The 265,752-nt window shown below is 35.7% G+C and overlaps 23 protein-coding genes and 4 pseudogenes across 35 annotated transcripts; 14 read left to right on the forward strand and 13 right to left on the reverse strand.

Annotated features, from left to right (window-relative positions):
- Positions 1-6,213: 6,213 nt before the first annotated feature.
- On the reverse strand, positions 6,214-7,990 carry CYCD3;2 (CYCLIN D3;2). The gene is made up of 4 exons (XM_086243249.1): positions 7,347-7,990; positions 7,020-7,221; positions 6,750-6,880; positions 6,214-6,627 (listed from the first exon to the last, which is right to left on the reverse strand). Exons 1-4 carry the CDS (start codon positions 7,848-7,850, stop codon positions 6,343-6,345), a joined length of 1,122 nt encoding a protein of 373 aa, XP_086099375.1. The 5' UTR covers positions 7,851-7,990; the 3' UTR covers positions 6,214-6,342.
- A 13,082-nt stretch (positions 7,991-21,072) lies between these two features.
- On the forward strand, positions 21,073-23,055 carry SKIP2 (SKP1/ASK1-interacting protein 2). The gene has a single exon (XM_086245404.1). The coding sequence runs from the start codon at positions 21,202-21,204 to the stop codon at positions 22,840-22,842; it is 1,641 nt and encodes a 546-aa protein (XP_086101530.1). The 5' UTR covers positions 21,073-21,201; the 3' UTR covers positions 22,843-23,055.
- A 2,956-nt stretch (positions 23,056-26,011) lies between these two features.
- On the forward strand, positions 26,012-30,570 carry SDN3 (small RNA degrading nuclease 3). Of its 2 annotated transcripts, none has more exons than XM_086243867.1 (12): positions 26,012-26,150; positions 26,442-26,624; positions 26,738-26,827; positions 26,976-27,044; positions 27,568-27,705; positions 27,806-27,922; positions 28,004-28,073; positions 28,206-28,306; positions 28,737-28,871; positions 28,967-29,074; positions 29,418-29,525; positions 29,743-30,570. In XM_086243867.1, the coding sequence occupies exons 1-12, from the start codon at positions 26,118-26,120 to the stop codon at positions 30,130-30,132; spliced, it is 1,542 nt and encodes a 513-aa protein (XP_086099993.1). In that variant the 5' UTR covers positions 26,012-26,117; the 3' UTR covers positions 30,133-30,570. The 2 variants fall into 2 exon arrangements, with proteins under 2 accessions (XP_086099993.1, XP_086099994.1); XM_086243868.1 differs by having other exon boundaries at positions 29,750-29,938.
- A 313-nt stretch (positions 30,571-30,883) lies between these two features.
- LOC147284390 (phosphatidylinositol 3,4,5-trisphosphate 3-phosphatase and protein-tyrosine-phosphatase PTEN2A-like) lies at positions 30,884-37,298 on the reverse strand. 2 transcript variants are annotated; one of them, XM_086243865.1, is made up of 13 exons: positions 37,192-37,298; positions 36,552-36,811; positions 35,430-35,531; positions 35,282-35,338; positions 34,953-35,018; positions 34,200-34,376; positions 34,021-34,107; positions 33,857-33,921; positions 32,953-33,029; positions 32,248-32,294; positions 31,995-32,125; positions 31,719-31,785; positions 30,884-31,589 (listed from the first exon to the last, which is right to left on the reverse strand). In XM_086243865.1, exons 2-13 carry the CDS (start codon positions 36,759-36,761, stop codon positions 31,080-31,082), a joined length of 1,596 nt encoding a protein of 531 aa, XP_086099991.1. In that variant the 5' UTR covers positions 36,762-36,811; positions 37,192-37,298; the 3' UTR covers positions 30,884-31,079. The 2 variants fall into 2 exon arrangements, with proteins under 2 accessions (XP_086099991.1, XP_086099992.1); XM_086243866.1 differs by having other exon boundaries at positions 36,552-36,782; positions 37,192-37,291.
- Positions 37,299-42,605: 5,307 nt separating this feature from the next.
- LOC147284391 (protein RER1A-like) lies at positions 42,606-44,155 on the forward strand. Its single transcript, XM_086243769.1, has 4 exons — positions 42,606-43,145; positions 43,293-43,473; positions 43,584-43,658; positions 43,746-44,155. Exons 1-3 carry the CDS (start codon positions 42,748-42,750, stop codon positions 43,647-43,649), a joined length of 645 nt encoding a protein of 214 aa, XP_086099895.1. The 5' UTR covers positions 42,606-42,747; the 3' UTR covers positions 43,650-43,658; positions 43,746-44,155.
- Positions 44,156-44,677: 522 nt separating this feature from the next.
- On the reverse strand, positions 44,678-46,599 carry LOC147284392 (transmembrane protein, putative (DUF247)). Its single transcript, XM_086245678.1, is given in 2 exon segments — positions 44,678-46,411; positions 46,558-46,599. Coding segments are annotated over 2 exon segments (1,644 nt in total). The 3' UTR covers positions 44,678-44,809.
- A 2,082-nt stretch (positions 46,600-48,681) lies between these two features.
- LOC147284393 (cysteine proteinase1) lies at positions 48,682-51,444 on the reverse strand. The gene is made up of 4 exons (XM_086243101.1): positions 50,892-51,444; positions 49,619-49,854; positions 49,378-49,518; positions 48,682-49,188 (listed from the first exon to the last, which is right to left on the reverse strand). Exons 1-4 carry the CDS (start codon positions 51,361-51,363, stop codon positions 48,940-48,942), a joined length of 1,098 nt encoding a protein of 365 aa, XP_086099227.1. The 5' UTR covers positions 51,364-51,444; the 3' UTR covers positions 48,682-48,939.
- Positions 51,445-60,602: 9,158 nt separating this feature from the next.
- On the reverse strand, positions 60,603-65,433 carry LOC147284394 (beta-1,4-xylosyltransferase IRX14-like). Its single transcript, XM_086245313.1, has 3 exons — positions 64,250-65,433; positions 63,551-64,117; positions 60,603-61,258 (listed from the first exon to the last, which is right to left on the reverse strand). Exons 1-3 carry the CDS (start codon positions 64,981-64,983, stop codon positions 61,012-61,014), a joined length of 1,548 nt encoding a protein of 515 aa, XP_086101439.1. The 5' UTR covers positions 64,984-65,433; the 3' UTR covers positions 60,603-61,011.
- A 9,526-nt stretch (positions 65,434-74,959) lies between these two features.
- On the forward strand, positions 74,960-76,548 carry WRKY15 (WRKY DNA-binding protein 15). The gene is made up of 3 exons (XM_086242861.1): positions 74,960-75,778; positions 75,864-75,989; positions 76,149-76,548. Exons 1-3 carry the CDS (start codon positions 75,054-75,056, stop codon positions 76,306-76,308), a joined length of 1,011 nt encoding a protein of 336 aa, XP_086098987.1. The 5' UTR covers positions 74,960-75,053; the 3' UTR covers positions 76,309-76,548.
- Positions 76,549-80,574: 4,026 nt separating this feature from the next.
- On the forward strand, positions 80,575-83,910 carry LOC147284396 (FMN-linked oxidoreductases superfamily protein). The gene is made up of 4 exons (XM_086242860.1): positions 80,575-80,707; positions 81,668-82,286; positions 82,378-82,484; positions 82,805-83,910. Exons 2-4 carry the CDS (start codon positions 81,855-81,857, stop codon positions 83,544-83,546), a joined length of 1,281 nt encoding a protein of 426 aa, XP_086098986.1. The 5' UTR covers positions 80,575-80,707; positions 81,668-81,854; the 3' UTR covers positions 83,547-83,910.
- Positions 83,911-84,236: 326 nt separating this feature from the next.
- Positions 84,237-87,643, reverse strand: LOC147284397 (2-oxoglutarate (2OG) and Fe(II)-dependent oxygenase superfamily protein). Its single transcript, XM_086244373.1, has 12 exons — positions 87,440-87,643; positions 87,218-87,333; positions 87,000-87,118; positions 86,824-86,887; positions 86,320-86,387; positions 85,666-85,724; positions 85,411-85,576; positions 85,247-85,266; positions 85,114-85,160; positions 84,802-84,882; positions 84,619-84,708; positions 84,237-84,456 (listed from the first exon to the last, which is right to left on the reverse strand). Exons 1-12 carry the CDS (start codon positions 87,471-87,473, stop codon positions 84,328-84,330), a joined length of 993 nt encoding a protein of 330 aa, XP_086100499.1. The 5' UTR covers positions 87,474-87,643; the 3' UTR covers positions 84,237-84,327.
- Positions 87,644-91,023: 3,380 nt separating this feature from the next.
- Positions 91,024-92,425, reverse strand: LOC147284398 (protein IRX15-LIKE-like). Its single transcript, XM_086244700.1, has one exon. The coding sequence runs from the start codon at positions 92,134-92,136 to the stop codon at positions 91,198-91,200; it is 939 nt and encodes a 312-aa protein (XP_086100826.1). The 5' UTR covers positions 92,137-92,425; the 3' UTR covers positions 91,024-91,197.
- Positions 92,426-97,881: 5,456 nt separating this feature from the next.
- LOC147284399 (putative inactive receptor kinase At5g67200) lies at positions 97,882-101,293 on the forward strand. 2 transcript variants are annotated; one of them, XR_015122270.1, is made up of 3 exons: positions 97,882-99,454; positions 100,128-100,805; positions 101,053-101,293. XR_015122270.1 is itself a non-coding variant. In XM_086243009.1 (2 exons), the coding sequence occupies exons 1-2, from the start codon at positions 98,047-98,049 to the stop codon at positions 100,688-100,690; spliced, it is 1,971 nt and encodes a 656-aa protein (XP_086099135.1). In that variant the 5' UTR covers positions 97,882-98,046; the 3' UTR covers positions 100,691-100,888. The 2 variants fall into 2 exon arrangements, 1 of the variants encoding a protein (XP_086099135.1); XM_086243009.1 differs by lacking the exon at positions 101,053-101,293 and having other exon boundaries at positions 100,128-100,888.
- A 498-nt stretch (positions 101,294-101,791) lies between these two features.
- Positions 101,792-114,139, reverse strand: LOC147284400 (kinesin-like protein KIN-4A). 6 transcript variants are annotated; one of them, XM_086243004.1, is made up of 27 exons: positions 113,915-114,139; positions 113,524-113,646; positions 112,037-112,183; positions 111,791-111,940; positions 111,176-111,429; positions 110,418-110,605; positions 110,207-110,331; positions 110,046-110,082; positions 109,656-109,747; positions 109,405-109,515; positions 109,186-109,299; positions 108,555-108,648; positions 108,260-108,393; positions 107,330-107,428; positions 107,135-107,248; positions 106,942-107,058; positions 106,754-106,834; positions 105,887-105,958; positions 105,493-105,586; positions 105,391-105,422; positions 104,936-105,033; positions 104,753-104,851; positions 104,369-104,590; positions 103,421-103,583; positions 102,976-103,131; positions 102,584-102,893; positions 101,792-102,234 (listed from the first exon to the last, which is right to left on the reverse strand). In XM_086243004.1, the coding sequence occupies exons 1-26, from the start codon at positions 113,915-113,917 to the stop codon at positions 102,681-102,683; spliced, it is 3,132 nt and encodes a 1,043-aa protein (XP_086099130.1). In that variant the 5' UTR covers positions 113,918-114,139; the 3' UTR covers positions 101,792-102,234; positions 102,584-102,680. The 6 variants fall into 6 exon arrangements, with proteins under 6 accessions (XP_086099130.1, XP_086099134.1, XP_086099133.1 ...); XM_086243008.1 differs by having other exon boundaries at positions 101,792-102,227; positions 108,260-108,370; positions 108,553-108,648; XM_086243007.1 differs by having other exon boundaries at positions 101,792-102,227; positions 113,981-114,138.
- A 9,300-nt stretch (positions 114,140-123,439) lies between these two features.
- On the forward strand, positions 123,440-126,252 carry LOC147284401 (SUMO-conjugating enzyme SCE1). The gene is made up of 5 exons (XM_086243584.1): positions 123,440-123,749; positions 123,874-123,957; positions 125,130-125,282; positions 125,391-125,504; positions 125,903-126,252. The coding sequence occupies exons 1-5, from the start codon at positions 123,678-123,680 to the stop codon at positions 125,963-125,965; spliced, it is 486 nt and encodes a 161-aa protein (XP_086099710.1). The 5' UTR covers positions 123,440-123,677; the 3' UTR covers positions 125,966-126,252.
- A 1,651-nt stretch (positions 126,253-127,903) lies between these two features.
- On the forward strand, positions 127,904-131,643 carry LOC147284402 (RNA-binding (RRM/RBD/RNP motifs) family protein). Of its 4 annotated transcripts, none has more exons than XM_086244262.1 (10): positions 127,904-128,354; positions 128,516-128,578; positions 128,841-128,925; positions 129,035-129,103; positions 129,370-129,445; positions 129,687-129,738; positions 129,918-130,030; positions 130,103-130,172; positions 131,264-131,349; positions 131,436-131,643. In XM_086244262.1, the coding sequence occupies exons 1-10, from the start codon at positions 128,028-128,030 to the stop codon at positions 131,476-131,478; spliced, it is 984 nt and encodes a 327-aa protein (XP_086100388.1). In that variant the 5' UTR covers positions 127,904-128,027; the 3' UTR covers positions 131,479-131,643. The 4 variants fall into 4 exon arrangements, with proteins under 4 accessions (XP_086100388.1, XP_086100390.1, XP_086100389.1 ...); XM_086244264.1 differs by having other exon boundaries at positions 129,948-130,030; XM_086244263.1 differs by having other exon boundaries at positions 127,906-128,354; positions 129,373-129,445.
- Positions 131,644-144,026: 12,383 nt separating this feature from the next.
- On the forward strand, positions 144,027-145,221 carry LOC147284403 (ethylene-responsive transcription factor ERF008-like). Its single transcript, XM_086243404.1, has 2 exons — positions 144,027-144,215; positions 144,293-145,221. The coding sequence occupies exon 2, from the start codon at positions 144,450-144,452 to the stop codon at positions 144,933-144,935; it is 486 nt and encodes a 161-aa protein (XP_086099530.1). The 5' UTR covers positions 144,027-144,215; positions 144,293-144,449; the 3' UTR covers positions 144,936-145,221.
- Positions 145,222-146,507: 1,286 nt separating this feature from the next.
- LEJ2 (Cystathionine beta-synthase (CBS) family protein) lies at positions 146,508-151,077 on the reverse strand. The gene is made up of 8 exons (XM_086243402.1): positions 150,762-151,077; positions 150,439-150,526; positions 150,282-150,346; positions 149,597-149,645; positions 147,740-147,792; positions 147,315-147,430; positions 147,140-147,197; positions 146,508-147,047 (listed from the first exon to the last, which is right to left on the reverse strand). Exons 1-8 carry the CDS (start codon positions 150,966-150,968, stop codon positions 146,973-146,975), a joined length of 711 nt encoding a protein of 236 aa, XP_086099528.1. The 5' UTR covers positions 150,969-151,077; the 3' UTR covers positions 146,508-146,972.
- Positions 151,078-158,755: 7,678 nt separating this feature from the next.
- Positions 158,756-167,212, reverse strand: LOC147284405 (uncharacterized). The gene is made up of 8 exons (XM_086245679.1): positions 167,092-167,212; positions 166,973-166,983; positions 166,735-166,830; positions 165,350-166,344; positions 165,142-165,256; positions 164,493-164,718; positions 164,055-164,201; positions 158,756-158,865 (listed from the first exon to the last, which is right to left on the reverse strand). The coding sequence occupies exons 1-8, from the start codon at positions 167,210-167,212 to the stop codon at positions 158,756-158,758; spliced, it is 1,821 nt and encodes a 606-aa protein (XP_086101805.1).
- A 12,596-nt stretch (positions 167,213-179,808) lies between these two features.
- AP2 (Integrase-type DNA-binding superfamily protein) lies at positions 179,809-183,351 on the forward strand. 2 transcript variants are annotated; one of them, XM_086243205.1, is made up of 9 exons: positions 179,809-180,753; positions 180,948-180,973; positions 181,102-181,132; positions 181,234-181,321; positions 181,554-181,699; positions 181,812-181,966; positions 182,076-182,275; positions 182,389-182,607; positions 182,732-183,351. In XM_086243205.1, exons 1-9 carry the CDS (start codon positions 180,146-180,148, stop codon positions 182,990-182,992), a joined length of 1,734 nt encoding a protein of 577 aa, XP_086099331.1. In that variant the 5' UTR covers positions 179,809-180,145; the 3' UTR covers positions 182,993-183,351. The 2 variants fall into 2 exon arrangements, with proteins under 2 accessions (XP_086099331.1, XP_086099332.1); XM_086243206.1 differs by having other exon boundaries at positions 179,811-180,753; positions 181,830-181,966.
- A 24,180-nt stretch (positions 183,352-207,531) lies between these two features.
- LOC147284407 (filament-like protein (DUF869)) lies at positions 207,532-213,427 on the forward strand. The gene is made up of 6 exons (XM_086243951.1): positions 207,532-207,867; positions 207,964-208,133; positions 209,098-209,242; positions 209,340-211,842; positions 211,989-212,049; positions 212,537-213,427. Exons 2-6 carry the CDS (start codon positions 208,029-208,031, stop codon positions 213,053-213,055), a joined length of 3,333 nt encoding a protein of 1,110 aa, XP_086100077.1. The 5' UTR covers positions 207,532-207,867; positions 207,964-208,028; the 3' UTR covers positions 213,056-213,427.
- A 50-nt stretch (positions 213,428-213,477) lies between these two features.
- On the reverse strand, positions 213,478-216,276 carry LOC147284408 (protein IN CHLOROPLAST ATPASE BIOGENESIS, chloroplastic-like). Its single transcript, XM_086243952.1, has 11 exons — positions 216,118-216,276; positions 215,942-216,025; positions 215,462-215,536; positions 215,322-215,364; positions 215,195-215,252; positions 214,913-215,080; positions 214,742-214,804; positions 214,556-214,650; positions 214,366-214,447; positions 214,155-214,265; positions 213,478-214,064 (listed from the first exon to the last, which is right to left on the reverse strand). The coding sequence occupies exons 1-11, from the start codon at positions 216,230-216,232 to the stop codon at positions 213,924-213,926; spliced, it is 1,035 nt and encodes a 344-aa protein (XP_086100078.1). The 5' UTR covers positions 216,233-216,276; the 3' UTR covers positions 213,478-213,923.
- Positions 216,277-229,920: 13,644 nt separating this feature from the next.
- Positions 229,921-231,438, reverse strand: LOC147284409 (uncharacterized; annotated as a pseudogene).
- Positions 231,439-247,850: 16,412 nt separating this feature from the next.
- LOC147284410 (receptor-like protein 6) lies at positions 247,851-250,853 on the reverse strand (annotated as a pseudogene).
- A 4,569-nt stretch (positions 250,854-255,422) lies between these two features.
- On the forward strand, positions 255,423-256,899 carry LOC147284411 (putative acetyltransferase At3g50280 pseudogene; annotated as a pseudogene).
- A 2,796-nt stretch (positions 256,900-259,695) lies between these two features.
- On the forward strand, positions 259,696-261,144 carry LOC147284412 (putative acetyltransferase At3g50280). The gene has a single exon (XM_086245207.1). The coding sequence runs from the start codon at positions 259,696-259,698 to the stop codon at positions 261,028-261,030; it is 1,335 nt and encodes a 444-aa protein (XP_086101333.1). The 3' UTR covers positions 261,031-261,144.
- A 2,381-nt stretch (positions 261,145-263,525) lies between these two features.
- Positions 263,526-264,879, forward strand: LOC147284413 (putative acetyltransferase At3g50280 pseudogene; annotated as a pseudogene).
- The last annotated feature ends 873 nt before the right edge of the window (positions 264,880-265,752 follow it).

Here is a 265,752-nt window from a genome sequence, read left to right on the forward strand (position 1 = left end):
CCAGATTTCCAGTCAACATTACATAGTCGACAGATTTTACTTTTGATAGAAAGAGTGAAATATGAAGAATGAGGGTGGTGTGATACAATCATACAAGTATTGTTCACTTTTGGGAACTCGATAATGTTATTAATATTTATTTTTTTTCTGAAAAAAATTAATGAATCTCAAAAATGGCAATTTTATTAATTTAAAACTAATTTTGAATTCAAATTTAGGACGTTTAGGATTATTGAAAAAATTTAAACACGTATGTTGACATGGAATTATTATAACACAAAATTTGGAATACCGCATTATTGACAAGTTTAAAGAATATTCCTTCATGATTGTAGTCTGGCAGTGCATCTTCTCAGTAATTAAGCATGTTTGGGTAGATGATGGGCCTTCTCAGTGGCCGGGTGATGTCTTATTTTTGGATGGGTTTTATATAAACAAAGTCTTCTTTCTTGCACAAAAAAATAAAAAAACATGTGGCTACTGTCAACACGTAGCAACTTCTTAAATAACATGAAAATTTTTCCATCGTTGGTTCTAAATTTCTAATATAATAATTTTGAAAGTTTGACAAAAATGTGGAAATCAATTTCTAGGATTTTGGTCAGATATCTTATTTTTCAATTTTGGCAGTTTTTATTATATATATATATATATATTTTTTTTTTTAATTAGAATCCTAGTCCAGTAGTCCCCCAAGTATTTTACTTATTCATGCAGTCAGCCTGCAAAGCTTTGGTTCCTTCTTCTGTTTGAGTCATCCTTGTGTTACTTAGGAGAAGACCAAAAGAAGACTTTTTGTTCCTCTAAAGGATATTATTGTAACTAATATATATGATACTAGTTTGATATTTTGGCAACTGTTTTAATAAAATTGCTAAACATTTTGGTGTAGAAGTTCAAAAATGGTAGTAGCTCATTGCATGTCAGGAATCTTCATTTCTTGTGCACAACAATTTTCGTAGGATGTGACAAAAATTGAATGATGTTTCGTTTTTTATCTTTCACATATTCATTTCTTATAAATGCTCAAAAGATAGTCACTTCTCAATTTCCTGAACTCACTTGGAGGAAACTACAATCGCGATGAACTCCACTTCTTTCTTCTCTCTTTTTTCTCACTCTTTCTTTTCCAAGGCATTCTGATACTTGAGCTGATATCAAATAATGAAAAATGCTTCTCCTTTTAGTTGCATATGAGGCTAATATGGGGCTCAATTAACTCCCATTCTTCATTGTATATTGGAAACTCAAATGTCATTTTAAGTCTAAATGCACTTAAAGTTATTGTGTGTGACGAGGTGGTGTTAAAACGTGTTATAATTTTAATGAATTTGTAATGTCATGACAGCATGTCACATGAGACTATATTTATCACATGTGGAATTCTGAAATATCAAATTAATTCTTATACGTTGAATGCTCTACCATCCTTTACTACTGCACCCACCATGAACCAGCCACCATGCTATGCATGAATAATTTTGAGAATTCCAACAGCCATCAAATTTATTCATGGGCTGGAACCCAACACCACTTTGCATGATGGCTTGAAAAGGGGAGGTTCAAGATAAAAATGAGAGTATTATTCATTAAAAGGGATGGGTTCATGGCCGAAAAAAAAAAGCGATGGGTTAGATTGAGGCAATGGGCTCATTTGGATTTGGAGGATGCTTGTTATTGGATTGTTCTTGGGCTTGTTGCTTTAATAAGAGATGGGCTGGAGCTAGTTGAGATGGGCTAAACTGTAAAAAACCTAAAAGTATATGTAAACTCTAGATGAATATAAAAGAACAGATCAATAAACTTAAGAACATTAGTTGGGTCACCCTTTGGAGGTACCTCAACGTCATCACACCCCCTTAAATTTTAATTTTGACAATATCGATGTATGATTAGAACCGTTCACTTTTTAGATAACATATTAAAGATTATCTCTGTAAAAAATCAAATCAATCGAAAATCGTTTGATTATATAATTGTTGTTAATTAAATAGAAAAAATAGATGGTTTTCAATTAAAGAGTGATTTTTTTTATTTAATCGACAACAGTTATATAACTGAACGATTTTCGATTGAATTAATTTTTTGTAGAGAAGATCTATAATAGGTGATCTAAAAAGTGAACGGTTCCGATCATATATCGGCATTGCCGAAATCAAAATTTGAGATGGTGGGGTGACCCAAATATTGTTCTAAACTTAATAAGTTATACCAATTCTCTAAATTATCCTACAATAAAAAAATAAATGAAAAAGTAAGAAGAAAGGTTCTCTGAAATTTCCTACTAACTTTTCAGGGTTTCCCAATTTAGATTCAGCACCATGAAAGAAACTAGAGTTTTGACAATATCACCAAAAAGATAATACAAATAAAGCTTCCTAGCTGTTCTCAACAACTCTTCAATTCTGTTCTCTCACATGCATGTGTACTATTTGCTCCTTATCATCATTTTCATTTTCTTGTTAATTATCATCATGTGCATGTTACACCAAATCAATGGGTTTAATCAACTTCATACAAATTCAAAAATTTTGTCAAAACAAGGTTAGTTTTCCTGTGCTAGATAACGTTTTGCCTTGTTTAGTGCTCAAAGAAAGTGTAGGCAAAGCAGAATATACATATTTGCTTCAATTTAGAATGTTGATGTTGAGAATCTTGAGACTTTAGAGCATATCCTACATAAAAAGTGTAAATTTTTTTATTAAATATTTCACATTATCACGATAGAGTTGGGTTGTATAGTGTATAAGTTTTGGACAATTCTCTACTTATAAGTTGTTTTTAAGAGTGAGTTAAGCTCATAGAGCTTTAACAATCCTACCAAATATAATGTCATGAATTTTTCCATTCATTAGATTGAATGCTCTAACTTCTATATGGTGTTAGAACATGTTATTGACGCACGCACTCTGTGTAAAGGTAATGTGCAACACATGCCTCTAGTATTTATTTTGATTGAAAGCTCATTAATGAAATAACCAACCTCATCCCACAGAGGGACTCACATTTGTGAAAAGAGAGATGACAAATAAATTTATATAATAAAACAAAATGATTTTTGAATCTTAAAATTTATTTTCATGTCCGAATGACTGAAATTGTTTCGGCTTTCATCCAATGGTCCATTATCTATTTTTCAAATTTACTTTCCTGCCCATAAAATTTGGTTTGCCGCCTCTCTCTCCTTAATTAATTTTCCCTTAACATTAAATTAAGGAAATTAATTTCTCCTTTGAACACGGGTTACCCCTAGTAAATTCTAATAAACAAGAGCCATTCCTGGTGAGTAAATTTGGTGGATACAAAACATTTATGTATGATAATTGCAAACAGGTGAAACTACTTTCCCATCATAATTTTGCTCACTGGGAGAGGACCCTACTCTCCTAGTCTTATTGAGTCCTTTAGGATGGAGAAATTTCATGGCTGCGTCTTTGGAGTGCCCCCAATTAATCAACTTTTTTTTTTTTCAATACATTCTTCTCTTTTATGCTAAACGGCTATGTACGTTCATATTAGCTATCATTAATTCTGGCATTTAATTACAACCAACATGGCTGTACCTGTCTATCAGCTTTGCACTGGTCTGCACTCTTTGGCATTGAAGATACAACAATATTTGGTGAGATGGTGGTGAAATGTCCATGGTGGTCGAGACAATCATCGAGATGATCTTGATTGCATCTTGATCATAATTTAAATGAGTGATAATTCAGTACTTTTACAGTCCAAAAGAGTCAAAATTATAAACTTTTTGGTGGTATGTCAAACAAGTTGACAATGGTCATTTGATGAAAATTTCCCATACATGTATAAATAAAATCATGTAATTGAGATGAAGGGTCAGCATTAAATTGTCATTGGATTCAACATATACCAGCCGTTATTGTAGAGCTCCCATGAAATTGTCATTTTCACAATGTGGTGCCTATCATCTAGCTAATGGGTTACCACATGTGAAACACAAGTAGTTGTTGGGCATGCATTTAAGTTGAAATTTTTTACCTTGACTCCCAGAGTTTCTCAGTGTGAATTTAGCACCCCTAATGTCAAGGACAGGAAAAAAAAAAAAAAAGGGCTCGAAGAAAAGATGCATAAAAGTTCTGATTTGTTATCTCAAAGTTTTGATTTAATACAGACCATTAGGGAGGTTAATTCACTAGAGAAAATCATCAAGGAATTTCATAATCATTGTTGAGTAGCACTAACTTTAGCTGCTACATTGGGAAGAAAAAAAATTGATCCCTCTGTGTGCATGCGAATATCATGATAAGAAAGAGATGTAGCTAAACTTTAACAAACTTAAAGGAAAGAAAAAGGCAGGGGAGGACCACCGACAACAAAGAACAAAGAAATCCTTATAAATAGCCATCTATGCAATCCAAATTCCAACTGCCTGATTCTCTTTACAAATTTCAGAGTGGTCCAAGGTATCAAATGCACCAAGAATAGTCTATTATCCTCTGTTTGAATATGATAACTTTTCCATACAGATTATAAAAGTTGCTAATCTTCTACATCAACCACATTTCATTTTTAGAATTTACTGGGATTATGTGGCAAGAAGAAACTGTCAGTTATTAAAGTCCAGTTCAATTCATTCAATACAGAATTCCTACAACTTCTACACACTATTATGAGGTATATTCATTTCTACCTAACAAAGATTGGAGCATATTTATGAAAGATGCCCATAGTGCTTGCCAAGGATTTGATAGTGTTAAATGTCCCTTGGACATGAGAAACAGTAGACAAGAAATGGGCATAGCATACTAAGAAAGAGCCTGCAGTATATTTCAGGCACACAAATGTAAAAACATACAAACCATGTGCTTAAACTTGCAGACTGTTGACTTCTATGAACATAAGACGATACCATTACTAATAACAATAAGATATTTTACTTTTTTTTTGGTCTGAATAAGATATTTTACTTGTTAATGCTATTTTGCAATCGATTAAACTGACAGAATCTAACTTCTAAATGCAACACATAGGCACATTGTTCATTCTCTTAAAAATTTGGCTATTTGCAAATAGAGGATTTATACTACACACACGAGGCATATTAAAAACAAGGTCTTGATAGGACACTTTAAAGAGACCCAAATAGCAAGAAGTCAATGTGAGTAAATAGTCACAATAAATTATTTAGACTTTAAAGACAAATCTACTAGAAAAGAACTGTTCACACAATAGAAGCTTATCAACAACTAAGCATAGTTTAAAAATGTACTAATACAAAGCTTCATCACTGAGTCTAGTTACTTGACCAGTGACCACAAGACTCGTTCTATGTGTAAAGCAGAATCGACAAACGCATTGCTGGGAGGATTTTGTGTTTGGGATCATGTATTTCACTTGATTTAGCATAATAGAAATGTGAGACTACTTCATAAGTACTGGTTTTGTATATATGAAAGTCTAACACACACACACATCACAAATACACAGTGCATATGTCTCCAAGGCAGGAACAAATTGTTGGCAAGAAAATAATTGGTTGTTTAGAGACTTCTACCATTGTCCATTGAGTTTGATCCTGTTGACATAGCACCCGATCAAAATACCTAATCATAGGGATTTAGATATTTTGAATTTCGGCAGTTGAAGTTCCAATCTCTCTCCCTGGTCTAGTTTTAATAAACCAGCTTACAAGCACACTGCACATTATTCACCTATCTATCATTAGAAAACTCCAAAGTCATTGGTTTGTTCAATCATGCCGAACAACCAAAGACTTTTTGCTGCCCATCTATTACTTCTTTATTGTTGAATATAAATGACTAGTGTTGCCCATCTCCACTGGTTTTTTTTTTTGGCTTACAAGAGGAATTGAACCTAGAATCCTACAACCTACCCTTCACCCCACCAACACCAACTGAGCTAAGTTTGTGGACATCTCTAGTTTAATTTCAGGCTGAGTTAATGAGATTGATAGGTAGATACAACATCATGTTGAGATAAAGAGGATGTCTTGGAGTTATTTTTCTTGATAACCGCCACATATAAGAAGAGGATGAATAAGTTGTATTATATACTTGTGTGTGTGTACACTAATTTGGCAGATGAAGCATGGAATTCATCAATTCATCCTTAAAAATTACCGCAATTGGAGAAGTGTGTGTGTATGTGTGTGTGTGTGTGTGTGTGTGTGTGAGAGAGAGAGAGAGAGAGGTGAGTTTTGATCTCATGCCGATTCATTTTCACAAGTTTGGCCACAAATGGAATGATATATAATAGAACATAATAAGATTGCACCTTAAAAAAAATACTGCCAATAATATGCAAAAGAGGGATTGTATATACTACCATGTTTAATAGTAGACAAAAGACAATAGATTAACGAGAGCTGCTAAGCACATCCACAGACACACGGTTTAAAGAAGGCAACCGCATCTGCTGGTCCTGCAGTCTGCTCCTTTTAAATCGAGGATCTGGTGAGGATGACACCGGCAATGCCACAGCCCACGAATCATATGAGGTATCAGAGCTGAAAGATACATCAATAACTCCATTTGGGCTGCCGGGTATGGATACATGCTTGCGTTTGTGGCTTTGGTTTTGGATGTAGCCATTGCTGCCTGATAGTTCCAGGATGAGTTTGTAGCACTCATTGACTCTGTCCTGTAAATTAAGAAATCAAAATATTCAACTATTTAGGACATCAAGTTTGGATTGTATTACATTGCAGAAGCAGGAAAGAACAAATTACATAATAAATGAGAAATCATGTATTAAGTACAAACCTTACTGATGTTAAGTACATTCATAAGCTGATTCTGGTATTCCACAGGATTAAATGTCTCAATCTCATTAATAACATGCAGCATTGTTGCAGCAGCTAATATGGAAGGTAGATAACGCATAAATCTGGAATCTGCAATTAAAATCCAATATTGAAGATAAGATTTAGTCCCAACTAGTATCATTATGAATACATTTATGCCTCTGTGACATTTTTTATACGAATAAACTCATCGAGTAGCAATGAAACAAAGAGCTGTTTGGTTGCTCACCCGCGATGAGAGAGAGAAGGAGACGCTCACACCTCCACAGAAACTCCCAATGCGAGTGGATCTTCAAGCCAAGCCTCCTGATAATGTGATCAAAGAATGAATTTGGGGTTACTGGATTCATCCTCCACCCAAGAGTTGATAGCACCAAAAGCTCCATTCTTTGAATGGTCTTTGCTTCAAATACATACTTTGATTCCTCCACCTAACCACAATAAAAGAAAAAAACCCCACATTGATTACAAAAGAACTAGACCAAGGTAGACCAAGAAACACAGTAGTCTAGCAAATTAACAAACACCCAGATTGCATTTTGGGGATTAAACATACCTGCAAATCTAAAAGAAGGGGCACATGGGTCTCTTCCACTTTGGCAGCCAGAGAGAGACAAGCCACAGCAGCGAGCTGACTCATCCAGGGCTTGTCCCTCTGAAACCTTAGGCTGGCAATGAACCTATCAAAGTAGTTCACAGCTAGAACAGTGGTCAAACAAGAGAACACATAGTGTGCCTTAACTCTCAAAATCCAATCCACTGCCTCTTTCCGAGCCACCATTAGAGACCCATCTGAGATTGAACCACTGTAACACACATGGGTTTCTTCCTCCTTGGAGATTAGAGCCTCAAGCTCATCACTTTCCCAGAAAAAGTCATTTTCCAGCAAAACCGGAGGGAAAAGTGACTGCCTTTGCACAGTCCCAGCACAGCTCTCACTCTCTGACTCAACACCATTCACTCCCAAATCTTCCTCAAGAGCCTCCTCACAGAACAAAGTGTCAAAAACCATTGGAGGACTTTGTTGGAGCTCTTGGACATGTTCTTCTTGCAGAGCCATCTTCTTCGGAGAAGAAGAAATTGAAAGCTTTGCTCATTATACAATAAGAAACACAGCAAAGCTAATTAAGCTCATGCCCATATCCGTCTCTCCGAATCTTGTTTCTCTCTCTGGACTTTCAAGAGAGAGAGCGCCAAATGCAGTAAGCAGACGAGGGGTTTTATCTGAGAAGCCTCTCACGCCTGTCCTCTTTTTTTTTTTTTTTTTCTCTCCCTGTCAGCCAATACTTTATATTTTACATGGAATCAGAAATAAAAGAAATATATATATATATATATTGACTAAAACATTAAATGGATTCAAATTATAATAAAATATGACCAAAAAGCTTTAATTAAAAAATCTAAATAAAATAACATATATTTACTAAACTATTGTATATTTGTATCTGACCATTGATATTTTTATTGCTGCAAAAATAGACTATTGATATTTTCTATAAAAATAAGAAAGAATATTGAAAATATTATCAATGTTTATAGCAAGCTCCCAAATTACAATTATATAAAAAGATTTCAATTGATAACAACAAAAAAAAACCATGGCCTAATAAAAATTTAATTGCTAAATATTGTATCAATGTGTACTATAAAAGAACACCGTACTCCAAATGAGGTATACATCTTTTTAATTATAATGATATATCACTTGGGGGATTCATTCTCCATTGTAGTTTGTGATTGAAATTATTTATTTCTTAAGGCTTTATTCAAGGATCACCCATTTAAAAAAATTAAAAAAATTATAAATCATTAAAATATCTAATTGCGATTGAATAAATAAACGAACATAGTAATTTCTAGTAAAAAATTGAAATAATGAACATTTAATCAAATGATTAAACGGTTTTCAATTTATCTAATTGTTTGCATAGATGATATTGAATTAAGACTTAAAAAATATACCGCTCTAAACACTTGAAATTATAAACATTTAATCAAATAATTAAAAGGTTTTCAATTTATCTAATTCTTTGTAAAAATGATATTTAATTTAGACATAGAAAATAAACGACTCTAATTATCAAACTACTATGGGTAAAATGGGTCCAACAAATTATATCTCAATTCCTTAGTATAAGAAAATGTCTTAGATAGTAATTGATAGAAACAAAAATAACAATATATTTTGTCTAAAAAATATTTTTTTTATAAAAAAGTGGTTTTTTTTAATCATTTTATTGTATTTGTTTTTGGGAAACTTCTTTTATTAAAATTATGTATAAATTCAATTTAGACACATAACTATATATGTTATTTCATTGAGGTCCACGAATTTTAAAATATTTCAAATATATACCCGATCTACTATCTAAATTGAAAAATAGACTTTCGTCCATTGATTTGTTGAGAGATCAGTTAAATATCAGTTAAATTCAATTGAAAAATATGTTGAGTTGGCGCCACATCACCAATTAATTACCGTCAGCAAAAGCCAAGCTGACATTTAACTGATCTCTCAACAAATCGATTGACGCAAATTCATTTTTCAATTTAGATAGTAAATCATGTATATATTTGAAATATTTTAAAATTTTTGGACCATGTTGAAATGACTATATGTATCTAAATTGAATTTATGTCTGACAATTACTTTTAAATAAAATATAAGTTAAGAAGGAGAGTGTCTGGCTTTCCTTAGAAGCGCGTGAAACGCAGTGCCGATAGTGGGGATCTGGGGCCGTAGGATGGAAGATGTTGAGGTTGAAATGGGAACGTGAGACTCACGCGATCAAAGTACTCAATAAGGAAGGGTTTGTTGTAATGTAAAAAGCGTTGACTACGTGGAACGGGATTGTCGTTTTCCTTTTTATGCTGAGAAACGGGATTGTCGTAAATCGACACAAGACAGAGATGAAAAATATTTTTAAAAACATTGCTTTGTAAGTGAGAATTTGTGCGTGGAAGCTGATACGATTGCTGGGGCAGTGATTGATTATCTTACTAAGAAGGACACGTGGACCAATAGAAAGTAGAAATTGGTCAACGCGATGACACAAACCAGTTGGATTGTTTGAATTACTGAGTCACTGACAATCGTTTCTTGGGTTCGCAGGAAAATAACTTACCTGCCCCCGTGTTAGGGGGACAGGTGGTATCACAAGAGAGAAAAAAAAGAAGAGAGAGAGAGAGAGAAAGAAAGAGAGAGAAAGAGAGAGAGGAGAGAGATAGAGAGAGATGGTGGGATGGGGATGGTGTCATTAGGGGGTGCAGGCAAATTCTTCTCGGTTCGTAGAGATGCTCCACCTCCTTTTTCTTCTCTGGACCTTCCACGGTTCCACCTTTGGTTTATTTAAATTTTAAAAGTAAATTATTTTAAAATTTATTTGAATGGTAAACAAATTCGCTTTAAAAATTGTAATAATAAATAAGTTGTAATGATAAATAAGTTTATTTTAAAACTCGCGTTATAATTTTTGTGTTTTTGGCGCCGGATGCCGGTGAATTTTTTTTTATTATTTGAAAATTGGATAAATTGTCATCGTCTGATTTTCCGTTTTTATGCTATAACACGGGTGGATGTGACTTCATAAGCTTCAATTGTGTGTTTTATGTTAATTTCATTAGTTTTTGACATATTTATATAAGAAAAAATCAGAGATATTAATAAGTATCATTTTTATGTAACTTCAAATAGTTATTGTCGCACAATAGCAATTATCGAGTGCTCGGTGGGCTCTGTGTAGCGCGTATTTCATCAAAGTGGACCAGAATGAGATTTTCTGTTGCAAGTAGGTTGAGTTATTAGCCTTATTTATGAACTAGACTTAAAAAAAACCCCCAAATTTTAAACTCTAATAAAAATTCAAACTTGAATTTATTATTTACCTTACTTTACCGTTGAGTTAGGCAGCCTTTTAGGTTATTTACATTTTCCCAAAAAATTCACGCTTTTGAATCTTGGGTTAAATGTACTAAGACTAAAGACAAACTCCAATACTAAATACTAAATACTAAATAAGAAGAAAATTATCAAATTTCTACAATAAGTTGTAGAGTCATTTTTGGCATTTAAATGTTGATAAATTACTTTGTAACAATTAAAATGTGAATTTTTCTTCATTAAATGTGATTTTGTGACATACAAACACTATACCAAAATCGAACTCATAAGAACAAAGGGCATTAAATTCCTAAGAGATCAAATTGCTCGACCCGCTTACAAATAGTTCATGTGGTCAAGTTAATTTTAAGTAACCAGATGTAATTTTTTGTCAAGCATTAAAACGATCTTTGCTAGTGTTGGAGCACTCTATATTGGTATTTGAACACTCATTACCCTAAAACATTGCAACCATTGGTTGATTACAGTCGACAATTACAAAATATTAGAAAAGTTGTAGTTTACATCCAACCCCTATAAAATGGAATTTCCAAATGTATGGAAAGCGAAATTTGTTTTTAGGCCATGTGGGTGGGAATAGACATGGCCTAAGAAGATCTCGTCATTCCTTGTTGTCGTAATGTGTATATCCAAAGTGAAATTTCCTAGTTCCTACCTAAAGCTTGTTGAGTGAGGCCCAACAACACTTTTGGTTCTTTTGGAAGCAGCGCAAAAGTAATTGGCCTTTGTATGATAGATTTAGAGCATCGATAGCTGAGATATGAAGCAGAAGACAAAAGTTTCAATTATTCAACTGCTATTAGGGTTGATATGATAGGAAAATGGCTGAATGTTACGGTTGAGATAGAGTGATGGTACATTGGACAAGTCTACAAGAAAAGGGACAGCTCATGAATCATGAATCATGAACGATCGAGCTCGTTAATAACTCTCTCTCTCTCTCTCTCTCAATGATAACTTACGATTGTTACTATTAATTAGTGATAATTCACTTTTACGTCAAAAACAAAGTTATTCATTACAAGTTGCTTGTGGAATATTAATACACAAATACAAGAAAAAAATGCACACAAGTACAAAGAAAGAAAAAACATTACAAAATAAAAGATATATATGATTGTTATTGTTGGTCAGTATAACCACATATATGGTTATTACTGATAGTTTGACATACATTGACTATGAGCGTTAGAATATTCGCAAATGAGCGTTTGGACACTAATTCATTCAAATCTTGACGTTATGAGCTTATAATTAATGCTGACTTGTTTATCATAAACAAAGTTAGTGATAGTCATTTTTAATAAATCAAATATTAAGTAGATTAATGTAACAATAAAAAATATATTTGCTTTGACATTTATTTTACTTATTAAGAAACTATTATTTACAACAATTAATACATTACTACTGGCCTGCTTGCTGCTGCTGCTGCTAGAGTACACTACTCATAAAAGTTACACGTACTCCAAGCGTGCGTTCTGAATTGAAGTTCTTAAAGCAAATGAATAATAAAGCAAAACTCAATACCCATCCTCAATACTTGCACACTTTCATTTTCTTGTGAAAGGTTTTTGATTTTGGTACACCTGAACTGCCCAGCTTTGAATGGTCGATGGAGCACAAGATTACAGCTCCTTCCACTCATTTATTTTCTTTTCAACAATAAAAAAGTCTGAAACTTATCTCTAGTGATCAACAATATATATCTTTATATATATCTAATGTTCCAACCCTTTTTTCTTTCACTATCCCTATTGCAAGGAAGTTCTCGATCTCATGTTGGTGATCGATTATGAAACATACCTTTAAAACAGATGTTGATCGAACCAAAGGGAGTTGGGCGCAAAAGTGTTGGGGTACGAGATAGGAGAGAGTAGTGCTTGAGGTTTAGAAACTTAAAAGATTCTCTTTATAGTAGTGCTAGATATTTTACATTTTTTTCTTAACTTATATGGTATTTATACATTGGATATTAAAAAATAAAAAATAAAAAAAATACCTTATACTGTAAAGTAATAACACATAAGGTGAGATACAAATGTTGAGAAAAAAGTTAGGATAAATAGCATTATTGTTCCGATGTTCTCTTTATGAGAATGACATTGGCTTGATGGTTAATTAACAAATATGGTTAACATATTTGAATCCCAAATAAGCATTTGAAAGTTAAAAATAAAATTAGAAAAGAACATTTTTATTTTGAAAATCATAAATTAATAGACAATTAATTACGAAAATAATAAATGCTAATAGCTTAAAATAAGGTATTAATTGACTAAATTTAAAGTTTACCTTTTGTCAACTCAAAGGGTAAAATAGGCATCCAAAAACTAAAATATTTACAAAAATAAAACAAACTTACATGGTAAATTAAAAAATGGGTATATATCTAATTTAACCAAAAAAATGGGTTAAATTCAAAACGGGCTTCCAAAATAAAGTTTTGTGTAAATGTCTGAGAAGAATAAATTAAAAAGCATTTTACTAAAAACGTGGGCAACAAATCATTGTACCAATTAAAGTTTAGGGCCATTTCTCTTGAAGGGTCACATGCAAATGCGCAGCTCGTACTTACTCATGGTTGGGCTTGATTAATATATCTATATATCCTGATTTTGTTTTTTCTTTGAGAACTCTCTCACCCTTCTTATATCTCTCTTCCTTTCTCAGTTCTCCTATCTTCCTCATTTTTTTAAAAAACCAAAAAAAAAAACCAAAAGCCTTATCAAATGGGAAATTAACTATTCACTAAAAAGGAGTTTTTGAGTTGGGATTTCTGAATCCAAGCTGCCAGCTTCTTTCTTAACAATATATTATATATATATATATATATATATATATAGTGTCGATCATATCCTTTTCAGAACAAAGACTGATAAAGATATATCATATATATATGCATGCAGCTAGCTAGCATGCATGGATGATATGCTTTCCATGCATCGTTTCCAAAGCCTTTTTCCTCGATCAGGGCCATAAAGGCCTCTCTGCTCGCTGCAGCTACCTCTTTCAAGTTTCAAGTTTTCAACTTGGTAAACCTCAGTGATAAGAGGAAGAGAGACAATAATTAATATTATTCCATAGATACATATAGTATTCACTATTCAGGTCTATGCATATATGTCTTTGCTTATTCTTTGGCTCGATCTTACGTACATACTTTGTGTTGCACGATAAAGGTCCTGTCATGCATCGACCAAAGTGATGGAACTTCATTAATTATTTAATTGTACGTCTTTTTTTTTTTCCTAAACTAGCTAGTAGCAGTTATATGTTCTACACTTCTACGTACAGTTCTACGGTTCTTACCATACATGCACAGATAAATATGAGGAGGTCTTGAGCTGACCATAATTATTGGGCTTAATTTCCAGCCCAATCGAACCAGATAACCAGGCAAGTTTGCAGGAGCCCGGCAGCTGAAATCATGCACCAACGGAATTGATGAAATCGGATAATTTGCAACAATGTTTGAAGATCGGAGGTTAAAATGAGATATTGAAAGTTTTATAGGGCTTAAAACAAGACAAAATCTATCTTTTAAGACACATTTGTGAAAATAAGCCTTAATTTAATTACCTCCGGAAAATCATACATGCTATATGATGAGAAGAAATAATTTTCGCCTCTGCCAACAAACACATTATACATGCAATACCCGAAAGTGCGTTGTAGCAGCTGGTTAATCATAACATTAGTGAATGACAAGGAGAAACCTAGCCATTATTCATCTTCCACACACGTACCTAAGATAAATATCTTCTGATTAATTAACATCAATTTTGGCCTTAATACATCTGAATATTAAAATACCCAATTGTTCATTAAATTATGTACGTGGTAATATTTCATTTAATATTCAGATTTGCGTCTAATTCTAAATTTTATTTATTTTGGACATGTGTATAAACATATAGTAAATTTGGTGACTATCATTATTAGTTGACAAATCAATAAGATGATCATAATCAATCATTTAGATTGATTAAGGATGCTTTTTCCATCTAGATATAGCTTTGACTAAGTGTTTTCAATAATCAGATTCAGTCTCTCTGTTGATTATATATATATATATATATATATATATCTCATATGCAACAATGCTTCTCTCAAATTAGCCATTAATCTAACTCTAAAATGTCAGAAATCAACAAGAATTGCGGTGAGTTAAAAGTTCAAACTTAGCTACATATGCAAAATTATTGTTCTTGTAGGTTAATAATATCCAGCATTAAAAGAATTGTTGCATTATTAATGTGCCACGTGGCTTAGTTTCGTCCACATTAAATCACCATCTGCTAGAAACCAATATGGCATAGTGCCTACATTAGTGAAATTCAACTCCTAGACTTGACAGGAGAGATATAGTACGTCCTAGCTAATCTTGTAGAAGTACTTAACAAATTTTACAAGTATAAACTACATTAATTGAAAAGGAATGATCATCATACACTAAATATATATATAGTAAGTTTAGGGGCCTTAATTCTTATATATGGAATTTCCAAAATTCACTCGGTATCATTCACCGAGCGCTTGGTACTGTTCACCGAGCGCTCGACAATTGTCTCTGTCAGATAATGACAATAATTTTCATTGAGTGATAGTAACTATTTGAATTGCTAAAATACTTGTGTTATATTGCTACTAATTGTCACAATGCGACAATATCTATTTGAATTTCATAATTGCCAAGTTAAATATATAAAAAAACCACCAAGCGCTCGACACAAAAAATACGAAAGCAAATATAACTTGAGTTTTATTTGTACAAAATAAACCTATTTATTATTGTAATTTTTTAAGTGAATTTGTTTGAGTTGTAAAATAGACTTTAGAGTAATTTACTTTAAATATTAATATATGAGAAATCATCGTATGATTAATTGATTATTTAGATGGGCTTAATCGTTTGTCTGACTTCACCCTTCATCACCTCCTTGTCCTCGATCGGCCTCCAACACATGTACTATCCCTAGCCCAAATTTTACTTTGAGATCTTCAGACCATTGGAGACCTAACTCTACTGGGTCAAATTTCAGAATAGTCATTTTGGGCTTAGTATGGCCCAACTATTCTTTTTATTTTAAGAAAATTTGGTAATAACACTACCCTTCAGGTATTCTAAAACAAACAAAAAAATAATAATTGAAATAAAAATAAAAATTTGTTAGAAGAGGTGATAGATTGATTCAAGAAGACAATTAATTATTTCCTCATGAAAAAATAACCTTGTATCAGTTATGAGCTAATAAGGTTAGTTTAGACAATAAGGCTTTGATGAAGTCAGATGTATATATACTAGTATGATTTGGCAAATACTTGGAAATTAAACCAGAGTATTTGTGTGTGACTGTACAAAATTTCAAAATTGCAATTTCGACTTCAAACCAAAATCAAAGATGATAGCTATTCTTTGAGGAGAAATTATTGTGTGTGACTGTACTACTATGTAACATAACGACGTGGTGTTACTAATTTACTTAAATTATAACACGTATATAATAATTAATTTCTAAAACTCTAAATCTTAAAAAATACCCTTAAAATCGTACATGTGTTATAATTTAAGTGGATTGATAACACCGCATCATCATGCTATATGGTGTTACAGTCATATACAATAATTTTTCCTCTTTGAGACTAGCCCAGTGATAAGGAAGAAAATGAGAAAATGTTAAGATTAAAATACATTAATTATACATTAGATATGAAACTTCAAATAAGGATATTATTTTAAGAAAAGTAAGAACATTCTTTTTAGGCTTACAATTTAATGATTATAACCGTCCATATTTTAGAAGGTTATTCAAATATTAACCATGCAAAAAATCAACTAAATTGAAAATTGTTCAGCCAATTTATAATAGCCAACATCATTTTAATGTTATTTGATGGACTGTATTTGTCTGCACAGTTTAAATGATCAAACAATTTTCGATTTGGCTAATTTTTTATAAAGATGACCCTTGAAAAGGGACCTAAAATATGAACATTACTGATTATCGAACTGCATTGCCGAGTGGTATATAGAGAAGATGTTCTTACTTTTCTTAAAGTAAGGGCATCTTTACTTAAAGCTTCCTTATATGTTAAATATCATTTAATATAGGGACAAATGTGCCCCCATTCGGACCCAATTTTTTTTTATCAGTAACCTCAACACACTCTTTACACCCACTTTTATATTAAAAAAATTTAAAACTTATTAGTACACTGAACATTTTTCCAGAAAACCCAACATCACATCCAACAATTCTATTTACTATACCCACCTAACACACCCACCCCAAATTCTCTTACTCTCTCTGCTGTTACCGTTGTTGACCATGACCCTTGAATATGCTCACATATACATTAATTCACAGTACAAACTATTCAAAAGAGAATCACTAGCAAGGTTAATTTCCCACCGGTCTACAGGAGAAAAATTCCCCTTTTATGTAATTTACATATTTAAAATAGTTTAGGATTCATTCTTTCGGACTTGCTAGAGGCAAGACTAACCCTCAGTTTGTACAGATCTCTTATATGAATGCTGCAAGTAAAATTACATCATGCAGTCTCAAAAATATGCTGTGATGTTTCAGTCGAAAGGTGGCACAGTTTAAAATGCTTTACAACACCTTGCTTTCGCTACAGTTTTTTGAGGTGCCTGCATGATTTTCTACGAATTGGGTTTCTCAGGTTTTGGTATTTGATTAATTGGGTTTTTGTTTTCTTTTCATACCTTGTCCCCCCGTATCTGAGATTTTGGGTTTATGTAGTTTGCTTGGAACTCATAAACCACCTGTTAATATAGCTGAATTGTTGGAATTTCGAATTTGTTACAAATGTATATATAGTTGAAAATAAGGTCTATTGACTTTAGGTACCAAATTATAATGTTTTTTCATTTCAACTACTAAAACATTTATGTCATTTCACTTTAGATACTAAATTTCAGTTTAAGTACCAACTTTAAAAAATATGGTTATATCGAACTGTAACTGTCTAACAGTCATAACTTTTTTATTGATTTGTTGTTTTTTCAATATTTGCAAGGCTTAAACTTTAATATTTAGTCTTTGAGTTATAGGATTTCATCCCCAAACCTAAATCAAAAGTATGAAACCCTTAAAAATTTGGATTTTTTATAAATTTTAAATAGTCACAACTGTGACTGTTCGACAATTACAACTGTAACTGTTCAACAGTCACAACTGTATAACAAACTGATTTGTGACCTAATCCAAAATGTTTTACTCTAGGTTAATACCTAAACTAAAAAAAATTAGTGTCTTGCTGCTTTATTAAAAAACTATTGACATTTGGTATTTAATCCTAATTTTCTATTGAAAATACTCTACACTCTCTAGCAAATATTTGTCCTTAATAGGCAATTTGCATCATGATAAAATTGAAAATTAACATTTTATAAAATTGTTGGGACTACTGATAAAAAAATTGGATTCGAATAGCAGCACTCTTTAATGTAAGATCCGTTGACTATAAATACCAAATTACAATGTTTTTTCATTTTAACTACCAAAACGTTTATGTCATTTCACTTTAGATACTAAATTTCAGTTTAAGTACAAACTTTAAAAAACATAGTTATACCGAGCTGTGATTGTCTAACAGTCATAACTTTTTTATTAATTTGTTGTTTTTTCAATATTTGCAAGCATTTGCAAGCCTTAAACTTTAATGTTTAGTCTCTGGGTAATAGGATTTTATCTCTCAAACTTAAATCAAAAGCATTAAACCCTTATAAATTTTGAATTTTTATGAATTTGAAACAGTTACATTTGTGACTGTTCGACAGTAACAACTGAAAAAACAATTGTATAGCAAACCGATTTGTGACCTAATCCAAAATGTCTTGCTCTAGGTTAGTATCTAAACTAAAAAAAATTAGTGTCTTACTGCTTTGCTGAAAAACTATTAATATTTGATATTTAATTCTAATTTTCTTTTTAATGTATTAGAGAGTGAATAAGAGAAAATTTGTCCAAAGTGTATATAAAATTATAAGATTATGAAACAACATTAACTAAATTGGATTAGAACCGTTTTTTCTTTAAAAAAAATTTACTAATCAATTCAAACATGTCATTTTTACATATGGATTCAAACATATCACTCTTTAAATTTAAGATATAATCCAATCCAAAAAGTTATTAAAATTTATGAAAATGGTCGAATTGCATTAGTCTGTTTGGACCAGGGACGGACGCACAACCAACCTTGGGGGGTCGGGCGACCCCCCGAACGGCGGAGCACGCAGGCTTAGACCTCTAGACGGCGACACCAGCGACCCCCCGACGTGAAGAAGGCGACCCCCCGACCCCGACGGCCCGACGTGCAGAAGGCGACAGAGACGCCATGAAACAGAGAATAATTGAACCCTTTGAGCTTTGAGCTTGAACCCTTCAAGTACCTGCCGTTGGAGGTTATTCAGATATGGAAGAGGTAAATACTGCGCTTGAGAAGATGCGTCTTCTGGTCACCACATTTAAGTTTCAATATTTGAAATGGAAAACGGCGGAAGAAACTAGTTGTGGGATTGTTAGTAGTAGCAGTGACTATGGCTCAAATGGTTGTTCAACTACTGCTCATGGCTCAAATCCTTCAATCTTAATTGGCCAGCACCAAGTATTTCTAGGTTCAACTACTGCTCCAGCCTCCAGCCTTCCAGGTGATGAAACGCCATGAAACAGAGAATTGAGAAACAGAGAAAGTGAGAAGAGAAGAGGCTGAAGAGCTGAAGAGGGGGCTGGGCTACAGAGACGCCGTCGCCCCTGCTGCAGTGCCCGGTCCCTAAAAAATTTTGGCGCCACCTAACCATGACCCCCCAGGTTGGGGATCCTGGATCCGTCCCTGGTTTGGACATATTGAATTTAAACACCCTCATCTTTTTTTTGTCAATTTAAACACCCAAATCTATAAACTTATAATCATTTAAATTCTAAATTGCTTACCGGCTTCTGGAATGCATGCTTATTCTTGATTTTTTTTAGAGCTCTATTTAAATAATAAATCAAGGTTTATGGATGACGTAATCAGAGTGACAAATGGTTACGGTCACGAAAACCGGGAAAGTCGGTTGAAAAGTAGTACACGACTACCGGGGAGGGTGGGAAGCAAAGCTTCGTTGACAGCTTCGCTTCCTCGTCTCTGCTTTCTGGCGACTAGCTTCTCGTATAAGATTTTACATAACAATAGAAGAAATATATGTGACTCGTGACTCGTGAGTGTAGGTGTAGGGTCTCAAAGTCATTCAAATATGGCATGAGTCATGAGTCATGCTTTTTAAAGAAGAGGAAAATTAGTGGAGGTAACACTTTTTTTAATTGTTTTTAATAGTGGGGATCACATTGATTCTTTTTCTCTTTTTCTCAATTTCCATTAATTTCATATTTCCCTTTCTAGAACCAGTAAAGGGTGCATCAGTAAGCCTCCAATCTTTGCTGTTTCTTTACAGCAATGAAAAAGAAAAATGTGCACATGCCCAAAACAAAGAACCTAATCGAAATTCATCCATGCATAAGTTAGGAATTAAAGTTTTCTGATTTGTTTCTTATCCCCAATTTAGGAAAAGAATGGAGGAAAGTAGGATTAAATTTTTTAACTTCTTATCATGCATGATGTATTTCATTTTTTCCATTAAATTTTTCAGTTGTTTTATAAAGACCCTTTAAGCATGTTTCGATTTAGATCTATCCTTATATAATTTTAGTTGTGTTTCGAAGTTTTTAACCCGTCATTTCACAAAATAAAATAAAATATAAACTCTCTATAAATTAAAGATTTCATACCAAATCCAACTAAAATGTCCAAATTAAAGTAAGGCTTTACTGTGGACCAAGTCCTAGTCTAAAGTTGTAGCAAGTCTCAAATTAAAGTTAGGCTCAACTGTGGACCAAATCCTAGTCAAAGCGAAAACAAAAAAAAGAACATACAAATTCAACAAGAAACATGAGAGGAAGTGAGGATGGTTGATTCATGCATGATGTGGGGGCCAGCAAAACCCAATCCACTGTATCACATAATTCACATTCAAATATTCTTTTTTTTTTTGCCCAAACACATTCAAAAAAAGGCGTGTAGTTGAAAAGTTTTGTGATTAAAAAAAAAATATATAGAAAATAAAGCGCGTCTGAGACGGCAGTGCATGAACAAATGGATTGGATATTTGACGGTTGGCCGTGGCGTTTGCGAGGCCCATTTGACGGGTTTAGTGGGCTTACATACATACGCTCGATACGAGCGCGCGGACACACAACGCGCGCTTATTATAAGTTTATAACGGCAATGCACATACAATCACACACACATACACACTACCAAGTACCAACCTTGAAATAATCAATCAACCTTCAAAACCAACCACCAACTCTCTCTCTCTCTCTCTCTCTCTCTCTCTCTCTCTCTCTCTATCTCTTCCTATCTCTCTCTCTCTCGTTCACTCTCTTCTGGAGGCGCGTCGACCCTACTCGCCGCAGCGCTACAGCTAGTTCTTATGGGACAGTCCTCCTCCCTTCCCGAGACTCCACCGGAGTCCAACACCACCAGCCACAGAGAAATCTCCGCCAGTCGCCTCTTCAGCTTCCAACCGATGGCGATTATTTCCACGGCGGAGCGCGACGAAGAAGCCGCCGAGATTTCCGAGAAAGTCGCCCAAGGCCAAGGAGGGCGCGACTACACCGCCGATCTTCCCGACGAGTGTTTGGCGAGTATTTTCCATTTCCTCGGCTCCGGCGACCGAAAACGAAGCTCCCTCGTCTGCCAGCGGTGGATCCGTGTCGACGGTCAGAACCGCCACCGCCTCTCTCTCAACGCCCAGGCGGGAATCCTCCCCTTCCTGCCTTGCATCTTCGCTCGCTTCGACTCCGTCACGAAGCTCGCGCTCCGCTGCGACCGCAAGTCGATCAGCATAGACGACGACGCTTTGGTCCTGATCTCGGTTCGCTGCAAGAACCTCACGCGCCTCAAGCTCCGCGGCTGCCGCGAAATCACCGACCTCGGGATCGCCGCGTTCGCGCAGAACTGCAAGGGCCTGAAGAAGCTCTCGTGCGGCTCGTGCATGTTCGGCGCACAGGGCATGAACGCCGTCCTCGAGCACTGCACGGCTCTGGAGGAGCTCTCCGTGAAGCGGCTCCGCGGCCTCCAGGATGGCTCCGAGGCGATCGGCTCCGGCTCAGCATCGGCTTCGTCGCTCAAGTCTATCTGCTTGAAGGAGATACTCAATGGACAGTGCTTCGGGCCACTCATAGTCGGCTCGAAAAAGCTCAAGAGTTTGAAATTAATCCGCTGTTTGGGAGATTGGGATAACATTTTGGAAATGCTTGGAAATGGAAACAGGGGTTTGGTTGAAATTCATCTCGAGAGGTTGCAAGTGAGCGATTTGGGGCTTTCGGCGATTTCCAAATGCTCGAATCTGGAGGTCTTGCACATTGTGAAGACTCCCGAGTGTTCCAATTTTGGGCTTATTTCGATTGCGGAACATTGCAAGCAACTGAGGAAGCTTCATATTGATGGATGGAGGACGAATAGGATTGGCGATGAGGGTCTGATTGCTATAGCCAAAGAGTGCTCTAACATACAAGAGCTTGTTCTGATAGGTGTTAATCCGACTACTGTGAGCTTGTGCGCAATCGCTTCCAATTGCCAAAAATTGGAGAGGTTGGCGCTTTGCGGGAGTGGCAGTATTGGCGACGCGGAGTTTGCTTGCATTGCTACAAAATGTGTGGCATTGAAGAAGCTATGCATCAAGGGGTGCCCAGTTTCCAATGTTGGGATCGAAATGCTTGCTTGGGGTTGTCCCAATTTGGCCAAGATTAAGGTTAAGAAGTGCAGAGGAGTGAGTGGTGAGGTTGCAGAGTGGTTGCGGGAACGGCGAGGATCGTTGACTGTTAATTGGGATGCTGGTGAAATTGGATCATTGGATGGTAGTGTTTGTGCAGGTGGAGCTCAAGAAAGTGCCATGGCGGCAGCGGAGTTTCGGCTCGATCATGTAGTTGTTGCTAATGTTCCCTCAAGTAGCAATAGTACATTGACAATGTTTAAAACAAAGTTTGGGTTTTTTTCAGGTAGGAATTTAGTTCCTTGCACCTTCAGAAGGTGGTCAGTTAGTGAGAATAGTTCCAATGGAAACTTGTAGGTGATCATTTTGTGGGCTGGAAAAAGTTACCCTTAGGGCCTTAAGCTCACATTATCATGTTGTTTATTGATCAAATGATTTTCTTCTGTATTCATGGCCCGTTTTCGATTTGTATGATTCTCTGTATTGAATTTTTATTAACTATGGAATGGCAGCAGAAAGTGTGGCATTCAAGGTATATTTTCTTGCTCAATTATCCAGAAAACAGCTTCATATCTGCAGTTTTGGTACTATGTTCCTTTGGTAATTGGTTTACTTTTTCCTTCATTCTTGCCTTGGTATCATTTGCCCCTCCTCATTTGGTGTACTTGATATGCTTAACTTCCAAGTTTTGAATGGTTATATCTGTTGCATTCCCTTTGCTGCACAATCATGTAGCTATGTAGTAATTTGAAATCACATCCTATTTTGGTTGAGTTTAGGATGAATGCTTTATCTGAAGCTCAAGGTGGTTTGTGTCTTGTGTCTAGCTAGTAGCCTAGTACATTAGATACAAGTTATTGTGCTCGATGGAACGGAGATTTACAATCTCTAATATTTTTGATATTTCATGCCATTCTTTCATGGTATGCATGGTATGGTACTATGGTGTTTGAGTTTTGATGCAAGAAACGCATTGCAATCAGTTTTCTCGCTCAAAAAGAATCTGAAACTGCCTCTATATGTTTACTGATGTGCGGTACTGTTGGTCGAGCGTTGAAGTGATGTTGCATATAGCCCTTTTAAGGTGCAATTTCATGTCATATGGTATGGCCGTATGGGATGGCTACATTCTTGGGTACATTCGTGGCCAGATTCTTCAGCCGAAACTGAGCTCATTTTCTTCGATGTCCAACCTTGTGAACATAGCTGGTTCTATTTTTCTCTGCAGATTCTATGTTCCTCTATATATCAAATGCCAAATGGGATCCCTTGTCATCTTGCTTCTGTAGGTTTTAGCAAACCTTTAAAATGATTATATCTCCCCTGTGATTTTTCACCCTGCAGATGCTGTTATATATAATATATGGCACAGGTAACTCACTCTGGTAAATGCGAAGGTTTCATAACTTGTCATAGTAACTTCTAAAGATTAGCATTGGACGATCCAAACTTTAATAATAAAATCTTTCACAAAATGGTGACCAAAGGTATAATCTCTATATATATTTCTATTTCCAAACTTTAATAATAAAATCTTTCATAAAATGGTGACCAAAGGTATAATCTATATATACATTTCTATTTTCCAATTTGATCCGCTTCCTTCGTTCCTAGAGCTATTTATTCAATTACAAAATGCCTTTGGAAAGTTGAATATCGATATTTTTTATCCAATATTCATTATTATATAAAAAATAGGATGCATAACTTCTTTCTTTTGGATTTAACTAAGATGAACTTAAGAAGTGATGATGATTTTTTTGAATAAAAAATGTAGCATACCGATAGAGATAAATTCTCTTATTTCACATTAAAGATGATTCACTTCCCAATTTTTTTTGCTAATGAAATCCAAATATATTCTATAAAAAAAAAATCCAAATATATTGATAGAGTAAACAATTATAACAAAAGGTAAGTCTAAAACCAAAAGGGGCGGGGTCAATCCAAAACAACCCAAACGTCTACTAAAAGGGATGGCAATGTGACGGAGTGGAGACCAAAATGAAAAACACAAACAAATCGGGATGAGAATGTGATGGAGCGGGCTAAGTTTGCCATTCATATCCGAGGATCCCATACCATTTTCTAAATATTTGTTCCATATTAAAATGAGTACGATTATGATATCATCACAAATACATAATATAGTATAGAAATACACTAAAATACGCAATGGTGTAACATTAAAAACAAGAATTAAATTTTTAAAATTTAAAAAGACAAACAAGAATTAAAGCTAATATTGAAAACCTAGTATAAAAATATATGTCTGGGGTGGGATTTGAGGTCTTGGGGAAACTTGGGTTCACATGGAAAATTGCCATCCCTAAAAACAAATCCCAGAACATAGCAACGGAAGCAATAACATTTTAATTAATACAGAGTAAAATTTGGATTTTTAAATATTGGCTAAAGTTCAATTTAGACACTCAATTATAGGGGGTATTTCAACTGCATCCATCATATACAAAATCATTCAAAAACATATCTCATCTAAAATTTAAATTGAAAAAATGAATTTTTCTTCCTCTTTTTCTTTTTTACCCCTCTCCACCTCCACCTCCACCTCCCACTCTCTCTCTCTCTTTCCTCTCTCCGGCCAACCCTCTCGGCCCTACCCCCACCACAACCTTCCCGACCCCAACTATAGCTCGTAGGGGGATGGTCGGCACTAGGGGACCCGCGGTGGCCTTGGACCACCGGTAAATGGGCGGCCTTGGCTGGGTTGAGGTGCACACAGGAAAGGAGTCGTGCGGGAAAGGAGAGGGAAGAGAACGATGGTCGGGGGGAGAAATAGGAGCTGGTGGCTGGTGGTGCTGCGCTGACTGGGCTTGGTTGGAGTTGGCCTGGTCACGGCCAGATTGTGCAAAGTCACGTGAGAGAGAAATGAGACACATGAAAGAAGAAGAAAAATGAGAGGAGAGAGAGAGAGAGAGAGAGAGAGAGAGAGAGAGAGAGAGAGAGAGAGAGAGAGAGAGAGAGACTCGGGTAAGTGGAAATGGGGTTTGACGGGTGCGGGTGCGGGTGGGTTAGGAGGGTTGGCTGGAGAGAGGGAAGAGAAAGAGAGAATTGGAGGTGGAGAGGGGTAAAAAAGGAAAAGATGAAGAAAAATTTAGTTTTTCAATTCAGATTTTAGATAGGGTATGTTTTTGAATGATTTTATAGATAATGAGGTATATTTTTGAATGATTTTATAGATGATAGATGCAGTTGAAATACCCCCTATAGTTTAGTGTCTAAATTGAACTTTAGTCTTAAATATTTTACTTAATAGAGGTGTTTGTTTTATTAAAAAAAGTTAATCAGGGGAATTTTAGAATTTTGAAGGTTTCACCTGATACAGCTGTTTGCTTTATTTATAAGATTTATATAGTTATAGTCTTATAGATGAACTATATTATAGATCACATCATCACATCATTAAAATAGAGATGACATCCAATTATAAAAGTAAGTTAAAATAGTTTATTGACATTTGTATCCCCATAAAACATCCTAAAGACCTAAACCCTATGCAAAAAAACTGAAAACCCTCATTACCGGTTTTGTCCATCAGCCGCCCGCCACACGAACCTCGCGCCTTCTTCCTCCTCTGTGTCTGCCATTCGGTCCTCACCAGCAAAATCCCAATGAATGTTTTTTTCGCCACCGCAGAGAGAAAGGTTCCCTCTTTTTCTTTATGCCATTACAGCCTTACATTCTTTCAGTCTTAGCTCAGTTCTCAGCTCACGAAATTCACTCAGTTTGCTTGGTTTCGCCTATTCCATTGGGTTCCCAGAAAACCCTAAGAAAATCAAATTCAAACTAACAAATTATCAACTTTCTCCTTTCACGTTTTGTTTTGCAGAAGTTAGTTTCTATATATGTGGTTTTCAATTTACAATAGTGTTTGAAATGTGGGAAAAGTTGAATGCTTGTGTGAATGTCTAATTGTCAGAGTTTGTGGTGGATAGGTGCTTGTGGAAATTGTGAAGTTGGCCCAAAAGCGAGGAATGAAAGGTGCTAAAGGAGATTGGAAGCAGTTTTTGAATAGTCATGATACCAAGTATGGGGCTAGCATGAGTGACCCAGGAAAGAGGCCAAACAATGATTTGACTGCATTTTTAAAGTCATTCGATAAAGAGGATGATTTGAAGGTAATCAACTGTGTCCAGTGGTGTGAATATGGAGTTTTAGCTTCTAAGTTTTCTATACTTCTTGATATGATACTTAATTCATATGGTGATTGTTCACCATTTCCTAATTTCAGTTTTTGGCTAAAGTTGTACAATGCTATTCAAATCGCCAATCTGTTGAGCAACTGTTCAAGAAATTTTCAGATAATGAATCCCCAGAGCAGGTATCTTTTTCTGTCTAAACTTCAGTCATTGGTTGGCTGGGCTTGTAGTTTAAGAGAGGCATGTTGACCAAGTTGTTAAATGCCATTTGATTTTTAATATGCACAATTTGTTTGATAGTATTAATTTCTCATGATGGTGGCCGTGCAGAAGCTTGTCCGTTTAACTCTTGAACACCCCCAATATCTATTGGATTATTCATTCCCATCTCATGAGCAGGTTTGTTGGCAGTAACTCTGCTTAATTTTTGTTTTCAAGTTGCATAAATTTGTGTATGTATTAATATCCTTATGAATCCTTTGTAGCGAAATCCTTTCTTGCATTTCCGCATTGCTTTAGCTTCTATTAGTATTTCCTATACAGAGTTTGCATTCTCCTGCTATCCTTATGATCCTTTTTGGGTTAAAGGCTTGTTTGGCAGTGTTGTTGGTCCATATCTATGCTTTCTATTGAAAAATAGAACTGCAATTCATCGAACATAAATTTTGTCGAACAAAACTGTCGTTTTTGTGCTGTAAATTGTGTTGCGCAAAGGAAATATGATTTGATTCCCATATTATATGTAGCTATCTTACTTTTCATGGCCCTGATTATACAAATTGATTACAGAAACTCGTAGCGTTATACCTCTCTTAAATTCAAAATGATATGCTGTGGACATCTTAAGTTTTTGAAATGGCCTTAAGTTTTTACCTGGTCATGTGGTTTATCTTCCTGTTAACTTGTGTAAATGGCAAAGCAGGACTGGATAGTTACAAAGCCCGGTAAAAAGTCCAAGGGGATATCAAATGAAATGGTTGCTGTTGATTGTGAGATGGTTCTATGTGAAGATGGCTCTGAAGCTTTAGTAAGGGTGTGTGTTGTGGATCGAAATTTGCAGGTATAGCTGCTCTCCACCTTAGACTAGATACCTTATTAGCACTAGACTTCTTCGAAGTCCCTTTTCTATAAGTCTTTAAATTTGGACTTTTGCTTTTCAGGTCAAACTGGATGAACTTGTAAACCCTCACAAAGAGGTTTCTGATTACAGAACTGAGATTACAGGAGTTTCCGCAGCAGATTTGGATGGAGTTACATGTACATTGGCCGATATACAGGTATTAAGGTTGGTTACAGGTTTTAAGGGATTATTTATCCATTATCATCTTTTACCTGAATCTTTTTGGTGCATATTGTAGAAATGTTTGAAGAAGTTGTTGTCAAATGGAACTATTTTAGTGGGACACAGCTTGTGTAATGACCTGCAAGGTAAGCTAACCGTTATTTCTATAAGTCGATATTTGAACCTTTTTCATGTCACAATCAACTCATCAAATCTTGTTTTCTTTGTAGTTCTTTGTTTAATTTCTGTTTTATTGTTCATTTTTCTTTTTTTTACAGCATTGAAGATAAATCATGCAAGGGTGATTGATACCGCATATATTTTCAAGTATTCAGATGGGCCTATTCATAGAAAACCTTCCTTGTATAATTTGTGTAAGGCAAGTTTTAAGAAACTTGCTAATCTCACATATACATCAGTCAAATTTTCATATGTTTCTCAGTTTGAAATCTATTAATTAGTCTATGGAATGATTTTGAAATTGAGTTTCAGTTTTTCTTCCTCCATTTTTAACTGGGAATGACTTGAAATTTTTGAAATTCTTGATTGTCTCAGTGTAGGAAACAAATTATTAATTCTGGCTGTTTTGGATGGTGGTCCAGATAACTTGTGATTAATCTCTCTCTCTCTCGCTCTCTCTCTTTTTTTTTTCCTCTTGTTTGGGCATTGCTTTATTTCACTTGGGGGTCGTTTCTATGATCAATTTTTAAGAACTTGCATCAGAAAATCACAAGAATGAAAGTAAAGATACCATTGGTTTGGGCTGTTTTAGAGGCATGACTTATTGTTCAATATATCTTTTTTGCCAGTCTGTCTTGAGCTATGAAGTCCGGAAGCAAGGTTGTCCACACAATTGTCTAGATGATGCTTGTGCTGCAATGAAACTTGTTCTTGATAAGTTAAAACCTGAAGTTGGTGATACTATTCCCCTACCACAGGAGGATGTGAGTTTTTGCATTTAATTTATGGTTAGTTTTTAAATTCCAATACAGTGCTTTCAGGTGCATAATTATTGTCTTAATAACTCTCTAAATTGCAGGTACACGAAATAAATATGGCAATGCTACTTCTCCACAGGATACCAATCACAGTGCCTAGTGAAGAATTGCACAATGCCTTGCCTGGGAACTTTACAATAGAAGTCAAGGTTCAATATATTTCCCTTGTTTTTTTAAATTTTCTACAGAATATCCTGGTTGAGTGTGTTTTGGAGGTATTCTGTTACTGTTTTACATGCAAAAGACATTCACATATCATATGATGGATACTGAGGAAGATATCTGGAGAAGATATTCACCCCAAGGGATAATGCTTATTACCCTATTGGTTCAAATGTTTCTTTGATATTTCAAGACACTGAACTATGCAGCTAGGTTGGGATGCTTATTGCATGTTGATAAATTGTCTGCGTATCCATGTTTTTCTTTCCCCTCTTCCCTCTTTCTTCCCTGCTTGTTTACTGTGGAGCTAATGTAGTTAATCATTTCCAGAAGCCGTCTATTAGAGCTCAAGGAGATAAATATTCTGCCTTTGCTATCTTTAAGAATCTACAAGAAGCACATAAAGCATATGAAAAAGTCCAAGGCAGCCAGGAAAAGGTACATACTATAATGTATATCTTTTTATTATTCACAATGCTTCATGCATATAAGATTTTATTTATATGTTGTTCTTTTCATTTGAGTAGATTTTCTGGGTATAATAATAGTTAAGTTTCATTTGTTTTCTTTTAAGTAATTAGGTATAAGTCTTTCAAGGAACTTGAGTTTATTTGGTTATAAGGAGATATAATGTTGTTACTCTGTCTTATTGTAGGACTCAGTTGGACGGCCACAAAAGCTTATTGAATTTAAGCTCAGTACGGGCGTAATTGCTAATCTATATGTTCGTAAAATGGCACATCATGATTCCTTAGGCCAAGTCTCATCTAAGAGAGCTTTCCAAGTTGAGGAGAGCTCAGGTGTATATAAGAAACAAAAGACAGATCAGAAAATAGAACCGGAGACAATGGCAGACTTAAAACAGTGTTGCAATCACCTTGAAGAGATAGAAAGATTGAAGAAAGAACAAGAAAAGGTCTCAAAGCAGTGTTGTGATCATTTAAAAGAGATTGAAGGATTGAAGCAACAACTTAAAAATAGGGAATTTGAAATCTCTACGCTGAATAAGATAGTTTCCAAGTTCCAACAGAACAAGAAGAAATAGAAATAGACTATAACTGTGGCCCTGAACTATATTCTGCTGCTCTGGAAGGCATGCCATTGCTCAAAATGTTGGAACAGAACTCCTCAAATGTGCTGGGCAGATACATCAGGCCACAAGAAGAAAAGGTTGAAGGTCTCATCTCTGCATTAGGGCTTCCTGTTTGGATCCATTGGGAAGAGTATGGGATTTTGCCTGCGATCAATTTTGACTGCTGCTAAATGGGTACAGAATATCCAGCTTCATTTTGACTGTGAAGAGAAATTTTTCAATGATGCAAATTTTAATATGTTCAAGAAATGGGTACAGGGATTTTAAATGTCCCAAAAAAATTGAGTTGAACTGTTTCATGTAGCATTAGAATGCAAAAATTGTACGTCTTTTTGCCCATTAAGAAGGCACAACTTTTTTTCCAATTTATTATCAAGATATTTATAGTGATGTTTCTTTCACCAGACACCAATTTCAAAGAAGTTTGCCCGGTGAGATGTGGCAAATTCTCTTGGGATGCAATTCTAGCTAAATGTAGAATGACTAGGGCATTTATTGTTGTAAGTGAAAAAAAAAATTGTGAAAATTTTAGCAGTTCTCAATACAAGTCATGATCCTAGAACACTATTTACTTCTCATCTTCCTCATTTCCCTTTTGACCTTTGACGTAGCACAATTGTCCTTAACCTATATCGTCTAGATGTGCTCCCTCCCCCTTTCCCTTTGTGTTCATTGCTATAACGAGAAATAACACAATGTTGATTGTAAGCAGCCACAGGAGAATAAATTCAATTAACATCTGATTCCTCTGGTCAAAACAATGAAGTCAATCAACCAACATCAGATTCCTTTTCCAAACTCTTATGTTATCATTTGCTTGGAATGCTTTCTACACTAGTGTTCATTCTGATACAGTTTCAAGCAATGGTAAAGCTACCAGCCTAACATGTAACATGGCTTCAATCACTTTCAAAATCATCATCCCCAAAAGTGAAAACTGAAGCATCAGCAGCTATTGCCCTGATATCCTCTGCCCCAGTTGAGCCCAGGTTGTGGGCTTCACGGCTCAGGGGAGATTTTCCAGCCCCATCGGTAGTTGGTTTTTTGGAAGAACCACTCTGTGGGCTATCCTCACTTCCACGTGCTGAAGTCTCAATTTTTTGTGCTGTGTTGTTAGATGCATGATCAGGTGCAGTAAGTCCAACCCCAGAATTAGCTTGTAATAGCTTGCTCTTTTTATCCCCCGTCTCCTCTCCATCACTATCTGAAAATACATCATCACCATCTTCACTTGGAGGGATTTTACTTTGATTGGGATTAGCTGCAACACCATAACTTGAAGCAGAGGCATCACTTGATCTACCCTCAGGTTTTCTACTGGAAGAATCTGCTTTAGGTTTTGTAGGTAAAGTACCATTATAGTCTACCATCACAACTTCAACCTGAAATCCTGGAGAAGGTAATTTTCTCTGCAAATCACAACCAATGCTTTTTCACAAGCAAGCACCAAGAAGAAAGAGCAACAGATGGTAGAAAAGGGAGATATGATCAACATTTGACATGCATAAGTAATATTAACTGAAGGTCGCACCATTTACCTTGTCAAAACCATCAAGATCATCTGCGTTTAAGATTTTTCTGTTTTCTGTCATTGTATTTAACCAGCTGAAAATTAAGGAAAAGGGAAGAAAAAAAGAAATCATTCTGGCAGTGTAACCTCTTTCTACATGCATGCACAAAAATATGTATTCCATTGCTTGTACCACACCTCAGCTGACAGCAACTTAAGCAGGTTCCTAATGCATGATGCAAGTTACAGATGCCCACATTCAAAAATATAAACAAGAGTAAAATAACGGAATCAATATACAGACCAATAGAAATCTCCTTGGCGATCATGGAAATGGATTTTGAAATCCCCCACTAACTCTGCCAGACCAGGCTCCCCTGGTAAAGCAAAAACCACAATCCCTTTCTTCTGTGCACTGATCCAGAAATCTTCTGGCTAAAAAATTGAGTAGATGAGCTTAAATCAGAAATTCAATGCATGTTAACATAGGTGTTAAAAAGATCAAATAACAAGCATATCGATTCATATGCAACCATATAATTTTAACAAGCATTTACCATTAGATCTTTTGTTTTTGGATGCTTTCTTGATGAGAATAAAATTCCTGTGGATTACGAAACACATCTTGATAAGTGACAAAACAATGATGTGTGCAATGCATAGCCACCCTCTAAATGTGGAAAGAGTGAAGAAAAAAATTATATCTGTCGGCATTAAATAAAAAAGAATCCACAGAAATTTACAGGAATCAACAACAGACATTATACTTGTTGCAACTTGCAAGTTATACAGATTTTACATCATGATCAGGTCTTAAGGTATATCTGGGAATGCATGAATATGCACGGCCTTAAAAGCACACACATAGGCCAAACACTCACATAATGAATCAACACACAAAGAGGAACATCACACACACACACAAACCAAATGAATTAACATCATAGCTTTAAGGATTATATTAATACGCAAGGGTAGTTCTGAGAAGCGCTGTCTGTAACTCAGTACTATGTGCTCATATCATAAATGCTCCTCTTCTACCCGAAAAAACTCAACGTCCAAATAGGAAGTAGTTCAGGAAATTAACACTAGCAGAAAAGGATCAATATTTACATATATAACCACAATGCCTCTAGGGAAACAAATAATAGCACTGTTACTTTATATATAAATCTCTATTAACGAACAGTGTGATGACTCAAACATCACAATATATTGCAAGAATGATGGTAATGAGTGCCAGAAGCAATGTCACAGATTACCGTTATGATCAGAGATTGTAATGGAGGGCCTAATCCAATAAGGGCAGTTGTGAAGCCGAAATCCCCTGAGCATGCACCTATAATATTATAACTTTAGTACTTTCTAAAATGGCGAGTGCGCGTATACACACACACAAGGAGATGATCTAATGATGAACTATGTTGAGAGCTTTAGTTCAAGACTTGCATATCAACTGTTAAATTAGATATGGATGACTGAGATGCATCTCACCTACTATGCACCTTAACCATTCATATCTGATCAAACAGCTCAGATGCAAGTCTTCAACTTAAAACTTCAACTTAGGTCCTCATTACAACAACACTGTACACATACACATACACATACATATGCATGTGCATACAAGTAAATGCTCAGATTGACGCATTTACTATGTTGAGAACTTTAGCTCAAGACTTGCATATCAACTGTTAAATTATATATGGACAACTGAGATGCATCTCACCTACTATGCACCTTAACCATTCATATCTGATCCAACAGCTCAGATGCAAGTCTTCACTTAAAACTCCAACTTAGGTCCTCATTACAACAACACTGTACACATACACATACACATACACATACATATGCATGTGCATACAAGTAAATGCTGAGATTGACGCATTTACTATGTTGAGAACTTTAGCTCAAGACTTGCATATCAACTGTTAAATTATATATGGACAACTGAGATGCATCTCACCTACTATGCACCTTAACCATTCATATCTGATCCAACAGCTCAGATGCAAGTCTTCAACTTAAAACTCCAACTTAGGTCCTCATTACAACAACACCGTACACATACACATACACATGCATAGATAATAATGTATGCATGTAAATATAAGTAAATGCTCAGATTGATGCATTCGGAGAAAGATATAAGAAGAACAATACCTTCGAGGTTGATGATTTTCCCCATTGAAGTTTTTTAAGATATGCTCAAAATATTTGACGTACCTCTAGGAAAAGCATACAAAAAAATTGTTAATCAAAATCAAGTAAAGAAGTAAAGAACATCAACCTAATAAAGACAGAATCCACAAAAATAATTGACTGACAATCTGACTTGGGAGAACCAAAGCCTTTCCATCTACACATCTTTTATGGTTATAATAATTAATGGCCTCCTCAGCAGTAGGGAAGAACTGCAGAGAGATGACAAAGCAAAAAAAATTATAGTGACAAGTACAAGAACATATAGCCCCCAAATCTTAAGGGTGCTGATTATAGGACTTACCTTCAGGAATAAGAGAAGGCTACAAATCATTAATCCTGTCCTTCCCATACCAGCTTTACAATGAACAACCACAACATTTTCAATGTCCTCCTTTAACCATGAATGAGCACTTCGACAGAACGATGTAATGAGTTGGATTGGGGGGCAATTATGATCATCAAATGGGAAACTTGCAGCCTTAAAACATTCAGAGAAGCAAAATATAGAAGAAGCTGTTATTCAACATAACTGGAAAATAGAAGTGCAGCATTAAAAAGTTAAACCTGTCAATCTATTTGGCATTCTTGATTGTTATTCAAATCCCAATGGAAAGGTAAGATTGACAAAATTTTCAACTATCTTATTTCTCAATGGTTTCACTATTTAATTGAGATGTGAGTATAAAGTGAAAAACTTCAAAAGCTCTATCAATGATACAGAATTCCTCAATCTTTTGTGTATAAAAAATGTCAACCATTGAACCTAGCAGCAACAGCATGCCTTGTTTTTCCAATTAGTTCCAAGGTTATACATTTGTGCATATAACAAGAACCAGAAGTCTGAGTCAAAAAGTCCCAGAACTTGGTGCACTGACAATGTAATTGACTATGGATATCTAGCACAAAGACAAGTATTTAGGGTATTGTTTTTCTGCTAATTGATATCCCAAAGCAAACATTAAATCTGCTATTTTTCATAAGTCAGATTACCAAATTCTGATATGTTTTGTTAAGCAAGAACAGAATGCGAATGTAAGTGAAATGAAAAACACACCTTCCCCTGAAATCTTGATGCATCATACAATCTCTCTGAACAAAGATTGTACACTTTATATTTTCCCTGAAAAACAAATGTCAATTTGAGAGGAACTGTAGACTAAATTATTGGCAAAAGAAACACAGAAGTTTTAATTTAAAAAAAAAAAAAAAAAGGACAGAACCTCAATTGGAGATGAGCCAGAAAAATGTAAAACCGTATTCTTAATCCCACATTTTTCTTGTAGTAATTAGTGGAATGCAGTTTTTTCCTGAGAATCTTAACCACATTTTCATGTTGCATAAAGTCACAAATTTCAGTCTTCAAAATAAAAAACCAATTCTTACCTTGTGATGAGTTTCAAAAAATTTGATCACCTCTTCCATATGATTTCGATAGAAACCCTGCATCAAATTATTTAGTTAATAATTTTACAAATGATACAGATGAGCTTAGCCTATTGAATTTCAAACATATACCACATAATTTTCTTACCTCAACAAATCCAAAAAAGCCAGAGCTTATATCTCCAGCTGGGAAACCCATAGCAATTATATTTTCAGTAATATATGTCATATCGAAATCAAAACCTCCCTCCTGTAATTTTAGTGTAATATATGTCAGAAGTGACATTCTTTGAGGGAAACTTGCATGCTTACATTTATTATAGGTATAAACAAAGGTAATAATACATCACAAGAATAAAAATGTGAGCAGTTGCAATCAAATGCATTGAACATAACTAACTTCAATAATTTAAATAAGAAAAAAAGGAAAAAAATATTACATGCACACGCACACCAATTTTGCATGGATTTTTTAAGTGAATACATAATCGATACAATTCCTTGCACAATAGTCTAGATGGTCATCATGACCAAGTATTAGCAGGAAATAAGAACTGGACTTCTAATCTTCAAATGCCTTTCAAGCTTCTCTTCACCTAGTATCTTATTATCACAAAATTTTTTCTTTTGTAGAGATTTTAGATATTAATGGCCTTTTTTTTTTTTTTATATATATTTCATGATAAGTTGAATAGTAAGGTGGGCTGACTATAAAATAGTCCTAGAAGGAAAAGTCCTGCATCATATAGTCACCACGGCTAAACCCTTAATCCAACCTATCAGCATTATGTGATTTTGGTGAATTAGTGTTTGTACTCTTTTCAGTCCTTCTTTCTTTTTAGGATATATGTTTATGTTATTCGGTTGGCGCTCTCAGAGTCTCGGGAAAGGAAAAAGATCTATGCTTTTCTCATTTTTAGGGAGTAAAGTAAAGAGTACGTTCTATCTTTATGATAGGAGAGGATTGAAAAGAAATGGCACAATCTTCATGAGTTTTGGCTCTCTCACTTAATGTTATGATTATTTTCTGATTTGAAAATGAATGTTGGGAATCTGTGATGGAAACATGAAGCAATCGCGATCAAATAAAGGCACATGCTTAAAGCTAGCAGCCTATCCAGCTTCCCCATTCATAACCCCAGACCAGTTTGCATTCTAACTGAAAATGAAGTGGAGCAACAAAATACTTGAATTTGTTGTTACTTCTACACTCAGCATTATCAATCAAGAAAACAGAAATTGAAGCAGCCTCTCAACTCTGGTAAAGTACCTGGTATCTTCGTTTGTTTTGAGAGACGATATGGCGTGCCTTGACCTGCACAGCCTTCACTGCACTCTGAGATGTGTTAAGTAAACCTTTTGTAAAGGATCCAAGAACCCCAGTTACGCCTATTGCATTTTGATTACTATTATCTTGACCAGAGGTAGCGGCTGCAGCGGCAGGAGGTTGAGCTGACGAGTCATTAGATTTCAAATCCATTCTGGAACTCAAATGGAGAACCTAACACCACCCAGGTAGAGCATGTATTACTACACATCAAGGAACCAAGAACCAAGTGTTTGCATTAAAAACCAAAAAAGGAAGAACAATAAGCAAAAGGGTTTCAGGCTTCAGGTAGAAGAAGCTCAACTGTTGGAACCCAGATGAAAATGAAGATTAACGGGTCATTCAAAACATTTAGACACAAAGCTACCAATGCACTCTCACTCAGAGACATGGGTTAAAGAGTACAATTCAATTTGTTGTTAAATAATAATGCACCATAGATTACAAGACCCACATAAGAAGATCTGTCAATATTACGAATCTACTCGCATCACCAACCGAATTGATAAATTCAAAAGATGATGAGCCAAATTGTAAATGCATATACAAACACGTATGAAATGGGCAATGTGAGAGCACTTACCAGTCACCAAGTCGGGGTTTGATCTCTTTAAGCAGAAGATTGTATATCAGCGGAGATCCTTAGCACGCTTTAATAATTTTGTTATTGAAACGAATGCTGCAGAAAAGGGGTGGGGGTGTGCACCACTAGCAAATGAATTGTTATAGTTATATTCAAACCTTAAGCTGAATTATATTTTTTATTTATATTTCCACTTAAATCCTTTTTTTTTTTTTAGTTCAATAAATCCACGTAGTTTAAAGAGTTGCAAACTTGCAATTGTTATAATTTGGTTTAATTTGTAATTAAAAACAACACAATTCCGTCTAGATTTTTGATGGAGTGTTGATTGTGACTTGTGAGACGAATTAAAAGTCGGGCAAAATACGAAGACCAAAAGTATAATGCTCACACGTACCTTAATAAACCAAATTATAAAGATGTAAGTGGAAATCGGACTAAATTATAAGAATTTAAGTGAAAGTTGAGCCAAACGACATTAATAAAAATATAATTTGGCCTAAATCTTAAATATTAATGTAAAAGCTCAAAACGCTTTTAATAATAAACTCAGAACGTTAATATCAACACAAAATATAAGTTAAGAGGATCCTATCTGTTATGGTTTATATGTAGTTCCACTAGTTTTGCAATTTTATGAATTATATAGTGATACATGCCTATCATTGGAAACATTATTAGTGGGGTAATTGATTATGCTTCTTGCGTTGCTTTGTTTTATTCAAAAGAGGAGAGTGAGATTTCAACTTTTAGCTTGAATGTTATGGACCTTATGGTAAGTACTCTTTATCATTAAAGTTTTAAGCTCTCACTGACTCTCTTTTTTTTTTTTTTTTTTTTTTTTGTCGAGCTTATTGCATAAATTGTACATAAGTATGATCTTTATTGTTGTTGGAGCTTATAATATAAATCTAAGAACACATAACTCCATATTCATGACAAAAACTCGACTCTTGCATTCTTTCATATGTAATCAAACCCATAATTTTTAGGACAATGCTTGGGTCCTCATGTTTGAGGACCAACCTTGTTCTCATGGCTAATCAAAACTTGAAAAAATATAGGGTTTCACAATCTATCATCCTTAATAATGGAACAACTTCAAACAAGCACAAACAACAACAATCCAAAGCTCTGAAAAGTTTTTTTCATTTTTGAAAAATTATAAAATAAATTACACAAGCTCTGAGGTGTTTGTTTAATAAAATTAAGTAATTATTAATTAGTGAACCATTTTTATTTAACAGTATTTGTCTCAAGCACACATTATATTTATCTTATATCATATGAAATTTACTATATAATTTAGGCCGAATGTCACAAATATCATCCAGACTTTGAGGCTTGTGCGCAAATGTCATCCAATCTTTCAATTGTGACAATTTGTCATCCAATCTTTCAAAATTGTGCAAATTTGCCATCTGCCGTCAATTTCATCCATTCACCAGTTAAAATTAAGGGTATTTTTGTCAATTCATCTAAAAAAATATTTAATAAATATATAAAATATAATATATATTTTTTTTTTTTTGCAAAAACAAATCATCTCGCTCTCTCTCTCTTCTATCTCTCTTGGCCAGTGGCTGGGTGGGTGGCGGAATAGAAGGAGAAAGGGGAAAAGGGAAAGGTAGGTGGCGCAGGGGTGAGTGTGTAGGGAGAGGGGGAGCCGGGGGGTGTTGCTGGGAGATAGGGCGTCGAGGGGGGAGGGTTGCGAGGTGAGAGGCGGGGGGCTGCTGCTAGGTGGGGTGCGACGAGGCTGGGCTGGGGGTGGGGGGTGCAATGGAGCTGGCTGGGCGAGGCTGGGGTTAGGCTGGGGTGGGAGGCGGGGCTGGGTGGGTCGGTGCAGGGGCTGGGGGAAGTTTTCGGGTGAAGGAGGGAGGTCGGAGGGGGAGGGGGAGGGAGGGAGGGGTGGGTCGGGTGAGGGGGTTGAGGGGCTAGGTGGGTTGGGTGGAGGAGTGGAGAAGAAGAATGTTTTTCTTTTTTGTTTTTTTAAATTTGATTTTTAATTATATTTAAATAAAAAATTTATTTAAAATTCAAATTTAACATAATATTCTAATTTAATAGAAATTATGACAGCATATGACAAATTTGTATAGTTTTGAAAGATTGGATGACAAATTGTCGCAATTGAAAAATTAGATGACATTTGCGCACAAGCCTCATAGTCTAGATGACATTTATGCAATTCGGCCTATAATTTAGTTTCTTCAATGTTTTTTTTATCAATGTAGTAGATGATATGTTAAATAAACATATGTTAAAGTTTCATACAAAATTTTCGTACAAAATTTTCGTCGTTTCTGTCTATTTTTTGTAGAAATCGAAATTTCCTCGAAATCAAAATTTAACTCATTGGGTTTGAGAGACGCAGAGGTGAGTGGACTTGGGCCAGTAAGCCTACCAGGGAGCCCAGATGCCATCGAGATCCAAGTGTGCCTAACAAAATAAAAAAATATAGTTATTTACACTTACACACCTTGAGATCTATCGTCTTTTCACATACACCCTTGAGGTTTCAAAAATTACACATATATCTCCTGAGATTTCAAAAATGTTACACATAACCCTCTGCAAGAGAAAACAATAAATAAACAAAAAAAGATATTTGTATTGAAGTTGGACCCTATACTTTGAGTAATCTTATTAGGCCATTACACCCTTTTAGCATGCCTTTTTGCATACATTCTCATCATTTTTTGTCTTACTGTAGAGATTATGTGTAACAGTTTTAAAACCACAAGGAGTGCATGTGTAATTTTTAAAACCCTAGAGCTTATATGTGAAAAGACGATAAACTTCAGAGACTATAAATGTAAATAACTCATCAAAAATAGGTTTAGTTTGAAGTTTGAACCAATAAAAAAAAAAGGTTGAAAATAGCTAGGTTAGTCTTAATATTTCCTCAAGTTTCAAGGATTGCCCAAATTATGACAATATGTTAGATAAAAAGAAATTAACAAAAAAATTAATAAATAGTTACATGTTTTGCACTATTCAAACATATTGCACATATTTACTATATAGGTGATATCGTAAATTTTTTTATTATACAATATATATTCACAATAAACTAAATATAATTAAGTTTTATAGATTCTTCGGGTTGTTCAGGTTAGAGATTTCTTAACCCATGCTTCCCTAAATTTTAATTTGAGGTAGAATATTATGACCATGTTTACTCTTAAGAATGCTGATATTTACACACCCTTTACTCACCTCACACTCCTTCCTCTTTCTAATTTATACAATTTCTCATACACACCCCCTCAAAATATCCTCATTACACGAGAAAAAAAAAAAAAACAAAAGTCCAAAACCCAGAAGCCCCCATCCTGACCCCACACCTAGCCACCACCACTATCGTCGGTGCTCCAACTGGTTGGCCGCCTTCCATACCTTATCTCCCTCTTCGGCTCTCTCTCTCTCTCTTTCTCTCTCAATCTATCTCCATCATTTATCTCATTCTTTGACTCTCTTTATTTTTTCCCTTTCTCCTTCCCTTTCCTTTCTCTCCCTCCCTTACTTTCTATATGTCTCTCCTTTGCCGGCCTCCAGATCGATGGATGACGACCTCCGATCAGAAGGCCAGCGATCGGCCTCCGACTTCCTTTACAACATGACGAAGATAGAAAATGAGAGAAAATGAGAGGGAAAGAGAGTGGGAAAGAGAGAAAGAGAGAGGGAATGAGAGAAAGAAAGGGGAGAAAGAGAAAGAATGAAGGTCATGCAGCCAGTTGGACCGCTGACAACAATGGCGGCGGGCCACGGCTAAGGGTGGGGTCGGGGTGGCTATTTGGGGTTTGTTTGTTTAAAAAAAAAAATTATGTCCTTTATGCTATTTTAATGTTAGAATAAAATGGTAATTTCACAAATTTAAAGAGAGAGGTGTGAAGTGAGAAAAATTAGAGTGTGTATATAGCAACCATCTTACTTAAGTGGTGTATTTAATTGAGATTTTAATGGATTTTAAAGGAGTCATGAACTCTTGCAGATTTCATGGATTATATGGATTATTATTGACTTCCATTAAATCCATCAAAATCTAAGAAAGAAAGACTGAAATTCTTATGACCTTTGTTATTTGAAAAAAATTCATCAGAATCCATCACTTAATGAAATCCTTTAAAATCAATAAGTTTTTTAATACACCTAGATTTCTATGAAATTTTTAAATTTCTGAATTAACACACATATATTTTTATAAAATCTTTAAAATTCTGAATTGAATACACCTAGATTTCTATAGAATTTATAAAATTATGAATTTGATACACCTAATTTTTATGAAATTTTAAATTCTTTTGAAATCCATTAGAATCTCAATGGAATACACCCCCCTTAATTTCTTAAGATGATTGCTATTTGAATATCTTATCCCTTTTCTATTGGGTCGATGGCTGGCAAGGGATGTGATGGTGGTTCTAACCTTTTTTTTTTTTTTTTTAATATTTGGAAAAGGTATTGCTATTTAAACTCAACTTTTTTATTTTCATCCCCAATACTTTAATAAAAATAATTTCCAATTCTACTTAAATGTAAATTAACCTTCAAGGACTTAAATATTTAATTAAAAAATAAAATAAAATTCACTTGAACTCATACTCAACATTTCTCTATACCCAACTTTAACTATGCACTCACATCTCTACTCAACTCTTTATCAAAACCTTAAACACACTATAACACTCTTTATATTGATGCAAACAATTTTAATATTGACGAATGGATGGTTAAATTACGGTTTGAGAGTCTTTAAATGAAGTATTTTCAATATTTATTTGAGTTTTAATAGACTAAATGTTTATTATCAAAAACTGAAATCGCGACAAGTTCGGCGCACTAAAGTTGAACATGTTATGAGTTGTTTGACAATAACTCACCAAACAAAGTGTTGGCCATTCGACCACAAACTATTGAACATCTCTAGGAAGTTAAAAAAAAAAAGGTGTTCGGTGGTTGCAAACTGAACATCCTTCTACCGGTTTACTTGTGCGTTGCCATATATCCTTCTACCCGTTGTTTACCACCGAATATCATTCCACCCATTCAATTTTGCAATGCCGAACATCTTTGATATTGGGTGTAGAAAATGTATTGGGGCTAAAAATAAAAAAGTTGGATTTAAATTGCAACATTCTTTAGAAAATCTCTTGGGTGTTATTTGTCATTTGACAAATTAAATTAAAAGAGCATGCAGTGAGAAAGGAGGAGGTGTTCAAATAGCAGCCATCTTTCTTAATTATTCTTAACCGAGTTTCCCAAGAGTGCGATTTGAGTTCAGATTGGCCGGGTTCGTCCAGCCAATGCCCACCAGTAGCCCGAACCGGCCCAATAATTTGACCCAACAAAGAAAAAAGCATCTGTGGGGAAGACCGAAGACGACCCGCAAAATGAGGGTCTATACCAAAAAAAACTAAACGCATCTGCATCCTAAATTCCCAATTTATCATCGAATCAAAATTATCAAACGACGAGAAAACAGAAAACCGCGCCCAGAGAAGAAGAAGAAGAAGGACATTGAAGAAACAAAGACTCAAGTGGGCCCCAACAACAATGGAGAGTGGAGCGGCGGGCGTGGGTATCGCCGCAGCCGCCGCGGAGGATCCATCGTGGAGGGGGTCGCCGTTCTCCGCCGTGTCCGATTGGAGCTACGCCGTTTCGCGGCGCTACCAGCACGTGCTCGACCGCACGACGCCGCACGTGCTCTACCGGTGGCTGGCGTGCCTCGGTGTGGCCCTGGTCTACGTCTTACGCGTGTACCTGGTCCAGGGGTTCTACGTCGTGTCGTACGGTTTGGGGATCTACATTCTCAACCTCCTCATCGGGTTTCTCTCTCCTCAGGTCGACCCGGAGATCCACGACTTCTCCTCCGCCGACGGCCCCACCCTCCCCACCCGCGGATCCGACGAGTTCCGCCCCTTCGTCCGCCGCCTCCCCGAGTTCAAGTTCTGGTAATAATTTCATTTCCCTTTTCCGCTGTGAAGTTGTCGTCTTTTTGTGAATTGCGATTGTGCCCTGTGTGTTTGTTGAAATGCCGCTTAGACATATATGTATCTCCCATTGAATTGGGTTTGACTTTGTTTGTGTGGGAATTGAAGGTACTCTATCACAAAGGCGTTTTGCATTGCATTTGTGATGACATTCTTCAGTGCATTTGATGTACCTGTATTCTGGCCCATACTTCTCTTCTACTGGCTGGTGCTCTTTGTTCTCACCATGAGGAGGCAGATAATACACATGATCAAATACAAATACGTCCCTTTCTCTTTTGGGAAACAGGTATATACGCCTTGCCTTCACCCCCTAAATAAACCCACCTCATTTGTTTTCTCAATAATGGGTTTCATGCCCCATGCTCCATATATGCTTATGTGAATGAGTTTTTGCAGCGGTACGATGGAAAGAAAGCTGCTTCGGCTTCATCCGACACCGCAAACCTCCTCCCTAGGGACTGAAACTTTCAGGTAGACTGAATTAATCTACTTCTGATTAAGTCACAAGTAAACTAGGTTACTTTAGGTGAGAATTTATTCTGACATTATTTTAAACAGCTATGGATTTTTTTGCGGAAGATATGGCTTGGAGGAATCATTATGAGGAGCTAATTCAGAACCTAGGGTGATTGTCCAGTTCCCTCCATGAATACCGCTTTGGACCATGGTTGTTATGTTCCTTTGTAATATTTCTGCTTTGGGAAGATGAAGTGGTTGCTGAAGGCCTTTTCCTTTTTGCTTTCTAGTATAAAAGATCCATTTGTATAGAAGGGACATGTTACTTTCCCATGCTAAATAATGAATCCAATGACATGTACTTTCTACTTTTCTAGAGCTTTTGCAGTAGGAAATGCCAGCTATCCTCTGCAATTGAGTTATGTCATGTTTAGTATTTAGTTGTACTTTTTTTCATTGTTTACTTGAAACTGGGTTTAATGCAATTGACTTCCTGGGATTAACACCGAAAATTGTTGTTTATTTGGATTATGCTTCTCTCATATTGTGATTCTTGTGAGGTTTCAATCTGAGTGCCTGTTTGCCTTATTACTTCTGCAGTAGAGCATCTCCTGCAGTTTTATAGGTTTATGCTATAACTGTAATTGTCATTTCTCCTGTATGTGGCACAAAAGCCATTCCAATATTGCTTGCCAAGTTAGTGTCAGCTCTTGACAGGAATGGTTCAGCTGATAAGCTTTTGCATTGGCACTCGTAAACAGGCTTTAGTGTTTCTGAACTAGAGATCAAGTCTTACAATTTTACAGAGAAATCGCACTGAATGTCAACCTTTAACCAAGTCTCTGTGGTGTTTTGAAATCTTCAATCGTTGGCTCTTGCGCTGAAGTTGCAATGGCATTGTTACCTTATAGAATAGGTTGTGCCAATGATGGAGCTGTTCCTTTGAAGTTAAAAATTTCATACTGTTTGCTTCAATTATAAGATCATAGAAATCATATGCATTAGTTACAAACTTACAATGTGCACCCAAACAATCCATAAACTGATGTTTAGCAGGACTTGTAAAAATGGAAGAAACTGCAGTATGTTATGGAACTTGTGTATCAAAAGTCAAAACACAACACTGTTGAACCAAAACTGAAAGAGGAAAAGCTTGCGCGCAAAACTTAGTTTGGTGGCCTGTAATAGCCATAGACCCCGTAGAAGGTCTGCGCGAAAGTGAGAAACAACAACACAACAGCGGCAATGAATGAGAGGATGGCCCAGGGATTGCTGAAGTAGTTGTGTTTTAAACTTGCACGCCAAGCATTCCACCTGTGGTCGTAGTAGCAGTTTACATCCTCCGACAGCCGGGAAAGATAACTGTCGTTGATATCAAAAACCACCTCTTGACAGAGGCGGTTAAAGAGGTCAGCAACCTCAGCATCACTGCCAAGCCAGTGCTCAATTATTCCACAATAATGGAGGTACCCCACATCCTGCGGAGAGTTGATCAAGTTGTCCATGAAGATCACATAGGAGGTGATGTCATTGCTGCAATCAAGGTGGCACTGCTCAAATGCAATAAGGTTGAGGAAAAGAGACTTTGTACCATCATGGATCAAGAGCCTGGGAAGTCTTAGAATCCCATTCTTGAATTTCACATCCCAGAATCGGTCTGTCTTCCTTTTCTTGAACTTGAACCCAGCCTCCCTCAGCTCTGTAACACAATGGATCAACTGCTGCCTCCGTTTATCTGCAACGCGATTCACGTGTGACCATCTCTTGATCCAAACTCTCGGTGGCACAGGCTTAGGCCCCGTGCGCAACAAGCTTCGCCTGAACACATCAAGGCAATGGAGGCCACCTTGGTCCGATAGGGGATCAAAGGTGGTTGCATATCCAAGCGATGACTCCAATTTGTTCCTGTCACTCTTTGTTAATGGCTCATCTGTTGGCATCAATGGGTCGAAGAACCGGAGTGCTAGCTAGGCTACAAGTCCTTTCTGCTCAGGATTTCCAAACTGCAGCCCCAACAGCCGATCAAGAATGAAAAGTGGAAGCTGATTCTCAAGCATGATCATGTCCCTCTGAATTGAATGCATTGAGCCACGCATTGCGAAGATGGGGTCATTTCGAGGGTACCCAAGTTGCTTAAACCCCTCAGCTACACCACGGAATAGCTCCAGCACAAAGCAGCCATCAAGCACCATCATTTCAACAAACTCATTGCTGCTGAAGCCCACTGCAACTGGTCCTTCATAGCAAGCTCGAGCCTTTTCTTCCACTTCTTTTATAGAATCAAGATAAAGCTTTATGTCTTGGTTGGTACGATCGAGAATTCTGTGAAGGGAACGCAATTTGTGGCGGTCCATTTGGCGAAGGCGTCTCTTACCATGGTGGTAAGGCCCTAATGACACAATCTGAGGGACAATGGCTTTGTCATCACCTTCTCTCAGGTAATGGGGGACTCTGTAAATGCAGAGCTTTTCCCATGAACTTGCTGCATCATCTTGAGAAGCTTGTTCGAGCTTTTCTTTAATGGAGATAACCCACTCGGACTCCGGTGACTTGGGTCCCTCTTCAAACTTGTAATCACCACCATTTTGTAGCACAATTTGGAATGGCTCAGATGGTTGCTGCACTTGTTTCTGCAGCTGCTGCTGCTGATGATGAGGTTGTTCTGGGAGTACTTCAATTGATCTGTTGTTGGAAGTAGTAGGGGTTGTTGCTATTCCAGATTCTACTGTTTCTCTGAGTTTCACTGTGATGAGGTACCAACTCAAGAGCTATTCCAGATTCTACTGTTTCTCTGTGTTCACTGTGATGAACACAGCAACCATTTTTGGTTGAGAATGCTATGCAATTCTGGGCTTGGCTTGGCACTTTGGCTTGAATTCTAAGCAATAAAAAGCACAACTGCCAAAGGGCCTACTATGAAGATATAGAAAATGATGGGGTTGTTGCCTAACATCATGATATAAGTTTTGGTTAGATGATTTTTTTTATACTTTAATAGACTTAAATAAGTGACTCCCCCACAAGGACCCAATTAGATGACTTTTAGGTGTAATGTTCTAATTCTATTCTTAATTTCTTACTCTCAAGGTTTATTCTTGTGTCTCTAACTTCGGGGGTATGTTGTTCCATCATCATATTGTCATAAAACTATTTAAAATTCCCACTAGATCTGGTTCAAAAGGCTCACAAAGTTTTTTAACATTTGAATAGGACTCTATAACATAAGAAAAGCATGAAAAGTTAATTATATAAATGATGTGGATCCCATCTTTATAGTACATCTGGATAATCAACTGTCGATCCAATCCGCTTAGAAAGTTTTCAAGTTTATAAGATGCAGGTAAACTATAATTATGCATACATGCTATGCCTTAGAAGACCTTATGATATAAACTAATCTAAATTAGAACACATGTATAATCATTAATATTATTTATCATTTAAAATATAAATATTAATAATTGTATATGTATTATAATTTGAAAGAATTCGTGATACTACTTGTGTATGTCATGTGGTGTTACCGTCACACATAAAAATTTCTATAAAAAAATAAATTTTTTTTTATTCCAAAATAAAGCCTTAGAAATAAGCAATTGCAAAACTAGAAAATATTATATATGGTTTACTTGACCATTCCTTGATATAATACAATTGTTCAAGCACGTCCTTCACTTCCAACTGTTTAATATATACGAAAATTAGCCATGAGGTCATCTCCCATTGAATATAAAAAATAACAAGAAAAATTATTAGCAAGCACGAACCTTTTCTTAATTTGGGAAAAGAAAATTAATTGTAATTTAAAGGAATAGAAAGCACACCAGCAGGCAGCTTTTATTTATAACGAGGCCAAAACATTAAAGTACAAAAATGATTAGTCATAATCTCTAGAAATTATAAACTATAAGAATAACAAATATAAATAACCCACATGCCACATATTTGTGTTTAGCATTTATCTAAGGTGCTAGGGACACTAATGCTAGGGAAGAGACCACAATAAAGCTATGGAATTAAGTTTGTGCATAAATGGTCATGTATCAAATGATGCGTAAATACACATATTAGTATTTTACTTATTAGAAGTAAATAAGATTGAAATACGCCAAAATTTGAGTAAGATGAAATATTACCACATGTGAATAAAATTTACACAAATTTAGTGCATAAGTACTCGAGAGATTTGACCCAACAAAAAAGTACTCAAGAGATTAATAGCTGTGGAAAACTTCCTCATTCCTTGTTCTTTATTTTCATAAAGAACACAAATACACATGCACTGATGCACTGCACATTATTTTTATCAAATGATATTCAAGTGAGGAAATTTGAACTTGAAACCTCTAATATAGGTGTAAATACTTTTAGTCACTCAAATTATAAAACTCCAGCACATGCAATAGACATTTATACAAAAGCAAGCATTTTTTCGTGTTTAATCGTGGCCTCTTTCTTTCCACTATGTTAACAAAGTGGCACTTGATTTACAGGTAAAATAGAGAGTAATATTAGACATATCATATCTTTATACCACATTAGTATCATACTTAGAAACTGCTTGAGTGAAGATGTGAGACAAATAATTTTATATAAATTTGCAAGAACAGAGTGAAATCCTTAATTATTCTACTCATAAAAGCATTGAGCTCATCCTCATATACCAATGACTCAATGAGCTCAAGCATATGTATGGTCTCTCTCTACGAATTTCAGTTTGAAGTTTGATAAATGATAATACTTTCGAGTAGTTTTGCCAGATAAATGATAATACTTTCGAGTAGTTTTGCCATCGAATTTCAGTTTGAAGTTTGATAAATGATAATAGATCCAGCATGACCTCAGTGTCAAACAGAGTTCCACTATAGAATTTTTCTTTTCATTATACACCAAGTATTAAAGAAACCATGTGAGAACAGAATCTTTTTACAAAGCTCATGGTTACTTTCACATGTGGCATTCTGATTAATCAAGTGGTTTCAAGTTATTCCTATGAATAATGAAAAACTAATACGCCAACAGTGACAACACAAGTAAGTTGCACATATAAGTGCCTGGCTAATTAATCCAGACTAAACTTTCAATTGAAATAAATAGACATTGAATTGCACCACTATCAGTTTTCCAGGTGCTGTTTCAACATTTAATTTAAAGCTATTTACAAACAATACTTATCCCAATAAACAACAATCAATAGCCTAGTTCTTTTGTAATCTTAGCCCCAAAGGAACATAGGCCCATGTACCCACAAGCCCAGAGTAGCCCAATATATGCATGTAGGCCTTCATTTCAAACTTCAAGAGCTGCTGACCAGTTTGACAGTGCTTTGGGCATTCTTGGTGGGGTAAGAAGCCTCCATTGCAATTCCACACTTGCCAGTGTATGTGCTGGCCAGATTGCGCTCTATCTTGAAGTATCCACTCTCACCCCAGTTGGTGCCCCATGAGTTCCTCACAAGCCAGTAGTCCACACCATTCTCTGTACCATATCCAACTGCAACCACACCATGGTCCAGTGCTGACCCACATTCACCAGTAAACACACCCTGCAAGGAAAAGACCAAAAAATCATAAGTCATTGGATTATTAAAACAAATAATGTTCTCTATTAAATATTTGATATGTTAATTAGAATTATGCATTCAAACAAAAATTCAGTCAGTTAGTGGTTCAAATTGACAACATAACTTGTAGCAAAAGAACAGCTCCCAATAAAAACAGAGACGACTGCTTACCGACTGATAGAGTTGTAGAGCCATGCCACCAGCTTCAATGGCAACACTGACGGGTTGATGTGCCACAGCTTTCTTCAAAGCCTTCTCATCGAAAGCTGGAACATCCTCGTACCCATCGATGCTAACAACCTTGGTATTCTCCTGCAATTTCATAGTCCCCAAACAAAAAACAAGTTTAGAAAAACAAAACTCATTGTAAAAAAATTATGAATGGATAATAGTATTCATAATGGATACTGACCAGAGAAACGTCACATTTTTGGTCAACTGCTTTGTAAGGGTAGTCTTGTTCAGTGTCAATCCCACCGTTTTGGATGATGAAATCGAAGGCATAGTCCATGAGGCCCCCATTGCAGCCAGCGTTGTAGGTCCTGTCACAGTCAACCAGTTCTTGCTCTGAGAGAGAGACCAATTCACCTGTGACTATCTGGTTTATGCCTTCCACTGCTGCCACTGTTGAGAATGCCCAGCAACTACCTGTTCCCAACAAAAGAGATAAAACAGAGTGTAAGTTTCAAGGTTTTTGTGGGCATGGGTTGGACCACTTAGATTCAGTGGGCCTTGTTTGTGGTCCAATCTTATAGCCCCTTGGAGAAAAAAAAAAAAAAAAAAAAAAAAAAAAGAGGAAAAGACTTTTTAATTTTTTTTTTAAGAAAAAGTTATACTCTGTTTTCACGTGAGCACTAAGAAATTCCAAAAGGAATCACAACCTCCAACCGAAAGTCCGAACTACTAGCAAGTCTCTTATTGGCCTGACATGCCTTATCCAACCTTCCACTTAATAGTTAATACTTTCCCTCCCTTTCGAGGAATCGTGGATCAAGAAATTCAACTATTATTATTTAACACTTGCTTTTTCTTCATAGACTAAAAAAAACAAATATGAAGACTTTTCTGCACATGGATCATAGATGTTCTCTACCAGAAGATAAGGCTATACAAATTAAATATAGATTTCAAGAATAATAAACAAGTAGATTTACTGGATTGTATGAAGAACATATCTATTAAAAAAAAAAAAAACTTCATTTGCTGTTGTTGGAATCCTTGTAAAACTAAAGATTTTGTCTTGGTTTTGCTAAATTTGATTTTTTCATTTACAACTGGTGTCAACTCGAACATAACATGATTATTAAATAAATTCAGAACCATTAATCAGATTAACCATGTTAGAATTGACTAATTATCTCGACTTTTTAAATAGGACCGATTTGGTTCATGTGCCACATCAATTAGTAGCGAAAATTTGAGATAATAGTTGGTATCTTACTAGTACTCCATGACACAAGTCTAGCCAAACTCATGAAAGGGTAGTTTAGACTTTGGAATTTAGGCAATATGCATGCTTTTTTATAAATTAAAAAAACCATATAGAGTCAATATATTATGTTAGGTGGCCATCTTTGCACAAAGCACATGTAAACGAAGGTGCCTTAACCCACCAAACAACCCAAAAATAAAATACTTAAAACAAAAATAAAATAGAAAGAGTCGCTAAAAAACAAAGGACTCACCGCAACTCCCTTGATTTTTGATCGGATTGACAGCGCCGTTGGCCCTCCAATCCACAGACTTCGGCAACTTGTCGCCGGCACGAACAGCGTACCTCTGGCTGGGGTTCTTGGCCTTCATGACCCGACGTTTCGGGTCGGTCCGGGTGCCCAAGAACCTGGCCCGGTACTCCTGATTGGTGAGGTCCGCAAAGGCATTCAAACCCACCTTGTAAGTCCTATTCTCTGCGTTATGCTCGTCAACGAACTTCAAATTGTCTTTGAAGATCTGAAACCTCCTCTCCTCCTCTCCGATCCCGTTGTATGTTTTCTGGTGCTTGACCAGCCATTGCTGGTAGATTTGCTTAACCTCGGCCTCGGTTCGCGAACCGGGTTGGCCGTGGTTGTAGTTGAGTATGGACATGTCTGAGGCTTGTGAGAGAGTGAAGGAGAGGAGGAGGAGGAGGGTGAGTGTGGGCAAAGACATTGTTGACATGGTTTGGGTTTGGGAGTGGGTTATGTTTCTTTTCTCAAATGAGATCGGTGTGAGGTGAGGAGGAGTTGTGGGTTTATAAAGAAAAAAGGGGGAGAGTTTAATATTCAAGAATATTGGTTTGTGAGTGTGGAGAAAAATAATGTAAACAATTAAGTTTGTGGTAGAGGGTATGGCCCTATGGGAGACTTCTTAACCACAAAGGTATGGGAGAGTTGGGTTTAAAATTTGGGGTGTTTTCGGATAAGGACAAATAGGAGGAGGCGGAACAAAATAGTTGACACCGCGGTAATTATGGTTGGCTGTCAACAATCGGTATTATTAGGAAGACTATCTCTTTGTACCATCTAGTGTATCATCTCTTTAATAAAGGTAAGATTCACCAATATAAGTGAGACTTAGGGCCAGTTTGGTATTGCTGTGAAAAAAAATAACTGTGAAGTAAAATAGCTGTGAAGTAAAGTCAGCAGTTGAGTGTTTGGTAAACTATGTTTTCAAAAGTGTTGTGAGTGCAAAAAATAATATCAAAGTGTTTGGTAAATGTTAATGTAAAAGTGTTTGGTAAATGTTAATGTAAAAGTGTTGTGACTGTGTATAATTACTAAAATAGACATGATTCTGAAAGTATATTTTACTTATTTGTTTGGTAAAACTAAAATATTTTTTTACTTATCTTTTAAATTTGTGGCTACAACTTTTTGTTAGCATTAATTTTTTTAAGACCAACTTTATTAAATAAGTATTCCTATTATTTTTTTAAGTATATTATAATTTTAATAGAAAATTAGGATTAAATACCAAATATCAATAGTTTTTTAGTAAAGCAGTAAGACACTAATTTTTTTAGTTTAGGTACTAATCTAGAGTAAAACATTTTGGATTAGGTTACAAATCAGTTTGTTATACAGTTGTGACTGTCGAACAGTTACAGTTGTAATTGTCGAATAGTCACAGTTGTGACTATTTAAAATTTATAAAAAATCAAAATTTTTAAGGGTTTCATAATTTTGATTTAGGTTTGGGAGATGAAGTCCTATAATCCAAAGACTAAACATTAAAGTTTAAGCCTTACAAATATTGAAAAAACAACAAATCAATAAAAAAGTTATGATTGTTAGACAGTCACAGTTTGATATAACTATATTTTTTGAAGTTGGTACCTAAACTGAAATTTAGTACTTAAAGTGAAATGACATAAATGTTTTAGTAGTTCAAATGAAAAAACATTATAATTTGGTACCTAAAGTCAGTGGACCTTAATTTTAATCGTACAAATAAAATATCATAATTAATTATCACAATATAAAATATAACTAACAATGAGCATATTTTTTAATTTAAAATAAACAAATATAAATTATAGAAATCAATATGGGTAATATGGGTAAAATAAAATATTCATTATTGTTGTGATTCACTGCAGTTTTCAAAAGCACCTAAAAACCTGCTTTCTGTTTTTGCTGTGGGGAGTTGAGAATTGTGGGGGAAAGCAGTTTTTTATTTTTTTACCAAACACCAAAACTGCTGTAGGTGATTGAGAATTGTCATTCACAGTAGCTTTTGGGTCCTCCACCGCAATCCCAAACGGGGCCTTATTTGTATTAGAGAAATGATACACTAGATGGTAGGTTTCCTAGTATTTCCCATCAACAATTGTAATGTTCACCAGCAAGATCAAGATCACATTATATGGATCAACAAGTTTCAAAATATACAACAGTTATGAAAGAAAACCTAGAATAAGAGTTTAAATACTATATACACTAAACCTAATCCTAATAGGAAAGGAAAACACAATCTTATTATAATTGGAAAATAAAACATTGAAAATTTATTAAAAACTTAAAATGTGCTTTTAACCCCTTAAACAAGGCTTATTTTGCTTAAAACTAATTGTTCCATTGGAAACGACATATTATGGGCTCAAAACAAATACGAAAGTTTAAAGTTACGCCAATTTAAAATATCTTAAAAAACATCTTCGATCGAACTCTTTTCAACTTTATGATATTTTATTACTCTTGTTATAGTAGTTTCACAAATAGATTGTTATAATATCATGACAAATGAAAAAGACATAAATTTTATAGGTCAATTGCCACACTTAAAATTGGATCAGAACAAAAAGTTTAAAACACATGTATTTGTTTGATAATGAAACTTTCACGACTCACGAAAGAATATCAATTAACTATTAGATTAGTGAAAGCTCTTGAGGTTAGTTCAAGTGGTGTGAGTGGGTGAAATATGTGTTTGGATTAAGCTAAGTTTAGGGTTTCGATTCTCTCTAATGTAACAAAAAAACAAAAAAACTATTAGATTAGTAATTTTTCTCGTTTAGATAAATTTTTAAGGACAATACTTGGGTCACCCCACCCCCAAAATCGCAATTTTAGTAATGCGGGTACATGATCGGAACCGTTTACTTTTTAGATTACTTAATATAGATCATCTCTGTAAAAAATCAATTCAATCGGAAATCGTTTGATTATATAACTATTGTCAATTAAAAAAGAAAAATCAACGATTTGGTCAAAAAATCACTTTTTAATTGGAATTATCGATTTTTTCTACTTAATTGACAAAAGTTATATAATTAAACGATTTTTGATTAATTTGATTATTTACAGAAATAATCTTTAATGAATTATTTAAAAAGTGAACGGTTCCGATCATATATTGACATTGCCGAAATCAAAATTTGAAAAGATGAGATCACCTTAGAGTACTCTCAAAGGGTCCTTTGATCCAAGTACCCACTACCGACCAATTTTTGATATAAATTTGAGGTGAAAATATTGGAGCAAAACTGGTACACCATGTGGGTGGTAGTTACTAGTTGGTGACGAGAGTCCAGAAATTGAGGGCGGTCCCGAATCCTTTTGGCAGAGGGTAATTAGTTATTTAAGCGTGCAATGTGTGGAATATGGAGGACAGAGAAGCACGCAAGCTGAGGCTGCAACCCATAAATAATGGGTTTTGGGAACTTTGAACAAATGCCCAAGTTGAGGGAAGATCTTTGCCTGCGCGCACCAAATGAGTTCTTGCCACGTGGCATGCCTTTACTGGTTAACTTAGAGGCAAGCTTTCTCCAAACTAGCTACCAGTCAAGCTGGAACTGTGTGCGAAGAAGGGTAGGTTAAGTATCAAAGAAAAGTAAAAGGCGCATGAGAGTATATTTCTGATTTTTCTTTTTTAAAAAGGTCTATGATCTGATTCATTTCTTCTTTTATTTTTATACAACTTTTTGTTTTTATTACATTAACTCCCATTATATTGCACAGAAGTGCATGAAACTAGAAACATAATAGGTAGGTTCATTCACCAATTTCATTATAACGTCCACTTGCACAAATTTAGATCATTTTCTTACCTTAATAAATTATTGGATTTCGGATTATTATACTTTTTGAATTTGAATTCATATGTTATACCAAAAAAAAAGAAGGTTCAAATATATTAATGTCTCTTAAATTTTAACATATTTCTCATTTGGGTCTTTTGACTTTAGAACTTTACAATTGAGTCCTTAAAATTTGGTTCGCATTTTAGCAAAACGAAAATGAAACATTCCTTTGAGAATTTGATAAAACAACGGCAACTTCACCCATTTAGGTTCTCCTTTTTTCTTCAAAAAACTTATAATTTGCATAGATAGAAAACTTCAATGAGAAGATAATAACATGCTCCTCTTCAATTTGTAAATGTGAATTCACATTAAAACTGGCTCAATATATAAATTATCCATGTCCTTTTCATAAAGAGCAAAGCATATAGGCATGTGCACAAGAATTGGCATGGTTTAAGTGCACAAGCCACAGGCTTCCTTATCCAATATATTGAATGTCAACTTCAATATTGTCCAATGTCCATGATGCCCTGGAATGTTAGTTGGGTTGGGTCATGTTATATCCAACTAACAGTCTAAACGATCAGTATGGTCATCTAAGCAAATCAATCGATGCTCCATCTCCAGCCATAACCAATCCCATGCTGCATTGTCTCTGACTCTCCCTCATCACTATACGATGTACCTGTCCACCCTCATGAATATGCTACCAGTCATCATACATAAACTCCCAAAACGGATTCCTTTCATACATATACTAGGGCATTTTTATATCTTCTCCCTTTGTAATGGCCTTTTTCTTTTTTTGTTTTGGAACTTTGAAAGAGAAATTTATTAGGCCATTTTCAAGATAAAATAATAAATCCCCTTTTTCCTAGGGTTTGATAAGAATTTCATTGATATTTTATTAAAAGAAAAAAGAAAAAGCAATTGGGTCTAAGGAAAAGGACTTTAGTAGAGTTCTTTATACAGAAATGGGCCCAAGGCGAAAGTAGTGCTCCCCCTGTCTTTTGGGTCGGTGCAGAAAGCTATTCTTTTTTTTTTTTTTGGCCAAGGGGTGCAGAAAGCTATTCTTTTCAACTCCCTTGCAACTCTCTTTTCAAGTCTAAAAGCTCAACAAACATGAAAAGCAAGCCAGCGATTTATTATAATGACAACTCCCAATAAATTAACAAACGCTATACAACATTCAAAAGTCAAAACCATTCATTAGAAGCTTCATTTCATCATCGAGGATATATGTAAGACTTCCCGACAAACGCTATGAACAATTTTTACATGGAGATTGGCTCTAGATGACCATGAGCATATATAGATGCAGGAGCAAGCTGCACAAAATGAACCATTCTCCATCGTGAGCCAAAAAATAAGATCCAAGCCATCAAAGACATAAGGCCCTCTCATTGAACAACGCAACTGCAACATAGTAAATTAAACACTTAACTAATAACTCCTCAACTTCACCTTGATTTTCTAGACAAGGCCATGAATTGAAGAAGACAGAACAAGTGTACAGCTAGCCAAAACCAGAGAACCAGAGCAAAATATGTATGGTTCAGTCTGAAATCTGAATATAAGCCAATTATGCAAAGCACAAGCTAGACAAACCTAGAGCAAGGAATCTCCAACTGCAAATCTGAAACAACAAATTAACAAGCAAAGCCAAAACAACTCGAACACAACTGCATGCACAATTAACTACTGCAAGTCCAAGCCACTCTAAAACTTGCAATCTTAAGATATTTCTGCAAGTACACAATCCACCCCAAAGCATGCAGGTCCAGCTCATGTCATGTACTCATGTGGACTTGCTCAAGCTACATGGTATAAAATATCTTCTCTTAGCAGCAACCAAAATGGATGAAACACAGTTTCTACATGGAGTGAAATCCAAATGTTTTAATGGATGTCTATGTATGATACTTGAAATAATGTTGACTTATTTATCTAATGTAGTTGAACTAAACAGGAGTCTGGCTTAGCCAGGTGAACATATTCAAATGCATTGGAAATTTGGAAAGTAAAATTGGAAAACCATCTACATAATTTCAAACGAAATTATCCAGTTGTTTCTTACAAATTAAAACATTAAAAAACCAAACTAGAACATGAAGAAAAGACTTGAACCCTAGCAAAATTGGGTTGGATATAATCTTAAACAAAAGAAAAAGAGAACAACATTCATAAAATCAGGAGAAGTGTATACCAGCATCGTTGAACAAAGATAGTAGGTCTAAGAATTTATGTGAAGTGAGCTTGGATGACCTCTTGTCTTCGAAATCTCCCTTCTTCAACACCCTCATAATATTTTCTTTGAATTCAGATGTCTCACCTTCTGCATTACCATGATCTCCATCATCATCCATCTCCATTTCCCCAGGCTGTGCAACCAGTCTCATTGCAAATTCCCTCTGGAACATTATGATGGCACATCTGAAAGCAGGTTGGTGACTCAATAACTTGAAGGTGAGGGGAGATGAGATTTGTTAAGGGATGTTTGCCACACATATATCAAAGTAGGGAAGCGCAGTCTTGAGCACATCTCCTTGAATAACCTGTGGATATGGCAAAGAACACCTATTTGATGCAATTCACTAAAAACACATAACATACAACATTACAACACAAACAAACACAATTCCTTGTTTGCATTCTTTCTAAATGACCGTGTTCACTGATAATTCTAAATTACTCAATAAGCGCATTAATCAAGAAAGCGGAGCCAATTCATTCATTTCAAAACTCAAAATGAAAACACTTTGAAAAAAAGAAGGCCAAATTATGATTTTGGTACATGTAGTTTAGACCAAGTACCACCATATGTGTAGTTTCAATTGTTTACTAAAAAGTTTTAAATGCGGTCCAATTGCTTGATTTCGTCAACTTTTTTACCTAAAAAGTTTAATTTACTCCTCTGATGCCCCCTCACGGGTTCATTCCATCAAAAAAATTGCACTTGTTCGGTAAAATGGACTTTTCAGGTTCAAAAACTTACAAAATTAAGAAATTAAAAACATTAGTAAATATGGTACTAAAATTGAGACAATTAAAGCTACAATTACCATACCAAAACCATAATTTAGCCAAAAAAACAAAAATAAAAACGCAAGCAAAACAAGCGTAACGAACCTGCAAGCGGTTGGAGAAAGGAATGCCCTGGAATTTAGCGTTAAAGGCTTTAAATATAGCTTGAGAGTTAGGAATGGCAACGGGCCGGGTTTGCCATTACCATCTCCGTCCTGTCGGGTAACAAGAATCTCATCAGATATGTGGGACCTTGATAATATCTTTTGAATTTTTTTTGTTTATTAAAAAATAAATACAATCATTAATAGATAAAGGCTAAACTTTAAAGTGAAGTCTTAAATCCTAAAATACAACAGTGACTACTAATGACCATTTGATCTACACTGTCTAGTGGATGATGCCTTGTCTCCATTTGTTTCGAGCTCATATTTTATGAATAATAGTGACTCAATAACAAAATTAATAAATTACTCATAAACTCAATTTTTGAAAATTTTTAACTACAAACTCAACCAATTAAAAAAGTAAGTTTTAGTCAAATCTGTCCGTGTACGCACGTGGGGTCGAAAAATTACATTGCCGAGCGCTCGGTGAATGTAGATGCATTTGCATCTGCCCATCATATGCAGATGTATTTGCATGCATCTGCAACCTAAAAAGATGTATCTGCGACCTAACAATATGCAGATGCATATCTAGATCCATCGAGCGCTCGACAGGGTACCGAGGGCTTGGCAGCTTGCTGAGCGCTCGGTAGATGCAGATGCAGAGATGCATTTTTTAGCTTGCATATGCTTTTTTTAGGTTGCAGACAAGGAGTAAAATTTCGGTTTCGAGAAAATTTCGATTAAAATTTCGATTTCGACAAAATTAGACAAAAACGACGGAAATTATTATCAAAATACGGAAATTTTGAATGAAATTTGACCATATGCTTATTTAACATATTATCTACTACATTGATAAAAAACATTAAAGAAACCAAATTATATAGTAGGTTTCATGTGATATAAGGTGAATATAATGCGCGCTGTAGACAAATACAGTTAAAAAAATGGGTCACTAATTAATAATTACATAATAAAATTACACGAATAAATCACCAATGTGGCAACGGAAAGTAGCAAGTTTACTCAAAGGGACTTGGAAATGGTCTTCAATAGTTAAATTAAGTCGAATTGGGTTAAAATAGAACCAATCCGATGACAGCAGCGGCGACAACTGTTTACCTAAACTTTCAATTTTACAAATTATCAAAATTGGAAAACCAAAACATTAAGGAAATGAAACTTCATGATAAGGGGATAAATTTCTTTTTCATAATTTATGTTTACAAGTTACAACTAAACGAAACACCAAAATGACCAGATCAAACCCCAAATAAAATCTCAAACCTTTTTTTTTCTTTCCAATTGCCTAAAGACTCTAAATCTCAATCTATCTTAAAAAAAAAAAAAAAAAAAAAAATCTTTCCTTTTTTCTCTTCTTTTTTTTTCTTTCCTTTTCTCTTCTTTTTTTTTCTTTCCTTTCTTTTTTTTCTTTTTTTTTTCTCTTTTTTTTTTTTCCTTTTCCTTTCTTTTTTTTTTTTTTTTTTTTCCTTTTCCTCTTCTTCCCCCGTGACCTTCCTCATTTTTTCTTTCCTTTTCCGCTTCCTCCCCCAGTGCCCAGACGCCCAGTGGTCTTCCACTCTTCCTTTCCTTCTCCCCTCCTTGCCCAGACGCCCAGTGATCTACGCCCACCTCCCGCGACCAAAACCCACTCCTTGCGCCGCCCGCACCTGCGGCTTGCCTCCTCCCTCCTTCCCCAGCCAGCCCGCTCGCCTCATCCCTCCTTCCTCAGCCAACCTCGCGCCGTCGCTCGCCTCCTCCCCCACCTCGTCACTGGCAAAAAGCACAACGAGATCGTCCTCAAGCTCGACCCCAACAGCCAGACCATCGAAGACGACTTTCTCGGCGCCAAGGTGATGTGGACGACCGAAAGGCAGAGACAGTCGCAAAATTTCGCCGACATTTTACAAAATTGCACGTGAAACTGCTTCGAAATTTCGGCCGAAATTTTACCGAAATTTCGCCGAAAAGTTAACGAAAATTAACGGATATGGTATAAAATTTTGGGACCCCTAAAAACGAAAATTTCGCCGAAATTTTCGAAATTTCACTCCTTGATTGTAGATGCATTTTTTTAGATTGTATATGCATGTTTTAGGTTGCAAATGTATCTGCTGAGTGCTCGGTGGACAGTTTCTACTTCAATTTTGGACCGACTGAAATTTGGCTTAACTTTCTTTTTTATTTTAGGTTCTTAATTAAAGCACCCTAAAAAAATTGTGACAATCATGCAGTCACATAGTTAAATTCGTTAAAAACAAAAAAACCATTTCAATAACTTTTATCATTCTTTTTTTTTTTTTTGGCCAAGTAACTTTTATCGTTCTTGCATTAAAAATAACTTCTATTTAATTCGTAAGATTTTGTTCATATGTTGGCGGCAGAGCATATAGCTAAACCAATGGTCACAATGGCCAATGGGCCAAACTCATCCCATTCAGAGTTTGTGGATACATTATGAAGATATATCAATGGAAGTTTACCTTACAATAGTCAGTTCCGGCAATTGCTCCTGGGCTGACGTCTGCTTCAAGTACAATCATAAAGTCATTGTTTTGAAATGCAGTAGTGCTAGATATACCACATTTTTATACCATAATTTCATACCACCTTATGTGGCAACTTACATGGCATTCATACATTGGATACTAAAAAATAAAAATAAAAACCCAAAAAGAAAAAGAAAAACTTTGTCCAATAAAGTAATGACATGTGAGATGGTATAAGAATGTGGTATAAGAAATGTGGTAAGAATAGCATTATTCTTTGAAATGAAAGGAAATTTTATTACATTTGGTATCGTATCAACCAACTCCAACTGAACACAACTCTATAATTCCTATTTAGAAAATATGTATAAGACTTTGAGGCATATCAGTTACAACTTCCTACGATGCAGCAGATGCAGCAAGACTCGGTCAACAGACTTTTGCGTGAGGCCAGAATATCAAGCACCCAAATCCCAGATAAACAAACAAAAAATTGTGAAACTAAGGTGAGAATCAAACTCAAATGCACATATCAACTGCCCCCCTATTACAGGTGCCTTGCCATACCCGGTGAGACCATTTGCTTCTCTTGCCTCTTCAACTAAATTTTCTTGATGCTGAAGACCGAAGTCTCAAATTCACACAGCAGTATATGTTTTGGGCGTCCATGGAAAATTTTTTAATTCTGTTCAGTATGCCTTGCAGAAGCCTGCATGTCTATTGTTTTTGTCTCGTGCTTTCTCTTGCTCCGAGAACTTCTCTTCGATCTGGGTGTTCGAATTTTTGTAGAATGCTTCACTGTAGTGACTGTTCGCTCTTCAATTCCAGTTTCTACTTTTCCATTAGATGGGAGTTCAGGAGGAGCATCAGGCCATGGTGTATGTTTTGATGGTACAGTGATTTCCAAAGGAGGATCAATTGTCCATCTGTACGGAAAAATTCAAACTAATGTTCAAATGGAGAGAAGAAGAAACAAGGTACGTGATAAAAGTTGACAAAATGGAGAATCAAACGTTAATACAATAATATATGAAGGCTCATGGATGAAAAGGTATTAAGCATATCTAGTAAGATAAATCTCACTATTGACTACCAGATCACTAGAGTTCAATAAACAAACCACCAGCATCCTTACCCACAATTATTAACTTTTGCTGTGAAAAAAGGATGTCCAATGTAAGCATAAAAACACCAAAACTAAACACTAGGTACGGTTGTATAAGTTCATAAAGGCATGAGGTTCAAGTTTCCAATCAGAATGTAAGACTAGAATACCCTTAGCCAAGAAACAGAGAGAGAGAGAGAGAGAGAGAGAGGGGGGGGGGGGGGACTTTTAAGTTTTAACACGATTACAAACTCTTTTTTTTTTTTGGCCAATATTACAAACTCTAATCTATAACATATCAAGGATGGAACTAACATACTTGAGATTAGGAACAATACTCATAAAGTACATCATAATATATGAAAACATCAAACAGAATGCAAATTCACAAAAGGTGTATGGACATCAATTAGAAAACAACTCTATTAAAATATAGGACAACAATCACATCTGTAACACTCCAACCCTCACATATGAACCACTGCAGAGCTCAAGAGGTAGAATTCAATATAAATTACTAAATTAGGAGGTTGAAATAGCAAGGATTCTTTTTTGGTTATCACTTCCCAAAAATTTAACTATTAGGATGTGGGACAACAATTATAAATATATATATATACTTTTAATAATATATATTTTTATAAATACCGTAATTCTTGGTGCTAATTGTAATAGAAGGATTGTGAAGCATCTGATCAATTGTCTTACAAGACGCTGAAAATAAAATACTAAGCATTGTCTTAAAGGGTATTTTGGGTATTATAAGAATGATAGGTACAATTGTTGTATTACAAGAAAAAATAATGCTTCTTTCTTGTGGGAATGATTCCCATACCCTAACTCTTGAGATTCCCGATTTAATGTGAGGCCTACACAGGCCACACATTCTTTCGACTGATAAAGTCACATTTTATTTCAACTTAGGCCACTTCAAGTCTATTTCAACTTAGGCCACTTCAAGTCCAATACTTGCACCTCTAGCTGGATAATATTCAGTTTATGACGTGGCCTCATCAAACACTACTCTAATATGTATCAAAATAATACACTGAGTTAAAATGGATAGGCCATATGTCTTTTGAATCTGAACGTTACAACAGGTTGGACTTGTTGGGATCATTTAAATCGCCCATCCATTAAATAGCTTTAAATACTTGCATTGATTTCTTAATGCAATATGACTAATGAGTAGGGGTGAAAGCTATGCTGAGCTAAGTTGAGTCAAGTCCTGAAACGTAGTGGCCTTTATATTTACAATAGCACATGTTGCCAGTTATTAGCAAACTCAGCAAATAAATAGCCAAAAGAACCAAATGGAAAAGTCAATTATCCACTTTAATGCATTGGATCCAGAAAAGTGTGGTAACATTTGGAGATTTGAGATGGAAAGGACATGGCAAATCTTGCCTGGTTTAAGCAAGGTCAGCAACTAGGTAGCACTACTATGGGAATGGAAACAGTAAATGGGGATTTTTTTTTACTCAGAGCACCATGGCACCAAAAGACATGAGATATGTTACACAGATGACAATGACAGCAATAATGTACTGAGAGTTGGAAAATAAAAGCTCCCTAAATCTAGGCGAACAACTTGAGTGTTGAAAAGAGAAGTTTCCTGAGTAGTAAATTGGATGGGAAATATCTACCTATATTATTCATAAAGACTTTCTAAAATTATCAAGAAGTTGCGTATTGTATATGCATACATCACTCCATCAAGATCATAGGACATTATTAGTAAATAGTGAAGCATCTATCTTTAAGCTACAAACAAATGTTCAGCACATGGACAAGGATGGTGCATCACCAGGGCATGCTGGTCATCAACAGGTCAATAAATCATACAAGGTATGTAACATATTCAAGCAAAGGTCCAACAATAGAGCAATATAAGATGTACAAGTTCAAGGGAACGCTAACGTCCTGGTGAGTTGATATGTTTAAGATGATGAAAATGAAAATAGTATTAATGAAGAGACCCAAGATAACTTGCCCAAGCAATACATTAATCACCACTATGTTGTTACTACTTACAGTGTCAAAATGAACTAATAAATTGTGCAAAATCAATAGGACTAATACTGAACAATAGAGCAAAAGGTCAAAGACTAACCTGGAAGGAAATTTACTATCAAAACGGGCTTCAACGCGGAGCCACCAGAGCAAAACTTGACGCCCGCAACTTCCAAGTGGCTCGACCATAGACGGGTCCTTCAACAAGAATAGAGGACTCCCAATATCCTCATCAACCCCACCTAAACTGTCTAGATCCTTGACCCACTCTGGTTTATCTTCAGCTTCACTCCAAAGCAACCGGGAATTCAACACAAACCCAGCCCACTCCAGCTTCCTGGGAAGCACAGGCGCTCTATCATCAATGTAGTTTGCAGTCTTTCCCACATATGGCAAGGAATTAAAGGTGTGCCAACCAACCAACATATTGGATGAGTTACAAGCAGGACCTTGAATAGGCATTGGTGGGTTCTGGTTCTCCCCATCCTCCTTGTTCTGAACCATGGACTCAGACGATTCATCCACATTATCTGAATGAGCAAGTATTCCAACTGAAACAGCACCAAACCATTTCACATTCTGAATTTCATCAAAAAGCTCCATACTGTGCATATTACTATCGTCCGCAAACATCACAATCCCATCCAGCTTCTGCTCTCTCACAATTCTGCTCCATCACACAATCACAAAGTCAAATCCATAAACTAAACGCAACTCAAATTCCAAAACTAAAGATATCTTCAATTGCTTTAATTCTCACAATAAATTAAACAAAAAAATGAAGCACTCAAGAATTCACCTCAAAGCGTGAAGCCGCATCCGAGCCTCCAAGCGGTGGCGGCCATCCCAAGTATTGGGCATCCGCTGATCAAACCCGACGTGGACGATCCGGATCCCCGACTTGGAGAGAATGGAAGCGGTCTCATTGGTGACCCCACCGGCCTCGACGACGATCCAAACGACGTCGTAAGGGACGAGCATGAGCGAGTGCATAACGCCAGTCAAATGAAGCGCCTGGAAGGTCCGCGCATACGTGGGCGTGACCGCAACGACCGTTTTGGGATTGTTGACTCCGAACTGCCTCCTCTGCTCCCTCTGAACCGTCTCGATGATGCGGTGCGCCTTCATGGTCTCGGTCGGGTTCGGGTGGGGCCAGGGACGGATTCGGATCCCGTGCCGGCCCACCACGACCCGGCTGCTGCTGCTGGAGCTCCGGTTCAGCGTGAACTCGAGATTCGTGACCGGATTCGCGACGGAGTGGAGGTCTAGGGTTCCGGTGAGCTCGGTAGCGGAACGAAACGGCACCGTGTACAGATTCGTGGCGGAGGTGGAGAAGAGGAAGAAGAAGACGAGGCGAGAGAAGCGGAATCCGAGGACGAGGCTAATTAGGCAGCAGAGTCCGTGGAGCACAAGCCAGAACACCGTCGCCGGCGACTTCATCCCGCCGTCCGATGAGCCATCCAACGGCGCCGATCCTCTGAAGCTGTTGCTCCGTCGGTTGATGTAGCTCTGGTGCAACGCCGAGAGCTTCATCCTCTCTCTCTCTCTCTCTCTCTCTCTATCTCTATCTCTCTCTCTCTCTCTCTCTCTCTCTCTCTCTCTCTACCCCTGGGCTGTTAGAGTGAGAAAGCAGAAGAAGCTGGTGGGAGGTGAGAATTGGAAGTTTGGTGTGTGTGTGTGTGTGGTCTTCTTCTTCTTCTTCTTCACTATGTCTGATCTTGAGTTGCTTTGAAGCTAGTTGAAGAATTTAAGCTGTGATTTGTTTGTTTAATCAAACATTTCTTAGAGTTTACGAATGAATGAATAATGAAATTAAAAAAAATGGTTTGCTTTGCTTTTCAGCTTTCAGTATTAAGTCTCTTTGTTTATGTCTACTTTCATACAGACAACGCACAGTGAAACGAAGACAGAAAAAGAGGAGGGGGAGAGAGACATCGGCCCAAAATATACAGGCCCGGGCCCAGATGGGCTCGACTGCCCGAGTGAATAATTTCGGACAGGGAGGCGGAGGCTTTGGTTGGATATTCATATTCTTGCTCAATTAATTAAACCGCTTTTAACGCACGCAACGATTTTATGTTTTATTATGATTAATTATTTATTTATTTATTATCCAACGTGTTTAAAGGTCAACTTAATGGTTGTGGAGTGAGAGAGACAGACGGACCAACTGGGTTTGGGCATGGAAACGGTGCGTTTCGAACTTTCTTTTTTTTTTTTTTTTTGGGCAAAAACTTTCTTTTTTCTTGGACAACAAAATTAATTGCTTGTTTTGGGAAGTTGGTAAATGGTAATTGAAAAATAACCGCACGGGAGTTGTTGACTCATTGAAAAAACGGTTTGTTTGTAGGATTAGGAAGGAAGATCCAATTTTTTGGTTTGTCTTTGTTTGTAATTAAATGCTACCAAATGTGTGTAGATATGAAATCTAATAGGATGCCTAAAGTCCTAATTAGCATGAAAGAGTAGGTTGTAACATGAACCAGGTTAGGTGTTGGTCCCATGCAATGTTTGGGGGGTCAAGCTTGACCGAACCTGGACACAATTAGGACTCTAGATCAGAATCAATCCAACTCAACTTAGATAGGAAAAAACTAGATTTGACCCTACCCTAATCTTAAAAGATCAAATGACTCACATGATTTTTTTTTTTTTTTTGAGAAGCAATTCATTAGAAGTTAAGGTACTAAATCGATTATAGGGTAGTCCTATAGGCAATACAATCTATTAACCAAGGTGGACTCTCCTCTAACTAAAGAAACACCTCACAGGCAAGACAAAATGAGTTGTTTGGTATTTGATTTACATTTGATCTGAGACCGACAAGGTTGTTGGCCATCCACCATGACAACAATGAATTTAATAACGAGAGAAAATGCGAGAGAGGAGGTAACTGGTGAGATAAAAGGTGTCCGCAATTCCAACAAGGAAGGAGAGGGTTGATGTCGATGTCGGCAGTCATGAAGGGGTTATCGACTCCTCCTCCTCCTCCTCACGTTTTTCTCTTTTTTTTTTTTTCTTATTTCTTTTACATTTTAATTCAAAAATGTATATTTTTTGTTTTAAATTTTGTCCCTTTTAGCCATTTTGTAAAGAGCAGTGTTGTCATAAAAAAAAAATTTAAATCTCGAGTGTCCAAAGATTAGCATAGAGACATAATAAACATTTGGTTTAGTGGAGGCCACCCGTTTGGTATTGCTTATTTGGAGCTAAAATCACTTTTTAAAAAAATTTTGTGCCCAAAATGTGTTTAGTAACTTATACAAAATCAGCTTATTTTGACAGTGACAAGGTTTTGACAGCGATTTTGAGAAGCAACTTCTCTAAACTGCTGCCAAGAGAAGTTACCGGTTCCTTTAATGAAAAGTTTACAATACCGCAAATACCCTTAATATTTTGTCTTAATGACACGACTTGTCCTTCGTCTATCCTGAACATTTCATCTCGATCACTTGTTTCTCTCACTTTCAGCGTACTAGTTCACTGTTCTCTTTCAGAATCTCAACTTCATCCCTGAGATTCCAAGAGAAAAATCCTCCCAAGACCCTGATCCTGAAGCTACCAATTCTCTCAATCCAACTCTCTCTTCCATTTCTTCCTTAAGACCCAGAAAATCCCAAATCAAAAATGTTCTCCACAATCTCTGTCATTGATGGCAGGCATAAATCACCACCAACCACAATACTTGGGCGCTCCATGCTTGCAAGAAAAAGGTTCCCAGGTTGTTTTACCTAGTAATTTCTTATTTCAGCAATCACCTTGTGGGTTTTTATTTTCAATGAAAAATAAAACTTGTAATGCTGTGTTATTTGAGAATGGGGATTATCCAGACAAAAAAAAAACAAAAAAAGAAAAGAATGGGGATTATCTAGTTGTCGGGACGAATCTGCAGATTGCATGGACAGGTTCTTGATTTCATTCCCTTCAAAGGCAGATCCACCCTAAAGAAAATAAATTTATTATATATATATATCTGTGTTTTTCTTTATTGAATTTATAGTTGAATTTGTTAATGGGAAAACGAAAAAATAATGGTTTGAAAGCTCAAAGCATGGTTATTTGACATATTATATTGGGCAAGTATAATCATAGTTTTCCATATAATTCTGAGTACAGGAAGATGCTAAGTTTCAGTAAAAGCAATATTTCTTTTTTGTTTATAATGTTCTAGAATCATGAAAATATAAATACATGTGCCTCTTTACTAAATAATTGAGTAAAAAAAGATGTTATCCCTATTAAGTTTATTTTGTTTATTATACACACAGCACTGCAACACTAAACTTTATTAAACACTCATATACTGTTTTTATACTCCCTTTTAACTGATTTATTTCACAACACAATTAAAAGTGATTATTTTAAAAGTTACAGCAATATCAAATTGGGTAGTAGTCTCTCCTTTATGAAAGTAATTTTTTAATTCAATTCTTATGGACGATCATTGTTAATTAAAAATAAAAAAAAAAGATTAGGAGAGTGTCCATATAAATTATATAATAAGTTAATAACTCAATGAATTATAGGTCAATTAGTGGTCCATATGATATGAGGGGTGGGTTATTGGGCCTTTCATCAAATTGGAATGCATGGGAAACGGAATGGACCCAGAGTTGGTGCTGAACAGACCAAGGTGACTACAAAAGTGCAAATCTTTTCATACAATGACAGATCACCTTAAGGCTTAAAAAAAAATTGCACCAATTAGGGTTTCTAATAACCAAATCAATTTGTCAAACAAAAAATGTACCAAAGCAATTAATTAGTTTAATTAATACTGAACTTGTGAGACCAAAGCAAACCACCGCCGCAATAGGTAGAGTAAGAATGGTAGAATGTATCTGCCGTTTGGAAATGAGGTTGGTGGGTGGGTCGTGGGTCGTGGGTCGTGGGTGGTTAAGTTGATTAGCTCTACAACACCTGAATGGCTGAATTTGTGTTGTTAATTTGCTTCAGAGTGAGGCAATCTCTCTCTCAGTCTCACCCTCAAAATAAAGGAAATACGTAAAGGGTTGCAATCTACTATGTTGGTCAGCCAAATTAAGTCCATATCACTTGCACCATGAGTAAGAAAATTAACCATTAGAGTAATTTGCATGGAACTATGGCATCCACCAAAAGTTAGTCCTAAAGACCACACAAGGAGGTGACAACACTGACAATTATATGATTGATGATCATTGGCAACAAAACCAAAACCAACAAAGGAAGCTTGAAAATTTGTAACATGGGGATGCTGCGAACTAAGGTGATACCGACGTTTTTTTATATTTAGATTTTTCTAAAGAATACACCATTGTTTAGTAGGGTATAGTTTTGTACCGTTCATTGTTTATCTTAATTTTTTTTTAAACGTTTTATTAAGTAAGAGCATTTACCATGTTAAGGAAACTATTAATGTATAAATTGAGTTGTTGGCTCAAATTACCGGAAAATTTTTGTTATCCCCCACTCGTTCCTTAATTGATTGCTTAATTTTATAGGAACTAAATAAAGTCCATAAATGATTTTTTTTTCTTTGAATGCATATTTTGAAGTAGTTATTAAATACATGAGCCTAATCTAGACTGTGGGCCACATCATTACATTAGGCCCAACATAGTGAGTAACCCAGCCCAAGTGAAAAGGAGTGATCCTGCGACACTCCTTTAAGCATGAAGTGGTGAGCGCCGGACCAGCACTGTCTTCTCTTCAACAGTTCAACCTTATTCTAATCTCTTACATAGCGTTTGCTTTGAAATTTGAACTTTTGAGGACTAAGATTCCACAAATCTCATCCCAAGCCTTATTCCAGTGTTTACATATAAGGGTATAATTACAATTTTTTTAATAAGTGAAAAATGGGGCATGGGAATTAAGAGACTCATCTCTTCTATTGGGAATGCAAAAGTCTCATTTTGGTGAATTTTGAATACCAATAGTTTTCATTCCCATGTTGGCACTTATCAAATGAGGGAAAAAAATAAAAAATCATACCCATTCCAAAACTCTATTAATATATTTGTCTACTTATGATACCATATAGAAGATATGAGTAAAATATTCAATCCAAAATCAATTGAAAATAGGTGAAATATCCAAAACATTATATATTGTAATGTTTAATTTTACATTTTCGTAAGGCTTCTTCTAGGAAAAACCAAGTGAGGCACCACGTTGGACTTCCAAATATATATTTAAGGCTCCTAAATTTTATAGACCCTTTATATATTGTGTTACACTCAAGTAATGTATAGACCCCTATATTGTGAGTACTTACTACTTACTAATAAAAGAATAGGTGTATAGAGTTTCGAATGAACCATTTTTGTTGTAATTTGCTTTAGTCCTCAAGATCGATCTCATAATGTTAGCAAAGATTGCACCCATTAAGAAGGAATTGTCAATTACAGATGGTGTCTTTAAAGACAAGAGTGATATTGATGACAAGAGTATGAAACAAATTATAACCTCTTCACACTCTATTAGATTTCAAAGAGAGATTTTTTTAGTTAAGAATCGAATGGTCTTTGATCGGTTTCACACTAGGGCTAATTTTGACAACATTACATTTCAATTTTGTAGCATTCCTTAGCCAAAGAAGACTTGCATGGCATGCCATGAAATCAACTCATCCTTTCCTACGTACTAGGCTGACCAATATATTTTCAACGTCAACAACTTGTATATATAATATAAAGGTTTGTTGGGTTGAAATTTTGAAACATCATCATTTCCTTCAACATCAAGGGTACCTAGAGAAATTGAATTTCCTTTTGAGTTGCATGTGCAACAAACTATATATGCAGGAAACGCATCCACCAAAAAAAAAAAAAACTATGTAGCTTGACTGCTTTTACTGCCTCTCTCTTGTTGAAAGACTCAGCTGAAAGCTTGAGAAATAAAACGGGCCTAAAAATAGACCCCTCTAACCTGCCTTTATTGAATTGGATTTAAAAGGCTCATACTAGTGACCCTGTAACGGGCTTATTTTATTTTGTTAATTTTTTCCCGGTTGGGTGGGCTACTTAGGGCTACTTAAAAGCTCAGAGAGAGTGGCCAAAAAAGAAAAGGCTCATTGAGAATTTAAAAGTGATACATATTCGAATTTTTGTGTGTTAAATCTTATACTTATAATGTATGAAACTACATCGTTTTAAGTTTTTACATAATTATCTTTTAATCTTAAACTTAAAACACTAAACTTTTAAACTCTAAAACAACCTTATTTTGAGTTAAATACTACATTAGCACTAAAAAGATAAGCAGAGAATCCTATGTCATTCTAATACATAATTATATAATTTCATACCATGCATGCATTAGGCCACAACAAAAGCAAAAGCAAAAGCAATAGTTGTAGGTGGGTAGTTGGGTACAAACAATTTACAATATGTTAGCTTCATGAATAGGGGGGGGGGGGGGGGGGGGGGGGGAATGGAGTGGGTAGATAAATCCATGGATTTTCAAATGATATATATGAATTGAGGCTTGTCCATATATATATATATATATATATATACGTACATAATTTCATATGGGATATTGGGATGGGAGTATGTTGGATGATTATGCCAATTATGTCATGGCTAGACACATGCATGTGACTACTAACATCATCACATAGTGGTTGTGAATGAAATTTTCCTTACCTATTTGTTTTTTTTTGTTTGTTTTTAAGAAACCACATGCATGCTTTTTAGTGTTCTTCCATGGCAATGAGATCGAAAGCAGAAGATTGGCTTTGGATTTATATCCATAATCCCTTACGAGGATGCTGCCTAATGTTATACGATCCACTGGTGTATATATATATATGCAGAACAATTTGTCAAGTGACAGAAAATCATATATTCTTAGAGGGCTTCCAACTACTATGCCAGATATTGTCTGCTTCTCTTAAATTGATTAAGAAATTCTGACACTCTAAATTAAGCTTTTGAAATTGCTTTGCTAATGCACAGCCCGTGGACTTATTGTTCAATTACTTTATGCCCACCGATGTAGGTTAATTAGCATGCGAAAACAGTACTATAGTAGCTAGTGCCTAGTACACTATAAATATATTTTGAGGAAATTACATATTTGGTCTACTTATTTTATATTTAGTTTAATTTTAATTCACGATTTTTTTTAAGTTATGTTTTGGTCCATTAATTGTTTAACTTGTTTAATAAAGGTCTAGATTTGTGACTTTAAATCCTTTGAGTTGTGTTTTCTTCAATTGCAATTGAAGTATAAGTTATATTTCATCATTTCTTAGTCATAGAAACCAATTTGGAGTATTAGAATCTAAGAGAATTGAGATTGGATAAAGTTTGAAAAATTGACAGTTTCGGGTACCCTATTTTGGGGTTAATTATTTTGAGTTTTAGAACTTTAATTTGAATGATATTTATATGGTTGTAAAGAAGAGAAACATAGCTTTAAAACAAGTATATGTTTGCTGAATTTGAGTGAGATTTGATAAGGTAAAAGACATACCAAATTTGAGAAAATAAATTTGGACCTTTATTGAACGAGTGAAACAATTAGTAGACCAAAACATAACTTAAAAAAGATTATGAACCAAAATTGAACTAGGTATAAAATAAGTGGACTAAATCTGTAATTTTCTCGTATATTTTAGATTGAGCACATAAAAGGTCGTATATTTTAGATTGAGCACATAAAAGGTGTACTAAAGTAAATATATTACATACTTAAGTTTATAACATAGAATACTATAAATAAGCCAAAGCTTCAAACCATAGGTGCATAGTACTCGTTACCTACCGTAGTTTTGTCAAGTTTATTCTAACCTAAACATTAGAGATCGACTTAATTTGACTAGTTTGTGTTTGGATTTATAGAGTTAAAAAACAAAATTGTCTAAGGTGCTCTACTAGTTTATAATTCTGGCTCCACTATTAATAACAAGATATTAATTTAACCTTTAAATCTATTATTTCTCATGTAATATTATTCAATATGCAACACATTCACAAAGTTGATATTTGCTTTGGTTTAAAACTTTTAAAATAATTATTGATGCAACATCGACATTTAATATTAAACATGAAGACAATTTTTCGTATTGTTCATGCATAAATCATGGACTATTGAAAATTCTGTAATTAAGTACATATTTATTTATGGCCATTGGCCGCCCGTAAATTACTGACTTTTGGTTTTGGGTGTGAAGTCAAAGTTTAGGCAGCCAACTCCAACACGTCTCTTCACCTTCGCATTCACCTTCGCCATGGTCAATTCCTCCTACTTTCCTCCCTTTGCTTTTGTGGCTACGTAGTCAATTCACTAATTCATAATAGCCAGTCACTCTCACACGTGCCTATCTCACGTTTCCGAAATATAAAAAACAAAACAATTCTTTTTTTGTTTGCATGGCTATTAATTAAAAATGACCTTTAGTCAAGTGTTAAATTTCAATTTTTTAAGTATCGAAATCGAAATTCATATTTGTTAATTTTTCGTGATAATTTCATCGAAATTATCGAAATTTCGCCGTAAGAGATGATTTTGGGAGAAAGAGGAGGGGCAGTGGCAGGGGGAGATCGAGGAGAAAGAGGAGATGGCGGCAGAGAGATCGAGGGAGAAAGATGGGGCGGCAACAGGGGGTGACAAGGGGAGATGAGGGAGAAAAAGGTGAAGGTGAAGGTGAAGGTGAAGGTGAGGGTGGGTTGGTGATGGAGAGAGAGAGAGAGAGAGAGAGAGAGAGAGAGAAGAAGAAGAGAAAAAAAAGACCTGGAGACTTGGAGAGTGGAGAATTGGAGACTCACTGGGGGAAAGAAAGGAAAGAAAAGGAAGGAAAAAAAAAAGGAAAGAAAAGGAAGAAAAAAAAATTAAAAGATTTATGATTGATTGGGGTTTGGGGTTTTTGGACAATTGTAAAGAAAAAAAATAGTTTGGGATTTCGTTTGGTCGTTTTGGAGTTTCGTTAGTTGTTTTTAAACCTTAAACCAGTAAATTATAATATATTTTTATATAAAAAATAATTAAAAATACTTTAAAGGGCCTAAATCCTAATATCAAATACCATATCTTAAACAATATAGAGTATAAATTATAAAATATATATGATTTAGTGTATAGATTATAGAGTATAAATAATATACTAATTTCATTTATTCATTATACTAATTTTATTTAATAGTATTTGTCTCCAGCGCGCATTATATTCATCTTATATCATATAAAACCTACTATATAATTTGGTTTCTTCAATATTTTTTTATTAATTTAGTAGATAATATGTTAAATAAATATATGGTAAAGTTTTATTCAAAATTTTCGTATTTTGATAGTAATTTTCGTTTAATTTTTGTCGAAATTTAAAAATCTTTAAAATTTTTATTGAAACTTTTTTGAAATCCGAAATTTTATTCCTTGCCTTTAGTTACGGACGAATTAAAAATTTTATTTTGTTTGCATGGCCGTTAATTAAAAATGACCTTTAATCGGAGGCATGGAGCATCTTATTATCTTATGCTGAATTGCTAATGCTAGGTCCTGCATTATTGATTACAATTTCAACGCTGGGAAAAACAAAAACAAAAACAGGCAGCTACAAGCCTACAAGGCTACAACTAGAAACAACATATTTTCTCACCATTTGCTGATTTTGTTCCCAGTTTTATGTGCCAATCAACGCTGAAAGACTGAAATTAATATCAAAGAGATCTAAATTGGTAATCTCACATTTGCAACTTTTTTAATAGAAAACTTGTAATGAAAAACAATTTCTTTCTTGTTTTTTCATTTCTGAGTTTCCAATGAGAAACAATTTTGTGTAGCCTGCAAATTGCAAAAATTAATGAATGGGATTCCTAGTGGTCAATGCCCATTGCACATGAAGTCATGAACCACAGTCCTCTTTGAAATTACCGAAATTACCCCCGAAATTACTTATATAAAACTTCAAAAACTCATATATACAGATACAGCTCAACCTCCTTGGCTTCATCCGTCCAATCCAATCCAATCCATTCAAATCCCATCCCACCCCCACCCAAAGCCAGTGAGCCACTGTCACATGACACAATGAAGAAAAATGTGGACGTGTTTCCGAAACTTACCCACAAAGTCAACTCTCTCATGCTGCCGGGCACCCAACTCTGTCTTTTTCTCTTATTCTTATTTAGTCACACTCACATTCACAGTCTCTCACACATCACAGCCATCAATACTCAATCACACGGCTCCGGCCTCACCTTTGACCAATTTAAATTCTGATAAAAAGGTCAATACCCCCGACACGAAGCATCAAAGAAATTAATTAATTAATTAAAGACCCGAAAAAGAAGAAAATGAAATATTCGTGCACCTGCCAAAGCTGTTCCAATGTGTCTAGTCTCTGTGTGTGTGTATCAGTGTATGTGTAATTGTGTATGTGTGTGTTGGATCTTATTCGCACCTACATTTTGACGCCAAGTGCTACCGTGACAGTCCGGTCACGCAGTGGGCCACCAGATCCATGCCACCTTTTTGACTCCCCTGTCTCCCCCAACCCCCTTTATCACCTACCTCCTCCTCACTCCTCACCTCGTTTTCTTTTACCCTTTTCTCTCTTTTTCTCTCTCCATTTTTTGCTTTTTTTTTGTGTGTTATGCTGAAGAGAGCCAGACATGGCCGTTGATTTCATGGGTTATAGAAACAGCAGCAGCAACAGCTTCTCGGCCAAGTTGGCTGAAGACAACGCTGTGCAAGAAGCAGCTTCTGGGCTTGAAAGCGTTGAGAAACTCATCAGATTGTTGTCAAACGCTCAGCAAAACCAGCACCAAGAAAATAATAAGTACCAAAACATGGCCATGGACATGGATTGCCGAGCCGTAGCAGACGTCGCCGTTTCCAAGTTTAAAAAGGTCATTTCTCTCCTGGGTCGGACCCGAACCGGCCACGCCCGTTTCCGACGCGCCCCTTTGACCGGTTTTACTTCCTCCGGGTCCGGGTCTGGGTCTGGGTCTCCGCCAGCCACCCAAACCCCTCAACCTCCTCCTGTAGAGACCACCAGGGTCTACCATGCCACGCCGATCCAGCAGATCCCGCCACTACCCCATCATCATATCCATCACGCTGACTCCTCCACTACCATTAATTTCTCGTCCTACTCGTCCGCCGCCACGACGTCGTTTATGTCGTCGTTGACCGGGGACTCCGACAACAAGCAGCAGCAGCAGCCGTTGACGTCGTCTCCGGCGTTTCAGATTACCAACCTGTCCTCCGGGGTTTCCTCCGCCGGAAGGCCGCCGCTGTCTTCGGCTTCGCTGAAGAGGAAGTGCAGCTCCGAGAACTTGGGCTCGGGAAAGTGCGGTGCTGGGTCCTCTGGCCGCTGCCATTGCTCCAAAAAGAGGTGGGTCTCTCTCGAATCAATCTCTTACTCTTAATTAATACGATTTAGTTGTTGAATTCGATTTCTGGTTGTGGGTTTGTTGCAGGAAACTGAGACAAAAGAGGGTTGTGAGAGTTCCAGCTATAAGCTTAAAAATGGCGGATATTCCACCCGATGATTACTCTTGGAGAAAGTACGGACAGAAACCCATCAAGGGTTCTCCACATCCAAGGTATACACATATTTTCCAATTTTAATTTCGCCCAATATTTCAATCCAAATCGATGATCATTATGTTCAAACGTTGACCTTTCAAGTTCAAATACTTGTTCGATTGAAACCCCCTTTTCGTATTTTTTGTTTTAATTTGTGATGTGGTTTTTGATAACAGGGGATACTACAAGTGCAGCAGTGTTAGAGGGTGCCCAGCTCGCAAACATGTAGAGAGAGCTCTGGACGATCCATCAATGCTCGTAGTGACCTATGAAGGCGAGCACAATCACTCCCTCTCTGTTGGAGAGGCCTCCAATCTCATCCTAGAATCGTCTTAGGCCCATTGAAAAAAGCTTAAGAAAAAGCAATGGTACAAATTAAGCCTCTGTGTTTTAGCAGCAATGAATGGTAGTAGCAGTACTAGTAGTAGTGCTGGTAGTAGTAGCAAACTAGCAATAGTAGTTACAGTACCGGCTTGTGACTCGGTCAAGTCAGACTCAGTCCCATCTCGAAGGAGATGAGTGAGTTCAATTAGTTCATTTTCTCTTGTACAATATGGGATTCCTTTTCTCTCTCTCTCTCTCTCTCCTTTTCTCTTCAAACACTATGAATTAATTTAAATCTTATTTATTTAAACAAAGAAATGAGGATGGTGGATTTGGTACTAATGGACTAATAGATTTCTCTCTTTCTTCAATTCTTTCCCATTAGAAAAGAATTTGAAAGAAAAAAAAAAAAAGAGAGAAAGCAGGTGCTGTGTTCTAGACCGACTTCTAGTTGATATTTTTCTATTCTGTTCATTTGATTGCTTTTGCTTTGGTTCTTGTCTTGGATGCCTACTACACCTTGCTTTTTCATCTCTTCCATCACCCAAAGCTCTTTTTTTTATTTCTTTCTTTTCTTCTTTCGATTAAAATAGTGAAAGGAGAAAATTTAAAGAAATGAAAGTGACTGGGTCAAAGAATTGTAACGAAGTGGACCAACATGTCGTATTTGTGACGGTTGACCAAAGCAACTTGTGGGGTTGGCAGTTGCCAGTTGGAAGAACGGCTAATTTATACTGAAAGGTGGGTATTGGGTAAATGGGTTGAGAGAGAGACTTTTTAAATGCAATTTTGTTGGTTGGTGTTTGGTTTCTGGGAAAAGGTTGGATGAATTTGGAGGGAATTGCAGAAAAAATAGTTGGCCTACAAAGTGAAAGAGGGGATTAAATCAAAGACCTCGAGACAAAGGTGTTGGACCCTAATCAGTAGGAAAATTAATGCGCAAGTCAAAGTTTGTGGGTGCGCAATAATTTTTTCTTGTTTGGACTGCCTGCCTTTGCCTTTAAGCCAGATCTAGTAGGAAAATTAATGCCCAAGTCAAATTTTGTGGGTGCGCAAAATGATCATTTTGACCATTATGGGGCCCTAACAATGTTTGCATCACATGTTCACTAATTTGTTGTTGATTGCATTGCCTATTTGCCTTTACTAGAAAATCAAACCTTGCTATGTAAGTATGGTCCCCAAAGGTGTTCCATCATTATCAATTCATCATTCACATGTGGCTGCCTCAAATACCATATACATTCATTGATGTACTTCTACTAAGTTTACCATGGCAAACATGGAAATTGAGAAATAAGGAAAAAATGCCTTCTTTCTCTTTTTTGAAAGCATAGGTAGTTATCATTAATCTTTTTTTATCAAACAACATTGGGAGATGGGGTTTCAAACATAAGACTTCGAGCACAGTCGAGCATAGGCAATTGGAGGCTGCCGATTTTGGAGAGCGAATGAGGCGCTTCTATGCTTTCTCTTCTCTCTCGTTTGCCAAGTACATGGATCGCGTTGGTCCACCCGTCCTTGTAACCCATGCCGTTCAGTTCATTTCAAAGTTCAATTTTGAAATGCAACCCAAGCAAAATGAAACTCTAGTTGGGGATCGGTTTTTCTCCACAAGTTGCAAGTTTTGGAGTTGAACCCCTCATTGCGCTTGCTTTAGGCATGACCGCATGAGTAATGTAAAAGAGAGGTCCATCCATCCATTAAAATTACTATTAACTTGATATATATTGTTGACTCATTCTTTTATAGTTTAAGCTTTTGTTGCTCAATGTTTACCTAACACCTTCGACCTAACTACCTATTCATTAATGTACATGGAGTGTATATGGTTCATCTTAGATGTCTAAAATTTCAAGACTAGTTTAAATTAGAGTTAATTAATATTGTTTTTAAAAAAAATTTGGAGGAAAAATTCAAATTTAAGATCTTATATTATTAATAAATCACTAACTAGTTGATAGTGTTAAAGGTTGGATCAATGACTTTTATTAATAGCAATTTCTTATTAGAGAATCAAGGACTCTCGGTTCTGTTAGTTGTATGTAGTATGTACATGAAGGGGCATTATCTACTTAGTCAAATGCAATAATGTGAAGGAAACGTAATGTGAAACTTGTCCACAAGAAGTCTGCATCAATAGACAATAGTGATTAATTGCTTGTTTAAGGAAGTCAAGCCATAGTTTTGCATACCACGTCATTTTTCTAATCATATTTATTTCACAATTTTTTTTGTTTAAAAAAGGAAATTTGAGGAAGGGAGATTTTTGGGTTTGTCTTTTTTCAACAAAGTAGAAAGAAATATTAATAACTGATAGTTAGTTGGTTCACAATAATAATATTTTAACAGTTTAGTATACACAAATTAATAACATCTTATAAAACATCTTTATCGGTGTTCTTTTTTTATTTTAATTAAATCGTAAAATCAACAATACTTATAAGTTATAAGCTATGCTTGTAACGTTGGGAGGGAGGACGTACAATGGAGTAAGTGATATGCTCGGATGGTCTCAAGTTGTCCGGCTTTGGATATGGAAACTCCAATTTATAGGGTCTTTGGGCAAGGGAGATCAAATATTTCTAAGACTTCTCCAGAGAGATCTTTTGAGATCTTCCATCTTTGGTTGTGATCTTTTGAATGAGTTAGTATTTCCATGATTTCATATTCTAGCAAGGCGGAGGCTATTCTGACCACCCGAACATATTTTGGACAAATTTTTTCTATTTTACTTTTTTTTACAAAAAATTATGGAATCACTCAGACCCATTCGGCAACATGCCACTAAAATATACTAAAGAGTTCGACAGCTTACGGCCAAATATAATAACAATATTCGGCAGAATACTGCCGAATACTTTTTTCATTTCCATTCCGTGGTTACTTACCGAAAACTCCGCCAATGTTCGACAGTTAGGTGCCGAATAACCACAAACATTTCGACAAACAATTGTCAAATGACGCGACGAATAAAATTAAAATTTTTTATTTTAAAGGTAAAATTAGAATTTAAAAATACAGTTGTCAACTCAATAATTTAGGGTAGTCGAAATAGCCTATACCTTCTAGCAAAGGTCTCGTATTGGCCTTTGTTTCATTTTTCCTATAGGTTGAAAAGATTTGGCCTAGGACACACATCCTACCCTTAGGGCATGGAGTGCTTAGGCTTGGGCCTCATGTGCCTTAGTCAAGGCATGAGCTTGTCTAAAGCTTGGCATGTCTCTTTTTGGCCATAGATTGCTTGGCATGACTTATTTTCGGTTTGACATGGTCCATTTTGGGCTTAGAATGGCTTAGGCACGACACGGGTATGAGCTTGGCACGACCCTTCATGGTCTTAGCATGATTTTATGCGTTTGGCATGTGTGATATTCGTTTGGCTAGGGACTTTAATCTCGGTTTTTCGCATCAGACTTCTAAGAATTCTGAGAGAGGTTGTCGGGGTGGGTGAGGGAGGGGGAGGGGCTGGGATGGCAGAGGTTAAGGGAGGGGTTAGGCTGGTTTCAACATTTTTTTTTTTGTTTTTTGTTTTTTGTTTTTAATTTAAAAATTCATATTTGGGGTGGGGTGTGTAGTGTTTGGATTAGGTGTGTGTGTAGTGAGAAATTTTGGTGAGATTAATGAAGTTGGGGTATTTTGGTAATGGGAGGGGTGTGTAAAAGAGAAATTTTAAATTTTAGAAAATGGTAGAAGGTGTGTAAGAGAAAAATGTGTGCAAAAAGAAAAAAAAATGTGTGCAAATAGCAACTCTCTTTATTTAAGTATTAGCAGTAGAGTATTTTCCTTCACGCTCACGACAAAAAAGCCCTTTGTCTTCCCTCTTATCTTAAACTTTGTTGAATCAAGAAAAAGCTAAATTCTTAATTTTTGTCACAATTTTTTAAAGGATATACGAAAAATTTGTGTTTTTTTTTTTTTTTTCCAAAATATAGTAAAAGTGGTCTAATTAATAAAACGTAAAATGTGGATGACAAATTTTTTCATGTGACCATAACACCACGTTCATTAAAATTATAACATGTAAAAAATTATTAATATCTAAAACCCTGAACTTTGAATTTATAAACTCAGTGGATGACACTCAAATTCTTTTAATGTGTACATTCTATAAATTTGATGGATGAAGATTCTAATTTAACCTTTAATTAAAAAAAAAAAACAACCAAAGTTACGAGAACTTTTAGTTGGAAAAACGGCCCTAAATTAAGGTCCAAGTTGGTTATTACATTGGGCTTATCCGGGTTAAACCGGCCCAATGCCCTTCCCTACGCTATTCACAATTGACGGTCCTCTCTACAGTTCAGTGGCTAACTCGCACAAAACCTAGCGAAAAAAAACCACCCCAGCTCCCTGCCTCCTTCTCTGTGCATCTTCTTCTCTCTTTCGAGCCAGTATCGAGGTTGACTAGGTATTTTTCCCTGTAAATTTTCTTCTTCTTCTTGTTTACATGTTGCTTTCTGTTTGAAGTCAGTTTCTTTTTGGTGCCGTTCGAATCTTTTATTTACTCTTTAGGCATGCCTATTGGTTCTGAATTTTTTATTTTTTTGTTCGGTTTATGCATGCTGGATGTTTTCTTTGGCTTTTTTTTTTTTTTTTTGCTTCTGTTTAAGTCATTCTGCTTACTGAATAAGGGCATAAGGCATTGAGTTATATTTAGTATGAGAGAAATAAGCTTATCCATTTTTTTGTTCATTTGTATCCCATGTGGGTGTTGCTAAAGACCAGTTTAGTATTGGGTTGCTAGGAAAAGCTAAGACTTAACTCTGAAGTTGGATTGCTTTTATCTCTTTGAAGATAAAAGATTTGTATTGATTTGATTTGCATTCTATTTGCTAATTATGTAATTATTACAATTTATGGGTGAAAGAAAGTTGTGGCAAGTCAATAGCTTGTTCAGGTGGCTTTGTTTGAATTGTGTTTGTCCATGGATGTTTGAATCCAGGGTTTTTCCTCCATGTTTTTCTTTTTCAAGAAGTTTTGTAATCTGTGTCTCATTTCTTTTGCGTTAGGCATGTAAATATATTCCAGGATAATGCGAGTGGTGGTATGCATGTTACAGCATATAATAGTACCCAGAAAATTGGTGTATTAGATGTTATTGATTGCCTGCATTTCTGGTGATGATATTTGTGTGAAATGCAGAAGTATGTTTTTCCAAATTGCACTTGGAAATGTGATAATTTAGTCCAAATATATTTGAGATGTTTTGTTTTGTGCTTAGCTAAATGGTCGTCAAGGTTGGGAATGACAATTTTCTACCTTATTTCTGTCAAGGATGCCAATCTCACAAATGCATAAATGTTTGATGCTGCTTGACACCTATGATATTTTGACGATTGTACCCTTCATCCAATTTATTTTGTTCTAGGAGCTAGCAGCAGCAGACATAGGCAGACTAGCCGGGGAGTTGGGCACTTCCTTACAACGAATAGATAGTACAGTTGAAATAGCATTGTCCAGTCCAATATACCAAACAAGTCCTATACTGTCCTTCTGCATCCCACCTACAAGCCAAAGGCGGCGATGGGTTGCTTCACCATTCCCATCGTCGGCTAATGAAATTCAAAATTCCCAATCTAATCCTATTGTCACCTAAGAACCTTCCCCTCACACCCAAATCTCACATGGCCTCACATCTCACTGTAGCGCAAGCCCAAACCCTCCATTCTGATTCACCACAAGACCTTGATGATGTCCTCTGCTCAAACCAACAACAAGAAGAGCAACAACAACAGCAACAGACTTTGGTTGATACATCACCGAGTCGGTGCTTGAGTGGCGAGTCACATATTGTGCAAGCATGGGCTCATTGGTCAAAACTGGGCAAGCCCAAGCTCATTGTGGCCCCAATGGTAGACAACTCGGAGCTCCCATTTCGGATGCTTTGCCGTAAGTATGGCGCTGATGCTGCCTACACGCCCATGTTACACTCTCGCATTTTCACGGAAAATGAGAAGTATCGAAACCAAGAATTTAGCACTTGCAAGGTAACATTTGATGATTAATCTGGAAATATTTTATTTATTTTCTTTTGAAAATAATTTATTAGTTGGTAGATTAATTTTGAGAGTATTGCAGGAGGACCGTCCATTATTTGTTCAATTTTGTGCTAATGATCCTGACATTTTATTGGAGGCTGCAAAGAGAGTGGAACCTTATTGTGATTATGTTGACATTAATTTGGGGTAATACTTTGTTTTATTGCTTGTGTGATTTTAGCATCTTTGTTAAAATGGCGTATCCAATTCCAGGTCACTTAAAAGAAATAATTAGTTAGTCTTTTCATCTTTTGCTATAACTTTTGGCAGTAACTAACAAGTGGGAACATAGTTAGTCAGACAAATTGATAAAGTGGATTCCTAGTAGTGTGGCAACATAGCGTGCCAAATTGGCAAGAGAACATTGCCCACTAACAACTACTTCAAATTCTTAAATATCCTTGGGTTGATATTGCATTTCTGGATTGAAAGCCTCAAATGGAAACTAAGTGTGAATTTTGGTGCAGGTGTCCTCAGCGCATTGCTAGGCGGGGGTATTATGGAGCTTTTCTAATGGATAACCTTCCTCTTATAAAATCTCTAGTAGAAAAATTGGTTCTCAACCTTAATGTCCCTGTGTCATGCAAAATCCGGATATTCCCAGATTTGAATGATACAATCAAGTATGCTAGGATGCTAGAGGATGCTGGTTGCTCTCTGTTAGCAGTCCATGGCCGAACAAGAGATGAGAAAGACCAGAAGAAAGTCCGGGCCAACTGGGAAGCCATCAGGGCTGTCAAGAATTCCCTCAGAATCCCTGTCCTTGCCAATGGGAACATTAGGCACATAGATGATGCTCTCAACTGTTTGGAAGTGACTGGTGCTGATGGGGTACTTTCTGCTGAGTCTCTTCTTGAGAACCCAGCTCTTTTTGCTGGGTTCCGAACTGCTGAATGGGTAGCGGGGACTGAAGAAAGCAAGAAAGATGTGAAACTGGACCAGGCAGATCTTTTGGTGGAGTATTTGAAGCTTTGTGAACAATACCCTGTGCCTTGGCGAATGATCCGTGCTCATGTGCACAAGATGTTGGGAGACTGGTTCAGAATTCATCCACATATAAGAGAAGATCTCAATGCACAATCCAGACTCACTTTTGAATTTCTTTATGACATGGTGGATCGGCTTAGAGAGCTGGGGGAAGGAACTCCTCTTTATCTAAAAGATACAAATGCTGCAAATTTTTCAATGAATGGGTTGGCTACCAGTTGAATGAGTTACTGTGACAGATATAGGAATCTTGGCAAAGTCAGAATCAAGAATCAGGTTTTCCGTTAGGTTTTTGTCACCATTTTCTTTGATAAAAAAGGTTTACAACTGTTCTAATGTCAGGTTTTTGTGGCTTGTCTAACTCAACTGATATATGAGCAGAGGAAGATGCACTCCCCTGTTATACTACATTCTTTTGTGCTGATGATTTAATGTTAGCTAAGTCTAATCCCATTGTATTAATATCCCATTGTGGGACATAGGTATTGATTCTTTGCCCGAGTAATGACCGATCTCTATTTTGACTGAATTTGTGGAATGCATTGTAAAAGATTGTTGTAATCTGTACCATTTTCACTTTGACTTATGCTTTTAGTTATATTTTCTATGTAGTTTAGTTTACAAGTGAACTTGAAAAAAACTTTCATAGAGTGTATAAGCCCATTGTATGTAACTCACGTGATGACAGACGAGCACAAAATATATGCATCCGTTCTATGAACGTTTTTCTTATCAAACCCTTGCCCCACTATAGATGTGTGACCTAATGTTTTAAGCCCCATTGGTTGGCTTCATGAATAAGGTGTTAATCAGGCTACTATATTGAGGGCTTGTTCTACTTCAGACTTCAGTATAACCCAATTAAGTGTTTTTAATTTTTGTTTAAATTCAATATGTTCAGTTACAGTGTCGCCATCAATTTTTTTTTTTAATTTTTCTGTTAAAAATCTAGTTTCATTAACTCAATACAATCCAATCTGAGATAATTGATAATTCAATCTAACTAGTACACGAAATTTGTTTGGACCTTGCTAACCAAATGCTCTCCATAAACAGCTCTTTCAAATTTCTTAGCTCCACCCGTCCTCTGTTTGCAAATATCCAAAGGCTCCACTGCTGCATCAAAATTTGTCTGTTCATGCAACAAAGGCATGTGAAGGGGGGCTTAGCAGTTAGCACCACTCAAATAAGAATTTTAAGGAAAAAAACAAAGATTGAAGAATATGTGTAGAGGACCATACAGAGAAGGAAGAAGAACAATGCATGTATAAAAATAAACAGGCTAATTTCATACCTCATAGAAATATGCTACACAGACCCGATATTTCGGGTTGTTGTTGGTAACTTGATGCAAAGTTGACTCATAAAAACCATTTGAGTAAATCTGCAGTTGTTCCACAGATGAGAATGACTTCTTAGTATATCAGGGAGTCGGTACAGATATTAGGAACAAATTAGTTGCAGAGATTAATATTACCTTTAGCATGTCTCCGATATTGCAGACGAATGTTCCGGGAACAGGAGGAGCTGATATCCACTCGCCCGACAGGTTTCTCACCTTCAACAACAAATCATTCAATTCAACTGTTGTACAAAGTAGAGCAACATACAAACATCACATAGATAGAAATGGAACTTCTTTTTCTTCTTGATGGAAAAGCTTTGAACAAAGATCACATCGTTCACTTAGTCTTTAATCGCAGTTTAGTTGTGCATAAATCAAATAGAGAGTAAAAACCAGTTGGGACAACCCTCAACTATCAGCAGACTCTCATACATACTATTTTACCTGAAGTGCAGTTACATCGTCATCCTGATTAACCAATGTCAGCAACCCTGTTATGCAACAACATTAGATGTCTGGGATTTATTGGTTTTTTAGCCTCTAGGCTTTTCATCATCTAAAGGTGAAGAAAATTTACCATAATCAGTGTGAGCTCCACTGGAATTGTTTGATCGGCATAAACGAACAAAAGGAGACCAAGGGGGAAAAGGGAAAAAAAGAAAAGAAGGAAAGGACATTACTTACATATGACCTAATATAAAGGGAGAAATGCAAACATCAAAAACAGCATTGTTTCATTACCATCCAATGTCATTGTTTGGAATGTCTGAGCCATTTGTAGAGCATACACCAGGGTAACCAATGAGACGCATCACCCAAAATGCATCTCCAGCTCTTTCACCTTCAAATTCATATGGTGACCCACCCAATGCTAAAGCAATTCCACGCATGATATTTCTTGAAAGTTCTGAAAGCAATGAGAAACAAAAAGTTGTAGGCAGAAGAATATTATAGGACAGAAAAGGGAAGAAAGTTGGTTCTTCGGAAAAAGCATGCCTGTGCAGAGGCTGATATACTCCTCCATCAGTAGCTTGAAGTTTGGGGGACTAATTGGCCTGCATAAAGGATCATAGGACATAACAATCAAATCCAATACCATTATGGAAGCAATCCATCATTAAGTCTACAAAAAGCTCACTAGGAGTACAAATGTGGAACCCCTAGACTGAACACTAATTTGAGAATGAAACCAACAGATACTTAGATATGATAGTCACAATTTAATGCCTGAAACATTAATATTATCAACATAATTTTGTACTGTGCAAAGTATGGAACTGAAGTTTAGAGACTGACTTTATATACACATGATGTCCAAAACTTTGGCATTGATTAACTGTTTTCAATACCAAGGATTTGAATCAAAACATAAATGGAATTTTTTCAATAGCTATCAGGATATTTGTGTGTTCCATGCCTTCAACCACCGTGCAGAAGTCCCTTGTCTAAGTAGGCCAGAGCTAGAACTGTGCAAAAGCTTTGCTACACTAACTCAACAATGGTGGGCCAAACCATCATTTTAATATGATGTTAGACGAGCTGGAAAATTTTATATAACATTGAAAATCTTTTATTAATCAACATAAGTATAGTTGAATCCATGCGTCAAGTGTATTCTGTTTAGTAGGGAAGGCCTTAATTTGTGCATACCATTGGTTACATCCTTCCATAGCTTTTCCAAGATCTCCATACATCCCTGGTTTCACTTCTTTATAGCACTGTTACAGTTGAAACAAAATGATAATGATATCAACAGTAAGAAGAAAGTTAAGAAGAGCATAAGCAATATATTAAGTACTAAACTAAAAAAAGAGTTTATGCTTATCCACTATGTGCAAAACAAGAGCACATGATGTCTGACTGTCATATAAACATAGAAAATTGCATCCTAACCCCTGAAAGCTAATGCAAGATTGATCTCAAGGCATGCTGCTAGATTGACTTTAATCAAACCAGAAAGCCTGAAGATCAACATGGCGAAGATATTATGATTTTTTTGCGCTTCATTTGCAATTGAATAGCATAAAACTGTAGACCAATGCAAAAAAATGGGCAGGATACATTCCCATATATCAAAGAGAAAACAGCTTGCATATATAACATTTCATGGCTACAGAAACAACTATAAATTATAAAGGAACTAACAAGACCTACATCAATAGCTTCATGCATGTCTGGTACACCTTTGGTTATATTTTCCCCAATTCTCTGATATCCTCTGCAAGCAAAATTTAGCCTGCTGTTACCATAAAGCATTCGGATGCCAGTCATAAATCATAAAATTGATCCTCATTTAAAAATTGCATATATAGGAAGCCATTTCAGTAAACCTGTATCCTTTATCAGCAGTCAACTTTATCTTGGTTTTTTCATCATATGGAAGCTCAAAAAATTTGCGAGTCAGATTCTTGACTTCTTTCATTAGACTCTCAGGAATACCATGGCCTTTCTGGTCAAGTACAAAACATCATAACATTCAAAAATAATGAAACAGAAAAAGCCAAATCTTTCATGGGTTCAAATTTGATTAGTAAAAGAATTCAAGTACCACATAGAAGAAGCCTGCTTCTTTACAAGCTTGATCTAATTGCTTGACAACTTGAGAAACACCTGGGTCTTGAACCATTTTGGGATCATCGCACTTAGCCAGAAGAGGACTGATATCTGTGCATTAGGATACAAGTTAAAGCAAATACAAGACACAATCAATCAAAAATGCCATCTTTGGCTTTTGGGTGAAAGTGGGGGAGGTGGATAAGTTGGTTTATACCGATTATGGGTATGGACTTGAAGTCTGTGGCCATGGCGGTGATGGTAGACTGGTAGTCTCTCTTTTCTATCACAGACTTGCAGTTCCAGTACTTGAACTTCTACACAAGCTGACTGATGGAGCAAATGTTGAAGAATTGCTATATGTAACAGCGGATTTAAATGTTGGGAGTTAATTAACAGATAGAGAACATAGATACAGTGGGGTGACTCGGTGAGGACTTATGATGATCTGCCGTGTTTTGTCTTCTTATTGTTGTTTAACTTGTTTAGTCTTTGTTCTGATTTTGGTCTTGTATTTATTCTAGTTTTACAATATATATATATATATGTTGAGAAATATTCTAAAATTAACTGGTTAGCAAGATAATACGAAACTAATCATGTTTTTTGGCCCACCACATGACTAATTTCAAAATCCAAATCGTCAATTTTTAGGCCCTACTTCAAAAATTATTATTGCAAAAAATCAATTAAATAAAAAATTATTTAGTTATTTAATTGTGATTAAATAAATAGACGAACACTGTTTTCGATAAAAGCATATGAATAGTTGTTATTATAATTAAATTGCTAAATGACTTTCGATTTTGGAGATTTTTTACATAGATGATATATGAAATAGGGTCTAAAAAATGAATTGTTCGAATTTTGAGATTACATTGTGCGGTGGGCCCAACAGTGTGGTTGACTTTGTATTAATTTACTAACTAGTTAGCTTTAAAGTATTTATATATATTATATATATATAATAATCACTCGCTCACCATAGAGCGAGGAATTCTCCGCTCACTTAACTACCCAACAACGAATTTCAATGATCGGAATCGTTCATATTGTAAGACATCATTCAAAAATCACCCCTACAAAAAATCAACCAAATTGGAAACTATTTGTCTATCATTTACCCTTTTATCAGATAGATTGTATTTGTCTGCACAATTTGGAAGACCAAATAATTACGGATTTGGCTGATTTTTTACAGGGACGATCCTTAAGAAGGGACCTAAGAAATGGACTGTTCCGATTATAAAATTCTTCGCTATGTGGTTGGTAGATGGTTAAGTGAGCGTGAAATTTCTCACTCTCTAGTGAGCGAGATATCATTTGTGTGTGTATATATATATATATATACATATGAGTGAACTCCAATAGTATACAATTAATAAACGAGTTGAATTAGTATTAAGTTATTTAATACGATAAATTGTATTAATCAAGTTTAAATTAAGTAATATTTAATGCAAATACGAAATGACACAATATGAACACAAACTATTAGGGGTGGTTTCGGTACGGAAACCGTACCAAAACCTTGATACCACATGCCGACCGCTAGGGGTCGAAACTCTTATTTTTGTCACCGATACTGTGCCGACGGTTTGCAGTAACCGCAATTTTTGGTTGCGGTTGGAGAAGAGCGGCATTGGCACAGTACTGGGCTTGCCGAAACTTGAGAGAGACAGCGAGACAAAGAGATGGAGATGGAGAGAGCGAGACAGAGAGAGACAACGAGATGGAGAAAGCGAGACAGAGAGATAAAGATGGAGAGAGAGACTTGAAAGTTAGACAGAGAGAGATTACCAAGAATCAAAATCAACATAGAGACAAAAAACTTACCCAGAAACAGAGTAAGCAACCAAGGAAGCACCTTTGGCATAAATCAGAATTATCAGAGAGACCACAATCCCCTAAATCAAAACCCCAATAAATTGAAAGTTTGAAACCCAAAAAACCCCTAAATCAGAAAACCCAAGAACGGTAGCTATTAGCTAAGATGGTGGACTGGTGAGACAAAAAGAGGTGACAGTGAGACAAAGAGAGAGAGGTGACGATGGACTGGTGAGACATAAAGAAAGGGAGAGAGGGAGGCGATGGTGGTGCACTGGTGGGGCCTTTTCGGAGTCTAAGATAGTGGTGGTGGTGGTGGTTGAAGACTCGGAGATGCTGGATTGATGGTGGTGGAGTGGTTGCCTGGTTGGGAAATTGGGATCTTAATTCGCACAAAGAGAGAGATAGATAGAGTGAAAAAAAAAAAAAAAAAAAACAATACATGTTGTTTTGTTTAAATTTTTTTTTAATTCATTTATTATTTAACATTAGGAATTTAAGATTAAGGTATTTTGGGGTTTCTTGGGGTTTGGACTTTGTGGTTTGGACTTTGGGGTTTGGGTGGGGTTTGGAGTTTTTTATTTTTATTACATATGTTTTTAATAATTTATAGTATATAGTTAATAACTTAATAGTTTATACGTTTTTTAATTTATATCATATCTTAAACCTTAGAGTATAGGCTATAGGTCATATACCTAATAGGGCCGTTAGACTAAATGGCTAATACCATATTAATATATTATACCATATTAATATATTATACCATATTATACATTTATGATTGAGGTAATTACATAAATCATAAATGGTCCATAACTCCATAGTCCATATTGAAAGGTGGGGAGGGAGGGTATTTTGGGGTTTAGTTTGGGGTTTGGATTTTGGGGTTTAGGGTATTTTGGGGTTTCAAATTTCAATTGGGGTTTGGACTTTGGGGTTTGGAGTTTTTTATTTTTATTACATATGTTTTTTATATTATATCATATTATACAATATACTAATTAAATTACTAATATTATCATATTATACTATACTATACCATATTATATCATATTATAGTATTATACTATATACTATATATCAAACTCTAAGTTACCAACTATGAATCTATGAAGTATAAATTTATAGTATTAGACTATTAGGGTATAGAAATTTGTAATTTAGTATGAGATATCATATACATATACTATATAGGATTTATAATTTAGTATAATATTAGGGTTTATGATATTTTAATTAGTTTTATATAGAAATGTATTATATAAATTTAAAAACATATAAGTTAATAAGTTATAGGGTTTATAGTTCGGTATTTTTCGATATCAGAGCAAGTACGGTATCAGTATTTTTAGGTATTTCGGTAATTAAACCCAGCCCCACAATCTACCAACATAATAATCACACATAAATACAATATTAATTTTCTTAACGCACACAAATTTTAAATTGAACAATCCAATCTAGTCTCCCGAAATCATCAAAACTAATCAAATTTGAATTGGACCGATTGGTTTAGATTGGATTTGGAGCAACCTATAAGGAGAGAAGGAATAGAAAAGGAGAAACCAAAAAAAAAAACACCAAGTTTTTAGGATTATAATCTCACGGTAGTTGGAGAGCTTTTAACTAATTATTCGTTCCTTGTGTTTGGAACAAACAATGGATTGGAATATCTTATATCCAATTCGATCCTCTTATCCAGTCCACTAAATACCTGCCGGCCGGGACTTTGGATTCTCAGAACCGAATTCATGTTTGCTTTGTCTAAGTATCAACACCAATGTTGCATGCGAATTGGAAAAAAACTTGCACCAATGTGTTTTTCTTTTCCATAATAAATGTACAAATGGAATCGAATGACACTTTCTCATCCAGCACAAATTGTACAAAGTTTACAAACCCAAGAATTCAATGGAATTTCAGCTTGCAATTTTGCATTAATTTCCAAAAATGAATTATTTTTACATCCCATCCACGAAAAAGAAAAACAAAAAACAGAAGAAAAAGAAGTTCTAAAATGCAGAATGACGTTAAATATACACATTACACCCGCCTTTTACCCCAATGGCACAATGTGATGGATGAATCTTTGATTACAGTGATGATGATTATTACTATAAATTGATTGATTGATGCCCAGAATGACTAAGAAGAAGACGAAGAAGAAGAAGAAGTAGTGTTGCGACAGAAGTGGAAGCTATTCTCATCCATTTTCTCAAGGACATAGTGGCCAAGCATCTCACTCACCTCCACCAAATTCTCCCTGCACAGAAACTCATCCCCACAAACCCTCTCCACCTCTCTCCTGAAATCATGAACGAACACATGGGTCTTCCCGTTCCCGCCTTTTTTGCTCCTCGCCAGCACCCCGGAAGTGAATATGGGCGAAATCCGACCCGGCGCGTCGGGCCAGTCCCCTCTCGGCCCGTCGATAAGAATCACGTCCCAATCTACCTCGTACACGTGGTTGGGCAGGTCGTTGATCCCCAGCTTGCATTCCGAGAACAAGAGATTCTGAACCGGCCGGCACTCGTTTCGGATTTGCTCCTTGGCTGTGGCTATGAGCTCGTGCATCTCGCGAGATTTCGTGGTGTACTGGACATCGTAGGCGTCGATTTCAGGGTGTTTTTCTTCGATGTAGGCGGCGTAGTAGCGGTTCTCGTCGATGAACACCGTCCGGCCGTTGTGGTTGAGGGCTTTCCACAAAAGGGTCTCGTGGGTCAGCCCGAAAACCAGGAGGTTGCAAGGGGAGGAGCATTTTCGGAGCACGTCCGAGATGGGCTTGATTTCGGCGTACGACATTTTGAACGTGTCGTTGGATTTCGCCGCGTAGTGGAGGAGCGTGTTGATCACGGTGGTGGGCAGTTGGGAGTTGCTGGTAGTGACAGTTACCGTGGCGGCGGCGACAGTGGTGGTGGTGGTGGTGTTTTTTGAGTATAACCCGCTTGTGTAAATGAGTGTGAGAAGGAAAGCGAGTGTGAAGAATGACATGAAGGCTAGAAGCCAAAGGCGGTTGGAGGTTCCTTGTTTTTGGATGTAGGGGTGGAGAAGAATCAGCTTTGTGTTGCTGTTGTTGTTCTTCATCTTTGGATTGAGATCACAGAGAGAGACAGAGAGAGGTTCAGTCTCAGAGAGCTGTGCAAGAAGGTGAGTCTAGCTCTCTTTCTCTCCCTCTCTCTGTTTTCTCTTTTTAAGATTTGTTTCAAGTAATTCTGATGAGAATATTGCAAAAGGGTTTGATTTAAAGAATGTGTTTGACTGACTAAGCAAGCAGAACATTGAAGCAATATTGTAAGTGAAGAAACTGAGGGTGACCTCACAATTACTCTCTTTTTTTATTTTTTTATTAATCAATTTTCATTCATAATATTTGAAATCAAAACCTTCATTACCGACAAATAAGTGACTGGTTGCCATCCACTAGACCAAATGGTCATTAGTCACAATCTCTCTCTTAATTAGCATTTTATAAATCAAATTATTGAAAAATGAATTGTTTAATTATAATTGCTATTTGGTTGGTGATTTGTTTTGCATGCAATTGAGTGGACATTCATTATCCTTTATTATATTTGTGTATATGTTTTTTTAGTGTTTGTGAAATGCGTGCTGTAAAACTGACCCAATATGAAATTGTGGGGTGGGAGGAGGAGGAGGAGAAAACAATGGTGGTTGGTGAGGAGAAGGTAGATAGATGATGCCATAGCAGCTTAATTGGGAGCGACCTCATAACTAATTACAAGCCTCAAGTCGCTTTTCCTTATTCAATTCAACTTCACATCTCAAGTAACCTCTTTAAATATGCATATTTTCTCAAACAAGTAGCTGCCCTTGAAGTGACTACTCACCTGAAATTAGATTCTAATGAATACACATGTTTTAGTATAATATTCCTGTCTTGTGCTTATGTCTACCAAATAAATGAGACTTCGGAGCTCATTATGAAGTTGACAATATACCAATTGTCCAATATTGTTGTAGTTATATATTAAGTACTACATATGGGTGGCTAGTGATCTTCCTCTGTCCAAGGGTATAATATATAGCCAATAAATGTTAGCTAGACTATAGTATATTGTAATTGTAATTGTTAGATTGAATTTCTCTGTCATAACTCTTCGGGTAATTGGTATATTTAATTAACTCTTTGTTCTTAGTACAGAAGTAGGGATGGCAACGGGGCGGGTTTGCCAATATCATACCCACTCCCGCCGGGTAATAGGGTCCCCATAGGGGGTATTCGGGGCCCTATTATTTTTTTAAAAATAATTTTTTTATTAATAATATATCAAATTAATATAAATATATAATATAATAGATGAAATACATTAAAATTCATCATATTATATTACAATAACACTAAATTATAAAGATAACACTATTAAATTTTAAAGACATGCAACAAAAATTAAGAAAATAAATTAAAATATAATTATATAATATAATATTTTTATTAAACGGGTATACGGGGCGGGGCGGCGACAGGGATAGTATTACCATACCCGCTTAATCGGGGCGGGTCCTCACGGGAATTTTCGGGGGCGGGGATTTTGCCATCCCTATACAGAACCGATTAAGTAAAAGAGTTTGTTTATATCAAATCTGTATATAAAGTTGGTGAAGATGCCTAGAAGCTGTAACTAACAATACCAAACAAATCAGTGTCTGTATCTTCAATGTACAAGATAGCAAATGAGATGTATGGAAAATTGAATAAAGGTTTTTCTTTTTGTGCTAGCTCTCGATTGATTCATCATCACCACCTCATATGCTGCCCCCACAGTGCATTTTTTCAGAATTTTTCTCTTGAATTTTTCCTACCAGTGTCATATAAGTGCATACATAGTCTGTGCTTATCTTCTAGCATCAACAATTGAATGTTTCCTTCAAGCCTTGAAGTAGGTGCACTATCAGTCTTTCACACACAAAAAAAGACAACAATTTGAACATTACAGAAAACCACTATAAAACTAAACTAAACTTTAGACATACCCTTTGTCTAGCTATCAGAAACCAACTCCAATTCTTATCCTCTCACCTCCTCACAGGCTCACACCATCTAGAAGTTGCTGATGAACCAAGTCCAGGATATATGGTCTAGAAATATAATCCTAGCTAATTCTCAAACTTCATATCTTACAAGAATTATTAGGTTAGTCACTGTAACTATGTAACAGTAATCTCACATTAATGCAGAATGTTGCTCCCTCTACAAGGGTGGTCGCTTGACCACTCGCCCGCCGGAAAAGCCTTGCCAAACTCGCCGGGTTGACCCTCCAAAATGACCACCTGCAAGCACGCCCACAACCTGTTCGACGAAATGTGTGAATGGTTGTGAGGCGTTCTTGACTTTTTTTTTTTTTTTTTTTTTTTTTTTTTTTTTTTTAAGTCTGACTCAAAACGATGTTGTTTTGAAACCACGAATTAAAAAAAAAAAAAAAAACTGAGTAAAAAAACAAACAGGAATCTAATGGGTGTTCACTATTTATCCTCAATTCACATTTTCTCAAACCCTAACCCTTTACCCAGCCCCATCTGCCTCTGGCCCCCTGCCTACAAGTCACCGCCGGCCAGCCCCCACCCGCTTGCGACCAACTCTCACATTTACACTATGGACCCCTGTGATAAAATTTCTGGATCCGTCACTTTTCTCACTTCCACTTGTTTGACAACTAAACACTCAACACTACTGACTTTAAGCTTCCTACTTACATGCTTTTGCATTTCATGCACCTCCCAATTTGGTTGATCCTTTATGTATCCCTTGCTATACTTTTGTGCCACTGACATAAGGATAAACTCTTTTTGCTCATGGTTAATTGTTTATAATATTAAATTTCATGCAGTCCATGATCTCTTTAAGCCTTTAAGGTAAAAAAGAAAAAGAAAAAAATCATTTGCTTTGGGTCTTTGAAATGGTGCAAAGGAAAAAGAAAGCAGAACAACCCTCTTTTTTAACAAGGATGACACATATATTAGGCCATGCCATATATATAAGAAATATGAGGCAGATGAATGCCCCTTTTCCCAAAAAAAAAAGATGCATGAAAAGAAGATGCTATCTTAGCTAGAATGATGAAGAGAGCACTACCACTCACTTCCACAGTGCCCCACAAGTATTTTGACTTGGAACAGGTTTGATCAAGTCCATGATAATTTTTAGTGGCTTTTTAGTGATCGACCCGACACAAATAGGCCACTCTTGATTGCTTAATTGGTTTCCAATAATCAATGTGATTTGATTACATGCTTGATTTGAAGTACTCACACTTTGATTTTGGCATGACTTTAATGAAACCATCTGATAAACTTGAATTGAACTTGAACAAGCCTTGACGTGCACTTAAATTAAGCTCACATCAATGTAGTTCCATGGCCCGCCCCTACATCATAAAACCAAGCCTAAAGCCAAAGGAGAGGACTTACCAGTAATGCAAGTCTACTTGCTTACTAGTCAGCACTACTCACTCCTAACAAGCTTGGGGCCCAGAATTTGATGAGTTCACCAGTGACAAAAATTTGTTTGTTTGCCCACTATACTTATAGCTTAAACCATTAGAATGTGAGCAACAATAATTAACACTCTACCTCGAATGTAAGTCACTCGATCTCCACCATTAAAATACAGCATGTGAAATTCAATTTTTATATTGGGAGGATGGAATTGTAGAGATTTCAACTCAAGATCTCTTGTTTTAAATTCAGGATAAAATTTAGAACAGTGCTTGCCTCTATCTCCTGAAGGAACACCTCTTCCAACCCAAATCTCATAAACATATGCCTTTTATGTATGAGTTAATTTTTTTTATCAAATCCTAACCCCTAAACTCTAAAGTGTAGCAAACTAATTGAAAACTTTAATTCACTATGCATATATGTGATATACTCATATACGGTATATACCCTATTACGTTTCTCCCAACTTAAGTAATAAATTTTACTATTTGGATTGATTGAAATCTGAATGAATTGATAGATAATTCAACCTCAACAATAGTTAAAATTCTGAGGAAAACAGCCTAAATATATTAATCATTGTATCTGACTAAGTTTCAATCGAATAACGTTGCAAACTGGCATTCTATATAATATTGTCCAATCTACAATGCATATGACACTTTTGTACTATATTTCATGTAAATAATATTGTTCTTCCAAAAAAATGTATATAAATTATTCCTTTTTTTTGAGTCAGCATGAATATAATATTATTCAATCCTATTTGTTTAATCAATAATATTTATTCAATCTCCGATGTATTAACTAATAGCTATTAAGCGTGCCTACACGGCTACACCCGTACACCGTGATGGGTTTACATATAAATTGTGATTTGTGACACATGTTTTTTCTTCTCTTTTGAAGAGTCACAAAAGGAAAAGGGTCTAAATTATCATTTATTTGTGAGAACTGAGAACTGAGAACTGAGAACTGAGAAGAATGTAATTTAAAAATATAAAAATTCTAAGCGGCAGAAAAGAGAGAGTAGAAAGTATAAAAAAAGCTATGAAAGATTGTTTGACTTATAAACGGCGTTACAGAAAGGTCAAACAATCTTTCTCTTTCAGTCAAGGCATGATAAGGGGGGTTCCAACACCAGGCACCTTAGGTCGCGTGTGGTGCAATCTCCATCACTTCCCCACTGTCGCTCTGAGGTTTACAACGTTGTTTGGTGGACTGAAATCAATTTTTTTACGAGGGAAGTGGAATGAAATCATTAAAATGAAAGAAATCAATGGAGTAATGATGAAATGATAAATTGATAATAAGGAAATATTAAGGGAGAAAAAAATATATTACAAATTATCAGTGGCGGATCTACAATTGAGTCATTTGACCCCATGAACTCAAAAAGGCTGAGTTTGATGAAAAATCTTGACCTCATGAATGAAGCTTAGATCTTAGTTATAGCCATGGCTGACAGGGGCAAGATTACAGAGCAGGAGCAAGAATCAGAACAGGGAAAAGAATTAAAAGACTTATGAATTAAAAGACTTCATCCCTCAAGTATAAATTAAAAGCATTAAATTCTTATAAAATTTGAATTTTTATAAATTTGAAACAGTCACAACTATATAGCAAACCAATTTATAACCTAATTCAAAATATTTTATTTTAGATTAGTACTTAAACTAAAAAAACTTATTGTCTTTATACTTTGCTGAAAAATTATTGATATTTAAAATTTAATCTTAATTTTCTATAAAATTTAAAAGTATTCTTCAATATAAAAAGATTTAAAGTATTTTAGTTTGCTTTAACTCTTAATTTGAGGAGGGAGAGAATCAAACTTAGGTATAGGAGGGCAATTCTACAGCTTTAATTTCTAATTAACCTATCTCATCAACTACCTTGATTCTTAACTTTAAGGGTATTTTATCTAGAAAGCTAAAATGAGAAAGAAGCTTAACTCATAATCTCATTGGCCCAATACATAACTTCTAGAATAATATTTTTACTGAACATTTTTATATTTACAACCTAAATATGTACAGCTGCATTCTAAAAGCTGCATTCTAAAAACTATATATGCAAGCTCAAACTCCACAATTAGCTTCAAATGCATATCCAAAACCAAATGCATTTGCATCTCAAAAAAGCTGCAGATGCACCTTGACTTAAATGTTTTTTTAGATGGATTTCTTGTTAGGAACCTTACAATTTTGTAATTAGAAGTACTTCATCCTTTTGGTAATTTAGAAACAAATTATTAGTGAAATAGAAATAAAGAAGGTCCGCAAAATCACGCGCCAAAGAGGCAAAAAATCGTAGAAAAACAATGAAACAGTTCCCAACTGAAGGGACCAAAACCCGAAGATAAACAACAATATTCCCATTCCCCATCCCCCACCTTCACGTGACGTCTCAGAGACGACATAGACACAGAGCCAGCTGCTCCGCAACACAAACAGAGCCAGCTGCTTCACACTCCACACTCCAACCTCAAAAACCAAGCACACAAATGAAGTAGCCCACAAGACAAAACCACTCACCATGCCCATAACTTCCATACTCGTCTCACTTGTTCTCTTCCTCCTCATCGGCACCGCAGTCTCCGTGGCCCAATCCCAACCGTCCAGCGACGCCGTGGCCCTCCTCTCCTTCAAATCCGAAGCCGACCTGAACAACAAGCTCCTCTACGCCCTCAACGAGCCTTTCGACTACTGCCAATGGCAGGGCGTGAAGTGCGTCCAAGGCCGCGTGGTCCGCTTCGCTCTCCCAAGCTTCGCCCTCCGCGGCCTCTTCGCCCCCAACACCCTGACTCGCCTCGACCAGCTCCGAGTCCTCGCCCTCCCCAACAACTCGCTCTCCGGCCCCCTCCCTCACCTCTCCGCCCTCCTAAATCTCAAAACTCTCAATCTCAACCACAACTCCTTCTCCGGAACCTTCCCGCCTTCCATTTTTACCCTCCACCGCCTCCGCGCCCTCGATCTTTCCTACAACAACTTCACCGGTCGGCTTCCGGTTCAACTCAACGCTCTCGACCGCCTCAACTCTCTCCGCCTCGAGTTCAACCGCTTCAACGGCACCCTCCCGCCTTTCAACCAGTCCTTCCTCTCCGTCCTCAACGTTTCCTCCAACAACTTCACCGGACCTATTCCCGTCACCCCCACTCTCTCGCGCTTCCAGACGTCGTCGTTTCAGTTCAATCCCGGGCTCTGCGGGGAGATTCTGAACAAGGCCTGCAGCTCACACGCCCCGTTCTTCGAATCTCATAATACCAGCTCTCCGCAATCACAGCCGTTGGTGGAGAGCGCACAGTCACAGGGAGTGGTCCTGTCTCCGCCATCCCCGCAAAAGCACAAGAAAACCGGTCTCATTCTCGGGGTCTCGATTGGGGTCTCGCTGCTCATCGCCGCTCTCTTATGCCTCTTGGCAGTAGCCAGAACCCGAAAAACCAACGAAAGACCCCCAAAACCATCCGCATTGACCTCCATCGAAACCACCCACACGAATCCAAGAATCGAAACCCAAGGTGAAGACGAGAGGGAGGCACAAGAATATCCCAAACTAGTAAAGACGGTTGAAGTTGAAGAAGAAGAGGGTCGGCATGATCAGAGAGTGGTTCCGAAAAGCGGGAATTTGGTGTTTTGTTTCGGGGAGACCCAATTGTACAGCCTGGAGCAGCTGATGACAGCCTCGGCGGAGTTGCTGGGGAGAGGAAGCATCGGGACGACGTACAAGGCGGTGCTGGACAACCAGCTGATCGTGACGGTGAAGAGGCTGGACGCGAGTAAGACTGCGATTACGAGCAAGCAAGTGTTCGAGCAACATATGGATGCGGTGGGCGGGTTGCGCCACCCGTATTTGGTTCCGGTCAGAGCTTATTTTCAGGCCAAGGGGGAGAGGCTGGTGATCTATGATTACCAACCCAATGGGAGTCTCCTCAATCTCATTCACGGTAAGTGGTAAAACCGTAAAACCGTAAAACAGTAACTATATATGCAATGCAATGCAATGCATTGCTTTCTTGTTTTTTCTTTGTATTGGCATGTGGTTGTGTGGGAATATCATGTTCGTGGTACTGTGGTAGTGGCGTAGGTACTGGTCTTGCTTTCGGGTCTTTTAAGTGCGAACGTGTCCCAATGCCGACAATCACGGCTTGGCCTCTTGTGCTTTACGGTTCAAAGTTTGACCATGTAGATGATAAATTGCATGGGCCACGAATCATAGCGTTGCATACTACATGTAGAATTGTAGATAGTAAGTTGCATGGACCACTAGCCATAATGTTACATGTTATGTTACATTTAGGGGTGAACATGATCTGAATTGTTTGGATTTTGGCCTCAAACCGCACACCAGAACGGTTCAAATTCGATCAATTTTGGCCTTAAATAATCAAGTCATGGATCAATAATCATAATGTTACATGGATCGCATATGGGTGAGACCTATCTGTAAAGTGGTGGGTGTTGGTTGTTGTATTAGAGATTTGGTCCAAAATAATTTTATTGCATGATAAATATTTTTGAAATGTTACATTTGGTGAACTTATTTGCTTAATTACTGTGAGGAACAAAAGCAACAAAACTGAAATTATAGCTAACAACACTGCAATTATGTGTGAATAGGTTCTAGATCAACTAGAGCAAAGCCTCTTCACTGGACATCATGCTTGAAGATTGCTGAAGATGTAGCTCAAGGCCTTGCTTACATTCACCAAACATCAACGTTAATCCATGGCAATCTCAAGTCCTCCAATGTCCTCCTCGGAGGCGACTTCGAGGCCTGTCTAACAGACTATGGCCTTGCCCTCTTTGCAGACTCTCCTGCCAATGAAGATCCTGATTCTGCAGGCTATAGAGCTCCTGAGACCCGCAAGTCCAGTCGCCGGGGCACTTCCAAATCCGATGTCTACGCCTTTGGCATCCTCCTGCTGGAGCTTTTGACGGGCAAACACCCGTCCCAACATCCATTGCTCGTGCCCACGGACGTGCCCGATTGGGTCAGGGCAATGAGGGATGATGATGTTGGGGATGATAATCAACTTGGAATGCTCACTGAGGTTGCTTGTATATGTAGTTTGACATCTCCGGAACAGAGACCAGCAATGTGGCAAGTGTTGAAGCTGATACAGGAGATTAAAGAGAGTGTGATGACAGAGGATAATGCAAGCGTTGGTTTTTCAAAGTAGGGGTCTGAATTTTGCTTTATTGGATTCAAAGAAGGAAATCAAGGCAGGAGGCATGCAGTGTCAACTGTCAATACATGTATCTCCTCGAGGGTTTCCTGAGATAAAAGTTTACTAGGTTTGAACAGCTCATTTATAGGCCAAGCTTGAAGAATTCTTGTATAATGATCTATATAAATGCTTATGACGAAAATTCTTCAATGACAGCCCTCCGCATGATATGCGGATATTTTTGACCTTTCAGATGTTGATGGTTTACCTTTTCACCATTAGGGTATAGATTTTTGAATTAGATATGTTCGTATGCTATACAAACACTATACCAGAGAGGAACTCATGTTTATGTTTTGTATTTTTCTTTCTAGGACTTTTGGGAAAAAGGTCTTTGCTATTTAGTACACAACAATGTTGGTGCAATGTAGATGGTGTTACTGTCAGAGTGTCAGTGAAGATGCCAGTGTTGGTGGCTGGGTAGTGCCACTGCCAGCATAGATGGGAGTGATGGATGTCTTGTCAGGGACCATTGTAGGGTATCTCTGCATTACTTAATGAAGGCAGCTGTGATGGAGTGATAAGCTGAACTGTTTGACGATTCTTAAGAGTAAAATTTTCATGTGACTAGTAAACTTTTTGCAACGAGTCTCTATCTCTGATAAGTCAAGTAATGTGTTGGTATTCAATTACTATATAATTTGATTCCAATCTAATTACAGATTTTTGCAAACATCCATCAGTCCATCTATTTAATAATGGTATGCCTGCATAGGTTTTTTTTTTTTTTTTTTTTTAAATAAAACTTCTTACTCCATGGCTTTTAATATTAGTATATGAAATATTAATGGTTCATATATAGACCAATCACAACAGAAACATCAGGACTTGCCAACACTGAATTGATATGTTTAAGTATGAGGTTTGTTTAGGGCTACTGCACTTTAGCATTCATGTTGGTTTTTATTGTCAGGCAAGTAGAACTTGAAGAACAGGCAGGGCAAGGAGCAAAATGACCTCCTATTTACTTAAGACTATACCCTATAATAGTCTGCTGATAAAATATTTTGAAACTATCTGCCAAATATCTAGCCAAGTCCAACTTAATTCATCTGAGTAAAATTGTCATATCATAACAAAGAGAACATGGGTACAAATGGGAACTCTCCAACAAGAAATATTACATGTCATTGCCATTTTCTGCCAAACTTAGTTGGTATGAGTAAAAAAACACATTGGAATTGGGGGATGATATATACACACAAAACCTGGCAGAAAGAAGGTACTCTTTCATGTGACTAATGACAATGTACAAGAAGAAAATTATGAAACCAAATCACCATCATATGTTGGCAACATAAACCACCTATTTCTTGCATCAACATATATCTTCTTTCACCAGATACGACAGCACTCCAATTTTGCCCTCTTATGCAACAGAAAATTCATGCATAAGACTGCTAGCTCGACAGGTTGCTTTTCATGCAACCATGTTTAAGCTGGAAGACTGCGGAACATACCATTCTCCTCCTGCCAATTTACAACACACCTGCATCCTCCATGCAGGGAACAAACAATGTAAGTTTAATAATTTCATGCATGGAGTTATTCATGCAACTTGGGAAAGAAATAGCTAAACATTCTGTTTCTCTTTTATATCAAAATCTTTTTCACAAATTTAATCGAGTTCAAATAACACACATGAAATTAAATCTATTTATGATTCCTTAAATATTACTGATTTTACAGTATGAAATATGAAAAAATAACAACCTAAATCTTCAATCTTCCCTTACATTAGTCTTTTTTTTAATCATTGATGGTTTAATCAAATATGGATTTATCTCTCTCTTATGATGATAAAAAAGTGTGGGCAAACGTTGGAAACAACAGAAGAACAATTACCTGCAGTTACTGTTATTTTCACCAAGCGATATGTTGGATCATGTATGGCAGTCAGATGTATGTACAACATAAAAGGAAGCGAATGAAAATGAAGTTATCACATCATATCTATCTGAGCCCGTGGGCGAGGCCTCGGCCTAATTATTGTCTCATCGCTGTGCTTGATCCATTCTGAGAGTTTCCAAGGCTTCTGCCACTTCCATTTAAACTGTAGCAGCCACTGATGATGACTTCTCTTCCACCTCCAAAGTTTCCCAGCTTGCCCCACTGTTGCTAGTTTCTTCATAGACAATTGCCCAATTGGTACCATCTGCACCCACGATGATGTCTATTTTCTTAATCAAGGAGGAGAATCACAATACCAAGACACACCATGAAAGCAAGAGAATTACCTTTCGTGTCTGGTTCACAAATGCTGCTGACTCCTGAACTGAGCCACTAACTATTCCAGGTGTGAATTTGAGTTGCTTTGGTGCTGGAAGTGACTTTGGAGACAAAGGACCACTCGTATCATCCACAAAGTGCTTTAATGAAGTGCGTGAATCCCCCTGTTGATTTCCATTTAAGTAGAAGCAGGAATAATCCAAAACTTGTAGACAGTTTTATAAAAAGAAAAAAAAAGACAAAATAGTATGGAGTTTATAAAAGATCAGTAGATCACTAAATATTACTTTGATCAGATATTAGGAAGTTGAGTTTTAAACTAAACATTTGAAGCTTTGCTGATCTGCACTGGTCTATATAATCTAGGGTTTCCAAATTGATTGTCCAAGCAAAGGACGAGAAGAAGTTATAATACAAAAATTAAGAACCGACATGTTTAGCAGGTGGTCTCACCGAAACTGGTGTACTCAAGGCAACAGCAATAGCTTGTTCGGTCACTTTTTGTTCCTTCACAAGCTCCTTCCTCTGTACTTCACTTTTTCGAAGCAGAGTTACAAGCTCATTCAGTTGATCTTGCATGTCCTTAATTTCCATGTTCTTCTCCCACAACTGGCACCTGTTGACACAAAGCTACAAGTATTAAACTCCAAAAAGCATTATAATCACAATTCTTGACTATTCATTTTTTATTTTTCTTATTTGATTGACTATTCATTTGTTATTTTTCTTATTTGGTGTTGCAAAGAGGTAATATTTACTCGACAAAAATTAGTCTAAAAAAAAAAACCACTGAAACTATAGAAGAACATTGGGGATCAAAGCGAGACAAGTTCCTCTGATTTGAGAGGAATATGTTAAATATTTGGTTTTCCTATACATTTTTGAAAAAAAATAATAATTAAATGGCTCGGGAGCTTGGAAATAAGTACATCAACCTTCCAGCCAGAAAAACACCAAACAGACAGAATAAGGGCAAGTGTAGGACTCATTCTCTGGCTAAAGGCACAAGAAATGGTCATCTTACAGTAAAACAAGGGGAAGGACTACAAACCCTTAAAACATGTGACCAAACATCATATACCATGTATTATATTATAAATGAGTTCATGGATCATCAGAATAAATTTTTTCATTATCTATCACCAATCTAAACCATGGCTGTTACCAGCTAATCTAAACCCTGGATATTAAAATGGATGATATCCCAGATTGTCAATGGAACACAACAGCAGTGAGATCAGGTGGGAGGATGAAACATTTTATGGAAGTCATGAGATAAAGTCTCTCCCCAATTATTTTTCACCCATTACCAAAGCATAAATTAAAAGGGAAATTAAATTCAAGAATGCAAGGTAGCTTCAAAAGTTAATTTATCAGATTCTATGGAGGTTGTATAAGCACCTTGCTTCTGCCGTGCCATTAAATATATATTGAAGCAAGGTCTTAGCGTCCCCCATTGAACGCAATTGGTTCCAACGTCCACGACCACTTAAGCTTCGCTCCCTTTCTTCTGCCTCTGACAGTTGTGAAGCCATCACCATGAGAGCATTTGAAGACATGCTCAGCATGTTCTCAAGTGAAGCTATTCTTGCCATTCTTGCATCCAGTGACATGGATAACACTCTGATTGATTGGGAAGACAAAAAATGTTACAAATGGAGATCACATCATAATTACAAAAGACAATTGTATTGTATATCAGTCATGCATTTATACATAATTGTTTGTTTACATGTGCATATATGTATTTTTGTATGCCTACATAAATGCTTTCAGTAGACATACCTGGAATTTCCACTCTTTCCTCTTTGGGTAATCTGTCCTTCTGAAGAAATCTGATCTGCTTGTTTAAATAAGGCCAACTCTTTTGCCAGTGCGGCTCGTCTGAAATATAATTCTCATTAATGCCAGTCTAAGCATATTACTTGCACAATATAAAGAAAGCATAAGCAAAACAGGAATACATACACTTGCTTTTGCTTCTCATATTCAAATCGAACTTCATACACATGCACCATGACATCCAGCTCATGATCAAGCCAGCGTTGTAAAGATCTTTCATTGCTCTGGAGACGCAACTCATAATGAAATTTTGATACGAACTTATGGCAGAGATAACATTAAGGTCACTACACAAATCACCTTTAGGTGTTTGCATGGTGGGTTCAAAAGAAACTCAAGCTAAACAATCTATTAATACAAACCAACCAGCCATCCTAATAATAATAAGCATATCTTTGGTTATACATAAACTTCTTTCCAGATATGAAAAGGGCTGACAAAACCTTCATCATGAAAAGGCCGTTCTGAGTCTAACCTGATCCCAACCAATCTATAAACATGTTTTTGAGTTTACAGACAGATGTTTCAAATATTAAATTTAAACATCGCATTATGATGAAAAGCGAAGTACAGATCTTTACCTGGCTAGCTTGAGTATGTCCATTGGAGTTAACTGAAAGAGACAACACTAAATTAGGAAATGACATTATCTAATGAAAGTACCTCCAGAAAAGAAAAATTACCTGAGTTATCACGTAAAGCAGATTTGCGAGCTTCCAACAATTTCTTAAGCCGCTTGGTAGCAGTTGCCGCCTCTTCTGTCTTTCTTTGAAGAACCTGCAAGAATGATTAAAATGATTGGAGAGATTCGGAATAGATCTTATCAATGAGAAAAGGTCATTTACCCCGTACTCCACATGTAACATAAATCTTGTCTCAAAGCCTATTAAAATCAATTTATCCAAGCTTAATGTAACCATTCATCTCCACATGGCTTCTTTGCTCTTTATAGCCATAACATTCTTTAAAGTTGACTAACTTATAAAATGTGGTGCATGCAGACATATATGCATAGAGTTTAAGGGAAGAGAGAGAAAAGTCAACTGTTAGAATGCATTTCCAAATATAAATATTTACCATTTTCTGGCGCTGATTCAAAGATGCAAGTTTATGCCGTTCATACTCATTTTTCCTTCCCTCCTTCTTTAGCTGCTTGAGAGATAATCATATTCAAAATTCCAAAACAATAAATAATCCAAGAATATAAAGAAATAACGTTAAGAAGTAATTCCAAGCACAATTAACATAAAATAGCCTTTATAACCATCATGAATTTGAGAGGAAAACAGACCAGCAAAAATAGTAGGGTATCACGGTCCAGGGTGTCATTTACTAAATTGGCCAAAAGAAACTAAGATTGTCATTTCTGAAGCAGGTTTTAGCATAAAGAAAAACCACAAGATCACAGGGCCAACATTTTGCATGCAACTGCAAAATTTTAAGAGTACTTAGAAACATTAAAAAAGGAGTAACAAGATACGAAATGATAGATGCAGCCCAGTAGAAACCAAACTGTCCAAAGCACATGGTACACAACAAAATGATACCAAAAAGAAAGCATTGTTGCAATTCATATTTACAACAAGATTTGATGGCTTCAAGACAGAGATTTATAAACAGTACGTTAAGTTTAGAAATATTGAAATGTCTTCATATTCTGTGTCAACTCTCTCAAACATAATAAGACATCTCTGATGTAATGGGAATGTCATAACATAAACTTCTGATTGCCCACACTGCATGCAATAACCATTTTCTCTAAACTTAACCCCTTCCCTGAAAAAGTCAATGATATCCAGTTGCTTGAGGTCTCCAATATCCAGTTTGCAATATATTACATTTGATATCAATGAAACACCACAATATTTTCTGGGAATCCACCAATTGTCGTGAACTTGGAGGTATTAGAGATGACCAGACTATTTTTTATGGAAAGTAAAGCACCTGTAGCAATTCTTTCTCACGAGAGGCCTTCCATTGTCGAAATTGTTCTGCTTCTTGTTTTATTCTATGCTGCAACTGAACCTGCAGATGAAGAACCAGCAGGCAACAAAGATCGAGAAGTTATAAGATATTAAACAACTTATATTATTGTTTAGAGAGCTTCATGAAGTACAAAAATGAGAACCAACCTTCTGAGTTTTGATATATTGTATTTCAGCTTGCAGCCGCTTTGCCGCTTCATCACTTTTTTGTTTTTCCTTTAAAAGTTGGACCTGGTTTTCTTGTTTCTTCTTAAGATCTAAAATCTGAAGTTCATACAGAAAACATCCAATCATCAGCACAATTATAGAACAGTGACATTTAAATACTTCATAACATCACCTGTGTTTCGAGCAATTTTAATTTTTGTGCATGCCCATCTTGCATTTTTTGTCCTTTTCCGTCAGAATTAGAAGCAAGGCTCTCAACTTCAGTCAACAAATGGTCTCTCTCTTGCTGTGATTGTTACGAACATCAGCCATAGAATAAGATTTTAACAGCATATTAAACCATCAAATCAAATATGTTCAAGTTTACCTGCACGATTCTTTTCTCTTCCTCAAGTTCCATGATTTTCTTTCCAAAGTGATGCTTCAGTGCCTCAGTGTCAATCCCTCCAAAAAGTTTCATCTCAGACTGCAAAAAGGGGGAACCTATGATTTAGGGGGAGAGGGAAAGTTACTGTCCCAGAGAAAACCTTTCATTGCTAGAAGACTAAAACATGTCAGAAAGATTAACGAAGGTTGACTGCACACTGATTGACAGCTCAGTTGATTCAAAAATAAACAAGGTACTGGAAGTGAAAATGACTTCACATAGCCACCAAATTAAATTTTCTTGGAGATTGTCAGGCAAGTTTACTGAAAATTTTACTTGTGAATCACCATACAGTAATTATGATTAAAAATAGAACTTGGAGAAGCAAGCTCTAAGAAATGTCAAAAAAAAAAATCTCATTTTGAAAATGCATCCCAAAAAATTTTCTTTTCTTTTCTGGCAAGTATTCCCGAGTGATATATTCATTATGTCCTTTTCTGATATAAGAAATATTAGCAAAATTACTATCATAACAAGTACAGTAATTTTCATATTTTGGAATTGAAAATTTAGAAAACTAGTATGTTATGATGAAAATCCTATACAAAATCAAACTTTATTTGGTCATATACATATGCACATAGAAGTATTCTCTAATAACTAAGGTCTTTAAATAAGGTCCTTAAATGAGGACATGTTTTCAACCATTAGATCAGTTGTGAATGGTTGCAGTGTATATACTGTATTTCGATCTTCCATATGATCTAACAGCTAAGAAACATATCCTCATTTAAGGAGCTTAATTAAAGACCTTATTAGAATATCTCTCTTTATATATGTGTGTGTGTGGATATATTAGCTGGATTACATTTTTCTTCAAGCTAAATTACAGAGCTAATTTACATATGGAACCATAAATGAAAGTAAAACCTCTTTTTGCTCCAAACGTTTGTTCAACTCAAACAACTCCATATCCATAGTATTTTGCAAAATTTGGTGCTCCCATTCTTTTTTTACTTCATCAATGTCCCTAGAATCTTCATCAATGTCCCTAGAATCTTCACCTGAAAAATTTGCCCAAAATGTAAAGGACCAAACTAGTGAGTCAAAGCATGAGTTATGTACCAAAATAAACCCCTGATAAATTGAGCCCAACCAAAACATGGCCAGTTAACATCGTTCTTCTAAACTGGTCCAAATCATAAAACCAAAATGAGTGGTTTACCTGACGTAATTTCACCAATTTGATAGTCAGATGAGTCCATACTCTGGAAGCCCCTCTTAAGTCCATCATTTTTTGTAAAACAAACATCGCCTTCCTGAGATATGGAAAACTATCATGAAGATCTTGCCGGCAATTATATCGTAAATTGGTATACAAAATTGAATATGATGTCAAATTACAACCATAATATGCTAAGGACAACAGTTTCCAGTTACATAAGTAAAAGATACATTAAAGTGAAAACATCCAACCCAAAACCAATAGAGAAAGGGTGAAGAAGCTCAGGATTTTATATGTTGAGATGTAAATCTTATAATGGCCCGATGTAAAATTTTTATATTCTCAACACGCCTCTTTACATGTGGTTCGATTGAACCAAACACTTCTTATATTGGGTGTCGTGGAGCACGAGTGGTTACATTGAGCCTAACATGTGGATGAATTGTCGGCTCTGATAACATGTTAGAGTTGAAGCATCTAACTTAAAACCACGTGACAATAGGTAGAGAAACCCATGATTTTATAATATTGAGATGTAAGGCTCAATTCTCAAATACCAAATGTGAGATTTTATTCTCAAGAAGAAAAACATTGCTTATCAAAGACAAACAGTAAAATTTCGTTTACATACTTGTGCATCTGTTTCACACTGCTGCACAACAGCAGTTCTGCTGCGGTATTCATGAAGTTCTCGACAAAGAGCCTCATTGGTAGCCTCAAGCCAAGCAATCCTTTCCTTAAGAATCTGTACAATCAATTTTACACAACCAAATAGTTATCCGTTGGAGCTCCTCCACCAGAATAAACAACTAATTTAAAATCAATAAAATTTCTATTTTAGGCTAAATACCTGCACTTCAACCATTGGAGTTCCTCCACCCCGACCACATAGCTCTGCCTGCAATAATTTTAGCTTCTCTTGCATCTTTTGCATCTCATTGGATATTACATCTCTATTAACCTGTACCACAAAATGAGAACGTCTCATGTTGGTCCAAAATTCATGGAATATGAGACCAGATCAACTCTCCCCATCAACTAACAGTGTGAAGGAAATTATAGCAAATCTAGTCATAAAAAAAAGTCATCTGACAAGCTTACAATAGGCTTGTTCTGGATATTGCGAGCACGATTTGCATATTTAAGAGTGTTAAGACTTTCCTCAGCATTAATATCAGCAGGACTGATGCAAGCTGGAAGAATAGACAATTCACCAAAGTAAGAGAAGCATGAAAGGCCTCCAACTTCAATCAAAGAGGAATCCAATTCAAGACTAAGAAAATCTAGTTCAGGAGTTTAAAAAAAAATGAAGCAATATTATCTCTCCCACCAGGAAATTTTATGTCCGTATTGGAACAAACAGAATAATGGGAATAAAAGCTCTCAGTTAGTGAAATTTTTTGGCGAGGGAAATACAAATATATTTGACACTATATCACTAGTGGCCTTGGACCAAAGCACTCAGCAATGTAACAATCTCGTACAGATTACCTATCATGACAGTTTTGCTGTTTCCACCAAGTGAATCCTGTCAAAATGCACAAATGAACCCAGATCAGAACTTGTCAAAAAGAGAAGAGAAAAAAAAGAAACCAAATCAGAACAGGGAGATAACTCAGACATAAGGCACAAAGCATTTATGTTTATCTAACCTGCAAGAGTCGAGTGAGTTTACTGTCTCTGTAAGGAACATGCATGCCCTCTTTCCGCTTTTTCTCATCCCCCAATGCACTGATGACATTACCAAGTGCAAGAAGTCCCTTGTTAATATGTATACCTGCTCAATAAGTAAATATTTACAAGTTCCATTATTTTATGATTAAAAGGCACAGTAGGATTACATTCCTAAGCAGTTTGACCAACCTTCTTTCAGACGAAGACCATCAGAACCTGTTCTTTTAGCTCGCTCAGATCCAGCAAGATCTACCAAATGGAGCTTTGCACAAAAATACTCTTCACCCATATCCTCATCTGGAGTGTCATTCCCAGGAAAAACTGAATGGATTTTTCGCATCTGTTCTAATGTGATTGTGAAGATGGCATGTGACCGACTAGTTCCAACATGCAAATGGGAATTATATGCCATTAGATTATATTCACTCTTAAACTGTAACAATGACAACCTTTTCTAGCACTTGGATTTATTACCTTTTTTTTTTTTTTGTCTGAAGGGATTTAGACTTCACTATACATTCTTGCAAACGAAACTCTTTATCATCAAAATATATAAATTCAACAGGACTATATCAATATTTCACAGACCGAAGATAACTACAGAGAACCATTTTTCTCACTTTTCTTTATAAAACTTGATCTTTCACAATATTCATAGTCTTCATTGATGCTGGTAAAATTTGAAAAGTAAAGATGGCATTGGATTTGAAATTATAATAAATATAATTCAATAGCATCAGCATTAATGATAGAGAGAAGTTCCCTCTCTAACAATGCAACATCTCTGACCACTACGTTACATAGACCTCAACCAACACTTCACAATGCATTGATTGGTGCAGATTGATGCCCCAGAATCCAAAATTATCCGTGAATAAAATGACCTTATAAGTCAGAAAAAAGTAATTTTACAAGCCAGAAGAGAAAATTTGAAATTCAGGGTTTACCTAGATTGGTTGTTCATATTTGTACTCCCTGTTGCTCTGTTTAATGATCCTTGATCCAGGCAAGCAGCCATTTCTTGTAATGAACTAACAGAAACTTCATTCAATCCTGCTAGTGTTATGGCTCCATTTGATGTTTCACGAATTTGTATTGGATGCCTTCCAGGGGCATAAACTTTCGCAGCATGTCCATTTGCAGTCTCCAATTTGCTCATAGATACGGAATCCAACAAGTCCCTCACTTCTTCCTTCAGAATCTGGAAATTCAAACCCTTTCTAACTTTTGTATGGAAATAAAAATTGGAGAGAAAGTGGTCTATGGAAAGAAATAGATAACATGGTCATTATAGAAAAAACTTGCCAATACTATCACTGTTTTGAGTTGGACCCCTCTCCAAAAGGTCCCCTTTCAAGTTTCAAGTTCCCCCCTTCAAACAATAGGAACATTTGAATATTTTGGGACCTATCATCTGATTTGTCATATTTATACTACAGACGATTAAGATTGTTGACAAAATTTTTTAATTTCTTTCTTTCTTCTTTTTTTGGTCTTTGCATATGTTTTGAAACTTTCTTGGAACACATGACGGAGGACATATCTGACAAGTAGGAATGTACCTCAATAAAGGAAACTTGCAATTGGAACTCTGTTTGATGCTTCAATATTTCAATCTTGTTGAACAATGCATTCATAACTTGAGGAATCAGCCCTGTTTGGCAACCATCCCCAGATCCAGTTCCCATGGTATATGTCTTTCCAGATCCTGTCTGCAGTATATGTATATGTCAACTATTAAAATAAAGGAAACCGCATGCAAGATCTTGTGCAACCATAAAACTTATATTGTACAGGATAGACATTACCTGACCGTAAGCAAGTACAGTAGCATTGTATCCTTGGAATAAACCATCAATAAGTGGAGAAATGCACTCTCCAAACATAGCAGATGATGGAGCTCCACCGCTTCCGTAGACATGATCAAATGTAAACGAATGTGTGCCAATTTGTATCTGCACCATGGTCAACAAAGATCATACTCTCAGCAACTAAGACAGCAAGTAATTGCAAACACAAAAGGTTTGCACAAAATAGTAACCTAAAATAAAGTAAAATAACAGAAGTGTGCAATAAAGTTTCCTTTTTTCCCTCATACTATGAGCATATATTTTGAAGGACTTTAGCAAAATGAGGTATAGGAAGCATTTTAAATCATGCCCGTACTCCTGAGTGCTCCATACTATCATGGTGGTATGTCTTGAATTTTACCTGTTGGAGGGACCTTATGTATGTAGATCATGTGTTAAGTGGATATGCAAAGAGTCTTGGGCAAACCCATCCCGGCTGAAATATAGGATCTTCTTGGGTATTAAAGCCGGTTTATGAGGGTCCTTTGTTTAGGGATATGAAGGCAATTTGATAGTATCCCATTTTAGGTGTAAGTAAGGAGACTGACATTGTGTGTGTGCATGAGAGAGAGCGAGAGAGAGAGAGAGAGAGGCATGGGTTTGATTATGTGTGATTTTTGTGTTAATTCTTCTATGCTTTTTGAATCTTGATTAAAGATCTGCCTGCAATATATATTTCATGGACTCAGCTGCACATCTTATAAGATCATTAAATCACCATTGCCAACAAAGAAACTTTTCATTCCAACTTCCACTGTGTTGCTTAACATGGTGTAAACAATAGATATATGGTTTCTTTGGTTGTAAATTAAAAAGGAGGAATAATTTGTTACATTAGGCATCCAATTTAAACCCCTTGCACATGTTTAAAGCTTCAAACTGCATGGCCAAAGAAAAAAGCTTCAAACTTCAATTTGTCACCTTCTATTTCTTAACTTTCCCATATCGAGATCACCAAAAAAACACACTACAGAACACAAAATATCAAAAAGTGTTCACGAATATGACTAACCTTAGATTGAGGGAATGACAGCTGAACTAACAGAATACCATTCACACCGACCAAATGAGAAGCTAGTACTCAGTTTTTAAAATTTATATCACACAACCGCAGAGCCATGTTACCAAATGTCAGATTGTAAAAACCAAAATAGTTAACCCCAATGAAGCAACCAAGTTAATGGTAATATTTGTCTGAATAAGTAACAAAATCAAAGGACAGAATGGCTTATTTTAAGCTTTAAGCCTAGCACATAAAAGGGAACTAATAAATCAAACACAAAATCACTAAACTCCATTGGTTAAACAGAGACACGATCTGGAAACATCAGTAACTCATTAATTTTCAGCTCAAAATCAAAACTAAGATATCCAAATTCCAAACATAGTAATATACTTGAAGCTCAAGAATCCCAGTTCCTTATTAGACACAAAACGCAAAGTACCTGAGGCTTTCCGGGTATAACAGTAACACACTCCTTACATCCTTGAAGGCGTTCGTCACCAATAAGGGGTCGAATGTGAAGCGCTACCTTGACACAGCAATTCTCTGATGCTTCCATTAATAACTATCACAAAAGAGACTTAATTGAAAAAAGAAAAAAAGGGCCAAAAGAAAAGGATGAACAAATAGATGGGTATAAAGAAAAGAACCAATATTGTCAGAATCTTAATCTCATTTTCTGATCAGTTGGGGTTAGGATGAAGAAAATGATATAACAACAAGAGAGAGAGATTTAGGATAGTGGGTTTTCAACAGACAGAGAGAGAGAGAGAGTGGTGGTTGGAAAAATGGGGAGGGCGGGGTTTGAGAGTGGTTTGAAAAGTAGAGAGTACCATAAGGCAAGAGAGACAGAGATAACTGCAACGACAACAACAACGAAGAATGCTTTGTACGCTTACGTTGCTGTCATTTCTTTTGCTTGTTCTTGACTGCTCACTCACTCACTCACTCACTCACTGAGTGACCCAAGAGACACAGATTAAGCAAGGCCATGCCGGTGGTGGTGTTGTTGGGATGGAAGACTTTGCTTTGCTTTGCTTGCTGTGCCTAGATTTTTGTTTCCCAAAATGCCCTCCTGAAGCTCTAAGCCAACCTCCAGTCTTCAACCGTACACTTGTTTTGGAGGTATTTCCAACTGTCGAAACAAGTTGTAATACATACATGGTTTTCATGGAAACGATAAAAGAAAAATACATAAAAACCTTGAAAGTTGAAACAAGTATTTTATATTTGAAAGAGAAACATGAAAAGGAGGAAAGAAATGTGGCTCAAACAAAAAGAAAAAGACAGAAAAATAAATGTGGCTCCTCTCTGTTGCCAAAGTGTAATGGCCTTGCTCTCGATAAATTATTGTCTAAATTTTTCAAAGATGTTATAGGGTATGAAGCTATGAAATTCAACAGTTTGTTCTGTTAGATAACTGTTTTATTTTTTGTTCTATAACTGTTTTATTTTTTCTTAATTGAATAGAAAGAGGAAATATGAATACAAAAAAGAGGAGAAAAATAAGATTAGTGAATAAAAAATGAAGTAAAGCTTTTTTATGGTAGATAGAATTAATTAATAGGAAGTTAAGAACCCACATAATCATTTATAAATTTGTGCTCATTGTTATGGTAATCTTTTATTGGTGATTGATTCTCATTACAATAATATTAAGAAATTACATAGGTGGATCACACCTTTATTAAATGGGTAATTTAATTCAATGACTCTTTTTAATATGCAATAAGCTTTTTTTGACCATTCCATCCCAAATAAGCTTTTTTGACCCTTTTACATTTATTCGAACCAAAATACCCTTCATATATCATATTTATACTGCACATTCGACAGCGTACTAGACCATAAATTTGATCAATTGCTTCTCTTCTTCTTGTGACCTCGCATTCAACAACTAGACCATTCGACCATCTGTTTCTCCTCTTCCGGCGACGATGGTACAGTAATGACGGCCGCAGCTGATCAAAAAATGAAGAAGAAGATAAAGGTTGAAGAAGACGAGGAAGAGCAAGAAGAGGTTGCTCAAGTTCAAGGGGGTTCTAGATTTTCGAATCTGGACTACAATCTTGTTTCATGGCAAAACAACTCACCACCATCCCAGCAAATTCAACCCACCACCATCCTCCACCTCCCCCATCGACCTCTATCTATCTATCTCTCTCTCTCTCTCTCTCTCTCTCTCTTTCCCCTTCCCTCCCAACCCACTTAGAGCAAACACCCATATCTGGGAAGAGAGAGAGGCACCACACCGCCAAATCCCACCTCAAACAACAATTGCTAGAGCTCTGCCTTGCCTCAAGTTTGATTGGACTGGCGGGAAAGAGAGAGGAGATGATGGGTCGCTGGCTGGTGAGGGAGGTGGGGCCGGCAAGTGGAGAAGGGAGAGTTTAGGTGGTGGTCCGACAAGTAGCTACTACTGGAACACGATTGTCGGAGTTTCGAAGGAGAAAAAGGTGGAGGAGAAACATATGGTGGAATTTATGGTCTAAGTGTCAAATTTTTGGTCTCATATGATATATAAGGAGTCTTTTGGTCCGAACAAATGTAAAATGGTCAAAAAAGTTTATTTGGGAAGGAATGATCAAAAAAGCTTATTGTATATTAAAAAGGGTTATTGAATTAAATTGCCCTTATTAAATAGATAATACATAGATGAATATCTCAAATTTGTATCTTAAATTGGGATGTAGCAATGTTCTACAAATAGTAATACACTTACATGTATAATGAAATATTATTTGGGATCCTAATATATTATGGCACACTTGAAGGCTCATTTATTTTACAATAAGTAATACAATTACACGTGTAATAATACATCATTTTCGAGTCCAATTTAGGATTATTTTACATAAAATGGTCGGTTCAAATGGTTTAAATAGAAATACTACTTATTTGAATTTCATGATGATATTATTATTATTTTTTTTAGGCCAAGCACGATGATATTATTCTTTTGGTACAAAAAGTAAAAGAAAAAACTAATCTAGAACATAATGGGGACTAGTAACTCCAACTAAATCATCAATTAATTCTTCGACATTGCTCTATTTCTTAGAGGATTCGTGTCATATTAGTAGAGATATTTATCATTTGGCTGCCTCCTTTGAAGATATTGAATTTTGTCATATTGTCGGAGAAGCAAATTTTTTGGTGAATGCAGCCTCGTTGGATCACTCTTAGCATTCCTCTAAGATTCGGATCCACGTACTCTTTCCCAATATATGTTGTTTCAGCTTTCACTTTTGATAGTATAGGTTCAGGTTGTAGTCCGGGCTTTATGTTGTAATTTCCTTTTCTTAGCAAAAACAAAAAAAATTGCTTGAACATGTCTTTGAGATTAGCTTACGTGATGAGGGAGGATAAAGTAAGAAATTAGGATTATGGTAGATATATAATTAGATTTCCACTAATGTAACAAAAAAATAAAAATTGCTCGGAGGTTTGTCAAGAATATAAAGGCCCAAATCCAAGGCTGACACTAGCAAGGAAATCAGGTGCGTAGTTCTTCTCCCCCATCGATATGCAAAAGCTTGTAAGGCTGTCCACAGTGGTGAGGGTGAGAGTGAGAATAATACATGGTCTGAAAATTAATTTTGTGATCTAAGAGTGATAATAATATGTGCTGAAGTTGCAGTGGTGCTAAAAGTAATACAATTGTACCTAATTTAGATTAAGTGATGGTTAAGTTATAATTTATAACTTAAATATTTATAAAAAAGTAAATTTCACTTTGCACCCCTGTGGCTTGTTTAGATTGTCAAGTTGCTCCCTCAGGTTTCAATTTTGGCAATTTAAAACCCAAAGTTTAAAATTAAAGACAATGTAGCCCCTCAATAAGTCTGACTGTTACGTTAAATGCTTATGTGGCACATGTAGGACCCACAATTAATGTCTGCAACCATCATAAGGGCAATTTCAGAAACGTTCGTCTTGCAAGAGCATAGAAAAGGAAAAATATCATGTGGTTGATCTTGTTGGCTTTTTGGGTTGTGATGGTTGTGATGGTAGTGCTGCTTTGTTGTATACTTGATGGGTGGAGATACTAAATCCTCTATTAAGAAGTCAACAATTGAATTTATTTGAAACAATTAATCATATGACTCTCACATGTGCCACATAAGCAATATTTAACGTCTAATTGTTAAGTCAGACTTACTGAGGGGCCATATTGTATTTGATTTCAAATCTTGAATTTCAAATTGTCAAAATTGAAACATAAAGGAGCAACTTGACAATCTGAGCAAACCTCAGGGGTGCAAAGTGAAATTTGCTCTTATAAAAATTATGCCATTGGTTTTATTTTAAAGAGATCTTTAATATAAGGTCAATATTGAATATATTTGGATTTATAATTTTACTACCCAAATTATAAATTCTATATTTTTTCTCCACCAATAGTCTTTCAAGTTGTTTGGTATTTTTTAATGTTTGAAATGCATAAAAATGATAAACACAACACAATTCATTGTATTTCATAATACGAACAACGACAAACATATAAAGGAAACCACACTAATAACTAAAGACTAGAACGAATACATAAAAATTAACAACAAAAGCAACACCCAACAACAAAGAAACTATGATGAAACGTCAAACACAATCTTCAATAGTTCCCACAAGTGGCCTCGGGCGAATCACGGGCGTTGGAGTTCCCGACGGTTCATATTGTCACTTCACAAAGTGTTGTATCTTGGTAAAACAATAGTGACAACTAAAAGGAAGGTTTTTCAGGTGAAGTGTTTGGTATTGTGTGTTGGCAAAACTCACCTAGTAACATGAAAACAAATTAATAAATCATAAATGATATACAAAAATTTTGAATTTGTTTTTTCCAACAAATATATTTGAATTTAATTAACAAAAAAATCATCACATCAATTTAGTTTTCCCCTAATGCGTTCTTGTTCCGCCGCTAAAATACATTTTTGATACTTCGTGGTGGCTTGCCCCATCTTCTTGAAGTGAGCTTGGACCGCCCCAAGTTGTTGCCCATTAGCCATGACTCGAGAACAATTTCGAATAAATTCATCGTACACTTTGTGCCAAAAATCCATATTTCTTTGATTGGAGCCGAGTTCACAATCTTTAGAGTGTTACATCTAAGCTACAACTAGAGCTACATTTTCCTCATTGGACCAATTGGGACCCTTTGGATTTACCCTGGTTGAAAAGAAATTTTTTGTACAACAAGTTAGTATGCAAAATATATACGAGTAAGTGAACATGATAAATAGATGTGTGAAAAAATAAAGTGTGAATGTTCAATTTATAAGAAAAGTGATGAAATAGCCATTGGAAATTTTTAGTTAATTTTTATGTATTTTTAATGTACTTATAACGGTCAATTAATTGGAGTCGTTAATTACTAACGAATATAATAAATGGAAGCCAGCTGTCTACCGGTTTTGAAAAAAAAAAAATTAAAACAAACGGTCTATTCATCTGGACCATTGATCCCGGACTGTGCGTTTGTTGCGTACGTTGCTCTTGTCTGTCACGCGGACCCCCACATGTCGACTACTTTATCTCAACTTTCTTTTAATACCCCTAACCAATACATCTAATTTCAACACAAATATACCCACCCATATTTAAAGCAAAAGGACTGGATGATCATTTCGCCACCCCAACTCTCTCTCCAAATGACACTCAAATTCACACACAAATGGGTGAACCCTACCAGTTTTTTGCACTCACTCTCAACCGAACCCTTACAACACTCTCAACTTTCACCCACAATTGCTCTCACTCTCAATTTTTCGGCCCACTATTCAGTATTTAAGACCAATCTCACACTCTCACTCTTACTCTCACTTTCACCATTATGGGTAGCCTAAGACCAAGAAGAGTGTAACAACTTTATAGCAGGTAAGAACAAGATAACCAAGATCCAAGATGATGTATATATTTAAGCTTATTATGTAAAATCAATTGATATGACCATATATTATTTGTTCGTATTTAAATTGTATAGAGCTTATTTATTTATAACGCATTAAAATATCTATTGCATTGTATACCACCTCAATTAGTATAAAAAATTAAAATAAGAGTTGGTATCCTTAGAATTAGTATGCACCTATTCAACATATTATTTATAAAGCTGTTTGAGGAGTTGGTTCGGAGGTGTAACTGTAAATCCAGGCACCTGAGTTCAAGTCTCCAGTTCGACCCTCGGAGCCAGACAGTAATAGAGATAAAATCTCATGTGAATCCTTTAAGCTCGGCATGAATTGTCTGTCTTTAAGATATAAAGAGATAGTGAAAGCATATGAAATAAAAACTTGAAATAAAAAATTATTCAAAATTGTTTTTAGTTAATAAATTTTAGTTTTAATTGTACCAAAAACAATAATTTTCATTTTATATATTATTTCATATACATTTTCCCTATTTTCCTTACATCTATCATTTCTTTTCTCATTGTCCTCTCCCTTTTCGTGCTTCATCTTTGATTGAAAACAAAAACAAAAAATAGAAATCTTACCAAAACGAAACATCGTGATAGCATTTCATCAAACATTAATTATGGAGACTAAACAACAGTTCATAATGTGTTACCTTTTACCTATTGGCAACGCAATAATCAACTCAAGCATAACTCTCACACAAGGCTGTCAATGTTATTCCAAGGTTTGTTCAAAATACCCTTTCTCCTGAAGAAATGAACACTGACCAGAAAACATAAAACGATAAAAAGACAGAAATATATCAACTTCAAGTCTTCAAGTTCTCTATTTTTTTACCTAACCCTTCAATCTTCATCCATCAGATTTTCCTCAACTCCAGCCAAGTAAACCGGAAGGAGGTCCCATTAACTGGAGCAATGTTAGGAATTCTAAATTTGTATCCAAAATGATATGACAATATATAATTGATTCATATATGGCTCACTTACATGTTCATTTATTTTACAACAAATAAAACACTAACACGAATAACTCATAATTTGAAATTCAAATTTAGGATATACAAATTTGAAATCTCTACCATTATTGCATTAAATGGTATCAAATAAAATAGTCTTATTGGATTGGATGTGGACCGGTTGGTTTGAAGACTGATTCATTTAGCATAATCTTCTTGTTTATGGGCTCGTTTGGTACGTCGGACTGTATTGACTAATTTCTGTCGGAAAGTATTAATCTGTTCCGGAGAGTACTGACTGTTTATTCAGAATATTATCAGGCATTTGATACTGTTCCGGATAAACAGTTTAACTAAGTTATACTGCGTTTGGTGCTCTGTCAGATAGCAGCGGATCATACTATTTTTTTAATTCTTTGATAACTTAGTGAAAATTAAAATTTATATGACACAAATTATTTTTGGCAAGATTCATACGACAAGATTTTTTTTTTCTTTTGTTTTTGCCAAGATCTATAGGACAAGAGGACATGAGGAAATTCATTCTCATAATTGTAGAACTTAGGATCATACATTTTACATAGTATATAAGCACATCTTTATTGAAGAAAAAATCATAACTTAATTCCCAAAAAAATGTAATAAAATGATCTATTGAATAAATTTAAAAGAAAAAATAAGAAGAGATAATTAGACATCATACATAGAAGATGAAATATATAAAGAAAGAGAAGAACAGAGAAGAAGCATATTGGAGAGAGTATAAGAGAGAGAGAGTGAGAGATGGATACCTGGAGAAAAGTGAAGAGAAGAACCTGTGGAGAAGATAGCAGAGAAAACCCTAGGGAGAAGAAGATGAAAATAACGCCTGTTGATTTTCAGCGTGTTTTTGTTTTCCCAATTTAAGCGTGTATTATCTAATCCTAGGTGTGTGTGTTGTATTAGTTAGTCAGGTAAGGAGAGTATTAAAAGCCCAATCCGGTTTACATAGTCAGGTAATTAAACAATATAAGTGAACACCAAACAACTGACATAGACTATTTATTCCTATCCAGAGTCTAATACGATGTACCAAACATGCCCTATATGTATTGGTGTGACATGTTTGCACCGACAAGAGTCTTACTAACTTTCGTAGTCCAAAAATAGCATGGTTAAGAGGTTGGATACTAACCCTTAATTGGAAAGCAAATAATTGAATAAACTTTGTATGCCACTTCTCTTTCGTTTTGTTTATAGGTAAGGAGTCATACTCAATAAGTCTTAGATCCACAAGGCTTGCTTGTCGAAATATGAAATGATCATTTGTGGAAAATTCCTTCTCCAAGGTTGCCTATTAAAGAATGCTTTTAACATATGATAATCATTAGTGTAACAAATTGCTCTTTAAGTGGGTAACAATGTTTGACCAAAAAAAAAAAGTGGGTAACAATGGACTAATAAACAACCAATAAATATAAAAAAGATGATGGACATTCATGATTACCCCAACCTCTATATATAAAATATGAAAAAATAACCCTCTAACCAACTTTCCCAATATTCATTAGCAAATATTTCCGTTAAATTTACTTCAAAGAAATTATCTAAGTATGGGGAGATCGTTAGCCTAGTGTCATTGCAATAGTTGCTTATTGTGTTTTACAAGTTTTCTAGGTAGGACATCAATCCGTGTAGTTTAATTAAATTTTTTAGATCAATAATTTAGTCATACTTCATCACTTTCCATAAAATTTTATACGACCTATTTCTTATAAATACATGTAATCACTCATAAAGAACACATATTAAGTAAATTCAAATATTTTTACTCATGTGAAAATCCAAATTTAAGATATATATATATATATATTTATAACTCATCGCATACTTACACTTTTACCATTAGACTATCACTGCATGTTTGAATGAATCGTATCATGTTTAATAAAAGAGCGGAGCTAGAGCCCTTTATTCTTTTTTTTTTTTTTTTTTTTTCCCCTTCGCTTCTTTGTAGTTTGTGCTTTCTGCTCCCGTGGGCCTTTTCCTCAGTTGCTCCCACGCCTTTTGATCTATTGCAAATTTTTCTATCCTTTCTAAAATGATTCTTCCCCACAACCACAAACCACCAATTAAGCTTGATCTAATACCAATTAATTAATGATAACCAGCAAATTAAAAACCTAACACTCAGATTACGAGGCTAGCTCTTCCTAGACCAATAGCAGACTTGCCTTGCATAATTACATAATATTTACATTAAATATCAAACACATCTATTAATCTATATAGTCCTGTGAACTATTTTGATAAAGAGGAAAGTTTGTGTTTTTTGGTGCTTAATTCTTTCAAGTACATGCATGGAGCACCAAATGGTCGGCATCAGATACAGAGGAAAGTTACTAATCTATTTTGATACATTATAGCTGTAGTAGTCGGTCATGTGGATGTGGTGTGGTGCCAGATAGACGTTTTTCAAAGTAGCCCAGTCACATTTCTTTGCTTTTAGTTCTTAATCATGCCTTGTCTTGCACATTCAAGTGCAATGGGACTCTAAAGTCTAAGCTTTATATCTCTTCTTTCCAGATCAAGCTTCATGCATTTGTCAACACATCCTATCACGATGTGCTTTCAGCTTTGGAATGGTACCTTTGGCAAGAATATGTCAATATCATATGCTACACTTTACCAAACTCTAGTATATGTCACTATTTTATGCTACATTTGCGGTCAAAGTTTGTCTCTCATTCTATTTTTGAAAATGAAAAAAATGTTAGTCACATGTGTTAATTGCAGTAAGATTAAGTAATTAATATTGTATTTAAATGTGGTTAATAAGTAGAGTAGCAATAATAACACTTCATGAATTTCAAATGGGGTCTTCATGATCACCGAGTTCCTGTAGTTCCCAAGCAATTAAAATTTGGCTGGGAAGGTTAGCAACAGAGGGACACGACCTTATCCAAATATGATCTTTGAAATTAATGAAAATAATGTTAAATGTACTTGGCCATAGACAACACATAATGATGGCAATTAATCTTGAAATTATAAGCTTTTTTCATCTTGAATATGATATATCTTCTTAAAGATGAAAAAAGCTTATAATTAGTCTAGATAGCATTGATCTAAATGATGAAACCGAATTATGACCTAAGAAAAGCCTACTTTTTTTTTTTTGGACCAATAATAAAAACCTAATTCTTAAGTAGAGGGGCCTCAATTGCAATAATGATTTTGTCAAATTTGAATGTTGTTTTATACTAGTGAAGGCTTCATCTCCTACCAACAGCCCTGCTTTCCTAAGATAAAAAGACTTTTTCTTTGTTTCAAGCCCAATCCAGGAAGCCCATTTAACATAGCAAGAGCTTGGCTAATGGGCTGTTAGGTAACAACAGTACTCTAAAGCCCAATATAGGAAGCCCAATCGACGCCCACAGTATTTGACTGCTTAAAGGACTCTCATCAATGAGCAAATCACTTCAAGCAAACAGTGGCGTGGTTCACGTGAACAGCATACAGTGGCGTGGTTCTCACGCGAGAAATTAAAAAGAAAAAATTCGCAAAATTAATTGACTTATCTGGAGGCAACTTTTTTATAATCGAGAAATTGAGTCGAAACACATAAAGCGAAGAGAATCGGCTCATCTGGGTGTGGCCATCCATTCGCTGTTCCGCACCAAAAAGTCGCTGTCGCTCGCTATCCTTCAATCTCCGCTCCAAAAACCCAGAAACGCTGCCATGTCCGGTGGAGGTATTGCTCGTGGTCGTCTCGCCGAGGAGCGCAAGTCATGGCGGAAGAACCACCCTCATGTCTGTACATCTACCCATAACCCCCCCCCCCCCCCTCATCAACCCAAATTACTGTTTCTTAATTTTTGTTTTTTTGTTTTTGTTATGTTGGTTTTGGTTTTGATTTTCTGGTTTCGTGTTGTAGGGTTTTGTTGCGAAGCCGGAGACTCTGCCCGATGGTACTGTGAATTTGATGGTGTGGCATTGCACGATTCCTGGGAAGCCCGGTGTAAGCTTCTCAAACTTGAGAATTTTGAATCTTTACTGTTGTTATTGTATTTCTGGGTAAAATTGCTTAGCTTTCTTGGTTCCAACAGAGTATTGGGTAAACTGAGTGAGTACACCGTTTGAGATAGCTGGAGGCCGGAGTTCTGAAACTTTCCTCAAAATTTGCTATTTTCTGTTGGCAACAATTAAAGCAGACTTATTTGTTTTTATTATTTATTTATTAGGTAATGTATTCTTGTCATGGAGTTTGAGAGTTTGATGTGTCATGTTGTCACCTTGCCAATGTCAGTCGTCACCTCACAGCTGATCAGGGAAAATCATGCTTGATGTGTGTGGTTTTGATTGACCAAGTACTAGTACATGTTAGACTCCTTGATAAAAGAACCCTTTACGCTATATTTATTGTTGAGAATACATGTGGGCGACTTGATGTGTTACTCGCATGATTTAGATCGGATTTAGTTAGCATTTTGAACTACATTTTTTCTAACTCAATTTGTGAGTCGTTTTTGTGCTTGACATGTTTGAGTGAATCTATATTGTACAATGGGTCTAATACTTGGACAATGATGTATATGAACTTGAATGGTGATGAAACAAATATTGAGCCATTTCGAGCTTGAAATTTTTTTATTCCCTAACATATCTCTCAGATTTTGGATGAATTGCTTATGCTCAAATGTGAAGAATCCTGGCTTTCTTTTTTATCTAGAGAGATGGAATAATTTGGTATCCTTCTTATATATTTTAGCTTCTGACATTTTGTACCATAATGCAGAAGCTTGTGTTGATTTTAGTGGAAGACTCGGCAGGAATGGCCTTCTTGTAGGGTTTTTTTCTAATATCCATAGTGTCTTTATCTCCATTTGTAATTTTGTATTCTTCTTTTTCTTTTTCAATTTTATACCTTAAGATTATAGTTTCCATGTCCATTCAACATGGTCTGTATTAATTATTTATGGTGTATTTATTTTAAGGGTTTGTACTTCAAGGAATGTGCAAGAGAACATTATATGGTTTTGTATCAACCGCTTCATGCCTTTATATTCTATTTTTCTTGAATTTTAAAGTGACATTTGAAGATCAACAGAAAATGAGAAGAATAAAGGAGCTTTTGTAAAATGTAATGTTTTTTCTTTGGCATTAACAATTGTTATTAATATTATGTTGCAGACTGACTGGGAGGGTGGTTTCTTCCCACTTACACTTCATTTCAGTGAAGACTACCCTAGCAAGCCTCCAAAGTGTAAATTTCCAGCAGGTTTCTTCCACCCAAATGTATATCCATCTGGAACTGTTTGTCTATCAATTCTTAATGAGGACAGCGTAAGTACCTTCTGCTTGTTTTAACAAATGGAAGCCACTTCTTTGGCATGGAGAATTTAGTGAGTTTTTTAGTCCATGGTACTTAGCATGCTTTGTGTTTATATGTAGGGTTGGAGGCCTGCAATAACTGTGAAGCAAATTCTTGTGGGAATTCAGGATTTGCTCGATCAGCCGAATCCTGCTGATCCTGCACAGACAGAAGGGTATCACCTCTTCATTCAGGTATGTTGCTCCTTATCAGCTCTGTATCTTCCCTTTGCTCCATAAAGCAACTTTAATGGTTGTATACATCTACTTTCGAATTGTGAAGTGCATTGCCTCAGTTTCTAAGGTGATGCAATATCATTGGGTCTTTCAGCAGACAAAAGGTTCAGCCTTTCTGCTTTATAATACACTAGCTTCATTATGCCTGTCAGTGGCAATTAGCATCAGAACTCGCCACAAGTGATTGCAACTTTAGGGTGCCATTGTTGTGTTATCTATTGGTGGTTAGACATAGGACAATAGGATTAAGTGTGGAGAAGTGACCACCCTTTGCAAACCTTTTACAAGTTAGACAGGAGTTAATTTGTCTTTGCTTGAGTTTTTGTTCTAATATTTTACAATGGGACTTTATGCAGGATGCTACAGAGTACAAGAAAAGGGTTCGGCAGCAGGCCAAGCAATACCCACCTCTGGTCTAATGCAAAGCTTTCTAGTCCTAGAAAGTGCTGGTACTTCTGTAATTGTCAATTGCTGCCTTTTGTTTAGTGTTAAAACTACCTATGCCAAAGATTGTTGTTTGGAATTGTTAGCTAGCATCATGTGAAGACTACATGGTTGAATTATTTTTCCTTTGATCAGATTTGGATTAACTTGTATTACTGTATGACAGTATACCAGTGATCTAGGGATACTCAATGGTATTCGTGTCAGTGAGAAACATAATCTTGCATGTTGGGGCAATGTCAATTGTATTAATTTATGAGTATGACCTTCGTAGTTTTGTGTGCGTTTGAGGATGAGTAATACTACAGGCACCAAAAATAAAATAAATCTCAAACCTTAGATACCAACTGATAGAGATTGTTTTCATAATTTCATGTCATTTGTCATATGAGTTGGTATCTAAAATTTTGAAGAAAAAAAGAAAATGGTACCTATAATATTACTGTGGATGGGAGGATGATTGAAAGGGCTGTGATCACTGATCAAGCCTTGTACTGTGGAGGAGATTCCTGTTTAGGACCTCTTTCCCAGTAACTCCATGTCGGTCTTAAGATTCAAGTTCGAAATAAACTCAACCCACAGGTTAAGTTCACTGATCCAAATTGCGAAAAACAACATATTATAAATATAACTATCATTTAATAAATAAAAACTGTAGTATTATAAATCTGTTGAGATGTTGAGAAAACAAGTGTCATTATGGATTAATTCGAGCGAGTTTAAATTGGAACGGGTTCAACTCTCAGTGAGTAAATTCCAGTCCAACGCAAATTTTGTTGTTTTCTTTTATTTGAGAGTTCTAAAACATTATGGAAAAAACTATGGACAGGCTAGACCACAAGCTAGTGCCTGATGCATACTAATCAAACCCGATAAAAAAATTTCTTTATATTTCTAAAGAGTGCCTCTATTCATATCCTACTTTATACCCTGCATCAAAAATTTATCCCAAAATTTTTAGTTTTGCTCTCAACATTTTTTTTTTATCAAAAAAAATAAAACACCAGCATACAATCCACCCATCTTAGCCCCACCCTCCTCTCCCTCCCACCCATTGCCGGTAGCAACCCCATTGGTGGTGAGGGGACGCTTGACCACTCCCTTCCCCCAACCAGCCGGATTCTCTTTTTTTCTCTCACTCTCTTTCTCTACTACTCTTTGTTGAAGCCCAATTGATGTGACAATTTTTCACTTATATAGGCTCACTCGGCTATTTTGAATTTTGTTTATTTAGAGCAAGTAAAAAATTAACATTTTATCTACCACAAAAATTGGTGACTAAAAAATAAAATTGGAATAATAGTGAGTAACTCTAGTATTACTCTTCCCAAATTTCAAATTGGCTAAACAAACACAATAGAGTATTGTTAGGGATCCCAAATTTAGATTCCAAATACATGTGACAATGTTTCATAAATTCATGTTTAGGTATACTCTAAAATCACTTATTTATAACAAGTAAACATCATTACATCATTATTTGAGATTCAATTTTTGTCTGACTTATTTGCACACTTACCCCATAAAACCATAGTTTTATCTTATTTTACTCTCTTAAAGTTTATTGTTTCAATTATCCCATGTAAGTTTCCAGTCTCACATATCTTGAAATCGTTAAATCCGGCCATTACATCATTTGAATTGTTGACGTGACATTTATATGGCAGGGGATAAATTGACGGTGGGATGAACATATTTGACGTTTCGAATTATGTGAGACACAAAAAAAAATTACCTAAGATAAATTAAGCTAATAAAATTTAAAGAGGTAAAGTGAGAAACTATAGTTTAAGAGGGTAAATGTGTAAATAAGTTATTTTTTAATTAATTAACTGACATTCATAAGAGTTTTGAACTTGGACAGTCGGACCTGCTGTGACAAATGTATACTGAATGTCATCCACCAGACCTGGAGAAAACATATTGGGCTCCAACTTTCTTCAGCCCATCTGTGTGATTGCTGCTGCTGCTGCTATATCACAATACAGAAAACCAGAATAACCGAAATCCAAATAATTCTAGGGCTTGAAAATTCAAATGGACGACATGGCCGCTTATTACCCCCCACCACCACCACCACCGGGCTCGGTTCACTACCAATACTACCAACAGCCACCTCAACCGCTTCCGGCGGTGGCGCCACCGCCACAGCACCACTTGGTCCAGCCCTACCTCCCTCACCAGCCCCCACCTTTCGCCTCCTACGCACCACCTCTCGTCACCCAAGCCTCACACGACGAGGTCCGGACCCTTTTCGTCGCGGGCCTTCCCGAAGATGTCAAGCCCCGAGAAATCTACAACCTCTTCCGCGAGTTTCCGGGTTACGAGTCCTCCCACCTCCGAACCCCCACTGAGAAGTCTCAGGTATTGTGCTAACAATTGAAATTGAATCATGAATTGAATGCATAAGTTTGAGTGATTTTGATCATCATATAAGTGAAGCGATTGAGAAGTTGGGAATTTTGCAATTGGATTGGAATCTTATGGTTTTATGCGAGCTGACTGACTTCTTCTTGTGGTGGTAGCCTTTTGCTTTTGCGGTGTTCTTGGACCAGCAGTCTGCGATAGGAGCAATGCACGCGCTGAATGTAAGAACACTCACCTTGGCTTTTTTTATTGTACAAATGTTGTTAGTGATGCCATGTTGACGTACTGTTTGTATAATTTTGTATCAAGTCCAAAAGAGGAAATTAGGCTAATATTGGTTGATGGTTCGTGGTTTAAATTTATATTTGGGGCGATCACTCGACTTGTAATTCTGCTGAATTCTACCTCACTGTGAGTGCAGCCAATACTTGAAAGATGTAATAACATTAACTGAGAGCTCTTGATTGTGAACCTTGTTTTCAGGGGATGGTGTTTGATCTTGAAAAGGGGTCAACGTTATATATTGATCTAGCCAAATCTAATTCTAGGTCAAAGCGCTCAAGAACAGGTCTGTTGCTTGTTGGGTTTTTGTTTTTCCGCTTACTTTGTCCTTCTGTTTTTTTGAAGTTTAACTGGTTTTGAACTGCATCTATGCTTTTGTTGGTCATTATATGTAGATGATGATAGATCTGGCTCTGATAAGAAAGCTAGAGGTTCGTCATTTTCAAGGGGCACTCCTGATCCGGGTAAGAGGATTGCCTGTAACTGCTTGTGTAGAGGGAGTTAGCTCATGTGAATTCCTTCCGTGCAAATTTTATTGCACTAATTGTTCTGATATAGTTTATTCATAGTTTAGTTTTAGCTCTATCTCACTTCTCTTTATAATCACTTTTCTTGACAATTTCTGTAATGATTGACTAGTTTCTTAGATAAGAAATTATTGCCTAGTCACATGGAGGACACATTCTTATAAAAGCTCACATTGCACATGTTTTGCACGCTTGGACACTAGCAGGTGTTGGCAACATTCACATGCCTGGAATGGGTAATTCTGCTTACAACATCATTGGTTATCCACCTGCACCAAGGTCATCTGCACTGCTTAAGCACAGTTTTATTACATGGAAGTGATTACTTATAGCTCGATAATCAGCACATATTTTATTTTAAAATATATTGCTTCTAGCTGAAAGCTCAAGGGCTTAGTAAAAGCAATTCCTGAGCGCCCTGTTCCGTGAAGTTGGAGTATATTATTTCCTTTCTAAAATAATTACTTTTCTATATCTGTCAAACTTCTTGTACTAATATATTTTTCTCTTCACCTTTCAGTCATGGCAACTTCAGTGGCAGGGCTTTAAATGAGACAATACCTGCAAACTTGGTATGGTTGATTTTCATTTTTGAAGCATGCTTTTTGTGGATAATTTTGTATTGTACTTTTCTAATTTGCGTACAATATCTTTTGGAATCCCACTTTCACTTCAAATTATATGGGACATTATATGCACGTCAAATGACATTTAATTATGACAGTGTCATTGACCTTTATTACATTGACAGAATAATTCTTCAGCACATCATTTTCCACAGAATAATACTCCATGCCCAACACTTTTTGTGGCTAACTTGGGGCCAACTTGTACAGAGCAAGAGCTAATTCAAGTATTTTCAAGGTTGGTAGCCATTTTTTTGTCATCTGTATGGTTGTAAAACTGTGGTGTCATTTTCTTACTTGTTTTTATTAGGTGCCCTGGGTTCTTAAAATTGAAGATGCAGAGCACATATGGAGCTCCAGTTGCATTTGTTGATTTTCAGGTACTTTATGTCTGTTGTGGGGTTTTATCATTCATTTTAAAGATAACCCTATAATACCTTATTTCTGAGAGGGAGCCTGTTAAAATGTAAATAAAACACATATAATTCTTGTTTACTTTTACAAGGTTGAACCTTTTAGAGAACACTGATAAATACCCTCATTTACACACACAAAAACCAAAACCCAGCCAGCCCACCCCCGACGCCGACTCCAGCCACTGTCGCCAGCCGGCCTCCCTTCCTCTCCTTCCCTTTCTCTCCTCTCTCCTCTCCCTTTCTCTCTCTTTCCCTATCTCTCCTCTCTCCCCTCTCTCTTTCCCTCTCTCTTCTCTCTCCCTTTCTCTCTCTGCTCACTGCCACTCTCTCTCTCCAATCAGATGCAGGGGCCGGCAAGCTTGCTGGCCTCCAGATCGGTGGACTTTGCCGCGGACATTGATGGGGCTGGGTGGGGGCGGGCAGGGGTTGGGTTGGGTTGGGGGGGTGGGGGAAGGGCTGGGTGGGGGTGGGCCGAGCTGGGGCTGGGCGGGCCAGGGAGGGGATGGGGTTGGGTGTGGTGGGGCTGGGGCTGGGGCTAGGTTGGGGGGAGAGTCTACCCACCTCTCTTTCTCAGCAGGGAAGAAGAGGGAGAAAGAGGAAAGGAGAGAGAAAGGAAGGCCGACGAACCTGCGGGCGAAGGTGGAGATGGGTCTGGGCTTGGAGTGATGGGTGGTCCTGTTATTCAGGGATTTAGGGAGGATATTATGGTCATTTGGGTTAGGGGTTAGAATTATAATTTAAGAAAATGAGGGAGAGGGGTGTGTACTGAGAGGAAAATGTGTGTGCAAATAGCAACATTCTTTATTTAACAGGTTGAGTCTTCTTTACATTGGAATATGGATAGTTAAATTTTTTGACTAATAACATTTTAAATTTCTTTTCGTTATCATCCTATTGTTGCATTTTAGTGTCTGGTGCATAGAACTTAAGTTTGTCAATTTTATATTTTCACTGTGCAAATATATAAGAGAAGTCCCTTGTCGTATAATTTGCAATAATTGATTCCAGCACCTCCTAGACCTGCTATGTAAGTATATGATTTGCCATATCTGCAGGATACTGCAAGCTCAGCTGGAGCGCTGAGCCATCTGCAAGGCACAATTCTCTACTCCTCAACATCTGGCGAGGGAATGAGATTGGAGTATCCTTTAATAGCTCACTGTTTTTCTTTTTCTCTTTTCTTTGTCAATTTTTTTCTGCTGGAAGTTTTGCTTAACAAGAATCCAGGTTTGCCAAATCGCGAATGGGAATGCGCAAGAAGCCAAAGTAATTTGAAGAGAACAATAAGATATAGATGTTTGCTCATTTCCATGTCTAGATTCTGATTTATTGATCTAAAGATCCATTAATTTTTCAGTTTATAATTTTGAGCAAACGGAAAGGTTTATTCTTTCCATATTTTAATATCTTAGACAAATATGCTATCATTCCTCTTTCTTTTGTTTGTTCTGTTCATCTTTTTCCCCTTGATCTATCAATGGTGTCTATTGCCCGAAGTTGATAAATATAGTATAAACTTGGCTAAATTTGTTTTGATCTCAGAGTGATCATTTTGAGTTTTCATCTCCTTACCCATTTTTTTGGCAATGATCTCTTTAATTATTTTAAAAATGTATATGGATTTGTGAAAGTGACATATTTTGCATGGACTTGAAATACCCGATATTAAATTTTATAATTCCAACTTCAATGTGAAATTTTATAATTCAAACCCCAATGTAAAATTTTACAATTCTAACCGGGTTCATAATAGTTAAGGCCAAAAGGGATCAATTGGGCGGCTGGCTCCAATGACCTTTTCTAAAGATCATTCTACTTATCTTTAGGCATATATTAGGTTTTAATAAAAAAATAAATAAAATATGCGCTTAGCTAATAAATAAATAAACTTTCTTAAGAAATAAACTTTAGTTTGAATTCATTTAGAACATGTGTCAATTCGAGCATAGCAAAATATGAGCTTGAGCTCGTTCAACAAACGAGTATAGCTGAGTCGAGTTTAACCTAGCTCTGCCTCTATGAGCTTCCTTCGAACTTGATGGAGTAGTACTTGTACACCTTGGTATTTACCTCAACTTGCCTCATTTACAGTCCTAACTATAAACCAGAATTTGAGAGATGTGTAATTGCCGTGAAGTTATGCAAAGCACAAAGTTCGGCTACATTATTGCTTTCCATAGGGAGACAAGGATTAAATCACGTTGAGAGAGAAATCATGTCTCTTAGCAATTATTTAAACATTGACATTTGACGACACCTCACTCAACTGTAATATATTGTTCAATGTAAGTGGAGTGGACAGCTAAATTCTCTCTCTCTCTCTCTCTCTCTCTCTCTCTCTCTCTCTCTCTCTCTCTCTCTCTCTCATATTCATGCAGGGTGGCACCAGTGCACGTAACATAAGTCATAGAAAGCATAGTTAATTACTAAATGTCCATGACATCTTCCATGGAAATAAAAATGTCAAAGACAATGACATCCCCAACAGTTCCCACACATGTGACTTTTCCTTCCGACAGTCACACATACACGACCTCAGAATCTCAAATAATATAAATGAATACGTACAATTTGCCATGTGCATCAATGATAATCAACCATGCCTCCTAAACTCCTACAGCAAGGGACTAACTTTCCCTTGGATTTGTCACACATATATGCACTGTCACGCATAGTGCAATGCATGCATGCTCGATCCACATCACGGCATGGGGGATGATGATCATCGATCATAAATTCATATATAACTCATTTGGTTGATTGCTGTCTGCCTCTGGTTCATAGGTCTCAACTATATATGTCATATGTGGATGCATTACACATCTCTCAGAGGTCAGATCCTAATAACTCTCTCTCTCTCACATGCACACACATATATTATATATACATGTGCATGTTGCATACCCAATCAAATGTATTGAGGTGTAATAAATTTTTGGGATTAGTTTAAGTGAGAAAATGGATGGTATAATAAATTAGAATTAGGATAAGTTCAGAGTTGGATTTCCTTCAAAGTAACAAAAATATGTCAAGGTTGAAGTAGTGAATAGAGCAGCAACTACCATACCCAAATCATAGAGGAAATAATAATAGGAAAAATATGTTAAGCTCAATCATCCAGGCAGGTTTGACCTCTTGTTCCTCCAATTATTAAAGTAAGCTAGTATAGGCTTGGCATGTGCCAAAATAGTAGTCTTATGCTTATCTTAATTATGATTTGATAAATAATATATGCAGTTTAATTGGTTCCTTATCCTTTTGTTTTGACTAAAAAGTCAACAAGATTGGATAGGATATTACTTCACTATGGGAACCCCATTACATAAAACGAAGTTGGTTCCTCCTGCAATTTGTTTTAAATGCAACTTTATTGAATGATTTCTTTCTTTTTTGAAAAAAAAAAAAACCAAAAGCTAAGGATTCTCTCTTCCAAGTTCCAGCGCGCTACAGCTGAAAGTCTATGAAATTAAAGAGCAAGGACCAAACACATGGAGACCTCATAATACAGAGCACTCAAAGTTCTCTCTCTCTCTCTCTCTAGCTAGCTCCTCGCATCCCTATAATTTTCTACCCCACTCTATTTTGCTTTGAAACCTGCAGAATGCTCCAATTGACAATTTAATATTACTACTAGGCTCTAGCTATATGTGTATGCGAGATTCATATGAAAGCTACCTTTGTATCCTGAAAAAGCCAATCCTCTTCATAATTGCTTTCAAAATTTCACAACCTACCACCACCTACCCACTTTCTTCAAAATTTCTATCAAGATCAGAAAACAACAACACATTAAAAGAAGCTCCTTATTTTTTCGCTACAAAGTTTGGCTACTCTATATTTATATAGTTTATTGTACCGGTTAATCTATCTAATAATTATATATCATTGACCGGCCCCTTTATTTAAGTTGAAATAAGTTTATTTAAGGAATTATTTGTGGGGTTCATTTTATATTATATTTCAACTATTTGTATGTTTTGTAGATGTTTATTCAAAGGTATCTCTAAAAAATAGGTCCATTGATTTTAACTATTAAATTTTAATAAATTTTTAGTTTAGGTACCAAAATTAAATAGCATTTTAGATTAGGTACTAGTTGAAAAGTCAAACAAATTAATAAAGTAAAATATATTAGAATTTACAAATATTACATCACATGCCACTACAATAATAAAATAAAATAAATATTACATCACAAATATTACATTAATTTATACTATATTGTATTTTTTAAAAAAATCAATACAGTCACAACTTAATTGTGACTATCTTGGTAAATTGAAAGAGACAACTCACACCACTATACTATATATTATTTTGAGTAAAAATATTATTTTGAAATCTATTTATACTATATTGTAGTATAATTTCTCTAAAAAAAATTCAATTAAGTCACAACTTAGATGTGACTGTCGTTCAGTCACAACTAAATTTGAAGTTGTGAGTGTCGTACAGTCACAACTAAATGTGAAGTTGAGACTACATTAGCAAATTTTCAAGATAATATAAAAGTCTCAAGGGCAATTTTATCAAAACTTTATAAATTTTAACTAAAACTCATCATATGTGGGCTAAAGGATAAAAATGTCAAATGGAAAAGGCTCAAATAAAAGGGGCTAATATATTTGTAACCTAATCTAAAAAACTACATTTAAATTTGGTAGTTCAATTGAAATATTATATGGTCTTCATGCTATACCAAAAAATTATTGAGATTTGGTATTTAATCCTAATTTTCTACTAAAAAATTAGATAAATTAAAAACTATTAAGATATCTAATTTTTATTAAATAAATAGACGACTAAATTATTTTCGATAAACAATTAAATGATTACCATTTAATCAACGATCAAATAATTTTTGATTTAATTACTAAATTCTTTACAAAGATAATCATTCAACGGAGAACTAAGAAATAAACGATTTCGATCATTATTTGAGTCTTATACAATTTATCTAATAGATTCATAAAAAGTTGATAGATCACTAATTTAGAGATTGAAAACACAAATATGAGCTAAGATACTCACAAAAGAATTTTAAGAAAAATTTGATTTTGTAAAATTAATTTAGAATTTAAGTGCTGGCGTTAATTGAAAGATGAGTCAAATTTAAAATTAAAAGTGAAACAAAAAAACCCTAATTTAAACAAATGAAAAAGACTCGTCCTACTACTTAACTAGCCATCCAAACTGTAAATGCAGCTGATAATCCATGATTAAACAAATTATTAAATAGGTCCCCTAGGGCTAGGAATGGTTATAAAGTGTCTTTGATTTCATTTGATTGGTCAGAAAGGAAGCTAGCTTGAGCAGTAGTAACGTATTATTTCAATTAGGTAGCCAAAAGTATGTACGATGGTCGGTGCCTTTTAAATGTTCGCAGTGAATGATGTACAGCATCTTGTCTGAGACTCTGTGTCGTGGGTTTTATTTGAGCCATGCACATCTACAGAGTTAGAAAGGACCAGAGGTACAATCACTGATCTTGTGATGACTATGTTTATGATTTATGAGTTATGGGTAGCTTTTATTAGGGGCACTGAGGACAGCAATTGATTGACATTTCTTGCAGCAATTGACCTTTGCCCTTTTGAATATATCCAACCATTCAACAAGAGTGTGCATATTTGCACACCTTCTCGCCTCTTATTACACATTTCTTTTCCATTTAATAAATTACAATTTTAACCAAATCTAAAATAACCATAAAAGACAACTACACAAACTCAGCCACCCCAAGTCCCAAGTCCTTCCCCCCCCCCACCATTGTCGCCGACTCCCCGCCACCATTGTCGCTGGCTCCCCGCCACCATTTTCGCCAGTGAGATGGACCGCCGACCTCATTTTCTCTCTTACTCTCTTTCCCTCTATGTATTTCCCTCTTTCCTTCTTTCTCCTCTCTTTCTTTATCTCTCTCTCTGATGTCTCTCTATGTCTTTACCCCGACCCCACCCTCAGCCATCCCCGCCGTTGGCAAAGTTGCCAGTGGTTCAACCCGACAGTTCGCTTTGTTTTTTTTCTCTCTCTCACTCTCTCTATCTATCTCCATCTCCCTCTCTCCTTCTCTCTATCCTCTGTCTCTTTCCCTCTCTTTCTATCTCCTTTATCCATTTCCCTCTCTCTTCTATGTTCCTTTCTTCCTGATATGTCGCAGAGGTTGGTGACCGTGCCGACCTCTGCAATAGATCGGAAAGAGAGGTATAGAGAAGAAAGAGAGAAATGGAGAAAGGAGAGAGAGAGGGAAAGAGACAAAGGAGAGAGAGGGGGAGAGAAAAAGGGAGACCGGCGGACAACTCGCTGGCGTTGGACGAACTGTTTGGTCGGGGTGGGGTAAGGTGTGGTCAGGTCAGGACTTGGGTGGCTGGTGACTGGGTTTTTATTTATTTTTTTGGGTGTAATAAGGGTATTTGAATAAATTAAAGGGTGTGTAATGAGAAATTAAAAAAATTGAAAAGAAAAATGAGTGTGAAGTGAGAAAGGGGTGTGTAGTGAGAGGAAAAAAAGTGTGCAAATAGCAGCACCTTCAACAATGCATTGCAAAGATACGTTGAACCAGTACTAACGTGAGGTTAGTATACAAGAATGGATTAGGATAACTTAAGAGTTTGATCTTTTTAATGTAATCAAAAAAGAAAAGGGTATTTTTTTTAATTTTAGTATCTAAATTTTGATTCTTATCTTAATTGAGTATTTAAATGATTATTTATTGCAATTTCATACCTAAACTTTTATTTTGTCTTAATTTAATATATAATATCATTTCCGTCAAATAATACTAACAAATAGAGTTAAAGTCAAGGGTATTTTAGTTGACTTAAGTTTGTGAATGGACTAAATTGACCCTAATATATTAGAGGTACTTAATTAGGAAATGACTAAAAATCAAGTTTCAAAATTGAAAAAAGGAAAAACCCAAAAGAAAAAAGATATATATGTGGAAACACATATAGTATGATTAGTCTGAGCTCACTGCCAAATCCAACATCAATTTTTTTTTTTTTTTTATCAGGGAAAAACTTCCATTTGCATCAATATTGTCTTTTAACATAACTAATTAATGCCAACACAAGCTTTAGCTAGATTTAATGAATCTGTCTGATGTGGGATTTTGTCATAAAAAAACTTTATTACTATTAGTAATTTAATAATGACTTATCAAATATATATATATATATTGTAAATTGTTACGTCACTCTTCTAATATTGAATTAATTTTATTTGCATTTATGACTTGTATCCGGCGATAAAACTTCAACAAAATAGGACATACATTATTTAGATTCGTGGATGATCATAACCTTGTTGGAGGTAACATATAATGCAAACAAAATGTCGGAGACAATCACATATATATGATCATTCCACATACTATTTTAATTAATTAAATGAAAGATTTACTCCAACCACATGCTGTTGGCTCTTAGCGTATGCTGCATGCGTGAAAACGATGAACCCGAGGTGTATGTGGCATTATCTATAGTGACAAATGCAAGTACCCAATATAATATTGGGTAGTTGTTGTACTTACAAAGTTACAATCACTAATTTGCTCATTTTACTCTTTGTTTTTTCTATTAAGAAAAACATTTATGAATCAATTTGACCCCAAATGCAAAAAGTTGAAAAATAAAAAAATGAAAAAACATTTCATCTCCCCCTCCCTTCCCTCCGTCCGGCACTTTAGCATACTTCTTCATGTCCATGTTGTAGAGACATTGTTGGTGCCTCTTTTTTGTAGAAGAGACCCCAACAATAATGACCTTTTTTTAGGTAAAAGAGGTTGGACTAGACGTGCAAATGAATCCTATTTTTTGGCCTATTCCAATTCGAATCCATTTATAATCTTGATTCTTGAATTGTCATATTCAAATTGTAAATATATTAAGCTGATCAAAAGTGACGTTGTTCTTTCTTATATTTTTCTACTTCCTATTTTTTAATTTAAAATTTTTAATTAATCATATAAATAAGTACAATAATTTGAATTATTTTCAATTTATATAAAACTCAAATTATTCTTACAAATATATATAATAATATACAAAATAAATAATATGTTATATCAACTCAAATCATATTATTATCAGATTAAATGAGCTTTAATCTCTGTTTAGCTTGTTAAGTTAACCAGTTATTAAATTCATATCATAAATAAATTATCGAATGGAAATCACAATCATTCTATTAATTATTTAAGTTCAAATCTAAATTTGATCAAAATCCAATTGATTTGAAGTTTAGGTTACACTCCACTACAAACCATGGCCTCAGCAACCATGGCCAGTACTTCTCTTCTTTTTTTGAGAATACAAAATATTCAGAATAAAAAGGTTGAAGAAGAGTATAATTGTATTTTTATTATAAAAAAGTTTCTAGGGAATAAGTAGGTCAAATTAGGAGTTCAAATAGAACCATCCCATTATATTTTATAATATGTTTTAGGTATGTTTTAGTGAGTTTATTAGTTAAGATGTGAAGTTAGTGACTTTTATTGAGAATACATAATGTAGTTACAATGTTATAACAAGGGTGGGAATAGGTCGGTTTTATCGGCCAACCGATAATTCTATTAACAACTGACCCACCAAGTCGAGCTGATAATACCAACCGACTCATCAAAGTTGGTTTTGAAATTAATCAAATTTTGGTCTTATAATTTCAACCGACCCGCCTATATCGGTCTTATCGACCATTATCGACAATCGACTCGCAATCGACCCACAATTGGTGGGTCGGTTGTTGGTTGTCAAAATTGAATTATCGACCTTGTCGGGTCGGTCAGTTGTTTAGCTGATATGTAACTGACCCAATCCATTCTCACCCCTAGTTTATAACTGCAGCTGCAATTAGTTGCAAATTAATGCAATTACAATTGTGATGCAATTACAGCAGGCGACATTGTTTTTTTGTACGCAAGCAATTATCTCTTTTGGATAAATATTAGTAGTATGTCACTTATAATTAATTGACCCTTATGGCCTTATCTAAAAGCAATGCTTCATGTACCATATTTATTAACCATATCGGTCGTCCAGTTCTTCACATAAGTGGGGTCCACTTGTGCAAAAGTCACATCTAAAACGAATGCGGTACATTAAGCATGATTTAAAATTCTTTGAAGATGTGTAAATCCATTTTCGGATCAAAAGATAAAACCTACAACAAGATCATCAATTAATTGATGGGAATTACTTGAGTACCTGTTCATTGTCGATGTCTCGTCGCTGGTTGTCAGCGCACCGTTTTCGGTCTTAGTCTGGAAGATGGGTGATCGTGTTTGGAGTTGAGTTTCAAATATGAAAGATATATGGGTGTTTGTGTTCACGTTTAGAGGCTAAACGGTGTTACTCTTCCTACTACTATTAGGGCCTTTTGTGTGTTTTTATTTTAAAAAGCAGCTATCAAATAATTAGTGGTCTACATAAAAACCTCAGTACAAGCAAGTACTTAAACCTCATACTCAAGTAATTTCCTTATGGTGTGTTTGGATAGAGAAAAAAAATTTAGAATTTTAAACAAAACTTAGCATTTAAGAAATTACATGCTCTAATTTTCTTATTTCGATCTATAATTATAGAATTTTGTAAATTTTATGTGGAAAAAAACTTGGGATTTGAAAGCTGTAAATTCCAAGTTTAAATTCCACCTAAATTGGTGTCATTTTCAAAATTCTAATTTTTATATAAAAAAAAAAGGTCGTGTTCACCCATCACCTTGCCAATTAATTACAATACCACCACCACTACCACCATGTCGCAGTTACCATCACCACCACCGTCACCACCACTGCCACCGCCACCGCCACCGCCACCATCACCACCACAACCACCGACACCACTTCCGCCGCCACCACTACGACCGCCACCGCCGCCACCACCACCGACACCGACACCGCCACCACCACTACCACCGCCCGCTGCCACCACCCCCGACACCACCTCCGCCGCCACCACCACAGCTGTCACTACTGCCACCACCACCAAAACTGACACCGCCACCAGTACCACCACACCGACACTGACACCGCCGCCGCCGCCTCCATCACCACCACCATCGCCGTTGCCGTCGCCACCACCACCACCAATGAATCCGTTGCCGCCACCTCCAATACCCCAATTTTTGCCACCACCATTTCTCTCACCGCTCATGGGCCATCACCCCTACTACCATCATTAACTCACCAAAAGCATCATTTTTATTGTTGCCACCATCACCATCACTCTTTTATAAAACTACTATAAATTTTATATTTAAATTCCATTATGATTACATTTATTCAAACAAGAGAATTTACAAATTCTAGAATTTTAAATCACGTCATTTTTAATTCCGTCATTTGTGAATTCCTTAGTAGTTTCAAATTACTTCATTCAAACGCACCATTAATTAATCTTTGATGAGTTCAAATCATCTTTTTTTTTTTTTTTTTTTTTTCTATATGTTGTTATATTGTTTATGTTCAAAATTATGTTATCTTAAGGTTTATTTACTTCATTTTTAATAGAAATCTTAAAGAGTTCTTTATTAATAAGCCATAACATACAACTTTTTTCAGTCATAAACCTAAAATTCTAGTCTATTTATTTTTAAGCCACAAAAAATATTTCTAAGCTACAATTCAAGAAAAATTAAATATGAATCATTCAATACTATTCAAAGTCAAGCATATCCAAGTTTTAGTTTTTTTTTTTTTTTCTTTTGAGGGTTTAGGGTTTATGGTATGGTTTTTAAGATTTAGGGCTAAAGCCCTAAAACCCTAAATATGAAATCATAAAACCTAAATTATAAATGCTTAAACCTTAAAACAATATAATATTATTCAACAAAGTGTAATTCTATGAAATTATAAAGTATAACTTTACAAGAGTTACATACTGCATCATAACAAAATAAAGTGTAACTATTTACATACTACATCTGTTCGTATGATGAATCATCTGGGCATAACGACAAGTCACACAAAGCTTAACAACATATCATTTGGGTCTAGGCCCAAAAGCTAAGCCCCTCCTAGGCATCGACTTCCTAGGCCCAAAGGCTAAGCCCTTCCCGGACTCCTAGCCCCTGACCTCCTAGGCTCCGGCCCCCTAGGCTCCGGCCTCCTAGGCCTTGACCTCCTAGGCTCCGGCCTCATAGGCTCCGGCCCCCTAAGCTCCGGCCTCCTAGGCCTTGACCTCCCAGGCTCCAGCCTCATAGGCTCCGGCCCCCTAGGTCCTGATCTCCTAGGTTCCGGCCTCCCAAGCTCAAGCCTCCTAGGCCCCGACCCGTGTCAACTCACTCAGATCCTCGAGACAAGTGACATGTGGTGCTCTTACAGTTCGAGTCATTACAAGGGACACGTGTCATCACCGGATTGGTTGACACTCTTCCAAAAGTATTATAAAAGAGGTACTTTCTTGTCACAAAGGATAATTCAATTATTACTATACTATTCACTCACTCTGCTCACAGATTCTTTGAACACTGATTTGAGCGTCGAAGGAGGTTTGGAAGGTACCACACCGGTGCCCTTCCCGCTCACTTTTGTATACTTGCGCAGGGTGCTTTGGATACTATTCTTTCTCCACTATTCACTAGTCGGACCCAGCTACTCGTTTCTACCCCACTTCGACGTGTCATCCACTCAGTGGTAGGTCAACGGGTCCACATGGTTTGACTCGACGTTGACTGCTTTACCATTTTTCAGCATCAACAACATCATAAAAAAATAAAGTGTAATTATGTGAATGTTACATACATCGTCAAGAAAAAAGTTTAGTTTTAAGCTAATTGTTATAGCTTAAAAATAAATAGATTTTTTACATAAATTTATGAGTAAAACTTACAATTTTTTGTGACTTTTTGCTAATTCACTTAATCTTAAATGCTAAGTACAAACTCAACACAAAAACATAACTACAAACAAATTCAATTACTAGGATTCCCACTGGGTGTTGATTTGTCATTTGCTTTGAATGGGCAGTGTACTCCTCCCCACCTATCCCTGTCATGTTGTGCACTATTTTTCTTATATAAATGTGTGTTCAATTTTCCTTTAAAAAAAAATATGCGTTTTCAATTTTAGTTGTTCTCTTTGATAATAGTAACAAGTGAATTAAATTGGAAAAAGAAAAAGGATTCTTATAATTTTATAATTTCCTTCATACACTAGAAAAAACAAGATTCTTCAACTTGATGGTGTCTAATCCTCCAAATTCATGTGTTGTCCTACTACTGATGTTATGACTTCTTACAAGTTACAAGAGTTGTGATTTTATTCGACCGCCACACAAAAGTCTCTCTCAATCACTTTGTGTGGCGGTAAATTCATGGAACCGAACCGAAAAATAATAAAAACAATAAAAATCAGATACTAACCTTTATGCATAAATTAATAGGCCGGCCCAATAATTTGATTAACAGGTTTTTTCAATTTTATTTAGTGGGCCATTTGGAATTGAAAATGCCCACATTATCCCTCACTCATCACAACCAAACAAGATAAGGGAAGGACAAAATTGCCCATCCTCTGAAATTGTGTGGAGGGAAAAGTCAATTTCTAACGGTATAGGAAAAAAAAAAACGACATAAATAATAAAACCCAAAAGTAGAAGCAACAATTTAGGTTTATGTTTGGAGTGCTTTTGAGTCTTTAAAGTGCCAAGAACAGTGGCCAAAAAAAAAAAAAAAAGTGCCAAGAACACTTTTAGATGACAAAAATGGGTCATTCCGTCATTCAAGACTTTCAAGTGCACCGCCTCACGTAATGTCTTGAAAAATATGTGCGAGTGAAAGAATGCTTTTTTTTTTTTTTTTTTTTTTTAAATAAAAATTTAAGAGTGGTTCGGTTATACATTTAGAATAATATTAAAGATTTTAAATTTAAATCTTGAAAAATGTGACAATGTATGAGTTAATATGTTATTAGTGGTAAATAAATGAGTCTAAAATAGGCCTTAATATAGATTTATGAGACACTGATCTTAAATTTGTATCTTAAATTTAAATCTCAAATGATGTAGCAATATGTTACTTGTGGTAAATAAACTGGGTACTGATATAGATTTATGAGACACTATCACGATATTTTAAATCAAAATTTAAGATACAAATTTGAAATCCTTTACAACACTCATACATTTACTGAGGGTGTATTAGACTAATTGTGACTTAAGCGATAATTTTTCAATAAAGATACACAAAATGATTTTATTAATAAAAAATAAAATTACTTTTAATAAAATCACAATGAAGTAAAAGCATTTCTTATATTGCGGCTCTTAAATATGAGAAATGATTATAAGTACTATAACATCATATTGTATACTGATGTGGTGTTACGAATCTATTCGAAAGATAACATATACATAATTATCAATATTTAAATTATAAATATTAAACTTTTACTCTTAATGCAGTTATTGGGTAACCCAATTAGAAGAGCGGTAGAATTGTCCCCTTTATATCCAAATTTAATCCCCCCTCCCCCTAAAAAAAAAAAAAAAAAACTTTTACTCTTAATAATCATACATATTATAATTTAATTCGTAACATCATATGATTATATCATCCTCCTATATAGTGTTATTCTGTTATCCTCACATAAAATACTTATTTTCCTATACACCCTCTCATAAAAGTAAAATAAATAAATAAAGGACATTCTTTCGTCACCATTAATTACAAATGAGAATTGAGAATTCTTTTTTTCTTCAGATTAAAAAAGAGAACAAAGAAGAAAAAGAGAATTCTTTTTCAGAACCTTTGAATTCCACTTCACTTACCCACAAACAGACAGCTTCCATCACTACCTCCACCACCCAGTAGATATTTTATCTTTATTTATTTTTTAAGAATTGTATAAGTCACAATTCATTTGGGTCATTTAGAAAAGAAAAATAAAACATAGCTCAGATAGAGATGCAAAATCTGCACCGTGTTTTTCTAAGAGAGGTCCTCAGTCTGACTAACCATTACTAATAAGCAAAGTAGGAAACCTCCAACCAAAAAAAAAAGGAAAAATCGGTGAGATACTGAGATTTGTGTCGGTGAATTTGGAATTTATTTCCGGATTTAAAAATTTTCTCTTTGTTGGGTTTCAGAGACGTGGAAGCCTACCCAGATGACAAGCTTAGTGGCCAAGTAGCATCATGCATTTGCAACCCTCCCCCCACCGCAGAAAACCACACCGAGCCTGTCGTTTTCAGCAGCTTTAATTTGCATTCTCAGAGCGAGAAGAAGAAGAAGAAGACGACGAATATGGAGGGTCGAGGAGGAGGAGAGGAGAATAGGAAGAGAGGAGGGGTTGAGATTAACGACAAGCCGTACAAGGGGATAAGGATGAGGAAGTGGGGCAAGTGGGTGGCTGAGATTCGAGAACCCAACAAGCGCTCCAGAATTTGGCTCGGCTCGTACTCCACTCCGGTAGCGGCGGCTCGGGCTTACGACACGGCGGTTTTCTATTTGAGGGGGCCTTCGGCGAGGCTCAATTTTCCCGAGGCTTTGGCGGTGGATGGTGGCGGCGCCGGCGACATGTCGTCGGATTCGATAAGGAAGAAGGCGACCGAGGTCGGCGCCCGAGTCGACGCGGTCGAGACGGCTCTGCGCCACCACCGCTCCGTGGCTGGAGGAGGAGGGGGAACGAACGAGATTAAGCCGTGCGGCGGCGCGAACGGGTTCGTGGAGCGGGTCGACTTGAATAAGATGCCCGACCCGGAGAATTCGGATGGTGAGTGCTACGAGTGAGACAGAATTCCGGAATGGTCTAAGTCTTGGTCTCTGTAGTGTTTCTGATTGAGCGATGATGGCTGTCTGCTAACGTGCGCAGGGGAGGTATGTGACGGCTGAAGCAATCATGAAGCTTTTCGTCCTGGTCATGGAATATTAGAATTAGTCTCTTCTACTGTACCTCTTTTTTTGGTTTTTTTATTTTTTTGCTTTTGAGTTTTGATGAAGAAATTTTGGCCGTCTAAAAACGTAATATAAAATGTAAATTATGGTAGTAATTAACTAATTATTAGCTTATTTTTGTTCCCTCTCTGTATTTATTATCTTTTTTTTTTTTGGGTATTTCAATTTTCTCCTTGTTGTGGTAGTGAACTTGTAATGGGAATTGAATTGATGGAAGAGAGCAGAAATGGAAGCATATTGGGTAGGATTTAACTTGAAAAAGGAAAAAGAAAAAAGGGAGAGAACTGAGAAGGGAATGTAGTTGTGATTTGTGAAGAGGGGAGCAGAAAGGGCCTACAGGGAGAGACAGCAGTTGGGGCAGGGGCAAAAAGGGCCAGGCCAACCACTAAAGTCTCCTATAACTACTAATAAAGCAATTGAGATTTCAGAGTTAGGTATTTTCTGGTTCTCTCTACTGTTGCTGATTATCATTTTTGACTAGTGGTGGTGCTGGTGGTGGGGTACCGGAGACAGAGACGGTGCTGCTGCTGCTGCTGCTGCTGCATGACCATGATATGATGGATGCACAATGCACTTTATCGGTTTTGTCCCCTAGGCTCTAGCCCCGTTACCACTAACGGAGTTGTGGGGTTGTGTCCGTTTCTTTCACCACGTGTTAGATTGTGTTGAGAGATAGACACATTTATACATACATACTATACTGTAGCCTGTAGGTATATATTCACAACAAGAAAAACACACGGGTGTATAAGCAATTTCTTCTTTGGCTACGACGCCTCTCCTCAGTCTCGGATTCTATAATTTCTATTTGGGGTCAAATGACAAGTGCGCAGTCTCCGTGGTCTCTGCGACATGACTATTAGCAGTAGCTGCATACAGATAGACTGATAGTAAGAGGCTAAGAGCCTTGTACACTGCGGTTTTGGCTGGTGCATGAGCTGTAATCCACGTTTTAGTTTAACCATTTCTATTCCACTTTACACTAGAGGACAACCATCAATCCACAATTAGCGGCCAAATGGGTGTTTCTACTTATGCTAATTAGATTATTAGAGTTTTAAATTGTTAAAAAAGTTCTCAAATCTCAATGATGTAGATGTTCTAGGTTTATAGGTGTTGAAGAAAGCAAGCAAGGCATTGTGTATTTGTGTTGTCTATTTCCAATTTCTTCAATAACATTGTTGATTGCTCCTCCCAACTCCTCGAGGGTTGATTGATTGCGGTTCCACATGTTATTTCCATCATGTGATCAAAGAAAAATATTTTCTTCCTCAATAGTTCAATTAGACAATCATTTTAACTATGATCCATTTTTAAAGCACAAGTGCACAATAATGGAATCCCAATAAAGAAAGATGAGGACAATCATGGTCATGGTAAAGTCTACAACCTCGCCATTCCCCAATCCAACCATATTGTTCAACTACTATGGGTACGGCTAATTTTGGCAATCATGGAGACATGGACCAACCCTGTGGTCGCTTCAGTTCAACAACAAACACCTGCTGCTATAAGATAGCCAATGAAAATTTGTGAGGACACAACATCCAGAATGGAATGGGATCAGATGCAAACCCGAACTACAATATGTCGTATCATTAGTTTCTTCTTTCCTTTCCTGCCCCTTATCTGGGGGGAGGGACAAGCACGTAAGTTCGTCGGTCCATAACCCTTTAATCCTGGTAGCTACGCTTATCATTCATAATCAATACAATCTCATAGCTGACTTATACAAACACACTGCCAAAATTGTACCTATAAAGCAGACCAGCTCCTCCAGCATCTTTTATCATTGCACCATAAACATCTGCAAATGAACTGATGCATGTGTGCCAAATCGGATGCCCTCGAAAAACTGTCAGTCTCTGGTTGTTATGTTTTCATTTCACTAGCATGTTTTATTTGAAGGGCAGCTCTTATGATGTTTCCTCTTGTAATAATTCCAACCTATGGAGTGAAAACAATAGCATATCAGAGACCACAGAAAAAAAAAAAATTATGAAGACAGAAAGATCAAGAGAAAATAATGCATCACTTACCAGCTTACCGTTACCATCTATAACTGGAAGCCGACGATATTTTGTCTCAAGCAATAATCTGACATCAGATAACAGAAGTCAACACTTTCTTGGTAGATCAATAATAGGATGCAGAAAGGGGGAAAAGTAGACCAGGAAAAAGGGGCAGGGGCGCAGGGGCGCAGGGCAACAATACCTAGCAGCATCCTCAAGATTGGTGGTTTCACGAACAACAACTGGTGCTGGTGTCATCAAATCACCCACCACCTGCCCATTGGTTTTACTGAGCAACTCTTGTACCTCATTAAAAGTCTGCATAAATTGTTGGGGGGAAGAAAAGTACTGGTGAGACTACAAAGTTGCTCTCTTCACAATGAAGCAATTCGAAATGCTACGGAGCCAAAATCACTACACCTCTTGATACCAATGGCCTCCATTGGAATAGACGAGAAAAATACAAGTCTAGGAAAACTCTTAAATCCATAATCCCTTAAAGAATCCACCTCGTTACTGAGATGATATATTAAAACTAATATAAATAGATGTAGAAAAACACTGAGGACAGTTAAAAAAAAAAAAAGAATTTAATCCCAAAAGAGAAAGAAAAAAAATCTGACATACTTTCCAAGAGCTGTCAACTTCAGGAAACATGCTGGTGTCAGTTCTTCCACTACCTATCAGGTGAAATATTGGAATGATTTATATTATGTAAGAGATGACAATCTTGACCATTGTGCACAGAAAATCATCCATTTTCATTTGAGATTCCTAGCACCTTACCATACAGAAGGGAGCTTATCCATATCTAACACATTATTTGAAACAAATTTTATCTATACTCGAATTGATTTCAATCAAATAAAAATGAACTGAACTGAACTGATTTTCAATTGTTTGAAAATAAAGGGAAAATGAATTAACTCGAATTCACTTTACCATTCAAAACAAGGCTTATTAGCACAAATGCCCCTTGAAAGTAACTTTCATTCTCACTTTGCCTTCTTAAAGTTTAATTTTCTCATTTTGCCCCCCGAACTTTACAAACCCTCATATTCCGTCAAGTCCATCAATGACTCCATCAAAAAAGCTGACGTGTCGCTCATCCACGTAAGCGATATGTCGGATTTTTTAGCGTAGCCATTGACAAACTTGACGGAATATAGGGTTTATAAAGTTTGGGGGGCAAAGTGAGAAGATTAAAGTTTAAAGGGGCAAAGTGATATTGAAAGACACTTTCAAGGGGTATTTGCACGAATAAGCCTTCAAACCAATAGGGGAAACAAATGGATTTCCCCCTTTAACTGGAGATAACTGCTACAGACTAGCATTGTTGTAATATACAACAGTTGCACAGACTGGAATTATTTTATTTACGTCACCAAACAGAGCTAACAAGCTGAATTAGTGAATTCCTTATTTTGAAAAGGTAAAGAAGGTTCCAAACAGGCTGAGGCTATAAAAGAAATTCAACTAATCCTTTGCATCTCATGTAAGATTGATATGCAAACAATCATACTTATTTAATGAAAAAAAAAATGAGTATACAATAACCTTTTGACCCTTTTTAAAGAGATGCATATTAATATGAGATCCTTGCACGACACTCCATTTCCTATTCAGACAATATTGATTGATATTTGTGAGATTAGAACCTCATTTTTTTTAATTTTTTTTTTTATATATTTTAAAAAAAAGGTAAACTGAATTCTTTACTTGCCAGTAAGTACATCAGGATTTGCATTTATGTTTCTTTCTATATTAAGACGACTTAGTTGTGAACTGTTTGGGTTTGGTTACATGGATCCTAATAACATACATATTGGGTTTAGCCACATGAATTTTCTTTAGCCATTCAATCCTATCTGGAGCTATATCCTTCATTGAATCTCTTTTGGACATATCCTTCCTAATAACTTTCACCCATGTCATTCATGGTATACTCTTCAATTCTCCTCCTTGAATAGTCTCACTCTTTCACACTGGCACATTTGTTTCTACTTTAAACAATTTTCACATGTCCAGACCATCTTAAACAATTTCCCCTCATTTTATCATCAATTGAAGCTACCCCTACTTTAGAGCAGATATCTTATGTTACCACTCATAAACCTCATCTCCAGTTTTGTTTCTTTTTATGGTAGAAAATGTCATCATATGAAAAATAGCTTCAATGTCGTACCACAAATAAATAATATAGACTTTAATGCATCTCAGCCATAATAAATATTACCCGCTAAAAAATGAAGTAAACAAAACAAGCAGAACTTGAAGATTCAGATCACCATTTCCTCATATCTCATGATCTCAAGGGGTGGTCTAGCAGTATCAGGTATATAAGTTGTAGATATGATAATGAATCAAATGAAGGTGAAAACCAGATAAAATAAGACCATGAAATTAATTAGAAGTAACTAAATGAATGACAGGGTATAAGTCCATAAACAGCATAAAATAATATCGCTTTATATATTTAATTACCTGATATGGTGTCCAATGCTAACAAGTCATAATCTGAAACAAGACCGACCTGCATTAACAAAAAACAAAATATATATTATTTGTACAATGGACTACATTAACCTCACATCAGGCCAATTATTTGCTTGTTTTGCTAAGGACAAATCAAGAAACAGATACTGACACTGACTACAAAAGTAGGGTGGTAATAACTTCTCAGAAAAGAAAGACATGATTGTTTAGATGACAATACCATTGGAAAACTTAGGAAATTCTTAAGAGGTTGCAAATAGACATCTGCATGCTTGCTTAAGTACAGCCAGCATGCATATACTATTATGCTGAACATATTGTACATATGTTTCAAAACGAACAAAGCAGGTATGTGCACTCTCGACCTTCAAGGGCATAACATAATCCTGAAACAATCAGGGGAGGAGAACAAAAAAGTTCCAAGAGATAGTTTACATGTCTGTTGTTAGTTTAGACCCTCAGAACTGGAAGCCGGAAGGTCCAACCTGAATGCCTAAGTTTCACATATAATCAGAATGTACCTTGAGTAAGAGAAGACTTTTGATGTATGAATTCAGAAATCATAAATAGGAAATCATTTGTAAATGAAGACTAACAATACTCAGATTTTCCAGCATCCAGCATATATTCGAGAACACAAAATGTTGGACAAATAAGGATGATGAAATCCTACCAATTTCCAGTCCTCGTCGATCACCGGAAAACCAGTGATTCTGTTTTCCACACAAATTTCTATAGCTGTAGGCATAAAGGCTGATCCATCAGAAAAAATGAAAAATCTATAAAACAGTATTACACGTGAAGCTTCATTTCACACAATAAACAAATACCTTCATCTACAGTTGTTGTCGGCTTCACCACATGCAAATCCTCTCTTCTGGTCATAAAATCACCAACAGTATGAACTCCATTTTTGGCCTGCATAGAAACACAAATGAAATGATCCAATTCCAATCAAACACACAAGTAACCAAATTGCAGAGCAAGGAATTGAAGAACCATTGCATGCTTTACAGGAATCGTTAGTTGTGAGTAATTAACTGTGCAGCGCTCCATTTCTACATTTTCAAACACTCACAACACCATAACACAGAAATCACCATCACCCAAACTTATCACAAATTCTAATTAACACAAAAATGAGAAGAAATACCGGTACGGAATCGGCCATCAAGAAACCGCTAGCGGCGGCGGCGAAGGACCTCCGGAGCCCCAAAGCGCGACACGCGGCGACGGACACCGGAAACCGTCTCCGGCCTGAACGAAATAGGAGCAGGCACGGCAGCCGATTTACCGGAGCCGGAGCCGAAGCCGTAGAATTAGCGAGGAGTAGAGATTCTGGAACAAAAATCGAGCTCATGGCTGATGGTTTGGGTGAGTCTGGTGGTAGCTGAGTCACCGAGTCAGGACTCGGGAGTGTGCTTTCGAAAGAGAAATTAGGAATCTGTATTTTGCATATTAGCAGTATCATCAGCTGCAGCAAAGTAACCGCCCTCGGATTGAGACCGCGCGGATTTAAAAACTAATTTGACTGATGAGCTGGCAAAGTTGCCTTCGTGGCGCTCTCTGGTTTCGGGTGGGGCCAAAGGTGCGATACGACGATGGGATTGCGTCGTCTTTGTTTTGGCTTCACTCTCACTAGCATAAACGACTGAGCGTAGCCACCGCCAGTTGACAAAAATACCTTTAATAAAGGGCGCATTAAAGTCCTGGCCAAAAAGGAAAAAAGGACGCATTAAATGGTCATGCGTCGACGCGTCGTGCATATGACTATCTTTAGCTGAAGTTCGATAGAGTTGGATAAAACACCACAGTAGCACACATGTCATAATCGATGTGGAACATTGTAATTTGCTTTTGTTTGAGCAGAAAATGAAATGATACAAATTTTGAATAACTGTGAGTGATAGTGGACAATCATAGTTTGATTGAATGTGAAATGTTCTTAATAGATAATTCATTCATTTATTGTATTTGATCACATTTGCTCAACATTATAAAGTTAAAATCTAGTATAAAGTTGAGAAATTATGTGTCATTTAATTAATCTAAAGACTTTTATAAAATTCTCTCACAATTCCTCATAATTAATCTATCATATTAGCCAGACTCTGAAATACTATACTTAAGAAATTATTATCTAACAAATATATAAATAAATTAGTCAAATTAATCAAATTATGCTAGAGAATCAAATTGACTAAAAGTCCAAAAAAAAAAAAAAAGCAAATTATCTAAGTGTGTGGATCCCACTTGTAAAATAGAATTGATTTTGTGTTCTTTACTTTGAAAAAATTTCAAGTCTTCACAATGTATCCTCTTTAAAGAAATTTCGATCGATATTTGCAAAACCTTAATCCTAAACTACCACAGATCCAAGGGATAAAGATCATGGATGTTGCAAAACCTTATCTGAGTATATGTCTCCTTAAAAAATTTCTAGCTAATATGTATATTTGGAATCTATAAAGCCTTCTACAATGGTGATCCCCAAATACCCAAATCAATTTTGGGTATCAAAAAGTGTAAAAATATAGATTTTGGGGATCACCAACACAATGGTGTTGTGGCCCAAATATGAGAATATTAATATTTAACTCATTTATTTGTTGGTGGACCAGCCATTTACTTTGGTGATGGGCCAGCTATTTAATAGCTTTTATTTGTTAGTGGGTCAACCATTTAATTTGGTTTTGGGTATAGTCTATTCCCGAAATTATGGATAGCTTTTGGGTCTCAAAAAATTATGGGGATCACATTCCGGCCCTTTGTGGCTGGACTATACCCATTTTATACTCAAAAAATGAGTTTGGGGATCAGATTTAGGCTGCATTGTGGAAGGCCTAAGGTTTAGTATAAAGTTTCCAAAAAAACATACTAGCTAGAAAAATGACTGATTATTGAATTAAAAAGAACAAAGAGCAAATGAGAAGTTTGAGTCATCAAAAAGAAAAGGAGGCAAGTAGGTAGAGAGAGAGAATTAGGGATGACAAAAAATAACGTGGGTTTGGAACCCGTAAGTAACCGAACCAAACAAGGCAAGTATGGGGAAAAATTTGGGTATAGGGACAAATTTGGAGATTTTTTGAAAATACTCGATTGGGTACGGGATAGGGATGGTATTACAATCCCCATCCTTATACCCGCCCCGAATTAAATATATATAAGATTGTTTTATTTTTATAATATTATTAATATAAAAATATATATTTTGGATTGATGGATTTAGGGACTATTTTAGGTTTATGTACAAGTTTTGGACAATCTTTTTTGTCATATATAAATTTCTTATTTTTAGCTATATGATATGCCTTTAAAGTAATATTTATTTGTTAAAAAAATTATTTAACTAATGGGGCAGATTCAAGATTGGGTATGGGGATGAAGATCTTATTCCTCATGGATACGGGTATCAAGAATTCCTAAATTGAAAAATATAGGGATTAGGGTGGATATGAGAGGCAAAAACAAATTTGGTTATATATATGGATGTAGTATATCCATCCCCACCAATGCCCATTGCCATTTCTAAAATTAATAGAGAAAGAGGAGAATAACTTGCCTGCTCCTGTGATAGGGGCATGCTTGTGTAACGATGGTGAGAGAAAGAGAGCAGAAGGAGAGGAGAGAAAGGGAAAGGGAGAGAGGAGAGAGAGAGAGAGAGAGAGAGAGAGAGAGAGAGAGAGAGAGAGAGATACCAGCTGTGATATCTCCATTTCACGTAAGTCCTTCTCGAGAAAGAGAGGTATTTATGGTGGAGTACAAGGAGGGAGCCATAGTAGGCCCAGGGGTGGTTCCCTTTCACCCCTTTTGAAATGATTGTTTTGTTTCTTTTAATAAAGTTAATAGTCCTATTAATAGGTAGCTTAATTGAAAGCAAGAAAACCATTAATTAAAAAAGAGCAGTTTTATAAATTTTAAATTTGTATCTCAAATGATATGGTAGTATGTAATTTAATTCATATATAGTCCACTCTTACGTTTATTTATTTTACAACAAATAAAATACTATGTAATAACACATTATTTGACATACAAATTTGGAATCTCTAACATTATTGATTTTGAAATAATTTTTTAGAGCTAGCTTTTTCTCTTTTTGTTTTTTCTTTTTTTTCTTCGCTTATACTCATACTATTTTTTTCAAATCTCTTTTCCCTTAATTTGTGTTTTATTACACATTTTTCTTCTCTTCGATTAGTATTTATTCATATAACTAATTTTAAAAAATAGAAAAAATCATATAGAATTAAAACTTTTGTAACAATATAAAGAAACAACAAGAATTGTTACAATAGGAATTCTATCTACCTTATCCCTTTTTCCACAGTAGAATTACAACACTTCTTATGAATCCTAACAAAAGAAAGGTTGTATTGTCTTAGGTGGCCCCATTATCAGAAGTTTCTGGCTCCGGCCCCATTATCTTAATTTCATCTAAGATTATATATTCTTGTATGTGTTGTTGGTGTTGATGTTGGTGCTGATGTTGTTGTTGTTGTTGTTGTTGTTGCATGTAATTACAAATACAAACACAGATGAGCAATCTAACAAAGGAGGAATTTGGTGGCCAAAAAAAAAAACAAAGGAGGAATTTGTGCATGTACTTCGCCGACAAAGCACCGGATTTCCTAGGGGTAGCTCCAAATATAGAGGGGTGACCTTGCACAAGTGTGGAAGATCAGAAGCCAGGATGGGCCAATTTTTAGGCAAAAAGTAACCTCTACCCTAACCTATTATATTACTTACCCTTAATACTCATCCTATATTAATTTCTTAGTTAATTATTTATGTAATTGCATAATTAATTAAGATTAATCCATTTACTGGAATGTGGTACTACCTAGGGATCACCAAAAAGCCCAAGCCCACCTGAAGCCCGGCCGGCCCATTGGGCCCAAAATTTGGGCCAGTCCGACCCGATTAGTCATTGGGCTAGGATTGGGCCATCCCCTTAAAGCCCACAGGCTGCCCAAAGTCCGGCCTGCTTAGGCCCACCCGAAGCCCATTTACACACAATATATTTTCAATAAAAAAAGATTTTGGCTATGTTGTGAATCAAACATGACACTTCATGGAACAAACTTCAACTCTCAACCAACTGAACTGACTAGTTTATTTGTCTCATTGGTGAATCAGAACATATTTAATATGTTTTTCGTTTGTATACTATAATAAATTATTAATATGTTTATTAAGTTATTATATAATACTATAATCATATAATGTTAGTAAATAGTAATAGTGTAAACTGTATAATACCATAAATAATAAACTTTTAAAATTATATACAACATTACAAATTTATAACTATAGTTATTAAAGTTATTATAATAAACTTTTATAATACAACTATAATTAAAGTTATTAAACCACGATCGTTCATTAATTCAACTGTTCATTTTATACGTTGATAGTCAAAGATCATCTTAACAAAAAATTGGCCAAATAAGAATTCATTTACTCGTTCGAATGTTCGATTATCATTAGAAAAACCACGATAATTCATTAATTCGACCACCGTTACGTCACTTTTACATCTCTGATTTAGCTAATTTTTTGCAAGGATTCTTTTTGGGTGGGGAACTAAAGTTTGAACTGTTCAAATCGTTGAAAACACGATCGATATGTGAGATTCTACATATAAATACACTTGAAGAGTATAATTCTAATAACTTTCCCGTTGAAACATTGTCGTTTCCATAATTATGAAGACCACAACGTGATTTCAACAATCTGACCCGTTCACTTTCTATGTTCATAGTCAAAGATCATCTTTACAAAAAATCAGCCAAATCGAAATTCATCTACCCATTCGATCATCATTAGAAAAATCACGATCGTTCATTAATTCGATCATCAATATGTCACTTTTACATCTCCGATTGAGCTAATTTTTTGCATGAAATTATCTTTGAGTGATAAACTAAAATTTGAACGGTTCGGATCGTTGAAAACACAATTGCATCGTTTGTTTATAAAAATATGTAATAAAATATATAATAAAACATAAATGTATGTTTTATTATAGTTGTAATGTTGTATATAATTTTAAAAGTTTATTATTTATGGTATTATATTATTACTAACATAATAATATTATATAATAACTTAATAAGTATATTAATAATTTATTGAAGTAAACAAAAGAAAGAGCTATTGAATATGTTATGATTCACAAACTTGACAAATAAATTAATCAGCTCAGTTGGTTGAGAGTTAAAGCTTGTTATATGAGGTCTTATGTTCAAATCACAACATAGTCAAAATCCTATATTTTTTTTTATTGTAGATATATATGTGGTCAGTGCCATTGCCGACCCCTAGTATTACCACTGCAGGTACATGTATTTGGGGTTGTTTGATACCGAGATTGATTCTGCAAGGGCCTATGACAAAGCTGCAATTAAGTGCAATGGCAAAGAAGCCGTCACCAACTTTGATCCTAGCATCTATGAAAATGAGCATAACTCCTTTGGTAAATTGAAATTGGGAAAGCTATACATACATATGTATATATATATATATATATTAACACGTACATCTTAATCCGATCATGATACATAGTTATTAGATTGATTTTTATTTGTGTAGAATCATCAGGTATATATTGCTGTTGCTGATCGATCACTTGGCGTCAGGTACAAACGTTCGGAGATTCGCACCTGAATGAGCATGTACATATATATATATATATTTATAAACACGTACATCTTAATCCGATCATGAAACATATATAGTTATTCATTTAGATTGATTTGTGTTTGTGTAGAATCATCAGGTATTGTTGCTGCTGATCACAATCTCGATTTGAGTTTGGGCAATTCAAACTTGAAGAAAAACAGTCAAGCATTTGCGAGTAGTACTAATCATCATCGATCATAGCCAGAAGGATGCAATGGAACAACAACAACATTCTCAACCCTCCATTCAATTGGAACCCGATTGGTGGATTCAAGGATATCGGCCCAATGTATGTTCATTTTATGTTGGAAATTCTATTTTTTTCAATCTTCAAATTCGCATTCCCTAATGTTTAGCTAATAAAAATCATTTAACGCAGATTTTGTTTAATATAATCTTATTTTTCAATTTTCAATTTAATGCACAAAATAATTATCATCAGACTCTCTCTCTCTCTCTCTCTCTCTCTCTCTCTCTCTCTCTCTCTCTCTCTCTCTCTCTCTCTCTCTCTCTCTCTCTCTCTCTCTCTCTCTCTCTCTCTCTCTCTATATACGTCTCTGTCTTTCTCCCTCTGTTTACGTACGTGTCCCTCCCTCCTCCCCCACCATCCTCTTCAAGATCCCATCAACTCATGACCCTCTTGGATCCACCCTAACTATCAGTTACGCCTCAGCAAGGCAGCGTATACAGTTGTGAAGGCTAACATAGTCAGCACATCATCACAATGTTTTCATCCAAACGAGTTTACTACAACGAAATTGTTGTTTTGGAAAACTTGTACCAACCCATGTATTGGTACAAATGTAATGTACCAACTCATGTATTGGTATAATTAATAAAATGTATCAATCCATATATTGATACAACTCAAATATACCAACCTCTTTATTTGTATAACTAAAATGTACCAAACTAATATGAATGAAAAGTACCAAACTGGTATGAATGAAATGTACCAAACTAGTATGAATGAAATGTACCAAATGACGTACTGGTACAAAAGAAATATATCTGAAACTCTTTAAGAATATAGTCTTCGGGTTAATGGATTAGGGTATAGGGTTTAGGTTGAACATTTTGTAGGTTCTAAGTTTCGGGTGGGTTTTACCCGAGACTTAAAACCAAAATTTTAAGCCACAAATCAAGTATATAATTAGGATTAAGGGTATTGATTTCTGGTTTAGGGTATATGTTTAGGATTTAGGGTTTAAATCTCATAATTTGTGAGATTTCTACAATTCAAATCTCATAAATTTTGGAATTTTAGTCATTGTATTTGTGGGATTTAAATATAGAAAATTATAATTAAATTACTAATGCCAATAGTTTTTTAGCAAAACAGTAAGATACTAATTTTTTTTAGTTTGGCTACTAACCTGGAGCAAGATATTTTGGATTCGGTCACAAATCTATACGAAGCGTGAATTTTCTGACATCGATCGTTCAGTTTTTTTCAGTTTGGTTTATAGTTGTAACTGTATAAAGTTTATAAAATTTCAATGTGTATAAGAGTTTAAGGCTTTTGATTTAGGCTTGGGGAAAGAAGTCCTACAATCTTGAGACTACACATTAAAGCTTAAACCTCATATACATTGAAAAAACAACAAATGAACTAAGTTGTGACTACTATCACAGTTGAGTTTGTAAACAAAAAAAATTATTTTTCCAAGCGCTCGGTAGAATCACATTTTTTAAAGTTTGTACCTAAACTGAAATTTAGTAATAAAGTGAAATGACACAAAGTTTTAGTAGTTAAAATGAAAAAATATTAAAATTTAGTACCTAAAGTCAAATGACTTATTCAAATATTGAATTATCATTTTAAAATATTTAAATAATAATATAAGCAATTTTGGAATAAAATCTCACATGACAAAAAAGAATTTGATTACAAATACAATCAACTTGACTGCGAATTCTAAATCCATAGAATCTATCAAAATCCAAAGGAATTGGGTGGAATTCTCATGGAATTTGTTATGTGTAAAAAATGCATTCAAATCCATTAAAATCCTTCACTTAATGAAATCCATGACTTTTTGAGGATATCTGGATTTCATTGGTGTCCATTAAAATCTGAGTTGGGAACACCTAAAGTTCATTGGAATCTATTAAAATCTAAGTTGAGCACACCTAGATTTCATTGGACTTTTAAAATCCAATGAAATCTAAGTTGGGGACACCCCTTAGTCTATAACCTTACCAAGCTTAAGTTTCCCTTTATAATTTCAGGGCTCTTATGTTGTTTCTAGTCTCCCTGAATGGCTTTTACACAGTAGCGGTTCCCCTGTTGGGTATATGGTGGCCAAGACTCATAACGATAATGAACCAACTTTTATGTATTAGGCATATTTCTTATGAGATTCTTTGTCTTTTAGTTTTTATTGAACTTTTAAAAGAGTAAATGATCAATTTGGTCATTGTAGTTTAAACTTTGTAGCTGGATAAGAGAAATTGGATCAGTTATTGCATCTCCGAATAGCATGCTTCGGCATATGCTGACTGAAATTTTAGGATCAGTCCTTGCCCCAAAAACTCATCATCAGATCCATCTGCAATTTTCACTCCTGATCCTACAATGTGTTTTGGACAACGCATCACATCTACTAAATTTGAGGTTCACAATCAAAAATCAGAAAATGCATTCCAAAGGAGCATTCGTTGCTGCACTCATACTACATACATTGGTAAGGAGTGTTCTTCCCCCAGCAACATGACTCGCACAACCAAAACACATGCACTGTCTATTGTTATATTTGATGTGCAGGGATATATAGATTAGACAAAAGCAACGTGTTTTTTTTTTATTCCTATTGAAACAAGATCACCAACAGTTTGAACTCCATGTCAACTAATTTGGAGTCACTAATTACTCCAAACCATACCATATGTTAAATTTTTCTAATCTCACACTTAGCCAACTGTGAGTCAAAGGCCAGTGCCTACTGTCCTTTTTTCTAGTAGTGATTTTTAATTGGCCCCCACAGAAACACAAATGAAATGATCCAATTTGAATCAAACACACAAGTAACCAAATTGCAGAGCAAGGAATTGAAGAAGCATTGCATGCTTTACAGGAATCGCTATTTGCGAGCAATTAACTGTGCAGCGCTCCATTTCTACATTTTAAAACACTCGCAAACACCATCACCCACACTTTTCACAAATTCTAATTAACACAAAAATGAGATGAAATACCGTTACGGCATCGGCCATCAAGAAACCGCCAGCGGCGAAGAACCTCCAGAGCCCCATAACCCCTTATCTTCTAACCACAACATTTCAGGCACACCCCCTCCTTCAATAACCCCATTTCTTCATTTTTCACCCACTAAATCCTAAACTTTCTCTCTTTATTCTATATAGATTATAATATTGTAGAAAAACATATTAGTTTTCATGAATAGAGCCTCCACTTGTCCCTTATTCCTCTTCAGATGAGGTATAATAGTAAATTTTTATTTATTTATTTATTTTTGTGTTCTTTAATGTTTGGTCGCGATTCATTCGGCGAACCAAGGCTGAATGGTTCAATTTGGTTAGGCATGCAGCTACCCGTTGAACAATTTTTTTTTAATTTCATAAATATCGTTAGGCTGTGTTCTGCCGAACGTGCAAAATCCATTCGGCAAATTGTTGCAGAATGAACCTAATTGGTTCGGCAAACCAGTGCCGAACAACTCGTGAACATATCCCTATAACTCAAAATTTTAATCCTAAACCTTAAACACTCGTAGTCCAAATCATCTCAAATAAGAGAAAAAATGTGTTCGAATGGATGAAACAACTTAAATTAAATAGGAAAACCTTAGATTTACATTAAAATCAAACAATGTTTGTTAGAGCATACCTCCAAGTAATGGCTAGGATTGTGGGAGAGTAGAGGTTACAACAAATCCGGCCACTGTGAAGGGTCCAACGACGTTGATAGCAGCGTTGATGACGACATCTCAGGCGATGAAGAATCACATGTGGTGGGAGTTGTGGAAGGTGATTGTGGAGTTTGGGAGTGTAAGGTGGGTGATGAGTGTTGAGAGAAATCTCACATTGAAGATGTGAGGGTCTTGCTAGTGGTTTCTAAGGATTTGGGCTACCCCTTCTATTGCCAATTGGTTTTAGGATGGATGCCTAGATTTCTTCATGGTATCAGAGCAGGTTATCAACGTGATTCGCCTAACGGCCACACGTGCTCCCACGTCACCCAATATAAATTGTCCATGTGTTAGGCTTAAATGATGTCACACGTGTGGGGACGTGTTGAGAGAAATTTTACATTGAAGATGTGAGAGCCTTGCTAGTGGTTTATAAGGATTTGGGCTACTCCTCCTATTGCCAATTGGTTTTAGGATGAATGCCTAGATTTCTTCAATGAGTAGTGAGAAAATTTGGTGTTTGAAATTAATTTGAAGGTAATAAGGGTAGTTTGGTAATGTAAGGTAAAAGTGCTAATGTAGAAAAGGAGAGTTCATATGTTGCCAACCTTTGTTAGAGCGACTTTTTTTTTTTTTTGATAGATTGAGTGAAGACTGAAGAGTGAATCTGTTTTGACCCACCTAAAATATTTTGTTGACATTTTTTTTATATTCTTTATAAAAATTTCTATTGTGAAAATAAAAAAAGTTTAGAAAAAACTAAAAGACCCACCACCCAACTAGCCGACCCTACTTCACCGTTGGCACTCCCATTCCTGGCAACTCCACCCTAACTACCTCCGACAATGGGAGGAGAGAGAGAGAGAGAGAGAGAGAGAGAGAGAGAGAGAGAGAGAGAGAGAGAGAGAGAGAGAGAGAGAGAGAGAGAGAGAGAGGAGTGCCGAGGTGGGGTTGGATGGGTGGCTTGTGGGATTATTAGCCTTTTTTTTTTTGTTTAAGGGGATAATAGGAAGTTTGTGAAAAAAATATATAAAAGGGAGGTCAACAAATCATTTTAGGCGGGTCAAAACAAACTGATTTTGAATTGAGTGAATCTTGGTTGCATGATCTCTAAATCTATGTCCCAAATTTGATTCTTACATAATATGGCAATGTTTTCTTATTTATATATGGGTCAATTCTAAGACCTCATTTAATTCATAATTAGTAAAACTCTTACATATATATTTGATATATTATTTGGGATCATAATTTGAGACAAAACATCTCTACCCTCTTCTCCCCACACAAATAAATGGTTGGTGCTAGACAATTAATAGATACTTTGAGTTTAGTCATACAACCAATTTCCTCGTATGAATCAAGTAGTAGGAGAAGGGTGTAATCGTGAATCATACGATTGAAAAGTTCTCACTAAAAAAGAAAGAGTAAACCAAACAAAACTAAAATAGAATAAAAGCATCTAGGCATTACACTGAAAATGCTATATTGGGCATGTGAAACAGTGAAGGAGCCTCTTTCGCACTTTAGCTCCACAACCTTCTTCAATCTTCATGGTCCCCCTTATTTTTGTCCTCTCACTTTCACAAGTTGACAAAACAAGCAACCTCTAGCCTTAAACACTTGGCTTTTCCCAATTGAGATCTCAATGAGATGGGAAGCTGTTGTCCTTATGTCTACAACCTTTGTCCTAGGAAAATCCCTGCCATTGGATTAGCTGAATTTTAAATCTCAAAGTTAATATGTCCAATTATAAATCATTTTCAGAGCAAGCTAATTGTTTAACGAATATCAAAGGTGGGTTACTGGTTTCAAGGTTTTGGGACCACAACTTAGACTTTGTACGTACTTGGGCTACAAAGTAGTCTCACAAGAATAGTGCTCTTTTCTCTTATTAAAATCACCAATCAACTCTCATAGCATTTCTTATTGATTCACCATAAGTAAGAAAATAAATGGTTCCATATATGAGAAAAAATTTTAGATTTATTCCACTCCGCAAGCGCATCTATAATGAAATCAGCCTCTTAAAAACCATGACAAAATCACATTTCTAAAAAGATAACTAACAAGCTGAAAAATATCATTAATCAAAGGACTCCCAAATGGCATATCGCTCTTTGTTATAATTAGAACTCCCAAAGTACTTCTGCGGAAAATAAGAAAACCGAATAGAAATAAATAATCTCAAAAGGGAAGTTGTCACTTAATTGGGCTCTTTGTACTTGGGTTGCAAAGTATTTTAATTAAGCATGATGAGCACAATTAGCCCAGTCCAATTTTAATTGCAGTACCACAATCGTCAAATTAAGCATGAATTAGCTTATCTACATCACTACTTCATCTCATCTTAATCTCTACATGATCTTTTCTTAAGGTTCATCATGGTAAAATCAACAGCCTAGAGTTGGAGGATGTGTTTTTTTTTTTTGCCAAATGACACTTTTGGTCCATTTTATAAAATTTCTACTTTGGTCTTGTTCTTTTAATTTTGGTAATTTTTGTCATATATTTTTAATATGGTAGCAATTAAGTCTAAATCGCTAATCTCATTTAAATTAATGATGAAAAATTTGACGTGCATTGCACGTGATCGAGTGACATTTCAAAGATTTTACTTCACTTGAATGCCTATATATATATAAGCTCATACTCGCCCTTATACACAATTAATAAGGAAAAATAAAAGTTTCAACATCAAACTGAATATGTTAAATGGCGAGCATTAGCTTAAATAGGCATTTAGGTGGACTAAAAGATTCGAAATGTCACTCATCTGCGAAGCATGTGCTTTCATGTTGGATTTTCCATCAACAATTTAAACGATGTTAACTATTTAGACTTAATTGCTATCATATAAAAAATATAAAACCCAAATCCCCAAAAACAAAAGTACTGGACTAAATGTGAAAATTTCGTAAAAATACAAGGTCCAAATGTGTTTTTTGGCCTTTTTTCTGTCCATAAAGACAAGTTCATTGGTAAAGGCCAGTACAAAGATGGGAAGGCCCAAAGATAAAAGGCTCAAACAAACATGCAATAAACATGAACATAAACCCTAACCCTAAGAAGTAGAGGAAACATGATTAGACTGCTAATAATAAAGTTAAAAATATATTTCACGTCACCAATTAAAAATTCAAAATAGCCTTTTGGGTCTTGGGTCAAGAGTTAATTGTATATATTTAACTTTACTTGTTTTCAGTAATGCTTGAGAGCTAACCAATTAATAAAATTATATGGCGCTAACTACCCTTTTGGACCCATTACATAACACGATCTCATAATATGAATAGTTCATTTTTTAAGTTCCTATTAAAATATCATTTTTGTAAAAAATTAACTAAATTAAAAATTGTTTAATCAACTTTTAATAAGCTAATTGTGAACATAAAAGGTTTAGGTTTAGGGTTTTCAATATGATTTCTGCTTCATTGAATAAGACCACAAAGTGTGGTTTATATACATGGGCCTCTAACTAAAATACAGGAATTAATAAATCACCTAATTAATTCTAATAATTACACAATAATCACATGTGTTGACTCACACCAACACTTCCCCTCAAGTTGGTGCATATATATCGCACATGCCCAACTTGTCTAGTGAGTCCAAAAACACCCTATTTGCTACAGCCTTGGTCAACACATCTGCAAGCTGATCTTCGGACTTCACAAATGGAAAGTTAATAATCTTCGCTTCAAGTTTCTCTTTGATGAAGTGTCGATCAATCTCAATGTGTTTTGTTCTATCATGCTGAACAGGATTATGTGCTATATCAATAGCAGATTTGTTATCACAAAACAAGTCCATAGGTTTGGTAGGTGAACACCCTAAATCAGTCAATAAATGTCTCAACCACAAAAGTTCGACTACTCCAAGTGCCATACCTCTGTATTCAGCCTCTGCACTCGACCTAGATACAACTGATTGCTTCTTACTTCTCCAGGTCACCAAATTTTCTCCTACAAAGGTAAAGTAGCCTAAGGTAGACCTTCTATCATCTGCTGAACCACCCCAGTCTGCATCAGAAAAACCTTCAACATTTACATGACCATGATTAGCAAACAACAAACCTTTACCAGGTGCAGATTTTAAATACTATAAAATTCGTTCCACAGCATCCATATGGGGTTTTCACGGGGCATGCATAAACTGGCTTACTACACTAACCGCATAAGCAATGTCAGGTCTAGTGTGAGACAAATATATAAATCTTCCAACAAGTCTCTGATATCGCCCCTTATCTGCAGGCAAAGCCCCCAAACACTCAAAAAGTCTATGATTTTGTTCCATAGGAGTGACAGCTGGCTTACACCCAAGCATACCAGTTTCAGACAACAAGTCTAAAACATATTTCCTTTGAGATAGGAATATACCATGTTTAGACCGAGCCACTTCTATCCCAAGAAAAAACTTCAAGTCCCCCAGCTGTTTCATTTCAAACTCTTGAGACAAGTACCTTTGCAAATTAGAGATTTCCTCATAATCATCTCCGGTCAGAACCATATCATCAACGTAAATGATAAGAGCAGTAATTTTCTTCCCCCTTTTCTTTAGGAACAAAGTATGATCAAAATTACTCTGCCGATAACCATAGTTCTTCATTGCACGGGTAAATCTCCCAAACCAGGCTCTCGGAGATTGTTTAAGACCATATAAAGATTTTTTCAGTTTACATACCAATCTTGTATTATAAAACTTTGGTATACCTGGAGGAGGATCCATGTATACTTCTTCAGTCAAATCACCATGGAGAAAGGCATTCTTTACATCAAACTGAAGGAGTGGCCAATCTTTGTTAGCAGCCAAAGACAACAGAACCCGTACTGAATTTAACTTGGCCACTGGAGCAAACGTCTCCAAGTAGTCTATGCCATAGGACTGTGTATAACCATTTGCTACCAACCTTGCCTTATACCTTTCAACTGACCCATCAGCTTTGTGTTTGACTGCAAACACCCATCTGCACCCAACTGTCTTCTTCCCCTTAGGTAGAGAAACCAACTCCCAGGTGGAATTCTTCTGTAACGCCACCATTTCTTCAGCCATAGCTTTGGTCCATCTAGAATCTGTAAGAGCATCCTGCAATCTACTAGGAATAGAAACAGAAGATAATTGCAGAACATACGATTCATATGACTTTGAAAGCCTAACAGATGACACATGATTATTAATTGAGTACCTAACTTTGGCATTTGGATCTGGCTCATATTTAGCTGGTGGTTGTCCTCGGTTAGACCGAGGAGGAAGTGTAAATTTAGAAGCATTAGAAATAAGATCTGAACCAGAATGTGAGTCAAGAGTATTGTCGGTTACCTCAATAGACGAAGAAGATTGATTCAATGGAGTAGGAGAGATGGCAGTACTATCATGGAGTGGTGATTCCTCAAGCCCAGAATTCGTGGATTCTTGTCCTACCACATCCTCAGTATCATCCGTAGTAATTTCCGCATCCTCAGTATCATCCGCAGTAATTTCCGCAGTCTCAGTCTCATCTGCAAACTCAGACATTGGGTGATCAGTAATCTGTTCTGACCCTTCCTCACTACTACTCCCATAACCAAACTGATCAAAGAACAACATATCATCTCGATTCTGCACTTCACTAGAAACCTCCCCCTGAAGGGTAGAATCCAGTGGACGTGGAGAATAAAAAAGTTGATGTTCATGAAAAGTGACATCCATAGAAACATAGAAGCGCTGAGTAGAGGGATGATAGCACTGATACCCCTTCTGGGATGGACCATAACCAACAAATACACACTCTAAGGCCCGACAGGCGAGCTTGGATCGCTGATGAGAATGTAAATGCACAAAAACAACACACCCAAAAACCCGGGGTTCCAAATGAAGGATACCTGGTAGAGAGACAAAATCCGAGAGAACATCCAAAGGTCGCCGAAAGTCAAGGACACTAGATGGGGTCCGATTAATCAGATAAACGGCAGAACTCAAGGCATCACCCCAGAACAGAGATGGCACGTGACCCCCCAGAAGAAGGGACCGAGTGACTTCCAATAAATGTCGATTTTTGCGTTCAGCAACCCCATTTTGTTGTGGAGAATGAGCGCAAGAAGTCTGATGAAGGATCCCCGCAGAAGCAAAATACTGAGTCAACTCTGTATTAACGAACTCACCGCCATTATCAGAGCGCAAAACTTTAATATGACAGGCAAACTGGGTGAGGACCATATGATGAAAAAGGCGAAAAACAGCACACACATCACTTTTATGTTTCAGAATATAAACCCAAGTCATTCTAGTACAATCATCAATAAATGTCACAAACCATTTCATCCCTTTATGTGTACCACACGGGGCCGGACCCCAAACATCCGAGTGGACCAAAGCAAAAGGAACATCCATACGTGTAGCACTGGAAGGAAACACTGAACGATGGCTTTTGGCCAACACACAAACGTCACAATTAAAATTGGAAATGTCCAATCCACGAAATAAAGAGGGAAATAAACGCCGAAGATAACTAAAGGACGGATGACCAAGTCGGCGATGCCATAACCAAATCTTCTTCTGATTTTCGGAGGAACTATCACTAACTAGACTCACAATGCCGCGACTATCTGAAGCAGAAACCCCACTATCCAGATAGTACAATCCACCACTCTTTCTACCACTGCCAATCTTCTCCTTGGTATGAATATCCTGGAAAACACAATGGGTAAGAAAGAATGTGGCCACACAATTATGAGTTTTGGTTAGTTGACTAACAGAAATAAGGTTACAATTTAAGGAATGAACAAACAGCACATTATGCATGTAAAGACAAATCAGATGAGAAGGATACCGTGCCACCCCCTAGGACAGGAGATGACACACCATTGGCATTAACAATAAATGGTTTAGGACAGACAGATGAAAAATGACTAAAAACATAACGATCAGAAGTCATATGATCCGTAGCACCTGTATCAATTATCCATGCACCATTACCAGTACAAGCAGAAGTACTCAAAGCAGAGTTAGAGATACCTGACTTGACAACAAAGCTGGAGGAACTAACAGAGTTCACCCTGGAATGCAGCATTTTTTTTTTTTTTTAACTTTTCTCTTTTGCAAAGAGCTACACAAAACAGAGCAACCTTCTCACTGCCCGCACGCAATGCAGATCACAGATGCTGCAGGTGCACAAACCGTAGGAAACCAATCGGGCAGCATGGGCACAACCCGTTGGCGTCGGCAGGAAATCACTCGGGCAGCAGGGGCACAAGCCGTCGACGCAAGGCTCAGCACTCCGGCTGTCGTTCAGTCAACTTCTCACGGAGCCGCGCGCACCGCCAATTATCTCGCAGCAGTCGGCGCTCAAGGAAGATGGAAGCGGAGCGTCGGCACCGGGTCGCGCAGGGGAGTCGGCGTCTGGTTGAGCAGGTGAGTCGGCGGCGCGTCTGGGTGTCGGCGTCGGAGCAGCGTCGAGCAGAAGGGTCGGCGTCGCGTCGGGCATGCGGGTCGGCAGAGGCGGAGGCGCGCCCAGTTGCCGGCGCACGAGGGAGGCAGAGTCGGCGGCGCTGCTGGTTGACTGGAACAGCAGAGGGGAGGGGGTGCGCAGCGAGCGACGGTGGCAGGCGTCGGCGTCGCTGCTAGTCGACTTGGAGCTGCAGAGGGGGTGGGCGGGGGGTGGAGCAGTGATCGATGGTGGCGCAGTGATCGACGGTGGCAGGCGTCGGCGACGCTGCTGGGAGGGTGTTTCAGCAAGCTAAGGTGACAGAGGGACTGTGCAGCGGAAAGGAACAGTAATATTGCTGAACAATAGAATTTTTCTGGAAAAAATTCTTCAAAAACCAGTAGGATAGAGAACCATGCTCTGATACCATGAACATAAAAGGTTTAGGTTTAGGGTTTTCAATATGATTTCTGCTTCATTGAATAAGACCACAAAGTGTGGTTTATATACATGGGCCTCTAACTAAAATACAGGAATTAATAAATCACCTAATTAATTCTAATAATTACACAATAATCACATGTGTTGACTCACACCAACAAATTGTTCTTAAATAAATAGACGAACACAATTTTTTTGATAAATATTGAAATGATTATGATAATTATCAAATAGCTAAATAATTTCCTATTTAAATGAGGACTTGAAAAATAAACGATTCAGATTATAAAATCACGTTATGTAGTTGGCCCAAAAAAATGGTTAGCATTGTATTATTTTATTAACTATTTAGATCTATAACGTTTTTGTACTTGTTTTAATTTTAACTATGTATTAGGCTTAGTTTGAGATTATTGTGAGAAAAAACGGCTGTGAAGTAAATCAGTTAAGTGTTTGATAAATTATATTTTCAAAAGTGTTGTGAGTACAAAAAACAGTATGAAAGTATTTGGTAAATTGTAATGTAAAACTGCTGTGGCTATTTATAATTACTAAAATGAGGGTATTATGGGTAAAATAAAATTTTCATTGTTACTGTGATTCACTGCAGCTTTCAAAAGCACCTACAAACTTGCTTTCTATTTTTGCTGTGGGAAGTTGAGAATTGTGGGGCAAAGCACTTTTTCATTTTTTTACTAAACACCAAAACTGCTGTGGGTGATTGAGAATTGTCATCCACAGCAACTTTTGAGTCCTCCACAACAATCCCAAACGGGGCCTTACAAATTCAAGAATTACAAATGCATGGTGTAACTTCGTACGCATCCAAATAATATTATGAATCTCTCACATATTCTTAAATTTATATTAGACAGTTTAAAAAAAAAAAACGAGTAAAAAGTAAAAACAAATAAGTAGAAGATAACAAAAAAGATAAGTGGATTAAAAAAAACCTAAAATTCATATTCTACTTGCACATTTATGGTGCGAGTTTGTCTTTTGCCCTTCCCTCCTTGAGTTCATTTATCAACTTTTGAACCTGAAGAATAATATACTTACTAAATCTTTAATTGGTTGAATCTCTAGCTAATCTCCACCTAAAAATGGGGGAAATATCATTAGACGACAGCATCAATATTTTTTGAATAAATAATTGAGATATTGATCATGCTCCATCAATCATCATAGTGGCACATGAATGAAACCCTATATGACCAGCTGGTCCAATAAAAGAGGGAGATCACAAAGGGATGTTGATATATAATCCATCAATCAACAAAACTCACCTTATTTTAGTGGATTATGCAATCATATAAATATGGTGCCTGATGAGGAATCGGCCCTGAATTTTTTATGAGATTTCTGAATGTGAACTAAAAATAGATCCTTCTGTACCTTTTCATAAACAAACGCCAAAAATCTTTTTTATTCTAGGTTGATATCATTTTTTAATATAACAATTTTTTTATTTTGATAAAACAAATTTTGTAGTTGAATACCATCACTAATGAAAAGCTGATATAAAATTAATAATAAGAGTGTTAAAAAATATATACTTGAATATTTCTTGAGTAAACTGAGCTTGGTTTCGAATACACACAAAATAGGTTAAGAATATCTCAACTAATTAGTTAACACTCTTAATTCAATAATCCTCAATCATGTGCATCACAAAGACTCTAGAAAGAAATCTTTACGAACACTTTTTAAGAATTTTTTATCGTGAGACTATTGGGAAATGTAAGAAAACGTTGAATGCTCATGGTGAGAATTCAAACGCAATACTACAAGTTTGAAAACTCGCACTAATCCTGTATTTATTTCGCAAATGCATTCAGAGTGCCTCCTCTTACTACTCAGCCTATATTCATTTTGAAAAATGGAAACACTCTATTATTGTCGATGATCATTTAGTCAATGAAAAATCTGACAGTTGTTGATTAATAAAAATGAAAACTCTATTATTTAGAATTTTTAGCAATCGAAGAAATTATTGTGTGTGATTGTAACACTATATGAAAGTATGACTAATCTTTTAAAATTATAACATGTGTATTATTATTAATATCTAAAATTGTAAACCTTAAATTTATAAAGTTATCGTCCACCCATATTATAATACATGAATTAATAACACCACTTAGTTGTGTTACAAACTTAAGTCAGGTACAACAATTTTTTTACAATTGAATATTTTTTTTTTTTTGTCTTGTGGTTTTGTAATTTCTCTGCCGTACAAAATAATTCATGATTATCATACACCCGACCCAACTCACTCTCTCAAATATCGTTTGACAGATTTGTGGGGATCTCTAGAGAGATCTTAGGACAACTCGCCATCTCCCAAAAAATTATGAGATCCCAATAAACCTCATTTAAAATTTGATTTATAGATAGTACCTACTAATGCATCAAATATTAATTTGTATGACCTCATAGGAGTGTATAGGAGGTTTAAGAAAATATTAAAATATGTTTCAAGATATGATTTTCCTATTTATTGGAAGTACACGAAGGCCTAATTAGTATTCCACTTCACTGCTGTCCATACAACACATGGTGCAATTTGATGATGTCTTTTGTTGTTGTTTCTCATGTGCAACTTTATGTAAAATATGTTTTATCAAGAAAGAGGTTGTGTTGTGCAATTGGTGGAATGTATGATTCAATTATTCAAATATCCCACGGTGAAATATAAGAACATATTGGGAGTTTACAATATGATAGTTTTTGGGCACCCTTCTCTTGTAAGCTTGTTTTTATTGGCAAGTTTTACTATGCAACTGGGTTAGAGTTTATAAAAAGAACGACCTAGAAACTAGATCTAAAATGGCAATAAATCTACGAAGGCGTCAGGTGCAAAAGCGTGGTGAAATATTAGAATCTAATTATTTAAATATTGCACTTTAAAAACATATTTAAATATTGCACTTTAAAAACATAAAACTTATTGGAATTATATATGAAGTCTTAAACACTGGTTACATGTTTGTTTTAAGGAGAAGTTCTACCTATATCAATTCCTATTATTTGGTTTATGACATTTTTTATAATCCTCCTTCAACTTTCCTGGCGATGCATTGAACCATGGCATGCATTTGGACCTTCACCCATAGTTATTATTTATCAAATACATGGTTTGTCAGAACTTCTGGCTTTAGTGTAGAAGACATATCCTCTTTATTGAGAAAATGCTGGAAGGTGTGGACATATAAGATTTGGAAATGATATAAGATTAAGTAGAAATGCAGGCATACATAAACTTATGCAATTAGGGCACCTATAATTTCATTAAAATAGTGTGAAACTGATTTTCCACTCCATGTTTTATTGTAAACATACTTTAATTAGTTCATCACTAAATCTGCACTGTAGTTTGATAACACTGGCATCTCTAAAATTAACAAAATGTATACATTTAGGTTCTTACTTAAATATGAGCTTTAACAACCTTAGAGTAATGACCCATACATATACATATACCTCCACCACTCATCTTACTCTCTATTGGAATTTTCTTCACTTGATATCTATCTCTCATGTGTTTGTTTATTTAAGTAAGCGCAAGATTAGCTTAAAAGTCAAGCTTAGAATCATCCATATAAGTCGCTTCTTAGGGACATCCACACTTAAAACAATGTTTAAGTTTAGTGCCTTAGTTTGTGTAATATTTAGTGAAGCCCATATTTTATATAGAAAGTGGGTACCGAAATTAGTCAATTACACAAGCTTTTGTAGAATAGAGTAAAATCTGTGATGTGGTAGGTAAATTCCAAATTGGGCATGAAAATTACATTTTAGAACTTGTGGTGGGTAATGGGTACAATCATCTTCTTTTGCTTTTGTTTCCAAGACAAAAGAACAAAATGATATAATACTATGTTTGTCTACTAGTAGTCCTTTTTGTTATTATTATTATTATTTTTCCTGTGCTCAAACAATTATTAAAATTTGTCCCATGGACTATGCCAACCACCCAATTTTGTCAAATCAAAATTGTTATTAGACCTTGTAATAATCAAATGACAATAATGTCACCAGATCCAATGGCGCACGATGCGAGTACAAGGGTTAGGTCGAAAACAAGGGAAAGGTCGAAAACAAGGGAAGGAGGTTAAGGATAATAAAAGGTGTGGGCCTAGTGAAAGGTGGGCCTGGGCCAACACAATTGAAGGAGAGGTAATGAGTGGAGGCCCACATGGGAGGTACTGTTTCCACTTGGGGAAAAGAACCTCTTTCAAGCATAGCCTCGTCCCACTTCCATTATTGGAAGGTTTGTATTTGCAATTGCACCCACTCATCATACTCTCTCTCTCACATGGCTCATGAGTGATGGAGGAGGATGATGAGATGGTGAGGATTAGACGTATTTGACGCCATATTGGCTTGGGCTTGGGCTTCTCGGAATTTTGTCTGGTGCGCTCTGACGTGACCTCCCAGACATTATTTGTTTCCCTCTGACACTCACACCCCTCCCTCGGTCCCTCCTATAAAAATCTCACTCAAACTATTTTTACCTTGATAATAAATTTACCAGCACTCCCAGAATAAATATTTCCATACAAAATTAACAATTGGGTTTTTTTTTTAAAAAAAATTTTAGCAAAAGATTATAACTATACTTTTATTTTTAGTTTAAAATTTTATTTACACTTTGCTTCAATTAAGAAGTATTAGTTTTCAAGTGTTTCAATCAAAGATATTATGTCACTTCCGTAAAAAAATTTATTAAAATTGATCACGTGAGAGTCACGTAACCAATTATAAGGACAAAAGAGTAATTTCTCTAAAAAAATATTAATTAATTTATAATTTTAAAAACTAAAAATTTCAACATGCCGACCCGGCCTTCCCATTTCCCTCGCCCAGCCCCGCCTCTCCCGCCACCACCTAGCCTGACCGTCCCCCTTCCCTTCCCCCCCCCCCACCACCACCACCACCACCACCACCACCACCACCACCACCACTACTACTTACCCCAACCCCGTCTAGATCAAAGAGAGAGAGAAAGTGAGAGATAAAGGCGGCAGAGGGATGGAGCAGTGTCAGGGCTAGGTGGGGAGGCGTGAGAGGGATAGGGTCAAGCTAGGTGGTAGGGTGAGGGGCAAAGCTGGGTGCCAGAAAGAGAGGAGAGGCGGAGAGAGATAAGAGAGAAAGATAGGAGATGCAAAGAGAGATGAGAGAGAAAGTGAGTCTGAGAGAGAGGAAAGAGGCGGTGCGGGGCTGATGGGGAAAAGGGATGGCCATTGAAGGGGGGAGTCGCCGGTGGAGAGGGAGTGAAGGTTGGTCGATGGTGGCTGGGTTTCAAACTCTCAATTCCCAACTTTTTTTTTCCATATTTTATAATTATTTTAGTTTTTTTTTTTTATAATCATTTTAGTTTTGTATTTTGTAATTATTTTAGTTTTTTATTTTTTATAATTATTTTGTTTTTTGTAATCCATTTTTAGTTGAAATGATGATTTTAGCCCTAAAAATTGGGCACATGCAAATACTTGATTGAAACAAAGTGAAAACGATATCCTCAACTTAAAATAGGAGTATAGTTATAGTATTTTTGTTAAAATTTTATCTTTTTTTTCTAGCAACAAAAAAATTGGGTTATTTTAGTTTTGTAGGGAGACTAGCCTCTCCGCACTCGCGAGTACGAAGCAGCTCTTTCTATTACGCAAATATCAATATTTTGGCAAGCGTAATTAGTTTAATAGATAACGGAAAGTAAATTTAGGAAAATTAATTAAGGAGAGAGAGTTGGCAAACATAATCAGTTAATAGATTACGGAAAGTAAATTTGGGAAAATTAATTAATGAGAGAGACGGCAAACCAATTCTCATGTGCGGGAAAGTGAATTTTAGAAATAAATAACCAACTATTGAATTTAAACTGAAACGATTTCAGCTAGTCGGACCCGAAGATAATTTTAAAATTTTTCTCTTTTATTATGTAGATGATAATTGAAAGGAGTTTTGTCTATTATATAGACATATAGGTACAAAAAACTATACTTAGTTTGTCAAAAAACTCTGGACACTACATATCAAAATGAGTTAATTACAAATAAATCAATAAAACATTTTACAATTACATTTTAATGAATGCACTTTTTTTATAATTTTATTTTAGTTATTATTGACCAAAATGAAAAAAAATATGAATTACAATAAATTAATAAACATATATTACTATTTATATTTATATTTGTATTAGATTTGTGTTTGACTGTTACGCAGCAAAACGGCTAAGGGTTTAAGTCTCAAGTTTTGGACTCTAATTCTAAACCCTAAAACCTCATTTCTATACCTTAAACTAAATTAAGGGCAACATCATAATTTTACGCCCATAAGTAATGAAAAAAAGGGATGGGCAAATTGGTATTTTCCAATGCACTAAAATACATGACATCATCAAGTGAATTAGGCTTAGTGACTAAAATGAGATATAATTTCAAAACTCATTGACTTTTATGGGAAAATAAAATTTATAATTGACCATTATGTAATATTGAACTGTTTTATTGATTTAAATGTAATTTACTATATCAAAATCTATATACGTATTATTAAATATTTTAATAAAATATGCATAATCTTTTGAATCAGATGATAAAATTTGCATAATTAAGAAGAAATATGTCAATAATATATATTTTTTATTTTCGAGTGGATGGAGTCAAATTTGAGACATCTTATAATATTGTAAGAAAAATACCACTAAACTCAATATATAGCAGATCTGTAAATATTTTCTCATGGATTCAAGATAGAAAAACTCTCAAATATTTAATTTGAAGAGAAAAAAGCCTAGCTAGTGTCATTTTTCTTTTAACACCATTACTTCTACAAAAGTGGCCATTAAAGTGAAGTATTTTTTGTCATCATCTTGGCTTCTGGAACATCTAGCCTTGTTTACACATTTTAGCAAGTTCTCTTGAATTGTTGGGTGTAATTAGTAAAGAGTATTTGATTGTCTTTTGAGGCATTTTCATAAACATCTTTCCCTTAGTTTTAAGTAGCAACACAAAGCTCAAGATGATAATTGGATTCATGGGTCAATTGTCCCCATTTACTCCCTTATAAAATTATAAATATGCTAGTAATTAGACAAATAACTAGTTGGTGTATATATATATACCTTAATGACCCGTTTGGATGGAGGTATTTCATTGGGGCCAAATCCTCATGTTTGGCTTCTATTTAAATAAGAGATTTAGATTTGGGCCAAATTTAGGGTGAAAACAACTAGATATTTGAAATCTCACCACTACTCTTCCTCTCCCTGTTGGCCACCACCGCTGTCGGCAACCATTAGCCCCTTGGCCGCCGCTGCCGCAAACCACCACCACCACCGCCTGATCTCCTCCATGATGTATTTTGTAAAGAGTGAAGACAAAGTGTGGTTGTTAGGGTTTAAACCCCCAATCTTATGCACACGTAAAATTCCAACCAACTAAGTCAAACTTGTATTTGTATTTAACTGTCTATTTTTATATATTTATCTTATATTGCTAAATATTTGAAAAATTGCTAAATATTTGAAAATGAAAATCATGTTTCATATTTTTATTTTTAATCATATGTTTAAATTCCTAAACTCAAAAAAATAGAAAAATGAAATCCTCACATTTAAAATTTGTATCTAAATAAAAAAATTTCAAATATAAGAATTTTAAATAATGAATTTCAAATGCATGGATTTGATATTCAAATTCAAGAATCCAAATGGCCTCTAAGTTTTTCTCAATTATTGAATTTTAATCCAGTAACTTAAAACATGATATGAGTTTTGTTAAACTACTCAACGGTACATTTATACGGTACATATACAAGCACTCCTTTTGTTAAAATTCTAAATTTAACCACCACACAGTTTCAATGCGACAAAGTTTGTATTAAATTATTTTCCAAAAGTTGAACTTTCAACTGATTATAAAAAATTGTAACTACTATGCACAATATTTGGAATTAAAATAACAAAAGAATACATTATTAATACGAGTAAATAAAAAATCTCTCCCTATTCCACTACTGCTTTTTTTTGTCTGACCTGTTCCACTATTGCAGTCCTCTCAAATTTGTTTAATTTCATTTGGCTTATCTGACCGTTCTTATTCTCTGTAAAAAATGTTTTTTCTTGAAATTTTATTTTATACATAATATTTTAATAATATAGTTTCTTGTTTGTTTTTGGAAATAATATATAGTTTCATGTAGCAAATGGAGATTTTAGTGTTGGTGATGTCATGATGATATCTGTTAATCTACGAATCTATCTATCAATCTATCCTATGCTTTGAGTTGGCTTCAGCATTTAAGTCAGAGGTTAGACCCACGCGCTCATCTATTGCGTGCCCAGCATGCTCCTCTTACTACTATTCTAAATTTTATGGCTAAAGTATACTTTTCTATGACTATATGGTTTGAAATATTTTCCACTATAGTCCATATAATTTAAAAAGTTTCAATCAAATTACGTGTTTTTATTCTTAAAAGAAAATGGTGTTTTAATTAGTTTGCAATGAAGGCCAAATTTGTAAATACTTACATTCTTCAAAGATTTGATGACGTAGTGACTCTAAATTCTAGATAAATTGATCAAAATACTCATATTTATGTGAACCTGAAATCATCACTTCGCTTACAATGTATCAAGCTATTAACAAAATTTAGAGATTTTAAAAATTCAACTTTGATTGGAAACTAAAGTAAAATCACATGAATTTTATTAAATTTTTTAAACTACATGAACTAAAGTGAACATAACCCGAACCACATAAAGCAAAAGTGTAGTTTGTCCAAAATTTGATGTAACAAGGTTTTTATGTGAATATTAAATTTGTGTCATTAAATTTGGCTTAATTACGTCAAGTTGGTTAACGAAAAATATGACATACTTGGTGGAATGAGGCAATTTGAAACACAGGGCATAGTCTAGGAGGACAAAGTGAGTCAAATTGAGTTCTAAGGGATAAAAGTTCATATAACATGCAATCTAAGCCTGTACGCCAAATTCTCGACTCGAATCTCGAGCATTGGCCTTAGACACCAAATCACAAACTCTCACATGTTTTTAATTTTTCATGGGATAGAGTGTCTCAACTAACTTTTTATTTTGCTAACACGATTTGGACCTAAAATCGTTACATTCATCCCACGTACCCATCCCAAGAAACTTGAGTTAAGATTCATGGAAAAAGTTGTCTCAACTCTTTATCTTTTTCTTTTTGTGTACACAATTTATTTTGAACCTAATGTCACTAAATTTAATTTTGCATAATTCTTGTACAAAACAACCAATTTTGTTGATAGAAAAATGGTCTTGTAGGCACCATGTAGACATAAATTATGAGAAATGTGACATAACTAAACTAACAATAAGAGAAATTCTAAAACATGATTTTAATTTAGGTTCTTTGACTTTAAGTACCAAATTTTAATGTTATTTCATTTTAGGCATAAATTCAATTTAGACACATAACTATATATGTCATTTCAACGGGGTCTACGAATTTTAAAATATTTCAAATATACACCCGATTTATTATCTAAATTGAAAAATGAACTTCCGTCCATCGATTTATTGAGAGATCAGTTAAATATCAGCTTGGCTTTTGCTGAAGGGGATTAATTGGCGACGTGGCACCAACCCAGCATAACTTTCCCGCCAAATGAGCGACACATGTCCACCTGACACGGGCCCACACACCCATCACTTCTTTCCCACTCGACTAAGCTTTGAATTTTTATGAATTTTAAACAGTTACAACTGTATAGCAAACTAATTTATTACATAATCCAACCTAATCCAAAATGTCTTGCTCTAAGTTATTACCTAAATTAAAAAAAAATTAATGCATTGTTGCTTTGTTGAAAACTATTGATTTTTGGTATTTAATCATAATTTTGATTTTAGGAGGTATGGTGAGTCATTTTTTGATAAAACATATAAAGTGAGACATAAGCTAAAAATTCAAAGGTATATTTAAATCTATTGTGAAGCCTTAAACTATGCATTTGATGGTGAATCTACTTTTGTTTGTTTATGATGTTTGTATTTGTAGTAGGTCATTAAATATAAAATGAGTATACAAGTATACAACTTTATTGCAAATAAACAAAATATATAAAATATTCATTGATTAAATTACTTTTATACCCAGCTAGAAAGGAAGTGCAGGACACGCGTGAAAAATAAGGGAGTGGTGGAGGGAAGAGAGGGAGAGAGATACACATACGAGGTACATCAATAGTAATATGTAAGGGGGGCATTGGTCGCTAGAAGAACGAAAGAGGCAAAGGTGGCCCTCTCCCGTACTCTTGGATTGGACTTTTTTGGAAAGAACTTCCTTTTCCTACCATTATTCCCATTTCCTTTTTCTGATACCAAACCAAACGCAGTAACCCATCTCTCTCTCTCTCTCTCTCTCTCTCTCTCTCTCTCTCTCTCTCTCTCTCTCTCCCTCTTCTTTTCTTTCTCTCTCCGGGCTCTCTGCCCTCACCTTGAGTCATGAGTCACAATAATATACTATATATTATACTATTACCCTTTTCTTTTTCTTTCCCAAAAGGCCCCTATTCTCCACCATTTACTGCCCCTCTTCCTTATGGAAAAAACCAGGTGAAACCAACAAACCTGGATATATGTAAAAACAGAGGAATCATTAAAAATAAAAGAGATGATTACACTTACAAAGTTTATCATTTTTTCACATATATTCTCTGAAATTTTAAAAATTACACATACACTCCCTGAAGTTTCAAAATTATTACATATAACTTCTCACAAGAGAAAAAAAAAAAAAAATATTTATATTGAGATTAAACCTTATACCTTAAGTAATCTTATTAAACCATTTAACCCTTTAGCATGCATTTTTGCATAATTTTTCATTATTTTTTGTCTCACTATATGAGGTTATATGCAATAATTTTGAAATCTCAAGAGATGTATGTGTAATTATTGAAACTCCAATGAATATATATGTAAAAACATAAAAAGAGTATAAGTGTAATTAACTCAAAATAAAACAAAGTTACAAAACAAACAAAAAAGGTATATATAAAATATGGTGACCAAGAAAACACCTTACTTATCATAAACAGGTGTATCAGTCATTGTCATTTGTCTAGTACATGAAATTAAGAAGTTGAGATAATTAATGTATATATGAATTTTATACTGAGTATGAAAGTGGGAGGTGACTTGTGATGTGAACATTGAATAATTAATCGCTGAGAAAGGTAATTGAGTAATTAACCATCTATTTGAGTCTTTGCGTTGTCTATTTCCATTAGTGGGTAAATAGAGAAGGAAGAGAGAAGACTAGCTCACAGAGAGACCAGAGAGAGGAGAGAGAGATAGGGAATGCTTTTCGATTTGGTTAACGTGGGAAAGTTGTGTAAGGAAAGAGATGGTTCTTTCTCTCCCTTATTTCCCAATCCGATCGATGTTCCTTTGAACCCACCACTAACAAGAAAAATAAATAAAGGAATAAAGAAACAGAGAGAGAGAGAGAGCCAAGCCAACAGTAATGAGAGAGTGAGAGAGAGCCAAGCCAACAGTAATAAAATTGTACACATAGCTATGTAGGGGGTTTAATATATAGAAGCCAAAAATACATACTAGGCTACTAGCTAGCTAGAAAATTGAGTTACATAAAAATGATTTTTTTTTTTTTTTTTGGCCAAAGAGTTACATAAAAATGATTGAATATTGCATAAAATAAAAAAGTAAAGAGGAAATGAGAATTATGAGTCATTGAAAAGAAAAGGAGGCAAGTGGTTAGAGAGAGAGAGAGAGAGAGAGAGAGAGAGAGAAGAGAGAGAGGTATTAAGGGTGGGGTTGGATGCTTCAGCTAAGCTTTGCTGAAACTGGCCTCGTCTATGCTGTAATGGGCAGTTAAGCCATACCAACAAGATCTTAAGGAGGAGCACCTCTCTCTCTCTCTCTCTCTCTCTCTCTTCCTCTGCTTCCTTTTTGCAACGACAACAACTACATACACTGTCCAAGAATTCTGGGTTTGATGTAAAACTGACCATTACCACAGATTTTGGTCACCAGGGGTCGTCTTCAAAATTCTCAGTTGAGTCTTTTCTTTTTTCTTTTTTTTTTTCTTCTTCACGAGTAGAAGAGGAAGAAAAATGTGGGATCTCAATGACTGCCCTGATCAGAGACCCCGCGACGACGAATCGGAGGAGGGCTGCTCCTCCCAGAAGACCTCCGTGGATGGGTCTGACGACAAGGGCAAACGGGTCGGATCCGTATCCAATTCCAGCTCCTCCGCAGTTGTAATCGAGGACGACGGATCGGACGAAGAAGACGGCAACCGAGCACCACTCATCAACAACAACAAGAAGCGCGGGAGCAAGATTTTCGGGTTCCCGGTCACGACCCGCGAGGAAGAAGAGTACTCCATGATCGACGGGGCACCCGTGACCCGACAGTTCTTTCCGGTAGACGAGGACTCCGACATGGGGCCCACATCGGGGAGCCACGTGGCAGCCGGTGTTGTTGGGTCAGCAGCAGCCGCTTCTTCTACCTCATCGTCTTTCCCCCGGGCTCACTGGGTCGGGGTCAAATTCTGCCAGTCGGATTCGTCGGCGGGCAGGGCGGGTAAGGCCGGCCCGGTGGAGGCCTCGTCGCAGCAGCAGCCGATGAAGAAGAGCAGGCGTGGGCCCAGGTCCAGGAGCTCGCAGTATAGAGGTGTGACCTTTTACCGGAGGACTGGCCGCTGGGAGTCCCATATTTGGTCAGTGGTTATCAACAAACAAATTATTCAGACAAAAAAAAAAAAAATTATTAGTAACTAAATTTTCAGCACCCATCTTCCCATATTTGAACATTTTTAGTAATATATAGATATGTATATGTTTATTTTTTTTGGCCAATCACAATAATTTTTGTGTTTTTGGGTTTCTCTCTCTTTGTTTGTCCTTGATACAGGGATTGTGGGAAGCAAGTTTATCTTGGTAAGACTTTTTTTCTTTATTTTTCGGTGCCTTTGTCTTTTAGTTTTGGTTGTCGACCCACAATTTTTAATTTTCTGATGCTGATGAGATGGGTTCCTTTTTTTCTTTCCATAATATGAATTTTATAGGTGGATTTGACACAGCACATGCAGCTGCTCGGTGAGCACCTGAATATTTATTGTTACATTTTCTTCAAGCACAGACACAATTTTGCAGTGAAATATTAATGTGGGACTCAAAAAGATGAATTTCTTTTGCAGTGCATATGATAGAGCGGCCATAAAGTTCCGGGGAGTAGAGGCCGACATAAATTTTAACATTGAAGACTATGAAGAGGACTTGAAACAGGTTGAGTACAGTGTCAGAGAGAGAGAGTTTGCTAATGGTTTTTTAACTTATCTTCAAACAGTTTTATACCTTATCTTCAACAGTCATTTTTAGTTTTTTTTTTATAATATATAAGTGATTTTATTTATTTATTTGTTTTGAGGGAATGGAAATTAAAATTATATATTCTTATATGTGATGTTGGTGTTGATGTTGTTGTTGTTGTTGCATGTAATTACAAATACAAACACAGATGAGCAATCTAACAAAGGAGGAATTTGTGCATGTACTTCGCCGACAAAGCACCGGATTTCCTAGAGGTAGCTCCAAATATAGAGGGGTGACCTTGCACAAGTGTGGAAGATGGGAAGCCAGGATGGGCCAATTTTTAGGCAAAAAGTAACCTACCCTAACCTATATTACTTACCTTTAATACTCATCCTATATTAATTTCTTGGTTAATTATTTCTTTAATTGCTTAATTAATTAAGATTAATCCATTGACTGGAAGGGAGTACTACCACTGCAGGTACGTGTATTTGGGGTTGTTTGATACCGAGATTGATGCTGCAAGGGCCTATGACAAAGCTGCAATCAAGTGCAATGGCAAAGAAGCCGTCACCAACTTTGATCCCAGCATCTATGAAAATGAGCTCAACTCCTCTGGTAAATTGAAATTGGGAAAGCTATACATACATATATATATATTAACACGTACATATTAATCCGATCATGATACATAGTTATTCATTCAGATTGATTTTTATTTGTGTAGAATCATCAGGTATTGCTGCTGCTGATCACAATCTTGATTTGAGTTTGGGCAATTCGAACTTGAAGAAAAACAGTCTAGCATTTGCGAGTAGTACTGATCATCATCATAGCCAGAAGGCTGCAATGGAACAACAACAACAACATTCTCAACCCTCCATGCAATTTGAACCCGATTGGCGGAATCAAGAATTTCGGCCCAATGTATGTTTATAAATTATAAGTAATGCGATTTTACTTTATAAATTAATTTCATTTTAGCATTAATATAGTGTGGTACATACACTAATTTTTTGTTAATTTGCTTGATTTAATAGCTCAACTTGCAAAAGGAACGATCTAGAGAAGACATTGATGCCTACAGAAGAGATGGGTACTTGGAGAATGAAACCATGCAGCTTCTAATCCGAACCAACCTTCAATCTCAAACCCCCAATGAAATCCATAAATATGGACAGTTTAGGAGGCCTGTTGGAGGAGACACCACCCAAATGCCTCACACTTTCCCCCCACATTTCAACCCACCAAATTATCATGTGGGCACTACTAATTTTTCACTCATTGCTAAATTTGCTTGCATTATTATTCAAGGAAGTCTGTATTGGAACTTGAAACTTGTTCTCTAAAAATAACTCAATTATTGTTTAATAAATTTTGCAGATTCAGTTTCCAAGCAGCAGCGAGGGAGGAGGACGCATTGGGAGCGATCTTTCGCTGTCAATGAGTGATCACCACCACCACCACCACCAACAATGGCCCAGTAGTACTCATCCTCCGTCTTCCTCCGAGTATTTTGCAAATGCTGCAGCATCATCAGGATTCCAACAGCAAATTAGATCACCATCAATGACAACAACAACGACTCAAAATAGCTGGCTGCAGAAAAATAATGCGTTCCACTCAGCTCTCACCAGACGCTAGCTTCCTAGCTAGCTAAGCTTAGACACCAACACCACCAATCGATCGATCATCATTTCCCCAACTAATTATGATCAATGTTTGTTTTGTAAGCATATGAAACATGGTAATCAACTTTCCCAGCCATTTTCCTAACTCCATCAGTTCTTTCAGATCGGAGCCAAAAAAAAAAAAACAAAGTCGTCGAGAAAGAAAATCCATATTTTCTGGGAAATGTTGTTGCTCATTGGTCAAACTAACAAATGGACGAAATCTTCAACTAGATATTCTGAGTCTTCTGACAAAAAAGAGCTGATTTCATCCTCTTTTTTTTATTTACTGCTATTTAAATTATTATCATAATGGGTTTTGATATGTCTAAATGGTTGTCATCTTTTCCATTTTGATAATTTTCTTTTATGTGACAAAAGTGGTTGAGTACTGATTCTTTAGTTCCCTAATAGGGTAATGGGTTGCATGATTTGGGTGAGAAAACAAAGGGTGAAAAATGAAGCTTAAGAAATTACTATTAAAAGAGAAATTCAGGCAAACGAAAACGGGTATATTTTGTAATTGTCTTGGAAATATCACCGGATGGTGATGAATAGTCGCAATCGTCAGTGTCCTTTGAATCAGTTCTCTCCGCCAAAAGCAGTCAGACACTGCTATTATGACGAGAGGGACCTCTCATTCTAGCCCAAACCTTCAAGGACAGAAAAGAAGAAAGGAAGAAAGAAAGAAAGAAAGAAAGAGTGAACAGTGACTGAGAAAAAGAGATAGTGACCAAAAGGGTTGAAGGGTTTGGGTTTACTTCCGTTTTAATCCTACTACTTTTCAAGCAATAGAGAGTTGAAAATGAAAACAACGCTGCTCTCCTTATAAAATAAGTTTTATATAATATGGATCTATTAGTTTTTTTTTTTTATACATATCAGACACCGAGTATTTAGTGATCATTTTCAAATATTCGACAGTGTATTTTTATTTTTTTCTCAAATCTTATTTTGTTAGCTTTATATTAGGTTTTAATTTTTAAAGTTAAAATCTAACATGCAGATTCCACAAACTTCATTCTATATTTTAGGAAAGTATGAGGTGAACTCGTACCTTATACCTCAAAAAATAAAAAATAATAGACATTTCTGTCCAAAATTTTAGAGTTATAATCTAACATGCAGACTCTACAAACTTCATTCTATATTTTAAGAAGATATGAGGTGAACTCGTACCCTATTCTCAAAAAATAAAAAAAATAATGACATATTTATTTTACAAAGCAATTGTCAAAGGACTTTATTTAGAAAAATAAAGACTTTATTTGAATTTTCCAAATAAGAAATATTAAAATGATTAAATTCTAATTTTTCCTTTTATTTATAGTAATAATTTGTATCTAACGTTAATATAAAAATGGTTAAATACAAAAATGGTCCACGAATTTTACAGTGAATCTCAATTTGATCTACTAACTATAAAAAGTGTCAATTTGGTCCACGAACTTTCCAAGTTATATCAAACCAGTACAAATGTTAATTTTCATCAAAAAATTAACGGAATTGATCACATGAAAATGTGATGAACGAACTAAAATGTCTTTGAAAATGTGATCACTTGCTGTGCACATGACCAGTTTTCGTTAAATTTTTCAATGAAAGTTAACATTTGTACTGCTTTGGTACAACTTGAAAAGTTCGTGGACCAAATTGACACTTTTTATAGTTAGTGGACCAAATTGAAATTCACTATAAAATTCATGAATCATTTTTGTATTTAATCCATATAAAAATAAAAATTCTATTGTTTAAAAATATATCTACCACATCAGGGATTAAAAAGGGTACACGTCATATGCGTATGAATTTGAGTTTCCTATACATACGTGGTATGCAAAATATTTTGGTCAAAAGGGGTCGGATTTGATGTGGGGCTTTAATAAGTAGGTCAAGTTTTTCAGCGGGTTAGAACTTAGAACCTAGAACATGCGACAATACGAAGAACCTTTTTTAAATGGTATATAGTAATTATATATGATCCATAGCAAGCAGCTAGTTGTACTATATTATAAGAATATATAAGTATATTATATTATAAGAATATATAAGTATATTATGTTATTTAATCATCCACCTCATTCAGATATTGTTGTTGGGTAGATGCGAATAAAATACAAGAGCTGCTTTCGTCATCATGTGCGTCACACACCTAGATTTTTTGAGGTGCATATGATACAATATATATTCCCTTCTCATCTGCACTATTCTTGAAGTCTGCATCATTATATATTAAGTCATAATTGAGTATACTTATATATATAAAAGCATGTCCACCTATGGTATACATATCTGTATATTGTATATACCTTCTGATCAACGCTAGCTACGGCTCAACATTCTTGTGCATTTTTTATTAAAAAATGCCAACAAAAGAAACAAAAATTTGTAACTTAATTATTCAACCAATCTTGGGTAGACTTGGCAAACGGGTTGGGTGAAGTGGGTTCGGGTCAAACCCGACACGACTTGTTATTGATAACGGGTAAACCTGACCTGACTCATTAATTTATGGGTGACAAAAACTTCAACCCAAACCCAATTCAAAAAATAACATGTATACACTACCCGTTAAGAAAGAATATATACATTTTTCAACAAAAAAAAAAAAACTTGAATTAAATATACTTTATTACATAAATAAATATATTTTATCACATAAATAAATAGTTTTTATTACATAAATGTATATTTTAAATATTTCATATAAGAAATATCTAAGAAATATACAAATTAAATGATAAATCTCATAAAAAATATAGAGATAATTAGGCTTAAGTTTTTTAGAAAAATCGTTTTTAAATGGAGATCGTGGGTGTTTTAAAATTTATAAGAAAATCATTTTAATTCATAATAATTTATAAGAAAATCTTTTTAATTTATAATAAAGTTTTTCCCCGATTTGAAGGGTATTTCCTCTCCTAGGGTGTAGAGTGGGCTTTATAGAGGTTGCATATTAGGTTTTAACTCCGAGATTTTGGGCGGAGCCCAAAATCTTGAAGTTAAAACCTAACATAAAGCCGTCAAAGAAGAAAAATAAAAGGATTTAATTAAAAACTTTAAATCACTACCGGTCTTAGTCTAAAAAAGCTTCCGCCCAAAATCTTGGAATTAAAACCTAACATAAAGTCGTCAAAGAAGACAAATAAAAGGACTTAATTAAAAACTTTAAATCACTACCGGTCTTAGTCTAAAAAAGGTTCATAAAATGGACTAAACTCTAAATCTCCCAAAAATATATATTTATTCCTTAACAGGTCATAACGAGTACTCGCGAATTGACCCGATCCAACTTGTTATTTTAACAGATCACTAACGGGTGACATTGATATTAACCCGGCCCGATAATCTCGAACTCAAACCCGTAAATTTCCGTGTCGTGTTAACGGGTTATGCGTGTTTTTGTCAGGTCTAATCTTCGGAAGCCAACACAGATTCTTTGGCTTTGATGCTGACGTTGTTTTTATGTTTAAAACGGTTTTGTTTTGGAGTTTAAGAGTTTAGTATTTTAGATATAGAGAGTGTAGATTTTATTTTTAAAAAATTATATAAAAATATAAAACAACATAGTTTTAGATATAAACATAAGATAAAAAGCTAAAAAAAATTAGTAGAAGATAAAATCATAAAAATGTGAGGATTTGCATAGTGACTTATAAGGGTTTGGGCTACTCCTCATATTGCTAATTAGTTTTGGGATGAATGTCTAGCTAGATTTATTCATCGTATCAGAGTAGACTATATATCCATGTGTTGGGCCAAACGGCCAAACGTGCTCATATGTCACCTAATATGAATTGTCCACTCGTTAGGCTTGAATGCTGCTATATTTACGAAGGCGTGTTGAGAGAAATATCCCACATTGAAAATGTGAGGCATTTTATAGTGGTTTATAAGAATTTTAGCTACTTCTCTTATTGCCAATTAATTTTAGAATGAACGACTAAATTCCTTCATAAGATTCGGATAAAACTATGAATTGAAGGTTGTGTTTTTTTTTTTGGCCACTGAATCGAAGGTTGTGTTTATTAGGCAAAGAACATGTAAATCTAAAGTACCGAAAGAGGAAGAGATTCCATCTCTTTGCAAGGGAGAGCGGGGCAGCAAACATGGCCTCTAAAGCAAAGAATCGTAACCCCCCTCTGATTTTGACTGCTACTCCTCTTCATTATCTTTTGACCTAACATGCAACCCAGTACTTAATTCTATTTTATTAATGTGCGTGTTGCATGTAAATAGTAGAATATAACAAAATTATTGAGTAAGAACTTAATATACAATATTCCACTATAATTAATTATAAAATTTTATTACTAAAGTGAATTGATTTTATCAATCTAGGTGAATTGTTTGATGTTATTTTCAAGTTAATAAATTCATCTAGGGAAAGTGCTGATCGAACACTTTGAATGCCGACACAAATTTATTCGAACATCTAAAAATGAATTGTGTTGACTTTTAAATGTTGGCATGTACGTTTCATACTTTCATGTATGGTATGTCTCATTCATTTGTTATTTTCTCTCAATATTTAAGATAAATATTTTTTTATTTGAGGAAGAAAAACTCGGACTTGCAAGTTGCACCTCTTTTAACATTGTAGAACAAAATAACGAACACTAAAAAAAATAATTAGTTGGTAATACGTAAGATGAATATTTGTTTTTATTTTTATTATTCATATAAAGTATAAATACAAAATTCTTATGTATACCGTAGATTTCTTCATAAGTGATGTGTGAAGTGGTCCAAAGCACTAACGTTGCTGCCACGCGGCTTTATACAATTCGGGTTTGAATTGAATGGGGAAAAGACTCCAAATTCTAAAAGGGAACAAAGCGTGATTGTCCTGTAGTTAAAGTCCCTCCCTCTAAGATCTTTTGCGTCGGATCTATGAAGCACCGTTAACAACTCAGAAAACTTGATTTACCATTAATCCCACTATATATATATACATGTTCTTTCTATTAAGGTGTATTTTAACTTATTTATGTTGAGATATGACTTTGTTAAAACCCACACGAGTCGTTTTGTGTCGATCCGAACTGTTCATAAGGATCATCTTCATTGATATATTATCCTTACAAAAAATCAGTCAAATCGAAAATCATTTGTCTAACTTTGATAAAACAAATAGATATGCAAATGATTTCCGATTTGGCTATTTTTTTGTTTTGCAAGGATAATCCATCAATGAAGATGTAAAAAATGAACAGTTCAGATCGACATAAAACGACTCGTGTGAGCCCCAATAAGGTATACATCAACATAAATAAGTTGAGATATACCTCAATAAAAGAAGCCTATATATATATATCTCATTTTATCATATGTTTTTTACCATTAAATTATGGTGTAAGAGACCCATAATTGATAGCATACACTTGTTTCACATGTGTTGTGATAGAGTCCGTGTGACTTCGTACTAGGGGTCGGCAATGGGCCGGGCCGGGCTAGCCCGACCCAAATTTTTTGAGTTCGGGCCGGGTTCGGGCTTGAATTATAGAAGCCCAATAGGGCTTTCGGGCCGGGCCGGGCCGGGCTTGGGCTTTAATACACAAGCCCAAGGCTCGCCCATCGGGCTTTGGCTTGCGGGCTTGGAGGGCCGGGCCGGGCTAGGCCCGAACGGGCGGCCCAAAATGGGCCCAAAGCCTATTTAGACACATATATATCTTCAAAAAAAAAAAAAAAAAGGATTTTGGCTATATTGTGATTTGAACATCAGACCTCACATAACAAGCTTCAACTCTCAACCAACTGAGCTGACTAGTTTATTTGTCAAGTTTGTGAATCATAACATATTTAATAGCTCTTTCGTTTATTTACTTCAATAAATTATTAATATGCTTATTAAGTTATTATATAATACTATTATGTTAGTAATAGTGTAATACCATAAATAATAAACTTTTAAAATTATATACAACATTACAACTATAATAAAACATAAATGTACATATGTATTATTATATATTTTATTACATATTTTTATAAACAAACGATGCAATTGTGTTGTCAACGATCCAAACCGTTCAAATTTTAGTTCCTCACTCAAAGATAATTTGTGCAAAAAATTAGCTCAATCGGAGATGTAAAAGTGACATAATGGTGGTCAAATTAATGCACGATCGTGGTTTTTCTAATGATCATCGAATGGGTAGATGAATTTCGATTTAGCCGATTTTTTGTACGGATGATCTTTGACTATGAACATAGAAAATGAACAGGTCAGATTGTTGAAATCACGTTGTGGTCTTCATAATTATGGAAACAATAAGGTTTCAACGGGAAAATTATTAGAATTATACTCTTCAAGTGTATTTATATGTAGAAGCTCACATATCGATCTTGTTTTCAACAATCCGAACCGTTCAAGTTTTAGTTCTCCACTCAAAGAGAATTCTTGCAAAAAATTAGCTTAATCGAAGATGTAAAAGTGATTTTTCTAAATGTAACGGTGGTCGAATTAATGAACGATCGTGGTTTTTCTAATGATAATCGAATGGGTAGATGAATTCCGATTTAGCCGATTTTTTGTAAGGATGATCTTTGACTATGAAAATATAAAATGAACGGTTCAGATCGTTGAATTAATGAAATGACGATTGTGGTTTAATAACTTTAATTATACTTGTATTATAAAAGTTGTATATACACATATACATTTATATTTTATTATACTTGTAATGTTGTATATAATTTTAAAAGTTTATTACTTTATTATTTATGGTATTACATAATTTACACTATTACTATTTACTAATATTATAGTATTATATAATAATTTAATAAGCATATTAATAATTTATTATAGTAAACAAATAAAAAACCTATTAAATATGTTATGATTTTCAAATTGGGCTTTGGGTCGGGCTTTGGGCGGGCCTAAACGGGCCGGGCTTCGGGCGGCCCATGGGCTTCAAGGGAATGGCCCAAGCCCAACCCAAGAGACTTTCGGGCCGGGCCAGGCCGGCCCAATTTTTGGGCCAAATCGGGCTTCGGGCCTAATGGGCTGGGCGGGCTTCGGGTGGGCTTCGGGCCTTGGGCTTTTTGGTGAGGCCTACTTCGTACACATTATGGATGCGAAAGAAATTCCATATAAAAAATGTGATATAATAATTTACAATGTATAAATACGTAGTAATTTATTACTAATAATACCGAGGCTTTTTTAGGCAACTTATATTAATTGCTTGTTCAGCATAATCAACCCTGAGGGTTGATGAAGGAGCAAGCAACCGCCTCGAGCCTTCAGCTGTTGAAGGCCCCCAAATTTTATGCGCTCATTATATACTTGCATACTATATGGTAGGCCAAGTAATATGCATTATGCTAGGGTTGGAGGTCTCATTTTTATAGTTGAGGGCAATATCATAATCTTATAATCGACTTTATTGTCCAGACGGTTAAACTGAGGGCAATACTAATACTGAACTTAAATTAGTAATAGGTCCATGCTGGTATGTAACACAACAGTATTAAAGTGTTACAAACCCTATAATATTGAATTGATAATATAACTGTTAAATATGTGCCAAAAAAAAAAAAAAAGTAACATAAACAAGGTTGCTTTGGATCGGATAATGTCTTCTGCTTTTAAAGAAGAGGGTTTCCCAAAATGTGATTCCTTGAACGGATGGAAATGCGTTTGGGGGGGTTGGGTTTCTTTATTTGATCTCATTATTGAGAGGAGTGGTGTGTGTTTGTCTTTTCACTTTTGTTTTTGTGTCCGATGCTAGCTAGCCGGTATTGTGATATCATGAATGTGATTATGTGACTGTGACTCTCAGACTCTGTGAGCTGAGTGCTCAGACTGGGACTTGACTGTGGAGGTGGCATTGCATTGGTCCTATATATACTGTGCAGTTGTGTGTTAGATCGCTTTCATCATTCACTCAGACAAACTACTCCTTTGGTTTCCCTTTCTGGGACGCGCTCATTGCTCAACCCTCACTCACTCTCTCCCTCTCTCTCTCTCTAGCTTTTAAAACATCCACCCATCAATTCTTTGCTTTGCTTTGCTTTATCTCTCTTTCTCTCTTTCACTGACTCACCTTCTCTGCTTCCATATATTTCCTTTTTTGGAATTGTTTTTAGAACAATACTTGGGTCACCTGGGTACTGTCACACCACTTCTCAAAAATTTTGATTTAGGCAAAATAAGTGCATAATTAAAATTGTTCATATTTTAGATAACATGTTAAAGATCATTTCTGCAAAAAATCAAATTAATAAAAAATCGTTTAATTATATAACTGTTGTCAATTAAATAAAAAAAATAGATAATTTTCAATTAAAAAGTGATTTTTTTACCAAATGTTGATTTTTTTTATTTAATCGACAACAGTTATATAATCAAATGATTTCTGATTGAGTTAATTTTTTGTAAAGAATATCTATAATAAATGATCTAAAAAGTGAACGGTTCCGATTATGCGCCGACATTGTCGAAATCAAAATTTAGGAAGATTGGGTGACCCAAGTATTGTTCTTGTTTTTATGTCCACAAATTTACACCCCATCTGCTCCTTGGCACCTTCCCCTTGCACAAACCTCTTAATATATTAATGTATTCATCTCAAAATTATTTGTGTACATATTTAAAATAATTAATATTGTTTAAAACTTTTATATATGTATAATTATCTTTCTAATAGAATCTTATACCTTCCAAAATACTCTTTTATTGTTTTCCTTACAATTACAAGCTTATTTAAGAATGCTTAAAGCAAAATGTCTTTTGCTTAAGAGTATTTTGAAAGATATAAGATTCTATGATAATTTTTGTGCTGATATTGTGTTTATGTCTAAAATGATGTCATTTTGAGATTTAAGAGTAAAACATTTGGGTTTAGTATTTTTACCCTTACAAGAGGGGAGATGTTTGAACTTGAAGCATTTTCTAACAAAGTGGCAAGAAATACTGGCTATTAAAATAATATCTAGTTGATTAGTATTCAAACTTTAGTTGTACTTTTGCTAAAAGCACTCATAATATATCATTAAAAATTTTAGTGATTCTTTTACAAATTCATTTGGAAGCACTTTCTAAAGACATGTGTTTCTCTAGGAAGCACTAAAATTGTCTCTCTATTCCCAAAAATACTTTTGTTTGTTTCAGCCAAACTATACTAAAAACGTTTTTGGTTATCTGGTTTTGAGCACACCCTACAATATTGCTTGAGAGCATAAATTAGACTTCCGTGTGAGTGTGTAACCTGAAAGCACCTAGCTAGGAGCTAGGAGTGCCATTATCCTTGTCCTTTTGAATTTTGCATTCAAGACCTTAATCATAAAGCACGGATACTCCATAGAACTCCCCCACTAAAAGAAAAGAACATGTATTCAGCATTCAAAGGATTGGAAAGAAACTAGCTAGCCTAACATATATATAGAACCATAAATAGACATGGAGCTAACTTAGGCATTAGCTAGCTCATGAGTTCTTGATCAAGTACTTTCGCTAGCTTGCCCTAGCTAGAAGAATAGTCATTTAGTCATTTGCATGGCAACAAAAGCAAACAACTTGCTCTCTTGCTACCCTAGCTAGCTATGAGCTGATTCCATTGTGATGTTAAGTAAAATGGAGGTTGTCCATCATAAAAGTGAGACTCTTGGGCAATGCATGTTTTAGGTAAAGGCTGATCTAGGCTATACAATTGCCAAATTGTTGAGAACCCAGTTGGGTTTGAATTGGGATACGTGGGAAGGCGTTAAAAGTGTGATTAGGAGGTGACCTCAAGAAAATAAATAAAGCAATTAATCCATGGCCCGAAGCTCTTATCTAATTGATCTGGACTGACAAAGAAATTAATTCAGAATAGATGAAAGGATTTGGGCACAATTTTACATTTGCATGGCCATTTTGGGAAAGGGAACCCCAAAATTTTCCTTAAGGATCTCCCTGCTTTAAATGCTAAATAAATTTATTCTTTGCGAACTTTATATATCGGGTTAAGTTGTAGTGACACTTAAATCAAATATATTATCAATTTTTTGGGTAAAATAAAAGTATGTATAACTATTATATAGTCTGCACTTTAATATCATAATAAAAAAGATTTTATTACACTTTACTTATTTAAACTTTGACTTATTTTTTACTTCACTACTTAATAAAAAATTTGATTAAATGTGGCACTTGAATTTAGAAAAATTTGCTACAGCCTCCATTTGATTCTATCAAGATTCCCCCAAAAATTAAAGCATCAAATCCACCACTAATTAGCATTGGGTGAAAAGTTCCCAAGATCTTACAATTAACATGGAACCAAATATGGTAGGGGTACGTTAGAAGAAAAAATTGGTATCATGGGAATTCAATGAGACAAAGGGTGAGCAGTACATCAATTTCTTATAACAATGATCCAACTATTTTATGGTTGAAAACGACAAAAAGAAAGCTGTTGCCTAGGAATCCAGTACGTATACAATTGGAGACAATACCTCAGATGTCTAATTATCTCATCCACAGGTACATAAATTGCAAAAGATAATGAGCTGTTCCTAAAATTCCACTGGTCTTGCACCAAGCAATTGGGGTTGGACCACAAGACAAAACTACCCTTTGTGAATGCGACAGCTAGAGATATAGAAAGAAAGTTGGTTATTCATATGGTCCCCTCCTTAAAAAGAGTTGGGTTAATTGCTAGGGGATGCTAGCTCTTACAAATTAACCATGAACTCCTTAAATTTTACATGCATAATTAGAATGCAATGATATAAAGTTGCATTTTCCATGTGGAACATGCATATGATATGCATATATTAGAGTGTAATAAAATCAAAAACCTAGATGAGAATTTAGAAGCAAGTAAATTCATTCTCATTGTTAAATTTAGACGGTATAGCATTGACTTGTAGGCAATTTGGCCATCCCTAAATAAGATGGCTAACCCTAACGGCTAAATTAGTACCAAATTTAATAAAGTGCTAATCTAGCTTATAGCTCACAATATTAAAAGATTAATTTTGTACTAAACAATTTTTTCAAGATGAAAAACAATACTTTTTCAAGAACACATCTGATTTAATATCAATCTGGCTTGTCCTTTGGGACATGAACACAATATTTGAGTCCATAGAGCATAATCTTCCAACTTAGACCCTAATACCTCTATCTTAATTAAACATAAAATTATGTTAAATCAAAAACTTCGATGTTAATTTAAATGAGAATATATAATGTGATTCATGAACACAAATATTTCAGTTACGCAATGCAATTTTAAAATAGTTTAAAGAAATCCTCTTCATTTTGTTATTAAAAAAAATAAAAAAAAGGAAAGTATGGAGGTATAAAACTGGGTTTCAGTACTGTATCACCACTTGCGATAGGTTGAAATACCAAGTGGTTTTTGTCCAACTCCTGCTACAACAAACAAAACCCAATCCCACAGGAACTCTGCTGGTATTCTACCATACATGAGTTTAATTAATTCAAATAATTAACAAGGTCATTAACTTATTGTGTCAAAATAAATACTTCAATTTTGCTCTTCATTCTGTTTTTCTATAGTGGCTCTTGCACCACATTTTGTGCTGCAGGAAGAACTTATATTTTTGGTTAGAAGCAAGGAATAAAATTTCGGGTTTCAAGAAAATTTTGATAGAAATTTCGAAGATTTTTAAATTTCGACAAAAATTAGATGGAAATGATGGAAATTGCTATCAAAATACGGAAATTTTGAATTAAACTTTATCATATGTTTATTTAACATATTATTTACTAAATTGATAAAAAATATTGAAGAAACCAAATTATATAGTACATTTCATGTGATATAAGATGAATATAATATACGCTGGAGACAAATATTGTTAAATAAAATTAGTATAATAAATAAATGAAATTAGTATGTTATTTATACTCTATAATCTGTACAGTAAACCCTATATATTTTATAATCTATATTCTATATTGTTTAGGATATGATATATAATATTAGGGTTTAGGCCCTTTTATGATATTTTAAATTATTTTTTATATAGAAATATATTATAATTTACTAGTTTAGGGTTTAAAAACAACTAAACGAAACTCCAAAACGGGCAAACAAAATCCTAAATCATTTTTTTCTTTACAATTGCCCAAAGGCCCCAAATCCCAATCAACCCTAAACTTTTTAATTTTTTTCTCTTTATGTTTTTTTCTTTTTCTTTCCTTTTCCCCGAGGCTCCAGCGCTCCACTATTTTTTCTTCTTCATCCTCTCTCTCTCTCTCTGCATCTCCAATCCATCACCAGACACCAACCCACCCTCACCTCTTTCTCCCTTATCTCGCCCTGCCGTCGCCTCTTTCTCCCCCCTGCCGCCCCTGCCACAGCTCCATTTTTCTCCAAAAACCCAACCTTCCAAAACCCAAAACCAGATCTCACCGCTGAGGATTTCGGCGAAATTTCGATAATTTCGACGAAATTATCTCGAAAATTTAACAAATATGGGTTTCGATTTCGACACTCCAAAACACCAAAATTTAACACCTTGGTTAGAAGATAACCTTGCACAGGTAATGGATTGTATTGTTTTTAATTGCAGTGGTCTTGCTATTTCTTCGCAAATAAAATTTGAATTTAGTAATGTGATCACTCGTGTTCTATTTACTCTTGATCGTATTTTAATTTCGATTTGATACTATCATGTCATTGTCAATTATTGGTATCTACAATTTATGAATATTTTCTTATAAAATAATTTAGAAAAAATTATTATGCATGTAATATTATTGTACGTGTATATATGTACAAGAAATGTCGATGATATCTCTATTACATTCAAGAATTTTAATAATAACTAAAGTTACTATAGCAATTATATGTTACTCCATTGCCATTTGCCAGTACTCTTATCAATTTTCATTTCATATAAGTAAATTTGTAATCATTGCACATGTATTATATGTGAAAATAGCTTAAATGTCCCCGTGTTAGGGGGACATGTGGTATCACAAGAGAGAGAGAGAGAGAGGAGAGAGATAAAGAAAGAGGGTGGGATGGGGATGCCAGCTGGTGTCATTGGGGGTGTAGGCAAGTTCTTCTTATTATATGTATATGGATGTTCTATCTTATATATGAATTATATCACCTCTACATGTCACTATCCTTGTTATTTAAAGAATTTTAATAGTATTGAAAACCGCAAAAAATATGATAATTACACATGAGTTCTTAATTGGCCGTACTGCACACCGACCGAGTTCAATGAATCTTAAATTTATGACCAAAGTAAAATGAATGTGAACGATTGCATTACATCCTCCCATGCACGTGGTATTAGTGCTCACATACAATGCAATAAAATTGACCTATCCTACACGAGAAAAACTTACTTGTCCCTGTGGTATGGACATATGGTGTCACAATCCAATGAGTAAGGAAGATAGAGAGAGAGAAAGAGAGAGAGAAAGAGAGTGAGAGAAAGGAAGAGAACCAATAAGAGAGTGGAGGTGATGTCATGTCATTATAACATGATTATATGGAAGTTCTTCTCATCCTACAAACACACACACACCAATCAACAGTCATGCGCTTTGCACATGGGTGAAACTCACTTTCACAGTTCACAGTTCATACTTCATGGTTCACACTTCACAGATCACAGTCCACCCCCATGAAAGATATTTTGATGGCATTTGGAACCCAGATGGCTGAGATGAGAGTGAGATAGAAAAACCCAAAACAAAAGGGCTGGGCCTGCCTACCTTTGTTTTTTTGTCCGATGGCCTGGCTACCTTAATTAGTCAATTTACAATTGAGGTTGATTTTGAATAGTTTCCTAGAATGGAAAGATAATATATTATTTCTTGTCGACAAAAAACTTGGGTGAGTGGTGGTTTTAAAAGCGGCCACGAAAAGGCATTCCTCTGTGGCCATTTATTCGTTCCCTATGAGGTGGTATTATTAATGCGGGAAAAGAAATATTGGGGCTGGGTTTTAAAAAGTGGCTTGCATGTTAGGTGTGCATCCCCCACTTTCACACTTTGCTCTCGTAAAGAAAGTCAGGTGTGGGTGAAAAGCTAGGAAATAGAGTCTTGGACACACATTTATCTTTATTTAGAGTGCCTTCATAAATTACAAATTTAATCAAAATTATCTTAATACATAAATTTAATTTGCAGATAACCTTTTAAAAGGTCCAATAAAAAACTAAAATTAATCCTACTCACCTAAAATAAAAATTGAAACTAACACAAGTCCAACCCATTTAAAATAAAAAATTGAAACTAACACAACTCCAACCCAACCAAAACAGCTTCAATGAATGCTAAACTAAAATTGCGTCAGAAAATTGAAACTATGATTTTAGACATATTTTCACTACACTTTGGACAAATATAAATTTTATATACAAAAAAAAAGCTAAAAAAATCTGAGAGAAGAAAATTTAAAAAAAAAAAAAAAGAACAAAAAAAAAAAAAAAAGAACTGAAACTAAACTAAATAAAATAAGTAACCTAAAGGTAATAAATGTTAGCATATTGTTATATTTTAATAATAGGTGTCCTAGAAGTTAATTAGTAGGATGCATAAGCATCCTATGCTAATTTATTCTTATATTTACATTACCTATAAGAGCAAGTGATAGATATCTTCTCATTTTTACTTTTTCATTTAATTCTTTTTTTATCATTTTTATTTCGCAGTGTAGTTTTATAATTAAAACAGTTTATTTTTAAATCACTTTTTAAAGATTATCTTTATAAAAAATTAACCAAATCAGAAAAATCGTGAAATTAAATGTTATCAAAATAATTTGTTTATATTTTAAAAAATTTCTAAACTGGAAAGACCCGCATATATGTTTGGCTGAGGTAGAGGATGAGAAAATGCAATAGAATATCTACCTCAATGTTTTAATTAGGTATTTCATCGAGTACAATATCTACGATTTAAGGATAACCCACTTACTAAGACAAATTAAAGGAGAACATTTTGTTGCAATAGTAGATCAGATAAGTAATGATATATAATCCACATTAATAGTTAAGCCAAAAATGCTCTAAAACTAACCGGTTAGTAAGTTAATACAAAACTAACCACTATGTTGGTCCCATCGCATAATGTAATTTCAAAATCCGAACCGTCTATTTTTTAGGCCATACTTCAAAGATCATCTTTGTAAAAAATCTCTAAAATCGGAAGTCATTTAGTCATTTGATTATAACAACAACTATTTATATATTTTTATCGACAACACCGATCGTTTATTTATTTGATCTCAATTAGATGAATAAATGACTTTCGATTTAATTGATTTTTTGTAATGATGATCTTTGAAGTATGACTTAAATAATTGATAGTTCGGATTATGAGATTAGTTATGTGGTTGTCCCAAAAGTATGGTTAGCTTCGTATTAACTTGCTAACTGGTTAGCTTTAGAGCACTCCTCATAGTTAAGCAATAATAAATCAGATATTTGGTAAGAAAAAATTGTTATTTATGCTAATATCTAATAATTGTCAGAATTTTGAACCATTATAGTCTTGGAAAAACAAATGCGCATATATAAGAAATTAAGGAAAAAAAAAGATGTGGTGAGATAAGAATGGGCATAATGCCTTTTGTGAAAGTTGAGAGCGAGGGCAGAAATTTAAGACGATTGAGATCATGGCCACAGGAAATATATGATCTAGGCTTGGATGCCCATCCTTATGAAAGCAACATGTTGTGCCTAAAAATAAATATGTAATTAAGTAATAATTTTATTGCTTAATTCAACTTTGATTGATGGCCAAGAACAGCTAGCTAATTAAGCCATTTAATTCAACTTTTCTTCTTTTAATTTTGATGAATTTTATGTTCTTTATTCATCTAAATGTGCATCTATATTTTAGCTAAAAAACTCAAAACATTTATGTTTTAATAATGATAATAATAATATATAGTTCATTTTTCATCCCACTGTACTCATATATACACTAGTAGAAAAAGGGTTCGATGATCATGCATGATTTTAAACATTTCGTGCCATAAAGTAATTAGACACTAACATACCATTCTCTTCTTATCTTAGCAATCTGTTGGTTTTCAACATAAGTCGTCTATTAGATAATAGATATCCACAAATTATAGTGTATTTTTATGTTTTACTATTAATATCTTAATTAAACAAGATGAGAGAGTCTTCATATTTCTAAATTAAACAATTTAGATTAGAGATTAAAGATTGTCATGTAAATTAAAGGATTTATGTTCAACATATGTGTCAAGAATAATACTTAGGGATCTCAAATTTGTGTCCTAAATAATATGACAATGTATATGTGTGTATTCTACTTGTTATAAATAAATGATATTAATTTATAAAATGCAACAACATCATTTGAAATCTAAATTTAGAACACAAATTTGGAATCCGTACACTATTTATATGTTACAGACAAATACTTTTAACTAATTAAATATTGTCCTTGTCACAAATATTAATTCAAGATAACACTTCTAACTATTCTTCCATTCACTGCATCTAGAGAATAAATTAAACCTCATAGATTAATGTATATATTTTTTTCATTGATAAACGATTTATTGCTTGATGGAAAATAAATTGAATTATTTCATCACAAACAGCGACATTGCCAAAAATATCTGATAAGATTTCGTTGTCACTCACGAAATTTGTGATAAAGGGAATGCACCTGTCAAAAACTTGAGACATATATTGTATTTGCATAGATAACTAACTACTGTTCCTCATATTGGTATATTGGTGCTTGTCAAATGTCAAAGTTGCTTAGCACCTTGAAGAAAATGAATGTTTCCTTCTTTAGGTCAGAAAAATTTGGTTGCGAGTTTCCATTTTCCAATTTGGGAAAGACGACTCTGTCTCGTATACCAACCCAAAGCTATCACTAAAAAGGGTGAGTGTCTCATCAAATCATGTTGCATGCATGCACTAATTGTGGCCTGCACCCATAAGAGCTTATCACACCACCCACTGTTCTAAATTAGCAAATTCTCATGAGTTTTGATTAAAATATTCACAATAATCCCATATTCGAAAATATTGACTAGCTTAATTTCATCAGGATGACAGAATTTATGTGATTGAATTATAACAAAATCAATACTCAAGCTGTATTAGACTATTAGTAGTAGCCCACGCTAGTCCGTAATACAATATTTGGATAAAATTCTTTCAATTTTCTTATCGACTCAGCAATCAGCATGTCACTTCATGTGGACTTTGGGGTGCACTCTTTTCCCTAAAGGGAAGTTAACTCATCTTTAAAGCAAGCCTTGCTTGCCACCTACCCTCCAAATTTGTCCACTTCCTTTTTCTAGGCTAAGCATATGCCTCCATTAACATGTCTATCAAAGATTTGACCAAAAAAACATGTCTATCAAAGGCTTTGCTTGCAATTTTGAAAGACCGAATTTTCCAACAAAAAAGAAAAAAACTTTGAAAAAACTGAAAAATGGCTAGGTTGGTAGCAAACAACGTACTCATTCCTTTTTCTTACAATTTTTATGTTTTTGAAGAGATGTTTCTAATTGGGCCTAACCACCCCCCTCCAATTACCAAAAAAAGATGATACCAAAAGGGGTATGTGTAGAATCTTGACCCAATTGCAGTCCAAAAGCAGCAAGCCCAAGTTTTGAGGGTTTGAGGTGGGAGGTTTAATTAGCCTAGGCCTCAGGTCAGGCCTACCCAACTTTTATCGTACATCATGATCAGGACCAGGCCAGGCCTAGCCCTCAAGTACTTCCAACTACAAAAGAGGGTGGCCCAATAAGGCCAGGTCTAAACCCTAAACCCAATAAGGTACCTTGACCACGATAGGGTTAGAATAAAGATGCCTATTACCAAAATGGGGTGAAGAGAAAATTATCCTTGTCGTGTCAATTGATAATTGTAGTAGCTACCCCTAGCTCTTTTATTCCAATGTTCTATTGAGGGTATTGACCCATGATCATAAATCTTTGAGAACAATTATGATTTATGTATATAAAGGATTTCAAGAGTAAATGGCTAGTTAAACTGTTAAAGTATTTCATGGCCAAAAAACAAACTGTTAGTTACATGCTGTAGGGTCTACTTCTTCTAACAGTTAATGGTTGTGAAAAATGCTATACTTACCACATTTCTTATACCACATTTTTATACCATCTCACGTGTCATTACTTTATTGAACATAGTTTTTCTTTTTCTTTTTGGGTTTTTATTTTTATTTTTTAGTATCCAATGTATGAATGCCATGTAAGTTGCCACATAAGGTGGTATGAAATTATGGTATAAAAATGTGGTATATCTAGCACTACTGAATGGTTGTGCTTGTGCCATATTGTTGGATTATTGTTTTTTATCCTATAATGAGAAATTGTAAGGGGAGGGCCCTCTCCACCTCATTAAAGGATCATCTCTCCCTTAGGAGCTGTCTCTAAACTCTCCTATATGGGCTTTGATATACCTCTCTCATTGTATGTTGTAATCTTTTGTTCACTAGTAAAAATTTCAAGCACAACTCCGTAGATATAGTCCAAATTGAGTGAACCACATTATATTATGTGTCTTGTATGATTGTGATTCTTGATTTTTCTTATTGATTGCTCGATTTGTTTTTGAGCATTGACTGGTTGATTGAAGCAAGTGACTTAGGTTTCAATTAAAGTTCAAGATACCTATTTGATTTGCTAGCTGTGTAGAGATATTAATTTGCACTTCACTGATTCACTCCTTATGCATGGTATGACCAAGAGAAGAGATTTGATATATTGTCACCAAGAGAAGAGATTTGATATATTGTCACTTGTGCTCTGTTAAATCCTCTTTTATTGATATATTGTCACTTGTGCTCTCTTAAATCCTCTTTTATGGTATGGCCCAAAGCCCGATTTGGGCCGACCTAGCCCGAATAGTCACTGGGCTGGGCTTGGGCCATCCCTTTGAAGCCCATGGGCTACCCGAAGCCCGACCCACTTAGGCCTGGCCCAAAGCCCATTTACACACAATATATCTTCAATAAAAAAATATATAATTTTGGCTATGTTGTGAATCGAATATGAGACTTTATGAAACAAATGTCAACTCTCAACCAACTGAGTTGACTAGTTTATTTGTCTAATTACTGAATCATAACATATTTAATAGGTTTTTCGTTTGTATACTCTAATAAATTATTAATATGCTTATTAAGTTATTATATAATACTAAAATCATATAATGTTAGTAAATAGTAATATGTAAACTGTGTAATACCATAAATAATAAACTTTTAAAATTATATACAACATTACAAATTTACAACTATAGTTATTAAAGTTATTATAATAAACTTTTATAATACAACTATAATTAAAGTTATTAAACCACGATCATTCATTAATTCAACGATCTGAGCCGTTCATTTTATATGTTGATAGTGAAAGATTATCCTTACAAAAAATCGGCTAAATAGAAATTTATCTACCCGTTCGAATGTTCGATTATATATCATTAGAAAAACCACGATCATTCATTAATTCAACCACCGTTACGTCACTTTTACATCTCTGATTGAGCTAATTTTTTACAAGGATTCTCTTTGAGTAGAGAACTAAAGTTTGAACGGTTCGAATCAATTAAAACACGATCGATATGTGAGCTTCTACATATAAATACACTTGAAGAGTATAATTTTAATAACTTTCTCGTTGAAACCTTATCGTTTCCATAATTATGAAGACCACAACGTGATTTCAACAATCTGACCCGTTCATTTTCTATGTTCATAGTCAAAGATCATCTTTACAAAAAATCGGCCAAATCGAAATTCATCTACTCATTAGAAAAACCACAATCGTTCAATAATTCAACCACCGTTATGTCACTTTTACATCTCCAATTAAGCTAATTTCTTGCATGAATTATCTTTAAATGAGGAACTAAAATTTGAACAGTTCGAATCATTAAAAATACAATTGCATCGTTTGTTTATAAAAATATGTAATAAAATATAGAGGAAATTACAGATTTGGTCCACTTATTTTATACCTAGTTTAATTTTGGTCCACGATCTTTTTTAAGTTATGTTTTGGTCCACTAATTGTTTCATTTGTTCAATAAAGGTCCAGATTTGTGACTTTAAATCTTTTGGGTTGTGTTTTCTTCAATTATAATTGAAGTATAAGTTATATTTCATCATTTCTTAGTTATAAAAACAAATTTGGAGTATTATAATCTAAGAGAATTGAGATTTGGTGAAATTTGAAAAATTGGCAGTTTTGGGTACTCTACTTTAGGGTCAATTATCTTGAGTTTTAGAACTCCAATTTGAATGATCTTTATATGGTTGTAAAGAAGAAATGCATAGCTTTAAAATAAGTATATATTTGCTGAATTTGGGTGAGATTTATGATACCGTACCGTCGGTAATCAGTAACCGTTCACTTCGGTATCGATCTGAGAGTGGCGGTGTCAGAGCGGTATTGGGTTGTCGACTACAACACCAACAACCAAATTAAAAAAATCACAAAGAGAGGGGGATAGATAAGACATAGAGAGGGAGGCGATGGTGGTTTCATGGTGGAGTTCGTGGTGGTGGTGGCCGATGGGGGTCTGAGAAGACAGAGAGGGAGATAAGACAGAGAGAGGGAGGCGTGGTTTAAGGGTGGAGGTCTGAGATGGTGGTGGACCGGTGATGGCTGGGATCACATAGAGAAAGAGAGAAAGAGAGAGAGAGGGCTGTGATCGAATGGATATGATGTGAGTGGTGGCTAGGTAATTGGGTATTAAAGACTTAAAGTATGTGTGGGTGTGAGATTTTGGGCTTGAATACAAAAAAAAAAACACAAAATAAAAGACCCAAAACGAATATAAGACAAAGAAAAATAAGTCAGAGACAAAAAAAAAAAAAACTAACGGACCCAATAAATAGATGGAAAAAACGAAGAACATGTTTTTGTACATCTGAAACCAGATAAGAAGAAGAAGAGAATAAGAAAAGAAGGAGATATGGTATCGGTACAAATTGGTATACCGTCGGTATCGGTATATCAATACCGTTTCGATCCCATTTTTAGCTGGTACAGTACATTATTTATTTTGATACCGAAAATTCAAAAAAAAAAAACCATATTGATCAACAGTACCGGTATTTTTCGATAGATCGGCAAAAAAAAAACCAGCCCTAACTAGATCCATCTTCATTTTAGTTCACTTGTGGTAAATTGGTAATTAAATCGAGTCAAATCTCAACCAACTAGGCAGTAGCTAGCTGAATAAATTATTGTTGTCGTTTTATATTGAATTGTCTTTGCAAATGTTAGGAGAAGGGGCCAAATGGGCCCCTAAACGTATTCATTTTCAAGGGAGTTGTACTAAAAATGAAAAAACACAACAACATGTACTAATTAAGATGTGAAGGAACAACCAACTCCGTTAGTCAGATTAGTCATTACTGCTCTCTATTTGGCAAAGTGGGCCTTGGCTGCTTCAATTCTCTGCAAGACTACTGCAGCTCATCTCTTTCCGTCCCTAAAGCCAGTGAAGTTGGCAGCAAGTAATTAAAATATGGCAACTAACATGGCATGCAAGTCAAAAAGAATTCAATATTAGTGCCAAAAAAGAAAAAGAATTCAATCTAACCATAAAAGAAGATAGATTCTGGTTCGTTAGGTATGGGATGGGATGTGACTTTTCCTTTCTCAACCCATTTGTTTTTAGGTACATTTCTCAACCCATTTTTTGACTATGCATGACAAAGGGAAAAAGCTTGCCAGACATTTCATATACTGATATACCTATATATTATGCTACATGTTCTATATAGTTTATGAACTCTAACTCTTGTCACATACGAAAATGCCTGCTTCTCGAAGCCTTTCTTCATTATTAAGCTCGAGTTTCTTATATTTCTAACAAACATGTCGGTAATGACTAGCTTGATGGTATTTAAAAATTGATTCTCAATTAATATATTTTGTTTTTGTCTTAATATGTTGTTTTTATGATCAAAATATATGATGTCAATTCAAACTTACGTTTAATAATATTTCTAATATAACTTTTAAATTTTAAATATTAAATACTAACTCTTAAATTCTTAACGTTAAGTCTTAAATATAGAAAATACAAGTAAAGGATACCATTTATACCCTGGATTAGAAGTAGTACTTTCATGTCTTTAAGGTCTGATGAAGTCATCATGACAATTATTGCACAACATGCCTTATTTAAATAAGTTAAGTAACTTTTGGCCAAAAAAATTAAAAAGTTAAGTAACTACTAACTACCAAGCATTTTACCAACTTTTTCTATTTCCATAATAGATAGTTACTTGGCACCTTAAATTTAGAAGCTGATGCATGTGATAATTCCACTATTATATAATACAATTATACAATGCCATCAACTGTGTTTGTTTGTGCTTGTACACTCCATGCACACGAAGCAGTGCAATATAAAAAGTATGGAATTAAATGGAAATAAATTTGTGCCAGAACCAACAGAGGTAGCAGAATGAAGACCATTATTTATAAAAATATTTTATGGGGCAAATTACAAGCATTTTATTAAAAATTAATATGGGCATATTATTTTTCAATTATTGTGGGTGGCAATGGCAATATTCAACAACAGATCGAACCATATTATACTGGGAAAAAAGGGTCCACTGGTCAACTATATCATCAATTCATCATGATGATCATAGATTTACAAAGTAATATATGCAGTATAAAGTACTTTTATAACTTATAAAAAAAAGGGCTTAATTAGGATACCAAGACATTAGTACTAAACACAATGACTACAGCTGTATTAATTATATATATTGACTGCATCTTGTCTTGTATGAAATTCAGACAAAAAGAATCATAATGTCTTTACCTTTTTTTTTTTTTTTTTCCTTTTTAAAAGCAAAATTAACAAAATGTCAAACCACATCCTCTTGTACTTTTTATCTTGTTTGGAAAAAAATATAAAACAATTGATTACTACTTAATATAGCTAAAGTTAGAAGGCCACACCAATCATCGTTTGATCTAATAAATTATACCTAGTCTTTTATTTGTCGGAAAGAAGTCATGAATTCGATCTAATTTTATAGACAAAAATTAATTAATAAAAAATAAAAGCTAGAAGTTCACCTACTCTGCTACTATACTATATCGAAACAAGAGCCATTTAAAAATTAACTAGTAATAAATAAAGATGACTCAAAATATTATACATTGTTACGAAAACACTTAAAATTTTACTGTGAGATTCTATATTCTCAACATGACTCCTTACTTATGGCCAGAATGAACCAAACATGTGAATGAATTATATTATGATACGTAGATCAACTAACCTAATATTATTTTAAAATTTGCTATTTTATCATTATTTGAAAAATATTCACATCTTCTTAAAGTAAGTTGATTTTCACATGCTAGGTTTTAATGGTAGAGAGAGACCCAAAGAGTTTAAAGCTTAAAGAGAAGCTAACACTCCTTCACATGTAGCCTCACTTGCATGTGGAGAGTAGATATAAACTAAGAATACATAATTGAGAGATGGATGATTGGAATCCAAAATCTCTTACGAACCAGGACCTGATAACATATTAGACAACTACTATCTTAAAAAACTTAAAGTAAATTACTCTAAAATTTATTTTACAACTTTAATGATAAACAAACCCACTTAAAAAGTTATAATGATAAATATGTTCACTTTGTACAAAGAAAGTTCACGTTATATTTTTGGCACCGAGTGCTCGGTGGGGTATTTTTTTTTTTTAAACTAGGCAAATTGCCACTGTCAATTAATAACAGTATAACACAGATGTTTTTTGCAATTTAAATAGCTACTGTCGCACAATAGTAATTGATGAGCGCTCAGTAACTTACATGTCGAACACATCTTATTAAAGTGGAACGGGCTGAGATTTTTCATAGTAAGTAGACTGAGTTATCAGCCTAATTTATGAACTGGACTTAAAAAAAAAAAACCCAAAAACTTAAGTCATCGAAGAATAGACCAATAATATATATCAAGTTGACACATATTTGTGTAGAGAATTTACTCATATCTATCATTGTTCTACTTTTAAAAACATATTCAAATAATTTTGGATTATACTCAGTTCTAGGCTTCTAGAAAAACTTAATAAAAAGAATACTTCATTTTAATTATTTGTAATTTACTCTAATACATATTCTTAAACCCAACTCCTTAGAAAAAGAAGAAAAATATATTTTCAAGAGAAGAATCAAATATCGCAAATGCCGAAGGCTGACTGACGAAGACTGTTGTCAGTCAGCGAAGACAAAGACCTCCGCTCTTCCGGCCCGTTAGATGAACGCAAAAACGACCGCGAAAACACAGCAAACGATTTACTAAAATCAACGACTCACGACTCACGAGTGACGAGCCACACTCACACACCACACACGTGTGTCAGAACTCAGAACTCAGAACTCGGAACTCGGAACTCGGAACTCAGATCCAAACCCAACCCCCAACAAACAACAGTCTCTTCCTCTCCACTCTCCCTTTCACTCTTTCTTACATAATACATATCATTCCCACACTTTACTTTTCCCTCATTTCACTTTTCCTGCTAACCAAGCAGACACACACACACACACACACACACTCTCTCAGTCTCTCTCTCTCTCTCTAAAAAGCTAAAGCCGTGGTGGTTTCTGTATCATCATCATCATCACCACCATCAATCATCACTCCTTTGAGTCATCTCTCGGCAAGCAAATCCGAGTGTCGGTGGGATCGGCGCATTCACTCATTACTGCTATCATTTCCATTAATGCCGTCTCTGTGTGCGCGACTCTTTGCTTTTCATTATTGCAATTCCAATACAAGTTGAATCTCTGATCGCTCTGCATCCTCTGCTCTCTCTCGGATCATCCATGCAATGTTCGCCATGTACTTGTTGATTCTTCTGCTATTTAATTCGCTTTATATTTTTTGATTTGCTTAATTAATTATGTGAATGAAAATGTAACCTTCTTTTGCATGCAGCGCTTGTGATTGAATGGACTCTTTTCCATTGAGGAATCATCAACTGTAGTACTTGCTGTGCAACAATGGACAAGGCATGGCTGTGGAGGAAGAAATCTACGGAGAAGGCCATTGTTGCAGCCGACAAAGTCAACGGCTCGCCCAAAAGAAACGATTCAAATGAAGAAGAGGTAACTTCAAACACACATTTTTCCCTTTCAGACCTTGTGCATGTTAAATTTCATGGCTTAGTGAAATCTTTGATGATGTATTCCAATTTAGATTAGCTATATACGTTCATGAGTTATGCTATGTTACTTTTCCGTTAAAGTTAGGCTTTTTCTTCCTTGGACACTTTTGGAGGCCCAAGGTAGAGCTTAACAGATTAACTCACCAGAGAGTCTTAGCTGAAAAAGCTCCATCCTCATTGATTCACTTGAAAGATTCTAAAAATTAGATCATTTTTGCTCTGTTAACTAAGTCATATGTGGTGCCGATTGGTTTAGCATGCTGGTTTTTCTTATTTGGATATAATCATTTTGCTGTTAATACATTGCTATATTTGCTTAAGGAAGGCCAAGTTTTATGAAGAAAGTCCTTATGTATTACATTGGCGAGAAAAAAAAAAAAATTGGTCTCTTAAAATTAAAAATTGATCTTGATTCCCTAACGATGGTACCATACCATAACTTGTCTGCCTTAAATATTTGAAGTTTCTCTTTTGTCCGAAATTAGCATTAGGGAAAGACACTAAGATGATCCAGATTATCTTTTCCACAAAGCAAGATCTGATTTGCGCTACAATAATAAATTTGTCAATCAAAATGATAATCTGTGTGGGCCGTGGGGATATTTCCTATGTATAGCAGATATACCTCCCTGATGTGGCCGTGGGAATTCTTAAACCAGTTTTTGACTTTTGATTATCATAACCAATCAAACGCTGTCGAATAGTTAGTGCCTCATAATGTGGATAAGGAAACTAAATGATTGATTTCCTAAGAAAGTGATTGCAATTAGGTATCATCAATTAAGCATGCTTATGGTACCTGTTGTTTGAGGTTGCTGTATATGTTCATTATTTTTTTCTGGTAACTGTTTAATATTCTTTGAGGCATTAATGGTATTATTTTTGCTTTATTTTATTTTCTTTAGACAGAGGCATTTCTGGCTGAGAAGGCAGAGCTGGAGAAAGACCTGAAAACTTTAAGTGATAAGCTTGCTTCAGCCCTCTCTGAATGTAACAGTAAAGATGAAATTGTTAAGAAACATGCTAAAATGGCACAGGAAGCTGTTCAAGGTAATTCTTTACTAAAAGTTTTGGGTTGCAAAATACCAATAACCTGTGCATTCTGTCAATATATTGTCTTCATTTTACAAATGGATTTTTTATGTAGGCTGGGAGAAGGTAGAAGCAGAAGCGGCATCTCTTAAGCAAGAATTAGATAGGGCTTTACAACTCAGAGCATCTAGTGAAGAAAGAGTAGCTCAATTGGATGCAGCCCTCAAGGAATGCATGCAGCAGCTTCGATTTGTTCGAGAAGAACAGGAGCAAAGGGTTCATGATGTTATGATGAAGACATCAAGAGAATTCGAGAAATCCCAGATGGTGTTCGAGGAGAAGTTAGCAGAGACCACTAAAAGGCTTTCTAAAATAGGTGCTGAAAACACCCATCTTAGTAAGGCTCTTGTAGTGAAGGAAAAGTTGATAGAAGATTTAAGAAAACAATTGACTCAGGTGGAAGCAGATTTCAATGCACTCATGACTAGATTAGAATCCACGGAGAAAGATAATGCTTCTTTGAAATATGAGGTTCGAGTGCTTGAGAAAGAGCTTGAGATCCGGAATGAGGAAAGAGAATTCAATCGTCGAACTGCTGATGCATTACACAAGCAACACCTGGAGGGTGCAAAGAAAATTGCAAAGCTAGAATCAGAATGTCAGAGGCTGCGCCTCCTGGTCCGGAAGAGGTTGCCAGGTCCTGCTGCCTTGGCAAAAATGAAAAATGAAGTTGAAATGCTAGGACACGATTTTGTTGACATGAGGAGGAGAAAGTTGAATCCAAATGGTTTAATGTATGACTCTACTGTTGAGAACTTCCCTGAGACTCCCAGCACAAGAATTAATGTTCTGACTGAGCAGTTGGGTGCTATGGAAGATGAAAATAAGACTCTCAAGGAAGCACTCAATAAAAGGATCAAAGAACTCCAGCTCTCTAGAAACATGTATGCTCGTGCGGCTTCCAAATTATTGCACGTTGAAGCACCACTTGAAGATTCATCAAGAGGTCAGACGACCATGGAGCCATTGAGGAGTAGTTTTATGTCACATGAACTCTCTCTGGCATCTATGTCTGATATAGGCAGCGATGATAAGGTGAGTTGTGCCGATTCATGGGCTTCTGCTTTGATTACAGAACTGGACCACTTTAGAAATGAAAAACAAAAAGGGTCGCCATGCAAAACTGTCGGGTCTTCAGACATAAATCTGATGGATGACTTTGTTGAAATGGAAAAGTTAGCAGTGGTTTCTGCTGATAAACCAAGTGCAGGTTCTCATGTTTCTTCGCCAGCTAATGTATTTGTTGGCTCCTTGGAAGCTGAGCATTTCTCAGAACTACTGGGTAGTGAGATAGTTCCTGTTTCTGACAGTGAGTCGAGCTTCAGTTTGTCAAACCGGGACACCAGGTTTCAAGATATTATTGATGGTAAAGCTCCTCATTGGCTTCAGGATATAGTGAAAGTGGTGTTGGAGTACAACCGTGTTGCAGGAAGAAACCCTGAACAAATACTTGAGGATATAAGAACAGCTTTGGCATATACAACAAATTCAAAGCCTGGTCAATTGGTTGATGCAAGGGAAAACTCAAGCCATTTTGATGCATCCAATCCATCTTGTGTTGAAAGCTGCATCTCATGGAAAGGTTCAAATAAGTCTCTAGGAACTTATTCACCCTGTGGAGTAAGTGATGTGGACATCTCACTCCCAAAGAAGAGTAATCAGCAGTTCCAGCCAGATCTGAGTAATTCAATATCTAAAATAATTGAGCTTATTGAAGGAATCAATGTGCCATCTCCAGATTATAATACAGAGAACGAGTCCAGGAAGGATGGGAGCTTGTTTGCATATAAGAATTCAGAAACAAACACAGGCTACATGGTTCGTGTTTTCCAATGGAAATCTTCTGAACTTGGTGCTCTTCTACAGAAATTTGTTCATGCTTGTTATGATCTGTTGAATGGAAAGGCTGGTCTTGACAAATTTGCCCAAGAACTAACTACTGCTTTGGAATGGATTTTAAATCACTGCTTTTCACTTCAAGATGTTTCAAGCATGAAGGATGCAATTAAGAAGCAATTTGATTGGGACGATACACGAAGTGAAAGCGAAGCCGAAGTTGGAATGGTTGGTCACTTTTCAGATACAGACAAATTGCGAGTTCCCAGGGAACAGTTATCGTGTATGCCTATGGCTGCTTCTTCAAATGGCCATAGAATTCAAATAGAAGAGCTGCATGCTAATTTGGTCAAAGAAAACAGAAAATTAAAGGATGAATTAGTGAATATAGAATCTGCAAAAAGAGAATTGGAAGGGAGACTTCAGTCAGCTAGTGATAAGAGTGAATCCCTGATGAATCAGCTTAAGGAATCTGAAAAAACTATTGCCAGCTTGCAAACAGAGTTGCAAAGTTTAAGAGAGTCAAAGGGAATGATTGAGGATCAAATTAATCGTCAAAAGATGATGAATGAAGATCTTGACACACAGCTTACAGTGGCCAGAGCTGAATTGAGTGAAGCTCGCCAAAAGTTTTCATCTCTAGAAGTTGAACTGAAGAACAAATACAACTTCTGTGAAGAATTGGAGGCTACATGCCTGGAACTACAGCTCCAGCTTGAAAGGTACAAATGCAGACACATACGATAAAGATATATACATACAGAATACAACTTTACTTATTTAAAAATTTTGACTATTGTAATAAACTATAGTTCCACATATGCAGCATTGAGGAATCTCATGCATATAATATATGTTTTTTTGTCAGTGTGAAGAAGAAAAGCCCAAATTCTTATCTTAATCAGGAGGGGGGTAGGCAAGCCCAATCTGTAAGTTAATATCCTCCTGTTACATGTACAATTACCAATTTGTTAGAAAATTTTTAACTTCTGTTGAGAGGTGCAAACATTTTCCATATAAAAATCATATATCTGACGGACAAATTTATTTTCTTTTAAACTAAGCATTCTTTTCTTCTGGGAGCATGATATATGAGTAAGAACTCTTTCCATGGTCAAGAATGAATCACTTGACTACTGCAGCATTTAAGATTCAACTTATACTCATATTTCTAGATTAGATGGTGTGATGTGCATGTACGATGTACCTAATAAATTTGTGCAGAAATAAAACAGGCTCACAAGGAACACCATTGAAACAAAACAAATGCAAGCCAAAAAGGAAACTATTGTGATTTGTTATCATTGAGACACAATATTGCATAGTCTTTCTGACTGTAGTGATATTCAAAATATTCTCATTCTTTACTTACTGGTGCTCAATTTAATGGTAAATGTTTGTTGATCAATTTTGCAGGAATGGGAAATAACAGCTGCTTCAGAAAAGCTGGCAGAATGCCAAGAGACTATACTTAACCTCGGGAAGCAGTTGAAGGCATTGGCTGCACCAAGGGAGGCAGCCCTCTTTGACAAGGTTATCACTAATCCCACTGATACAAATACCACCACAGCCACAGCCTCAGCCACAACCACAACCAAAGACACAGGCCCAACCTCGCGCAAGTTAATGAACCAACGGTCCTCTCTGCTAGATCAAATGTTAGCAGAAGATGGTGCAGCAGCCAAGGATTTTACATCTCCAAAGACAAAAGAAGTTGACAGTAATTCTACTTCCACATTTGGTCCCAAGAGGGTAATAGAGCCCCTCGAGAATATCCTTAATTTAACTGGTAAACGCCAGGATGACAATGCTACTGTTGGTCCATTAGCTATAGTGCCTGGCAAGAAACGGGGAGGTGGGAGTTTGTGGAGAAAGCTACTGTGGAGAAAGAAGAAAGGTAACAGCAAGAAAGCACCCCTTCCGATTTCCTCATGATAGATCGTTGCCCAGTCATACAACATTGGTGCTCCGTGCTCTGTTTTGATGGCATTTTGGTTTGTTACACACCTGGAATGGGAAATAATAAGGCTATGAGATCTTTTGGTCATTTGAGTCAAATTGGAGAGTGCGTTGAGTGATTTTTTCTTCCCCCATATTTTGTGTATTACTCCTGTATATATATCATATATTCATATCTAGGCAACTGAAAATTTGCAGCGACGTCAGCACACGAGAAGTTGGCATTTGTGTACTATCTAGTCATCCTGTTTGGGGATCCATTGGCATGGATGGCCACCAATCCATGCACCAAAAAGAAGAAAAGAGAAAAAAATAAAATAAATCCCCAGTTTTGCACGAGCGGGACAATAAATATTGTTTGTTGTTTGTTTTTTTTTTTTTTTGGAAAAGGCCAAATCTAAGCAACTGATAATTAAAAATAAATAAATCAACACGAAAATCAGTGCACAGTACATGATAGAATATTGCATTAAACCATACAAAACTCGAGGCGTCTCCAAAGTCAGCATGATTCTAGTTAATAACTCATTTGGAAATATTTAAGGACACGAACATTGGCAAATTGGCAGTGACGAATTTTGGCAGCAATTACTGGTACAGGAGTCTCCATAGTCCAACTTTAGTCATGATTCTTTTTCTGTTTATCTTTGCATAATGCCTCAGCAAACTGGACCCAAAATCAACTGAGCACCAGCTTTCACAAGAAAATTGAGAAAAAATGACAATGTACCATAAAATATGTCAACAAATAAGGTGACAGGCACAAATTCTGAAAGATCTGCCACAGATTAATTACTCAGCAAACTCTCTCCGGTCATGAAGCCGTATCTCTTTATCTTCATTATCAATCTTTGTATAGTACAAATTTCGCAATATCATGGAGGCCAGCCTCTTTATAACAATCAGCAACCTGCTCCACAGAGTCATCCCAAGTCCCTTCAATAGAAGCTAGATCCAACAAGAAAGCTGCTTCATCCAATGCAACCTGCAAAAGATGTAACTTTGAAGATAAGAAATCCTTTTAATGATTTTTGTTTGTTTTTGGAAGTTCATAAGCCATAATGATTATGAAAACCTGAGCAGGGGCTTTTCCCTTCTTAAGATCTGCTTGCCTTCCCTCTTCAGTCACCCTCTCCTTAATGTATTCAATTTGCTCATCCTCCCATTGTGCTATATCAGCAACTTCCTGAATTTAAAGTATTCAACTGCATAATGTCACGAAAGAATTCTTGCGGAAGAAACTGGGGGCTAAGACAATGTGGGAGTTATCAGCGAAAGTTGAACACCTGGTATCTGCAACCTAAAGTCCACCATGGTGATTTTAAAGCTCCCCTAGCAGCATCTTTAGCTTCAAGACTACGCCCAACCCTATAAAATTTACAGATAGGGCTCCTTAGAAGATGAGACTTATGCGATTCATCTGACTAATTCACAAAAATGTATAGGAGAAAGTAACTGGCGAAGTTGCCTACGAACTTCAGCAAAACCTCAGCATTGAATACAAATGGCCGTGCAAATCCAGGAAAATGCTCCTTCTTTGTATAGAATTCACCAGTCACCAAAGCCGAAACCTTTCAGAAGCACATAAAGTAAATAGGACTGCAAAGGCACTAATCAAATGCTGCTTAGAGGCAGTAACCATAGTCACATGATGAATCTTACATGATCCCCTTCCTCAAAATGCCACTTCACCTTGCGCTCCAAGACATCTGGAAATAAACCAACCTGAATACAAATATCATTACTGCTTCCCTGTTTTTCTTGAAAGAAGAAACGATACAAAGAAGAAGGAGAGATGGAGGCCAAATAAAGCAATAGAAAGTTATTTTGTACTTTTCTTAAAAGGTAGATATCTAGGTTTGAAATCTTCGACTTGGCAAAGTCACCCTTTTCATAAAGCTTCTCCCCAGCATCCGCGGAAGCATGAAATAGTTCTTCATTGCTTTCTCCAGAATTCTTAGCATCTTCTTCAACTAGGATTCTGTGAATAAATTGGTCGACCTGTGGATGAAAGATAGGATGTCTGCCCTGATAAGAGTTGTAATACCAGTACAAAAATGCATTTACAAAGAATTTTTAGCCATGTATATTCAACACTGTCCATGCTTTACTTACATTCTTAGCTAAAAGCCACAACCCATGCTTCTTGACCTCAACGACTGGCATCTCCATACTGCAGGCATTGGACTAGATGAATCAAGCATGAAAAGAAGGATCAAAATTTTTCCTGACAAACACATACCCTGGCGGAGCTGTAGGCCACCGAAGCAGTGCAGTTACAGCACCTATTGACAAGGGAATTGTACAAAATTAGAATGACTTGAACTACAAAACAATTATTGGGAATAGTCACTTCCAAACATAGGTGATGCTTCTCTATACCTGAGCTGTTTTTTGCTAGTGGTATGGCAATGGGGATTAAGCCTTGCTTGGCTCCTGGAGAAATAATAGATTCACCTGTTACATAGTAATGCATGTAAGAATTTATTTAAAAATTTGATTCCTTACGAGATGAACAAACAAAAATGGATGGACTATGTATAATAACCATTAATTATACATCAATAGCTAATACATTGCCTTCTAACTTCTAATGACATACTATTCAACACAAGGACCCTAGTAATATAGTAACTATAATCTTAAGAAAATCTGTAATATAAATCATTGCCTTTCAAAGATGACATTGCTCAATTGAACTCAGAAAAATCATTTTAGTGATGCATAACATGGCAACATTAAAGGAAGCAACCAACATATGCAAATTCCAAAACAAACACAAGAAGAGAGTGACACCCAACTAATTGATGAGCTTGAATGTTGAAAAATGAATCTTGAGGAGGTTGTTAAGCAATGACCCACCTCTTGTCTTGAGCATTCTCAGCAACTGGGTCAAATGCTGTGGAGGCTGAGTTGCTGCCACCTCCTTGATGAAAGACACATGGTCTGCAATCATCACCACAATCAATTCCCTAACTCAAAACAGTGATATCAACAAGCAGTTCCAAAACTCCAAACCAAACGGTGCATTAGATTACCAGGAGTGGAAGAGGAATAAGAGCACCGTGGCCCAGCTCTGCCGTGCCCAAGAAGCACAGTGGGTAGAGCGGTGGCTCGAGGACCTCCGTACACCAATCCGCCGCCAACTTTCATTTATGTGCTGTTGGGGTGTCTGCCGCTGAGCCACTCTGCTCTGCTTCGTCTTTGTTTATCTTAATCTTGCACCAAAATTCTCAGCCACATTATATTGGGCCAAAAAATTGTGAATGGACTACCCAACCCAAAAGCCTCAGGCCTGATGGATCTTTAATGAGATCTGGTATGGTCCTGATGGATCTTTAATGAGATCTGGTATGGTCCTGATGGATCTTTAAGGTATGGCCCTGTTAGATCATTAGTAAAAAAAACACCAACATAAAAAACATAAAAAGAAATTATTTAGTCATACCCATCCTAATTTTAACATGTAAGAGCATCTTCAGGCCTTTCCTTAACTTTTTGCCAAATTTAAATTTGAGGAAAAATGACAAAAAAAATAGCTTCAAAGATTCTCTAAAATGAAAAATCTTTCCAATATCAAATTGAAGGGATGGGGCCCAATAATGGTTTCTTCTTTATTTATTATCAAATGATAATGAAAGAGGGTACTTCGAATTCAGGTAAAGAGGTAAATATTTTTTTTGACATTAATCGGCCTTTAGTGATTTAGAACCTAATTTAGTGGCACCACCAAGAGCTGTTTTGAGTGAGTCGACAATAATTGTTCTTGCCACTAACTAGATCCATCTTCATTTTCCCGTGTGGTAAATTGAAACTCAGACCCACACTAGGCACTACAATATCATTGTTGCTTTTCTTTTGGTGCAAATTTAATTATGGTTGTCGCTTTAAGGTTGGAATGGCTTTGCAAGGAGAAAGGCCAATGGGACCCTAAAAAGTACTAAAAGATGAAAAAGAAGAAACACAACGTCTAGTGTGTGAATTCTTTGCAACTCTCTTTTCTTAAGGCCTGTGAGAGGTATAATGAAGTCTAACGTACCCACCGTTATCTATTGTAAGAAAAAGTTTTCTTACGCATTGTTTCTTCTAGGGGTGGGTTTGAAAATCGAAAAAACCGAACAGTAGTGGTTGCGAGCAAGCGAATGTTGTGTTTGATATTTCTCTGAGCTGAGAGGACTATGTAGAACTACTTGCAAGGAATGGAATGAATTCATTTGCAACTTAATTGCCAGACTCATTATTATAATGTCAAGAGGTACGTAGATATATTTGAGATTTTTGTATATATATAATGAATTTCATGTATACATTGTATACGTAGTTTTCTCCTTGTCCAATTGTTTTGTAGACCACACTCAAGTTCATATCCTTCAAGCTGGAAATGGAGCTATGATTGGAGGATGATAAATAATATGGACCTAATCAGTGTTTTCAGACGCAAAAACATGACGCGAGGCGTTTTAGTCGTAGAAGGCGAGGCGTAAGCCTCAACGCGTTAAGACGTAAGTTTTTTGGGATATATTTTTTATAATAAAAAAAATATAAATATATATATAAACATATATAAATAGATAAATATATATATATAAGTATATATATAGAACATAAGACCAAACCCATGCTATAAGTATATATATAGAATATAAGTATATATATAGGTAAACATATATATAAATAGGTAAATAGGTAAGTATATATATAGAACATAAAAAAATTAATATTTTAAAATGTTTTTGAATTAAAAAATAAATAAAAATTCTTCTAGCTACCTCCCTTCCCCCCCACCCGGAGCATCCCCCACCCCAAGGTCCCCAACCCAGCAGTCCAGCACTATCCCCTCCCCGCCCCCACCCCCACCCCCACCCCATCACCCCTTCACCCTCACCCTCACCCAAGCCCAAGCCCAACCCAACCCCCTCCTCTTCACGCGTGGAACCAGGAGGCACTTTCAATCCTTCACGGTCTCTTTGGGATGTCTTCTCCGATCTTCTTGGGGGAGAGACTGCGCGTTCCGATCTTGGGGGGTGAGCGAACTGGCAGCGCCGACGTCGCCTCTGGTGACTCGGACGTAGACGTCCACCACCTGCGATGGGTTGAATTTTGGCGGCATGGGTTTTGCGGCGCTTTGGGTTTTGCGGATTTATCTCCTTCTTCGCATGGGTTTTGCGTACGCCTTCAACGCCTTGCCGTCGCGAGGCGTACGCCTTCAACGCCTTTTCGTCGTCTTTCAGTCATTTTACACAGTCCGGCGACGTCGTGCACAATCGGCCGCCGCCTCGCCATGACTCGCGCCTTGAGGCGCGCCTGAAGCTCGCCTTCAAAAACACTGGACCTAATTCACATATAAACAACAGGAGCATTGAATGGAAATTGAGACATATATAAAACATGAGAAAAACGAAGAAAAATATCATACAATTTTAGTTTTAATTTTTGACTATCTAAATTGTAGTCAATAATCATTTAGTCTAGTAAATGAGATCCAATCTCTCCTTTGTGAGGTTATGATTATATGTTCTCCCTATTTGAACCCTAATTAGAATTGCCACGTGGCAAAGATCTAAGAAAGCCCAAAGCATAGTAATTATGATTATTATATATGTATAATAATAATAACCATCCATTATACATCAATAGCTAGCTAACACATTGTCTTCCAATGACATACTATTCAACACAAGGACCATAGTAACTATAATCTTGAGAAATTCTATAATACATATCATTGTCTTTTAAAGATTCATAACATGGCACTTTGGCAGCACTAAAGGAAACAACCAACATATGCAAATTCAAAAACACAAGAAGAGAGTGACACACTGACACAGTGACACCCAACAAATTGATGAGCTTGAATTAATGTTGAAAAATGATTCTTGAAGAGGTTGTTAAGCAATGACCCACCTCGTCTTGAGCATTCTCAGCCACTGGCTCAAATGCTGTAGAGGCTGAAAGTCTGCAATCACCACCATAATCAATTCCCAACCTCAAAACAGTGATATCAATAAGCAGTTCCAAAATTCCAAAGCCAACAGTGAGTGCCTTTAGATTATACCAGGAGTGGAAGAGGAATAAGAGCAGCTTGGCCATGCTCTGTCGTGCCCAAGAAGCACAGTGGACAGAGCAGTGGCTCAAGGACCTCCGTACACCAATCCGCCCCCCAACTTTCATTTCTGTGCTGTTGGGGTCTCTGCTGCTGAGCTGTGATGCTCTGCTTCGTCTTTGTTTATCTTGATCTTGTACCAAAATTCTCAGCCCACATTAGATTGGGCCCGCAAAATTGTAAAGTGACTACCAAAAACATGGGCCTCAGGCCCAGATGGATATTCAATGAGGTCAGGTTTGGTGAGGATGCATAGACAACACAAGCCTCAAAAGGGAGTTGTGGAGGACATGAAATTCTAAAACAAGAAGAAAGAGACATGGTGAGGATGTGGGTCTGTTAGGTCAGGGTTCAAATGTGGTGTAAAGGATTGGGCCAAACAAGTGCATGTCTTACAACTTTTGGTGAAATGGATGTTCCCAAATCCCAATGCATAGTTCAAGTTGGTATGGTTTCATTTTTCCTTTTTGGCTTGGAGGTATGGTTTCATTTTAAAGTTCATTTTTAATGAACTTTCACTTGAAAAAATGAACTTTAACTTGAACTGAACTGGCTCAGTACAAGAGGGAAAGTCAAAAAGTGAAGGTGGGAGATGATCTGCAACAACTGGTCGGGTGGCAGGCTCACGGGAACCACAATACTTTATAGCCGGGTTGCATGTAATCTAGTGGTCGTAGTCCACATGTGGTGCTTGGAGAGTTGGAGGTTGGCTGGAGTAAAAAGACGCTTAGGAGTTGCCACCTTAGGGGTATTTGGGTTCAACTCAAAAGTATAAAATGAGTTGCAAACTTTAATATATTAAAATGTGTTGAACTGCAACACATACTGGGCTTGCTCTTAGGAGGACAGTTACCAAGTACCAATTGCTCGTGTTCGGGAAATTCTAAACGAACCCATATTTTTCTTTTCAAATCCTAAAATTTTCTCTCCAAATCCTAAAATTTTCTCTCCAAATGTTTCATTCACCCTTAAATAGTTAAAAAATCATATATAATAAGTAATGCTCCAGTTTCGATTTGTTTTTGGTTAGATGCTATAGTTTTCTTTATGATATCATAGTCAAGTTTACCCATCGTGTGTTAAATTGAGTGGCTACACATTTTGCACGTCACCCCAATATGAGTTATCCATGTGTGTGACTTATAAGTAATGCCACATGTGAAGAGTTATGTGAGAATGTGGAGCGTGTTGTTCCAAATTAAAAAATTATAGCGTTGTATAAGTGTTTATAAGGGTCTTAGGTCTCTCCCTCCTATTGCTAATTAGTTTTGAGTTAAATGCTCATTATGTGACGTCACTTAATCTAAATATGTGGACAACTTATATTAAGTAACATGGAGCACACTCGGATGACCACTCAGTCTAACATAAGGGTGAAGTACTCTCTCTCTTTGTAAGAGCAGAGATGAAAAGATGAAAAGTTAGGTGGATCGATCGAAACTTCTTTTTCAAGGTTGAAAAGGAAAAATGAGATTCTCCCTCACGTTCATCTCGAGATTGAAGTACTCCAAGACAACCAGAAAAACCATATGTAGTCACTTGGGTGGTTCCTATAACTTTTCCGATTGAAGATCCAACGCGAGCAAACTTCCTGAGACAACTACTCGCAGGGTTGCACCCAAAAGAAGAGCACGAAGGACGAATAAAAGAGGAGTCAACACAAACTCTGCTCATAGCACTCACATATGGGAGAGATCGATTTCGCTCAAATAATTAAAGATGAGATCAACACCATTTTTTTGGCCAGGGAGATCAACACCATAAATAATCGTAACAAGAACTATCACCCGATATTACACACTAAGCACCGACCAAATCTACAACTTTTGAATTTGAGGGTGGGACCATGTATGATTATAGTTAAACTTTGAAATTGTCAATCAGGATCATGCATTTAAACATGATTCCATCGAATAAATTATTGTATTTGAAAGTATAATGCTAAAAGAACATTACACTAAAGCTCCGTTGATTACCCATGTAAGGATAATAGTGATAAAAATTAATATATGTTGACAACAATGTTTATAGTCAAATATTACGTCAAATTCTTTACCAAAAAGCCAAAAATAAAAATAAATAAACCACATTAATTACCGAGGCAGAGGCTTTTCTTCCAAAACCTCATGTTGCATGCATACAGCGACCTCAGCGACTCAACCCCACACTAACTCGCAGTAATCAATTTCCAGCAACTCTGCCACTAAATCATTAAAGTTTGCTCGCCCGGCCCCCTTCCATGTCTGGATCGTAAAAAAAATATCTCAGTTGAATTATTGATTTGGAGCCCTAATTTAGTGGCACCACCAAGAACTATTGCTTGGTAGGTCGACATTAATTGATGGGGACTACGAGTCTAGGGAGTCAGGAAGAAACTTTTTTTTTCTTTTTCTTTTTCTGGTAAATGTAGCAAATTAATAAGATCATGAAACCTTTAGTTGTTTAAAATAAACAAAATTCCGCATACACCTAAATCATTGAATGCATTAATATTGCATTCATCTATTTACCAAAAAGAAAAAAACATGAACCATGCTTGTCTGTACTGCTATGCATTTTATCTAGTGTCTTTCACTTTTAATTTAATGGCCAAAGTTCATTTTTGATCCCTGTAATTTTAATTGTTATGATTTTAGTCATGTAGTTTATAAATTGTTGCAATTCAAGGACATCTTAGCATTTTCATTCATCAAATCGTCAAATTTATTGTGCTTTTAGTCATGTACTTTACAAACTATTTCGATTTTGGTCATGTACTTTACATACCATTAGCGATTCAATGACTAATTTAATGAATTAATTAACAAAAATGCTAACGTGTCATTGAATTGCAACAATTTGTAAACTACAGGACCAAAATCATAACAATTGAAACTACAGGGATCAAAGTGAAACCTAACTCAAACTACAGAGACCAAAAGTGAAATTTAGCCTAACGTAATTATAGAGAATGAACTGCTGGAACTTGGAAGGGCCGGAGCTCAGGAGAGTCAGGTGTGACGGCTTCGGGCCTCCAAATATATATATATATATATATATATGATCAGGCCCCTACATGTATTGGATCCCACATTTAAGCTTATTTATGGGATCCCTCATGAGGCCCACTCCACATTGTATTTCAATAATCAGAACTGTCTACTTTTTTGGTCTCCATTGAAGAATCGTGCTTGCAAAAAATTAGGTTAATCAAAAAATCATTTAACCGTTGATTAAATGATTACCATTTCAAATATTTATCGAAAATATTTTGTTCGTCTATTTATTTGATCAAAGTTTGATAGCTTAATAGTTTTCGATTTGCTTAAGTTTTTGCAAGAATGATATTTGAATATAGACTTAAAAAATAGACGATTTTGATTATTGAAATAAAATGTGAGGTGGGCTCCACATTGGGATCCCATAAATATATCTTTTATATATTGTCTTAGTTCTAAGTAATTAAAAATAAGTTCCAATGCATTGGTCAAAAAAATAAAATAAGTTCCAATGCAAAAAATAAATTAGCCCAATTCAAAATGACTCATCTATTTCTTAAATTAACTGCCGAACAACCCAACTACTCAATTAACTTAACTAAATAAAATCAATTCCAGCGAATGTACGTTGAGGGTCAATTGCCTCACTTTTATGATACCCCTCGGGTCCCCAAAATCTCACTTTCGGCCTTGAACCTTCGACCCTTCGGCATATATACCACACAAAAAACAACTTAGCATTTCTCTAAATGAAATGATCGACCATTTGACTTATATGTATAAGACATCATAAATAGTTCACTCGTAGCAAGGAGTAAAATTTCGGTTTCGAGGAAATTTTCGATGGAAATTTCGACGGAAATTTTCGTGGAAATTTCGACGGAAATTTTCGTGGAAATTTCGACGGAAATTTTCGTGGAAATTTCGACGGAAATTTTCATGAAAATTTCGATTAAAATTTCGATTTCGACAAAATTAGATAAAAACGACGGAAATTGCTATCAAAATACGGAAATTTTGAATGAAACTTGACCATATACTTATTTAACATATTATCTACTATATTGATAAAAAACATTGAAGAAATTAAATTATATAGTAGGTTTTATGTAATATAAGATGAATATAATGCGCGCTGGTAGTAAATACTGTTAAAAAAATAGATCACTAATTAATAATTATATAAATAACACCTCAAATTTATTTATATTACAATTATTTATTTAACTTAAAAAAATAATTATATGTATACAGACTTGCTTCTAATCTTTTTTGTTAGCTGTATATTTTGTTGACATTGTGTTCATAGTAAAATGTCATACATCTATTTTGTTTATATCAAACCGAAAATATATTATGGTTAAACACTTAAACTTAAAATTATGGAACACAGTAACAGTGTAATACTACACTTGTTCATATGTGAATATTTAACATAAATACGTAACTATTGTTTATTTAACAAATTATTTGATAATTTAGTAAATCCAAATTTAGGAAAACAATTGATGCTTCTAAAATTATTGATAAAGTGTATAAAAACTGACACCATATAAAACAGTAGAAGGCATGGAAATCATAATTCATGCCATTGCCATCCTTGTGGCAGTAGTACTAGCTGTAGAGAATATTAATGAAATAATTATTAATTTTTTTATTTTATTTGATTAAAACTGAATCACATAGAGGGTTATATGCTTTAATTTGGTTAATGTGAGACAGCTCAGTGGTTAATCCAACTTTGGATTCAATTAATATAGATAGACTAATTTCTTCCCCATTCCCTATCCAATATAAACAAGAAAAATAAAAGCATCATGAAAATGGGTTCATAGTTTCATACTAAGTCTGTAACACACTAACACACATAAACAAATAAGTTTCCCTTTTCCTTTTTGCCTTTTGGGTAACTTTGTTTTTCACTTTTTCCCATATACATTTTTATTATTACGTAGGGGCAGGTAGCTTTTTCAGACCCTGACATACCCACTAAACTCTCTCAGTCTCTCATATGCACAAGTAAAAAATGAAAGTTCCATGAAGGTAGAAAAGAGACAAGCCAAGCAGCGCCTCATCAAGCTAAAAGCCTAAAACAGATCAAAAAGCCAAGCAGGCGCCTCATAAAGCTAAAAGCCAAGGAGACAAGGGGCGCGCGGCTGTCGCAGGCGGAGGAGAAGACAGAGTAAAGAGAGAGAGAGAGTCACGCCGGAGAAGAAGGCAAGGGGCTGTCGCAGGCGGAGAAGACAGAGTGAAGAGAGAGAAAGAGAAGAGAGAGAAATATTTTGCGCAAGGGAGAAGACAGAGAGAAGAAAGAGATCTGAGTGTGGATGAAAATGAGGCTGGGACTTGATGTACAGCGAAATTTCGACAGTCATAGCGAAATTTCGTCAAATTTCGTCAAAATTTCACTCAAATTTCGACGAAATTTTACTGAAATGCACTGCAGGGGCGGTCGAAATATTAGCGAAATTTCGCCGAAATCTCGAAAATTTCGCCGAAATATTATCGAAAATTAAGGGTTATATGATAAAATTTCGGGATCCCAAAAAAATGAAAATTTCGACGAAATTTCGCCGAAATTTTCGAAATTTTACTCCTTGACTCGTAGTGTAATGAAATGATATTTCTCGATCTCTACTTTATTGGTAAACGTCTTAAATCTAATACCCTCTTTCAACAAAAAAAGGAATCTCAATTATTTCATTATATATATGAAGGGGTCAATTCATTGAAATTAAGTACATATGCAAGCCTTATAGTTTATTTTTATTTTTTTTTACTTACTACTCTCAATGACTTCGAAGAAATCTAAGCATTTATCCTAAAATCAATTGGCAATGAGAGAAGTAGCCCAAATCCTTATAAGCCACTAGCAAGGCCCTCACATCTTCAATGTGATTCTCAACACGCCCCCGCATGTGTGGCGTCATTTAAACCTAACACGTGGACAATTTATATAGGGTGACGTGAGAGCACGTGTGGCCGTTAAGCGCATCACGTAGATAACTTGGCTCTGATACCATGAAAAAATCTAGACATCTATCCCAAAACCAATTGGCAATGAGAGGAGTAACCTAAATCCTTATAAGCCACTGGTAAGACCCTTACATCTTCAATGTGAGATTTCTCTCAACAAGCTTAAAAGCTCCTAACTCAAAATATCACACAAGTTTGAATTATTACTTTCAAGGAAAGAGACAACTAACATACGTAACAATAAAGACAATTTTCACGTGTGTCTGGCACATTCGTCAACGGATTTTAAACCTCCAAGCTATCAATATTATTGGCAGAGATACCAATCACTTGGAAAATTGTAGCTACAACTAATGCATGTGACATTCCTTGAAGAGAGAAATAGAGACCAAAGATGAGAGAAAGAGAGTGAGAAAAGAGAGAGAGCCAATAAGAGAGGGGGGATGCCATATGGTATCATATGAAGGGATATGTAAGTTCTTCTTTGGATCTTGTCATGTTATCTAGGTACCACATTATTTGATGAATAAAATTGTTTAAAAAAATAGAAAAAACTTACATATTCCCATGTTGTAGTGATGTGGCATTCCTTGAAGAGAGATATAGAGATGAGAGAAAGAGAGAAAGAGAGAAAGAAATAGAGTGAGAGAATAAAGAGAACCAATGAGAGATGATAGATGTCATGTGGTATCACATGGAGGGATATGTAAGTTCTTCTCCAAGATCCATCATAATGCTATAAGCAATAAAAAAAAAATTCGTATTATTATAAATAAATAAGATTTAGTGGTACTGATTATATGAACAAATTAGTTAAAATTTAAAATTTTGAAATTTATTTGGGGTACTATTCGTACCATATAGATGAGCATTGTCAGGTATTGATATATGGTACGTATTGAAATTTATTTCAAAGTTGGTATATATATATATGTATAGATGTAGTCTCTACTCATCAAAGATTCAAAGCTTTAATTAGTTGGATTTGGGGATTTAACTTTTTATAGGATAGGGGTAACTACAAAATAATATGAAAGAGTCTATACATTGCATTATTTATCTTTGTTGAATAGATGGTGAAGTTGTTAGAAACTTTTGCATATGAGGAATGTTATTTATCTTCTCCTTTATTATTCTCATTCCACAGTGTAAATTTATGATCGGAACTATTTATTTTTTAGATAATTATTTGAAGATCATCTCTGCAAAAAATCAACTAAATCAGAAATCGTTTGGTTATGTAACTGTGATAAAATAAACAGACGGTTTTGGTAACAATTTGATTTACCGTTTGTTTATTTGATAACGATTATATGATCAAACTATTTCTGATTTAGTTATTTTTTGCAGAAATTATCTTCAAATAATTATCTAAAAAAATGAACGATTCATATTATGAAAATACACTATGGAATGAAAATAATAAAGGAAAAAATCAGTGTAGATGGTGGATTAAAGAAGGTGGATAGCATTTCATACTTTCACAACTTTTGGCCAAGAGCACATGGGTTATTGTCTCCCAACTAAAGGGCAAAACCTACAGTATCGATCAATAAGTACGTGGATTAAAAGCATGACAGAACAAAAAAAAAAAAAAAAGACAAACCTGAGAAAACCTCAAGGGTTAGGTTGTGGTAACCGATGGTATATAATGAATGTTGGATGATGCCACTTGGCTAAAATTAAGACCCAATTTGGTAGTGAGGTGTGACCAAAATATCAGCTTATTTTAAAAGTTTTCAACCCAAAGTGTTTGATAAAAAAAGTAGAAGCTATTTATTTTCAAAACTGAAGTCAAAATAAGTAGGTGGAGGGTTGTTTTAACCCACATTAACTTTTCTCACAACTACTTTACCTCATAACAATACCAAACTGACCTTAAAATGACATATGTTATTGGCTTATTGCTAATGAATGCTGGATCGAGCCACTTGAAATGACGGGAGCCACAAGGATACATGCATATATTTGAAATAACAATCGATACCCACTTAGATTTTTAGAAATTGATCGGATTTATCTATTTGTCTTGTTTTTTGTTTGTTTTAATTATAATTATATAATATAAATTTTTTATATAACTTCGTTTATATTCAAAAAGTGCTACTGAATCTTTTAATTTAGGCTCTCCATTCTACAAAAAAAAAATGTTAGAAATTTATTTCGTTATTTACTTTTGAATAATAAATACAGAGTTATAATTTAAAGTCAAACAAAAATAAGTAGAGAAAAATAAACAAAAAATCTAAATTTGAAATGAAATTATTAAAATACTAAACATATATTAAAGATGGTACATCCAAATTAAGGGTGATCATAAAGTTAGCGAATGAAGTCGATCCTCTAATTGTTTTGGAGGTGACAAGCATATATTTACAATGAAGCAAAATGAAACGTACGCTTTTGCCACTTTTCTTTTTCTTGAGGAATAATTTTATTTAATAAAGGATGATTAATATCTAATAACAGTACATTAGACAGCCGAGAAATATAGAGGTGTGGCTAAAGGCTAAAGGCGACATGCATTTAAGCAAACAGTGCACACTGCACAGATTCATTGTTAAGATCTATATATTTATGCCCTAATAATAATTTCTTATTTGACCAAAAAAAAAAAATTCTTAATTTCTGAACGTACGACATGCACATGTCACCATCTTGTATAGTTATGCGTATATGCAACCACTCGATTGTGTTTTTTTTTTAATCCTTATCATAAAATCTGCGACCACTCGATTGAATCACTAAATAAGAAAAACGTGCACGCCTAGTACCAAGTACCAGCTAATGGAAAATTGTCGTACGTATGATATATAACATTTTTAAAATTTTTAATTGTTTAAAGGATTTATTTTTTATTATTAAAATATTTACCTTTTTATTATTATATTTATTTATATGTTATACGTATAAGAGACGTTACAATTAAATTTGACAATGAATTTTTTTCTTTTTCTTTTTGTTTGAAAGACATAGCATTCGAATTTGTGACTTTTCTCAACAAAATAAAGAAATGTCTTAAACTAATAGTTAGTTAATTTTGTACTATTACAAATAAATTGAACAATAATTCAATCTCATGTTTCACACCAAACAAAGGACAATACTCACTTGGAAATTACTCTAGGAGACTATACAAGGCTTTTAACATGGAGTATTCAAAAGATTTCAATGGTTAGGATTGTACCATCTATTTAATAAACCCATTTTACATTTATCCATCACCATTTTAATGATTTATCAAAAAGAAAAAGAAAAAAAAAATCACTTCATCTTTAATGATCGACCCACCGTCTTCCCCTGGGCATTCAGCTTCCTCCCCCCACCATGGTTACCCACGCTGGACCCGGGATAAGATTTGTCTGGTGTCATCATATATTGGTTGCAAGAACATTTTAAAAGTGGAGGCAAACTATAGACAATAGCTAAATTCATTCTCTTTAAAAATTGAAATACGAAAGAATTATTCATTCCAGAAAACTTCATGGGCAACCAAATAGATCATCCCCAAACTTCACAACGGCACTTCTATAGAAAACATGGAAAGCATTATCCACTGTGGGTGACGATGATGGATGAGGGAGAGCAAATGGCTTGAAGCGGCAGCAGCCATGGCAGAGAGAAGGGAGGAGGGTAAATGCCCAGGAGAAGACCATGGCAGATCTCTCATTAAAGCAAAAGTGTTTTGTTTTTTTGATAAATTATTAAAAGGGTGATGGATAAATATAAAATGGGTTTATTAAAAGTATTAAATAGATGGTACAATCCTAGCCATTAAATTGTTTTGAATGGTCTAAATTAAAAGTCTTGTACAGTCTGGTAGAGGATCCACTTCCGTAAATATGATAAGACTTTAATTAATTATATTGTAATTTGAAATGCACTCCGTAGCTAGTGAGTTTTTAGAATTGAAAAGAATTGCTGATATTAGACAACATGGTTACAATAAAATCCTTGGGATTAGCCTAAATAGTAAAAAATGGTGGGGTAAAAACGTTACAATAAAACAAAACTTAACTATATCCATTAGTTTTGTATTGTTCGTGAATTATGAGAGAGAATCTCACAACGAGAAATAAAGGTCTTGCAAAGTGATTTATTAGTTATTGAGTCATTTTTTTATATTAGAATTGTAAGGCTAAACAAGTAGACAACAGCGACAACATTTAATTATGAATATTGTGAAGAAATGATATATTGCATAAGGAAATGATAGATCAATAGATAACGATAACTTTTAATTATGTATTTTTTTTCTAAGTTCATATTAACATCATCTTAAAATTTAGTGTTTAGACTGTATTATATATTTATATTAAAAAAAAATATACGTCATAAAACATAAAAAGCGAATGAAAATTCGCTGATTTTCCTTCCAATGTTTAATAGCATGCAGTGATTGCTGCTCTAGGGGTCATTAATTTGGGGTACTTTTTAGCATGTGCACATGCATTGGTACAAGTAGAAAGGTTCTGAGAACAATATATATATATATATATATATAGTACCCTTGAAGTTGTAGTGTCTAAACAACCCCAGAAAATTTCTGGTTGATACTGATTGATATATAAATATATATATTGAAAAATCACCTCCTAAAAGAATAAGTAAAAACTAAAAAGATCGATGGTCATGAAATTCCAACCCCACAAAGGCACAAGTAGACAAATTAAAGCATCAAGAATCAGATCATTATCATGAACCGGAAGGAAAAATTTTCATAAACCTAGGATTACCAAGTCTTAGTCCCAACGTACAATGTTATTTGGATCATCTGTACTAGCTGCATTGCTGAGCTAACAAGCTCTAGACGAATCTCACTTTTAATAAAGAGAGAATAAAATTATTTGTACTAAATGTGATACACTTATCATGCATAGTAAAAAAGTTTCAAATTAATAACAATATATAGTTTTTAGGCTACGGTGACAGCATCCATGAACTCTGAGTCTTTTCCCATGGCCTCCAAAGTCTCAGCCAAAAGACAAGTTTCAATATCAAAGCTGCCTTCTTCAACCCCAGTAAACACCGTAATCTTCCCATATGACTTGTTCCCGGCGCCGCTTCTCACGGCGACCGGCCTCCCCCAACCCAAGTCATTGCCGTACACGTCGAACCTCGGCGAACTGCTCGTGACCAAAGCATTAACCGCCATGTTGTCTTCTGTCAGCAACTTGGGTTCTTTCGCCCAACACTCCAAGAAGCTCCTCAGTTTCTCTTCTGTATGCAAAGCCACCATCTTGTTCATTTCCAAAGCCACGAGCCCAAGTCCGAGTTCGAGTAACTCGCCTTGTTTGAGGGTCACAGTCCCCGCCTGAACCGCATTGCCCAAGTACTGTTGCGGCAATGGCGGATTCATCCTCGGCCGGGCACCGATGAGTAATCGGTAACTTGTTTCTTTATCAGGGTTGGGGTTCTTGTCACTTCCGCGAATTATGGACCGCCATAGATGAGCCAAGAGTGCTTGTAAGGATGAGATCCTAGTATTTTTGGTGTGTTGATCAATCTCAGCATTGGCTTTTGCTTTCAGTTGAGCAATCTTTTCTCTCGAAAAATGGAAAACTCTTTCTTTTAGTATTAATGGTTCATCATCAAACACTTGGTTGTGATCATTTGGGAAGGGAATGCGAATGGGAACATTTGTGCCATCAAGAAACCAACGCTGAAGAACAGGAGGCTTTGATGGACGATCAAAACCGCGAGAAATTTCCGACCAAGAATTGAAGAAATGCCAAAACGAAGTGCCATCAATGACGGTGTGGTTGATGGTGCAACCTACGAAAACACCACCCACAAGCTCGGTTACTTGGACTGCAAGCAAGGGCTTGGAAGTGCCGTTGTAGTTTTTGACACCATTTAGAGGGAAAAAGGAGTGGACAATATTGTGAGGGACATAGACAGAGTCTTTGACGTCTGAGAGGGTGACGCCATCGGCTTTGGCGTGGACAAACAGAACCCCTGCGTTGTTGCAGTTGATGGAGAAGGAGAAGGTGTTTTCGGGGTTTTCAGTCACGGAGAGGCGGCCGGCGAGTGGTGGAAAGAAGTCTAGTGTACGGGAAAGGGAGGTCTTGAGATGTTGGATGATGTTTAGGGATGAGGAGTTGTTGTGTTGGGAAAGGTTTTTGGGTTCGTGAAAGAGGAGTCCTTTTTGGATGGGATCAACAAGGAGAAGCTGGAGGTCCCAAGGAGTTAGCTCAATTGTTTGAGGTGATGAGGACTCATTTTGATCACTCGCTGCTTTCACTGTACTGGATGAGATGAGCCTGATGCCTCCCATGTTTGGATCTCTCTCTCTCTCTCTCTCTCTCTCTCTCTCTCTCTCTCTCTCTCTCTCTCTCTCTCTCTCTCTCTCTCTATCTCTCTCTGTGTTGCAAAATATTTGGTTTTTGGTTGTGATGAGCCTGATAGCATTCCCCAATTAAATATACATGCAATGTTTGTACTTCCAATACAACTTAATGCGCACATGGCGATATGGTGTTGGTCATAAGTCATTAATTAATTTATTGCGTTACTAAACAGGTCTATCAGGCTTTTAAAAAAAGAGAATGCTATCTACATTTTTTAATCCACTTTCTCTACCATTTTTTATTATTATTCATATTTCACAATGTATTTTCATGATCGAAATTGTTCATTTTTTAGATAATTATTTAAAGATCATCTCTAAAAAAATCAATTAAATCGAAAATCGTTTGGTCATATAATCGTTATCAAATAAATAAACGGTGAATCAAATTGTTATCAAAATTGTTTGTTTATTTGATCACAATTACACAACCAAACAATTTCCAATTTAGTTAATTTTTTGCAGAGATAATCTTCATAATTAGATCTAAAAAATAAACGGTTTCGATCATAAATTTATACTGTGAAATAAGAATAATAAAAAAAAGGTAGATTGAACAAAGTAGATATATAGCATTCCTCTTTCAAAAACACACTTGCTAGCTAGCTTTTAATATGTGGAGGTGATGATTAACATCTTTGTTACCAACCAGGCCTATCTCATGAATGTCCTGAAATGTTGGATGTATAAAGTATATATATATATATATATATATTAACACATGTGATTATGAATTATATATATATACAGACTTCTTCTATTGAGGTATACCTCAAATGTTGAGGTATACCCTATTAGGGCCCACACGAGTCGTTTTGTGTCGATCTGAACTATTCATTTTTTACTAGGGGTGGGCATTTAAACCGCGAACCGGACACACCGAACCAAACCGGGGGTTAAAAAACCGTAAAAACCGTGTTGACCAAAACCGGTCAAAGATTGGACCGAATTGGACCGGACCGGTCCTATACGGTTCCGGTTCCGGTTTTGCTTTCCTTGAAGCCGGGCCGGACCGGACCGGACCATATGTGTATAAACATATATATATTTATACCATTTTATATTTTTATACACTTTTTTAGCACATTTTTATACACATTTTTATACACTTTTTTACACACATTTATATATATTTTAGATAATAAAATTAATATTAACCTAGCTATATTTTAGACCCTAAAATATATTTTATATATATCCCTATATGGCCTATATAGTATATTATATATATATAGTACTATATAGTATATAGTTTATAATACTATAGTATATCCTAACTTATAATTTGTTTATATATATTATTGTTTACTATAAGACTATACCCTATACCCTAAATGGCCTATGGCCCCTATACTCTAAACCCCAATTGAAACCCTAATTGAAACCCTCAAACCCCAATTAGATTAGTTAATTACAAATTACCAATTTAAACCCCAATTGAAACCCTCAAACTCCAATTAGATTAGTCAATTACAAATTACCAATTTAAACCCCAATTGAAACCCTCAAACCCCAATTAGATTAGTCAATTACAAATTACCAATTTAAACCCCATTTGAAACACTAATTATATATTTGATAGTACTATATAGTATATAATTTATAATACTATAGTATATCCTAACTTATAATTTTTTTATGTATATGTTTACTACAAGACTATACCCTAAATACCCTATACTCTAAACCCCAATTGAAACCCCAATTGAAACCCTCAAACCCCAATTAGATTAGTCAATTACAAATTACCAATTTAAACCCTAATTGAAATATTAATTATATATTTGATAGTACCCATATAATATATAGTTTATAATATTATAGTACATCCTAACTTATAATTTTTGTATGTATATGTTTATAAGCTTATTATAAGACTATATCATATACCCTAAATACCTTATACTCTAAACCCCAATTAAAACACCAAAATTAAATGAAACCTCAATTGAAAGTTGAAACCCCAAAATCAAATGAAACCCTCAAAAAGTCAAACCCTAATTACTAATTAGATTAGTCAATTACCAATTTACCCATTTGGCCATTTAGCCAATTTCCCTACCCAATTACGGATTAACCCGGTCCCCAACCCTAAAGCCCCAATTCGATTTCTGTCTCACGCAGCCAATCTCACTCAGTCACTCTCATCTCAGTCTCTGCCTCTCCTCTCTCACGCAGCCAAATCTCTGCTCTCACGCAGCCAATATTAGAGTTAATTAAGGCTTATGCCTGATAACTAAGCTTGTCTGTTTAGTTAGTTAATTCAGATTGTCATTGCTTAGGTGGCATTGCCTCATAGGGTGATGTTTGCTTTGCTGTAAGAGCTCATAGGCTCATGTGTGGCAACGGTCTTATTTGATCAATGCTATGTCGTTTTGTATAACTGAATTTGCAAATGGAATATATGGTTGCTGGTGTGTGCATCTTGCACATGTGAGCATGCCTTTCTCGTGAATCACTCTCTCTTCCTTCCCTCATCACTCTGCAATTCTCTCTGTAATTCCAGTACCATTTTTCATGCTTTCATTCCTGGTCACATTCCAGGTATATTCATTTAAGTAAAATCAACAGCCAAGTCTCTCACTCTCAGCTCTCACACTCGATCTCAGGTAACCATCTCTCTCACTCTCATGATCTCATCTCGCATCTCTCATGATCTCATCTAGTCATCTCTGTCTCTCATCTCTCATTCTCACTCGCGAATCGCAGTCATCTGATTCAACCACTCAAGAGCTGTTCCGGTACATCTCGTCGGCGTCGTCGCAGCGTGAGAGCTGATCTCATCGGCGTCGTCGCAGCGAATCAAAAGCTGTTCCGGTACATCTCGTCGGCGTCGTCTCAGGTAACCATCTCTCTCACTCTCATCTCTCATCTCGCGTCTCTCTCTGTCAGTCTATCATCTCTCACTCTCTCATCTTGTCATCTCTTTGCAATTTGGGGTTTGATTTCGGGTTTGGGTTTATATTAAGGTTATTCTGTAATTTTTGTGCAATTTTTTTGTTCTTCCTTGCAATTTCGATTTTAAATGAGGGTTTATAGTTAATGACTTAATGTGGGGTTTTATGGTGTATTTGATGGCTGCTGGCAAGGGTTATTTGAAGACAATGAGTGATTTATGGTGTTTGTTGGCTGGGGGATATGAAATTTTGTAATTATTGATTAATGGGTTGTTTTGATCCATATTGTGAATCCTCTTTACATATCTGTATACTGTATAAGCAAATTTGTGTTTTATTGTGTTGTGCTGTGTCAAATTACAGGGTATGTTTGACTGTAGACCATAATATGTCTGGCAGGCCCTTAGCTGCTATTCATGGTCTAGTTTTTGGTTACCAATTTGATTTGCTAGCTTGTGGCTTTGTTTTCTCTTGGATTTTAATTTTCTATCGTTTCTTGAAATGTGGTGCAGTGAAAAGCTTATGAGTGCATGTTAATTTGTTCTGAAATGAGAAGTGAGAACATGACAGGATGTTGATTATTTTTTTGCCCAAATTTTTAATTGGGCTCAGACAAAAAAGCCCAAAACAGTAAGGCCCAAAACAGAAACAGTGCACTGGACCGGACCGGAACTGTTACAGTTTGGTTTGGTCCAGTTCTGCTGCAACAATTCTCTCACACCGGCACCGCACCGCACCGTATTGTCCTCTACAGTGCAGTGCCGGTGTGGGGGGAGAACTGGGCCGGACCGCACCGTGCCCACCCCTATTTTTTACATCTTCATTAATAGATCATCCTTGCATATACATTAACACATGTCATTATGAATTATATATATATATTAAACAAAAAGTATATATTGCCATATAAAATAAATTTATCTAATTTGAAAGCAATATATATTTGATTATTCTTGAAGTGTTGGTTGCTTTCATATATATAAGATCCGTTTGGCACTATTTAAAAAAAAAAAAATTTTACTGAAAACACTTCTATTAAGAAGCACATACAAAAATTTATAAAAATTTTAAATGATTCATATAAAAGTACTTGAAAGCACTTAGACATGTGCTTCAAAAACAAATCTCTTTAATAAAGAGGTCTTATCGGAAATGGGGTTGCGGGGGAAGTTGTTGGACGTATCTAAGCAAAATGATAGACATAAGGAACGAGGATTGCCAAAAGATCAAACGCTTTTATAATTTTAAAAAGTTTTATTTATCTTTGTCAAATGTTACCAAAAATATTTTTACTAATTTAAAAATATTTTTTATAGTTCTAAAACCACTGCAAAAGGGCCCATAATTTCATCAAAGCAGAAGATGCTGTAAAAGTGTTGGTCGCTTTCATATATATAGTTTTATCCAGCTTTAATTATTTGCCCATAATTTCATCAAATTAAGCAGAAGATTGTCATGCAAACGCATTCAAGGTTGATGATAAGGTAAAGTGATCGTACGTGTCAAATGCTTGATGATAAATAATGGTATACAAGAGTGCGTTATCATCTTGGGTGGCTTCATCGTACTAGACAAGCAAATATTTGTCTCTGCTTTGCGCATAAAATATTCGAGGATGATGAATGATGGATATGGAAAAATTATTGCCGGTTATTAGTTATTACGTAAGTTATTAATTTATAATTTATAATTTAAATTGAGATGAATTTATACTAATATAAGTAAATTAATAACACTATTTAATAATAAATATATACACCTATCGTACCTATCATATCGATAAAATGAAATAATATAATAAAAAAGCTCCTTTTTATTTTTTATTTTCTTTCTTTAAGTAAGAATTGATAGCTAGATTGAGGTGTAATAGGTATATTGTATATACACCTATCATGCCTGTCAGAATTGATAGCTAGATTGAGGTGTAATAGGTATATTGTATATACACCTATCATGCCTGTCAGATGAAACGCTATGATAAGAAAGTTTATCTTTTTCTTTCTCCAAGCTATAAAGCCTATAATAAGTGGAGTATATATTGTTACAGGCTCCTTCTGTTGAGGTATACCTCAACTTATTTATGTTGAGGTATACCCTGTTGGAGCGTACACGAGTCTTTTTGTGGCAATCCGAACCGTTCATTTTTTACATCTCCATAAATAGATCATCCTTGCAAAAAATTAGCCCAATCGGAAATCATTTGCCTATCTAACTTTGATCAAATAAATGGATGAACCAAATATTTTCGATGAAACCGTCTATTTGTTTTATCAAAATTAGATAGGCAAATGATTTCCGATTGGGCTAATTTTTTGCAAGGATGATCTATCAATGAAGATTATCCTTGCGAACGGTTCGGATCGACACAAAACAACTCGTGTGGGCTCCAACAAGGTCATACCTCAACATAAATAAGTTGAGGTATACCTCAACAGAAGGAGCCTGTATATTGTTATGGGTTTTTTTTATATTTAATATTTAAACTTTAACTATTATCTTAATGTGGTACCTAAACTTTTATTTGTCCCAATTGAGTACCTAAATTTTTATTTTGTGTCTAATAGGTACCAAAATGAATTTCTGTTAAAATTGTCAACAAAAGTTAAGGGCAATATAGTCACTTCAAAAAATTTATATTTTAATTATAATTTTTTATTTTTTTTGTTTGTTGTGTGTTTTTTTTAATAATTTTAAATATATAAAGAAAATAATTAAAATATACTTTGACTATATTACCCCTAATTTTTATTGACAATTTTAACAGAAATTTATTTTGGTACCTATTAGATACAAAATAAAAGTTTAGGTACTCAATTGAAACAAATAAAAATTTAGGTACCACATTAAAATAAGGATCAAAATTTAAGTATTAAATATGAAATAAATCCTATTGTTATTTACGTGATAGGAAATGATAAGATAAAGTAATCGTGTCATGCTAGATATGACCTTACTTCCCGGCCAAAAAAAAAAGACCATACTTAATTAAATGGTCCACAAGAGTCAATATCATGGGTGGCTTCTTCAATTCGTACTTGACAGACAGCATTTGTCGTACGTCTCTGTATTGCGCATAAAATATTCAAGGAGACAATGATGGTCGTACGAGATTATTTGTACAATTTTTTTTTTTTCTGATTATATTTGGTTCATGTATGATTTATAATGATTACATTGCTTGATGGATGGATATATGAAACCTTATCTCTCATAGACATAAGATTATATTCGTCAATGCAAATGTGGAGATCGATTATATTCATCCATATTCATGATTAGACATGTGGAGTCGTGGAGATCGATTATATATATATGTTATATTACTGGCATTTTAATGAGAAATCCCTCATTTAACCCTAATACATATATATATGTATATATATATATATATATTCATGCAGTAATCAATGTGAAACACGTAACTCATTGTGCGCTTATGTGGCAGTATCATTATCCAAGAACCTAATCCATATATAAAGATTGATGTTGGAGCTGTCTTACCAAGAGCAGAAAACTAATGACCTACTATTAACCACAAATTAAACCCAATTATATATACGTGCATCACAGATTCTAGGTTTGATTTCGTTCAATTTCTTTTTTGTTATGTGTCTCTTTCACATAAATTGGTTTTAATTTTATGATCAGCTAGTCTTATGTTCAATATATTGGTTTTTACTTTTTTATATTTAATTTATAATTTTAATTATGTCTTTTATTCAAGGGTAAGAAGTAAAAAATAAAATAGATTTGCAGCACTCTTTAGTTGCAAGTAGAGTGACATTTGCCGTTGTATTTATATTAAATGATTAAAATCGAAATATGTAAAAATAAGAAAAACAGAAAATCCAAATAAAAAAAAAGGAACGGTGTACGTTAACCAAAATTAATGATAAGGTGGGGAGATTAATGTGAGAATGACAAACAGGGTACCCTGAGGATATATAGCCGTGTGGGCATGTAATGTCTTTGAAAAATGGGGATTGTCATCAATGGCCACACACTATTTTTTATGCTTCTGATCGACATGTCTTTATATTGTTGGCATCCAATTGTTTTGTATTTTCGGTTTGCTTTGGTCCTGTTTGGTATTCAATTCAAAAATTATTTTTTGTTTTTAAAAGCAAAAAGACAAGTTTTAGTCAAGAAAACGTGTTTGGTATACTATTTTTAAAAACAATTTTTAGAAAAAAATTCAAAAACATACCTCTTTTTAAAAATGATAAAACATCGTTTTTTTTTTTTTTACACTTTCTTTTTTTTAAAATATCATTATTTTTAAAATTTAAAAATTATTTTCAAATTTCATACTAAACACGTTTTCAAATTTAAAAAATTGATTTTTAAAACTCACATTAAAAAAAAAAAATCTTAATTTTTGAAAAAACAAATTTGAGTAGGATATCAAACGGGCCCTTAATTTCCTTACCATTTTGGCTTTTGCCAGCAAACTAGAAACAACTACCAGAAATAATAATGGTTTTTGAATTTCGGGGATGGAATTTTAGGACGGCAAGGCTGCATTGCGACGAAAAAAAGTGACTAACTTGAAGGTTTTGATGAGCTGCATGAACTTCGAAATGATGGATAATTCCTTGTAGCGAGTTTTGAAAGCCGCATGAATATGATGTACGGTTGCAAATAACCACAATTTTGAAAAACAAATTTGTATATATTATAATTGTGGGAGAAGTGGAGAACATCTACTATACAAATATTGATGTCAAACATTACAATCCACCTGTGATATCTATACTCTTAAAGGAGAAATAAGAACTCGTCAATATTTAATGGTTAAAAATGTAGTTGTGTAACATGGGCGGGTGAAAACAACTATTTTTTAAATTCACTCCATTTTCAGTTCTTCATGAAAATATATAGCAAACAACTATTTTTAATTTCTTACATTGGATCCAAACAACTATTTTTGCTATAAAATCTTCATAAAGGTATGGCAAAACTTGGTTAAATTACAAATAATTTCAAGCATATTTGTGCACATTTTATCTAAACATTTTTTCCTTTTTGGATTGTAGGATGAATTTAACTTTGGTTCCATCCTTTAGCCATCTCATCACTTGAACTAAAACTCGTATGTGATCTATTACCGGTAGGGCTGGGTCGGTTTGACCGAAAAACCGAGATCGAACCCGAAACCGGCCCAGCCGAAGCCGAAAAAAACCGTACCGAAGTAAAACCGTACCGGAAGTTCGGTTTGACTACCGAACCGGGAGGTTCAGACTCGGTTCCGGTTCCCATATCCTTAAACCGTCGGTAAACCGAACCGAACCGAATATACTTAACAAATCATTTACATAATTCATTTTTATACATTTCTTATACATTTCTAATAAATAATTTATAATTTTATATAATACATTTCTATAATTTATATAAAACATATATAAATTTATAAACCCCTATAATTTTAATTTATATGTTTTTTAATATATATACATATATATATATAAACTAATTAAAAATACCCTAAACCATAATATTAATATATTATACTAAATTAGTAAATTCTAAACCCTATATATCATTATAACTTATATCCTATATCAGTATGTATATCCCATGCCCTAAGCCCCTAAGGGTCTAAACCCTATTGTGTGGTTCATTGTTGTGAACCTGTGGTTTATACTTTATATCATATATGGTATATAATTAATATATTATATAGTATATAACTATATACTTATGTAGGACATGGTATTATACTATTATGGTATATATTACTATATTAGTATATTAGTATATTAGGACATGGTATTATGGTATATAATTAATTTATTATATAGTATATAACTATATACTTATGTAGGACATGGTATTATACTATTATGGTATATATTACTATATTAGTATATTAGTATATTAGGACATGGTATTATGGTATATAATTAATTTACTATATAGTATATACTTATAAGTCTTATATAGTATAATAGTATATCTGTATATGACTATATGGTATTATACTATTATATAGTTATACTATATACTTATATAGGATTTGGGGTTTAATACAATAATATCCTATATGTATATCACTATATTGTATTATTGTATAGACTATATACTTATAGAGTTATAGTCTTATATACTATATAACTATATACTAATATACTATATACTTATATAGTATATGGTAATATGGTATGATGGTATATAACTATATACTATATTCATATACTATATAGTATATCCTATAGTCCTATACCCTAAGGTTATATTTGGGTTATGGTATAATATTTTTATTAAGATATGAAATAAATTAAAAAATATATAAACTAATAAACAATATACTAAAAAACATATGTAATAAAAATCAAAAACTCCAAACCCCACCCAAACCCCAATTCAAACCCCAAAATACCCTAAACCCTAAACCAAACCCCAAAATACCCTAATGTCTTAATAAAAAAAAAAATAATAATAAAAAAAAAAAAAAAACTTTAAACAAAACTAACTTAGGTCAACAGACCTAATTTTTTTCACTGGGTCTCTCATTCTCGAATCCGCCTCCTTTTGGCTCTCTCACTCTCCGCCTCCTCTCTGCCTCATCGCCCCCTCTCTGCCTCATCGCCCCCTCTCTGCCTCATCGCCCCCTCTCTGCCTCATCTCTGCCTCATCTCTGCCTTCTCTCTGCGTCCTCTCTGTGTCCTCTCTCACTCTCCGCCTCCTCTCTGCCTCATCGCCTCCTCTCTGCCTCATCGCCCCCTCTCTGCCTCATCTCTGCCTCATCTCTGCCTCCTCTCTGCGTCCTCTCTGCCTCCTCTCTCAGTCTCTGCCTCTTCTCTCAGTCTCTGTGTCACGATCTCTCTGCCTCTTCTCTCAGTCTCGATCCAAGTAAGTACGATCTCACTCAGTCACTCTTCTCTCACACTCTCACTCTCTCTGTGATCTCATTGCTCTCTTCTCACCGATCTCTATGTTTCTCTGTTCTCTGCCACATCGTTCGTCACCAGTACCACCACCTCACAGAGCAGCATCGCTCTTCACCACCACCTCACAGAGCAGCATCCCTCGTCACCACCACCTCACAGAGCTCGCTCGTCACCACCACCTCACAGACCAGCATTGCTCGTCACCACCACCTCCGCAGGTAAGAGTTAGGGTTTGAATCAATTTAAAGGTTAGGGTTTGAGGTCAATATTTGGGATTCAATGGATTAATAATTAATTTAGTGTCTGGGTTTTAGGTTTGAGTCAATTTAAGGGTTAGGGTTTGGGGTCAATATTGGGGATTAAATGGATTAGTAATTAATTTAGGGTTTGGGGTTTCAGGTTTGAGTCAATTTAAGGGTTAGGGTTTGGGTCAATATTCTGGATTAAATTGATTAATAATTAATTTAGGGTTTGGGGTCAATATTGGGGTTTGAATCAGTTTAGGTTAGGGTTTCAGAATTGATGATTTATTAATCAATGTAGGATTCTTTGCAAGGTTGAAGAGCTTGTTGGTGCTGCTGCGTAGCCTGCTTGTTGGTGCTGCTGCTTAGCCTGCTTGTTGGTGCTGCTGCCTGCTGCTTAGCCTGCTTGAGGTATGTTGCCCTTGTAATTTTGATAATGATTGAATGTTATTGGTGCTGCCTGTTGATTGTGTGATTCATTGTTGAACTAGCTTCTTAAATGTAAATGTAAATGGAATTTGCAATCTGTTTTCAGCTGGTGATTTCTACTTTTCTTTGTTTTCACTTATCATGATTGGTGATTGCTGTTGTCTAAATTTATTGAGTTTGTTACACTTTGTCAATTTGGAATTTAGGGCACATGGAGTCTAGCCAATCCAGCACTATGAATGCCTCTACTAACCTTAATTGCCCTACAATAATGTCACCTCTAAACAGACCAAACCAACCAGTACCTACACCTTCACCATCAACCCAAACCCTAGATGAGAATGATGATCAAGTAGAGACTGAAAGCAAATCTAAGAAGACCAAGTCTATAGTGTGGACACATTGCACCAAGTTTGAAAAAATGCATGAGCAGCGTAAGATTATGTGGCCATTTGCTAGATGCAATACTTGCAAACAAGAATTTCCAGCCCATACTACTCACAATGGGACTACTAGGATTCTAAATCACTTAAAAAGGCAATGTCAAAAATGTCCAGCTTACATAGGCAGCATTTCTAAAGGCCAACCCACCATTACACAAGACACAATGGGGGCTCCATTGCTTCCCCATTCCTTTAATCAAAAAAGACATGAAGAAAAGGTTGTGAGTTGGGTGATTAGAGATGAACATCCTTTTAGGATAGTGGAAGGGGAAGCTTTTAAGGAATTGGTCCGTGACTTGTGTCCTAGGTTTAGGATACCAGATAGAAAGAAGGTGGCTGCTGGTGTTCTAGATCTGTACCAGATAGAGAGGGCAAAAATTATGAGTGTCATTAGGAATCAAAGGGTTAGTATCACAACTGATACTTGGACATCTGTCCAAAACATAAATTACATGGTTGTGACTGCCCATTTTATGGACAGTGAGTGGAAGTTGCATAAAAGGATAATCAACTTCAAAAAAATAACTAGTCACAAGGGTGAGGAGTTAGGGAGGGTTCTTGAGGGCTGTTTAAGAAGTTGGGGGATAGAAAAAGTCTTTAGCATTACGGTTGACAATGCTAGTGCAAATGATGGGCTTGTTGAGTACATGAGTAAGAGGTTGAAGGAGGCAAATACATTGCTATTTGATGGTATGTACTTGCACATGAGGTGTGCTTGTCACATTCTGAATTTGATTGTCAAGGATGGGTTGAATGAACTGTTTGGGTCCATTGAGGCAATTAGGAATTGTGTGAAGTATATTCACTCAAGTCCTCAAAGATTGGATAAGTTTAGGGACTTTGCTGTCATTTTTAAGATGGGGGAAATGTCCAATGTGCCAATGGATGTGGCAACTAGGTGGAATTCCACTTACAAGATGTTGGAGGCTGCTGCCAAATACAAAATGGTGTTTAATAGGATGGCTGAGGAATATAGGCCATTTAGGAGCTATTTTGATGAGAAAGAAAGGGATGGAAAAACAAGAGTTGGTCCTCCAAGTGATGAGGATTGGATGAAAGCAAAAGCCTTTGTGCATTTCCTTAAAAAATTTTATGATGCTACCTTAGTCCTTAGTGCCACCAAAACTTGTACATCATCGCTGATTTTTGTTCAAATTAGTGAGTTGCAATGTGAGATTGCAGAAAAACAAGAAGATTATAGTAATATGGTGTTGCAAAGGGTGGCTGCCTCAATGATGCTTAAGTTTAACAAGTATTGGGGCAGTTTTGAGAAAGTGAACAAACTTGTCTATGTCTCACATGTGTTAAACCCTAGATTCAAGCTCCAAATGATTAAAGCTGCATTTGAAGAGCTAGGGGCAGATACTGAAAAGATCTCACACATTATTGGTGAGATCAGAAAATGCTTGTTCAATTTGTATAGTGCATACAAAGGAGGAGCAGAAAATCAAAGCAATGTCCCATCAAGTGTGGTCATTCAAGAAGCTGGACTTACTAGGCTGGAATTAAGGATTAAAAGACAAAGATTGGAGGAAGAGGCTACTGAGATATCCAATGAAGTGGATAAGTATCTAAATGATCCATTTGAGAAACTAGAAGGGGTGGGTTTTGATCTCTTAGAGTGGTGGAAAATTAACCAATCTTGGTACCCAATCCTCTCAAAGGTTGCCAAGGATCTCTTCTCCATCCCAAGCTCAACAGTGGCTAGTGAGAATGCATTTAGCTTGGGAAGGAGGATTGTGGATCCTTTTAGATCTTCTTTGACCCCAAAAACCGTAGAGGCATTAGTGTGTACTAGTGATTGGCTTAGGGCAGAAGAATTCAATTTCTACAAGGAGCCAACTGATGATGAAGTTCAATTCTACAAAGAACTTGAAGAAATTGAAAGAGGTAAGTGCTTGATTGCTTGCTGCATTTTTTTTTTCTTGTCTTTGTGTGCTGCCTGGTTGTAAGTAATTGTTCTTTTTAATATTTTGAAGTGGTGGATGCCTCACAAAGGTCTTCAACTTCAAGTGCATTTCCTCCAAGTACACCAACACATGCTTAATTTCTGTTCAAGTAAGTTATCTTGCTAACTTGGTTATTTTGCTTAACTGTCCAAGTAAGTTATTTGTTTATTAATTGGTTAATTATATTTTGGTTCAGATGTTACAAAGGTTGTGAATATGTTTGGAGTTTTAAGGTTGCTGCAAAGGTTTAATGTTGGAGCTGGTTTTTTGGAGCTGGTATATGGTTTTATGGAGCTGGTCTGCCATTTTTGGAGCTGGTATATGGTTTTTTGGAGCTGGTCTGCCATTTTTGGGTGCTGATCTGCAGTGTTTTGGAGCTGATCTGCAGTGTTTTGGAGCTGATCAGCCTACTATATAGTTTTTTGGTTTGTAATTGAATTGGTAAATTGGTTTTTGGTTTGTAAATCAATTAATTTAGTTGGAGGTGGAGCTGAAGCTGAAGCTGGTCTGCAGTTGTTTGTTTATTTTTTAATGGGTTTGTAATTATATAAGTTAGTACTTGTAAATTTGGTTTATGTAGATTGTAGTAGTAGCAAAAAAACATGGAAGTTGTCATATTTGAACATTTATAGGATATTATTATTAGTTCTCTTTAAACATTTAAATATATGTATTAATGTATGTAGATAAGTAGATTATAGTTTTATTGAATGTATGATTAATTGATTACAGCAAAAGTTACAGGTAATTCAAAGTTGGTTAATTAGAAACTCAGAAGTGGCCTTGAGTGAATGGAGTCAAGGCCCAAAAATGGCCCAAAATGAGGCCCAAAACATGGCCCAGCATGTGTTCGGTTTAGGCCCATGTCCGAGCCGAGCCGACCGGATTCTTCGGTTGACCGGACGTCGGTTTACCGGCTTGTCGGTCTCGGTCTCGGTTGCCATGGAGGCTTACCGGATGGGTTCGGTTCGGTCTTCGGTTTAGGAGTTTCGGTTCGGTTACCGATCCGAACCCACCCCTAATTACCGGTATGGTAGGAATGTTATGCAGTGAGATTTTTGATAGGATAGAACAAAGAGTGAAGACAGAGTTAAACTTATTAGACCAGACTATATTAATTAGTCTACCCACAATCCAGGATAAAAAATAAAAAAAAATTACCAAGTCAATAATTAATCCATTCGCACTATCATGTCACTACATTCTTTCACAACTTTCGTTTTCTTTTAGTCCTCTTTAAAAAATGAACTTTCGTTTTCTTTTCATGGTCCTTCTGTTTCTTTTACGCTGTTTCGTTCCTATAAAAACTTTTTTTGGGCTTTCTTTGTGTATTGGGCTTTGCTTTTGTTTTTTGGTTTATCATGTGTTTTGGGCCCCTGTAGTTTGTGTCTTATTATATTGGGCCAATAGACTTTATGAGGATTCAGAAGATGTCTTATTTTTGTGTCTGGGATCGATTTACAAGGTGCTCGCGTGTACTCTGGGTTGTAATTGCTACATTGCCTCACTGAAGCAGAGTCAGAGCTCATTCTGCACTATTTTTCTTCATCCTCTGCCTTCGTGAAGGTTAGTGCACCTCCAATTTTCTTTTTCCAGTTTCATGTTCTTTGTTCAGCGGATTTAATCAAGACCCAACTCCACTTCATTTCAATTTTCTGAACTAGTTGGTCAAAAGATGATAGCAACTGTCAAATTGATCCACCAACTTAAATTTCTCTGCTTGTTACAACTTACAAACATAAACAGAAAACCCCATTCTAATATGTAGGAAACTATGAAATTATCAGTACAAAAAACAGGCGAAATGATGAGGACTCAATAGCAAGATGGGCAAATAGGCTTTGTTTTTGGAATCAAGTTAACACTGATGTCTTGATTAATACTGCCTTGTTTTTGGGACTATGCATAGAGGGTATGCTTCAACCTTTCAGATATATAAATATAAAAGCATTAAGCATGATAAGGAGTGCTTATCATCCTGATGAGCATAGTTTAAAACGTTTACATCTACTTTCTGTAATGTTAGGAATTTCGATGAAGCAATCCAAGTCTTACAAGTGATGTTTGAGAGACCTATGGTTGGGGTGAAGAGCTCCATATATGAAATCTAAATATTGTTATTCGAAGTTATGAATTCCCTCTTGACCTAAAAAACAAAGTTAAGAATTCCCAAATGTGGATTCTATTCTCTGGTACAATGTGCATTCTATTCACAACAATCAAAAGCTTCATGTTTGGAGAAGCTAGGATAGAACCAAAGGTCAAGGCAGAGTATATATGTAGCTCTGCCCACAATTTAGTTCAGAGTTGAGACTAAGGGCTAGTTCATCCAACAATTGTGGTGAAGCTATTGTTGTAATCAAGTGGAACTCCTGATCGAGTACTCTCAAACAAAAGAGAAGACAATTGTTGAATAATTCCATTGAATTTGTGCCTGACTATTGGGATAGAAAAAATAATCTCCTTCAAGACAAATTTCAATTGAGCTATCTTAAACCAAAAGAACACGTAGAAGAACAACAAGAACAATTTCGGATTTCAACAAAACACAAACACCAAGCAAAAATGGAATTTGATGGCATGATTTTGAGTTTTCTTCAAAACACAAGAACAAAAAAAGATTATTAAACCATTACAAGAAACTTACACCACTACACCTACATAGTAACAGTGTAGTTAAACATGATCATATTGGTCAGGGATTCAGCACAACTGGGTAAGTGCTAACTCACAGCCTATAATTAAATTTCAAGAGAGCACAAGAATGATAACCTAAGCAACTCGCTTAACTATTTTTGAACTTGGAAAACTCATCAAACTCAACTACTCCACTCAAGTTATTTAAGGAAAGTCAAAATACTCGAAGATTTTTTAAGCTGGAAGAGTGACCTGGAAATTGCACTCCTTTCAATTTGTTAAATCGGAAGATTAGGCCAGTTAATTGGGTCAACCTCATAAGGGCAAGATGAGATTTGACCAGTTATTTGATTAAAGCCCAATTTAATTGTGTAAGCTGCGTGAGGTTGGACACAAAACATGGGACTTCTCTCCCTAAGGCCACAAAACTCGTACTGACTATGTTGTTTTGTTATTGGTAATAGTAGGAATAAGCCTGAAATAATAGACATTTTGATGGAGCTATCCAAGTCTTAAAAGAAATGTTTGAGAGATCTATTGTTTTTTATTGAAGCATCTTAGTCATCTCTTTTATGTCTACACACCTCATGCCTCAAGGTTTGTGATAGGACATGTAGAACAAAAAGTGGAATACAGTGCCGAGCTTATAGTATACTATTGGGAATAAGATAACATGATATTTGCCTTCCAAGGCCTGAATACAAACATAACATAGTAGATAAACAGAACCATATAAAAAAGAAAGAAACAATGCTCATAGACCAGAAAACAGAACGCACACTAGAACAACATGAAATTGGATTTGAAGGCCCAAAGACTTCCCTAACAGCTACACACATGCATGAAGCAGCATATGTATACATGGATTAAATAGATTAAGTTATGTGTCCCCTTCTCACCCTTGTGCCTTTTGGCTGCCTCCTCATGCTAAATGTCTCTACAAACCATGCATGTTTCTTGGTTGTGAAAATGTTCCCAGTAACCACTCCAACTACTAGCCCACTAACAACAACTGGCAGAACAACGTACCAATCTAATTCAATTTGAAACCCAGAGTCTTCATCTTCACCAAAGAGTGGAGGTGGTGGTGCTGAGGTCTCAGAATCTTCACATTTCTTTGACAAAAGCTTGCCACACAAACCCGAGTTTCCTTGGTACGAATCACCTTGGAATGTATCAAATTGTTGCCCATGTGGGATAGGCCCCCAAAGATGGTTATGGGATACATTAAAATACGCAAGGAAATTGAGTTGCACTAAATTACTGGGGATCTTTCCTAAGAGCTGGTTTTGGGAGAAATCCAACGATTCAAGAGCAGTCATGTTTCCTAAGGATGAGGGGATGAGACCAGTGAGAGTGTTGTTGGAAAGGTTAAGCAAATGAAGGCCTCTTAGATTCCCAATGGCACTTGCTGGAATCTCTCCTTCAAATCTATTACTTGAGAGATAAATGAATCTGAGATGATAAGGGGTCTTCAAATATTTCAACTCAACACCTTTGCCAAAAATTGTCATCGAATAATCATGATGGTAGATTGCATAAAAGCCGATTGTGAAAATGTTTTGCAAATATGTTTGCTCATTTTCATCAACATATTTCATGCTATTCCAATTCTCAAAGTAGTCAGCCGGCAACGTACTTGAAAAACTATTGTTGGACAAGTCAATGATGCACAACATTGTGAACTCATAGTTAGTTGCAGGTTTCCCAATTCTGCCATGAAATCCATTAGACCGCAAAATGAGAACCCTTAATGCTGGAAGTACCCCTAACCAAGATGGAAATATGTCCATGATGTGATTGTTTGCAAAATTAAGAAACTGTAACTCAGTGCAATTGGCCAATGATCTTGGTAGCTTCCCCTGTAACTGATTATAACTTAAATCAACCATTTTTAACATGCTATTCCCGTCTGAACCCAGGTGAGGAATATCGCCGTGAAAAGAATTGTTCCGCAAGTTCAATATTTCAAAAGCACTGGAGGTCCCCAAACATTGTGGAAGCATGCCACTCAGCTTGTTGTTGGAAACATCAAGAACACTTAGAAAATTCAAGTTGCAGAAAGATGGCGGAATTTCTCCAGTGAAATCATTGTTTTGAACAGAGTAAATTCTGATTGGTTGCGGTGGAATTGGCAGTGACCCCCTTAACCTGTTAAACCCGAGCTCGAAAATGTTTAGTTTCTGCCATGGAAGAATGAGTAGTGGATCATCATTTTGGTCAAATCCTGTTAAACTGTTATGAGAGAGGTTGAGTAACAACAAAGTTTCTCTATTTGAGTTCCACATCCATTTTGGGATTTGGCCATGAATATTGTTGTCAGAGAGGTCCAGCATCTTCAACTTACTATTATTTTTCAAAAAATCTGGAAACTCTGTTAAGTTGCATGAACCCAATTGTAACTTCAAACTTTGGAGCAGTATTCAAACCGGGTTTGATCTGCACAGATAACTTGTTGGACGATAATGTAAGTATTGTTAACTTTTCAAGCTTGGAAAACTTATCAAACTCAACTAATCCACTCAAATTATTTGAGCGAAGGCTAAGATTTTCAAGATTTTTAAGCTGGAAGAGTGACCTAGGAATTGGTCCTTGCAAATTGTTATACGAGAGGCCTAGATCAGTTAACTGGGTCAACTTCATAAGGCAAGATGGGATTTGACCAGTTATTTGATTGTAGCCCAAGTTTAACACTGCAAGTTGCGTCAGATTAGCCAGAAAACATGGAAATTCTCCCCTTATGTAGGTATACGCAAGCCTCAAGTGGTAGAGTTTGGTTAGCTTTCCAACCCAAGACCAGGAATCAGATACTTGGCCACTAAAATTATAAAGGGGTCTTGAAACTTCGAAGTAATTGTAACTATGGTCGAAAAAGAAAGAAAGGCCAAGGTCACTGAGCTGAGTAAGATTGCCGAGTGAAGATGGAATATGAGGATAAAAATTACAGTACCCAAGTTTCAACAAATTTAAGGAAGGAAGGTCTCCAATTGAAGCAGGTATATGACCTGAAAAATTCGTCCACGAAACATCAAATTCCTTTAAGGGACTGCTCCTGTTAAAGTCATGAAAATAACCGTTTAGTTCTTGGTTATACATCACCTTAAGAAGCTCTAAGTTTGGTAGGTGGAAAATGCCTGGTGGGAATTCCCCATACAAACCACAGTATTCAAGACGAAGAGATGTCAGAGAAGATGCATTCATCAAGATATCAGGAATAGTGGAGAGTATGTCTACCTTACTAAGGTGAAGTTGTTTTATGTTGGTTAAATTTTGAACTAGGCTTCTCAGGTCGGCTTTGTTCATTTCCAAAAGATTAGTAGAAGTAAAAGAATAATAATTGAAATACAGATCAAGGGTAGACAACTTGGATAGCTTGGAAATTTCGGATGGAATTTGGCCAGAAAATGAGGACTGTGAAAGGTTGAGGTATGTTAAGCTGGTAAGTCAAGGCCTAATCTTGATGGTATTTCAGAGAAATTGAAGTGATTATCTGAGAGGTCAAGTCTCTGCAAGTGAACAAGTCGGAAGAGGGTGTTGGTGGAGTTGATAGAACCATAAAGACAGCTGCTTCTGAGGTCAAGCCCAATCACATGGCCAGAGTCTTCATCGCACTCAACACCATCCCATGAGCAGCAATTACTCTTCTCATGATCACCTTGTTGCCTACTCCAAGATGCAACCTTTGGATAAGCAAAAGGTTCCCCAGAAGCAGACTTGTCTATTGTGAAGCTTTGCTTGAATTGCAACAAGGCAGAGTGCTCGTCATTGTGACAAACTGTCTGTGTCTGCACAAATGAGAAACAGTGAATAGCTTTGAGTAACAATAAAATAAAAAAATGCATAGAAAAAAAGTTACACCAGGACGACACCATTCCCATGAATCCCATTACAATTTTGTTTAGATTTCTGAGTGATATATGTTTGTTGACATAAAGGAAGATAAATTATACTCCTTTTATAGACACAACTCGATCAATAGTCTCATGTAGAGGTATCAAACGGGTCAGGCCGGCCCGAGCACGACACAGCATGGCACGATTAAAATAGGCAAGGCATGATTAAATGGGGCTGGGCCGAAATTTTTAGCCTATCAAGCAAGGAACGACACGAGCACGACACGGGCCAAGCACAGCACGAGCACGGGCACGAAATTGCCCCGAATTAGGCACGATTATTTTAACATTATTTTTTTCATTTTTAAAGAACTTTTCAACAAAAATATTCAATTTCATGAAAAATAATGTTAATATTTAATTATAAATAAGAAAAAATATTATAAGATTAGTTTTATCACCCTAAAAAATAAAAATGAAAAAAAGTCTGTGGGCCGACCCGTTTAAAGCACGGCACGAGCAAGAATGGCCCGCGGGCCGTGGGCCATGCCGGGTTTAAGTCCTAACTATATGGGCCGGCCCATTTGACACCTCTAGTCTCATGTGCAGTTACTTTATATAGCTGGGGATGAGTGGTTAATGATGATATTTTAAGACACGTTTATTTTCTTGTAATCGGAATGAGCATAAATTTGAATCGAAATGAGGATAAATCGAAGTGAAAATGAATCGGAGTGAGGAGTAATTAAAGTGAGCATGAATCAGAGTCAGACATTTCTATTAACGTGTTTACTAACTGTCAGGAATCGAAATAAGAAAAAACATAATTTAAATTTCCATACATGTGTTTACTTATTTACAGAAATCAGAATCAATTACTAAAATGCTTTTTTAGTAAAATCACCTCAAGTCGTCTGCCTTTTTCATCACACTGGATTAATTGTTTCATGGCTTAATAAGAGTCTCTTAAATTTTCTCCCTCCAAATTCCAATCTAGCTATGCCCCATTCAGAAATCTGCAGACTTAGGCATTGAACCATAATAAATGCTATTGATCATCATCACCACAAGCATTATTGTTGACCTATCCGTTAAGAGTGAGAGACCACGTGATTCAAGTCTTGCAAAGCCAACCATTTTAGAAACTTCAATCCATTACCGGAAAACTTATTACTACCACAAACTTAGCTATCATTCGTATAAACAAAAACGCTTCACAAAAAAGCACTCCCAACCCTAAATTCCTACACATGTTTTCTACATTTATTACTAATTAGCAACCCGTGTAACATGTTCTACATATTTCTGAGGATATCCTTCAGACCACCAGAGCTCTGAGACTTTAACTGGTCGAAAGACATGGTTTGGGGGTTATGCGCAAAGAAAAGCTCGACAGACTTATCCAAGGCCATGAATTATGCATGATGGGCATCACGTACCATCCATGAATTAAGGACTACAAGAGTACTCCAATCAGCCCACATCCTTGAGATTAAAGAAACATGGGTGCAACCCCTGCGCTAAGCAACTCCCTATCTGCCAACTACCTCATTTTAGTAGTAGCAAGCCCGACCCATACCTAAGTGACCCATACCTTATACTTAAGGTTTGAGACTTCAAGTTGAGCTGTGATTCGATGGAACGGACCACTATCGGACTTGGTCCTTTTTGACCCAGTACTGACATATACTATTGGACTTGGCCCACTTGAGATCGATAAGCGGATGAGTTTCTAGACAAAAGTGAAAACAAACTCAACCAGCTAGCTACGATGTAATTAAGGCCCCGTTTGGGATTGTAGTGGAGGACCCAAAAGCTGCTGTGGATGACAATTCTCAATCACCCACAACAATTTTGGTGTTTGGTAAAAAAATGAAAAAGTGCTTTGTCCCACAATTCTCAACTCCCCACAGCAAAAATAGAAAGCAAGTTTGTAGGTGCTTTTGAAAGCTGCAGTGAATCACAACAACAATGAAAATTTTATTTTACACATAATATTCTCAATTTAGTAATTATAAATAGCCACAGCAGTTTTACATTACAATTTACCAAACACCTTCATACTGTTTTTTGTACTCACAACACTTTTGAAAATATAATTTACCAAACACTCAACTGTTTTACTTCACAGCTGACTTTACTTCACAGCTGCTTTACTTCACAACTGTTTTTTCTCACAGCAATCCCAAACTAAGCCTAAGTAGAAGAGTAGGCAGATCGATTACAACCTACATAAACCAAGTTTGGATAGACTACTTGCATGGCCGTCCATGAGGTGAGCATGTGGGGCATGATCCTCAGTTTTGACCCCAAAAGAGTATCTCTAACTCAACTCCTCTACATTACTTTGGAGTTTGGACAAAAAAATAAAAGGTTAAAAATGTAAAATATTTTTATTAAATATCAAATATCAATAATTTTTCAAAAAAGCAGTAATATACTAATTTTTTTTTAATTTAGGTACTAACTTAGAGCAATACATTTTGGGTTATGTCACAAATTAGTTTGATATACAGTTGTGACTGTCGAATAGTCACAGTTGTAACTGTTTCAAATTCATAAAAATTCAAAATTTATAAGGGTTTAATGTTTTTCATTTAGGTTTGGAGGATGAAGTCTTATAACCCAAAAACTAAATATTAAAGTTTAAACCTTGCAAATATTAAAAAAACAACAAATCAATACAAAAGTTATGACTATTAGACAATTACATCTCGGTATAACCACGTTTTTAAAAATTAGTACCTAAACTAAAATTTAGTATCTAAAATGAAATGATATAAATGTTTTAGTAGTTAAAATAAAAAAAATATTATAATTTGGTATCTAAAGTCAACATATCTTTAAAAATGCTTAATGTGGTATCTATTTTTTTCAATTCTTGCTTTATATTTACGCAGTATCAATTCATTTGAAATGTAGCATATATTGATGGAATAGATATTGATATTAAAAGTCCAAGAGAAGAAACTTATTCTTTTGACTACATAGAAAGCTTTTGTATAACTGAAAATGTTTATGATATTTATCTACAGTAGCATACAACAAGAGTTTTAAATAGCTAGACTCTCTAATACATTCAACACAATATTAAATATCACATAAAAAATTGAAAAAACACATAAAAAAAACAAAAACACAGCTGACACTTAATTAATTTCAACCAATAGAATAAGTCTAAATTATTCTCTAACATATATGATATACAAAAACTACACTAGGCTAAGATATTTTTTTTTTTCATGATGTGATAGAACTCTCTCAGTCGTCAAGTCTTTGTACCCTATGTCAGTGAAGGACACTCGATGTACATACAGATTTTTTTTTTGGTCAAAGATGTACATACAGATTAATCTTCATGGTACCCACTCATTCTTTATCGAACAACACTTGGGTGACCCTTGGGGCTACCTCAAGGTCACCCACCCCTTGGTGACCCAAGTATTGTTCTTCTTTATCTATAAGTTTCATACGCAGCCAAGTGTCACGGTCCGCACTTAGAGTTGTGCTTCCGTGACATTAATATGAAGTATGGAGAGCCAAATGCCAAGAGAATGGCATCCGTTTGGCGAAGTGTGGCCGGGTTGCGCGCGTGGAAGGGTAATTTTGTAATTTGGCTGTTTCGGGGTCTTCCGATTGGAATTTTGGAAATCTAAAAATACCGGTAAATCCAGGAGGTCGAAACGAGTCCAACGCAACTGACGGTTCGTCATTCGGAGTTTGGATGAATTAATTATGGCCAATTATGACTCCTCGCGCATGTTGATGTTTGCTCATGTTTTGTGAAGAAAGGCATAAAATGCTCTTTAGGGGGAGACATGGTGTCAGGCTCTCCACCACCCCCGGCGCCCACACCCATGGGGCGTTAAGCGAGCTACTCTAGGAACCTGTGGGGACCTAGGGGGCGGGCACATGACTTCCGGAGGGCGGCCATGTGTCTCCGTGGGACAGGAGGTCCCACGGACAGTACAAGCGAGCGGGAGTGCTTGTATTGCGCTGGGCGCGCGCAGACGAGGCTACAAGAGGAATTCCATTATGCCGCGCTGTATGCACATCCCGCCCATTACATGTGAACTCCCGGAGACTCCATGGTGCTCATTGGCCATGTAGTACTCATCGAGGGCATTGGCTTGGGTTCGGCCATGCACAATACATGATGCTAGCAGGCATGGGAAGGGGCGACCCCGTGCCAACGAGAGAAGCTAATGTGGGGTATCGGAGACGAGTTGCTCACTCGGGTGGCATGCTTGCAAGTTGGCTTGCATGTTCAACTTGAGGAAAGGACTATGGGCGCGAGCTAGCCCTTAGTGCCATGACGGTAAAGAGATGAAAGAAAGCAAGACCCGACATGTGGAAATGGAATGCCGGCGTCATAAGAACCTATCGATCGGGCGAGTGTCTTGGCTGAGAACCTTGACACAAGGAAGCAATCGTATAGTCGCTACGAGTGAGACTCGAGATGAGTAGTTCTTGTTGGCAAACCTCGAGAGGGTGACACATGGGTCTAAATATTGAAAAGAGTAAAGAGAAAGGATGGCTGGCCTTGATTCAGAGGAATCTTGGCGCCGCACGGGCAAATTTCGCTGCGTAAAAAGTGAGCCCGTGACACCAAGCCTCTCTACTGTATTGAAAGAGATGAGACACATTCGCTTCATCTCTACTTGTACTGTGCAACCCTCAACAACCCCCAAAGAGTTTACAAGCAGAATCGAGTTAACTCCATGGGATCTGCAGATGCTCCTACTAGATCAAATCCAAAAGGGCCTTCTCTTCCACAAACCCACATCCACAAACAATAGCTTCATACAACACCTAAAATCCTCTCTCTCCTTCACTTTAGACATCTTCTATCCCCTTGCTGGCCGTCTTGCCATCACTGAAAATGATGACGACAACACAAACTCTTTTTCCCTCGACTGCAATGGCTCCGGGGCCTGCTTTGTCCACGCAGCCGCCGATAGTGTCACGGTGGCGGATATCCTCGACCCTGTTTTGGTTCCTGATGACATTGTATACAACCTCTTTCCCATGAATGGGGTTTTGAACTACCAAGGCGTGTCTGAACCGTTGCTTGCAGTGCAAGTCACTGAGCTGGTTGATGGCATTTTCATTGGTTGCACCATGAACCACTGTGTTGCTGATGGGTCGTCATTCTGGCATTTCTTTAATACTTGGTCTGAAATTTTTCGATTTGGTACTTCTAAAATTTCGCAGCCTCCTCCAGTTTTTGGCCGTCAATTGCTTGAGGGCATCTTTGATCTCCCGGTTCGAATTCCATTCTTCCACAATCAAATCCCTGATTCAAGGTCAGTATCACTCCTTGGACAAAGAGTGTTTCATTTTTCCAAAGAAAAGATAGCAGAGCTTAAAGGAAAAGCCAATGCCCAGATTGGAACCAACAAGATCTCATCCCTTCACAACTTTGGGTCATCTTTGGGTATCCATAACTCACAGCCGATGTCTCAACCCAGATCAAGAGACTAAGTACAAGGTATTAGTGGGCATGAGGCAGAGGTTGCAACCGCCATTGCCAGAACAATACCTTGGGAATGCGGTTCTAATGGGTGAGGTAACATCCACTGCAGGGGATCTGCTTGAGCAGGGACTGGGTTGGGCGGCTTTGGAAATGAACAAGATGATAGCCTTGCAGACAGAAGAAGCAGTGAGGAAGCTCTTGAAGGAATGGATGGAAAGTCCTAAACTGCAAAAAATGGATAGCTTGACAAGTAATCCATTAGGGACAGGGAGCTCGCCGAGGTTCAATGTGTACGGTAATGACTTTGGTTGGGGAAGGCCACTGGCAGTTCGAAGTGGCCCTGGGAACAAGTTTGATGGGAAGTTGACTGTATTTCCTGGGGTTGAACAAGGAAGTATTGATTTCGAAGCTTGCCTTTCGCTTGAGACACTCCAAGCTTTGGCAGAGGACGCAGAGTTCACGGCGAGTTTTACTACATGAATTTTCTTTTTTTTTTCTTCAATGTTGGTAAAGTAGATCTATGGGATTTAGATTTGTCTCCTATATTTTAGGGTTATGAATTCATGAACGTGATCACTCAAAAAGTGTTATGAATCAATTTTCTCTTTTGCTTACACACTGTTAAATTTATAATAAACAGCTAAGACTATATATATATATATGTCAAGCAAACACAAACGGAATGGAAGCATATAGAAGATTCAAATCCATATATGCAAAAACAACGTTGACAACCTATTTGGTTAATTACTCCAATGTTTGTCAATCTTTCCCAGTAAATGAAATTGCAAGAATGTACATTAATTAAGTAAGAAATCAACAATTTAGCCTTAACCAGCTCAGCACCGAAGGAGCTGCAGAGATGGGAAAGTCGATCGGTTCGGTCGGAATGCAAGTTCTAGAAACCATAACCAGCTCAACACGGACTGAGGTCGATCGGTCGGTTTGGAAATCCGACCGTCAACCGAGCTTCCACGGAAAACCACAAAAACTGACAAATCGATTGGTTCGTTACGGTCGGTTTTCGGTTAAAAAATACTAGTCCTACACATTATTGTCTGTCACAATAATGTGAGCCCAAAGGTCCCAAACCCAGAAATATTCTTATATTAACTTTTGCAAAGCAAAGCCCTAAACTCTTACAAGACTCCAACGATCAATGATGAAACTATCACATTGAAAACAAAATAGAAATTAGAGAAAGATGAATGAGAACCAAAGAAAACCCTACTTGATTCAAGCAGAAAAACTGATCATGAAAACCAAAAACCCATTTTGGGGAATAAGAACCTGGAAATTCCTTAATTAAAAACCTAAGAGTTTTTTCTTGATACTGGAAAAATCCAACACCCACACCCATATAGTCATTTTTTTTTAATCAAAAAAGAAATAGAAGTAAAGAGTATTAAGCTTGAGGCTACTGAGAGAGAAAATGAGAAAGTGAAGAAAGTGACGCTTACCAAGAGGGTGAGGGACCCATAGAGAGATTTTTGGTTGGGTGATGAAGAGAACTCAAATAATGAGCGAAAAGAAATTGGGGCCAAAGAGAGAGAGGCGCCAGGTGAGGAAAAGAATTGGGATGAAAGGTTATGGCTTTAGTCCAAACGACGTCGTATGTCTGAAAGAAACCCACTAAAATGCTTTTGCAATTTGCACACCGTCCCTAACCTTTTTTTCTCTGCATTAAAGACTGTCTAGCCTTTATTTTTTCTTTAAATTTTGGTAATATAGCCATTAAATAGTGTTTGACCCCCGTCGAGTAGTGTAAAGTAGTTCAAATGTTCTCAAACCTATCGAGTAATTTTTGGGGAGTATTAAAGCACCGCTCGAGCCTCGAGGGGTATTCCAAAAAGAGTTGGAGTAGGGCTGCTTCTCGGTCGGTTCGGATCGGTAATGGGATTTACCAAACTAAAACTAAAAAATTCGATATTTTTCGATTTTGGTATTTTTCGGTTTTGGTATTTTTTGGTTCGGTAATTTTTGATAAATTTCAGTTTTCGGTAATTTGGTATCGGATATTTTCGGTTCATTTTTTATTTACTTCGGTATATCTTCGATTCATTTTTGGTTTACTTCGGTATATTTTCGATTCATTTTCAGTTTAATTATAATAATACTAATTATTATATACCAATATAAATTAAAATTTAATCAAATATGATGCATAAAATATAATGTTTGATGAATATATATTTGCACGAATAGTATTGGTAGTTTAGTATAGTACTAATATTTTACCCTAGTATATATACTAGTATAATTAGTTTAATATTATATATTAGTACATATCCTATTAATTTAGTATGTATATATACCGATAAATATGAGTGTATATATATATATATGCATTGCTTACCTAATTAAAGATAAGATTTTATTTTCCTAAAAATAATAATATTTACTTTATTAGAGAATGACTTTATATCTTAACTCACACTTTTGATAATATTAATATGATAACATTATACAATTATATTTTTTATAGTTGTTTAAGATATTAGTAGTTTAATATTTATTGTACCACTAACATAATAGTATTATATAAGTATATATAACTAAATTTCGGTACTTGTTTCAGTTTTTTTGGTATATATTTTGGTTTTTTCGGTAATAATCGATTCGGTTTCTTTCGGTAATCGGTCGGTTTACCAACTTTTTACAGTTTTTACTAAAATCAAACCAACTTTTTTTAAATATTTTCGGTTTCGGATTTTCGAATTATAAAAATCGGTATACCAAACCAAAAAAATTTGGTCGGTAGTCGGTCGATTCGGTAAAAACCAAACCAAAGGGCAGCCTTAAGTTGGAGCAATATCAAGGGTCATATTTCTAAATTTTTAAAATATGACCCAAATGTCTTTAAAAGTAAATTTTGACACATATTTTAGCTAATTTTTCAAATTTTCCATTTCAAATTCATGTATCATGAATTTTTAACTCGTCAGTCAGTCGTCACCTGGCTCCTTTAGGAGGAGATGCGGTGAACAGATTTCCAAGAAGCGATATATATTATTATAATATATCCACATTTCAACGTGATACTCGACTTACATGCATAATTGCAATCATGTACGTACCACGAGTTACATGCATATATGCGTAGAGCCATATTTCAATTTTCAAAGCAACGACTCCCAGCTGATGTATAATACTTGCCTAATAGAATAAGAAGTAAAATATATAATATGCAATATGAAATTCATACAGATAATTCAAAAAGATCGTAATCTTTATGCTCGCAACTTGATATATTAGAATAATGATACTTGCAAGTTGCAAGTGAGATAATCACTTACGCATGCAGCTTATAAATCTTTAAGTTAATTGCAATGTGCAGCCACCAAAAAGTTGCAATAATCAAACCAAGTCTCTGGTCCGCCCTGTCCAAATTAAGAGATCGAAGCTTCAAAGATGGGTTACATTCGCTTCATCTCCACGACTACTGTTCAACCCACGAGCCACAACGAGTTAACTCGTAGATCAGTTGAGTTAACTCCATATGATCTGCAGCTCATCCTATTAGATTACATCCAAAAGGGACTTCTTTTCCACAAACCCACATCCACAAGCAAGAGCTTCATACAACACCTCAGATCCTCCCTCTCCAAAACATTAGATATCTTCTATCCTCTTGCCGGTCGTCTTGTCGTCACTGAATATGACGACGACAACACCACCTCTTTTTCCGTTGACTGTAATGGCGCGGGGGCACACTTTGTCCATGCAGTCACGGATGGTGTCGCGGTGGCTGATATCCTTGACCCTGTTATGGTTCCTGATGACATTGTCTACGAACTTTTTCCCATGAATGGGGTTTTGAACTACCAAGGCGTGACCAAACCGTTGCTTGCAGTGCAAGTGACTGAGCTGGTTGATGGCATTTTCATTGGTTGCACAATGAACCACTCCGTTGCTGATGGGTCGTCATTCTGGCATTTCTTCAATACTTGGTCTGAAATCTCTCGTACTACTGCCTCTGATAAAATTTCTCAATTAAATGCTCCCACATTTGACCGTCAGTTCCTTGACGGCATCATTGACCTCCCAGTTCGCATTCCTTTCTTCCACAATCAAATCCCGAAATCCGGGTTTGTGACACCACTCCTTAGACAAAGAGTATTTCATTTTTCAAAGAAAAAGATTGCAGAGCTTAAAGGAAAAGCCAATGCCCAAATGGGAACCAACAAGATCTCATCCCTTCAAGCACTCTTGGCTCATCTTTGGGTATCCATAACCCGCAGCCAATGTTCCATCAACCCAGATCAAGAGACTAAGTACAAGGTATTAATAGGCATGAGGCAAAGATTGCAGCCGCCATTGCCCGATCAATACCTTGGGAACGCGGTTCTATTTGGCATCGTATCATCCACTGTAGGTGATCTGGTTGAGTACGGACTAGGCTGGGCGGCTTTGAAAATGAACAAGATGGTGGCTTCACAGACAGAGCAAGAGGTGAAGAAGTTCTTGGAGGATTGGATACAAAGTCCCAAACTGTCAAAGGTGGATGGCTTGGCAAGTAACTCATTGCTGACAGGTAGCTTGCCGCGGTTCAATGTGTACGGTAATGACTTTGGTTGGGGAAGCCCGCTGGCCGTTCGAAGTGGCCCTGGGAACAAGTTTAATGGGAAGCTGACGGTATTTCCTGGGGCTGAACAAGGAAGTATTGATTTCGAAGCTTGTCTTTCGGCTGACACTCTCCAAGCTTTGGTGGAGGATGCTGAGTTCACGGCGAGTTTGGCTACATGATTATTTTTCTTTTAATTATTTTTCATGGTTGGGAAATTGGATCTGAATTCTATATTGTACTTGTTTCAATCAAGATGTATTAATCGGCGAAACGACGTACGAGTACATATGGTTTGGAGCTTATGGGGAGTCTTAGATTTCCTCAACGTAAGACGGAATAGGGCAGTGACTCCGACCAAGGGGAGTCGAGTCAGGCGGATCTGCACATGAAGAAGAAAAAAAAATTGAGATTGTTTGGTGATATGCGATCTGCGCAAATCACTCATGGCCACCTTTTGGCCAATAATTTCATCAAAATTTTTTATTGGTGCTCGTAGTATTTGTACTTAAAAGATGAGCTTTTGATTTCATTTGGATTTATTGGTGTTGTTATTTATTTGGGTGTTTAGGGGTGGGTGATGATGATGACAATGAAAGATTAGCAGAAAATGGAAGAAAAGAAGAAGAAGAAGAGAAAAAAAAAATATATTTAGGGATTAGTCGGAAGGATTTGGGATCTCCACAAGGGTGAGTAATTTTTTTGGGAATCACTGATATGTAGAAGATTGGTGTGTGTTTGTTTTGTTTATTTACTTTAATTCTGGATTTTTCAAGTTTTTTTTTTTTTATAATTTATTTTTGTATTATTTTTATATTATTTTAAAATATTTTATTCTTTGTTTGTGCACGTGGCTATTTTTAATAAATTAAAGTTATACCAGAAATACGCCACATCAGCATTTAACGGCCTTCTTAACGAAGTGTCTAATGGAGGTAGGTATTTGCAAAAAAATAGAAGTTGAGGTATGCGAAAGTTAAAATTGAAACCTGTACTAACTTGCAATACGAGGTATACTTAAAGTACAAAATATATTGTAGTTTGCCCTTAATATAATAAACTACTAATAAACCTAGTTTTTGAAAGATTTTTAACTACAAACCTAGCTGATTAAAAAATTAAGTTACAGCCAAATATGTTCGTGTACGCACTGGCAGAGATGAGAAAATGCATTACTCAGCGCTCAGTAAATGCAAATGTATCTGCACATTTTAGGCACTCAATAAATGCAAATGTATATGCACATTTTTAGGTTACAAATGCATCTTTTTAACTTGCAGATATTTTTTTTAGGTTGCAGATACATCATTTTAGTTTGCAGATGACACGCTTTAGGTTGCATATACACTTGCAAATACATTTGCCGAGCGCTTGGTAGACGGTTTGAATTTTTTTTAAGTTTAGGCTGATTGAGATTTGAGTTAACTTTTTTGCCATTTCAGACTTCTAATTAATAACCTTAGCTTTTAAGCTAAACAAAATCATGAGGGAATGTGGTGGCACGCTAAAACACAAAAGAAAATTATAAAAATTGGTGATTAATTGTGGCTTGGTTACGTTTTTTTTTTTTTTTTTGTAAAGTTTATTATGCATCTTATTCAGATGGTCTCCTTGATTCTTTAGCATGACATGTGCTCACTAGTTCTCATCCTCTCTCCCCGATGGAGGATGAAACCTATTTGGGGCAATATGATAATTGCAAATTGATGATTTGGAGGTGGCCGGGAATGTGCTCCTGAGTGGGACGTCGACAAGCACTGGAAAATCTTTAATTTTGGTGGTCTTCATTGGATTATCTCTAATGGCACGTTTAATTTTGTGTGGCCAGCAAATATCGTATTATATATATTCATACAGATTAATTTTTACATTATTATTTATTAGAAAAATGGTTCTTGCAGGTTGCAAATGAAATAATCGTACGTACAGCGCGCTTCCCATCTATATATATATATATAAGTTGCAGCCACCAAAGTTAATTTCAATATAAATCAAGCACATGCATATATGGTCTGTATAATATTAGTCTAATGATGATGGTAATCGAAACATGTACTATTAGACAGGCACCGACCCACGTTGTGGGCTAGGAGGGCTAAAGCACCCCTATTTTTTTTTGGCTTACATTAAATATCCTATTAGCCCATGCTGCACATGCAAGCCTAGTACTAATATATTAATTGACCAAAATAGGTTGGCAAGCGAGAGAGAGGGCGGGTCCTCAATCCAAGAAACAAAGTCATGACAAGATAAAGCAAACTGAGCAACAGCCTGGACTGCCATATTAAGCACACATCCATATAACACTCTTTCAAGGCAGTTCAACAGCCCCACAATTAGCTGTTTGGTTAAACGTGGTGGACTTGTGGGCCTCTTGATCGAACTGCTAGAAAGAGTGGCTGTTTGGATGTGTGCATAGTTAGGAAGAAAACTTGTTTGGTTACTGACTTAAAGGATTTTGAAATAACACATATATGTCAACATATAATGAGGACAAGAGGGTCCTATTCCCTTTAAAAAAAGATGATTCTTACAAGTTGCAAATGAAATAAACGTGCGTGCGAATGAAATAAATGTGCGTGCAAATGAAATAAACGTTCGTGCAGCTTCCCATCATCTATAAGACTATAAGTTGCAGCAACCGAAGTTAATTTCAATATCAATCGATCAAGCTAGAGATATCAGATATGGGCGTACACAGTCACTTCATCTCCACAACTACTGTTCGACCCACAATTAGCCCCAACGAGTTCCGTCCTAGAGTGGAGTTAACTCCATGTGATCTCCAATTCCTTCTACTAAATTACATACAAAAGGGCCTTCTCTTCCACAAACCCACATCCACTACTTTTGTGAAAATGATACAACACCTAAAAGCCTCGCTCTCCCTCGCATTGGACATCTTCTACCCACTTGCTGGCCGCCTTGCCATGATTGAAAATGAAGATAACACCACTTGTTTTTTCATCAACTGTAATGGCGCTGGAGCCCAATTTGTGCACGCAGCCGCAGATGGTGTCACAGTGGCCGATATCCTCGACGCTGTTTACGTCCCTGATGATATTGTCTACGACTTCTTTTCCATGAACGGGGTTTTGAACTACCAAGGCGTGTCAAAACCGTTGCTTGCAGTGCAAGTAACTGAGCTGGCCGATGGCATTTTCATTGGTTGCAGCATGAACCATGCGGTCGTGGATGGTACCTCTTTCTGGCATTTCTTTAATAGTTGGTCTGAAATCTCTAGTTGTGGTAAAATTTCACAGCCTCCTATTTATGGCCGTCAATTTCTTGACGGCATCATTGATTTTCCAGTTCACATTCCTTTCTTCCACAATCAAATCCCAGCTGATAGGTTTCTGCCACCACTTCTTCAACAAAGAGTATTTCATTTTTCCAAGGAAAATATTGCACAACTTAAAGCAAAAGCCAATGCCCACATGGGCACCACCAAGATCTCTTCCCTTCAAGCACTCTTGAGTCATCTTTGGGTATCGATAACCCGCAGCCGATGTCTCAACACTAATGAAGTGACCAGGTACGATGTATTAGTAGGCATGAGGCAAAGATTGCAGCCGCCATTGACCTACAACTACCTGGGAAATGCGGTTGTTGTTGGCACTGTAACATCCACTGTAGGTGATGTGCTCGAGCATGGACTAGGCTGCGCTGCTTGGAATATGAACAAGATGATAGCTTTGCAAACAGAAGAAGAAGTAAGGAAGTTCTTGGAGGATTGGGTAGAAAGTCCTCGACTGGCAAAACTGGGTGGCTTGGGAAGTAACTCTTTGTTGACAGGAAGCTCACCGCGGTTCAATGTGTATGGTACTGACTTTGGTTGGGGAAGGCCGCTGGCAGTTCGAAGTGGCATTGGGAACAAGTTTGATGGGCTTGTGACGGTATTTTCTGGGGCTGAAGAAGGAAGTATTGATTTTGAAGCTTGCCTTTCGCCTGAGACATTGCAGGTTTTGGCGCAGGACCAAGAGTTCATGGCGAGTACTGTGGCTAAGTGAAAATTTCCTTTTTTTTTTTTTTTTTTTTTGTTTGGGGTTGGAATCCTCTGTTTCATTTTTATGCACTTGTTTTTAATTGACTTTTAATTGTAAGCTAATGGATTCCTTAGATAAGCTTATTTAAGGATTTTTTTGTGTAATTTCAATTCAATAATCAGAATCGCCTATATTTAAGTCTTTATTCAAAATTCATCTTTTAAATAATCAAAATAATCAAAGGACCTATGACTAAGGGACTCTAAGACTTAGTTTGGGGTTGTGGTGTGGTGAAAATAAGTTATTTATTTTCAACGCACCACACCTTTTGGTGTTTGCTAAAAATATGAAAGGTGGCGTATTCTCAAAATTACAGTGTAGGAAAACAGTTTTTAGAGTTAAAAAAAAGTAAGGGGGTGCTTTTCAAAACTATGGTGTGAGAAATCACTTTTAGACTCACAACATTTTTATAAACATAATTTAATTAACCAACACTTGCTTAGCTGTTTTACTTTATATATAACAACTTTGTCTCATCAAAAAACAGAATCATTTTTTTTTTCAAAGTCATAGCAATCCCAAGTTGAACCTCAATACCTGAACCTGTCACTTCAGACCTGAAAAACCCCAAAACCTGGACCCAAGACCGGATCCAAACCCAGAACCCAAGTGTTATATCTCTTTTTGTTTACAGTATGCATAATTATCACGTTCTGTTATGTTAATCAATGCGCACTTGTATATGCATCCATCTTTAGGTAAAGCCACCATCCCATTTTAAAGTAAATATGTCTTAATTTGGCTATTGTTGAGACTAGTTCGAGACAATTAATTCAACAGCTGGGGTAGGCTTATCTGTCCGTCACCATCGACATTTGTTAAAGAATTATTACTTCCATAAATTAAGGGAATGGAATC

This window comes from Dryas octopetala, chromosome 5 (genome assembly GCF_963921425.1).
Source record: "Dryas octopetala chromosome 5, drDryOcto1.1, whole genome shotgun sequence".
Classification (NCBI taxonomy): Eukaryota; Viridiplantae; Streptophyta; class Magnoliopsida; order Rosales; family Rosaceae; genus Dryas; species Dryas octopetala.

What these genes read in the sequence shown, in the direction of transcription:
- LOC147284403 (XM_086243404.1), top strand. Translation starts at nt 144,450, where the DNA reads ATGGAGGGTCGAGGAGGAGGAGAGGAGAATAGGAAGAGAGGAGGGGTT.
- LOC147284393 (XM_086243101.1), bottom strand. Translation starts at nt 51,363, where the DNA reads ATGTCAACAATGTCTTTGCCCACACTCACCCTCCTCCTCCTCCTCTCC. An exon ending in AAAAATGTGACGTTTCTCTG is followed by an intron (nt 49,519 to 49,618) that starts GTCAGTATCCAT and finishes ATGAAATTGCAG; the next exon opens with GAGAATACCAAGGTTGTTAG. An exon ending in CTCTACAACTCTATCAGTCG is followed by an intron (nt 49,189 to 49,377) that starts GTAAGCAGTCGT and finishes TTTTCCTTGCAG; the next exon opens with GGTGTGTTTACTGGTGAATG.
- LOC147284397 (XM_086244373.1), bottom strand. Translation starts at nt 87,473, where the DNA reads ATGGCCACAGACTTCAAGTCCATACCCATAATCG. An exon ending in GTATATCAGCCTCTGCACAG is followed by an intron (nt 85,577 to 85,665) that starts GCATGCTTTTTC and finishes CATTGCTTTCAG; the next exon opens with AACTTTCAAGAAATATCATG. An exon ending in GTGTAGCATATTTCTATGAG is followed by an intron (nt 84,457 to 84,618) that starts GTATGAAATTAG and finishes TTGCATGAACAG; the next exon opens with ACAAATTTTGATGCAGCAGT.
- LOC147284402 (XM_086244262.1), top strand. Translation starts at nt 128,028, where the DNA reads ATGGACGACATGGCCGCTTATTACCCCCCACCACCACCACCACCGGGC. An exon ending in GTCAAAGCGCTCAAGAACAG is followed by an intron (nt 128,926 to 129,034) that starts GTCTGTTGCTTG and finishes CATTATATGTAG; the next exon opens with ATGATGATAGATCTGGCTCT. An exon ending in AGACAATACCTGCAAACTTG is followed by an intron (nt 129,739 to 129,917) that starts GTATGGTTGATT and finishes TTACATTGACAG; the next exon opens with AATAATTCTTCAGCACATCA.
- LOC147284394 (XM_086245313.1), bottom strand. Translation starts at nt 64,983, where the DNA reads ATGAAGCTCTCGGCGTTGCACCAGAGCTACATCAACCGACGGAGCAAC. An exon ending in ATGCGGCTTCACGCTTTGAG is followed by an intron (nt 64,118 to 64,249) that starts GTGAATTCTTGA and finishes GTGATGGAGCAG; the next exon opens with AATTGTGAGAGAGCAGAAGC. An exon ending in GATAGTAAATTTCCTTCCAG is followed by an intron (nt 61,259 to 63,550) that starts GTTAGTCTTTGA and finishes TTTTCCGTACAG; the next exon opens with ATGGACAATTGATCCTCCTT.
- LOC147284398 (XM_086244700.1), bottom strand. Translation starts at nt 92,136, where the DNA reads ATGAAGAACAACAACAGCAACACAAAGCTGATTCTTCTCCACCCCTAC.
- LOC147284407 (XM_086243951.1), top strand. Translation starts at nt 208,029, where the DNA reads ATGGACAAGGCATGGCTGTGGAGGAAGAAATCTACGGAGAAGGCCATT. An exon ending in GGCACAGGAAGCTGTTCAAG is followed by an intron (nt 209,243 to 209,339) that starts GTAATTCTTTAC and finishes TTTTTTATGTAG; the next exon opens with GCTGGGAGAAGGTAGAAGCA. An exon ending in GGGGTAGGCAAGCCCAATCT is followed by an intron (nt 212,050 to 212,536) that starts GTAAGTTAATAT and finishes TCAATTTTGCAG; the next exon opens with GAATGGGAAATAACAGCTGC.
- LOC147284400 (XM_086243004.1), bottom strand. An exon ending in AATATATCAAAACTCAGAAG is followed by an intron (nt 106,835 to 106,941) that starts GTTGGTTCTCAT and finishes CTTCATCTGCAG; the next exon opens with GTTCAGTTGCAGCATAGAAT. An exon ending in AATGGCACGGCAGAAGCAAG is followed by an intron (nt 103,584 to 104,368) that starts GTGCTTATACAA and finishes TTGTGTCAACAG; the next exon opens with GTGCCAGTTGTGGGAGAAGA.
- LOC147284390 (XM_086243865.1), bottom strand. Translation starts at nt 36,761, where the DNA reads ATGGATTTGAAATCTAATGACTCGTCAGCTCAACCTCCTGCCGCTGCA. An exon ending in GAAAATCATCAACCTCGAAG is followed by an intron (nt 33,030 to 33,856) that starts GTATTGTTCTTC and finishes ATAATATTATAG; the next exon opens with GTGCATGCTCAGGGGATTTC. An exon ending in CAAAAACAAAAGATCTAATG is followed by an intron (nt 32,126 to 32,247) that starts GTAAATGCTTGT and finishes TCAATTTTTTAG; the next exon opens with CCAGAAGATTTCTGGATCAG.
- LOC147284399 (XM_086243009.1), top strand. Translation starts at nt 98,047, where the DNA reads ATGCCCATAACTTCCATACTCGTCTCACTTGTTCTCTTCCTCCTCATC. An exon ending in TCTCCTCAATCTCATTCACG is followed by an intron (nt 99,455 to 100,127) that starts GTAAGTGGTAAA and finishes ATGTGTGAATAG; the next exon opens with GTTCTAGATCAACTAGAGCA.
- AP2 (XM_086243205.1), top strand. Translation starts at nt 180,146, where the DNA reads ATGTGGGATCTCAATGACTGCCCTGATCAGAGACCCCGCGACGACGAA. An exon ending in GGCCAATTTTTAGGCAAAAA is followed by an intron (nt 181,700 to 181,811) that starts GTAACCTACCCT and finishes ATTGACTGGAAG; the next exon opens with GGAGTACTACCACTGCAGGT. An exon ending in TCAACCCACCAAATTATCAT is followed by an intron (nt 182,608 to 182,731) that starts GTGGGCACTACT and finishes TAAATTTTGCAG; the next exon opens with ATTCAGTTTCCAAGCAGCAG.
- LEJ2 (XM_086243402.1), bottom strand. Translation starts at nt 150,968, where the DNA reads ATGAGCTCGATTTTTGTTCCAGAATCTCTACTCCTCGCTAATTCTACG. An exon ending in AGCATTGGACACCATATCAG is followed by an intron (nt 147,793 to 149,596) that starts GTAATTAAATAT and finishes TTCACCTGATAG; the next exon opens with GTAGTGGAAGAACTGACACC. An exon ending in AAGTTGACAGCTCTTGGAAA is followed by an intron (nt 147,431 to 147,739) that starts GTATGTCAGATT and finishes CAATTTATGCAG; the next exon opens with ACTTTTAATGAGGTACAAGA.
- SKIP2 (XM_086245404.1), top strand. Translation starts at nt 21,202, where the DNA reads ATGGGACAGTCCTCCTCCCTTCCCGAGACTCCACCGGAGTCCAACACC.
- SDN3 (XM_086243867.1), top strand. Translation starts at nt 26,118, where the DNA reads ATGAATGTTTTTTTCGCCACCGCAGAGAGAAAG. An exon ending in ACTTTACAATAGAAGTCAAG is followed by an intron (nt 29,075 to 29,417) that starts GTTCAATATATT and finishes AATCATTTCCAG; the next exon opens with AAGCCGTCTATTAGAGCTCA. An exon ending in TCCAAGGCAGCCAGGAAAAG is followed by an intron (nt 29,526 to 29,742) that starts GTACATACTATA and finishes GTCTTATTGTAG; the next exon opens with GACTCAGTTGGACGGCCACA.
- LOC147284405 (XM_086245679.1), bottom strand. Translation starts at nt 167,212, where the DNA reads ATGCTGCATTCCAGGGTGAACTCTGTTAGTTCCTCCAGCTTTGTTGTC. An exon ending in GATCCAAATGCCAAAGTTAG is followed by an intron (nt 165,257 to 165,349) that starts GTACTCAATTAA and finishes TATTCCTAGTAG; the next exon opens with ATTGCAGGATGCTCTTACAG. An exon ending in TACCTAAGGGGAAGAAGACA is followed by an intron (nt 164,719 to 165,141) that starts GTTGGGTGCAGA and finishes TTGTTCCTAAAG; the next exon opens with AAAAGGGGGAAGAAAATTAC.
- LOC147284401 (XM_086243584.1), top strand. Translation starts at nt 123,678, where the DNA reads ATGTCCGGTGGAGGTATTGCTCGTGGTCGTCTCGCCGAGGAGCGCAAG. An exon ending in GGCGGAAGAACCACCCTCAT is followed by an intron (nt 123,750 to 123,873) that starts GTCTGTACATCT and finishes TTCGTGTTGTAG; the next exon opens with GGTTTTGTTGCGAAGCCGGA. An exon ending in CGATTCCTGGGAAGCCCGGT is followed by an intron (nt 123,958 to 125,129) that starts GTAAGCTTCTCA and finishes ATTATGTTGCAG; the next exon opens with ACTGACTGGGAGGGTGGTTT.
- LOC147284412 (XM_086245207.1), top strand. Translation starts at nt 259,696, where the DNA reads ATGGGTTACATTCGCTTCATCTCCACGACTACTGTTCAACCCACGAGC.
- LOC147284391 (XM_086243769.1), top strand. Translation starts at nt 42,748, where the DNA reads ATGGAGAGTGGAGCGGCGGGCGTGGGTATCGCCGCAGCCGCCGCGGAG. An exon ending in CTCCCCGAGTTCAAGTTCTG is followed by an intron (nt 43,146 to 43,292) that starts GTAATAATTTCA and finishes TGGGAATTGAAG; the next exon opens with GTACTCTATCACAAAGGCGT. An exon ending in CTTTCTCTTTTGGGAAACAG is followed by an intron (nt 43,474 to 43,583) that starts GTATATACGCCT and finishes GAGTTTTTGCAG; the next exon opens with CGGTACGATGGAAAGAAAGC.
- LOC147284396 (XM_086242860.1), top strand. Translation starts at nt 81,855, where the DNA reads ATGAAATTCAAAATTCCCAATCTAATCCTATTGTCACCTAAGAACCTT. An exon ending in AAGAATTTAGCACTTGCAAG is followed by an intron (nt 82,287 to 82,377) that starts GTAACATTTGAT and finishes AGAGTATTGCAG; the next exon opens with GAGGACCGTCCATTATTTGT. An exon ending in TATGTTGACATTAATTTGGG is followed by an intron (nt 82,485 to 82,804) that starts GTAATACTTTGT and finishes ATTTTGGTGCAG; the next exon opens with GTGTCCTCAGCGCATTGCTA.
- WRKY15 (XM_086242861.1), top strand. Translation starts at nt 75,054, where the DNA reads ATGGCCGTTGATTTCATGGGTTATAGAAACAGCAGCAGCAACAGCTTC. An exon ending in TGCCATTGCTCCAAAAAGAG is followed by an intron (nt 75,779 to 75,863) that starts GTGGGTCTCTCT and finishes GGTTTGTTGCAG; the next exon opens with GAAACTGAGACAAAAGAGGG. An exon ending in AAGGGTTCTCCACATCCAAG is followed by an intron (nt 75,990 to 76,148) that starts GTATACACATAT and finishes TTTTGATAACAG; the next exon opens with GGGATACTACAAGTGCAGCA.
- LOC147284408 (XM_086243952.1), bottom strand. Translation starts at nt 216,232, where the DNA reads ATGAAAGTTGGCGGCGGATTGGTGTACGGAGGTCCTCGAGCCACCGCT. An exon ending in TTATTCCTCTTCCACTCCTG is followed by an intron (nt 216,026 to 216,117) that starts GTAATCTAATGC and finishes TGATGATTGCAG; the next exon opens with ACCATGTGTCTTTCATCAAG. An exon ending in ATTTTGAGGAAGGGGATCAT is followed by an intron (nt 214,651 to 214,741) that starts GTAAGATTCATC and finishes TGCTTCTGAAAG; the next exon opens with GTTTCGGCTTTGGTGACTGG.